The following is a 211,291-nucleotide window of genomic DNA, read 5'->3' as shown; positions in this document are numbered from 1 at the left end:
ACTTAGGAACATTTCCATGAGAAATTCAAATTAAAGTCAAAGTCATGGTCTCACCTCTGCCTGTTTCTGCTGGGTCTGCGGGCTGTTTAGAAGCAGCAAGTTGGAATGGGCATGTCTGGGTGCATTAAAAGTTTAAGACCGTCTTTAGTGTGTTTGATCTATAATTCATCACAATCAGCTGAGGCTTTTAGGGGATGGCTAAAAGGAATGTCTTTGAGCCCAAAGTGTAGAAAACGAGCACTTGACTGCTGCTGTCACATCCTGTAAGTGTGGTCAGATGATGGTGGGACTCGAGGGACAGAGGAGCACTTGATGCGTGTGAAGCCGTGCCTGAGCGAGAGGGCAGGGCAGCTGCTTCCCGTTCCTGCTCGGTCCATGGTTTGCAGCAAGGGCGCTGCAGGCATGTAGCCCTGGGTTCTTCTGTGATGGAGTGTTTGAACTCACCAGCAGAAAATACATTTTGGGTGTGGACATAGGGTATTCGGATTTATAAACTCCCCATTCTTAGCAGCTAACAATGGTTTTCTGAAGCATGGGAGATGGTATTTGATGTCCCCTCTTCCTTCTAGCTACTGCTTTTACTTGCAAAAATGATTCATTTGCAGGTTTTTGTTTTTTTTTTAAGGTATTAGTGACTGTCCTTAACAAGCCAGGTCCACTACTGTTGCTGTGTGGCAAGGCTAGGGTGCTGTGTGTGGAGGCAGCGTGATGACCTTCATCACGTGATGCCACCCATGGGGCTTCCCAGTCCACCCTTTCCCTAGGTGTGTTTTGTGGGCTTTTCCCGAGAGAATGGGTGTTCTGTGGGGGAGAATCTCTTGGAACCAAAGGACCTCTTGGAAACCACTTCTCAGGTGAGCTGGACTTTAGAACCCCCGTCCCTGCCCTGTGAGCATGGTGTTGAGTGAGCACTTGGGAAGTGCAGAGCTGGAATAGGCCCTGACATCATGCTGTTGCCCTTCCTTCTGGCCATAGCTTAAGAAACAAAAACACATTTCCCTTCATAGTGGGGTTTCCATTGGAAAGACTTGGTGCTTGCAGGCCAAGTGGCAAGGCTGCTACTATGGACTCTTTGGAAACAGGCCTGGAACACTCATCTAGCTCTCCTCGTTTGGAGATGGGCCAGCATGTTCCTGTGACTCAAATCATGTGGGTTTAAGACCCTGTGAGAACACAGTGACTTGCCACCACCCAGAACTTTGCGGGGCTCCAAAGCCCTTCAGGGCCAACTTACCTTATGGAGTAAACCACAGCCTGACCTTGGCAGGACCATCTCCAGAAACTCCAAGACCAGGTTTTATCTTGCATGTGAGTGTCAAGAAGCTTTGAACATTTCTGGGTCCTAGTTTTAAGGAAAAAGTACTCTCTTGTCCAGGTGAATACTGTTTTAACCTGAGCATTATTTCCTATTCCATGTAGGTGTGTCTTTTAACTCTAAAGACAAGTTTAGGTTGAATTTAAGCATCTAACATAATTAAATTTCTGTTAATTGTTATTTAGCATGGCAAGAGAGTTAAACTTGAAATGAGCAGTATATGTGAGCAGTGGGGAACAGGCTTCCCTGTGGTCTTGATTTATGGGCCTGTTGTAATGGTTCATGGGCACAGGGCCCTTTTCCACTTATAAAGCAGTAAAGTGTGGTTTGTACCATGGAAGTCCGGGGGAATCAGCACCCATGGGTCGCAGGAGAGCTGCAAAAAGAGGAGGAAACAAGCCAAGGTTTCTCACAGCAGATTGGCATCTGGGGCTTGGGGTGGTTACAGAGCCAGGCCAGTCTTGGGGAGCTGAGTGCCACCCAGGACAGTTTGCGGTGGTGACAGAGCTTCACTGTGGCAGGTAAATGTTTCCCTGCTTAGAGAGGCTTATCCGTTGGTTGATGGCATGTGGTTTTTCAGTATCTGAGTCATGAGTTGTGTAGGCATTTTGAAGACCAGTGTTACAGATAATGTCATTAGTAACAGATACTCTTCTGCCTTCTCAGAATGTTGGACAATTGTTTGATGTCATCAGGTATGATAGAACAGGGGGACCAGTTGAAGAGCAAGAGGGCAACCCTGTGCTGAAATTCGAACACGCTTGTCCCCTAACAGTCGGACGTCCCAGTGATGGATGGGGAAACAGTAGGAAGTCAGCTTGCACTCCTAGAGCTAAGCACACCTGCCTGAAACACCCAGAATCAGTTGATTCCTGTATGTCATTGTGACACAGACCCCAAGAATTGTCGGGGTGTCCACCATGCTTACTCTGTGAAAGTGGTCTGCCATATATTCAGGTACTGGATCCAGTGAATTTGAAGCCCACACATATGATTACACTGTAAGTATAATGTACATTTTGCAAGTTTTAAGGTTCTTTTCCAGATTACTTTGTAATTTTTTTAGAGGTAGAGGGCATAGTTCTTAATTTCAGTACTAAATGGTGGTTTTATATTATAGATGCATTAGTCCTGTGTTCAGAAGCGGCAGATCTTTACCCCCAAGGGAGGATTTACTCGGTAACAAAAAATGGCCTAGTTATCGTTTTTCTGGATCCTACAAACTGGGACATTATGTGTGTAAGCAGAGGGAACAGACAGACCCAAGTTCCCAATTCCAGAAGATACACTCTGTTTCTGCTCAGTGGAGTGACAGGAAATGAAGCTGGTGTTCAAGCGACCAGACAGGTTGTGCCTGGAATTCACAGTAGACGGGTAGGTACTCTCTACACACTTGTCCCTTGCACAGTGGTGGTGACCAGGCACTCATTTTATGAAAAAGCACACAGCAGTGATGGTGTTCAGCCCCTCCAAGGAGGCACCCTCAGATCTCTGCCTCCTGGCTTGAACCTGCTGCCTTGGAGTGAGTGGGAAGTCCCGCGCTCAATCGCGCGGCTGAAGGTGAAGCTGCGTGATTGAGCCCGTCCCAGAGCCACAACCCCTGAGCTGTGATGGGTGTGGGTTTCAGAGGCTGGGCAGGGCGGCAGAGCTGTGCAGTCATTGTCTGCCTTCAACCCCGGCTCTAGGGTACTGGCAGGCTATGGCTGGGACCCACTTTTGGTGGCTGGTCTCCTCTGCAAAAGGTACGTGCAGTCCAACAACAGAACCTGGAATGTCAGTGCCCAGCAAGACTAGTAGCTGTTAGTGGTTGTTGCCCTCACTTGGAATTGAGCACTGTGACCTCCCTCCCCCCTTTTGGGGACAGAGGGCTTGGTGAGTGTTAATCGGTAAAGCATTTTTATTGCTTGGGTACCAGTGCCTGTCTTACCACTTAATAGAATGTATTTCTTACTCTAATAAATTAGTCAGTAGAAAACCACAAATGTAGGTTGCAGAGTCTTTGTAGGCTGAGGTGGATGTGCAGTCTGCTGAGTGCAGTAAAAAGACATCAAGAGAGAGGTATGTGTCTCCCCCGTGAACCTCCTGTAGGGTCTGGAGGGCTCAGGGCCACGGTGTCCCTGTGGGTCCCCAGGCACCCACAGTAGAGCATTTCCACAGGCTCTCCCATCCCTCCCTCGGTTGCTCCATCCAGACCTGAAAATGGCAACAAAATCTGCCACTTCCTGGATTGCAGTATCGGATGTACTTGGTCTTGCAAGAAGGAATCTGCCAAGCAGTGGTGTGACAGCTGGAATTAGCACTTTATTTTTAAAAATGACAATAGAAAAGTACCTTTAAACAGTTTATAAAAGCAGAACAGACTGTATGGAAGTTGCTCTGTTTTCCTTGGAAACAAGAGTCTACAACTGTCACCACGAACCAGGTGGTGCTGGAGGCCTCAGCAGCGCTTGGGTGCACCGGAGACACCCCTTGCCAGCCTTTCTCGTAAGTTTTAGAGCCTCTCACCCTTGGCTCTCGTTTGTTTTGTGATGACCCTTAAAAGCATCTCGACACCTTGATTTCTAATAGAAAATAATGAAACTAAAAACCCAACACCAGCCATATATATATAATCATTAGAATATAAAAATCTTCAGCAAACTGTGAGCAGATCAATAAGAGAGCTTGTGGTCACATTTAGTATGTCAGCAGTTAAAAATCTGTAGGTCAACGTATGTTTACACATGGCTGCTCTTCCACAGTGGGGAGAGCATGAGGTGACTCTGGAAGAGTGTCCGTTTCCCACACAGGACTGACCCAGGTGTGGAGGGAGTCTTGAAGCAAGCTGACCTCTCCTCATTGCTCATGCATCTTCCCCCAGGCCAGTGTGTCAAAGTGTCCCAGTGAGTATGGGATTCAAGGTCAGGTTTTTAAATGGTTCGTCTGGCCTGGTGCCGCCAAGACTCAGGAACACCAGCTCAGTTCAGCTGATATTCTGCAAATCGCTTGGGAGGTGCCCACTGCGGCCACATGGGCAGGGCTGGGCTCCCAAGTGGAGGCTTCCCCTTTAGACTCAACACATCAACTGGGGGTGTTGTGCATCAGCGGGGCTCACACAGGAGCCTGCTGTTAGAAGAAAAAGGCAAAACCCAGAACTTCACACACAGTTTGTATAGTCACCCCGATCTGCTGGGCGTGTTATGGGTGCACCTCAATGAGGAATCTGCACCAAGCACAGGCTGCTTTGCCCAGCTGGGAATCCGCCATCACACTGGAAGCTCCCGGAGGCTCTGATTGTCTTGCAGGGCGTCCTACCAGACTTGGAAGCAAACCTCAGGGGCCGCACCAGCAGTTCTAACCTCTATCGCCGCGTTACTCATGGACCCAGGCCAGGTAAACAGATTTCTATACATTCACCATATGATCCTGGAAATTCTGATAATATTTTAAACCATGCCTCAAACATGCAGCTTATTTTAGAGGAAAGAAAAAATAGATACTTTAAATTACAAGCATTCAAAAGTCAAGCACAAAATGTGTGATCCAACCCAGTGTAAGATCATCCATCCTGTCACACTTAAAATGTTTGGTATAAAAATACTCACTCTCTTGGTTTTATCGTTGACATCTTTTATGTTTCATTTGAAAATATCTCCAAACTGTACAGAAATGGCAGACCATGCGTTCACAAATAACACACTATTTCTTACAATTATACAGTGTAAAAGAGTAAAACATTTTTTATTATATATTTTTTTCTTCGAGAAAAACAGATGTGTGACAGAGGCTGTGGCAAAGTCTTGAAGGGCTCAAAACTGGGCGAGGTGTTGTTCAAACCTGAAACAGAAAGAAGGTATGTAAGAGGTGCTGATCTCATAACCGCATACAATCCTTTCTCTGAGCCGCAGGGCTGTTTGGAGACATGGTGGATAGAAGTCCCAGCTGAGAAATCCCTGGCTGCTCCCCTTCAGAGTTGTGCATGTACTCGTCTGTGTAAACACAGAATACACTCACTGACCCTCTCCACAGCAAGACCCTGCACTAGAGGATTGGTGGCCTCACAGTGGGTGGTTAATTTCTATTTCTCTTTCCCCTGCAGCTGCAAGGAAACACTCATTTTTTTTGTGGCAGAAAAAAGGGCCTTTGGACAATCAACAAGACTTTGCCTCTGCCAGAGCCCCGCCTGGCTCCCAGGAGTTTCTTAAACACATCTCAATTCTGTGTGTCTGAATTTACTCGGTGGCACTAGTGGTAAAGAACCCACCTGTCAATGCAGGAGACATAAGAGATGTGGGTTCGATCCCTGGGTCAGGAAGATTCCCTGGAGGAGGAAATGGCAACCTACTTCAGTATTCTTGCCTGGAAAATCCCATGGACAGAGGAGCCTGGCAGGCTGCAGTCCAGAGGGTTAGACCCGACTGAGTGACTAAGTACGCAAAAAGGCTGCATTGGTAAGTGTCCTGCTGTTACTCATTTTACTATCGTCTAACTCCCCAGTCCCTTCTTTTCTTACCAATAGGTGAGACTCACAAAAGTCTGACTGTAGGAAAGGGACTAGAATTTTGGGTTTGTACATGGGAGGCGGCTGTCGTTACACATAGTTTAAGGCCCCTATATTTGAACTTTAGAAAGTTGTGGTGTCCAGTCAGGTAAGTTCACGTGTCTGCAGTAAACCGTCACGTGCATGCATCCTCTACCAGTGGTTGTGCTTTTGTGTACTTTACAGTATAGAGGATAGTCATACAGTGTAAAGCAAGTAGCTGGTACCACTGTGAAGTGCCAAGTGCTAGTGGTGGAAACAAAAGTGAAGATAACCGAGTGTGGAGCAAGAGGAAAAGATGGAATTGAAGGCCCAGGAAAAGGATGAAGAGAAACTGAAGCGCTTCGAGACACAGGACGTGAAAAGGGGATTTTCTTTATTTAAGGAGGCATGGGATGGGAACATAGAACAAGAACACAAAGGTTGTAGCAGCTATTCAGAGTGCAACCCAGTGTTACCACATGGATAGTTTTTTCCCAAGAGAATAGAATTGAACCAGCAAGGAACCAGAATCTGTGGTGCCATCAACATCAGGCAAGAGTGAAACTGCACCTTGCCTTCATCTCCTACTGCTGACGATCCTTCACTTCTCCGCCCTTCTCCGGTCAGTAACTGTTCTTCCCTGTACGCCAGTTGTTGTATTCCTGTACTTATCAAGGGGACTGTAGGATTAAAAGTGTTTTGTTTTCTCTGGATTGTTTGTGTGAAAAGTATTATAAACCCAGTAAAGTACTGTTGTGTTAGTTGGACTTTGAGACATGCTCTTGAAGTGAAACTTACTCGCATGTAGGGAACTTACTGTACTGCCCTGTGTTAAGACCTATTTGGGAAAATGTATTTACCAAGGAATCCTGAAATTAGAAACAAATATATTTAACACTCCCAAACATAGCTGATAAGATGACCTTACTATTCCTATCTAAGCCAGATCTGTACAGTGCCAGCTAGATCTGAACTCTGACCCAATATATCTTGTCACCGCCTAGTTTTTAGATGACAGTCCAAACGGGTAAAAATAATAATGAGCCACAAGCTGTTAGACTGAATGCGGCAATCACGTACCTAGGGATCATAGGAAAAAGTCCACGAGGAGAAGGGTGTTGATTTCAGGAGTAGGGCTCTGATTCTTTGAAGTTAGCATAGCACTTAACCTGTCTCTTCAGCCTGTTGGAACTATTAACCAAATGACGTGCTAAGACTGACGATTAGAGTGAGTGTGCCCCCTTGGGTTGAGAAATGCTTCCAACTTAAGCTCAGCGATCCCCACTCCTCCCTCCACTTTCTGGGAAACAGGACTTGTTTAGGAGGAGGAGGTGCCGTCCTTAAGGAAAACCCCACTCTGATTCCTTTGCTTCTCTCGGAGCCCAGCACAGTGCCTAACCCCCACCACCACTCGCTCGATGATGGAGGAATCTAAGTGGGCAAAGTTTAACACTTGCATAATAGGAAATCAGAAACATAAGAAGCAAAAAAAAAAGTCATCCATATTCACAAGCAGTTTGCTGGCTGATGTGTCCTTCTAGGTCTCTGTATTTTCAGAGCTAAGCATCCACTTTTATGTGATTAAGATTATACAGCTATCATGCTTTTTCACACATCACGAATATCTAGCAAAGTACCAAAGCTATGCAATTTTGATAACCAAGAATACACCACTACACCAACTTCATCTGGAGGGATCCCTTCTTAAAAGCCACGTGTCTTCTGCCCGCCCGCCCCCCCGCCCAAATCTTTCTACCCAGTAGAAATCATGATCACATCCAGGTGTGAACAGCAAGCAGCTCTAGGGTTGGGACCAGGGTTATGGAGGGTCATATAGTAGCTGCCGTTCCCTAGTGAACTCTAGACCTTCCGGCCTCAGTCTGCCAAAAGAGCGCCCCCCTCCCCAGCTCTGTCCACTGAGGAGGGGAACCAGCTTTAGGAAACTGGAGGCAAGGCCAGTTTCCTTCCTCCACACTCTGGGTTCATCAGGCCTGGAATGACAAGTCCTGCATTGCAAACTTGGCCCCATGCCAGCAACCCAAGCTGTGGACATAGATTGCAGAAAAACCGATTCTAAGGAGCAGCAGTTTTCCACTTCAGAACAACTCACTGGGGACAGCAGCGGGGCCCTAGGAACCTGAGGGGCCTGCAACGGCCAGCGGCCTCTGACAGCACGTGGGCTTGGACAGCAGCCAAGACCGACAGCCTTCAGGAACTGCGCAAGCAGGCGGAGGGCCCTTCCTCGGTGGGCCCACAACTTTAGCCCCTGCAGGCAGAGCCTGGCTGGTCTAGGCCTGCTTGCCTCTCGGGAACTGAGGCCACCTTCGGGAAGTGCACTGTGCCCACTCAGGCCTCTTTCTGGTTCCACAGCCAGCTCCCCACGTTCCACTTAACCTTTGTGCTGGATATTTCTGCCATGACCACAAAGGCCACGCGTCTCTACTCAGAGCTGCCTTCACATACACCGCACTCGGGTCACTCTGTCACCCTGACACCAGCATTACCAACTGGGGGTTTGCCTCACCTGGGTGTTTCCACTTGATTCTTCATTGTGCTTTGACCAGCCAGAGGACAGTTCCTAAAGCACCAGCGCACCCCCCTGCCCAGATTTTCAGTGCCTCCCCAAGATCCTCAAAAGCTTCATTAAAATCCCCTTTCAGCAAGACCATGCTGTCTGTATTCGCACCTCCTCCCTTCCCTAGTGTATCTTGCGCGCACACAGACCCTCCTGTCTGTCAAAACTCAGGTGAAGCCCCACTTCCTCCAGCCTTTCCTGGTCCCTTCAGGGCCTTCTCAGCACTTCACAGGCACTCTCCCTGTCCAGACCACTTACATAAGGATCACCTTGGATTATTTTCCTCCCTAAGACCAGCTCTACCTTCTTCTCCAGACACAGTCACTTGCTTGTAGCAAAAACGCAGACACTTGGGATGCTGGAACAAATGAAACTGGAACAATGGGCCATTAGTGGGAGGAGGCCCAGAGATGCAGGCCCCTGGGCTGAGAGCTAGGAGGTGCCCAGAGCCCTTGTGGAGCTCTGCACACTGGCCCTCGGGGCAGAGCAGGAGTCACCCCAGAAGGCTGACACGGGCTGGGAAGGCACCCGCCCAGGATTTCGAGAAGCCCACCTGGCTTCAGGATGCTCTGTGCCCTTGCCAGGTTCCTGAGCAGAAAGAAAGGTGGATGGAGCTGGTTAACCTAGGCTGAAAGATGGATCTTTCAGAGTGAAAAAGGACAAGGAAGGGGGTGCGAGTTGATAACTTCCTGAGCTGCTTCTGCTGGATAAAGGCAGCTCTCACATGGGAAAAGAATGTATCCGCGTTGCCATAGCTGTTCCAGACTGAACACAAGGTCAAAATGTGGCTATTTCAGTCCCTGTAAACAAGGAAGGGGGTTTAGCTGGAAACAGAGTTCAAACCTTGGAATGTATTAACAAGGACATTTTAAACACGGCAAAGGCATCCGGGAACACAGAGCACTGGGGCGGGGGCGGCGGGGAGGGGGTCACAGACAGCAGACTCTGCTCACAGAGCCTTTCCTGAAAGGAGGTCAACTGTGACACGCACGTGCCAGGTAAACAAGGGAAGACAGGGAACCCCTGGCACCCGCCCAATTTGAAGACAATGGAGAGCGTCTCCTGGTGTCTTACGGCGTAGGAAGCAATTCTAAACCAGCTCATTTCAGCTGTGTGTTCCGCAGTGCCTGGGGACAGCTGCTGACGTGCGTGGGTCAAGGGCTGCCCTGCTGCTGGTGGTCAGTGCCGTGACCCGGGAGAGGCCGCTCTTCCCAGAGGTAACTTTGTAGGTTCAAGTCTATTGATCCAAGCGCCTTACGAGCTTTTTTCCCTCCCAGCAGTAAGAAAATCCTGTTTTCCACCGATCTATCCCTATATACTTGACCTGTTTCCTAATGATTTCTTCCCCAAGAGTTTTTCTAACATTTGTTCATTTTTACTAAAAGTCAAGTAAGGAACATTCCCTTCTACCTAAATCCCAATATCATATGACTTAAGGTTTTTAATTAAGGAGTGGTTTAGTTTTCATTTTCTGTCAGCTTTTAAAAAAATGTCATACTAATTAGTAATAAAAAGACTAACATTTAAAAAGGGTCAGTCGAAACGTCCCCGGTGGTGCAGTGGCTAAGACTCTGCACTCCCAGCTCAGGGGACCAGGGTTCGCTCCCTGGCCAGGGAACTAGATCCCATGTGCTCCAGCTCAGAGTTTGCCTGCCGCAACTAAAGATCCCAAGCGACACAACTAAGACTCAGCGGTGCAACCAGATAAGTGAAAGTAAATATTACAAGATAGAAACCTCCACAGTCTAGAATCTCCGGGCACCCGTCTTCTGTGGTTAGGAACTCCTCCCTAAGCTTAAGACGCGGCCCCCCTCCATCTGTGCAGCCCGGGGACCGGACCCTCCCCTCTGCCCAGGCCTACCTCTGCAGGGCTGTCCGAGCTGGGCGGGGAGCTCTGGGAACCCCCTGGGTGGCCCTGGGACCCAGAAGCCTCACCAGGAACAGGGCTAGTGCTGCCGGCCCTCCCGCATCCACGCTGGCACCGCCCACTCACTCAGGTTCATCTGTGGTCAGACTCCCAGCTGCCTCCCCCCAGGACCAAGCCCTGGTTCTCCTCCCCCTTGTCACCAGGCCCTCCTGCTGTCCACGGACAGTCACCCCACTGCGTTCTCACGGGGTTCATCTGTTTGTGCCCCAATTACTGAAGTCTGGGTTGATCTACTGCATTAAAAAAAAAAAACTAACCTGCTTCAAAGTTATATATGGGTGGCTTTCAATTGGTCCTTAAATTTCCCCAGAGGAAGAGAGAAAGCAAAATAAAATTTTGTCTTTTTACTGAGTGGTAACATCAATAAGAATACAGTGGGCATTTCCATTAAGGACCATGACAACAGGAAAACCTGACCAATCAGAAGCCTGTACAACTGGTGGTTATCTGTCAGCTTTCCCCCGTGATGTGGGAAAAACGTTTACCTGTTAAGTTTGGTTAGTGTCTCCTGCATTGCGGGCAGACGCTTTACTGCCTGAGCCACCAGGGAAGCCCCAGGTTAGTGTGAGAAACAGACTTCACTGGGGAAAAAAAAGACCCCAAGTGCTGGAAGCCAGCTCCCCACACAGGCACCACACGCCCCTCTGGAGTACAGGAGAGGTGGTGTTCTGAGCACGTGCTTGCTTACCTCCCAAATGTGGTAATGACCTCCTAGGCCCGACTGCCCGATTCTATCCTTAGCAGGAATCGTGTTCTTCTGACTCATCTTTGCTTTATAGGCCCCTCACAGGGATGCAGTCTGCCACCTTATTTGGGCCGAGCCGTAACTGCGGTTGGCCTGCCCCTGGCATTCATTCCTGCTGTCCTAGGTCAAGCTTTCCAAAAAGACTGGAAGGCCCACACACGGATGGAGACCTCACTGCATGCTACAAGCAGAACTGAACACTGACAGCTGGTATCGATGGAAAAGACGGACAAGTCACTCAAACCTTCACCACCAGAAAAGCCCCACGGTTTCGAGGGAGCCAGTGAGATACCATCATAGTTCAGTCACGCTCAAGGCCCACATCATCACTCTATTTCTGAAAAGGCTCATCAAAATGTCTCCAGTCATAAGAAAGGGCTACACTGTATTTAGCATAAATGGATTAATAAGAGGGATATACATACTACATCAAGATTTCCACCAAAACTATTTTTTTAAAAAGGCTTAGGGCTTCAAGGGAAAAGATTCATTCATATCTAAGTTCCCGTTGGTGGATGATCTCATCCCTGGATGCTGCCAGATGAGAAGTGTTGACTCAACCGGGCATCACCCAGCAAAGCTGTGAGGACCAAGCACTGAGCCACACACTCTTAAGAACCTGCAGAGCTCACTTGCTCTCCTCGGATGACGTCTCTGAGCAGGTGGTGGCCAGAGGAGGTGACAGAGCTCGCCCCGATCCCCAGCACCCACCCTGCATGGGAGGCTGGTCCCAACCACACTGCTCCTATCTAAGCGGTTGTGCCCGGCCCAGGACACACCGGGCACACTCAGAAGGAATTGTTCAGTCTCGGCTTGGAACTCACCAGCACGCTCCAGTTTTGTAGAACAGCTCGAGAACAGTAGCCACTTGAAGATTGCATTAATACCCACAAGACATATTGCAGCCACCATCACACACCTGGAACCTGTGGTGGAGAGAAGAGCAGCCATTAACACCAGTGACGTCCATGCCGGCTGGCTCCAGGGCAAAGAGCTGAAAGGCAAAGGACCCAGCACCAAAGGCCTCTGCCTGCTGAGCCCGAGGACAGACACCACTAGGAGTGAACAGGACCATCACGGCCACGAAGGGCCCGCGATGTGGTGCAGTGGAGTGGAGTGGAGTGGAGTGGAGGAGGCTCTGCAGGGTGGGGGTGAGGCGCCCGGTAGCAGAGCGGGGCTCCCTGATAGCTAGGCCAGTGGGGAGGCCACCTTCAAGAAGACCAGGGTGTAAGCGCCCTGGGGGCAGACTGGCAGGGCCTCTGCACACACATTCCCATGGGCTAGATCCCCAGGACTGGCCAAAAGCCTCAGGTGCCCCGAGAGGAGGAACCCGAAACCAACTCCAGGGGCCACCCCAGACCCCAGGGTCAACCAAGGAGCCACTCTCCAGGAGAACCACCTACTAAAAAACAAAATTCCAAGGCAAACACATGTGAACACATATCCTGCTATTCCCAAGATCTGAGAATTTTGAAAGACTATAAGGGACAGCGTCAGTGGGCCATACATTTTTCAATGTTCTTCCTGCAGGAGTGGCTGCCTCCGAGCTGGCTGGTTTTCATCAAGAATTCCTGGTGCTGAGGAAGCCCGAAGGATGGCCCACGTGGACCCCATTCCCCACTAACATTCCTCAAGTTCAGCACTGTTCTTCCTGGGACACAGCACCTGCTCCAGGCAGGCTGCGTGAACTGGAGGTCAACTGTACAAAGGAGTATAGACTGACCCCAGGAGGCTGCAGGGAGACCCGTGCCCTGCACTGAAAGATTGCTGCCTTTAGGGCATCTCTCTTCTCAGAATCAAGAGGAAAAAAGTTCTCCCCAGAATTTCACTATAAAAAACATTAAAAGATGAATAGATGCGATTCTACTTCCCTAGTAAAACTTGGGTTATCTGAGGACAGAAAAAAAAATATTCACCCTGCAAACAAAACATCTCCCCTCACCCAACTTTCCCTGGCCTTGTCCACACTTGCCAGGTGTGGGCGAGGAAGGAGGGAGACCCAGAGAGGCCCCGGGGCGGCCAGACCAAGGCTGCATTTTTGGGATGCTTCTTGTTTAAGAAATCATACTGATGACCAGATGCCACTCAGCCTCTGGACTGATGACTCAGGACTGGTGATTTGAGAGTCCTGGGACCCTAGCTTCTCGCCCCAGGTTCTGGGAGCACAGAGGTTTTATCACCAAGGCATCCTTTGCAGTTGCTAACATCAGCAACTCTTGTCTGCACACTAGGCGGGCAGACAGAATGCATGCTCTGTAGACACCCCAGGAGATGACTCCCCAAGGAACACAACACACCAGAGGGGAGTCCCAGGCGTTCAGCTTTAACTTTATGGGGAGCACACGGGCCTTCTGAACCTCCACTTTCAGCCAAGTGGAGCTGATGGTGGGAAGAGTTAGGGCAGGGGTGCAAGTGGGCTCCTGCAGGTGGCCCTGCCCTGCGCCTGTGGAGCCGCCCAGACTCAGTGCTCTGCTCTGTGAACATCTTCCAGGGACCTGCTGCGCATGCTCAGGGGTCTCCCGGCCAGAAATAGGCTATGGACGAAGGGCGGGGTGGGGGCTGTCACACAGTCTGGGTTTGCAGATGAGCTGGTGCGCAGATGCCTGGTGTGTCTAAACTCCCAAAGCTGGAAGGGATGCCACGACCCCATTACCTGGCAGGAGGCAGGTTCTCAGGCCCATCCCTACTTTTTAATGCACACAGGAAGCAGAACAGACCAACCCCAGGCTTCTGGGTGGGGAAATCATAACCAGCGCATGTAGAGACCCCTCAGGGCAGGGCTCATGAACTCGGGCCTCCGAGGTTTGGGAAAGCTAGCAGTGCTTTAAAGTGTCACCCGGCTCAAGCCTGTTCACTTCGATTTAGCAAAAGAGGAGGTGAGCAGAAAAGCAGAGAAGTTAAAACTGTTCCCTAAACTTGAGCAAAGTTAGGTTTATTCTGGGGCTTCCCAGGTGACACTAATGGTAAAGAACCTGCCTGCCAACGCAGGAGACTTAAGAGATTCGAGTTTGATCCCTGGGTTGGAAAGATCCACAGGAGGAGGAAATAGCAACCCACTCCAGTATTCCTGCCTGGAGAATCCCATGGCCAGAGGAGCCGGGCGGGCTACGGCCCATAGGGTCACACACAGTTGGGCATGACTGAAGTGACTTAGCAGGTATGCACACAGGTTTGCTCTAGAAAAGGAACCCCATATAAATATGGGCGAGCTTTCACCTCTGCTCCGATGTACAAGGAAGCACCTGCTACCCTTGACTTTGGCCTTTTTTTCTTGTTCTGCATTTCTCCATGAGCCCTTCTCACCATCTGACCTACTGTGTTTTAGTAGTTTATTACTCTTCTCCCTGTCTTAGAATGTCTCCACCAAGACGGGGGTTTTGTCTGCTTCTATCCACTGCTGTATATGCAGCACCTAGAATAGCACCTTCTGCCCTGCAGATCTTCACTGAATACTGATTGTGTTAATCTACTTCAGTGTGATTGAAAGACCTTGGTTCATAGAAGAAAAGGAATGGTCCTGGGGCCTCTTCTAGGGAGAAGGCAGGGGTGATGCAAGAGCCACAGCAGTTATCAGGGCACCATGAAGACTGCCCTTCCCACCCTGCTAAACTCTTAAGTTCTGCCTGGATATCTAGCTCCTGGACTCTAGATGACAGCCAGCCACGTACCCAAGGCTCTCCTGTTAACAACCAAAGACAGACTAGGCCATTCCTCCCTGAAAGTAAACAAAAGGAACAAACAGCTTCAAATTCCAGCTTTGTTATCTCTCTTGCTATGTCCTCCTTTGATTTCGTGAGGCTGTAACTACATGTGCCTACAGTTTTTATGCTGTGGTTTTGGTCCACAGCCAGGAAAATTTCATGAGTTTCTAACGAACACCCTCTCACATCCACTCCAACTCTCTGTCTTCCCCTTTTTTTCTGATTTATTTAATTATATTTGGAAATGCAGGAAAACTGCATAACCAGGAACTCCAGGAAAACCGCGTAACCCTATTCCTTCTAAGGAATGACTACAGACTTGCTCGAGTGTCCTATTCTCTCAGAACGAACGATGCAGCCACAGGAGACATGACATCTTCATGTGGATCCGGCAGTGTCTTAGAAGTACTTCAAGGGGGGTGGGGTGGGGTGGGGGTGGGGCAACTGGAGGCCACGCCCACACTAGGTCTCTGGGGAATGGAGGGAGAGCTCTTCAACTGCTTACCGATCTGTCTTCTGTTTGTTCTTAAAGCAAAATCCTCCCTTAGGCCCTATGCCACCATCACCATCTTTTGCCAACTGGAAATGCCAGCATCTCACGCAGCTTTCTTTCACCATCCGGCACTGCAGACCGAGAAGCTTAACACTGGCCCCCGCCCTGCCCCGGGCGGCCCCCCGCTCCTGGTCCCTCTTCACTGCGGACAAGCTGACTCCTGAACAGTTGGGGGAGCCTCCAGGTTCTGTCCCACTGGCCTCCCCTCCGATGTCATTCATCTCAACTGTTAGCTGATACTAAAAAACAAAAAGCCAGATCTACCTTCCACCCTGTGCTCTCCTTCATGAGTGTCACAGTTTTCAGTTTTCTTACCCTAGACAGCTCGGGTGAATGCCTACCAGCCTCCAAACATTAAGAGAGAAACATGGTCATGGAAGAGAGAGGTGCGTGGGGACAGTGTCTTCTGGAGCCTGTAACACGACCGTGCTCGGCCGTGTCACCCGCTAAGGGAGGAGGTTCCCGCAGAATGGAATGACTAAGGTTTTTCAGAACAAAGACACAATGGCTGGGGATATAGAAATCAAGTGCGAAAGTTAATTATGGGGAATTCCGTGGTGGTTGAGTAGTTAAGACTTCACCTTCCAATGCTGTGGGTGCCTGTTCAATCACTGGTTGGGGAGCTAAGATGCCATATGCCTCATGGCCAAGAAAACCAACCAAACCAAAAAACCCTCCTATAAAACAGAAGCAGTATTGTAACAAATTTGACTTTTAAAGTGGTCCATATAAAAAAACAATAATAAACATTAATTATGGGCCTGCATATTGATATGAAGCATGGACTTAGGAGATTCTGTACTTAAAGGGACTCTGGAACACCTCAAAACTTAAAATTCGTGTTTTCAGGCAGGGGAAAAAAGTCTCCCTTAAATAAAAAACTTTAAGATGTCACAAAATATTTTAAAGGAACATTTTAGGTATCTACCACGAACATTTAAAATACAATTGTCATTCACTAACATTACCATTTCACTCAAGTGTATTTTAACACAGAAAAGAACATCATTGCAGAATAAAGGACAAATACAAGCAGCTTTAAGGGAAGAACTCTGGTTTTTCCCCTGTCATCACAGATTAGTGACAAGCATTGACAGATGACTACTGGTCCGAGGGTTATAGGTATGGGTGCCACTGGTTTAAGTTCTGGGTAAGAGGTGAGGGCAAGTTTTCCCAAGGCGTGCTCTAAGTAAAACCTGAGTCTCCTAAGATTCTCTGAGAAAAGGGTTTCCTGGTCTCAAGTTTGAGAAATACTGCTGCACCCTAGAGTTTCCTGATCTCAATGATTCACAATGCTCACATTGTTATAAAGGTTCTGAGAATTGCTTGGTGAAGAAATCTTTTAAGCTCCAACCCTGCAAGCATGTAAGTCTCTACCCAAGGACAAGTGCTCCTTGACCATACTCAGAAATACATTGGGTTAGGGGAAGGAAAGGTACAATCGTGGCTTATTGAAGTTGATGTCTTCCAGCACAAAAATGTCATCCTCAACTTACTTATTGCCAGAGGAAGAATCCTGACGGGTTGGAGTGTGGACCACCACCCCTGGGGGTGGGATTTCCGAGGCTCTGATGCCTATTGCTAATCCTCCTATTAGGTAAGGCTCTGGCCTTCTGACCCAGGATGAGAGCCCTCTGGAAGTCCTGACCTTTTATGGTACCCAGAATATCAGTAAGTGAAATCTGCCCCTGGCAGTCCCCCTGGAAACGGAAACGAAGGGGACCTGAGCCACCACCTGAGACTTCAGGTCAACAGGGCAACCTGCCTGAGGTAAGTGATCCTCAGAACTCTCTGGGCCACACGGGGTTCCTGGGGTGAGCGGAACGACCTCGGACAAGCCTAGGAAGCACCTAGGAGTGGGCGCTGGAGCAGGATGGGGGCTACCCAGTTACAAATGTCTGCTCTGTCCTGGGATCATCCAGGCGTGGGACACGGTTCTTGTTGAAATCAAGTACTTACGTAGGATTCAGCAGAACTGACGGGACTTCCAGCCCTGAGAAGTAGCCTCGGAGGGAGGGAGCCAGCGCATCTGGAAGACACGTGGGGAGAAGGCTGTGAACCAAGGCCCCAGACACAGGTCCACTGCTCACTGGCCGGCAGGGCCCCCACCCCATTCACTGTTCCCAGGTCCTTGCCTGCGGGCAGCTCCCCATCAGGGGCTGAAAAGCATCAGAGCTGCATCCTGAGAATGCCTCCACAGGACCATGCTCTCAGGAGCCCCGGGGGGTCCCCTGCTCCCAGCCTCCTTTATAGCCAACAGCCAGTGCAGGGCTGGAATCTGCCCAGTGAGCCACCATCCTCATGTTCACCCAGCATCACCCAAGCTGGGGGGCCAGCCTGCCTAATGGCTAGAAACTTGTCTTTGATCAGGAAGGGACGGTTCCTGACACCATCCGTGCCAGAGGTCTGGCCAGGAGGGCTTTTGAGAATCTGCTCCTGTGCTTTTAGAAAAGGCCTCTGGGAACTGTGGGGGGTGTCTGGTATCCCATGCCCTCTGCTCATTCTGTGGGGCCCCGCCTCTCCTGTTAGGTTTCCAGAATGCAAGGCCAGCCCTACCTACAAATGGACTGTGATGCTGGGTACGCTTGGCAGAATGTTCTCCATCCTGTACCGAGGAAAACGTGAAAATAACAAAAGGGCAAGTGCCCTTCGGCTTGAACAGACGTCCATCTATTGGCATCGTGGGCTTTGCCCCTAAGCATTTGGACAGAGGTGAGAGATGAGAGATCCCCATGTACCGCTGCTTCTGTTTATACTCCCCACCAGCCCCTGAGCAACGCAGGAAGCAGCTCTGGGGTTGGGGGAAGGTGGGCAAATTACAGCAAAGGTGGAGGCTGCCAGCAGAGGACCCAGAGGTGGTACCCTCCCCAGCACGGCAGGAGAAAGACAGCTCTTTATTTCGGTTCATGGGAGTTCGTTTCTGGAGTGGAATGCGATGCTGGGGGGATCTTTACCCTGGCAAGCCAACTTCCGTGGCTTAATAAAATCAAATCTTCCAGCAGAACCCCTTTTTCACAGCCATCTTATTTGTATCTCCAAAGTGTGAACAGATGAAGCAGCCCTCTGGCTGAGCCAGAGGTGCAGAGGGCCTGGAGACCTTCTACCTCCTCTCACCTGATAGGTACAGGTGGGGAAATCGGCCGAGGGCTGGGTATTTTGAGTGGTGTCCACCATGGTCAGAGCCCAGTGGGCCCGGGGCTGGGTCAGGATCCAGGGCTCGGGCTCCTCCAGCTCTAAATAGATTCTACTAGCTGGGCTGACCCTGGCCTTTCCCCGTGGGTCACATGCAGAAGTCTGCAGAGCTCCCTTCGACCCCACGGGCATCCTTCACAGAGTGACTGTGTCCCTTCTATGGTGAGGGGCCACACTGGGGGACACCATCCCCTCCTGGAGCAAAGCAGTCTGGCCTCGTTCACTCCATATACCAAGGGTGTATATGGAGCTTCTGCCTAACGCCAGGACCCCGTTTCATGGAAGCCCTTGGGCTGGCTGTGCCTTAGAGACCTGCCAGGGCAGAACATCACATATGACTAGAAACGGGTTTACCAGCCAAAGTGGAGCCCCTGTATCAGGAGAGCAAAGCTATATTCCTCGGGGGGCCACTAGCTGGTACTGAAGCTCTTTTAGGACCGAACCAGAGTCTTTTCAATACTCATAGCAATGAAGGGGACACAGATCAAACCTCATGCAGGAAGGCTAAAAACATGTCTCATGGGGAATTTAGGGGGTGCAGAACAAAGAAGGGGGAGAGAGGGGGAAATGTGGGAGGCAGGGGCAGAAGGGAGAGAGGGAGGATAGAGGAGGGGGAGAAGGCAAAAGGGAGAGACACAAAAGAAAAAACTCATACCTACCCATGGCTTACGGCTTTGTGCATCTGAATCCACTTGCTCACTAAGCAAAGGGCAGAGTTGGAGCTGCCTCCCTGAGACAGGTAGTAAAGGATGGGGCAGGGGCACAGCCCCGTGGCAGGTGGGGGGCTGGGAACCTAGACACACAGTGGAGGGGGGATGGGTCCAAGTGCACCAGGGTGGGGGGAGCAGTGGCGGCGGCTGGTGATGCCCAGGTGCGGGGCTGGGGCGCGGAGCCCAAGGCGCGCTGGTGTTTCACAGGAGCCCGGGGAGAGGGGGGGACGCAGGGTGGATGGCATGACTCCCATTTCGGTGCAGGTGACGGTGACAAGGAGACCCGCCCTCCCCCCACCCCGTCCCGCACATCCGCTCCAGCCTCTCCACTGCACACACAGCCTCGCACCTTCCAGGGCACCTGCCTGCGGTGGGGACCAGAGCCCCGCGGCGGGGTGGGCAGGCAGATGCTAAGCCAGGGGCCAGAAGCCGGGCTCAGCTTAGCAGAGGTTCAGTCAGCCCACGGGCTGGTCCTCAGGGAAGGTGATCGGGCAATGGGCCTGAGAGCCACTGGGACGTGGCCACTCTTGCACATGCCCAGAAGGTGGGCCCTTCGCCGCCGCGCTGCCCTCCTCAACCAAAGGCTGCCTCCTTCCAGCTCCACGGGGTGCAACGCCATCCCCCTTTCAGCAGGAACTGGCCTAGCCTGTGCTTGTCATCAGCAACGTCCCCATGCCCAAGGAGGGCAAATCAGCGGCAGAGCTCACAGGACAAAACCCCGGCACAGGCAGCCAGCCCGGGGGAACAAGTGTTCTGTGCTAATCGCCACTCTCCTCTAAGAAAACAGAGGCTTCATCCTTACGCCCACTCAAGACTGCCGGTCTGCTGTGGTTTCTGGCTCCTGGTCACTTGTGGCCACTCCTGCCTGGCGCCTAGGGGCTAGTTAGATGTGTCATAAACATTGGGGGAACCCATGACTCGCTGACTCTGGCTCGAGGGACCATCCAGCATGGCTGACCTTCCTCCTAAGGCCACCGTCCTGTTCAGCAGAAAAATGCACGTGTGCTCAACCTCATGTACACAACTGCATGCTCACCGTGTTGTATGCAATTCCAAGGGCCTCAGAAGTCCCTGAAAGATCCTCTAACAGATAGGATCCAAACTGATACTGCTACTCGCTCTGCACCAGAGACGGCTAGACGCAGCACGCAGACTGCGACATGTGAGTAAGCGACATGGAAGACCCTGGGCGCTTCCACTAGGGCCTCATCCTGACACTTGACAGTCATCCCTGTTTCAGTTCACCATCCAGGGGTCACACTGGGGTTCCGCCATCACGCTTCTTGAGGAACGCTCCTGCCCAGGGCAGCAAGGGTAACCCTGGAGTCTCCACCACCTCAGCATCATACCAGCTCCAGTGACTGGTGACAGGAGGAGGAGAGCAGCCAGAGAAGAAATGACTCAGTGCAAAAATAAAGTGCTAGAGAAGAGGAGGAGATACCCATAAAACATCCATCCTCTTCCACGTAGAGATGAGGGAGTAAGGCCCAGAGGATTCAAGTACAGAGACTTCACATCCTAAACAGTGTTGCCAAGCATAGGCAGATCTTGACTGGGCTCCAGAGGGGGCTCCCTGCCTCGCCCAGGAGCTCTCCTGCAGTGTTTTGAGGAGCAAACACGGTAAAGCTTCCAAAGGGCTTCCTTCCTAGTGACAATTCCATCATTATCCCATTTGCCTTTAGAAACAGTCACGAGAAGTGCTTACTAGGTGGCTGGTTCAACTCCTGGGAGCCATCATTATTAAACACCCCTCGGTTTAGCGATTTTCTTCTCTGTGGACTCAAGGGACAAGTCTAGACCAGTGGTTCTCAGAACATGGTCCCCCTACCACCAGCATCACCTGGGACCACCTGGTCCGAAACGCAGAAACTGTTAGGGGGAGAGCTCAAGCGCCTGCATTTATCAAGTCCACCAGGTAACGCTGCTGCATATACGCATGCTCAACTTTCAAAGACCCTGCTCTTGCACAAGGTTTCCTAAAGGGCAGCCAGAAGAAGCGAGTCACGCTCAGCAGTCAAGTATGTTTAAGAGAAAAACACCATCTCAGCAGATTCTAGATCCACATCAGTACGGGAAAGGCTCTGAGAAGTTGAAACAAACCTGTCTGGCCCGATTTCATCCTGGGTTTCCCAAGTTTATCGGATCACATCATCTTTTCAATTACGTAACAGTGTTGAGAAATGCTGGTCTGGAAGGTGCCTTCCAGTGGTGACTTTTGGCGGAGGCGGGAGGCTGAGCATGCTGATGTGTCAGCCAGCTCTTGAACGAAACTAATCAGAGCTAGGCGATCACCAGACCAGCTGGTTCCCTGGCTGGCTGATCTACAAGTCGCAGTGGCAACTTCCCTTTCCTAAGGCGGGTGCTGGGCCTGGACGCAGACTTCCCGGCACCACATTCAGAACCGAGCTCTCTCCCCTCTTGAAGACATGGAGATCTTAAGGCGGGTTTCTCCCACTGTCCCCAACACAGAGCCCTGAAGACCCTGCCAGAGCTTTCTCAGCTGCGAGCCACCAGCCACCAGCCACTCATATGCTATTTATTCATGATCAACTCTGCCCCCACCGACTCCAGCTCTGAGGCTCCGTTCTTAAGCGGTATCACCAAATAAACAGGTCAGGTCCCACAGCAAACTCCGCTGCAGGCTGTGGAGAGGCAGCCAAGCCAAACACCTCCTCTGGTCCAAGGAAGTCCAAACTCACCCAACAGACCCCAGTGATGATTCGCAATCACAAAAAAGATGATCCTCATGATGGGATGAATTACAGGATTCTGTGAAACAGCAATCTTCCCTATTTCTAACAAGGCGTTCACCAAAACCAGAACACTTGCCAGGAATTTCTCTACCCTACAAGACAAGGCCCATTGAGGACCATTCCCTACCCCCTCCCCCCCCAGTCTCCCCTCCACCCCCTCCTACTCTTTCCAAGGACAAAGACACAGAACTGCAATCAGCATTTCTTACTATTTCTTTTACAATACTCTCTGCCTGGGGCGATTAAGCAAGTGGCTATTGTTACCTAGACAAAAATGTCAAGATTTCTGTGAACTGGTTCAAAGGTTGAAGCTTGCCACCTGACCAGGTGGGGGTCGGGGGGAGAGGAGGCCCAAGGACCTTGCACCATCTCCAGGTCTGAATAGTGTGAGGCTGCTGAGGTCTGAGTCCAGGCAGCCACAAGGTCCAGATCCCAAGAGCAAGGTCCTAGGCCAGTGAACCCCTCCCGTTCAGACCAACCAAGGCCGGGCTTAATTAAACACAACCCTTCAGGGATCGCCTTCTCTTCTGGCCTTTTCGGATCTCTCCCCATCTCTCCTCAGCACCAGCTCAACTCGCGCTTCCAAACAGGCATGCGAAATGTGCTCAGACGTCCCAGAAGTTCACTCAGGACGCCACTCGGGTCGAAGGCACCCAGGCGTGTAACACCCTGTGTCAGATTAAGTCTGCAGTGCTGGCTGGTCATCCATATTTAATTCTGTCAGTCTGTTAATTTTTAACTATGTTTGCTATCAAGGGCCATTAGAGGTCTCCAGGAACTGGGGTCGGTGGAGCGAGAAGCGCTCGGTGGCAGAGCGGATGGAACTTGGAAGTTAGGGTGTCTCACTTTCCCCTCCTGTCACCGAGTTCTGGCTTTCCCCACCGGCAGCGCCGGCCTTGAATAAAACATGATCCCATCTGGAGCTCGTTCTCCTTTTCGCCCCGTCACCACGGGTTTTCTTCATGGAGTTCACTTGGTTTTTATGGCGCCTGTCTTTTAATTCCAAAGTTTCTTGGTAGCCTTTCTTGGTTTTGCTCCCGAAGCAGTTTGAATCCATGTCCTCTCAGATGGTATCTGGGGACTTGTCCCACCAGAGGCCAAACACCTGGGTGGACGGCCAGTGGAGGAGCTGGCCCCAGCCGCCCCTCAGCTCACCCCAGGGCCCTTCTTGCATGATTCCAGATGCTTCTCTAATTTACCAAAGTGTGAAGCCTGGCCCCTCGGGTTTCTGCAGGCAGGGGTACCAGTCCTGAGCCCCTGCATCCTACCTGCTTCTTAAGCTACAGAGAGAGGTCCTAGGCATCTCTTCTTGACCAAGAAAAAAAGGAAATGGAAGAGCTATTTTAACAGTAATTACTGCTCTATGCCAAGGTTCATTCTTCCTACTTACAGATGAGGAAACGGAGGTTCAGTGAGGTAGCAAAATTAACAGAACAAAAGCCTAAAACCTTAAAGTCAGGAGCATGGGCGGAACCTGTCATTAAAATTCGGCCTGTTGGATTTTCTGCACCGTCCCACTGCGACAGGCAGACAGCTCAGCAGTGAACGGACGGTCCCAAAGGGGAGCACCCAGGTGAGACTCACAGAGCCTCGGGGGCTCTCCTTGCTCACAAGTTTGGAGGGATGCAGGCTGGGGGAAACACAGTGTTGGGGGAATGTAGCCTTACAGCTGAAAAAAAAGAGAAAAGGAACCTGGAAAACACAGTGCCCCCCGAATGAAGGCAATCCTTCCACCTGCCCCCACTGTCAGGAAATCTGCCCAGGACGGGGGGAGTCCGGGCCTCTGCAGCTGTGGCAGCGGCTTTGATCAAAGGAACCACTGGGCCCAACAACCAGACGGAACACCAGCTCTGGACTGCTCTGAGGCCGGCGAGGCCAGGGCAGAGGCGTATGTTGCTGCCTTATGAAGAGGCTCCTTAGGTCTTCAAACACTGAAGGGCAGAGGAAGGAAGGGCAAGATACAGGACAGGTGGGACAGAGAAGGTAAAAGAGCATCTCCTAAGCCAGGAGTTGGCTCCCGGGGGTGGGGAGGCGGTGTTCAGCCACCAGGACTAGGAGAATCATCTCCCCCGCCCCCCAAGGCACACAGTGTAACCCCATCACCTGGACACCAGGCTGGAGCCAAGTCACAGCAGAGAGACTGGAGGGAGAATGAGCTAGAAGGCCCGGGGAAGGACTGGCAGGGTGACCAGCAGCTGAAGAGCTCTGAGTAAAGGAACACATGTAACCACCGGTCTCTGGGAACCCAGCTGATTCCTGTCGGGGACAGGCGTGTCTGGGCCTGGCCTGCCCCTGGGGGGTGGGGGGCTTTCTCCGGGGGCCACGTTCTCTCAGAGCTGGCACTGGCTACAGGGACCACAGTGCTGATGCAGGCAGGCATCGCTTGTGACGGTGGGGACCGTCACTCAGGCCTTCTCTCACTCACCCGTTCCTCTGCCACCTCCCCAGCCTCTGGTCTTCCCTTGGGCTGCAGCCACGAGGACTCTGCATTCCCACTGGTATCCAGACGGGCTAGACGACTGAACCAGCACAGTTCCCGGGGGTAGCTAGTCCTGAGCTCCCTTCTCCTTGAAGATTCAAATGCACCTTGAAAGGCTAACATTTTCTAAGCCCTTACTGTGTGCCAGGCACCCCTGTTTTACATGAGGGATTTTTAGCCCCACTTTGAGTGTTAGTTGCTTAGTTGTGTCCGACTCTGCGACCCCATAGACTGCAGCCTGCCAAGCTCCTCTTCATGGGATTTTCCAGGCAAGAATACTGGAGTGGGTTACTATTTCCTTCTCCAGGAGATCGAACACAGGTCTCCTGCATTGCAGGTGGATTCTTTTAAGGAACTTGAGTCAAGGTCACAGAACCTGTAAATGGCAAAGCCCACATCTGACCAGGGAGCCCCAGAAACCTCAGGCCTTATGGGGTTGACAGGGAAAGAGCCCCCTAGGGAGGGGCTGGGGGGACTGGAACAGGAAAGGGGGCCCAGTGCTCACAAGAGGCTGGGCCATGAGCACCACGCCAACCCATCCTCCGTCTACTATGGGAACCAAGCCAGGGGCTCTCAGGTGGCCAGAAAGTCAAACAAAAACAGGGAACGAGACAAGGCTGGGGCGATCAGGAGACAATGCCAGGGCGTGGTTCCCCCGCCCCTACTCTGACCTTCACGGAGTTGCAGGTTTAAAGAGAAAAGCAAATGTCAGAGGATTAATACTTTCATTTATGCCCAAACAATTCAAAGCCTTGAGCTGATCTGCCTCAAAGGCAGTCCTTCAAGGAAGGGGTCTCTGGGGCAGAGACCAGCCCCAGGGCTACAGGATAAGATATGTTTGGGAAAGCCAGGCCTCAAGGATGAGGCTGTCAGGGGGAAGAGAAACCACGCCCCAATCTCCTGACACCTCCCTTTCCTCTGGGAGGCTGGCAGCTGGTGAGGGAATAAAGTCGCCTCTGAGGGGCTCAGTTCTCAGGCCCAGCATTTCAACACTGGCTGCTGCCTTCTGAATAGGAGGGAGAAGCTCAAGGAACAGAGTCCCCCCTGTGAGTCCCCAGGAGCAGCCGGGTAGGAAGCAAGCACTGCTGACCCGCTGCCAGGCTATGTGCTCACCCAAGTATACAGTCACACCTGCCTCCCTCACCATGCCCCGTCTGACCAGCTATGTACCATGCTTAAATCCGACTCACATCAGACCATGCTGCTTCATCTCGGTATTCACTACGGGGGCTCAGTGACAGAGGAGATGCCTAAAGAGATTTCCTTTAAAAAAAAAACCAAACAAGAAGTTTACAAATGCAGTTCTAGAAACTGCAGTGTCTGGGGTGAGGACCCAGAGGTCAGGACACCCACGTCACCCTAGGTCATCTCTCCCCAATGACTTCTCTTCACTGTTTGCCTATGAGTTTTTCCCATGGTCCATTTGGCATTTATTTTAGGTCTAACCTTTAGGATTTTTCCAGTGTGTCACAGGGAGACCTCCCCAGGGGCCCGTCTTGCCCCGGGAAGTCTGTGGTTTCATCTGAAGACCTTCTGTTCATGGGCAGGTGATGCGCTCCAGTCACAAGCCGCAGGGCAGCCCCGGGACACAACGTGCAGAGACTCAGGGCAGACGGGGCCCATGGAGGAGACAGCTTGGTAGCCAGGACCTGCTCTCTCGGTCCCACTTACCTGCGCAAGTTCCTGGCTCAATTCAAGGCGACTCTGGTCAAGGGTAAATGGCATTGCTTCCAGACTGTGGGAGAGGACAGTGTGTTTTATTGGCTTCCTCTCAGACCCATTAGCAAGCAGACCAAAAGTAAAAACGAACCCAAACTTTAAAAAAAAAAAAAGCTGAGATGTGTGAGTATGAGGTAAGAGGAACTGTGTGGATTCTCTTCTGCATGCGCCTTTCCTAAAAGTCGTGAATGAAACCTTCCTCCCTTGTTGACAGTGACTCGCATAATACACTTAATACATTTCAAATGCCAACGATGGCAAAAGTAAGCAGGATAAGCACTTCTTAAGATGTGAACAATCTTCTCAGAAATCAGCTGCTCTCTTATCTCTAGAAGTACAAAAGGCAGTACTGTGGCTTACAGTCCTTGTCCAGTAATTCTCTACAAGTGGGATGTGATGTCCAACACGCATCTTCAGTGTGGCCACGGAGGCACCATACAGGCCGGGCAGAAGCAGAGACACGAAGCATCAACTCCTTTGCAGCGATAACTTCTGTCTCTCCTGGATGTTCCTTCTGGATCAGACAGACTGGAAAAGACAGCCATCCTTGTTGAAGTGACAGCTCCCGGTAGGTGTGACCCATGGATGCTAGAATGAGCAACTTCTATTATGCAGCTCTGATGGTTCAGGAGCCCAAGAGGATACAGGCAGCAGCAGTGAGTCTCCCTGGGATGCTGGCTCCTTCTCCCATATAATGTGTACTCAGCATCCTAGACCCAGCTCTCCCCAAATCTCAGAGATAACATCTTAGCTCCAAAGTCGCATCACCGTGAAAAACAAAACGCTGCAGTCTACTTGAGATCATGTTTGCTCTAATTAAAATTTTTATTGAAATCTCTCAAATGTTACCAAGAAATAGTTTTTGCAAAAGGGAGGGAAGGGAGAAAACAAACAACAACAACAAAAAAACAGCTAACAAGCAAATTCAACATGGGAGCTCCCTCTGCTGGTCTGCAGTAGGTTGATATGTTACAAACACATTCCCAGAGACAAATCTAATTTGCTGGAGAAGTGGACAAAAGACAGGTGTGTTGGGCTTTGCCTCAGGAGAGAAACACTAGAAGAAAAAAAAAATCCAAGTCTCAAAACAGAGCACAACATCACTAAGAAAAGCAAAATCATCTCAAAGCTGATCTCCAAAGACATATAATAAGATTTCCAGAACAAAACGGAATTAGCCACTAAGGGGATGCCCCATTCTGGTCTTCCCCTCTGCTCTACCTCCAGTTAGTAAAAATTCTCTTAGGCCTTTGGGGTGATGGTTAAGTTCTGAGTCCCTCGTCTCTGCCTCCAAGTCTCTTCTTACAGGCTCCTCATCTACTTAAAGAAGAAAAAGATCCAAGGAGTCATTAGAGCAAGGCCTCTCCACAATTCCATCAAAGACTTAGTCTCTGGTGAGCCAGCACTGAAGTGTGGACAGAGCTAGGAATCAGGTGACCTGACTCTGGCCACAGCAGAGCCACGTGCAGACTTTGGACAACTCTCTGCATCTTCTCTGTTCTGTGTCCTCATTTGTAAAATGGGTCAGACCAGCTGATCTGTCAAGCCTCTCCCAGTTCATTCTACGATTCTATCGGACAAAGACATTTAAATAACCGTTATCTGTTCATCAGCCTTTGCAACACAGAACTCAAGCTTGTACTGGGAATGACCCCCAATAAGAAGCAGGGTTGAGCGCAAGGATCTCACACTGGTATCAGATGAGAGTCCCACCAGCTCTAGGGCTGATGTAGCGATGCCAAGTGGATGCCCGGCTGGGAAAGCCTCAAGACCAAGGAACAGCTCACGGGGAACATGCCACCATGGGCGGTACACATCCCCGTAAGTCAGAACCGACGAGTCCATTTATCTTGGCACCGTCTCTCCTCATCCTCTCTCACAATGGCCTGGGCTTTCGGATCTCTCATTCCCGGTCCTGTTTGGCCAGTGTCAGGCCTTGCTTTTCCAGGGCAGTGGTGAAAAGGCTTTGTGGCTGATTAACCAAAGCCATGGGTATTTAGAAGACCATGCAAACTTGGCACCATTTCATGGTGTCATTAAGATGGCCTCGACAGTCAATGGATCTGTATCTAGGCAGTCCAGGAAGAGGAAGAAGGGGGCTATTACATAGCCCAGATGGCGGGGGTGGGCCACCAACAGAGAGGACTTTTTTGAGTTGCTCCACGGCCTCTATGAAGTTATGCCTGAGGCCCCCAGGAACATTCTGATAACCCAGCAGAAGGTGTCTGCTGGTTCTCTTTCCCTTTGCAGCTCTGGCTACCTGCCGTTGCAAGGGTGGCCAAGTACTGACGTGGATGAAGGTGGAAAGGGCAGCAAGGGAAGGGAAGTGAACAGCAACCCAGACTGGGTATCAGTCTTGGAAGAGCCCTGGTATTCTGTTTCCTATGCCAAGTGCTGCCACCATCATTCACCTACTACCTGGACTCTTTCCACCCGCCTCTCCCAACTCTGGAGGTCCAGGCACGGAGGCTTTTTCTTTGTAGGTTGCCTGCACGGTACCTGAGAGGCCGGGCTGTCCATGCACAATCAAAGCATTGACAACTGAGCTGGAAGAGAATGGAAGGATGTGCATCTAACAACACCCCTGAGCCCACGGCCTCCCTGTGAGAACCCTCACTGGGGCGGCTGGTAGGTGTCGTGTACAACACAGGTAAGTTCTGTACCACGTAAAAGAGTGTTAAGTCAGAACGGTTTTCTGGCAAGCTGTTGATTTCACCCGGCCTGGTCAATAAACACTAAGCAAAACAACCCCCGTCCCTCCAAACCTGTGCAGGCTGATGACGTTTTAAAAGCAGGCTTTTCTGCTTTTAGAGGACTTACACGTGGAATAAGACAAATGACAGCTATATTCTTTCTCTCTTATTTGCTACTGATCATTACTCTGGATCCTAACATGGATTACTACTGCTTGCAAGAAAAGCTAAGAGAAACAATTTTTTTTTTCCCCAAGGGAAGAGAAAGGGTTCATAAGTAGACAGTAATCTTTGTGAAGAAACACTGGAGTGTGTTTATAAAACTCAGGCTATTCTTAACTGAGAAAGAAAGCCGGTCAGAAAACACACCTCGACCCTGACTTCTAATTCCATTTAAGACACTATATCGTACCTCCTTTCCCACAGGGTCTCTTAAAAATAAATGGAAGTGTGAATCTGGTCCTTGACACATGTAGGATAGCACACAGCCTTCCTCCTGGAAACTCCCGACATACCCCCTTCATCACTCGAGCTCCCAGAACACACTAGAACTCTCCATACAGACAAACACATGCAGACACATGACTCCAGGGCCACGCGCACGCCTCCCGCTGCGGTCCCGCCACACGATAAGGCACACACGCCTGTGCTCCGGGGGTGCCCTCGAGCTGGCTGGGGGAGGTCTAACCCGGGCCCGTCTCCCGTGTGTGTGGCATGAGGTGAGATCATTAAGGAGGACAGTGGTGTTGTCTGGGGGCGCGGGTTGGGGGCGGGGGGGGCCAAACGTCAGGCAGTGGGTGATGCCATGGCTGTCAGATGGTCCTCAGAAGTCCCGGAGGAGTGGCGGCTGATCGAGAGGGGGGCATTAATCTCTCGGAGGTGGATCTGTTAGCTGGAGAGGTGTTAGTCGTATGGTGTGCTCTGGGCAACCAGGTTGGAAAGGACGGGTGCTGGGGTGAGTGGAGTCGTGGCCGAGGGGCGTCAATTACCTGGGCATGCAGTGAAGCGGGGTAGGTGAAAGCAGGAGGAGGCAGCGCAGGCGCTAAGTCCGCTGGGTACAGAGGGTACGGGGCCCACACTTCAGGGCTACTGGGGTAAAGTGCAGGCACTGTGAGCTCATCTGCAAGACAAGAAGAAGGGGACAGTTAGTGGCCACCCCGCCGCCGGCTCCGAGCCGCAAACACACCCGCGCGCGCCCGAGCCCCCGTCCGCGGCACGGGTCGCATCACTCAGCCGCTGCATCACTTGTTGGCGCTGGTCTCCTGAACACCGATCACTGACCAGTACATACAGAATTGGAAAAAAAAAAAAAGGCTCGAGGGCTGGGATGGACTAGGGGTGGTAGAAGGGAGGCTCAAGACAGGGGGAGGGGGTCTATGTCTCCTTATGGCTGATTCACGTTGTTGGACGGCAAAAACCAACACTGTCAAGCCATTCTTCTCCAATTAAAAATAAATTTAAAATTCGTAATTAAACATATTTCATACTTATTTAAAAAGTATAAATTTATACCATATAATAAATTTATATGTAATTATATAGTATTTATAAAAATCAGTAAGTAAATGTTTTTTAAACAGCAGTAAGCATCTGCTTCTGGCCTGGCCTGCTGAGATCTTAGCCTCCACAGTGGACACTCTGATGTCTTTCCAACTGGAATACGGGGAACCCCCTGAACAGTGGGGACTTCCTGAACCCAACAGCAAACAGGGTCCTCCGAGGAAGACAGAGATCCAGTAGCGATCTCCCGTGAAGACCCACTGCAGAGCTGTTGGGAGAACAGCGGCCGCCCGGCAGGACCAGAAGGACCCCAGGACTGGAGGACTCCTCTGTTCATCGGCATACTGATTACTGGCAAACCGTGATCATCCAGAGTTTTCTGTTTAGAAGCACAAGGCCAGACACTGCCCACAGGGCATTTAAAGTGTTTTAAGTTTGGAGGATGGAAATGCAAAGTCTGGGGTGTCCAGATTCAAGGGACACTGCACCAAGATCCAAATAAGGGCATTCACTGCTGCTGATACCGATTTCATTTTCTAGGGAAAACACGTGAGTTGTGATGCCGACCGGCTGGTCTCAATGTTCCTTGCTCAGCTCCGAGTCCACGCTGGTCAGCCTGCAGTTTTGCCAGATTGACAGGCAAGTGCTGAGGTCTCAGGATGCATCGGGAAGCAGCCTGCTGAGGCACCACACACACATGGGGGGTGGGCTGGGGTGTGTCTCAAGGCAAAAATACCCACAGTCAATAGTTACGCATCTGGAACCCGTGAAGCAGCATGTCAGTATGTGCTTTTATCACCTGTCAAAGTCTGATATCATGTAGGCCAGGGATGCTCCCTGGGACTGCCAAGGAGTCAGGAAAGGTGACCCCTAAAGCCATTAGTGACTGCCATTCAGGACTTTCCAGAGGTCGACAGTGCATGCCATGTGATCCAAGGTCGAGAGAGTCATTTGCTTCCTTCTCACCATCTAAGCCGCCCCAAGTCTTCATTCCAGGTCTCCCCTATCTCCCTAAATTCTGACTATGGGCAGGATTTTCAGTGTGGGGAGGGGGTTAGAAATAGAAGAGTGCCATGCTGAGTGTGCCATGGAGACCACCCTACAGAACAAGCAGAAGGCAGCTGAGCCCACAGGAGTGTCTCATCAGTGGATGGGTGTGTGCGGAGCTTCTGTCTCCAGCAGGCGTGGAAGAGTTTTTTTTAAATCAACTCAGTTGTCATTGTGATAATAGTTTATCTCTCTTTTTTAAAATTATTTTTGATGTGGACCACTTTTAAAGTCTTTATTGACTCTGTTACAATTCTGCTTCTGTTCTGCTTTGGGTTTCTGGCTGTGAGGCACATGGGAATCTTAGCTCCTGGACCAGGGATTGAACCTGCACCCTCTGCATCAGAAGGTGGTGTCCTAACCACTGGACCACCAGAGAAGTCCCAGGAAGAGCTTCTGAAAGGATGAGGGAGAGTCAAGAGCTGTTGATGATGACACTTTAGGGGCCAGGAGGGGGATCCCAACAAGGTGGGGTGATGAGGCTCTGGTTGCTCGGGCACCCCAACTCTCCCTCTCTGAACAAGGCTGTTGAAGCGACCTCCTTGTGGTGATGGGAACAGAGTCTGCTGGTCTATCTAGGCTGGGGAGCCTAGGCCAATTATTTGGTTGGGAAAATATTAACATCATAATCCTTTTTAAAGGGATCAGGTCTCCACCACCTGCTTCCACAGCTCTAGGGTGTGGAGGTGTGTGTGTGTAGTTTCTGGAAGGAAATTCCTTAGCAAGGGGTTAGCAGAGCCCCGTGATTCCTGTGGTGATGAGACCATATGATTTCCATTAGAGCAACAACTCTTGTGAGAGCCCAGGCTCGTGGAAACCAACCGCTGCCAGAACCAGTGCCTCAGATTTTAAACAAACAACCATTCTCAGGAATGGCAGGCTGTGACTGTGGCTGCTGTTGTTATTTCAGCTACCAGGTTATTTTAAGACTTCTGAGTCTTTTTTTAAAAACGTCAAGAGTCTCAAGACCCAGCACAGTCATCTTTCGGCCCATGCTTGCCTCGCCCCACGGTGACAGCAGAGGACAACAGTCACCACCCAGGGGCTCTGCTGAGTCTGCTGCCTGATGGCTAAAGGTGAGGAAGCCTTGCAGGGTGCTCTGGGGCTCCCTTCAGAACGTTTCTAGAAATATTTTTTAAGGTATCTGATCCTAAAGACATAGGGTCTGGGTTTTGATCTCAGCCTGATGGAATTTGTGATTGTCTGATCTTTCCATATTTTGTGCTAAAGCTTTACTTCACACTGGACCAGTCCCTGATGGATATTTGCACAAAACCTAGCCCACGGATTCCCTGGTGGCTCAGTGGTAAAGAATCTGCCTGGCAGTGCAGCAGACATTGTAGAGACAATGCAGAGTTCGATTCCTGGTCCAGGAAGATCCAACATGCTGTTGAGCAACTAAGTCCACGCACCGCAACTACTGAGCCTGTTCTCTAGCGCCCGGGAGAAACTACAGAAGCCAGAGCACCCTACAGCCCGTGCTCTCCAACGAGAGTAACCCCTGCTTGCTGGAACTAAAGAAAAGCCTGCAAAGCATGGCAGACCCAGTGCAACCAATAAAGAATGGGGGGGGGGGGGGGGTTTGCTTCCAAGTCCTCTAAGCCAGGGGTTAGAGGATCTAATGCAATAATAATAGAAATAAAGTGCACGATAATTTAATGTGCTTGAAACATCCCCAACACCACCCCTTCCACTCCAGTCCGTGGGAAAATTACCTTCTACAAAAGCAGTCCCTAGTACCAAAAACATTGGGGGCCGCTGTCCTATATCCCAACTGCAGAGTAATAGTATAGTCAGGTAGTGAAAAAGTCTAAGTATTAGTCTGTCAGTTGTGTCCAACTCTTTTGTGACCCCCACGGACTGACCACCAGGCTCCTCTGTCTATGGGATTTCCCTGGCAAGAATATTGCAGTAGGTAGCGGATCTTCCCAACTCAGGGATCAAATAGGGGGTCTCCTCCATTGTAGGCAGATCCTTTACCACCTGAGCTACTAGCAAAGCCTCAGTGAAGCAGATCCTAAGATAAGAGACCAGGGGGAACATACACTGGGTAAATCCCTTGCTCCAGTTCATCAGCTCTCCCTTCACTTCTTAGAATGGAATCTGGAGTTACGGTAACTGTTAAAGAGGCGCGTGAAAGGTTGGTCAGGAGGAAGATGAACTCAGGGTATCAGCGGAGATGCTCTGTGTGATGAGTGCTGAGACAGGAGGGCAGTGAAGTGATGACTAACAGCACATCCTCCGGGCAGGAGCCAGGTCTCACTCTGCACCCCTGGCCCGGCTCTGAGCCTGGCATTTAGCATGCAGTCATGCTTGCTGTACTGAACAGCACCTGACAGAAAACTCCAAAACTTCTTTAAAGAGATACCACTGTTTTCTTTGTTAAAGGAACTGAGGGAACAGCCAGAGGAACTAGATCTAAAATTTCTCAACCCTGGCAGTATCATATGCACCCAAAATATTGAACCAAGGGAGGCTCAAATCAGAGCAAGTGTTTTGGAGCAGGCGTTTCCAAAGTTAAAAATAAAACCAATGGAACCTTTCTTCAAACATGTTTCCCAGAAACTCTTTTTTAATAGGAGTGGAGCGGTCTGGGCAGATTCTCTGGTGGTCCTGGCTGGAGGAACTCAACTCCTGTGACAGTTCCCGGAGAACACCAAGGTTCTGGAGGTAACTGTTTGAAAACTGCTCCTCCAGTGGGTCTCATCCAGGGGCCCGTTTTTAAAGCGAGCTCCTCTTCCAAACCTCTGAAGGATGAATTCATTCCTATAGTTCCCGGAAACCCCTCGTGGAGTGGGCAGACGGGCAAGGGGTAGTCAGAGTAGGATATTTGGGATCAAACAGTGAAGCAGCTGGTAGGGAAGCAAGCAGGCCTCCTGGCCTGACTTCAGTGGCCAAGGTACCAAGGTATGCCAAGGCCAAGGATTAATGACTTCCCTGGTGGCTTAGACGGTCAAGAATCTGCCTCCAACATGGGAGACCCGGGTTCAACCTCTGGGTTGAGAAGATCCCCTGGAGAGGGAATGGCAACCCAGTTCCATGCCTAGAAAACCCCAAGGACAGAGGAGCTTGGCAGGCTACAGTCCATGAGGTTGCAGAGTCGGACACGACTGAGCGACTAACGCTTAATGGCCTCATGAGTGAGGTGCTGAGAAATCTGACCCAAGCCATACAGCAGGTCAAGTAACAGGAAGAAAGGTCAACAACCCAGGTACAGTTATTCACGCCCTTCCCTGTGTTCCCAAGGCGGAGCTGCCCAGTGGCACTGCAGCCCCCACAGAGCACTGTGTTGGGGGCCAGTGCTTCTCAAAATGTGCTCCCCAGACCAGCAGCTAGCAGCATGGGAGAAAGGCAAGTTCTCCACTCCACCCCAGACCCACTTAATCGGGAATTCTGCCCTCTAGGTGATTCTGGCACACACTTCACTCTGAGAACCACTAACGTCAGTAGACACCTGAGTAAAGTCTGGGGTGTTTTGCTTTCAAAGTGCTGTGACACAGTACCTGTGGAATAACTGAATGAGACACTCCAGGAGAGAAGATGCAAATGAAAGCGATCATCCTGGACTTGTTCTGTGAAGAGAAACTGAAGGGGCAAAGTGGACCCAGCCTGGCATCCCTTGCTTGGCTCGGCTGTTGTTTAGTCGCTCAGTCGTGCCCATCTCTTTGCGACCCCATGGACTGATGAACTGTAGCCCTCTAGGCTCCTCTGTCCATGGGATTTCACAGGCAAGAACACTGGAATGGGTTACCATTTCCTCCTGCAGGGGATCTTCTTGACCGAGGGGTCAAACCCATGCCTCCTGCATTGGCAGGTGGATTCTTTACCACTGAGCCACTAGGCTCAGAGCCACCCATGAGTGACATACAGGCACAGTGGAGGTGGCCGGCCCGGGGCAGGATCACACCTGGAAAGGAGGAGTCCTCAAGAACATCTCCACTTCACTGAGAGGCTGAAACTCCCTGAAAACACACATGCTCTCCTTTGATGCAAGAAGATAGTAAGCTGAATGAGCTTTTTTGCATCTGTATGCTTTTTTGTTGTTGTTGTTGCTAATGTGGTTTGAGAAAATTGTAATAGGTAAAGAGATGCGTTTCCCATAGAACAAGCCCTTCACCTGACCACCCCCTGGAAGGAGCAGAGCTCAGGTCAGCTTCACCTTCCTTAGTCTCGGCCCATCCTGTGCCAACTTAGTAGGAAAGCAAGGCTAAAGCAAGAGAACCTCTGATGGCCTGAGCCTGTGGGGATGGATGGCTTGGGAGTCAGCGAGGCTGAGTGAGCCAGGACCCAGGGAGCAGAAAGAGACCAGGAGGCCAGGGCTTTTGTCTGGGCCTAAGTCAACCCTCCTGGGAGGCTGGCTCAACCCTTTCTCATTGCCCCAGATCTGGTCACATACTTTCTCCTTTTGTACCACTGAGGATACATACAGTTGTTGGGGCAGTATCCATCTGAAATGACCTTTTTCTTAGCATAAGAATATGCAACCAGAACAGTTCAAACTGAATTCTAACAAACAAGGACTAGATTCCCCAATTCCACCCTCTGATTTCTTTGAAATCAAATAACTGCAAAGTCTCTGATGAAGGTTTAAACCCAAAGAGCTCCTGAAGATCACGCAGTCTGCCTTTTCTTCTGGATGAGGAAACAAGGAGGCAGACGGGGGAAGTTTCCAGTCTAAGGTCACGCTGAAACTTAGGTGAAGAAGAAGGACGCTTAGAAACAATGGAGATCAAGAGGGACAAGGAGACTCTTTAAAGGACATAACCTTAGTACAGTTGAGAACACAAGGTCCAAGAACTTTAAGTCAGCATTTACTTTGTTTCTTGGATATTTCTGTTTGGAAATATTCCACAGCAGCATCACGCTCAATATTCATAAAAGGAAACATATTCCCTCCAATGGTGTGTCCTCCTTGGTCCCAGATTTCAGTAAAAGATGCTTAGATGTCCAAGCCAGGATGACTTGGAAGTCACCCTACCCTCCTCCAATCTTTCATCAAGGTCCTGTTGAATCTATCCCATCCCATCACTTAAATCCTAACTACTGTCACTGGATTACTGAAAAGGATTCCTGAACCCAAGAACTTTAAAATGTACGATTCAGCACTGTCACTCTCCAGCTTAAAACCTTTCTATGATTTCCCTTTGATGTCTGGAGAGTTTGTGAATCCCCCAGCCCCTCCAGCTCCTACTCTCACCTGGTTTTCCCTCCTGGTCTAAGGTCAGTGAGTTATTTACCTGGCTTGACCACACATGGTTCTCTTCCCACTTCTAGGTCTAGTACATACACACCCCTTCTGTCAGGCGTGCACCTTCCTTTCACCTGGTGTAACTCTTATTCATTCTTTAAAGGATTCCCCTTAGATGTCACTTCCTAGAGGGTAGAAGGGAGGTGGCAAGGACCATCTTTGGGGCCGTTAGAATCCTGTGTTCATTAAAAAAAAAAAAAAAACTATTTTAAAAAATATTTGTTTATTTATTGAGGTTGTGGAGCGTCTTATTAGTTGCAGCATGCAGGAACTTCAGCTGAGCCACATCAGATCTAGTTCATGACCGAGGAACGAACCTGGGTGCCCTGCGTTGGGAGCACAGAGTCTCAGTCACCGGACCACCAGCAAAGTCCTCTCTCTCTCTGTTTTGCTACATTCTGCATCTCCCAGCGTCACAGACACCCTTTGCTTACCCTGGTACCTAGACCAGTACATCAAAAGGTATTAAGAAGTCAACTCTTTGCTGTGTATTTGATAAAGTGAATGGAGGGGAAAAAAAGAGAAACTGCCCTTCAGGAGGAAATGATCAAATTGTAGATTAATTCAACTCTGTGTGGGAGAGAAATAGGCAGAGAGAGGATGAAGGTGAGAGCATGCAAATCCTACTTTTAATTTTATTTTTTTGGGCTATATTGCACAGCATGCAGGATCTTAGTTCCCCGATCAGGGATTGAAGCCGTGTCCCCTACAACAGAAGCACAGAGTCTTAACCACTGGACTGCCAGGAAGCCCCCAAATGCTACTTCTTAAGTAACATTACACTTTATATTAATAACACCTATTTTCATACATTTTATACACAGCTGAGAATGTGCACATCATTATTCTGAATCCTTTTAAAAACTCTGGAGAGAGACTTCTTCAGAAAAGTGGAAAAGACCCTACTCCAGTGGTTAAGACTCTGTGCTCCCAATGTAAGGGGCCTGGGTTCCATCCCTGGTCAGAGAACTTGATCCCACATGTCGCAACTAAGACCTCGCCCAGCCAAATAAATAAATATTAAAAAAAAAAAATCCTGGTGAAAGGGGCAGGAATGGATATCGTATTTTAACGATGAGAAAAACTTAAGCGCCTGAACTGGGATTAGAAAGAACCCAGGTCCCATGTCTTGGGCTCCCCTGCTAGCTCAGATGGTAAAAAAAATCTGCCTGTAATGTGGGAGACTTGGGTCCAATCCCTGGGGAGGGAAGATCCCCTGGAGAAGAAAATGGCTACCCAGTCCAGTATTGTGGCCTGGAGAATTCCATGGACAGAGGAGCCTGGTAGGCTATGTATGGTCTACAGGGTCACAAAGAGTCAGACACGACTGAGCAACTAACATGTTCACTTATTTTCACCCACGTCTCATGGTTCAGGCTCCCTGGAGCACAAGTGGTCTTCATCTCTAGCATTCAACATACTCAATATACTAGAACAAACTCCACGAGAGCCTGCCTGATAGATGAAGAATTCCGCCAGAAAAAACAGCAACCGTGTCACAGAAGGCCCAAGTATGATGAAAAATTCCAAACAAGAAAAATAAATCCAGGACTCTGTTAAGCAAGCAACTCCTACTCACATACCTCTGCAAGTAGTTGATCCAAGTTTGTTAAGCAAACCCTTCAAAAACCAGCCTTAACGAGGCCCACTCTTTTGAGGACTGTCCCACTGGGACATGCTCTTCTGATGTAAGGGCTAAGAACACAGTCCACTCCCAGTTTCTGTGGCCAGGGACAGTGCACACAGGCTGTAGGGGGTTGAAGAGTGTCCCCACTGAAATTCCTGTCTGCCTGCAACCTCAGAATGTAACCTTTTGGAAAAAAGGACTTTTTGGAGATGTAATTATTTAAGGATCTCGTGATGAAATCATCCTAGATTTGGTGGTGGCGGTGAGCTTAAATCCAAAAACTGATGTCCTTATAAGAGCAGAGGACATAGAGAAGCAGGTGATGTGAAGACGGGAACAGAGGTTGGAATGATGTGGCCACAAGCGAAGGAACCACCAGCAGCTACGAGACGCACCGGATGGTCTGAGTTTCCAGAAGAAGCCAACCCCGTGGATGCCTCGACTTCAGAGCTCCCTCCTCCTAAACGGTGAGAATATATCTCAGCTGTATTCAGCCACCTGTCTTGTGGGAATCTGTTGTCATGCCCCAAGAATACCTTTGGTTCCCACAAAAGGTCGCATACTTCATCAGCTCCCCAAGAAGGTAAGTGTGGAGGGACAATCAAAAGATTCGGTGAAAAGTTCAAAAGGACGTGATACTGATCATGACTGTAGTTTGTGCGTTCGGCACAGGGAGCCAGCTGTGCTCAGGGCTGGAGACCCAGGAAAAATGAATCAGTGCTCAGCACCCCCTCTACTCTACCTGCTCTTTTTCTGAAATTAATAATTATTTTGCTGCACTGGGTCTCAGTTTTGGCACTCGGGCTTAGTTGCTCTGAGGTATGCAGGAATCTAAGTTCCCAGGCCAGGGATCAAACCCACATCCCCTGCACTGGAAGGTGGATGCTTAACCATGGGGCCACCAGGGAAGTCCCTCCACCTGCTCTTTAATTCAGTCCTTGGCCATTTTCTTTGCTTCCGTTACTAATTCAATTTAGGATAATTCCTAAGTCTTCAGTGGAAAAAGTTACAAAAAGTGGGAAAAAAGTGGAAGCAGTGATAGATTTTACTTTTTTAGGCTTTAAAATCACTGCAGAAGGTGACTGGAGCCATAACATTAAAAGACACTTGCTCCTTGGAAGGAAAACTATGACAAACCTAGACAGTGTATTAAAAAGCAAAGAGATTACTTTGCTGACAAAAGGTCCATACAGTCAAAGCTATGGTTTTACCCAGTAGCTGTGTACAGATGTGAGAGTTGGACCATAAAGAAGGCAGAGTGCCCAAGAATCGATACTTTCATACTGTGGTGTTGGAGAAGACTCTTGAGAGCCCCTTGACTGCAAGATCAAACCAAGGAATCCTTAAAGAAATCAACCTGGAATGTTCATAGGAAGGACCGATGCTGGAGCATCAATACTTTGGCCATTTTTGTTAACAGCCAACTCACTGGAAAAGATCCTGATGCTGGGAAAGATTGAGGGCAAAAGGAGAAGGGGGCGACAGAAGATGAGATGGTTAGATATCGTCACCGACTCAATGGACATGAATTTGAGCAAACTCCAGGAGATAGCAGAGGACAAAGGAGCCTGGCAGGCTGCAGTCCATGGGGTTGCAAAGAGTCGGACACAACTCAGTGACTGAACAACAACATAAATCTACAGTGAAGGGACTTCCCTGGTGGTCCACTGGCTAAGACTCTGTGCTTTCAATGCAGGGGTCCTGGGTTTTCAATTCTTGGTCGGGGAACTAGATCCCACATGCCCTAAGAGCTGGTGCAACCAAATAAATATTAAAAAAAAAAAAAATCTATAGCAAAGATTTCCACTTCAGTGCAGACATCCCAAACACATTCAAGTCAACTCATCAGAAAATGCACTCACTATTGCTCATAAGCCAATGCCTCTTTATACCTCCCCACACTCCACTATCCCATCCATTCAGGTACAAGCCCCTTTCATTTCTCACATCCAACGACTGCAGTTTTAACACACTAAAGACAATGACAGACACTAACGATAATAAGAGGAGCAAGAAAGTAGCTAATGTTTATGGAGCACATCTCACAGGATACCCACCATGCTCACAGCGCTGGTGGGAGGCTCTAACTCCAGCCCCTGTGCGTCCTGAGGAAGCACGGGCACTCACAGGTTCCGTTCCTCGTCCGCTGGCTCACAGCAAGCGACACAACCAGGGTGTGCGTCAGTCATCTCCAGCCTCTCCAGTTCTCTGCCTCTTCACACGGGGGGCATTTCCTCCGTGCCTTTCTCGTAACTATCTTTCCTTTGCAGCCTTACTTCTACCACCCAAATGAGGTTCCCAGCTGGACTCTTAACAGCCTCTTCTTGACTTTTAAACTGGTTTCCTAATGACTTTCACGGTCTTTCCACTCACATTCATCTCTCCTAACACATATTCCTAGAGCAACCCTTTAAACCTGCAGGCTAACCCAGACCAAAAAAGGTATGCCAAGGAAATTCCAAAAGCAAGCTGGTCTTCATTCAACTGGGGCACCTCCCCTCCAGGTTAATGGTTTTGGGCCGGGCCATGAGCAGTCACTGCTCCCAGGATCCCGTTCTTTCCTTACTGGGCAGATGATGTTCCATGTCAAAATCCCTTCCAGTCTAGGACAGAGGATGAGATGGTTGGATGGCATCACCGACTCGATGGACATGGGTTTGAGCAGGCTCCGGGAGTTGGTGATGGCAGGGAAGCCTGGCGTGCTGCAGTCCATGGGGCTGCAAGGAGTTGGACACAACTGAGCAACTGAACTAAACTGACCCTTGATCTGAGTGAGGAAAGAAACCCAGAGAACAAGCTGCAGGAAAACTGTTTCTCTGGTGACTTGATTAAAGTCATCACTGTTACTGCCTCTTGCTCATCAGAATGGCACATTTTCATACCTCTTCCCTCCTGAGACCTGGAACTGCAGGGTAGAGGATCACCCAGAACTTCCCCAGCAATTTCCCACCCAGATATTGCAACTGAACTTTTAGGGTTTCTCTCTGAGAGCCAGTCAACAAGGAATTAACTGCAATCAAATCTAGATGTTTAACAGGAGCTCTATTTCCAGAAAGCACTAGTAGTTTTATGTTTGTTTGTTTTTTCAAATATTTGGCTGCACTGGGTCATCTTTGCAGCTTTCCAGAACTTAGTTGAGGCATGAGGTATCTTAGTTGCCTGACCAGGGATTGAACCTGGGCCCCTCGCATTGGGAGCATGGAGTCAGCCACTGGACCACGATGGAAATCCCAAGCGTTGGTTTTCTATCATATAAACAACATAAAGGGCTTCCCTGGTGGTTCAGATGGTGGGGAATCCGCCTGCCAATGCAGGAGACCCAGATTCAATCACTGGGTCAGAAAGATCCCCTGGAGGAGGAAATGGCAACCCACTCCAGACTTCCTGCCTGGAGAATTCCATGGACAGAGAAGCTATAGCCCATGGGGTCGCAAAGAATTGGACACAACTGAGCAACTAATACACACACATACAACATAAAAACATTCACCCAGATCTACTCTGCTGGAGACCAAGTAAGCTTCATGAAGATGGAATACTCTCATGAATTCACTACTAGATATTCCCTACTAGCAATTATACTATTAACAGCTGTATTTACTAACATGCCATTTTCACAGTGTCTGGAGCAAAGTAGGCACCCTATAAATATTCCCTGAGTGGATATACCCTTCCTTTTACACAGCACACCCCCTCCCTCCTCTGTATTCATCCAGAACTGTACTGTCAGGTAAAATGTTTCTTCTGCCTCTTTTGCTGCCCAAACAGACTTCTCCATCTGTGGTAGGTCATTTAATTATAAAGGGATCTCAGAACTGTCCAGAAGAGTGGGTATGTGGTTGTCCATGGGACCAGCCACATAGCAAATGGTCATAATAAGGGTATTTATACAGTACATACTTGGTGCAAAATATTTTCCAGACCTTAACCTATTTATTTGCCAAAACATTCTCATGAGGTATTGCGATTATTACTGCGTATCACAAAAGCAGGATCTAACTAAGGGTTTAGAGGGATGAAGTGACAGGTACAAGGCCACGTAGTGGGGAGGAACGGGGCCAAGATCTGAATACACGCAGTCCGGCTACAGAGCTCATGCTTTGACCCACTGTTAAAACGGTGTTTTTTTTTACCCCCCTGGCCAAACATCTTCCCCGCAAGCCATAAAGTTTCACTTTACAAGTTAGAAAAGACAGGTCACCACCTTCAAACACAAAGAAGAAAAAAGAAGAAACAAAACACTACTTTAGGATAGCTGAATAAATATCACAAGAGGTCATTTTGGCAACATGACAATTCTGGTCTGCTTCTCTGGGCACTGATGATGTGTAACGAACACTTAATTTTTAAAATTTATAATAAAAAGAAAAGCATGGTCATAAGGTAAAATTTTTTAAAAATATTTCTTTGATGCAGACCACTTCTGAAGTGTTTATTGTATTGAACTTGTTACAATACTGCTTCTGTTCTGTGTCTTGGCTCCTTGGCCAGAGGCGGAACCCACCACACCCCCTGCATTGAAAGGCTATGCCTTAACCACTGAACACCAGAGAAGTCCCCAGTCATAAGGTAATTTCGACATGAGATTTACAAAATTAGTTAGAAGGTATACAATATGTATATAAGCACTAAGTAACCCACTCCAGTACTCTTGCCTGGAAAATCCCATGGATGGAGGAGCCTGGTAGGCTGCAGTCCATGGGGTCGTGAAGAGTCGGACTCGACTGAGCGACTTCACTTTTACTTTTCACTTTCATGCATTGGAGAAGGAAATGGCAACCCACTCCAGTATTCTTGCCTGGAGAATCCCAGGGACGGGGGAGCCTGATGGGCTGCCGCCTATGGGGTTGCACAGAGTCGGACACGACTGAAGCGACTTAGCAGCAGCGAGGGAGAGAGACGGCATGAGAAATTATAGGTGTGGATCACAGAGATGCTAGATGAGAGATGATAACAATGTGTCCTTTACTGAGAATACTGGCAGGAGTAGAAAGAAAGCAGAAGACATTTCTAGCTCTGTTTAAAAAGTATTTAAGGAAAAAATAACCACTTTGTGCTTCAGTAAAACTTCCACTTGCCACTGACCTTCCTGGGGCATAGTATTGATATCATTTGCTGAAGGAAGAAAGTGAGGATGGGAGAGATGTTTACAAGGACATACAGGCATAGGTGTCTTTTAATGAAACTGCTGTTTGGATACATCTCTACTTAGTTATTGGAGAAGGAAATGGCAACCCTCTCCAGCATTCTTTCCTGGAGAATTCCATGGACAGAGGAGCCTGGCGGGCTATTGCAGGCTACTGTCCGTGGGGTCGCAAAGAGTCAGACACAACTGAGCAACTAACACTACGCTATTTAGTTATACAAAGAGATCACCGACAAAACCTTTTCATTAAATGATAAGCTCCCTGAGCCCAGAGCCTGAATCTCTTTTGCTCACCAGAGTATCCCCAGTGCTAGTATAGTACATTTATCTAACAGAGTTCTTTTTTTTTTTTTCTTTTTGGTTTGGCCACACCACAGGCATGTGGAATCTTTAGTTCCCTGACTAGGGATCAAACCTCTGCCCCGTGCATTGAAGTGCAGAGTCTTAACCACTGCTCGGCCATGAAGTTCCACTCATGATTTTTGGATAAACGCTCTGTTAGGCATAAATCTCTGCATGTGCTGATTTTCTCTGAGATAAATTCTAAGACCGAAAACGACTATGTCAAAGGTGATGAGAATTTTTAAGGACCTTGATACATCTTTCTGTGTTTAAATGTTTCAATAGATATTTCCAACAGAAACAGAAATATTTGTACCAGCTTTTAGTATGACAATATTAGGGATTATTATTAAAAACAAAACTAAACAAACACAGACAATTTTAGAAGCAAAAAAATCTCTCCATTATGTTAATAAGTTAACAAAGCTGAACTCACTTCATTGCCAGATTCTTATTTGGAGCAGGTGCTGCCTAGGAAAGTCTTCATTAACGCATGCTCCTTTCTTAAATCTTCACGGCAGCTCCCATAACAGCGTGTGTACCCTGACTACTGCACCTATCACCTGCATTGAAAATGATCTCTTTCTGTATCTTTCTCCTTCCCCAAGTTGTAACCTCCTACTACCATCACTTCCGTCTGTCACACACAAGATAGCCAATCAAAGTTTATTAAATCTAGGGAATTCCCAAATGGTCCAGAGGCTCGGACTCCTCTCGCTTTCACTGCTGAGAGTGCCAGTTCAATTCCAGGACGCGGAACTAAGATCCAGCAAGTCATAAGGCATGGCTGAGTAAAGGTTACAAGACAATGTGCGCAGGGTTGAGGAAATAGTACGACATTAAAACAAAGTCTGTTAAATTTAATTGATATTACCAAGTGCCTGCAACTTATCACACTGTCAAGCACACGTAAAATTGAGAAATAATCAACCCAAACGATGTGTTATTCGGCACATTCCCTTGACTTTTAAGAAAATATCAGTCTAAATCTGCATAGGCCCTGGTCCTGGAAATAAAGGCAGACATTTTAATAATCTGTCATAGCTGTCCATTTTTAAGAGCTTGAAGATGACTCTAGGAGCTGAAGAAGCAGAACCTCAAAATACACCTGAGGCAGTGATCCCCAACCCTCTCTGACACCGGGGACTGCTTTTGTGGAAGACAATTTTTCCATGGATGGGGGGGGAGGGAGGGGTGGGGTGAGGATGGTTTCGGAATGATTCAAGTGCATTTTCTTTACTTCTATGATTATTTCATAGGCTCCACCTCAGTGCATTAAGTCATTAGATCCCAGAGGTTGGGGACCCCTGCCTTAGAGTACAAACCACACAAATCCACACGCAGGCAGGGGCGCGCTAGCCTCTGGCCACGTGAGGCATTTCTGAATGAAGCTGTATCTGAATCAAGTCCCTGCTCTCATCCCTTCCCACCTCCTGCTCCATGAGCTCAGGAACTCTATGCCTCGTGGTTCTCCATCTATGTCCACTGCTGGCCCCGGGTTCCGTGCCCTTGACTTAGCCACAGGGAAGGACAAGAATATTCACAAGCCACTGGCAGACTGCCACATCTTGAGTGCACAGATGAGAGGTGGGTGGGCCAGCGTGGTAAAACCCATGTCATCCCTGCTCCCTTCTCTGGTTCTCTCATGTCAGATCAATTGTAGTCTGTAGTTTACTATTCTGAAAATAATTCTGATTTCAATATGCACGGCTATGTCAAAAAGTTCCAAGCATACTTTGTAAGACTCAAGGGAATGTACCCATCTTTTGGAAATAAGGAAAAAATAGGCACTCGCTCATGCTAATGTTGTTGTATCTCAAGGGGCCTTTTCCAATCACTGAAAAGGTACAGCCTCTAGACCGAAAGGCGTTGGTTCTACATAAGACCCACTGAAGTAAAATGCTATCATCTCTAGAGACAGATGGACATTTCAGAGTTTCTCGGGTGATACTATAATTTGGACTCCTAGAAATTTAAATTCAAATGGCAATTATAAAATTGAACACACAGCAAAAAAGAAAAAAACAAAAACACCCAAACATTAAAAACAGAAGCAATATTTTAAGAAATTCAATAAAGACTTTAACAATCGTCCATATTAAAAAAAAAAAAACCCTCTATAAAAAATAAATAAAATTGAACACATTACTTAACCTAGAGGCAGCTGTGTCATTTATCACCTTCCTGACTGAGGCAGCTTGGGTACTACAACCACTGCCATCGCCACCTCACCCCCGCGCTCCAGACTCTCAGAGTCCAGGGGGTATGATGGCTGCATCACATGCACCGTGAATGCCTAAAAAGCCTCTACACACTGGCATGCTTTCCCAAGCTCTCCTTGCCCCGGTCCCTGAATGGCACTTGGAAAGTAAGGAGGAACACTTGAAATAACGAGGCCATTTATTCCTCATGGCACTGTGTGACTGTCATTTGGTAATATTAAAAAGCAAACCAAGGGACTTCCCTGGTGCTCCAGTGGTTAAGACCACCTTCCAAGGCAGGGGGCTGCAGGTTCAATCCCAGGTCAGGGAGCGAAGATCCAACATGCCTTGAGGCCAAAAACCAAAACACAGAACAGAAGTAATACTCTACCAGATTCACTACAGACTTTAACAAAGGTCCACATTAAAAAATGAACTGAATGAAGTATCATCATCACTGTCTTTACTTAATATCAGATTCTCTCAGCACCAGAACGCTGATGGGTATGGCAAAGGCTGCTTAAATATTTCTCTGTGCCAAGGTGTTTTCTTTCAGGAGGTTAGAAATCAATTACTTAAATAGGAAGTCTCATACCTCCCATTACTGCAAACTCTGAAAAATGTATAGGAAGATAGCCATCAGAATACTTCGTGTCCACAGGTAACATAGTTGAGAACATGCAGAACTCGCTTTCCTCAATGCATTCAGTTTTATAATCTAGTGACCTCAGAGGAAAACTAATACAAACAAACTCCCACTTCCAGAAACATCTGTTCCAAAAGCTGCTCTCCTTGGTCCCCTGCGTTCTCAGAAGTGACACAGATCTCACTTTACCACCGAAGGGCGCGCTTCCATCTGCGCACTCTAGGGTGGCGCTGAATAAACTGTTTTCTAAGAGGGTTGAACCTTGAGCAAGCTGGATGAAATAATCGGTGGCCTTCAGCTAACAGCAGCAATGAAGACTAACAGCAACAGCAACTAGGACTCCTCTCGCTTCCACTGCTGAGGGTGCCAGCTCAATTCCTGATGCGGAACTAAGACCCAGCAAGTCATAAGGCATGGCCGAGTCAAGTTCACGAGAGAATGTGCACTGTTTTGAGGGAAACAGTGCCAGCTCAGGGTACCGGGCCAGCATGAATGAATATAGCCCAAGGAATGCAAAAATGCTTCCCTGGTGGCTCAGAGGTTAAAGCGTCTGCCTGCAATGTGGGAGACCTGGGTTCGATCCCTGGGTTGGGAAGATCCCCTGCAGAAGGAAATGGCAACCCACTCCAGTATTCTTGCCTGAAGAATCCCGTGGATGGAGGAGCCTGGTGGGCTACAGTCCACGCGATCGCAAAGAGTTGGACACGACTGAGCAACTTCACTTTCAGGTGGTACTAGTGGTAAAGGACTGCCAATGCAGGAGATACAAGAGATGAGGGTTCCATCGCTGGATTGGGAAGATCCCCTGAAGAAGGTAATGGCAACCCACTCCAGTATTCTCACCAGAATAATCCCGTGGATAGAGAAGCATTGAAGCTACAGTCCACGGGGTCACCAAGAGTCAGACACGACTCAGTATGCACACTGCCACTTTTTCTCATGTTTGATATCATCTCTGTCAATGGCTTCAACACATATTTGCTAAGTACCTACTGTGGGCCAGATGCCAGGTGAACGCCATCATTTAAAACTTCTCCAGCCCAAATTCGGGAGAGTAATGATGAGCCACAGAGGAACCTCATTATCTACAGAATTGAAATGTGTGCTGTGCTTAGTCACTCAGTGGTGTCTGACTCATTGTGACCCCATGGACTGTAGCCTGTGAGGCTCCTCTGTCCAAGGGATTGGGATTCTCCAGGCAAGAATACTGGAGTAGGTTGCCATGCCCTCCTCCAGGGGAACTTCCCAACCCAGGGATCAAACCCAGGTCTCCTGCACGGCAGGCAGATTCTTTACCAGCTGAGCCACCAGGGAAGGTAATTCCTACTTAATTGAATGTATCTTAGTGATCTTGGGGTAGGGAAGAATGTAACTGAAAAACAACTGTTTGGAAATGGAACTTATTAATTTCAAGATGGCAGGCTGTTAGGATGATGTGATCTGTCATCTGGAAAGTGTTGGAACAGCTATAAACTCTCCAGGGAGTCAGCAAATGCTCACCAAAAAGGACTGGACAAGGGAAGAATAAATGACCTTCTTGGATCAGTAATGCACATAATTCCAAAAATACGGTGAGAAGCTCCCATGGCACAAAGGAGCTCAACTCATTGCTCTGTGATGACCTAGAGGGATGGGATGAGAGGGAGGTGGGAGAGAGGCTCAAGAGGGAGAAGATATATGTATACATATAACTGATTCACTTCAGTTATACGTACAGCAGTTATATATACAGTTATATTGTACAGCGGAAATCAACACCTTAATGCAATTATACTCCAATTAAAAAAAAAAAGTTTCACCTGAAAGTCAAGCTAGTGTTTCTCTCCTACGTTTTAGCTGTAAATGTTGCTAGCTGTGCCATCTCGGACTATTTACCTAATTTCTCTGAGCCTCAGTTTCCTCAGATAAAAATACAGACTATGATATAGCTTCAGCATAAAAAGGAACTGAAAATTTGGGGCACAGACAGTAAATGTACCATAGCAGGCAGTGGTAGCTAACAACAACAACTTAATCCTATGACATTAACATAGGAAAAGAGGTGACGACCAAGATCTGGGAGTGTCAATGATATCTATGCTATAGGAAATCTATGCTAATGACAGGAAACTCCCTTGGGTCATCAAATTGTCTGGGGCTGCACCTTCCAGGAGGAGACAGCAAGGAGTAGTGCTTTGGAATGCGTGCCCTCTGCCACTTCTCATGTTTCTTCCTCATTCCTCCCAGCCTCATCTTTGTTGCTGTTGTTGTTAATGTTTTAGCTGTACCATGTGGCATGTGGGATCTTGGTTTCCTGACCAGGGATTGAACCTGTGCCCCCTGCAGGGCCAGGTTAACTGCTGGCTTGCCAGGGAAGTGCCTTGTGCGTCATATTTACTGTTCAACTCTTTTTACTGAAGTGAAAGTCGCTCAGTTGTGTCCGACTCTTTGTGATCCCATGGACTACACAGTCCATGGAATTCTCCAGGCCAGAAGACTGGAGTGGGTAGCCTTTCCATGGACAGAGGAGCCTGGTGGCTACAGTCCGTGGGGTCACAAAGAGTTGGACACGACTGAGCGACTAATACTTTTTATCCTTTCTCTCTTTTTACTAGGGATAAGTTGATGATCACTAGAAGATACAGCTTTGTTAACTATATGACATTTACTCTTTTATTTTCAAAACAATGGTGCTCTTTTTTAATAGCACAAGGCTTCCTTTCAAAGAAATCTCACTGCCCTTTAGCTTCTCTAAGAGAATCTGATCTGCTCAAAGGTCCACTTAACCTCATAAACATAACTGGCCAAGTAGCTCTGGAGACTGTTCCAACCTCCCCGGTCACCCAATTCCACCAGCTACGACAGGACTAAGTTACAATGGCAGCTCCAAAGTTGATGCACCTCGGTCACTAACTGGTCTAACTATATTTTCTCTTTTTTCTCCATCTCTTTGCCTCATAAAAATCAGAAAGATTTAAGCACCAAGTTTAAGAACAACCATAAGAAAAAGCCTACATCTTAATTGTGCAGGAGGTGAAGAGCCACACTGTTGACTTTGCAGTAAGATAAACAGTAAAAACTTGGCAAGCACTACTTATACAATCCCCCCTTCCCCACCCGCCCCATTCCTGAAGATTGCACTCATTCTTGGGATCTGAATGACAGGAAGAGTTCATCTGAGAGAACAGGACACCCTAACCTGGTTAGAAGCCCTGAAATACCGAAAGACAACTGGAGGGTTTAACCTAACTGAGCTTCTTCATTTGAAGGGAAAAGTATTTCTATTGCATGAGGATCTCTGGTCTGGGATGATCAGATTACCTTCAAGTTCTAAAAGGTCGCCTGTTTGTGGTTGTTTAGTTGCTAAGTCATGTCTGACTTTGCAACTCATGGACTGCTGCCCGCCAGGCTCCTCTGTCCTTTAGTATCTCCCAGAGTTCGCTATCATTCACGTCCATTGAGCAAGTGATGCTATCCAACCATCTCATCTCCTCTGTGGTCCCCTTCTCCTTTGTCTTCACTCTTTCCCAGGGTCCTAAAAAACCCTTCAATCAGGGTGTTTTCCAATCAGTCTTCTCATTGCATCAGATAGCCAAAATATTGGAGCTTCAGCATCAGTCCTTCCAGGGAATATTCAGGGTTGATATCCTTTAGGATTGACTGCCTTTGATCTCCGTGCAGTCCGAGGGACTCTCAAGAGTCTTCTCTAGCACCACGGTTTGAAACGATCAATTCTTTGGCGCTCAGCCTTCTTCATGGTCCAACTCTCACGTCTGTACGTGACTACTGGAAAAACCATAGCTTTGACTATACGGGCCTGTGTCAACAATTTGATATCTCTGTTTTTTAATATGCTGTCTAGGTTGGTTATAGCTTTCCTTCCAAGGAGCAAGCATCTTTTAATTTCAAGGCTGTAGTCACAGTCTGCAGTGATTTTTGGTTGGCTGTTAGTGTTAGTCTTTTCCAGTTTTACACTAATACATAAAACTAGGGAAACCTGCATGAGAGAGCCAGGAGGGAGGCTGGCTGGCTGTGACATGACTTTGGAGCCTGGGTATGTGATCCATGCAGGAACCAAGGAGTCTGTGGGACTTCTCCACCTCCTTAGAGTCAGACACCAGAACACCTTGACTAAAGGACTTGTTCAAACCATTCTGGTGCCGGGGAGATTTCTCACAAATCTAGAACTGGGAGCTGGTTAACCAAGGTTTGGGTTTTTTAAATTGAGAGGGAGGACCTTATTGTTCAAATCTGGAGTGTGGCTAAATAATTTTAAAATGGCATATTATTATAGCCATTGAAAAGGATGATATGGGAAATCTGTATCTATAAATACGGAAAAATGTTGACAAAACACTAAAAAAGAAAAGAGGTTACAGAACAACATGAGGTCGCAAGGGAGTTGGACATCATTTAGGGACTAAAAACAACCACGACTGGAGTAAGTTAGTAACTTCTTTAAGGCCCAACTTCCTTATCTGAAAATTATTAGAGAGAAAAAGGGGAAGAGGAGGAGGAAGGGAGTGCCTGTTCTCATAGGCTGTCATGAGAATTACATAAGGTAATGTGGGACTTCCCTGGTGGTCCAGTGGTTAAGAATTCACCTTCCATTGCTAGGGGTATGAGTTCAATCCCTGGTCAGGGAGCTAACATCCCACATACCTTGTGGCCAAAAAAAACAAAAGCAATATTGTAATAAATTCAATGAAGACTTTTAAAAAATGGTCTAGATTAAAATAGATAAATAAATAAGGTAATGTAAAAGATTTGGAAAAATCCTTGTGGATATAACACATATTCAATGATATTATTGGGATTTCTTCTAGATAGTGGATTTTACATTTTCTTAATTTTACACTTGTTAAATCCTATGTCAGTAAAAATATTCAGACGAAAAATATCTAAACCTCAGCAAATGAGCCACTTAAAAAACAACTGCTAAAAAAAAGGGGGGGGGGGACATATATATATGTATAGTTTACTTTGCTGTATGCCTGAAACTAATACAACACTGTAGATCAATTATACTCCAATAAAAATTTAAAAACACACACACAACTACTAGATATTATGTGTCTCAAAATAACCTTGAAGGGCAGGTATAACTGCTTCCCCGTTAGAGACTGAGAAACCTCAGAGTGAGAGAAGCTGAGAAACTGGTCCTAATTCCCACAGTGGACATGTGACACACCCTGGATTTCAGAACTCAGACCTCCTGACTCATGAAAATACTTCTAGAAAAGTCAGTGCGATGCAGAGTTACATGTAACAAGATGTGATGCCCAAGACTGCAGGCAGGAGATTCCACCCCGGGGTGGCCCTCAGTTTAGGCTGAAATGTATCCATGCCAGTTAAAACTTGGGCTCTGCACAACAGCCAAAAGGTGGGAACAACCCAAGTGTCCATCAACTGATGAATGGCGAAACAAAATGTGCTATATCCATTCAATACTCATTTTATCCTCAGCCACAAAAAGGAATGCATTTCTAACACATGCTACAACGTGAACGAACCTTAAAACCTTAAGAGCAAAGGAGCCAGACATCAACGGCAAATATTAGGTGGTCCCAGTTAACAGAGGAATTTTATCTAGACTAGGCCAAATCAGAGAAGAAAGCAGATTAGACCCCTGAGGGCTGTGGGAAGAGGGAACAGAGAGCTGCTGCTGAATGACTGGTTTCTGTTTTGGGTAATAAAGATGTTTTGGAGACAGACAGTGGTAATGGTGGCAAAACTTTGTGAATAAAATCAATTATCACTGAATTGTACACTTAAACTGGTCAAAACAGCCAATTTAATGTCATATATATGTTACCACTGTTTAAAAAATAATATACAAAAACATCATTGAATTGTACACTTTAAATGGGCGAATTGTATAGTATGCAAATTATCTAACAATAAAGCTGTTAAAAGCAAAAATATCTCATGCTTTGCAGTCCCAGAAGCCTGGTTTTGAACCCCAGAGGGGCTTCCCTCCATAGCTCAGTAGGTAAAGAATCCACCTGCAATGCAGGAGACCCTGGTTTGAGTCCTGGGTTGGGAAGATCCCCTGGAGAAGGGAATGGCTACCCACTCCAGTATTCTGGCCTGGAGAATTCCATGGCCTGTATGTATAGTCCATGGGGTCAGAAAGAGTAGGACATGACTGAGCAACTTCGCTTTTCACTTTTCATTTTGGGCAGCTTAGTAAATGTAACCTGGGATACCTTTTTAAGCTCATTGAGGTTGATTACTTGTAAAATGAGGATAACAACTGTATTTACACGATGGGTTCTTGTGAAGAATAAGTGACATAATGAATATAAAGAGCTTAACAAAATGTCTTGAATAACAACTGCTGCTATTATTATGTTCAGTTGCCAAGTCTTCTGTGACTCCATGGACTGTAGCCTGCCAGGCTCCTCTGTCCACGGAATTCTCCAGTCAACACTTGAGTGGGTAGCCATTCCCTTCTTCAGGCAATATTCTGGACCCAGGGATCGAACCCGAGTCTCCCACATGGCAGGGGGATTCTTTTCCACTTAGCCACCTGGTAAGCCACACGCTATTATCATAAACACTCTTACTTTTACATGTCTCTTAATTGAAGATTCCCAAAGGTCAGATGTGCTCTAGCTAGTAACTCCAGGTTTTATCAGCTCTCACAACTACTATGTAATATAAGACCTAAGATCCACCTTGATATCAAGAAAAGATACGCCCTGGTTCCCCAACCAGAGTTTATCAGTCAAACAGGCTTGCATGAGCTCCACCCTCTCTCATGCAACATCAGTTTACCCCTCTAAGCCACCACAATTTCATAGTAGAGGAACAGCAACACAGGGAAAAAGATCCTACTGAAGAGTGTGTGAGCAGCTCAGACTACCATGTCCTAAGTAATATTACAACCAAAAAACTAAGATCATGGCATCCAGCTCCATCACTACATGGTGAACAGATGGGGAAAAAATGGAAACAGTGACAGACTTTATTTTCTTGGGCTCCAAAATCACTGTGGACAGTAACTTGACTGCAGCCAAGAAATTAAAAGACGCTCCTTGGAAAAGTAGCTGTGACAAACCTAGACAGTGTACTAAAAAGCAGAGACATTACTTTGCTGACCAAGGTCCATATAGTCAAAGCTATGGTTTTTTCCAGCAGTCACGTACGGAGAGTTGGACTATGGAGAACTGATGCCTAAGAATTGATGCTTTCAAACTGTGGTGCTGGAGAAGACTCTTGAGAGTCCCCTAGATGGCACGGAGATCAAAATCCAGTCAATCCTCAAGGAAATCAACCCTGAATATTCACAAGGACTGATGCTGAAGCTCCAACACTCTGGCCACCTGATGTGAAGAGCCAACTCACTGGAAAAGACCCTGATGCTGGGAAAAACCGAGGGCAAGAGGAGAAGGGGGTGACAGACGATGAGATGTTTGGATGGCATCATCAACTCAATGGACATGAGTTTGAGCAAATGCCGGGAGACAGTGAAGGACAGGAAAGGCTGGCATACTGTACTCCACGAGGTTGCAAAGAGTCAGACATGGCTGAGAATCTGAACAATGGACAACACCACAAAGAGTATACCGCTAAATAAGGAATGAAACGAAAAACGAAGTTAGTCGCTCAATCGTGTCTGACTCTTTGCGATCCCATGAACTATAGCCCTTCAGGCTCCTCTGTCCATGGAATTCTCCAGGCAAGAATATTGGAGTGGGTTTGCCATTCCCTTCTCCAAGGGATCTTCCCAATCCAGGGATTGAACCCAGGTCTCCTGCACTGCAGGCAGATTCTTTACCAACTGAGTTATTAGGAAAGCCCCAAATAGGGATTATTCCCAAATAAGGAATACAATTGTTTAAAAGTATCTTTATGGACAAGATGGTAACTGTGATGAAAAGGAAGCAAGCAATGGGACTGCAGATTGTTCTCAACCGCTTTCCCTGTCCATCTCTTTCTCAGAGCTGAGCCTACGCCCTTCCTTCACCCTTTTCTCTTGCAGCTTTCTCCAATCTTTCAACCATTTTCACTGTGCTGGGTCCCTCAAGGAGCTGTGAGTGTAACCAGTGGCCGCAGGCCAGCCAGCGGGAGACAAGACTAGTTTGCAACTGTTTCCCAGACGGAAGAGAAGCTGTCTGGAGAGTTGCTTCTGGGCCTTTCCTGAGAATTAATGAAAAGAGATGAGAAACGGAAGTTTAGTTTGGAGAACTGCGAGAAGAACAGCCTTATGCAGGGTGAGGCTGGAGTCCCAGCAGATGCCTCTCCGGGGGGCTGTGAGGTTGTGCTTAGGTTGTGTGTGGAGACTTCACACTGGCTCCCAAGAAAGTTCTGTTCATCCCTCTGATCCCATTGCGAACAAACAAGAAGAAGCCATCATGAGGGTTTACAGTAACTTATCACAAGGTTTTGTTGGTAAAATTATTTTTTTCCCACACTCAGAATATCTTTAGATGAGAATCAAGTCCAAAGGGCTTCGGTGCTGGAAATAAACAGAGGTTGGGGGTGGGGGGGGGAAGGTGCCCACTGGGAACATTTCTTGAGAATATGTGTCCGAGAAACAGGCTGACATGCCCTTTTTAGGATGGAGCCAGAGAGTATTATCTGAATCATCACCCTGGCACTTATGATGATGCATTAAAAATTTTATTATTGGAGCACAATTGCTTTACAATGTTGTGTTAGTTTCTGTGGTACAAGAAGTGAATCAGCTCTATGAATATATATATATATATATATATCTCCCTTCCCTCACGAGCCTCGCAACCCTGCCATCTCACTCCTTTAGGTCATCACAGAACAAGATGATGCATTTATGCTTAATTTCGGAGGATGAGAAAAAATACCTAAAACAAAGCTACCTCCTTCAAAAAACTAACGCTGAGTTCTTTCTGATAAAGTCGTTTACCCTCCTCACACATTTCTAATAGATTCCAATTTCTTCCGCATCAGTCACTTCTAACTATAAAAAGGATTTCCATTTGCTCTTTCCTTCCTTCCCAACTCCCTCCCCTACCCACTACCACATAACTCACTTCTCTCTGGGTAAAGTTAATGATTTCTTGAAAAGTTATTTTTGCCATGGAACATCAAAATCATTCTTTCTCTTCCCTGGAATGTAATTTGTCTAAGTCTAGGGGTAGTCATGCAGTTCAGAGTGCATTTCCCAAGGTCATCTATGCTTCCAGACCCCACTTCAGAGCTCCCCAGGTATTATTTTTCTTAAAAAAAAAATTAATTATTTACTTGGCTGTGCCAGGTCTTAGCTGTGACCTGCAGGATCTATTTCTGTGGCAGATGGGCTTCCCTGGCGGCTCAGGTGGTAAAGAATCCCCCTGCAACGCAGGAGGCCTGGGTTTGATCCCTGGGTCGGGACGATCCCCTGGAGGAGGGCACAGCAACCCACGTCAGTGTTCTTGCCTGGAAAACCCCAAGGACAGAGGAGCCTGGAGGGCTACAGTCCATGGGGTCACAAAGAGTTGGACATGACTGAGCGACTAAGCACAGCACACATGGTATCTAGTTCCCAGAGACTGAGCCCAGACCGCCTGCACTGGGAGTGTGCAGTCTTAGCCACTGGACCACCAGTTATTAAAATTAAACTGAGCTTGAAAATTTGATCTCAGTGGAATGTCTCTACTTTTAGTAACTTCTTATACCTATCATCCAACTTAAATGCAGTCAGTATTCACACCTTTAACTGTCTTCCTTCCTTCATTAGAAAGAAAACTGTAAGATCTTTGCTTACCCTTCTTTAGAAGGAAAGCTATACAGTGACTGCTCGTGTTCAAGTAGATTAAGTGTGTTCTGCCCATGTGTAAGAAACCACACTTTTTGGAAAATCTCATTTTTTCCCTGGAGAACCAAAAATCTAGATTCTGAAGGGCTAGCATGTAAACGTGGAATTAGATTTGCACCATGAGGCCCAAGGATTAAAAACAGGTTGCTGGGTAGAAGTTCTGGTGAGTCACAAGCAGAACTGAAGAATTAATCTAGCAAGTATTTATTAACTACTACTGTGTCTAACACTACATCCAGTCTTATTACTCAGGAAGCCTGGAGATTACAGAGGGGAGGTAATTAGTGATTTCAATACATGATACAGTATGATGTATTCATATTATGGAGACATTATGAATACAGCATGACAAGTTTTCTCTAAAGGAATGAACACAATTCCACCGCAGCAACTCATCTAGTAAGGCAGTGAATCCAATAGAACAATGAATTTCTCTCCTCTGGAGAGTCAGACAGGTTTTCCACAAGGGCAGACTGGTAAGATGACTTCTACAGGACAAGTAGCTAATTTGCAAAAGGACTGAATTTACTGCCAGAGAACAGGCACTGAGCAAAAAGCCCGGAGGCAAAGACGGGACATGAGATGCCAGCACAGACTCCCAGGGGCTGTGTGTTGGTGAGAGGGGCAGGGTACCACGGTAAGGAGGTGAGAATAAGACTCTCCCCAAAGGACAGTGGAGCTCTTCTCAGGCCACTACGGGATCTATGAAAAACAGCTTTCCATCAGAAAGCTATTTTAACTGCTATCGTAACAGCTGCTAACCTGGGATGTAAATACAACAACTATTTAAAAACAATGTATGTCACCTGAGTGTTGAGGAACTCTCACACAGCGTAGAGTTTGCAGGGGAGAATTCAACAGAGAAGTGGTGAGAGGCTGGGAAGGCTTGAAGTGAGCAGACAGGGCTGGAAACCCAGCTGGAGGAGCGGTCATCATAGGCAGAGGTGGGAGCTTTTTGGTTTGATCCTAAAGTCAGCAACCTACCTGTCTTTCAAAGGGTCTGTGCGACAGACACAATCCATACCAAACATATAAACAAACACCAAACATATGAGGATATATATACCTGTAGTCTCAAGGAACTTGGATTCTCCTGAACTAAAATCTCATGACTCATTCACTTAAGAGTATCACTTAAAGGAGTAACACAATCCCTTCTAGAAACTGGAAAAAAAAAGAAAAACAGTGCTCCCGTGGTTTCATTTAATCATTTGAAGGCACTTTATGTTTCTCAAGTCGAGAGTCTCCCACTTTTATCTGCTGCTTTGTATTATGGCTCCAGAATTTTAGATGACTTCACAGAGGAAGCCAGGGAACTTTCAAAAGACATCATTCATGTTTGTTTGCAGTATCAAGTGGCACTTAAAATATATAAATAGGGAGATGTGGGGAAGAAAAACAAGAAGATTTCTAAAGTTTCCACAGGTTTACTGTAGATCCTTTTTATTTGGGGTGAGGGGGAGTCAAGTGGAAAAATGATTATATGATTTCAAACATTTAAAAAAAGAATCACATAGTTTCCCGTTTGCACATCTCTTTTGGCATTTGTTAATATCAGAGTCTAGGTCTTGGGAGAGGCCAGTGTATTTTAGACTTTTAAAAGTTCACTTAGATTTGAACTAAAAGTGGGAGACTGCTAATTGCTAAATATAGCTTCTATGCAAAATCACTAATTCAAAATTTAGCTCAACCTTTGAGGAATAAGTATTTGCCAGAAGTCAAATTAAAAGGCTATTTTAGGAAGAGAACTTAGATGGAACAAGTTTGAGAAACATTTACTATATAATAAAATGCCTTTTGAAATACCTTTAAATGACACAGCTTATTCTAGTTTATTAAATTTTTCATAAATATATCTAGATTAAATTTCTCCATAAATACATCCACTGATAAATTAAGAGAAATGTTATGAAAAGTGGTGTGTTTAGGTGAAACGATGGACTACAGTTGTCATGTTCCCACAGGATTCCAGATTTACTATTTATTATCGTGTTAAAAACGGTCTTTAAAGGGCGTGGGAAAAGGTTCTTCAAAAAAGTAGTTTTTCTGGCAAAATTTGAAATTAAGACTCTAAAGTCACTAATGTTTGGTTAAATGTGGATCTTCAAAAATACACAGGATCAGGCAATAAATTAGCAGTCCTAAGTAGAGATAAGAAAGCCTTCTTCAGCAATCAATGCAAAGAAATAGAGGAAAACAACAGAATGGGAAAGACTAGAGATCTCTTCAAGAAAATTAGAGATACCAAGGGAACATTTCATGCAAAGATGGGCTCGATAAAGGACAGAAATGGTATGGACCTAACAGAAGCAGAAGATATTAAGAAGAGGTGGCAAGAATACACAGAAGAACTATACAAAAAAGATCTTCACGACCAAGATAATCACGATGGTGTGATCACTTACCTAGAGCCAGACATCCTGGAATGTGAAGTTAAGTGAGCCTCAGAAAGTATCACTATGAACAAAGCTAGTGGAGGTGATGGAATTCCAGTTGAGCTATTTCAAATCCTGAAAGATGATGCTGTGAAAGTGCTACACTCAATACGCCAGCAAATTTGGAAAACTCAGCAGTTGCCATAGGACTGGAAAAGGTCAGTTTTGATTCCAATCTCAAAGAAAGGTAATGCCAAAGAATGCTCAAACTACCGCACAATTGCACTCATCTCACACGCTAGTAAAGTAATGCTCAAAATTCTCCAAGCCAGGCTTTAGCAATACGTGAACCATGAACTTCCAGATATTCAAGCTGGTTTTAGAAAAGGCAGAGGAACCAGAGATCAAATTGCCAACATCCACTGGATCATGGAAAAAGCAAGAGAGTTCCAGAAAAACATCTACTTCTGATTTATTGACTATGCCGAAGCCTTTGACTGTGTGGATCACAAGAAACTGTGGAAAAATCTGAAAGAGATGGGAATACCAGAAACACCTGACCTGCCTCTTGAGAAACCTATATGCAGGTCAGGAAGCAACAGTTTGAACTGGACATGGAACAACAGACTGGTTCCAAATAGTAAAAGGAGTGTGTCAAGGCTGTATATTGTCATCCTGCTTATTTAACTTCTATGCAGAGTACATCAAGAGGAGAGTGAAAGAGTTGGCTTAAAGCTCAACATTCAGAAAACAAAGATCATGGCATCTGGTCCCATCACTTCATGGGAAATAGATGGGGAAACAGTGGAAACAGTGGCAGACTTTATTTTTGGGGGCTCCAAAATCACTGCAGATGGTGATTGCAGCCATGAAATTAAAAGCTGCTTACTCCTTGGAGGGAAAGTTATGACCAACCTAGATAGCATATTCAAAAGCAGAGACATTACTTTGCCAACAAAGGTCCATCTAATCGAGGCTATGGTTTTTCCAGTAGTCATGTATGGATATGAAAGTTGGACTGTGAAGAAAGCTGAGCGCTGAAGAATTGATGCTTCTGAACTGTGGTGTTGGAGAAGACTCTTGAGAGTCCCTTGGACTGCAAGGAGATCCAACCAGTCCATTCTAAAGGAGATCAGCCCTGGGATTTCTTTGGAAGGAATGATGCTAAAGCTGAAGCTCCAGTACTTTGGCCACCTCACGTGAAGAGCTGACTCATTGGAAAAGACTGATGCTGGGAGGGATTGGGGGCAGGAGGAACAGGGGACGATAGAGGATGAAATGGCTGGATGGCATCACCGACTTGATGGACGTGGATTTATGTGAACTCCGGGAGTTGGTGATAGACAGGGAGGCCTGGCGTGCTGCGATTCATAGGGTTGCAAAGAGTCGGACACGACTGAGCAACTGAACTGAACTGCAGTAATAATAATCAATGGCTGGATAAGCACCAAGAATCAAATGACAAGATAAACTGGGGAAGCCTCTGGAAGTCATCATTTCATCTTTAACTCTCCTGGGCTAAATGTTCAGTTCCTTTCTTTGAATCTGTCACCTTGCCTTCTTTAGCCTGTCTATCATTTCTTCTAAAGGAAGAGGATTAATTAACTGGGCTGTGATTCAAGAAGAGAAGAAGGAAGCAGACGTTATGCATGAGGTTGAGGCAAGACCCATATATTGAACTCTGTTGTTCTCTGGTCACTAAGTTCTACTGGACTCTATGCGACCGCATGGACTGTAGCCCACCCAGGCTCCTCTATTCATGGGATTTCCCATGCAAGAAAACTGGAGTGAGACGCCATTTCCTTCTCGAGGGGGAACCTTCTTAACACAGGATCGAACCCAACTCTGCAAGCAGATTCTTTACCGCTGAGCCACCTAGGGAAGCCCATATTGAATTCTAAGTACCGTATTTTGTGACCTTGGGGAAAACTGTAACTTCCCTTAAGAAAATTAAAGTTTATGTACTCTGATACATGGCTTTATGCTATACAAATTGCTATAATGTTTTATACAGAGTTATATAGTGTTTTTTAAAGTTTCATGAAAATACATTAAAATAACCATGGTAAGTAAATAACTAAATACAAAAGGAATGGACCATGAGATGAAGTTCATCAATGGCTGTTAATTACAAAACCAGATTAGGATATAACTAATCATTATGCGGACCTACTGTGGGTATCAGGTATTCTTGCCCTCTGACTGCAAATTCAAACCCAAATCTGATCAAGCTTTCCATTACTAAACTACTAATTTACAGAAAAGTCAGAAACAGGATCACACTAAACATCACCACAGAGATACAAGCAGCAACACCTTACAGGGAATTGAGGGACAAGCAATTTGGGTTCTTCAGTAACTACACTGAAAGGAAAGAAAAAGAGAATGAGAAAGAACACAGGGATGACTGGATGAGAAGAAATTTAAGAGACGAATCAAATGTAAAGACTGTATATAGATTTGTATCTTGATTTAAACAAATTGTTAAAAACATCAAAACATTATGCAAATAGGCTTTACTTTGCATATGAAGTATTCCGGAATAAAAAGCTAAAAAACTCGGAGATTGCCATTAAGAAAAAAATGTCAACACTGAAAGCAAGATAATTTGTAAATGTAAACTCCTTCTTGTCTGTCCTCTGGGTTATCTGACTATTTCCCCCAACTTGGAGTGTAAATACCAAGAGGCCATCATATCACAATTTGTGTCTATAGGGAGTATAATGCAATTTAGGGACTTTGTAAGAGGCCAGGAATTTAGAAAAAGGTATTTCTTGAGGAACTAACCATGTTCTAAATGACACTGTGTTTAAGCTGAGTTTCAGGTTCTCCTGATGAAGCAGTATTATTTGCAATGTGCCATTCTGTAGTGCTTAACATATGTCAAAGCACATTTTCTCATTTTACTCCTGATAAAGCCATAAGGTCATGAAGAACAGGGAGTTCATCATCATTTTAAAGGGAAACCACCAGCTGCGATGGGTGCTCATGTTATCAGTTTTTATGGGAGAGAAAAAAGAAAACACAGAACTACCAGATACTTCTTCAACCAAATGATAAAGAAATTATCCAAAGAAAATAAACAGTAGTGAAGAAAGCATTGCTTTTTTAACAGAGACATATCAGTAAGGGACACAAGAAACAGATATACAGAGAAATACCACTCTTAATGGCCAATGCATATATGACAAGAAACTAAGTGTATTAATAAACAAGCAAAACGCCATGTCATTTAGGCCTATCAGACACAAGGAATCAGTTTATATATGCAATAATAGCCCCAGAGGAGGGGGAGAGTCAGGGAAACAGGCAACTTTAAGCCTACTAAGTTTCCATCTGTGTGCCAGTCACCAATCTTGGGGATATAATCAATCTACCCTTCAAAAACACAAGATGAAAAAGTCAAGTAAGATCAACCTCAGATTCAAGGGTCTAGTCTTTTTGGAGGAAAAGTCAGTGAACCCAAACAGATCTTTATGGAATGACAGATACGTACCATCTTGATTCTAGAAAGTCACCAAAATTTCCTGGGTATTAAAGGGAGTGCAAAGAAACAACGAAAGTACTTATACAAACAAAGAGAAAATGTCAAACAAACCCACCCACATCATGGAGTGTCTTCCCCACTACACATTCCATTTCAGGGATCAAGGTCAGGTGTTAAAACAAGCAGAGGAGACATGTTCCAGGAGTACTCCATCAATGGTACACTGCTACAAAGCTAACATTTCACACTAATCTAAATATTTAACTTTCTGCCCCTGAGCCTATTTTAAAAGTATCTAGTCAATATCATTGCTCAGTCTGTTTAACTTTTTTTTTAATGTGCATAATCCAAAGATACTCTTTTTTGAGATAAATATCATTTCTTTTTGATGACCATTCTGGCTAAGAAATGTCCCATGTTTCCAATTTCATTGTGGAAAATTGCAGGACATGTAAAACTACTTTTCATTATTCTTCTGCTCACGTAAGAAGAAAATAATCAATCCCATAAAATGACTAGTAATTCCAGTGCTCGACTACAGTTCCTAATTAAAGAATATGAAGAATTTAAAAAACAAAAAATAACAATCTCTTTTCTAACAATCTTATCCTCAGTGAGGTCATAAGTGGAGCTTTTTTGAGTGGCTTAAAAAAAAAAGTTGATTTGACCAAACTAAAAAGAATGGAGTTGAAGGAGTCATACTCCATGAGTTCAGACTATACTATAATAGACAAAGCTACAGTCACCAAACAAGATGGTACTGGCACAAAAGCTGACATACAGATCATTGGAACAGTAAAGAAAGAAAGCCCAGAGATAAATCTATGCACGTATGGACATTGGAAGAAATGACAGATCCATACTTTGGCTCTGTCAAAAGCTCCAATACTTTGGCCACCTGATGCAAAGAGCCAACTCATTCGAAAAGACCCTGATGCTGGGAAAGCCTGAAGGGAAGAGGAGGAGGTAGCAGAGGATGAGATGGTTGGATGGCATCACAGACCCAATGGACATGAGTTTGAGCAAGCTCCAGGAGATAGTGGAGGACAGCCTGGCGTGCTGCAGTCCATGGGGTCACAAAGGGTAAGACATGACTTAGCAACCAAACAACAACAATTTTCAACAAAGGAGTCAAGAATATACAATGGAGAAAAGACAGTCACTTTAATAAGTGATGCTGGGAAAACTGGCAGATATATGTATTAGAATGAAATTATTAATAGAATATTCTCTAACATCATATACAAAAATAAACTCAAAATGTATTAAAGACCTAAATGTAGGACCAGATATTATGAAACTTCTAGAGAAAAACAAAGACAGAACATTCTTTGACATAAATCAAAGCAGTATTTTTTTTTTGGATCCATCTCCTAGAGTAATGGAAACAAAAACAAGAATAAACATTTTGGACCTTTTTAAAAGCCTTTGCGCAGGAAAGGAAGCCACACACAAAAAGACAACCTACAGACTGGAAGAAAATATTTCTAAATGACACTACCAACAAGGGATAAATCTCCAAAATATACAAAAAGATCATGCAGTTTAGTATGAAAAAAACAAACCCAGTGAAAAAGTGGGCAGAAGACCTAAATAGATATTTCTCCAAAGAATACAGATGGCCAAGAACCACAAGAAAAGATGCTCAATACCAGTCATTATTAGAGAAGAGGAAATGAATACTACACTGTGTATCGCTTCATACACAGAAGACCATCATCAAAAAGTCTACAAAGAAGAAGTACTGGAGACAGTGTGGAGAAAAAGCAACACTCCTACACGGTTGGTGGGAGTGTAAATTGGTACAGTGACTATGGAGAACACGATGGAGGTTCCTTAAAAAAACTAAGAACAGAGTTGCTTTATGACCCTACAATCCCATTCCTGGGCGTGTACCTGGAGAAAACTAACTTGAAAAGATACACGGACCCCAGTGCTCAGAGCAGCATTATTTACAACAGCCAAGCCATGAAAGCAACCTAAGTGTCCCTTGACAGATGACTATATAAAGCAGATGTGGCACGTATGTAGAATATAGTGAACAGAGTAACACTCAGCCATAAAAAAGAATGAAATAATAAATACCATTGACGGCAACATGGATGGATCTATAGAATATCGCATTAAGTAAGTGGTATCATGATACCACTTATACGTGGAATTAAAAATTAAATATATAAATGAACTTACTTACCAAACAAAAATAGACTTATAGTAATCACCTATGGTTACCAAAGGGGATAGGGAGGGTGGGTAAATTAGGATTTGGGGACTAACATATACACATTATTATATATAACACAGATAAACAGCAAAGACCTACTATATAGTACAGAGAACTGTGCTTAATATCTTAAAATAATCTATACTGGAAAAGAATCTAAAAATAATATCTATGAATTTATAACTCAAACACGTCACTGTAACCTGTAAATTAACTATACGCTTCAGTTAAAAACTGGTTTGTTTTTTTTTTAAAGATGCTGCTCCCAGGTATCAGAAAGAATAATGATTGAAATAAACCGAAATACCTTGAAAATATGGACACACAAGTTCATGATGATATTGAATAATACAGCAACGGAAAGAAAAAAAGTGACAAACCCCCCCACAAAACAGTGATCACCAATGTAGACAACAGCCACCAGTCTCTTAGGCTCAAAATTAGCAAAGAAAGGGAAGTAATCAGTATTCATTCTGCCTTTCTGTTTTCGGAAGAACTAACTGTATTTTCAGAGTAAACAAACAGAACTGGTAAACTCACCATTTCTCAAACCCTAACTAAATAGTGAGGGAAAGATCAACAGAGGAAACCAAGGAATTAAAACCCTTACAATGGAATCTGAATCCACAGGTCCATCTTAGCATCACCAAACTCAGAATAACCCTTACATTAGTTACTTCATAATGCAATGCCACAGAAAGTATTCGGTAACCCACCTAGGATGGTGATCCTTGACAAAAAAGAAAAGTGAAATCTAAATTCAGCTATAAAATCCAAATCTAATCAAGCTTTCAGTCTGCAATAAATTAGAAGGGACGCAAGAACAAATAAAAGGACATCTCAAGAAATAAACAGAAAAGCCCAGGAGGATGGTTTTTTTCCTCAAGAAAACTGACACTTTTTTTCAACAAGTCAATGGAATAAAAAAGAGAGAGTGGAATAATCTCTTCTAGATTAAAAGACACTTAGGGGACTTAACTAAATGCAATATACTGACCTCGTATGAACAATCCAACTGTAAAAAGTCTTGAGTTACATATTTTAACGTTTGTGATGAAAAGCCATACAAATATACACATATTGATATGACTGTGCTTAGTCATTCAATGGTGTCTAACTCTTTGAAACCCCATCGACTGTAGCCCGTGAGGTTCCTCGGTCCATGGGGATTCTCCAGTGAAGAATACTGGAGTGGGTTGCCATGCCCTCCCTCCAAGGGACTTGCTAACCCAGGGGTTGAACCCAGGCCTCCCACATGGCGGGCGATTTCTTCACTGTCTGAGCCCAGGGAAGCCCTTGATATGAATGGGATTATATAGTACATGATGCTGATACTTGCTTTCATTCTCTGCTTTAGGCCTCATTTTTCCACATCAATAAATATACAGCCGATCTGTAACAATGGATTACCATGAAATCAAGGCTCTTTTCCTTGGCAAAAAGACTAGCAGAAGTGGTGGTTGTTTGGGGAATAAATGAAATGAAAAATGTCAGACTCAAAGTGTAACAGAGTCCATGCTTTGTCATCCTCCTCTTCATTCCACGATGTGCAACTAGTCAGATTCTAGTTGCCCGGAGAAATGATGGAGCTGGGGCCAGAAGCAGCTTGTCTACTTGAACAAAACAATCTAATCAGGGGCTGAGGGTGGAGGGGTGTCTTTCTGCCTTTTAATTAAATCTCTCTTAGGAGGTCAAGGAGATCGCCCTGGCCAAACACAAACAGCTCTATACAGGAAATTATGGTGCATTCCTGTTCCAATTTTCTCACTTGAGTTTAGCAAACATTTGAGGGGAGGGGAGGTAAGACGTGGAATGAAGTCCTGTTCTGGTCTCATCTTGTTTACAATTTAATAGGAGAAACAGGTCTGTAAGTGATAGGGACTTCCCAGGCGGTCCAGTGATTAGGACTCCACACTTCCATTGAAGGGGCATGGGTTCAATCCCTGGTCTGGGAACGAAGATCTCACATGCCGAGTGGTGTGTCCAAAAACTAATAAAATTTTTTTTTAAAAAAAGAAGGCGGCAGAGCAGAGCTCAATGTATGGAGGTGCTGTGTGCAAATGAAGAAGCTGATCATCACGCAGAGAGGGGAAAGGACGTCCTGGGAGCAGGCTGGCCTAGCACAGGAGCACGAAAAAAGATGTTAGAAAGGAGAAAACATGCAGAATGGCCTCAAGACTGGAGCGATGACTGACGTGATGATGAAAACTGTGAGGGAACAGGAAGGAAGGGACCCGAGGAGGGCCCGAGGATCTGGGGAGGCAGGAGGGGTGCACAGGACAGGCGACAACACTCGGCAAAGGTGTGCGCGATTGCAGGGAACCCTGGTGACAGGTCTTGTTCTGCGAGCGGGAGGAAACCGTTTTGGGTTCTCTGACCCCATCGCAGTACACATCTGATCAGCAAGCTGCTGCAGTCATAGATAAGCACTTCCAGAATGAGCATCTGATACAGAAGGATGAATTCGGAGGCTGGGGCATAAAGTCCCATTTCACAGATTCTATTGGTCAGAATTTCTTATCTTATTTTAAAAAAAAATTTTTTTTTGGTGGGGGGGGCGGGTGGGGGTATGTGGACCATTTTTAAAGTCTTTACTGAATTTGTTACAATATTGCCTCTTTCTTTTCATGTCTTGGTTTTTAAGAGGCATGTGGGATCTTAGCGGCCCAACCAGCGATCGAACTCTGACCCCCTGCACTACAAGGCGCAGTCTTAACCACTGGACTGGCAGGAGTCCCTACTGGTCACGATTTCAAGGTCCTCTGCTCCTGGTCTTACAGACCTGAGATCAGTGTGCTGAGTGAGCTGCCATCTCATCTAATCTTCCATGCCCTCACATCTGTGGTAGATTCGAAGATCCTGAGATTGCAGGCCACTGGCTACAAGTATGAGTTTTGTTTTAAAGCCGTCATTTAACCGAGCCACTACCAAGCCCACAACGCAGGAAGCACATAATCGCTGACCTCTCATAACAGCTCTGCGTGACAGTACTGCCTCCGTTGGGCAGATGGAGAAAAAGGTGCAGAGCTAAGTGGAATGCTTTTTTTTTTCCCCTTCCTGATAAACAGAGAAAGATTCTGTGTGTCAGTTGTGCCTACCTTCTGTCCACGACCCAGAAGCCTGAATTTAACTGGAAAGGAAACGTTCATTAAAAAGTCTCATTACCCACAGACAAAGAAAACAAATATGGTTACCAGAGGGGAAAGGGAACGAGGGAGGGATAAATTAAGAGGTCGGGATTAGCAGATACAAACAACTAGATATAAAGTAGATAAACAACAGACACCTATCTTGTAATAACTTACAATACAAAAAAATATGAAAAATATATAAATATATGTGTGTGTGAACCAAATCACTTTGCTAAACACCTGTAGCCATGAAATTAAAAGACGCTTACTCCTTGGAAGAAAAGTTATAACCAACCTAGATAGCATATTGAAAAGCAGAGACATTACTTTGCCAACAAAGGTCCATCTAGTCAAGGCTATGGTTTTTCCAGTAGTCATGTATGGATGTGAGAGCTGGACTGTGAAGAAAGCTGAGCGCCGAAGAATTGATGCTTTCGAACTGTGGTGATGGAGAAGACTCTTGAGAGTCCCTTGGACTGCAAGGAGAATCAAACAGTCCTATCTAAAGGAGATCAGTCCTGGGTGTTCTTTGGAAGGAATGATGCTGAAGCTGAAACTCCAGTACTTTGGCCACCTCATGTGAAGAGTTGACTCATTGGAAAAGACCCTGATGCTGGGAGGGATTGGGGGCAGGAGGGAAAGGGGACGACAGAGCATGAGATGGCTGGATGGCATCACCGACTCGATGAACATGAGTTTGAGTGAACTCTGGGAGATGGTGATGGACAGGGAGGCCTGGCGTGCTGCGATTCACGGGGTTCGCAGAGTCTGACATGACTGAGTGACTGAACTGAAATACCAGAAACTACACAACATTGCAAATTACAACTTTAAAAAAGTCTCTTTACCTTGTGAGTCTAAGGATTGAGAGTGGGACATGTTTATAATTAAAACAAACAACAAAAAAATCCTGTGATGAAAACATTCTCTGGATAACTTAAATCAATAATTAGGAGTCCCTCTCACAAAGTCAGTGTCTCCTTGGGCAATTTTACAAAAAAGATCATTTGTTGCATTTAATTTGTAAAATAAACAGTAGGTTAAATAAAAATAGTAATATTATTAAAAACCAATGAACATGAGGAAAACAAAAAACTTAAAATGTCTCAAGCCTTTACACTTAAAAGACTCTGCAAAAGTTGTACATTAAAAAATACAAAGGAAATATGAAAGACTTTCATAGCACGTTTCTTTAGGACCTTAAAACATTAGCTTTTAAAAACTCACTTTCTGCCTTTTCCAAATTTCTTGAAATGAGCTCCTATTACTTTGGGGAAAGGGAGTGGGATAGGGTGGGGGAGGAGTCAGCATTTCTGAAAGGTACTCAGCCCATGCCCAGGCCTGTGTGAGGGTCTCTGAGGATGAATCGGTGGCGTTATCATCCAGCTGTTAAAACCCCTCATGATGCAGTTATTCCTGGGCTGGTGTCCACACAGTAAGTGGCAGAAGTGGAGGCCCTCAGAGCTGAGGCTGGCACAGAGCCTGCAGGGTCCCAGGCACTGCAGGAGCAATGTTTTCCTCCAGTCTAGCCCAGAGAGGCTTTAGCTGCTGAAGCTAGTCACTGGCCCCAAATCACTAGTCATGCTCTGTTAACTGCATCATCTCCACACCCACTCTACCCAACCAGGAATAAAATATTAACTTTCAACGGTTAAGACTGGTGGACTTCCCTGGTGGTGCAGTGGATAAGAATCCACCTGCCAACACAGGGCACATGAGTTCGACCCCTGATCTGGGAAGATTCCACACGCACTGGAGCAACTAGCCTCACACACCACAACTACTGAAACCACGCTCTAGAGCCTGCAACCGCAACAAGTAAAGCCTGAATGCCTAGAGCCTGTGCTGCCCAACAAGAGAAGCCACCGCAATGAGAAGCCCAAGAACTACACCTGGAGGAAAGTCCAAGCAAAGCAGTGAAGGCCCAATGCAAGCAAAAAAATTTTTTTACCGGTCAAGATTAGACTTTTCTAAATTTTTATTTCAGTACCTCTTTACCCTAGTAAAAATTACTGACAATGTCAAAGAATTTTTATATGGGGTGTATCAATTGATATCCACCATATTAAAAATTAAAACTTAAAATCAAACCATTACATACTAAAATAAGATATATTTTGTGAAAAACATATTTCAAAACAAAAACTTAAATTCTACACTTTTGCAAAGCTCTTTAATATCTGGTTTAATAGAAGACAATTTGCAGGTGATATGATACTATTGCATAGAAAATCCTAAAGATGCTACAGGAAATCTACTAGACCTTATGAATGAATTCGTTAAAGTTGCGGGATACAAAATAAATACACAGAAATCTGCTGGATTTCTATACACTAACAACGAACAAACACTGACATAAACTGTAGCAAAATCTTTTTCGATCTGTTTTCTTGAGTAATGGAAATTACACAAAAATAAACAAATGGGACCTAATGAAGCTCAAAAGCTTTTGCTCAGCAAAGGAAGTCATAAACAAAATGAAAAGGCAACCCACAGAATGGGAGAAAATATTTGCAAATGATGTGACTGACTAGCGATTAATCTCCAAAATTTACAAACAGCACATGCTGCTCAGTATCAAAAAACCAAACAATCCAATCAAAAAATGGGCCAAGACATTTGTCCAAAGGAGACATACAGATGGCCAAGAAGCGCATGAAAAAACACTTGACATCACTAATTATTAGAGAAATGCAAATCAAAACAAAAATGAGATTATTAACCCATACCGGTCAGAATAGCCATCATCAAAAATTCTAAAAGCAGCAGTGCTGGAGAGGATGTAGAGAAAAGGGAACTCAACAGGCACCGTTGATGGGACTGTAAACTGGTTATAGCCAAATATGGAGAAGAGTATGGAGGTAACTAAAACTAGCTACCATGTAAACCCAGCAATCCCACTTCTGGGCATACTCAAAAAACATGGTTTGAAAGGATACATGCATACCAATGTTCACTGCAGTGCTGTTTGCAATAGCCAAAACACAGAAGAAACCTGTCTGTTGACAGAAGAATGAACAAAGAGGTGGTACATGTATACAAACGAATATCACTCAGCCAATAAAAGGAATGAGATAATGCCATTTACAGCGAGATGGATGGACCTGGAGATTATCACTCTAAGAGAAGTCACAGAAAGACAAATATTATATGTGAAATCTTCGCTCCAATATATAATAAACATTAAAAAAAAAGAAGACAACTGAATTCTCATATCTGCTTCTAATTCAATGTATTACAGAGCAACATAAGTCAGAAAGAAAAACACCAATACAGTATATTAACGCATATATATGGAATTTTAAAAGATGGTAACGATGACCCTGTATGTGAGACAGCAAAAGAGACACAGATGCATAGAACGGACTTTTGGACTCTGTGGGAGAGGGAGAGGGTGGGATGATTTGAGAAAATAGCATTGAAACATGTATTTATCATATGTTAAACAGATCGCCAGTCCAGGTTCGATGCATAAGACAGGGTGCTCAGGGCCAGCGCACTGGGATGACCCAGAGGGATGGGATGGGGAGGGAGGTGGGAGGGGGCTTCAGCATGAGGGACACATGTACACCCATGGCTGATTCATGTCAATGTCTGGCAAAAACCACCGCAATATTGTAAAGTAATTAGCCTCCAATTAAAATAAATTAAAAAAAGAAAAAAAATTCAACGTATTACAAGCAATTGTACCAGCTATAGGATAGGGGGAAAAAGGGCCTCACAGAGATAGGTAGCTTATGAAGGAATGGGTATTTTTATGTCTTTTTACATGTAACTGTGGACATTTCTTTTTCATATCACACCAAAAATTCTGTTGCACTGTGGTATCTGAAAACTTATCAATAAACTTTTTGTATTTTTACATGAAATTCCACTTTATATTTTACATGTTTTTTCTTTAAACCAATAACCATGTTATTTTATAACATGATGCATTGGTCATTTGGAAAATACTAGTTCTCTGCATTATGGTGATCTTCCAAATGTTGATTAATTTCACTATTCAAAAAGAAATTCATTAGTATCACCATTTATCTCAACGAAAAAAGTCTTTAAGAGTTTGCAAGTTGTCAAACTCATGGTAGTAAACGTGAAGTTTTCAAAAATTCTAGTTTTTTTAGGGTGGACTTCCTTATAATTCAGATGGTAAAGAATCTGCCTGCAATGCAGGAGATCTGGGTTTGATCCCTGGGTCAGGAAGATTCCCCGAAGAAAGAAATGACAATCCAGTCCAGTATTCTGGCCTGGAGAATTCCCATGGACAGAGGAGCCTGGTCCATGGGGTCACAAGGAGTTGGACATGACTGACTAATACACAATTTTTTTAGAGCTCTAATTTTATTGTTGCAGCAAACTCTGTTTTTCTTAAAAGGATAGGCTCATTTGATTAATTTTCATTAAAAAAAAAAAAGAGCCAAGTATCATAGTCTGAATAACCATAATTGTCTATCAAGTTATTCAAGTAAAAATGGGAGCTGATTCAGCTTACAACTTAACTTCATCATGTACTGCCCCGTTTTGTCAACAAGGAATCATATAATGACTTGTACACGCAGGAGTGTCTGACTCTTTGTGACCCCGTGAACTATACAGTCCATGGGCTTCTCCAGGCCAGAATACTGGAGTGGGTAGCCTTTTCTTTTCCAGGGGATCTTCCCAACCCAGGGATCAAAATCAGGTCTCTCGCTTTGCAGGTGATTCTTTACCAGCTGAGCCACAAGGGAAGCCGCAAAATGGAAGCCAGATCCGCTTGCAACTTAACTTTACTGCCCCATTTTGTCAAAAAGGAATTATATAGTGACTGGAGAGTGGAGACTGAACAAAAGTAATGACTTTATTAATTCCTAGGACAGTCTTAAGTGAAACTTTTTTGAAACTCAAAACAGTGTGAGGCAGTGAAGATCACGGTGGTTATCCGTTTGGAAAGTTTGGTGCCACTGTCTTGACACGCACTCACCAGTTGTGTCTATGACGACACAGTACAAAAAACAAACTCTTCTTATGAAAACAGTTTAGACCCCGTGAACTCCCTGAATGGGTTTTGGAGACCAACCAAGGGCTGGCAGACAAATACTTTTGAGACTTGCTGTACAAGAAAGTATGTCTATTTGAGGATTCCAAGTGCATGAAAAAGCAGAAGAAACAGAAGCCTGCATCAATCTTTGACAAAGAAAGAGATGCCTTCCTTTTAATAAGCAGGTGAGGAGAGAACGTGGCCTTAAAAGAATGAAGTCGGTCCCAGCTGTTTCTTCTGGACTGTCCCAGTAAATTAATTACCTTTATTCTCTCATTTCTCTGCTGAGGAAATGAATACATTGAGTTTACAAAACACTGAAGTTGGGGCCGTTATCTACATTACAAAAGAAATCTCTGACTTCCAAGGAGATTTGACTTCCTGAGTTCTTAAGGCATTTGTTTACGTGCTTAGTCGCTTCCAACTCTTTGAGACCCCAGGAACTGTAGCCTGCCAGACACCTCAGTTCATGGGGATTCTCCAGACAGGAATACTGGAGTGTGTTGCCATATCCTCCTTCAGGGGATCTTCCCAACCAGGGATCAAACACAGGCCTCCTGCACTGCAGGCAGATTCTTTTAACATCTGAGCCAACAGGGAAGCCCAAGAATAATGGAGTGGGTAGCCTATCCCTTCTCCAGGGGCTCTTCCCAACCCAGGAATCTAACCAGGGTCTCCTGCGTTGCAGGCAGATTCTGTACCAGCTGAGCCACCAGGGAAGTCTGTTGATCAATGATCAGATAAACAGAAATTAAAAGAGGGGTGGGATAGTGGTAGGTGGGATGGAGTTTCAAGAGGAAGGGGATATATCTATATATATAATCGATTCACTTTGTTGTACAGCAGAAACAAAGACAACATTGCAAAGCAATTTAAAAAAAGAAATCAAAGCAAAATGTTAACTAATAGCCACTGCTAATCAAAGATTGCTACTATTGTTTAGTTGCTAAATGTAGCTGACTCTTTGAGACCCTGTGGACTGTATGTAGCAAACCAGGCTCCTCTGTCCATGGGATTCTCCAGGCAAGAATACTGGAGTAGGGTGCCATTTCCTCTTCCAGGGGATCTTTCTGACCCAGGCAAGAATATTGGAGTGGGGTGCCATTTCCTCCTCCAGGGATCTTTCTGACCCAGGGATCCAACTCACATCTCCCGCATTGATAAGCAGATTCTTTACCATTAAGCCATCAGAGAAACTACTCAAAGGTGTGTGTGAAATCACTCAGTAGTGTCCGACTCTTTGCGACCCCGTGGACTGTACCCTGCCAGGCTCCTCTCTCCATGGGACTCTCCAGGCAAAAATACTGGAGTGGATTGCCATTTCCTTTTCCAGGGGATTTTCCTAACTCAGGGATCAAACCTGGGTCTCCTGCATTGCAGGCAGATGCTTTATCCTCTGAGCCACCAGGGAAGCCGAATCAAAGATAGGTTATTCATTAAAACGTAATTAAATAAATAGGATCAGATTAGCTGACCTATTGATGCTATAAGAAAGTACATCCCACATAAAAGATATATCACATGGAAACTGTTCTTACCAAACCCACTGCCTAATACTTTAATATTACTGTTACACTTATTTATTAAAATTATTGCAATTATGTGCATTAAGCAAAAACTAGGAATATATGCAGATTTGAAGAGAAGAAAGAGATGGAAGAGGGCTCTACCTCTCGATGTGGCCCAGTACATGTTTGATTCTTCTCTTTAAAAGGAAAACATGCTTTTGCTTTTTCACAGTGGGGCATACGGGGAAATAAACATTAGTTTAGGTCTCTGGTTTCTAAGAGTATTTGCTGTCCTTATTTACTGTAGATTTGTTCTGTGTTTTTATTTCTCAGAATGTCCAGGGGCCTAGACATCTGGTGCCCTTGCATGTCCTTAGTGCCAAATACATGTCCTGACTTATGACAATCAGGCTTACAAATGCCTGCTGGTACTGGTGGGGAGGGTGAGAGTGTTCAGATATGCAGAGTGGGTTACTCAATTATCATGGAGTCTTAGTACATAGAATAGAAGTCACTGGCATGTTTCCGTGAGCATCACTTCTGATAGCTTCAAAATGATCCAGCTCAAGGGCAGAAATCCTCAGTGGGAATCCTTGATGGTTCCCACTGCAGAGCTGCCTCAGGGGCAAAAGGCGCGTAAGTCTAGTAAGCAGAGTTCCTGCAAGTTTAGCTTTCAGGCTCAGATGTCCCCACCTCCTTCGTCTGAGGAGCTGGCTGCCTCCTGTCTCCTCCCGATGTCCATCTCCTGCCCCTTCCTTTGCGTAACGTTTCCCAGTGTCTCTGACTGCCCAGAGTCATTACTGTCTTTCTCCAGAACTTCCTTTTCACCCTTGGGCTCTTCTCTTGTCTGGGAAGATAAGAGAGGGAGCAGAAAGCCACCTCCTGAAGGGACTGCCAGTGGCAAAATCTGGGTGAGTGCCTCCCTCTTATTTCCTTGTCTACATTAAAAAGAAAAAAAGAAAGATTTTATGGTGTCCTGTTCCCTCCCTTGTCTTCCCAGAGGAGACCTTTAAGAAGAACAGTCTGCCTAAAAGAAGGACAGTATGTGAGAAATGATAAAGACAGCATGGTCCTATGTTGTAACCAAACTAAACCAAACAAAATCTACCTGTGACTCTTTGTATTTTTATACAAAATGTATATACATTTTAAAAATGTATAGCCAGGTACATAGAAAGAGAAACAATAAAATGTTAACAGAGGTTATTTCCAGACGGGAGGAAAATGTATCAGTTTAACCCTTTAAATTTCATTTATGACCTCCTTACTTTTATAACAATAAAATGGATCAGGCATAATCATTTTACAAAATAATTAAAACACAAGTTTATAAATTTTAGCGTAAAGAGAAGATTCAAGCTAAAAGGATATTGCTTGAAAAAGGACCTCTTTCTCAAATGTAGATGGGCTCAGATTATAATCCTATGATCAAACCTCTGTCTCCAGGATGGTCCCTAAGGTAGACTGAACTCTTTCATCTCCTCAAATAACAGACCCAATATCCAGTGAGACGATTCCTCACAGTTGTGTTACTTTTACTTCACAAAAGAATTGTAGAACGAGGTCTCAATTTTATCTTTAACATAAAGAACGGGCAAGGTGTGGAGTGGGGTGCCACTGCCTTCCCCAGCATACCATCTACTTAACCATAAACTGGTGAGTATTTATGCTGGTTTCATACTATCACTGTTTCAGAGAGTGGGCAGGTGAGGTCTTAGAATTCCAAACAATGTAAATAAAACAGGGCTGTTTCACATGCCTTTCCACCCAAGCTCACTGCCACTTCCACCCAAATGATCTGAAAAGCCTCCTATGTGACCCGAGTGCGTGTCCTCCAAGCAGAAAGCAAAGAAGCCAAATATCCTGGCTGAAGGATGGCTGAACGTGCCATTATTTACTGAACCAAAATACATCAGCTCTTGAAAGTGGTCACTCTTATCTTCTGAAACAATGACTCAGAATTAAGTACACCAAAACTAAATAAAAACTGCCAAGTATTTCAATTTGGTCAGCTACTTAAGAATATATTTTAGAGTTAACGCACTCTGGCCATCAAAATCTGATACTTCAAAGAGTTAATGCGGAAGCCTGGTACTTCCTTGGCGGGGTCTGGTGCTTAGGAACTCCCAAAGCAGGGGGCCCGGGTTTGATCCCTGGTTGGGGTACTAAGATCCTGCATGCCACAAGGCACGGCACCCCCCTCAAAGAGTTATTCTAAAGCCTGCTTTTCACTAAGCAGCAACCTGCTCTGAAATCTTGCCCTTACAGTTTGATGCAGGCCTCTGGGTTCTTTAATACAACCACCCTAAAAAAGTTTGATTTTAAAGTACCTCCTAAGGAGGATCTTAAAAATAGCTCTGGCCAAAAGCCTCAGTGGGCTGTAAGTTATGTAGTATGGTACAGTGAGACCAGCAATGGGCTTTAGAGCCAATTAGATTAAAACTGAGCTGTGTTTTAACTACTCAAACTCTCAGTGCTTCAGTCTCCTTAGCAGGAAAATGAGTATTTTACACACAGTTCTTAAGGGTATGTATAGCATAGTTGCTTGATAAACATTTGTTCCCTCTTTTCCCATTATTTTCTGTTTTCAATTTTTTTGGCCAGGCTGCACTGCATGTGGTTCTTAGTTCCCAGACCAGGGACTGAACCCACACCCCTTACATTGGCAGTACAGAGTTTCATCCACTGGACCACCAGGAAAGTCCCTGTCATCCATTCAATAAAAGCAACAAAGGTCCGTCTAGTTAAGGCTATGGTTTTTCCAGCAGTCATGTATGGATGTGAGAGTTGAACCATAAAGAAAGCTGAGCGCCGAAGAATTGATGCTTTTGAACAAGGATATCCAACCAGTCCATCCTAAGGGAGATCAGTCCTGGGTGTTCATTCAAAGGACTGATGCTGAAGCTGAAACTCCAATACTTTGGCCACCTGATACGAAGAACTGACTCCTTGGAAAAGACCCTGATGCTGGGAAAGACTGAAGGCGGGAAGAGAAGGGGATAACAGAGGATGAGATGGTTGGATGATATCACTGCCTCGATGGACATGAGTTTGAGTAAACTCCTGGAGTTGGTGATGGACAGAGAAGCCTGGTGTTCTGCAGTCCCTGGTGTTGCAAAGAGCTGGACATGGCTGAGTGACTGAACTGAACTGACTGATGGATCATTTCAATCAACCTCTCGAATTGCAGCAGCCCAGATGCTTTTTGGACTCACTTGAGACATCAGATAGTTAAGAGAGCCGAACAGACATATCTCCTCCCACTCCTCTGGTTCTAGCAAGGTATCTGTACCACCTGAATACACAGTGCCCTACAGCACGCACAATACAGAGAGAAGGGCTGTGAGAACCAGATTAAATGGCCCTGCCAGGCCATTTAATCTAACTGGGCATTGGAACTTTGTCCTAAAGGGGTAAATGAAACACTTCTGAAATTCAAAAATCAGACAGAGATACACGAGCATCATACACATGCTGAAGGCATCTTAGGGTGACTGCCTCAGGCTGGTAGAATTGTACTGACTTCTTTCCTCTATTTTCCTGGACCACCTAAAAATGTTTTTCCTCTGAGAAGCATGTAGAATTTTTATCATCAGAAAGAAATAAAATGATCTGCATGATGAAACACAAAAATGCAAGGAAGTTGCTTTTCAGAGTTTAAAAAAAAAAAAATCTTGTCTTCCTCCCCAAACGACACCTATGTGGTCTTTCCCTTGCTGCCCTCCGCCCGGTTGGACCAGGTCTTCCTCAGGTCCAGTTGCCATCCTTTTTGGTGGTGCCCCGCTGAGCACAAGAGGCACGGGACACCCAGCATCTGGTAATGGCGGCACTCAGCACATTTTCAGAGCAAGGGTGGGGACTGTGAAGTCACCCGCGATCCTTCAAGCGGCACACACTGTGCACGCTGCCCTGGAAAACGCAGGCACACAGGCTGTGTTCTCCTGGGTACAGGGAGCTTCAGACCAGACCCCAAAAGGCCTCTAGTCCACAGAGATGAAGGTGAAGAGATTCCACATTTGCTGTTTTCCCTGGGAGGGCACTTGCCATGTACTTTGAAGATTTTTCTGAACTTTGACAGGATCTCTTTAGACGTCAGAAAGAACCCTCACTTCCTGATGGCTGGGGTGAGTACAGGATGGATGAGAAATTCCGGTGATGTGCCGAGAAAACTAGGCGGTGGTCTGATTATTCACCGAATGGTTATGTGCCTACAGTGTATTTAAAAGTATCACGCTGAGAGAGCACTGATTTGCTGTGAGGGGAGGGGACATGGCAGGGCAAGGGTCAGGGAAGAGAGGGTGCAAGTAGTGAAGAGAACTTAATTTTACAATTTGTTGCTTAGCTGGTGATTCTCAAAAATGATTATGTATCAGCTCCTATACTCTATTTGGACACCTGAGCATGCACAGAATTCTAATTTAATTTTCTGGCCAACAGGTCTCCCAAGTAGAAATCACTGAGACTTAGAGAAGAAATACACTATTCAGCTTAAAATGCCATTTTCTGCCATGATTTCCACACAGGTATTTGAGTTTTCTAAATCTTAAAATGTTAGTGTGAAGTACACCAAAAAAAAAAAATTTTTTTTTATTACTTTTTACCTATATTCTAATAGGGAAATCGTTTGGGTTTTTTGTCCCCAAATATCAGATTAATGGCTGAAGTGGGTTGTTTTTCCATTGTTCACTGTACGTATTCAATCAATCTAGTGAACTACCATATGCATAAATGAGCTGAAGCTGTCTAACTGGAATTGCAATTTATTTCCTTAGAGTAACAAAAGGATTTGTGTACTTAATCTCAAAAAAAGAAAAGAAAATCAGAATCACCCAAGGAGCTTTAAAAATTATAATGAGTAGGTCCTAGACCAGACCCATGGATATCTGAATCCTGGACTACAGGAATCTGAAGATCCCCTGGAGAAGGAAATGGCACCCCACTCCCGTACTCTTGCCTGGAAAATTCCATGGACTGAGGAACCTGGTAGGCTACAGTCCACCGGGTCGCAAAGAGTTGGACACGACTGAACCACAATGTTATGTAATTTATGCACGTCATACATCTCTCGACTTTCTGCTTTGTCACAGTGTTTTTCCTTCTTTTTTAAGATTTTGTTTGATGGGGACCATTTTGAAAAATCTTCACTGAATCTGTTGCAACATTGCCTCTGTGGTTTATGTTCCAGAGTTTTTGGCCACGAGGCATGAGGGATCATAGCTCCTAGACCAGAGATCAAACCGGCATCCCAGCATTGGAAGGTGAAGTCTTAGCCACTGGTCCATGAGGGAGGTCCCTCACAATATTTTTCTTTATTACATAAATGCAAGTAAAGGAGGAGAAGCTCAAACAAATAAAAATTTATTGAAGGAAGTAGACTACATTCCTGGGATTGGATGCAAATTTCATTCATCTTTTCTCCTAATTTGGAAAAGCAATTGGCTATAGCCACGTAGAGATGACACCTCAGAAGATAAATACCTATATTTAGCTTTCAGGGGGGAAAAAAAAAAAACCTCAACTTAGGGAAAAAAAATTAAGATTATCCTTTACATTTGCCTAGTATTCTGCATATAATACACCTATTTAATCCTCAACACCATCTTATAATATCGTTTTATTTAGCTCTCACAACAATCATGTGAAAATGGTATTATTCCCATTTTTCAGCCAAGGTGAAGGAACAGAAGCATAGCACGGTTAATAGTCTTTAAGTTCCAATATTTGGGTTTCTCATCCTTCATGCCTGGCACAGAGCAGGCACTCAGCAAATAAGGCAGTCTGATTTGGGGACATTTAAACTAAGCTGAAATGAATCTCTTTCATATCCTTGACATATGCCAAGTGTCCTAACAACTTTGATCACCACCAACCCTTTGGATTGACAGCTCTTTTAAGGCAAAAATCACAGTCCCCTTCCTCCCCTGTGCCAACCACACCTGGTGCTCATTTAGGTTCAACGGACACTTGAGAAATGAGAGTTCGAATAAGTATTTGTTAGTATAATCAAATCACATTCTTCCTTGAGTGCTGGCAGTGGGTATTTTTCAGCCACCACTATATAAAAAATATCAACAAAAAGAAGCATTTAGGATTGCCCAGTGGCTCAGAGGTGAAGAATACAGCTGCCAACGCCAGAGACATGGGTTCGATCCCTGGGTCAGGAAGATCTCACATGCAGCAGAACAACTAAGCCCATGTACCACAACTACGGAGCCTGTGCTCTAGAACCTGGGAGCTGCAAGTACTGAAGCCCCTGCACCCTACAGCCTGCTACACCACAAGAGAAGCCATCGCAACAAGAAGTCTGTGCGCTGCAACCAAGACCCAGCACAACCAAGCACATAAATAAAATCAGTGCTTTCAAACTGTGGTGTTGGAGAAGACTTTTGAAAGCCCCATGGACAGCAAGGAGATCCAACCAGTCAATCCTAAAGGAAATCAGTCCTGAATACTCGTTGGAACGACTGAGGCTGAAGCTCCAATATTCTGGCCACCTGATGCAGTCAACTCATTGGAAAAGACCCTGATGCTAGGAAAGATAGAGGGCAGGAGAAAAAGAGGGTCTCAGAGGATGAGATGGTTGGATAACATCACCGATTCAATGGACATGAACTTGGGCAAACTCCAGGAGATGGCAAAGGACATGGAGGCCTGCCATGGCTCTGCAAAGAGTCAAACACGATGTAGCAACTTAACAACAACTGTGAGTGTGCGTGCAGCATTTATAAAATCTTTCTCATGGTCTGCAACAGAGACGCCTACAGGCCTTTCCCAAGTCCCAAATCCAATGGTTCCATCAGTCTACTCTTGGTTGGCATATAAAGTCACCACCTCTAGCAACAATTACAGGCACAATACAATTGAATTCGCCAGGGCAGAACCACTGTCACATTCTTAGTCTGGAGAGTGCTTCAGGGAAAACAACCATTTTGCACAAGTTACAGAAAAGCTCCCAATTTCCAGAGGGAACTGAAATGGATGAAAAGGTCAGTCTGAGTGGCCAGTGTAACCTCTGTCAAGGTCTCTACATCATAAAAAGGAGCTCTATTAAGAAAAATCACACTAATTTATTTTCTCAATAATAGACTATAGTTTTTTTTTTTTTTTAAAGCTTCCAGTTTGTTTTGCCATAAGGTGCCAGGCAAGTTTTGACCCTGCCATGGAAACTATCTGACCGCTTCTGAGCGGTTCTGGACACAGGCAAGGCGGGGAGGCAGGGCTGGCCAGAGCAGTCCTTAAACCTCTGCTCTCAGCTCTCCCGAACTTCAGTGCCTCGTGTGTGGATGTCCAGATTATTCATCTTTTTGTTTTCATGGACCCTACTGTGAACTGGCTATCATCTCTTGGATTAAGTACTTTACAGAGATGTTGTAACAAATTTAGAAAAAAAAAACAAAACCACCACCACCCAAACTCCCAGAGAGAAAAACATTCAATAAAGAACTAAAAGGATAAAGTATCGTCAGCATTTTTACACTTTCTGTCTGAATCAAGCTTTTCAAAGAAGTACTCTGAGATCTGGTGCAAAATCACTAGGAAAGTAAAGAGTTACTCTAGGTTCTCTTTTCTAAGTAAAAGTGTCCTACGAATACTCTGTTCTGATGCCTTAAAGAGAGAGGACATTTCAGAAAGAAATGAAGAGGCATACAAATGGTATAATTCTACAAATAGCCAAATTAAAAAATATGAAATTTATCCACTTCTCATCACTAATACTTACTAGATATATGTAATATACAAAGCACTGAACTAGATGCTGTTAATGACACATAATTAGCATTAATAAATATTCTTATATCCTTTCATGTAACTGCACCCTAAGATAAAACTTCTGTTTAATTTTCCCCAACAAACAAAGGTTTTGAGTTTCCCTAGGACACGGAAGAACAAAATATATATATTTCTCTCTATTATGATTTCCTGGATTCATAGAAAAACTATCCAATACACTGAGGGAGAAACTCTTTTATCTACCAGTTTCCACTGATAAGCAGCAGCTTTTCAAGAATGACTGAGCTACAGAATGACTGTAATTTCCACAACCTGATTAAATCTGACACGCACAAGACACGAGGGAGAGAGGACCCCTGCACCCTTCAATTTCAATAAGAAAAGTTGAAGCGGACTGTCTGGGAAAGCAGAAAGAAGATCAAGATCATGTGGCTTGGGAAAAAGGTCAAGAACCAGAGGGCAGTAAGATTCCAAGTAACACCAAGCACGTGGGATTCCCTGAAGGCCCTGCCATATTCAATCCCACACGGCCATGCATTAACAGGACAAGTGCAGGCATATCGCACGCCTCACCCCTTCTACTGATTGAGCTTGACAAAGAAAATTAAGACAACCTTTTCAAGTTATTCCATCAAAGGCAGAAATCATAGCCTGGGCATTTAGGAGAATGAGCTCATTAGGTGGGGGTAAAAGACTTGTTTTGCAATTAGTCAGTGTCTTTTTACCCAATTCATTTAAAACAAGGAAGCCCTGAATTTCCTTAAACCGTTGCTCGTATTAGTTTGTTAGAACTGACTGGTCTACTATATAAATTTTTTGTGTATGTTTACTCCCCCACTCCTCCCGATTTATGGCCAAACTGTTCTCAAAAACAGAACGAACTTCTTATGATCTGCTTCTTTCAAGCTTCACATTATATCTTCCCAAAGCCACAGAACTGATAATCTCCAAAAAATGAAATAAAGGGAATGCCGAGAACCAGCCCTCATGGTCCAAGGATGGGAAATAAATAAGGATTTCAACCCCAAAGCAAAGAGGGCATACTCACAGTAAGGTCAAGATCATATATTTAGGAAGCCTACAGCACTTAAAACTAAGTTGTGTAGTCACAGTTCTGACTGAGCCGAACCATCTTTTGGGACAGCGAGTCATGAACAAGATTGCTGTCTTTGGAATTCAGACAGCAAGAACAGGCAGCCTCTTCTCAGAAATGGAAATGTCACTCAGCCAGCTCTGTGTCCCGTGGTGTAATCTCACATGAAGCACTTGAACAATTCTTCCCCCGCACCCCGCCCCCCACCAAATGAAAAGTAGATCGACTTACATGGCTCTCTGGCAATGAACTGAGGTACAGTGTTGGGCAGAGGAGTACTGGGGTTTGGAGTCCCTACTAGTTTGTTCTTGGCCATCTTCGTGTTTGCCTTAGCAAACTCTAGTCGTAGTGTTTGCGGAATTTCAGGATCGAAGCGGATGCCCTTTAGAAATAAAGAACAAATGGAAGATGTTTTCATTTCCTTAGAAGCAAACCGGAATGGTGACAAAATAAACATACCAGTCAGCCCAGCCTATCAGAGAAAAAAAAAAAGCAAGGACACTCATTCTCACTGTTTATACAGAATACATGAAAACCTATGATACAACATGTCCACAAAGTCACGGAGATCTCGTTAACTCTATCAAAAACTTAAGTTGCATGGTTTTCCAACTACTCCTTTTCTTTTTGGACTACACTGTCAGGCTCAGGGTTTTTTTTAATGTGGACCACTTTTAGTCTTTCTTGAATTTGTTAGAATATTGCTTCTGCTTTATGTTTTGGTCTTTTTGGCCAAGAGGTACATGGGACCTTAGCTTCCTGATCAGGAACTGAAGCTGCACCCCCCTGCACTGGAAGGCGAAGTCTCCACCACTGAATCACCAGGAAATTCCCTGAAGTTCAAATGTTAAATCTGGACCAACAAATTCCTAGCATGGCTAAAAACTAACTAATGCCTACCAATAAGAATAAATAAATGTAAAGCCCTGTACAACACTGGAAATTCTAATACCAAAAATCATAAGAAGGATTTGACCAGTGTTTAAAACAATATAATTTTTCAATGCTTTAGGTTCATCACCTCTAGAAGGGGAAAATTCTCATCTTTTTCCAACTGGAGAACTTTCATATTGATGATACATGGGCTCTGAATTACTAGGTAGATAAGAATGAAACAGTTTTAAGATTTCAATATAATTAGTATCATTTCATTCCAGTTAGCTTCTAGACTGATAAATTTAGATGAATGCCTTGATGTGTTAAGGTCCTGATTTTGACTATCGCTGGCTCATTAGCTACATGGATGGACAGACAACAGATTACTGGGACCAAAGAAAGGCTAGTAATTTCTACCCTTAACTCTATTATTATAGTTTACCTACACAAAACATATTCAACAAAATAAGTCACACACTATAAAATACAAGATTTTTTTTTTGGATGTAGACCATTTTTAAACTCTTTACTGAATTTGTTACAATATTGTTTGTTTTTTTATGTTTTGGATTTTTTGGCCACAAGGCATGTTGGATCTGAGCTCCCTGACCAGAGATCTAACACGCAACCCTCAGCATTGGAAGTGAAGTCTTAACCACTGGACTGCCAGGGAAGTCCCCATGAAAAACAATATTTAGGACAAGATAAGTCTGTTCTGAAACCCCACCACCCCAACTCCATCATTCAAGAAGGTCTGAGCATACTGAATCATCTCGTGAGATCTACTGTCCAATGCTATGGAATCTGGACCCCAGTAATGGTATGAAAAAGACACCCCAGTATAATATGGTGCATACCAGTGTATTCAGAACAGACTTAGGCACCCTGTTTGTCTGTATGGCATGTTCTGGAAAAAGAGTGAGTTCTGAAAATGAGGGTCTTAAGAACACAGGTTTTTAGATTACCACCCACATGAGCCTGCGGGTTCCAAAGCCCCTTTCTTCATTTAATTAGCTTGAATTAAAGAGCAATTTCCACCAGAAATTAGTAAGAGTCTCTAACTCTGCAGACCAGCATAAACAACTCTGAACTTCACAGGCCCAGGTCCAAAGATGGGAGGAAGAGCTGTGCCCTCATGGTAACAGCAATAAGAAAAATGAAGGGAGGTGAGGGGGAGAGAAGTCCTCGGGGAGGCACCACGGAAGCCATCGAGCCCCAACCCACAGTCCCAGGGTGGGTGGAATTTCCTTCTGAGCCTGATCGACACACTTTCTCAGAAGAAACCAACTGCAGGAGCAAGCAGGTTGGAGTGAACAAGGAATCCTCTTGGGCAGCCCTAACCAGTGACAAAATGAAAAAGGGGGCAGCTGTATGAAATGTAAAAAGCAATTCTTTAACTGCCGTTAGTTTTTGTCTTAACTGGGGAAACTTCAGGACTGTCTTGCCAAAAATTTATCTATGGGGAAAAAGGACAAGGCAGCATGCAGAAGTCGTGTTTGCTTCCATTCACTTCCACGGAGAGCATCTCCCTCCATCAGAGCTGGTATCACACCAGAGTAAAGATGTCCAAATACGGATCTGAAGAGCTGTGGTCTTTGCTGGGAGATGAGCACAGATCCCTGCTGTCAGAGGTGTGCCATGGAAGGGCCTGCATATTCGTCTCACGCTCCATCCAACTGCACATAGAAACAGCGTGCTCTCTATTTCAGAGTGTCGTCCTTGGCACGTAACTCCATCATCCTTCTGTGAAGAAGCACCTGTCCTCACCCTGAGCCCACATCACCATGAGCAGCATGGGAAAAGCATCCTGGTCAGGGGTCCTCTGGAGTTTCTAGTCCCCGAGAGGAGGCTCTCCGTCTCCGATGCCTCAGTCCTTTTCCTGACGCGCCCGAGTTGACTGAAGCTCTTACACAACCTGGTCTCGTGACTCAGGTCCTAAAACATGCCTGAGTGGCCCCAACTCCTCATACTCCTCCCTCCCTCTGTGAGCTAAAATAACACCACCATCATGTTCCAAATCAAAGTTCCAGCTCCTTATTAAAAAAAAAAAAGAAAAAAAACTCAGAAGTTAAAATGACCTAATTTGTTTGGCAGCTTATTCAGAGGCCGGAGGCTTAGAATACAAGCTACATTCTTCTAACATCTTTAGCAGCAATACCATATTTGGTAATCAATATCCTGCTCCGCTCAGTTTCTATCCAGAGGGATTAGCCAAGCCAAAAACATTTAAATGTGAGAAGGATGAAGAGGAGGCAAAGGGAGGCAGGGATGGGGGGAACATGGATGTGAGGAGGAAGAAAGGAGAAGAGAAAGATGAAAAAGAGGAAGACAGATAAAGGAGACATGAAAAGAAAAAACAAACTCCTTGTGCTTTTAATTAAAGCCTATTAAGATTATTCTCTGGCCACAGTGACTTCCAACATTAAATGCTATCAGGATAACATTACTACTAAATCGAAAGAGGGAATCTGTGACTTTCAAAATCAACTTTTTCATTATTGTTTAAAATTGACCAAAACCCTTCTGATAAGTAAATAAAACCTTTTCTCTTCCAATTGTAAATGGTGTCCAGAAAGAACAGTTTCTGGATATCAGGATGATACCAGTTTGAGAAGGTATTCAGAAGCAACCCAACCTTACTGGCTATAGGGACAGCCAACAACCTCTCCAAGATGGCCTAGTACACTTTGACCAAAGCAACACAGGTTCACTGTGATCTACAAAGGCGAACTCCCTACCCAAGGGGCCAAAAGTATCCTTAGAAGTAGTCTTTATGACCCAATGAGCTGCTTGCGACATGCCAGGCTTCCCTGTCCTTCACTAACTCCCAGAGTTTGCTCAAACTCATGTCTGTTGAGTCGATGATGCCATTCAACCATCTCATCCTCGGTCGCCCTCTTCTCCTCCAGCCTTCAATCTTCCCCAGCATCAAGGTGTTTTCCAATGAGTCAGCTCTTCACACCACGTGGCCAAAGTATTGAAACTTCAGCTTTAGCATCAGTCCTTCCAGTGAATATTCACTGTTGACTTCCTTTAGGATTTAGCAGTCTACTAAATAACACCAAAGACTGTATCAGGGCAGTTGCAAATCCATAAGCCTGTGTGTTCCCGACTAAATATCTGTGTTCTCTCAAAATCCACGCTGAAGCCCTAACTCTCAATGTGATGTATTCGGAGGGAGGGCCCCTATGAAGGGATTAGTGCCCTTGAGAGAAGAGGAAGAGACACGCAAGACCTCTCTCTCTAAGAGCACCCTCCGAGGAAAGGCCACGCGAGGACAAAGTGAGAAGGTAGCAGTCTACAAGCCAGAAGCAGGATCCTCACCAGATACTGAATTTGCTGGCAGCTTGATCTTGGACTTCCTAGCCTCCAGAACTGAGAGAATTAATGTTGTTTATACCACCTCGTCTGTGCTATTTTGTTATGGCAGCCAGAGCTAAGATACCTTAATAACACGGTTTTGTTTCTTGCACCATAGTTCCTAAAATAGGCCGCAGTACTCTTTCTGAACTTTCTGGAGTCTCATCCAGGTGAATCTCCTCTTCTCCACCAGCCCCAGCCCCAAGCCCACCTCCCCCCTCACTGCAAGTGACTCAACCCGTACAAACAGTTTTACTCAACGCATCTGTGTTGATGTATGCGATTACTAGAAGTCTTAACAATTCAATCTCAAAAGCGACAAACGGCAATTACAGACTGGAAGGAAAATTCAAACTCCGCATCTGCATACGGCAATGCTCTACACTCACTTTATTGAGGCAGTTGCAAAACATCTTTTTATCCCTTCTCTTTCTCCTCAAATGAAAGGTTAAAACTATCTGTAAATGAAATATCTTGAAAAAAGAGTTTTCAGAGTTGTAAACTAGACCCCCCCCCCCTTAATGAAAATCTTTGTTTCTTACTTACATTGAAGTTAGATTCTAATCAAGTTACAGAGCTTCAAAATGCCATTTTATGGCTCTACGGACTATATCAAAGGCTGGCGTCTCAGAAGGACAAGGGAAGAGCTACTATATGAGAAAACACAAGAAAACGGCAAACTGAAAAGACATCACAAAATCCTGAAGACCCGAGCCTACAGAAATCTAGAGAATCACTGGAAATGGATTGTAGCTCTTTCAGTGTCTTTCTGGAAGACAGGATGGAAACCCTATTAATTAATGCACTGCAAAGCTCGGATCCCAAGTTGCTCTCGTGTTTCTCTAGCTGTTGCAATTCTGGTTTCTTAGGCACAGCGGCTGTGCTGGAACGATTTACTGGCTGCAAATCATGGGTTTGGAATCATGATTATTCTGAACATAAAGGTTCAACATCATTCCAACCCTTTAGCAGTGTCTCTGGTATTAATGTCGTCTCACAAGAGTGGAATAAATATTAGTCAGGAGCTTATTCACTGACTAATGGAAGGAAAAAGGAAAGAGAAGGGCTATTCTAGAATGATTCAAATATCCTTAGAGGCCTAGCCTCATATGCAATGTTTGGTCCTTGACTAAACAAACCAGATGTGAAGACTTCTTGTGCAAATATGAACAAAGCTGAATATAGGATGCGCATTAGGTGGTATTTGGGAACTGTCCATTTTATTAGGCATGATAATATCATAATGTAGGAAAATATCTTTCGATTTTCTTGTGATCTCAAGAATGTTTTTCTCAGGCATATTTTATTTTTAATTGAAATATAATAGCTGTACGGATGCGTTAGTTGCTGCTGTACGGCTGCATGAATTCAGCTGTGAGTATACATATATCACCGCCCACCCACCCCCACCCGACCTTGAGCCTCCGTCCCACCCCTTCATCCTGCCCCTCTCGGTCATCACAGAGCACTGAGCTGAGCTCTCTGTGCTATACAGCAGTTTGCCAGCAGCTATCTCTTTTACACATGGTAGTGTAAACATGTCAACCTGTATCTCCTGATTCATCCTGTCTTTAATTTTTTGTACTGAAATACAAAGAATAATGAGAATGTGACAAAATATCATAACAGCAAGTATTTGACTTTAGAATACTTGGGCGGGGGGGGGGGGAATGGAAGCAAAGGCAACGAACTGTTGGTATATTCTGATGGGTTTTGTGGATGTTCGTTACTCTATCTTTTGGTATGCTTGAAATTTCATTAACAGTAAAAACAGAACAGATTTAAGCAAGCATGTAACAGTTCTATGTGCTAGAGATGTAAGAATCAGTCAAGTCCCTGCCTTGAGGAGTTCAGAGGGTACACTCTGGTAGAGGAATTGTACAGGTAAACTAACGGTTAGATTAAGAGACAAACAGGAGGTTTAGAACTCCATGGGAAACACAGCCAAGGCCCGGAGTGACTGACGACCAGGAAGGCATCACTGAGGAAGTGCCGAAATTTACCAGGTGGTAGTCCAGGAAAGAGCTCAGCAAAGTTCTGAGAGACAGGATGTAGAGAGGGTGTGGATGTGTTGTGCGTAAGCAGATGCTTATGTCCTCGGTTGTCCTGAGCTCTTTGTGACCCCATCGACTGCAGCTAGCCTGCCAGACTCCTCTGCCTTTGACTGTGTGGATCACACCAAAACGTGGAAAATTCTTCAAGAGATGGGAATACCAGACCACCTGATGTGCTTCCTGAGAAATCTGTATGCAGGTCTAGAAGCAACAGTTAGACCCGGACATGGAATAACAGACTGGTTCCAAACTGGGAAAGGAGCATGTTAAGGCTGTATATTGTCACCCTGCTTATTTAACTTATATGGAGAGTACATCATGTGAAATGCCAGGCTGAATGAAGCACAAGCTGGAATCAAGATTGCCAGGAGAAATATCAATAACCTCGGATATGTAAATGAAACCACCTTTATGGCAGAAAGCCAAGAACTAAAGAGCCTATCGATGAAAGTGAAAAACCCAACATTCAAAAAGTAAGATCATGGCATCCGGTCCTATCACTTCCTGGCAAAAATGGGGAAACAATGGAAACAGTGACAGACTTTATTTTCTTGGGCTCCAAAATCACTGTAGACGGTGACTGTAGATGGCGACTGCAGCCATGAAATTAAAAGATGCTTGCTCCCTGGAAGAAAAGCTATGACCAACCTAGACACCATATTAAAAAGCAGAGACAGTACTTTGCCAACAAAGGTCCATTTAGTCAAAGCTATGGTTTTTCCAGTGGTCATGTACGGATGTGAGAATTGTACCATAAAGAAAGTTGAGTGCTGAAGAACTGATGCGTTTGAACTGTGGTGTTGGAGAAGACTCTTGAGAGTTCCTTGGACTGCAAGGAGATCCAACCAGTCCATTCTGAAGGAGATCAGTCCTGAATATTCACTGGAAGGATGGATGCTGAAGCTCCAATACTTTGGCCACCTGATGCGAAGAACTGACTCATTGGAAAAGATCCTGATGCTGGGAAAGACTGAAGGCAGGAGGAGAAGGGGATGACAGAAGATGAGATGGTTGGATGGCATCACCAACTTGATGGGCATGAGTTTGGGTAAGCTCCAGGAGTTGGTGATGGACAGGGAAGACTGGCATGCTGCAGTCCCTGGGGTCGCAGAGAGTCAGACATGACTGAGCGACTCAACTGATCGAAACTATCACAGCATTGTTAACCGGGTATACTCCAATACAAAATAAGAAGTTAAAAAAAAGAAAATAACAACTTTGAAAGCATGATGCCCTTTTAATCAGTTTGGTTTCATAAAGCAAGGACATCTCTCTGCTTTCCTGATCCAGGATCTAATCTAGAGTCATACATAGCATTTAGCTGTCATCTCTTAGTCTCCCTGAATATTTTCCTCAGGCCTTGTCTTGCATGACCTTGACATTTTGGAAGAGTACAGGCTATTTCTTGGTAGAATGTCCTTCAATTTGGGTTTATCTGATTTGCTTGTTGATTAAATTAAGGTTACAAGTATTTGACAGGAATATCACACAAGTGTCATTCTCCATGCATTCTATCAAAGAGACACATGATGTCATTTTTGTCTCATTATTAGTGATAATAACTTTGATCACTTGCCAAGTTTCCACTGTGAGGTTACTATTTTCCCCCTTTCTAGTTAGGAAATATGTCATAGGGAGGTACTTTTGAGACTAAATATTTTCTCAACATTTCACCCATCAGTTTTAACATCTATAAATACTTTTTACTTGAAGCCACCGTTACTACTGGGATTGCCAAATGGTTATTCCTCGCTCCCCACCAAGCCCATCATTTCTTTCATATTCACTAGTCTTCTACTCTAAGGAAACACCTACCCCTCTGCATTCCACATTCATTCTGATTCCACATTCATTTGTTCATTCATTCACTCACACATCAGTATGGATTCATGCCTTATTTTAAATTACTAGCATTTGCTGGCATGCTCAAATTGTCCCAGATTTATATGCAAACACACACACGACTTTTGCATCCACATCTATTTCTCTATATCTACTTGCTGCTAAGTCGCTTCAGTCGTGTCCGACTCTATGCGACCCCATAGACTGGACCATGCAGCCCACCAGGCTCCCCCGTCCCTGGGATTCTCCAGGCAAGAACACTGGAGTGGGCTGCCATTTCCTTCTCCAATACATGAAAGTGAAAAGTGAAAAGTGAAGTCCCTCAGTCATGTCCAACTCTTAGCGACCCCATGGACTGCAGCGCACCAGGCTCTTCCGTCCATGAGATTTTCCAGGCAGGAGTACTGGAATGGGGTGCCATTGCCTTCTCCCTATTATCTTAGATGTATTAAAAACACAAGTGAGTACTGATAGTTTCAATTTCAATCCAATACCACTAGGTTAATTCTAGCCTTCCCTTTCCATTATTTTTAAGTCCGCCTCTGAATCCTAGCGCTCATCATTCACTATACCTTTCCTTATTTGCTCAATCCAGGAATACTAACAAAAAGTTTCAGAAGTGCTAAACAATTTCAACATAAAAGGAAAACCTATTAATTATAGTTCGGTATTTACAGGTTTTTATATCTTTAGCCCAAAAGTATACAGATAATATGTGCATCTGAGAATTATTTGGGAGATTGGGATTGACACGTACATAACATATAAAATAGATAACTAATGAGAGCCTGCGGTAAAGCACAGGGAACCCTACTTAATGCTCTGTGGTGGCCTGAATGGGCAGCAGGTCCAGAAAGGAGGGCTTCCATGTATGTGCATGGCTGATTCATTCCGCTGTACAGAGGAAGTGACAGCACTGTAAAGCAACTATACTCCAAAAAAGACTAAAACAATAATTGTCTGGATCAGTTCCCTGCCCAACTTCATTATGGCTGTACTGTTTCTCTGAAATAGTTAAGACTCATTTATTTCTGTTTGCCTTGCTTGAGCGTCTCCCTGTTCTTGTCATCTTCACTTTTTCCTTCTACATATTCATAGCAGGTAAAACTTCTACCAATTGAAAAGTCAAAGTGGACTCATCAACCCATTCATCTTTTACACATTTCTGAATTTCTAATTAGGAATTTCTGAATAATTTTACATATATGGACTAAAAAGCGGAGGACCCAGAATTTTACCATCCTCCCAGCCCGCTATGACTTCCCAAGAGGCCCAATCTTTTGAAGGAAGCTTCTAAATAACCAAGTTTTCAATGTTGCCTCTTGCACTTAATTTTTTAGTTAATTTTCAACTTCTAATTGAAATATATTGAAATGTTAAAAAAAAATAATGGGGGGGAGTAAAGACAACTGGAACTAAAACTGCTGTCGTAAATACCGCTATAAAGGTTAAGTTCAGGGCCTGAATGAACCTAGGTTTTGCATGATGCCTGGTTTCTACTGGTTCCTAGGTCAAAAGCCTTTACCAGGTCCTGATATAGGCAAGTTCAAATGTTTAAGAACATGATTCCATTCGGGTGAACCACATGACATTCCCCTGTAAGGCAACAGGCTGCCTCTACCACCTACCCCACTGTCAGGACCCTCTTCTCTCCTGGGCCACCAGGGATCCACCTCTTCTAGAGCATAGGTCATTTCCTATCGAAACCTCCTGGTGTTTCACACATGCCCCATTGTGAAGCAGAAATCTAGTGGATCTGAGATTGTCTAATGGATACCTGTATTAAATCAGGTAATTTTATACTATCCGTTATTGAACCAGATACTTTTTTGTATGTAGAATAAAAAATAGTACAGTAGCAGCAACCTTCTAAGAGTCAACTTAGTATAATTGATGAGTTTCTTGGTTGATTCTGATTAGCTTCTTACTGCCCTTTTCTCTATAACCGACTCCCAACGAAAACCCATGCTGCTGTAAGGAATGCAGAGCATCCAGAAAGACTGGCTAGCCAGGTGTCTAGGCTGAAAGGAAGAAATAATGTTCCTTGTGTAGGTTATAGGTTTTAACCAATTCATTCGGACTTTCTAATATAGAGCGAGAATAATTTGTCACCAGAAACTATACGCTGTACAATAAAATCCTGATGTAGGAAAATCCATTTTCTTTTGTAATCATCTGCTCAGCTCTTCTCTGGCCTTTAGAATCTTCATACCTTCACAGATGAGGTCAATGAAATCCCCATCTTTAAAAAAAATACATTTTTAATGGAAGGATATGAAATTCCTATGAGAAGAAAAGGAGCTCAAATCAAAGTAAAACTTGGTAATAATACTTCTGTGATCTCACAACATTATCTCACTACCTGGATCCTATCTTCCTGCTCCACAGCACCCTCCTTATCCTGGTTTCTGGTCCTAAACCCCAGATCCTCTGAAGGACGGAGTTCTGGTACACCTCTCCAGGTTTACTCAAGCAGAGACTCCAGTAAATATCCAGATTTGTTTCAAAAACTGCTGTTTAAACCACCAGGACTCAGAGCTCCACCAGGTGGTTACTGATATACCTGGTACCCACTGACCTTTTAAAGAATTTATTTTTTAAAAGGATATTGCTTTAAAAAAAAAAAGGATATTGCTTTACAGAATTTTGCTGTTTTCTATCCAATCTCAACATGAATCAGCCATAGGTATACATATATCCCTTCCCTTTTGAACCTCCCTCCCATCTCCCTCCCCATCCCACCCCTCTAGGTTGATACAGAGCTCCTTTGCTGACCCATAGCAAATTCCTGTTGGCTATCTATTTTACATGTGGTAATGGAAGTTTCCAAGTTACTCTCTCCATGCATCTCACCCTCTCCTCCCTCCTCCCCATGTCCATAAATCTGTTGTCTATGTTCTTTCTCCACTGCTGCCTCGCAAATAAGTTCTTTGGTACCATCTTTCTAGATTCTGTATATCTGTGTTAGTATATGATATTTATCTTTCTCTGACTTACTTTACTTTATAATAGGGCCTAGTCACTGCAGATGGTGACTGCAGCCATGAAATTAAAAGATGCTCACTCCTTGGAAGAAAAGTTATGACCAACCTAGAGAGCAAATTCAAAAGCAGAGACGTTCCTTTGCCAACAAAGGTCTGTCTAGTCAAGGCTATGGTTTTTCCTGTGGTCATGTATGGATGTGAGAGTTGGACTGTGAAGAAAGCTGAGCACTGAAGAATTAATGCTGCTGAATTGTGGTGTTGGAGAAGACTCTTGAGAGTCCCTTGGACTGCAAGGAGATCCAACCAGTCCATTCTGAAGGAGATCAGCCCTGGGATTTCTTTGGAAGGAATGATACTAAAGCTGAAACTCCAATACTTTGGCCACCTCATGCGAAGAGTTGACTCATTGGAAAAGGCTCTGATGCTGGGAGGGATTGGGGGCAGGAGGAGAAGGGGACGACAGAGGCTGAGATGGCTGGATGGCATCATGGACTCGATGGACCGTGAGTCTGAGTGAACTCCGGGAGTTGGTGATGGACAGGGAGGCCTGGCGTGCTGCGATTCATGGGGTCGCAGAGTTGGACACAACTGAGCGACTGAACTGAACTGAGGTTCATCCGCCTCATTAGAACTAATTCAAATGCATTTCTTTTTATGCCTGAGTAATATTCCATTGTGTATATGTACCACAATTTCTTTATCTGTTCATCTGTTGACGGACATCTAGGTTGCTTCCACGTTCTAGCTACTGTAAACAGTGCTGCAATGAACACTGGAGTACACGTGTCTTTTTCAGTTTTGGTTTCCTCGGAGTATATGCCTAGGAGTGGGATTACTGGGCCATATGGTGGTTTTATTTCTAGTTTTTTAAGGACTCTCCATACTGCCATTGACCTTTCTTATTACTAAGCTGTGTTAGTTACTTAAATTTTTTAAAGGTAGTGACTATCATCCTACGAAGCAAAAGAAATCAGACAGCGTAGCAGGATTAGGGAGTGGGAGGTAAAGTGATTCCCTTCTAAATAATCAGAGCTATCAAGTTTTAAACAGAAAAGTTCAAAAAACATTGCTCACTTCTATAAACAGTGGTACACAAAACAAGATCCATAGGGAAGAAAGAACTGAATCAATTCTCAGGAGTAATAAAGAGAGAGGCATACTCTGCTGGTGACGCGAGGGGTTTGCAAAGCATGTATATTTCAATTTACTGAGATCATGAGTTAGTTGAGCTTCAATAAACAACTACCCAGTTTCTCAGGAACCAAGAAGACTTCTTCATTAAGATACTCAGAGCTCCAACACCAGCTCCCTTCACTATGGTTGACCAGGACAAGCTAATAAATTCCTTCACCTACTGCTGACTCAAACAAGCTAACAAATAAACGAAAAAATGATTCTTGTTAGTATTTATTCTTGTACATAATGCACTCAAAAGATTTCTAGTCATAATAGTATATACAGGAAGATATAGGCAAGATCTTCAGAGGTAGGAGGTGGCTTAATTACAACACATTAAAAAAATTTTTTAACACAAAAATGTAGTTGAATCCTTTCCTGCTAACAGACAGGGGTCTTTTACTTATGACTTAAGTTTCTACTTCAGTTATTTAATGTCAGCCTAACTAAAAATTCAATGCTCTCAAAGTTTCGACAGTAGTTTCTGCTATTATAGATACAGTGCACAAAGCTGTTATTAAAAATAGTTCACAGGCTTTCCTGGTGGTAAAGAATCCACCTGCCAATGCAGGAGACTCGGGTTCAGTCCCTGGTCTGGGAAGATGTCACGTGCTGCAGAGCAGCTAAGCTCGAGCACCCCAGCTACTGAGCCTGTGCTCTAGAGCCCGGGAGCTCTAACTACTGACCCCACCTGCCGTAACCACTGAAGCCGAAGCACCTTAGAGCCTGCGCTCCACAAAGAGAGAAGTCACCGCATTGAGAAGCCTGCACACCACCAACTAGACTAGCCCCCAGTCACCACAATGAGAGACAAGCCCAGGCAGAGATGAAGACCCCACACGACCCCAAGTAACAAAATAACATTTTAAAAATAAACACAATTCACACACCATTAAAGTCACCCTTTCACACGAAATTGAATGATTTTTAGTATAGTCAGACTTGTGCAACCATCCGCACCATACAGCTTGAGAACACTTTCATCACCCCAAAAGGGCACGGTATCCATTAGCAGTCTCTCCCCACTCCTCTCTCGCTCCACTGCACTCACTCCCCTCTCCCAACCACAAATCCACGTTGGTCTCTGTACCTATTCACTAGGGACATTTCTTATAAATGGAATCCTACATCATCTGATCTTTTTAAACTGTTTTCTTTCCGTCAGAATGTTGTCAAGATCCATCCATTGTTAATTGCTGAACAATACATGATTGTACAAACATATCACATGTTATCCTTTCACCAACTGGACATTGGGTTGTTGCCACTTTGGGGGGCTGCTTTCAACACTGTGTACAAGTTTTTGTGTGGATATGTTTTCAGTTCTCTAGGAGAAGAACTGCTGGAGCATAGAATATAACTCTTATGTTAACTTTTTTTTTGAAGGACTGTGAAACTGTTTTCCGATGTAGCTATACCAATCCACCATCAATGTAGGAGGATTCAAATTTTTTCACATCCTCGCCAACACTTGCTATTGCCCATCTTTATTTTCACCACCCTACTGGGTGTGAAGTGGTGTCTCAATGTGGTCTCGATTTTTGTATCTTTATGCCGTTATATTTTAAAACATTTTGTAAAGAGAGTTAAGAATAAAAGGCTTTTATTTTCAAAGAGCATTTTGGTCACAAGGAAAGGATGTAACATGGGGACCACAAATCTTTCAAGATATAAAAATGAAACTGAAAGAATTTTTACCTTTTAGGGTTAAAAAAAGTTAGAAATATTAACTTTTCTGAAAATTATTGATAGACGTTACTCCCATCAGATAGTAAGAGGAGGTAAATACATACTTCAGAGATAGTCTTAGGGGAATATATTTATAGTTTTCTGAATACATCTTTCTCTTCTAAAGGCAGCATAAAATATTCAATAGAATTAGAAACAGACTCTAAGCAAGGTATATTGAAAAGTTTCCCCAGGATTCTGAAAACAGTTGTTACATTCAGTCAGAGCCTTAAAAGGGCTCAATGACCATCCAAATAGAAACACGCTTGGGTAACATGTACTGTGGAATGGACGGGGTTCATTCAGAGACACGCGGGGACAGAAGGGAAGATTTCTCTGCATGTGGTACATACAGAAAAGATGATTGGAGGAAAGGAAATGGTGGGGGGAGGGGGACCGATGCCACAATTTCAAAAATTTCTCCAAATTCAATACTGTTTCTGACAATGAATCAATGAATAGAATTTTTCTACCATTTATAAGATGTCATTGTACCAGCAGTGAAGAGTTGTGATGCCCAAACGTTAAAACAAAACTATAAAACAAATGACCTGAGTAAAGATCACAGAAGAGGGGAACTGAGGGCAAACTGGGGTAGGTTCTCAAACGCTAAGCATTGAGTGTGTAAAGGACAGAAGTCACAGAATTTGGCTCTGCACACTGGGGACCTCCTAACCTAATAGTTTTCAACCATGGGTACCTGTCCCCCATCCCTACTACCCAGCACACGCCTTAGAAATATTTGGAAATGTATGACAGTGCTTTTAAGCAGAAGGTACTAAGGATGTTAAACTCCTAGAAGGAGCAGGACAGTCCCGTACGATATAAGAACTGCCTCATCCAAAGTTCCATAGCCTCCTGAACATACATGAAGAAATGAAGGTGAAGAAAAGTAAAGCAATCTCCCTAAAGTCCTGATTAACTATTGGTAGAATCCAGATCAGAAGTTAATTTTGATTCTCGCTGACTGCGTGCATGTGTTTACATTCAGTTCAGTTGCTCAGTCGTGTCCAACTCTTTGCAACCCCATGAATCACAGCACACTAGGCCTCCCTGTCTATCACCAGCTCCCAGAGTTTACCCAAACTCATGTCCATCGAGTCCGTGATGCCATCCAGCCAATCTCATCCTCTGTTGTCCCTTTCTCCTCCTGTTCTCAATCCCTCCCAGCATCAGGGACTTTAGAGTCAACTCTTCGAATGCGGTGGCCAAAATCCCAGGACTGATCTCCCTTAGAATGGACTGGTTGGATCTCCTTGCAGTCCAAGGGACTCTCAGGAGTCTTCTCCAACACCCCAGTTCAAAAGCATCAATTCTTTGGCGCTCAGCCTTCTTCACAGTCCAACTCTCACATCCATACATGACCACTGGAAAAACCATAGCCTTGACTAGATGGACCTTTGTTGGCAAAGTAATGTCTCTGCTTTTGAATATGCTATTTAGGTTGGTCATAACTTTCCTTTCAAAGAGTAAGCGTCTTTTAATTTCATGGCTGCAATCACCATCTGCAGTGATTTTGGAGCCCAAGGAAATAAAGTCTGCCACTGTTTCCACTGTTTCCCCATCTATTTCCCATGAAGTGATGGGACCAGATGCCATGATCTTCGTTTTCTGAATGTTGAGCTTTAAGCCAACTTTTTCACTCTCCTCTTTCACTTTCATCAAGAGGCTCTTTAGTTCCTCTTCACTTTCTGCCATTAGGGTGGTGTCGTCATCTGCATATCTGAGGTTATTGGTATTTCTCCCGGCAATCTTGATTTCAGCTTATGCTTCTTCCAGCCCAGCATTTCTCATGAGGTACTCTGCATAGAAGTTAAATAAGCAGGGCGACAATATACAGCTTTGACGTACTCCCTTTTCCTATTTGGAACCAGTCTGTTGTTCCATGTCCAGCTCTAACTTTTGCTTCCTGACTTGCATACAGATTTCTCAAGAGGCGGGTCAGGTGTCTGGTATTCCCATCTCTTTCAGAGTTTTCCAGTTAATTGTGATCCACACAGTCAAAGGCTTTGACATAGTCAATAAAGCAGAAATAGATGTTTTTCTGGGACTCTCTTGCTCTTTCCATGATCCAGCGGATGCTGGCAATTTGATCTCTGGTTCCTCTGCCTTTTCTAAAGCCAGCTTGAACATCTGGGTGTTCACGGTTCACGTACTGCTGAAGCCTGGCTTGGAGAATTTGGAACATTACTAGCATTTGAGATGAGTGCAATTGTGCGGTAGTTTGAGCATTGCCTTTCTTTGGGATTGGAATGAAAACTGACCTTTTCCAGTCCTATGGCCACTGCTGTTTCCCAAATTTGCTGACATATTGAGTGCGGCACTTTCACAGCATCATCTTTCAGGATTTGAAATAGCTCAACTGGAATTCCATCACCTCCACTAGCTTTGTTCGTAGTGATGCTTTCTAAGGCCCACTTGACTTCACATTCCAGGATGTCTGGTTCTAGGTGAGTGATCACACCATCATGATTATCTGGGTCATGATTTTTTTGTACAGTTCTGTGTATTCTTCCCTGGTGGCTCAGACGGTAAAGCGTCTGTCTACAACGTGAGAGGCCCGGGTTCAATCCCTGGGTGAGGAAGATCTCCTGGAGAAGGAAATGGCAATCCACTCCAGGACTATCGCCTGGGAAATCCCATGGACAGAGGAGCCTGGTAGACTAGAGCCCATGGGGTCGCAAAGAGTTGGACATGACTGAGCGACTTCACTTTCACTTTCTGTGTATCCTTGCCAGTTCTTCTTAATATCTTCTGCTTCTGTTAGGTCCAGACCATTTCTGTCCTTTATCGAGCCCATCTTTGCATGAAATGTTCCCTTGGTATCTCTAATTTTCTTGAAGAGATCTCTAGTCTTTCCCATTCTGTTCTTTTCCTCTATTTCTTTGCATTGATCGCTGAAGCAGTCTTTCTTATCTCTCCTTGCTATTCTTTGGAACTCTGCATTCAGATGCTTATATCTTTCCTTTTCTCCTTTGCTTTTCGCTTCTCTTCTTTTCACAGCTATTTGTAAGGCCTCCTCAGATGGCCATTTTGTTTTGCATTTCTTTTTCTTGGGGATGGTCTTGATCCCTGTCTTCGGTATAATGTCACGAACCGCCGTCCATTACAGTTCCGTGAAGAAGACATTATTCTCACATAAGAATGGAGGTTGCTGTTCAGTTTTCGCTGTGCTAAAATTTAGGCAGACGTGAATTCCAACAGAGAATGAGTAAGTGAAGAGAAGAATCCATCAGATGTAAACCATATTTCATACTTTTCCTAAATAAGGGCTTTGCTTGCAGAAACAACAGCACTGTTAATACGACAGCGCGTGCCGCTGGGTCACTGCCCATTGAGAAACCCTCAGACCGATTACGCCTTGTTCTTTTTCTTAATCCAACTACCTCAAAGTGCTTGCCCTGGATTTACCTTAGAATAATCTGATTTACTACTCACTGTCCTCCTCGCCTAAGCAGAGTCATCTGGAAAGAATGTGTCCCTTTCCATGGTAACGTATCTAGATCAAGCTTTCAGAAGGAGATCCAGTTCCAAACGATGCACTCTGGGTTACATGGTTATGCCCATCAGAGCTGGACTCTGACCCACTCCACTGACTGATTTAAAAGTCTTCCAGGGACTTGCCTGGAGGTCCAATGGCTAAGACTTTGCTTTCCAATGCAGGGAGTGCAGGTTCAAATCCTGATCCAGGAACTAAGATCCCACAGGCCTCAGGGATGAAAAAACCAAAGCATAAAAGAGAAATAATACTGTAACAAATTCATTTTCAGTGAAGACTTTTAAAACATAGTCCACATTAAAAAAGAAAAAAAAGTAAAAATCTTCCAATAACCACTATGTTTCTAGATGTCTTAGGTGCTCAGTCGTGTCTGACTCTTTAAGACCCCATGGACTGCAGCCCACCAGGCTCCTCTGTCCATGGGATTTCCCAGGCAAGAAAACTGGAGTGGGTTGCCATTCCCTTCTCCAGGGGATCTTCCCAACCCAGGGATTGAACCCGGGTCTCCCGCATTGCAAACAAATCTGTTACCATCTGAACCACCAGGAAAGGCTCATTTTTAACTCTTTGAATTAAAAAAAATTGTAGAATTTTCTCAACCAGATATTTAATCCCTAAAATACAATGAAGCTTTATCTTGTTTTGAGAAGTTCAGTTCTATGTCCACATCTAGACTAAAATGTCTCCTGAGGTTTACCCTTGATTTGAAGCCTACATATTGAATAATTCCTCCTCTGATTAATACTCTGGAACCAGCTCAGGTCTGACTGTCACAGTGGAACCAGCTTGGCCAAGACAAACCCATGATTATCTCTCACTAGCCAACCTTGGCTTGGAATAAAAAATTTTTTATATTTCCTAGGCCACTTAGTAAAACACAGTTTATCTCTGGCTTCACGTTTTTGTGAAGAGCAGAATTCAAATTCAGATCGTCTCAAAACTAAGCCAGACTCTTACAGGAAAACCTACAACTAGTTAAGGTTAGGTTTAATCTGACACAAAAAAACAAAATGAGGGAAACCTTGTTTCTGATGCCCCTCCTCCGCAGCTAATCTAGAATGACCAGAAAAACAAATAGAAAATTGTCTTGGTGAATACTTTTCCACATATTGGTGAAGGAAGCAAGAAAACAGGATTTCCAGAACAACCATCACTTGTAGTGAATTATAATGACAATTATAAGGAGATACTCCATTCAGGGTCACAACCAATTTTGAGAAGAACCTCCCTCCAAAAATCGACTTAAAATTTAGCAACTGTCTAGGTTTTGAAGTCTGCCCGTATGCATTCATATCGACCTCCACTACTGGTCTTGGGTATGTTTTTTAACTTTTGTGCCTCAGTTTCCTAATCTATGAACTGGGAATAACCGTCCATACATCACAGGGATGACATTAAGAAAAAATGAGTTCTGCTCCATGGTTAGATCAACATCAGCCTATGAAACACTCCTGCGGCCCAGCTACCATGGACTGATGGGGTTTCCTCTCCACTGGACTTTCTCGAACGGTGCTTCTACCACGTGTAAAAGAGAAGGATGCCATTCATATTCCACTATCAGACTTCCTCCAACTGCAGGAAGCTGGCTACCTGAGCTGCTGTTTGAGAACCTAGTGATGTACAGGTTCAAAATATTCTTTTATTCTCTCTGGTTTCATTTCCCCCACAGGGAACGGATGTGTGACCTTGGAATTCTCTAGCCCATGTCTACTGGTTTCTCACAGTCTGAGTAGCTCTCGGGTAACTCCAGAGACTGAATCCACCATGGAGGAGAAATTAGGTGAAAGTCCTTTGGATCCGGGTCTCCGTACCACTCACCCCGCCTAAATGTATTTCTTTTCCAGTAAAGCACACTTTTTGTTAGGCAGCTCTCCCCACCCCTGCTGGTACATAACCATGCCCTGGAAGAATCTGCTTTGTATAGGATGACTATAAAGTCATGACAGAGCCTTTGAAAACGCTATAAAGTCCATCTTTAACTTGTCAACAGAATCCGAGTCAAACGGAGTTTATTTTCCAAAGGGCTGAGAGAGCATGATTGTTTGAACTTTTGCCACTATGTTCTCAGACTGTCCTGAAAAGGATGATTGAGAGAGCTGGGCCCTGACGACGTTAGGAAGAGGATGTCTCCACTTCAAGCGCAGTCAGTTAACCTGTTACAGCACTATTTTATAGTGACGCTTGAAGACAAATATTACATGAAGGCGGCACAGGCCAGAGTGCAGAGAGCACACTTCCATTCAGGAATCCTGACATTAACATTTTTCCTCTGAAGGCACACAGGGCCATCTCTTCTGGTGGGGACAAAGGCATCTCTTGGAATCCTTAAACCACAAAGGCCAAGTGTGACTTGCGCTGCCAGCAGTCCCACTTACTGTTTAGGTCTGAAGACTCTTTCTTTCCTGTCTCATTAATGGGACAGTGACTGTAAACCTAAGCAACTCCTCACTCCCCCTGGGGAGGGAGTCATAGTGGGAGTAAAAGGCGGTCATTCAGCTATCTGCTGAACGAAGGCACGAAATGGCTCTCACGATGAAAGTTAAAAAGAACATAGATACTCAGCAATGGTTTTTAACTTTTTGACTCTGGGAAGATTTTTTTTTTAATTCGAGGATAGTTGCTTTACAATGTGGTATTGGTTTCTGCCGTACAACAACATGAATCTGTTGCAAGTATATACACGTTCCAGCCTTACTGAACCTCCGTCTCACCCCTGAAAGTCATCCCAGAGCCCTGGGTTGAACTCCAGGTGTTATTCAGCCACTTCCCACCAGCTATCTGTTTTACATACAGTAATGTATGTTTCCATGCTACTGTCTTCAATTCAGTCTACCCTCAATATATACACAGACTCTCCTTCCTCCACTGTGGCCAGAAGTCTGTTCTGAGAAGATCTTAACGGGATCTGGGGCAAACCTGCACACAATCTCTTGACGGTCCACATCGGCTTGAGGGTTGTCTGTGACATTAGTCTGATGTCTGTTGCTCCTCTGCTGGACACTGGAGGAAGCTCAGAATTTTGATGGTTAACTTGTTTGAGGAATCAACGAAGAGGTTCTGCCTTAACCAACTACTTGGTATTTGTGCAAAACCTTATAGCTGTCACAGCAAAAACTTCAGGGATTAAAGAGGGAGCCTAAAGAAATGTAAGAGATAAATTGTGCTAGGCCAAGGTAAATGATTCCTAGGGCGTGTGGTTCATCTCTGTAAAGCCCAGATCATGAGCTTAAATCAGCGAATCTGGCACCGAAGAAAAAGGAAAGCTAAACGGTAAAACTAAAGAAATCACAACCCTGTCCCTAGCCATAGTGTATATTTCTAAACCAGCCAGTCTAGAAAATATATACAGCTGGCCACACAGTGTATCTGATGAAAAGGCAAGGGTGTTTATGTTCAAATTCCTATCAATTACAACTGGAAAATAATAGTGTAAATCTCTTTTCCTAGTGATGGCAAATTGAGGGCATCACTTTCATTAAGGCCACACACGTGTTCATACAGCTTGTGCAAATCACCAAACCCAGAATTAAACTACAAAGGAGTGCATTTCTAAATGCTTATTAATTCCGAATCCAATGTATCATGAATAGATGACTTGGTCCTTTAAAGATAAAAGGGTTACTGGTGTTTACTAGTGTTGAGACTAAAGTTAAAAGAGTGATGTCAGTTCTTTAAGGCAAAGAATAATCATACTAATTACACACTAATTTTCTAATTACTGCAAAGAAAGAAACCAACACGCTCTTGCACATATTAGGTGCATGCCAGGAAAAATAAAAACAGTGGCTATATGTGAGTGTGTTATTAAGGTACTTTCTAAACTCTGAGATACGTTGAATGATGAATACTGTGCAATATAAACAGTCTTGGAATTATAAAAACCAAGTCCTTCTATGTCTACTTAGAAATGCCTATGAAGAGTGAGTCCTACTTGTGAGGTAGGCAGGCAAAGAGAATGCATTTAACACACTCTTCTTTCAGGTTCACGAACAGTGCATGTTAAGTCATTTGAGCACCCATCTTAACTTTCTGTATATGCTTCAAGGATCGCTGTGCAAAGTTTACTTTGAGTCTTTATTAGTGACTGGTGCAGAAGCAAATAGGAGGGGTGGGGGGAGAACAGTGGTGATATATACAAACCCTACAACTGAAAAAAAGGCAGTTGCCTAAATGTTCCAAAACCATTTCAAAAGACTTCCATTTAAAGATCAGATACAGCCCACAACGGGCCTCCGAGAATATTTTTACAGCCCTGTTTCTGCTCTCTAGTTTATCAGCAATGAACAGCCTCACCCCAACAGGATCCAGTGGACTGTCCCATACTGCGTATAACCAAATTTAGGATAATCTTAATGAAGTGAAATACCAAGGAGAGTCAAAAACATGTACCTCCAAGTTATGTATTTTTCAGCTACACATCAGGAAAAAGACAAGTCTTTAGAAAGTAAAGGTTTCATTACATTTAAAGATTAAACGTATTTTTAAAATGTCAATGATGGTATATCCTCAACTTTACAGAGGATAAAAATGAGTTCAGTTGTTGTGTTTTTTTAACCAATAAGTTATTTATTTGGTCCCCAAAGTCACTTATTAACATGACGACAGATAAATCGATCTGTGGATGGGTAATGTGTTCTGATGAATACAACAAAAATAAAGAAATCTTAAAAAGAAGGTAGCATTTCCTCCTTCAACTGGTTTTTAAAAACCCTCGAGCCCAGATCATCAAATGGCCTGCAGGCTCTTTCCAACCACGAATCTGGGGCTTAAGCAAGAGTTAGTTGAAAAGAATGTAAACAGTGAAGTCCAAACTTCGGAAGTTCACTGCAAAGTACTTCCTGTGCTGCACAGGGAGCCAAAATGAAGTGAGGCAAAGCGGGTCTCACCCCTGAGCAACGTGAGTCAGCACGCTTCCTCCTCTCGAAAGCGCCGCCAGGACACTGACCGGGATCTGACAAGGCAGAGTCCAGATTTCTCCCTCTCTAAAAGGCTCGTCTAGACACAAACCTCTAAAAAATCCCACTGGCTGTTACAGAAATTCCTATGGAATTGATTGGGGCGGGGGACGGTGGCGGGGGTGGGGGGTGGTGGTGGGGTGCGGCGGTGTCTCTGGTTTTAAACAGATTGGACTGGAACCGGAAATGGAGAAAGCCAAGTGCATAGTCAGCTTAACAGGATAAACGTGAGATGAGAGTGTGCTTGTTGGGCTCACAGTATTTTGGAGGCTTTTTCTTCTTTCTTTAATTGGCAGAGAATTTTTTACAATGTTGTGTTTCTGCTGTACAACAACATGAAAGAGCCGTATGGATACATATATACATCCCCTCCCTTTTGAGCCTCCCTCTCTGGATACTTGAATATTAAGGACAACACTATGACTTTGTTTCCCTAAAAAACTCCAAGGATTGATGAATCAACTTACCAGTAACAATACTATAAAACAAATGTTTAGGACTCAGAACCCAGTGTAATTTGTGATTCCACAGAAATTACTTTTAAATCAAACTGTGGAAAAGGGGACTTAAGGAATTAAAACCAGTTCTTTTTAACAGTCATCACCAATTATCAGAATTTTTACCATTTATTGAGTACTAGTGGCTTTAAAAATACCTATATCATTTAATTTGATGCCCTAACCTTTTGTGATGGGTACTGTCAGTATTAACAGAAGGAAAATTTAGGTGCAGAAAACCTCGATTTAGTAAGTGGCAGAACCTGGATTTGAGCCAGGTCAGCCTGCTTGACACCTTTACTTATTACACTGCCTTTGACCAACCAGAAAGCCCTTCAGAAATGCTAAGTGGTTACCAAGAAGACACACTTTCTGTTCTCCTCTCAGCCACAATTTAGAGATTAGTACCTTTTCACAGGTATACACTTATTATTATGCACAAATACAAAAAAAAACCACCCACCTAAATCAAATATGCAATTTAATTTTAATATCAGTGAATTAAAATTCATTCTTAGGGATATGTTAAATATGCTTTTAGAATTTAGTGAACACCCCCACAGATAAGCTAAGAAGATATAGCAATAGTTGGCAAAAATCAACTACTGTAAACTTTTCTAGAAGTTTGCTCCATTTGTCATCTATTGAGCATTCTAAGGTGTGTAAAACAGTCAGATTCTCTTTTATAATCTGGTTGTTCACTTTTTTCATTGAGGTCCATCTGTGACCTGTAACCCAGGATGGGCTTTTCCTGCCTTCTATTCAGTTTTCCTTTACTGGCAACATTATACCAGCTTTCTAAATGAATGCTAAAATTCTATGAAAAACAATACTGTAACAAATTCATTTGCCATCACATCAAGAAGAATAAAATACCTAAGAATAAGCCTATGTAAGAAAGCAAAAGACCTATACTCAGAAAACTGTAAGATAATGATGAAAGAAATCAAAGATGATACAAACAGATGAAGAGATATACCAAGTTCTTGGACTGGAAGAATCAGTATTGTGAACATGCCTATGCTATCCATATACAAACTGGGTGTAAACAGGTACAGTCACTATGGACAAAAGTATGCAGGTTCCTTAAGAAACTAAGAATAGAGATACCACATGCTCCAGCAATCCCATTCCTGGCATATATCCAGAGAAAACCATTAATTTAAAAAGATACATGTACCCCAATGCTCAGTGCAGCGCTATTTACAATAGCCAGAACACGGAAGTAACCTTTAAGTCCATCAATAGAGGAATGGATAAAGATGTGGTGCATATATCCAATGGAGTATTAGCCTTTAGAAAACACAAAATAATGCCACGTGAACTTAGTGTCATGCTGAGTGAAGTCGAAGACAAATGTCAAGACAACTGTATGATATTGCTTAAATGTGGAATCTAAAAAGATATGCTACTAGTGAGCCTATCTGTAAAACAGAAAGAGTCCCAGATGCAAAAACAAGCTTATAGTTACCAAGGGGGAAGTTCACACTAGGAATTTTCTACCCGACTGTAGTTCCCAGGGAAGTTATTTGGATCTTTTCATTTAAAAACAATCTTTCAAATCAACTTGCCACAATGCCTAGAAAACCAAAACACACACCCTTTAATGCAATGTCAAGGTTACCTGAGGTACCCCTTAATTTTTCCAAACTGTTTTCTATTGAAACTTATCACTACATTTTTAGAAGAGAAATTTTAGTCAATATATTTCATGGTTTATCTTTCTACAGATGTTAGCATTTTAAGGCAGATTTTATTACTTTTAACATTCTAAATTAGTCAGTTTGATGTTCACTAGAATTATTTCATTCCTTATCCTCTTATTCCCATGTTTATAATGCATTAGATGTATGTTTCACATTCTAGAAACATTTACTCTATCTCCTCCTGTTTTTAGGTACAAAACAATCCTTGACTATTTGTGCTTCTCTCATTTTTAAAAATGTTTCCATGTAATACTAATTAAAGTCTATTGAAGCAGCAAGAAAAGTTTGTATTTAATCATAAAGAAATACTATATACATGTGAAAGGAAATAAGAGTAGAATAATTTACAAGTGTCCTGTCAAAATAACCTATTCCCCATTAAGTCCTACCTCTCCCCACCCCCAGGTTTAAAAATGTTCTAATGCGTTTTAATTATAGAGGAAGGCATAGAGTTTCAGCTTTGTGGACCAAAACTTCAAATCTGCGTAGATCGTCAGAAACATTAAGCCATTGACATTATGATGGTTTGATCATTCACTAAGAAGAAGAGTGATTTTACAGCAAAGACTTCCCTGATGGCTCAAATGGTAAAGAATCTGCCTGCAGTACAGGAGACCTGGGTTATAATTCTGGGCTGGGAAGCTCCCCAGAGAAGGAAATGACAACCCACTCCAGTATTCTTGCCTGGAGAATCCCATGAACCAGAGGAGCCTGGCGGGCTATAATCCACGGGGTCGCAAAGAGTCAGACGAGACTCAGGAGCTAACACTTTTTCATTTCACTGGGATTTAAAGCCCCAAAATATGCTGCACTGTGGAATAATCAGGAATGTATATGGCCTAGAGTGTCAAGATCTTTGGTTCGAAAACTAGCTTGGCTTCCTGACCAAAAAGAATCCTAGCCAATAAATCATTCGTTGCACTACAGGATCTGCGAACGCTAATGATTATTTTCTACTTTCATTTACAACAGGGGCAAAGAGCTTCTCAGCATTTCTGAAATACCTGAAGAACCATGGAAAAGGGCAAGCAAGGTCAATACAGGATAGCCTTTTAAAGAGAGTCGAGATAAGTTTAAACACGTAGATCCTCAGGGGAAAAAAGAAGGCTAGAAGGTGACGTCTGAGGGTGGTTTCACACAGCCATGTAATATTTGATGAAGTATTTCACTTAGAGAAAAGCTGGGCAGAGTTGAGATTTCCACACACACGTGTCACTGGACTAAACAGGGGTTTATGTACAAGACCCTGGGCTTCCATCTGCCGCTTCCCTTGGGGAACTGGTGATGCAAACTCTTCCAGCTTCTTTTCCTTCTTCACAAGTCCTTAGAATGTCTTTTACTAGCATCCCAATTCCTACTTTCCTATGTGAATGCTTCATAATAGACTTAAATAACCTCCTTTTCTTCAAAGACTAACTGGGAATTCAGCAAATTCCTCACATTCATCTTCAATTGCTCTTTCAGAACAACTTTTAATTTCTATGTTGCAGTATCCTTAGCAAGGTTCTGTAACAATCCAAAACTATAAGAAAGAGCAGCCCCCTTCCCCCACACACATGAAAAAAAGGGGGCCTATTTCAAATTTCTGTGAGGAGGGTAGCCAAATTAAGCTGTTTGCCAAGCCCCAAAGTGCACACAGTTGCTGAGAAAAAGAGGAGGATCCAGTCATCAAGGAAGGGCACAGGCAGCCCCCAACTCAGTGAGGTCAAATGGCTGTTTCCAAACTCAAGTCAAGAGTAAGCAGTTATCAACAGATTTAACAGATAAACACTAGATCAGACACATGATCTCATCTGGCAGCCCTGCACAGTTCCCAGCTGGGATCACAGTAAATGGGCCTCTTCAACCGCTCTGGGCAACAGGCTAAAAGAAATTCAGGGAGAAATTTTTAGACCTGATAAGAAACATATTGACAGGGTGCCTGGTGAAAGGGGAGCTGAGACAGGCCATCTGGATGCTTGTGCACGCAAAAGGTTTTGTTTAGTGGAAACAATTCACCGAACTCGCAAGCTGTACAAATATTAAGATCAAAAGTCCTGACTCACATAAGCTGTCAGCAAAACCTGTGATACAGGATGCAGAAACTGTCATCCAAACTTCTGCTTCTGTGTGGCCAGTACCTGTCTCAAGCTCCCCTGGTATCACTCGGTGCTCAACAGTTTGTACATCTTTTCATTGAGAAAATACATTCAGGTAATGGGTTCAGAGAGACATTACTTTGCCAACAAAGGTCCATCTAGTCAACGCTATGCTTTTTCCAGTAGTCATGTATGGATGTGAGAATTGGACTATAAAGCTGGACTATAAAGAAAGCTGAAAGTGAAAGTGAAGTCGCTCAGTCATGTCCGGCTCTCTGGGACCCCATGGACTGTAGCCTACCAGGCTTCTCCGTCCATGGGATTTTCCAGGCAAGAATACTCGAGTGGGTTGCCATTTCCATCTCCAGGAGATCTTCCTGACCCAGGGATTGAACCCACATCTCCCACATTGTAGGCAGACGCTTTACCGTCTGAGCCACCAGGGAAGTCTGAGCGCCGAAGAATTGATGCTTTTGAATTGTGGTGTTGGTTCCTGAGTCCCTTGGACTGCAAGGAGATCCAGCCAGTCCATCCTAAAGGAAATCAGTCCTGAATATTCATTGGAAGGACTGATGCTGAAGCTGAAACTCCAATATTTTGGCCACCTGATGCAAAGAACTGACTCACTGGAAAAGACCCTGATGCTTGGAAAGACTAAAGGTGGGAGGAGAAGGGGACCACAGAGGATGAAATGGTTCGATGGCATGACCGACTCACTGGACATGAGTTTGAGTAAACTCTGGGAGTTGATGATGGACAGGGAGGCCTGGTGTGCTGCAGTCCATGGGGTTGCAAGAGCAGTCCATGGGGTTGCAAAGAGTCGGACATGACTGAGTGACTGAACTGAATGGAATGGGTTCACACTGAGAACATCTGCTTCCCAGGTGGTGCAGTTCTAAAGAATCTGTCTACAATGCAAGAGACTCAGGTTCAGTCCCTGGGTCGGGAAGATCCCCTGGAACAGGAAATAGCAACCCATTCCAGTATTCTTGCCTGGGTAAATCCCATGGACAGAGAAGCTAATATTCCATGGGGGTCACAACGAGTCAGATACCACTGAGTAAGCATGCAAGTATTTTTCCTTGATGTCCCTTTAACACTTTTGGAAGTAATATCCCTATTTCACAAGTGAGAAACCTGGTATAGGAATAATGAATAAATTATAAGCAAGTGGTTAAAAACTCAGTAGTTGGAGAGCTCAAGCTATTCAACTAAACTTAAGTTATGCACAAGGCCAGGATCACTGTGATGTAAATAACTGTTATGTTTACTTTAACACCAAGAATTTATGGAGATGAAGAAAACTAAGTTTTCCTGATTATATCAGTTTTTTTACACATGGGACACTACCAAGTACCTTTTCAACATGCTTTCTTACAAACTACCAAAGATTTTTCTAAAAATTCTTTTTACCACACAGTTGAATAAATGTCCTCAGTAACCAATAAATAATTTAATACTATATATCCTCAAGTCCTCTTCATTTTCTTCTTACTAAGATAACTGTTACATTTTCCCTCTTCAAAATCAAGCTGCTTTTTTCTCTTTAATCCAAGGTCTATTGAGACCTTCAGAAAACACCTTTTCTTCATGTGTGGCATATTGTATATGAGAGAATACAAAATACTAGTCTTATCTTATTAAACGAATCATCTAAGGGTTAGCTCTTCCCTTCCTTTCTTTTATGAACAGGTAAAACAATTATAGCCTTCCCTGGTGGTTCAAACAGTAAAGAACCTGCCTGCAATGCAGGAGCCTGGCTTCGATCCCTGGGCCAGGAAGATCCCCTGAAGAAGGGAATGGCAGCCCACTCCAGTATTCTTGCCTAGGAAATCCCATGGCCAGAGGAGCCTGGTGGGCTCCAGCCCTTGGTGTGTCAAGAGTCAGACACGACTGAGCAACTAACAATTTCACTTCTCCACTTTAAACGATTTAAGGGTAACACAGTTCCATTATTTTTAACTGACATCACAGAAATCTTACTAATCCCCATTAAAAGAAACAGTATCTTAAGTCATATGGGATTCCAAGAGAAATCAGATCTCCAACTGCAATGATCAACTCTACTACTGAAATTAGTCAAAGAGTATTTATCATAAAACCAATGACCACTTTACACTTAGTAGGATGGCTGTTATTTAAACAACAACAGAAAAATAAGTATTAGTGACAATAGTGAAAACTGGAATTCCCAGACATTGCCAGTGGAATATAAAATGGTACCACCAAAATGAAAAAGTTTGGATGTCTCTCAAAAAGCTAAAAAAATTAATATCATATGACTCAGCAATTCCACTTCTAGGTATATGCCCAAAGGAACTGAAAACTAAGGACCCACATATTTGTAACCCACTGTTCATTGAAACATTATTCTCAATGGCCAACAAGTGGAAACAGCACCAGTGTCCATCAACAGATGAACAAATAAATGTGGAATATACATCCAATGGAATACTATTCAGCCATAAAAAGGAACGATGTTCTGGTATCTGCTACAACATGGAATAATCATGAAAACATCATGCTAATTGAAAGAAGGCAGACACAAAAGGACAAGTATTTTAGTTAATAGGCCAGTTAAGAGATACAGAATAGATGACAGTTACCAGGGGTGAGAGGAAGGGAGTAACAGGGAGGTATTGCTTAATGGTTACAAAGTTTGTGTTTGGGATGATGGAAAGATACAAATAGCGGGGCTAGCTGCACAACATGGTAAATATATTAAATGTACACTTAAAAAAATCATTAAAATTTCAAATTGGTATATATGTTTTATATACTTCAAAAACATACCAAAAATCATTGAGTTGTACCTCAAGAAAGCTACTTTAAAAAGAATCCAATAGACTTGAGGGCGCAGTGATAATTAGAGATCACTTAGGTCAGTGAGTTTAGATTGGAGAGTAAAGCAAATTATTGTGACATCCCAAGCAAGGTTCAGCTGTGAAGGCAATTTGTAATGACGTTCATGGTTACACTGCATCACACTTCTCAAGTTCTGATAAATTTATAATGAAGCCTAGGCCAATGACAACTATTTAAAAAGAGGTGAGAAGGGGTATCCAACAAGATGGCAGACGTACTCAACAGGCCACATACAACTTTTTAAAGTACTCTAGATGAGTGAACCTCAAACACCAACCTAAGACAATGCTCACCACGGAAATGGACATAGAACAGAAACCACTGGCAGGTCTGTGTATTTTAAGTGTTAACTTCCAATCCTTCTTGTTTATGAAACACAATTCCAGCTACACAGCAATGGCAGTATTCAGGGTTTCCACAGTTGGCAGCAGTAGCCAGAGATGGTTTATTCCACCTCTGCTCAGGATCCTTACCTCCAGGCCAGTCTTGTTTCCTGTGTTTCTTCATATTTTTACTAAATTAAGACTGTTAACTGTCAACATGGCTGCACTTGATTTATATTCCAAAATTAAAAACAAATCTGAAAAAACCAACTAGACAGTTTGGATTATCAGCTCCCTCTTCCATTAGCATGGAAAATGGAGAAAGTTTCGCACAGCAATTATAAATGTGAGTGGAGGTAAAGGACAGGTTAGATATTCTGCTGTCGGGTTAAAGAATGGATGGGGTTTCTAGTCATGTGGATTAATGAGATAACAGATAACCTGAAGGCAAGTCTGGGTTTGGGCTATTTTTTAGCCTAATTTGAGTGTTTTTACTATAAAACCAAAATATACTGTATTTACTTTAGAAGATTTGACTAACCCCCTGATAAAAGTTCAGTGTTACCACTTAATTCAGTCTGGGCATGTTTTTCCATAAAATTATCAAACTAACTAAAGCACAGTCCAAAACTGGAAAAAAAAAAAATGGATTTAAAAATCACTTCAAGTCATTTGGGGAAAAGACTTAGTACTCATAACTGAAACAGACAGTAACCAAGACAGACAAACAAGAAGAGACGCTCTAAACATAGACAAGTGGTTCATAATACTGTAAACAACTCTACAAAGAGGGACTTACTGGAATGAGGCTTACGTTTCTCAATCATGGAAAACAAAACATTACAACACGGAACTCTTCCCCCAAAGGAATGCGAAGAAAAGATTTTAAGGGAAGCCTGGACGAATGACATAAGGAGAAAATTTTGTAATGGTTATGAGCACTGTATGTTTTTAATTCACCAATTAGAAAAGATGGTGGTGAGAAAGATCACACTAGGTTGGGTCACAGAGATGTGTCAGCTTCATGATTTAAGTATGTTGTCCTCAACGGGCCCATGTTCTCTGTAAAGAGAAGAAAGAAACCCTGCTCCATGGCCCTGCACTAAACTTTATCGTGGGCATCTGTCCTGGACAATGAGACTAAATCATCTGTCATTCCCACTAGGAAAAATGAAGCCACATTCCATGGACTAAGCAAACAGTAAGATGTATGAAGTAGACAGAACTAAGACACCGAGGCTTCCTTCTAGTTGTAGCTGTAAACCTGCCCTTCCTGGCTGGGCCATCCATCCTTTCTGGTCTCAGCTCTCTGAACAGGACAGTTTCTAAGGCACCCAAAACTCTAATACTCTTAACTTCTATAAAAGTTAAAAATATCGAGAAACAGATCAATCAGCACTTTAACAGATGCTCTAAATTCCGAGTCAACCTCTAAGCAGAAGCAAGCTCAGGTTTAAAACTCCACCAGTAAATATTCAAATACGGATGTGAGAGCTGGACCATAAAAAAGGCTCAGTGCGGAAGAATTGATGCTTTCAAACTGTGGTGCTGGAGAAGACTCTTGAGAGTCCCTTGGACGGCAAGGATATCGAACCAGTTGGAAGACACTGATGCTGGGAAAGACTGAAGGCAGGGGGAGACGGGGATGATAGAGGATGAGGTGGTTGGATGGCATCACCGACTCAATGGACATGATTTTGCGTATACTCCAGGAGTTGGTGATGGACAGGAAGGCCTGGCATGCTGCAGTCCATGAGGTCACAAAGAGACGGACATGACTGGGCGACTGAATTGAACCCTCAGCATTAAGAAAAATGCAATGATGCTTGCTATCCTCTTATTAAGGCAAAGAAACAATTTGTGACTATGATCATTTAAACATCTAAAAAATAAACTCTTGTTAGGGGGAAAAAAAAAAAACAACCCACTATAAAAACCTACTGTTTTTCAAACAGTGAGTCAGTAACATGTTTCTACACAGAGGAGAGATAAAGTAAGGAGAAGGAAAGCCCACTTTGTGAACAAGCTTCAGCTGCTGTTATTTCCTTTATGAGAACAATGGAAAAAAAAAACAACCTGGATAAAGAAGATGTGGTATGTCCACGCAATGGAATGCTACTCAGCTACAAAAGGAATGCAACAGTGCCATTTGCAGCAAGATGGATGGACCCAGAGACTATCATATTAAGTGAAGTAAGGCAGAAAGAGAAAGGCGAATACCATATGGCATCACTTACCTGTGGAGTCTGAACTACAACACAAACGAACTTAACTACGAAACAGAACCAGACTCAGAGACTAGACTTGTGGTTGCCCAGGTGAGGGGAAAGGGGGAAGGAATGGACTGGGAATTCAGGATTAGCAGATGCAAAGTATTATATATAGACTGAATAAACAACAAAGACCTACTCTATAGCACAGGGAACTACAGTCACTACCTTGTGCTAAGCCATAATGGGGAAAAAAATGTATATGTATGTATAACAATCACTGTGCTATACAGCAGAAATTAAGACAACATTGTAAATCAACTACATGTAAATAAAATTTTAAACTAAATGAAAAATTTTTAATTAAAAAAATTTTAAATTAGAAAAGAAAAAGAAAGATGCCACCAGGCTAGAATGAAAGGAAACACTGCCTAAATAGAAATCCATTTTAAGTTTAAAATTTGGTTATACTGAAAAGATTCTGATTGTATCTATATAATGTAAAATTCACAAAACCATTTTTCTATCAAATTTTTAGTTATACACTGTGCCTCAGCATGTACAACTGAAGGAAATAACTACATTTTGTTCTGTGGGAGAGGAACAGAGGAAGCAGTTATTCTGACCAGGAGGTCCCTAGTCCAAATCCAAAAAATCCTAAATTCTCTAGACTTCCGGGATTCCTCAGATATGCCTGTACACTTTCACGAAAAACCAACAATAATGAGCAAACCGTTCTTCTGAGTGCACGTGTTTTCCAAAGCTGAAAACCCTTTCAAGACTGTGTCACAACGACACCAATGATGTTTACGCCAAGTAAACAGTCTCCCTCGGAGGCCCTTTCCCTTGGGTCTCCAAGTCATGAGGAAGGGTCCCTCCTGCAGCCCCCCTCACCACAGGGTCCCTGGGCCTCCCGGTGCCGAGAAACAGCTGGGAGGACACCTGCAAGACCCACAGCCGCAAGTTCGCATAAGCCAACCCTCCAAGAAGTATTCCAACACTCCTGGCCGCTGTACTCACACCTCATTCATAGCCGCTTAAGTCAACTGTCTGGAGAGGGATGGAGCCAGGCTCTTCACTCAAAAGCCTCACCTGGATCAGGCCTTGGCGCCCAGAACTAAATTCTGCTTCCTACCACCTTGTCTCGGATTGATTCCCCTTAAATTGCTTTTGGTTTTTGTTTTTTTTTTTAAAAACATACCAAAGGGAGGGAAAAAAATCTTACTAAATTTAAGCTGGTAAAAAGTCTTAAAAATATGGCAAACAAAATGCTTACAAACCAAATACAGGTTATCTCTACTCAATTGTAGTTGCCTATCCTTTATTATCGGAGAAGGCAATGGCACCCCACTCCAGTACTCTTGCCTGGCAAATCCCATGGACGGAGGAGCCTGGTATGCTGCAGTCTATGGGGTCGCTAGGAGTCGGACACGACTGAGCAACTTCACTTTCATGCACTGGAGAAGGAAATCCTTTATTATACACCACAATGCTGAATGTCTTCTGGGGAAGCAGTATATGCAAATTTTAAATCAATCAGAATAAAGACTACAACCTTTTTTTAAAGTCACATACCTTTTAAAAAATACACTTTTAGGCAGCCCTGACTAGGGATGGAACTTGTGCCTGCTGCGTTGGGAACAGAGTCTGTACCACTGGACAGACAGGGAAGCCCTTAAAGGCCACACAACTTAAAAACCTCCTGTGTTAAGGAAAACCAAGATTTTTCTCTATTCTTGACTTGGGCTTAGCCACTGAGGATATAATGGGGGCTGAAGTAAACTGCACACCACCATGGGTTATGATTGGGCTGAATTAAAATAAAATCCCCAGCATCAGGTATCCTGAGCATTACAGTAAGGGCTAGAGATGAGCAAAATGTTATTTAATAGTCTGCACATCTAACCACAATTTTAGGCAAAATCTCTTTATGCGGCTAACTAGAGTCGGTTCCTCTTAGATCAAGTAGTCATATCCCTTCCATTTGCTTTCCTGTCCAAAGAGGTTCTATTACTTTCCCTTTACCTCATTAAGGAAACCCCCGAAGATGAACATCATTCGTACTTACATTCAAAGCATTCTTGGCAGCTTCTGCTTCTGAGCGACTGTCAAAACTGACAAAACCTACGGGCTAAGGAAAGAAAGAGAAATATGAAGAAAAAAATATCAGGGGATGTCTCTGTTTCTGGGTCAAAGGTGACATCAAACCAAAGAGCTCAGATAAAGAAATGACCACAGGCAATGGGCAGAAATCAGAAAGCCAGTCCAGAAGAATCATGACTCAGTGGCTTAGCCAAATTTCTAACATGGATCAAAGGGATGGTGAGGGTGGTTCTTCAAGGGACAGCTGGAGATTTAGAGAATCATTTAAAAAATAAAGTCTAGAAGGGGCTGGAAGGTGAGCAGCAGTGAACCAGGGAACAGAGGGAAACTTGGGTGGAGGGACTCTACTGTCCTACATCGAACTCACTGTACCTCAGCATCCTCATCGTTTAAAATGCAAAGAGAACCGAATCACCTTTTGGCACACTGCAAGTGCAAGGAATATAATGACACAATGATAAAAGCCCTGTAGTCTCACTGCACAATCAAAATCATATAATGAACATTTTAATCTCAAATCCCAAGGGATGTTTTTAAAAAGTTCTGTGTTTAATTAGGTGTGTAAACCATACTGTTCCAACTCAAGAGAGGACTCCTAATTGCTTTGGACTCAGTATCTTTGAGTCCAGAAGGATGGTTGCAACACAGCCTATTCCTGATGAACCAGAGAATACTGTATTGAGACGAAAAGTGACCCAAAGTGAGATGCCGGTTGCTCAGGATTAAAAAAAGCACACAGCCAAAACATTTCAAGGCCCTTGAAGCCGCTATCAGGGTCACTGATTACTACCTCCATTCTGCACCTGTGCCTTTTATGTGCCATTCTAGACTTAGGACTCTGCATGTGGTTATTAAGGGTTTGAGAGAGAGCCTGATTCTTTACCATCAACTTCTCATACTGACTGTGAATGAAAAGTCTGACTATTTAACTGTATTAAAAAAAAAAATGGCAGTAAAAGTGAATCTGGACAATAATTTCTTTTGAAGATACAGATCAATCCCAATATAACCATGCTGGAGGCATTATATTTGCCTTCCTTGAGGATAGTCTCAGACACTCTAGCTGGAGGGTTTGGAATTAGGAATCATTTTCCTCTGCTAATTCTTAACTGATCTCACCCTTAATTTTAGAGCAAAAAAATAAAAAAATAAATAAATCTTAATGGAAATTTAAAAAAAAGGATGTTGAGCCCTTGTGACAATTCCTGAAGAAAGTCAATCAAAACTTATTCTAGAAGTCATCATTTATGTGCAAGTTTGCAATGCTTACCTGCTTAGATGTGAGCTTTATAAGAGAACCCTCGTAGCCCTGAAAATAAAGAACCGGATTTAGACCACAAAAACAATATGCCAGGAAAAAAAGCAATTGTAATACCATCTTGCTCAAGTGACAATGAGTCCTTTATGACCACTGACCAACTCTTCCTACAAATGTCTGTTAACTATAAAACAAGCTTTATACACACACACACACACAATGTATATGCCTAAGTATGTATATATGTGCTGTATGCTTAGTCGTGTCCAATTCTTTGCAACCCCCTGGACTGTAGCCTGAAAGGCTTCTCTGTCCATGGAATTTTCCAGGCAAGAGTACTGGAGTGGGTTTCCATTTCCTGCTCCCGGGGATCTTCCCGACCCAAGGATAGCGCCCAAGTCTCCAGTGCACTGTCAGGTGGATCTTTACCACTGAGCCACCTGGGAAGCCCACACTCGGGCCTAAAAGAGATCAAGCCCTGAAACTCACTCTCTTATGTTTCTTTTCTATGTTCTTATGAAACTGGGAAACAGTAGGAAAACGATATCTATGTCAACAGAAAGTCTTTTCCATTTTATATATAGGATAAAAGCCACTCCACTCCAGTATTCTTCTGTGGAAATTCCATGGGCAGAGGAGCCTGGTGGGCCACAGTCCACGGGGTCGCAAAGAGGTGGACACAATTAAGAGACAGGAGAAGAAAGGCAGTTAAGAAGAGTATGTGATGACTTGTTCACACTGAAAAATATATTTGCTGTAAAACAACAACAAAACACTGATAATGTACTTAGTAGAACTTGTCAATGAAAATTTCAAAATTGCTGGGAAAAGTTAAACAGGCAGTAATGCTAAATTCTGTTATTTTGCTTATTTATTGCAGCCATCTGTTTTCATGCTGGTATTAGGATTGGGAGATGCAAAATTCCCTGTTGGGTTTTTACTCCAGCTCATCCTCAAGGAAGATGGAAACACTCCATTTCTGATCCCTCCTGGTTCCCCAGGATGAAGATAACGAAGTCTGCTTATTTCTGCAAGTAATCAATAGCAGGTGGCTTGCACTGATGACACAGGAGAAGAAAAAAAGAAAAAAAAACTACTTGACATGATTGACCACAGCACATATTGGTCCAGAGACAGATTTGCAGACGAGGGTCAGCCACCAGGAACTTTAATTAAAAAAGGGCTGGTAGGAATGTACCAGCTGGGCAGCATGTTTCAATTGATTCACCCTCCTATCTTCCCAGCAGAGAACTATGTTACCAATTAGCTACTGTAAACATTTTACCTCAAAGGCCTTGAGCTCTTCTGGCCCAAGAGGTCATGATTCACACCCCTGCCTCTTACTTTTTCAAGGTGCTCTCACTCTCTGAAAAATGTGCAGGTTTAAACACCCCGAAGGCCTCAGCGGCAGAGGACAAATGGATATTTCACTCAAGTAAAAGACTACTTGTAGGGATATACTGTCCTCTCAAGTCACAGAAATCAGAAGCAGCATCACATATTAGTTCAGAATAGGAATGGCAAAGTCAAACTGCTTGGGTTTGATCTTGGCCCTGCCATCTGTTATGTGTGTGAACTTGAGCAAAATGTATTCAACTCCTCCAAGTTTCATTTTCTTTCTTTGCCGGGGGGGGGGGGGGGCGGAGATGAGGCTACCCACTTTAAAGGACTGGGATGAGAATTAAGTGAGATAATTCCTAAGGGGCTTACTACTAGGTCTCTCCATATGCACACAGAAATACAGCTGTTGTGTTCATTAAGAGCAATGGTTAGCTTAAAAAGTCCCCATCCTACAAAACTGTAAAAACTGCAATCCTGCAGAAGAAATGGGAAATTCTTCCCACAGCACCTTCTCTTTCTTCCCCACTTCCTCCAGCCAACCCCTCGGCTAACCTGTTCCCCTCTGTAACATCATCATTATCATTGCATTAAAAGGAGAGCTGTCTTATATACACTACCGTATGCAAAACAGATAACTAGCGCGCAGCTCCTGTAAAGCATAGGGAGCTCTGTGATGACCAGAGGGGTGTGATGGCAAGATGAGGTTCAAGAGGGAGGGGATATACGTATATATAATGTCGATTCTCGATGCTATACAGTAGAAACTAACAACACTGTAAAGCAATTATACTCCAATTAAAAAAAAAAAACCAGCAGAAAAAAGGAGAGCTGTCAGAATGGCGTTATGTCCATTATCACCTGATGTCTTTGGGGCACATAAACTAGACTATTTGATCTTTGTTGGTTTTCACTGGCCGCCCCCTCCACCCCCATTCTTCTCTCCAACCCAGCTGTTTTCAGCTGTCACATTTACTCTCTCTCCCTAAGAAGCTAGAACCCGTCTTGCCTCTGTGGCTTGGATCCTGCTTCCATCAGGATGGATCTTTAACCAGCAATGAAGACGGCCCATCACTCAGTCCTAAGTGCAGCCCTGGCCAGACACTGCTGCTGACGTGTCCTCAGCCGACGGGACCAGCTCAGACACAGGGCCTGAATCTGCCTTGACTTGCAGGATTGCTCCTCGAGAGCCAAGGCCTCCAGCCCACACTGTGCCCAATCCCAACTGTCTCTGACCCTCTAAAGGCTAACTTTCAAGGTTTCTCTGTGCAGCACGGTTATTTCAGCCTTAGTTCAATTTCCTGTTAAATTTTCAATCCCAACAACATTAACGATCTCTAAAGTAAATTTATCTTGATAATCACAATGAACAGACAACTTGTATTAAATATCTCACCAGGTGGCACAGTGGTAAGAATCCACTGGGCAACATAGGAGACATAAGGGATGCAGTTTCGGTCCCTGGGTTTGGAAGATCCCCTGAAGAAGGGAGGGCAACCCACTCTGGTATTCTTGCCGGAAAGTTCCATGGACAGAAGAGCCTGGTGGGCTACAGTCCATAGGGTGGCAAAGAGATGGACACAACTGAGATACTGAGCATGCACAAAGCTCCAGGGAAGACGTCCCTCAACTCTTGCCAAGCTGTTCTTTAAAATTCTGTTCTACTGTTTCAGCAATGTTGCACATTTTGCCAACAAAAAAATAATGGTTTTAGGTTCCTTGTCAAGTTCATAAAAGCTTATTTAACCTATTATGTCGCCTAGGAATTGTATGAACAGCAGTATTTCAGCTAATAAGGAACCTCCTAGGGGTAGGGCTTGACTTATACTCCTGCGTTTGAGATATAAATACATAGTAAGTCACTGATTGTATCTGGGTTGATCTGTACTCAAAATACCACCAACTGGCAGAGAATACACAAGGAGGAAACTGAGGCTGTTCTAAATTAGGACAGATTAGCTTCTTGAGATTAGCGGCTGGGAGGACAAAAGGCCGTTTCAGTATTTCCAAAGTGAGAATGTATATTAGAACTGAGTCGTTAAATCTTCTTGACTCACTAACCACTTTAAAAAATAGGCGTTTCTCAAACATTTTGTCTCTTTCTCCAGACAGACCCACTTTCTGTCCCATTTTACAATTTCTAAAAGATAGAAAAGGTACCTTAAATGGTCTGAAAAGCAGATATAGCTCCCGAGGTTTGATGTCCAGAGGGAGACCGCTGACAAAGAGAGTCCGGACCTGGAAAATAAATACAAGAAGCAATCAAGGCGGGGGACAGTCATAGAAGAGCTCACTTGAAATCCAAAAAAACATGTTTCTTCAGATATTCCACAACTCCTACCCTAATTCGTGTTCTTTTTATGACATAGTGACTAATGTTAAGATGCTCTTAAGCCAACTCTTAAATAGTTCTGTGTGAATTATCAGAGTGGATCACTTCTAGCCAATGTAAATTTACAAACTGACCTCTCTTTTCCTTTTCATTGCCTGGTTCTAAGACTGTGAGGGGAAGAGAGAGTCCATAATTAAAATGTTAGCTTAAAGGGGAAAAAAAAGTGTCATGGGGACAGTATATGTGGTTCAAAAACACACACACACAAAATTTAATAGTAAATTATTTTTAATTGCAGGACAATTGCTTTACAATATTGTGTTGGTTTCTGCCAAACATCAACATGAATCAGCCATAGTTATATGTATGTCCCCTCACTCTTGAACCTCTGGAAAAAAAGGTTTTTTATATTTTTTTATTTTTTAAATTTCTTATCCGTGCCTTATGGCATGTGGGATCTTAAGTTCCCTGACCGGGGAATCAAACCCAGGCCCCCTGCATTGGAAGTATGAAATTTTAACCACTGGACTGCCAGGGAAGTCCCCAAACAATTTCTGTTTACTTCTGCTTGTCCTGTAATTGCTTCCTTCATCGGCATTAATAGTTATAGCAATTTTAGTAAGTGAAGAAGTTTATTAAACAACTGAAATGCATCTACGTATCAACAGTAGCCAAATGAATAGCCCTATGTCTGTTCAGTTCCAGAACAGCAGGGCAGATGTGGCCAACCCATACATACCCATAAGGCCCAGGGTACAAAGTATGTACTTAATGTGTGCCGAAACACAGAACGCAGGGGATGTTTCCAGCTGGGAGGATCAGAGTATGTTTACTCAAGAGTATGCTGGCATCTGCATGCAATCCTTCAAGGATAGGTAGGAATTTACCACACAGATATATAAAGGCTGAGGGGGAGGGGAAAGCACAGGCAGAGAAAAAGCATCAACCAGTTAACGAAGAGGGGGATAGTAGAGTTCTGGGAGAAGGGCCAGCCGAAACTGAACGGGAAATGGGGGCTCAAACCACAGAGACAGCAAGTCATCAGCACAGGAATATGGTCTTAATTCAATAGGCAAGTGGTCCAAACATGGACCACAGCCTTGTCTAACTCAATGAAACTAAGGCATGCCGTACTGCAGGGCCACCCAAGATGGACAGGTCTTGGTGGAGAGTTCTGACAAAACGTGGTCCACTGGAGCAGGGAATGGCAAACTGCTTCAGTATTCTTGCCTTGAGAACCCCATGAATCGGCAAGTAGTCACCACTGAATTATCATCACCACAATTTGTTTCTACTTGGTATGTTTTTTAAAACTTTATTTGAAACTTATTAAGAAATACATATAACATTTATCTTTAGAAAAGTTTTGCAGTAATTTTATTGGGGTATACTTGATTACCAATGTTGCATTAGTTTCTGCTGTACATCAAAGTGAGTCAGTTATACACATATATATATCCACCGCTTTTTAGATTCTTTTCTCATATAGGCCATTAGAGTATTGAGTAGAGTTTCCTGTGCTATTATTGAGTCTTATTAGTTATCTATTTCATTTTTCATTTTACCACTTCTTATAGTGTTGTGTATATATCAATCCCAATCTCCCTATTTATCCTTCCCACCCCCTTTCCCTCTTGGTAACCTTAAGTTTGTTTTCTATATCTGTCACTGTTTTATAAATAAGTTCATTTGTACCATTTTTTAGATTCTACATAAGTGATATACAATATTTGTCTTTCTCTGACTAAACTCAGTATGAAAAAGGTACATATATACAATGGAATATTACTCAGCCACAAAAAAATTAATGTCTGTTTTGCATGCCTTTACTCTGTCCCCTACTCCCCTAGCTTTGAGATACGTCACCACCATCAAATCACATAACTACCATTTCTTTTTCTGTAGTGAGAACATTTAAGATCTACTGCCAGTAACCTTCAAGTACACCTATAATACAGCACCATGCATTAGGTTCTCCAGAACTTATTCAATTTCTAACTGAAGTGTGTAACCTTAGACCAACATCTCCCTATTTTCCTCACCCTCCAGTTCCAGTTACTAACCATTTCACTGTTTTAATGAGTTCAATTTCACTTTCACAGTTTCTATTCCTCTTCTCTACTCAAGCTGATACGACATGACTGAGTTCCTCATTAGAAATCAAGTTGCTGCTGCTGCCAAGTCGCTTCAGTTGTGTCTGACTCTGCGACCCCATAGACAGCAGCCCACTAGGCTCCTCTATTCCTGGGATTCTCCAGGCAAGAATACTGGAGTGGGTTGCCATTTCCTTCTCCAATGCATGAATGTACAAAGTGAAAGTGAGTTACTACCCAAAGGAAAAAAAACCAGTGCTTAATTGTAAACCATGTACAACTAATGGAAGACTTTTCCTCAGTGAGAAATAGAATATTTCTAACACTTTCCATTGATTCTGGCTTGAAGAAGCACAAAGCAGCAAGCAGGACCCTTTTGCTGATCCAGCAAAGTATATGGAAAAATGTCCTGCCATTTACATGAAGGTGTATAATAAACATTATGAAGTAAATAGCCACGGAATTATGAATGCCTATCATTTATTTATATTTTAAACAGCTTTATTGAAATATAATTGACATATAACTAAACATCCTGTTTACAAGTTTTGACATATGTTTAACCTATGAAACCAATATTGTTTTCATAACAATCAAGATAATGAACACATTCATCATAGCCCTGTGATGTTTCCTTGTTTCATGGCTCTGTAATCTTTCTTCAATCTTTATCCTTAGGCAATCACTCATCTGTCACTATAGACAAGTATGCATGTTCTGAAGTTTTATACAAATGGAGCCGTAAAGTACGTGTCCTTTTTTGTCCAACTTCTTTCACTTTTAACATAATTATTTTGAGATTCATCCACGTTGCTGCACATCTCAAAAGGCTATTTTTGTTTCTGAGCAGTATTCTGTGGTACGGATACATCACCGTTCATTTATCCATTCACTTGTTTATAAGACATACAAGTTATCTCTAGTTTCTGGTTTTTAACAAATAAAACGACTATGAACATTCAGGTATCACTGTGTACAAGTCTTTGTATGGACCTATGCTTTCTTTTTGGATAATTAGCTAGAAACGGAATAGCTGGATGATATGGTAGGAATATGCTTAAAACATTTTTTAAAATGCTTTTTTTTTAAATTAAAAAAAAAGGGGGGGGGGGGGCTTCCTAGTAGCTCAGTTGGTAAAGAATCCACCTGCAATGCAGGAGACTTGGGTTCTATCCCTGGGTTGGGAAGATCTGCTGGAGAAGGGATAGGATACCCCCCTCCAGTATTCTTGGGCTTCCCTTGTGGCTCAGCTGGTAAAGAATCCAACAGCAATGCAGGAGGCATGGGTTCTATCCCTGGGTCGGGAAGACCCCCTGGAGAAGGGAAAGGCGACCCACTCCAGTATTCTGGCCTGGAGAATTCCATGGACTGTATAGTCCATGGGTTTGCAAAGAGTTGGACACACTGAGCAACTTTCACTTTCAAACTTTTAAGAAACTACCCTCTTCAATTCCTTGTTTTGTGACCTAGAGCATGATAAATATTGAATGTAAAACAGATGTATATTCTGTTGCTATTGCGTACAGTGTTTTATAATTTTCAATTAAGGTCAGGTTTGTTGTTCAATATTACCTTTTGTCTCTCCCTTCCTTCTCAACTTTGCCAGTGATAAACACTCTTTCCAAAGAAATGGGTTTTTTGTTTTTTTCTTGCCTATGCAGCATGTGGGATCTTACTTCCCTGACTGAGGATCGAACCTGTGCCTTCTGCAGTGGACACACAGAGTCTTGGCCACTGGACTGCCAGGGGAGTACTCTAAAGAACTTTATCATCGCTGCTAAGACTGAATTACTGACAACTGCCAAAGACACAGTCAAAGGGATCCTGCTACCCTGTGTGGCCTCCCTGAGACCCACACCCCCTCCCCACATTCCAGAAAGTGAACACTATCTGCTCTACTTGGCTGCCCTGGCCAGGACAACCTGGACAGAGGGAATTCCAGACTCCACTCATTCATATTTTGTTGAATGCCCATTATGACTGGCACTATGCCAGGTGCTGACCAAATTATTACAGAGATTGCCATGGAAATAATGATAAGCAGATGCTGTGTTTTAAACACTGGAGCACCATTTGTCCAGCTGGGAAGCTTAGCCATGTGACAAATATCAATTAGGACCTGGAAGTTAACTCAGGAAATGAGCTACCATTTATAGCACTATTCTACAGAAAGAGGCTTTAGAAAGTTGTAAGTCAAACAATTTATCCAAAAAAAAAAAAAACACCACTGGAAATCTGGGAGTTATCAACAAAATACTACTTGATATAAATTAAGGTTTATCTACACCCATTGAATATATTATTATGCAACCAATAAAAATCATGTTCAGGGAAAAAGTACATTTCAGTTTTATTCTACAAAGCAAAAAGCCAACACATGTATGTATACGAAAGGGGGTAAAAATACCTTAGAGGATATATATGCTTAATAAGCAATTGGGGGGGGGGGCGGTTGCACTGTGTGGCAAGTGGGATCTTAGTTCTGGGACCAGGGGTCAAATTTGTGCCCTCTGCAATGGAAGCACGGAGTCTTAACAGGGGAAGTCCTAATAACTGATTTTACTGTTTTTTATGAGCTTATTTGTATTTTCCATCTTTCTATAATAAGCATGTTTTATAGTTTATTGTTAGGTTGACAACAGCCTAGACTGCTTTTTATTACTTTGCTCTCTATTTAGAAAACCATACATAATGTCAATATTTGTATCAATAAAAATTGCGAAGTTCATAGAGAAAACTTTATTTAAGTATTTCCGAATTACAAGATTAACTTAGTATTTCAACAGCAAAGGGTTATACATTGAAAAAAAAAGTGACCTCCTATTAGGCTGAAGTTTGTCACTCACTCAAGCCGCTTGCTTTTCATTGCTGTTCATCAAATTAGAGGCAACTAAGTTATCTGGCATTTTATTTACACATGGACATAAATTACATTCCCTAGAAGTCAGTGAAGCCCATTATTTTCTCAGAAACCTGCCAAGATATCACTCACTGAAGAGCTGATCCCTCCTCTGATGGGACAGATAGACTAAGTATTAGAAATAGATCTTAAATACCTAGGTTATGGAATTATGACGACAATTAAAGGTCTTTTAAATCCGAATTTTGGAACTGATGTGCTCTGAATCCTTTCTAGACCCTCCCTAGACTAGGAAACTTCATTAAGTTAAAAAAAACAAACAAAAAACTTAAAATAATGAGTCAGGGTGATGAGGAACTCTTCCTAAGTATCTACTTCATACTTATCTACGGTGACTGGAACCTTAAATCATGGTGATGTTTTAAACATTTTAGGGACCTCCCTGGTGGTCCAGTTCCCTGCTCCCCATGCAGGGGCCCAGGTTCAATCCCTGGTCAGGGAGCTAGATCCCACCTGCCGCAACTAAGACCCAGTGCAGCCAAATAAATAAATAAAAGTAAATATTTAAAAAAATAAAAAAAGATTACAGTTTCTCTACTTTTCTTACCACTGCTCATTTTATCTAAGTCATTAAACAGATAAGCATTTTTAGGTTTTGCCTTTGCTGGGTGTCTATGTAGATCACCAAGGTTAGATATGATACTTGCTTGCAGGCAGCTTAACTGTCACTGCAACAAGAGAAAGCTTAGCTCATTCAGAGTAACCAATTAGAACCCAAACAGTGAGCTATAAGTTTAAAAGACATTTAAATCCACGATCAAATACTCAATAAAGTGCCCCCAAACAACAAATGAATGACGCCATGTGAACTTTGTGGCAGGTCAGTCATTTTCCAGGTCGGCCCCTTAATTTAACAGCATTGTCTATGGACACAGATGTGCCTGGCACTCCGCCTTTGGCACTGCAGATGTTTACTTATCAGACACACGGGGAAACACATTTCTTCGTCAAGGACACAACATGCCTCATAGAAGCTCGAGACGTGAAGCTGCTGACAGCTCTATCCCAAAGGGACGCTAATGGATTCTGCGGATGTACCTCCAACTTCACTTCTCCCCCAGCAGGACTGAAAGAACAAACGCCAGGAGAAATCATCCTGTCAGTAAGAGCCAGGGCCTTCTTGACTCAGCCATGACCAACCATTCCTGTGGAGCCCACAGTTAGATTCCGGATGAAACTCACTGTGTGTTCTGAAATGGCACTGCCAGCTCCCATGGGGAAACAGAAGCCACATTTCAGTGACTGACTTCCAATTTAATAAACTCGAATTCAAGAAGCACAGTCATTGTGAGAGTCCTGGGCTTTCTTGGATAGAAAGGCCAAAATAGGCCTCAAAACAGAAAGGCCCTTCCTTTAATAAAGAACACACATTATCTTATAAGATAATTACCTACAGGTAATCTAGACACTGGGCTTCCCAGGTGGCTCAGTGCTAAAGAACCCACCTGCCAATGCAGGAGACTAAGTTTGATCCCTGAGTCAGGAAGAGCCCCTGGAGAAGGAAATAGCAACCCACTCCAGCATTTTTGCTTGAGAAACCCCAAGGACAGAGGAGCCCGGCAGGTTACAGTCCATGGTGTTGCAAAGAGACAATGACATAGCAACTAAACAATAACAAAATCTAAACATTAAAATAAAAACCAATAGACAAATGCTTATTAATTTCAATACAGAGAATAGTCACACACACTTTTCAGCAGTCACATCCAATAAACAGTGTCCAAAGACTATGGCATTTTCTGTGTAAGTTTTAATTGTTTATAAAAAAGATTTTCGTCATCATCTCCAGCTGCTCTGAGCTGACCTCTCGAGGTTCCTCTTAGATTCATAGGATTGGGAAAGGCCACATTTCATTTTCTGATGACTCACAAATAACTGTGTATAATCTCTCATCTGAAACATTCTAAAACCCACAGGAGTGCTTCAATGATCATCTATCATCTGCAAACTTTCTCTCCACCTATCCAAGTCCTCACACAAACAGACTCCAAAAGCAGCTTTCAAATGTGCTGGATGTTTAAATCATACTTTTGGAATAACTCATTTTTGAGACATGCCAAGTGGATTCACAGGTAAGATCCTGCAGTGGGCATTTCAGAGTCTGAAAGTGCTGTTTTGGGGTAGTGTGTAACAACAGTCCATAGGTACACGATATAAAAATTTCCCTTGATTTTAGAAATCGACAGGATAACATTGTGTATTCAGGGGAAACAGTAAGTGTTTGCTTGTCAACACTTCTAGTGATGACACGGCAAACAAAATGAGGTGAGGATGTTTCCCAGACGTTATATTAGTTAAAACATCAAATGATAAATACTCATCTGACAAAAACACAGAAGAGGCAACAGCATAAGAGATCAAAATTAGATGACAAAGAGGAATGAGAAAAAAAACAAGGTCAAAAAATGAAAAAGAAACAGACTGAAATCAAAACAGACCTAAAAAGTCATAAAATGCAAAAAATTCAGGACTATGAACCTATTAACAAGGATAGAGTATCAATATAGAATCAATATATGGAAATTAGTACAGGAAAAAAATCACATTTCTTACAACGGATGACTGAAACATCCTTAAGTTTGTGTAAATAAGTTCAATTTCAACAAAAGTAATTCACAAAAAGTTTGAGAAAATTCTCAAATTCTTACACATTTAAACTGGTTAGTAGATATCTTTATCTACTGATAGAGAACAAAGTTTCTGATTATTAAGTTTAATAAAAGCACCAGAAACTGCTCATAATCCCAGTAATTCTTTTCATGTTTTTATCGATTAGTACATGCTCATTTTTTTTTAAAGTTTTTAAAGACTGTATACCACATTGAAAGTGAAAGTTAGTTGCTCAGTCACGTCTGGCTCTTTGCAACCCCATGGACTGTAGCCTGCCAGGCTCCTCTGTCCATGGAATTCTCCAGGCACGAGTACTGGAGTGGGTTGCCACTTCTTTCTCCAGGGGATCTTCCCAACCCAGGGATTAAACCTGGGTCTCCTGCATTGCAGGCAGATTCTTCACTGAGTAGAGAGAGAAGGTGAATGAAGAGAACTTTCATTTTTATATTTATATAATCTGGTATTTAAACATTTTATAAGCATAAATTATTTTTTTTAATGAACAAACAAGCTCAAATGGATTAAAATATATATATCTACATAAAAACCTTGAGTCCGGCCCATCCACTTTTGTCATTAGAAATTCTCATCTTCTGCTTGCCCTTGCTCTATAGGTACAAACTTGATCTAGTAGAAATACACATTCATATTAACTAACTTCACTTTTCAAAATCTGACGAGTGAGTGCTTCTTCATACTTATCTAAAACTACAATCTTACCCAAAAAGGGACACTGATGGCTCAAGGTCCTCAGAGCAGGAGGGTCTACCCTAACTACAGTCAAAGGAGTGTTCTTGCTTTGTGATCAACTTACTTCTCACTTGAACGAGAAAACAGGGATCATTCACTTTCCAACATCTAAGGAAGTGCCTTATCTCTTCCGAGATGACGAAATAAACATAGTTTCAGGGACAGAGAAGTTGAAAAGAGCTCCACTCAAGAGTAGCAGTATAAACTCCGCAGAGCTGGGTTGCTTATACACATGAGGTTGGGACAGGGGAGCTGTGTGTCCCAGAGCTTTCTCAGTTTTACACACTGGTTAAATTATTTTATTCTTTCTAAATAAAGTGTAAATGAATTGAGTTCTCTGCTTATTCTGTAAGCACAAGCTTAAAAACCAAATTGCAAGACCGAATCACACTGAGGACTGCATATCCTCTCAGTTCCAAAGAAGGCTTGGCTGGCCTGCAAAGATTTCCCATTTGCATCTTGCCACCACAAAAATGGATGACCACAATCATTAAACGGTCTGCCAGGCATTTAGTTCTGGTTGCAGCTCAGTAGAAACTGACCAGCCTTTGGTCAAGCTCCAGTTTTTTCTTCGCATTGGCTTCAAGACGGAACAGGTGGTCAAGCTCCTTGTTCCTGACAATGGCCACCTACTGAACCTAAAGACTTGCTCCTTTTCTGGCCCTGGGAAAGTATGCGTTGGTTCATGAGGCCACGTTGCTACAGACACCAAGGACTGACTAACCATAGGATAAACGCTGTTGTTATGGACTCCCACGTTTGTTTTAGTTTTAAATGAAAGATTGTTCTATCCTTTCCAAAGAAAAAAGCCACTTCATTACCCATGATGCATACCTCCCTAGTTTTGAGGGATCCACTTATATTTGCCCCAAGAGCTATTCAATAAGATGGTTGGATGGCATCACCAACCTGATGGACATTAGTTTGAGCAAGCTCTGGAGTTGGTGATAGACAGGGAGGCCTGGCGTGCTGCAGTGCATTGGGTCACAGAGTCGGACATGACTGAGCGACTGAACTGATCTGTATAACTAAAGTTATACCTTTGTTTGGGGTCCATGCAAACCAGGGTCATTTTGCCAAGGTGATAGAAAGTTTTCATTAAGTATCAGGGATGGAGAAGGAAATGGCAACCCACTCCAGTATTCTTGCCTGGAGAATTCCATGGACAGAGGAGCCTGGTGGGCTACACTCCATCGGGTCGCAAAGAGTCAGAGACGACTAAGCAACTAAATCACCAAGTGTCAGGGAAAGGAGGAAGACTCAGGGAAACACATCGAAGAGAAATGCCCCGTTTCAAAAACTTGTATGTACAGGGCTCAGAACAAGGAAAGGGGGTTGGGGTCCCAAGTCAGCACGACGTACACCATGCTTCTACTTTTGTTCTGGAAGAACTTTCCCCAGTCCAACCCAATGTCACTGAATCATCAGATGATCTCAATCTCTAACCTTGATAGGACTTCTTAACATCAAAGTTTTATCTAGACTCTCTCTCGCATCTGTTTTTAATGTGGACCATTTTTTAAAAGTCTGTATTGAATCTGCTACAATATTGCTTCTGTTTTCTGTTTTGGTTTTCTGGCCACAAGGCACGTGGGAATCTTAGATTCCCAACAGGGATCAAACTGGCACCCCCAGCATTAAGGCAAAGTCTTAACCACTGGACCAACGGGGAAGTCCTGTATTTTTAAACGGATAAGACAGATCAAGACTTTCAAGGGTTTGAAACTGCGCAAGCATATAGGTAGATGTGTCTGGACATGTAAGCACTTTGCCTCATTACTAAGAAATTCAATGAGTGCTGTCACACAAAGAGAGGTGGGTCCCAGAGGCTAATCAGGAATTTAGGGTCTGGATTAGCCTAGATAGGAAACTAGATATCTGTGTGTGTGCATGTGAGAACTTAACCTCATTATTAAGAAATTCACCAAGTGCTGTCAAATACAATATATGGTTGTCAAGTCCTTAGAGGTCAACAGGAAGTTCCTTATAAAGGCAGGAAGCTTTACCCTTTAAACACCCCACCCTGGCTTCTCTAAATTCCTTTAGTTAACTTCTGATGGTTTATCCTGTTTTAATACTGGTTAGCCCATGGAATTCCACTCTTCGTTCAATTACACTGCACTGTTTATGTCATTAAAACAGGAAGATTTTTAAATGGATACATTAATACAGTATGCTATAAACAGAAGTGTGCATTAATAATACTCTAAAATGTAGTGGTGTGTGTGTATGCTCAGTCATGTCCGACTCTGTGACCCCATGAACTGTAGCCCGCCAGGCCCTTCTTTCCATGGGATTTCCCAGGCAAGTGTACTGGACTGGGTTGCCATTTCCTTCTCCAGGGGATCTGCCCAAACCAGGGATCAAACCCACACTCTTGTCTCCTGCTTGGCATGCAGATTCTTTACCACTGAGCCATCAGGGAAGCTCAAAGTGCATTTACACTTAAGGTTTTTTTCAATCCTTATAGAGTACCCCAAAATTGTATGTCAAAAAGATCCCTTGGGCCACCACTAATAGACTTATCCATAGCCTAATGAAAAGAAATATAAGCAGAAAATATGAAGACATATAATCAAAATTCTAAAACCTCTCTCTTTTAGCATAGTTTTGGTGATTGTGATTGTTATTTTACAAAGCAGTTCTGTTTAAATTAAAAAAAAAAATCATTTTACCTCTCCCACACTACACAGGAAAACTACCCCAGAGAGCACTGAGTTCTTTATGGTCACTTAAAAAGTAACCAGAAATAATTCACAGGAGCAGATTATGGTACTAAAACTATCCAGGGTCTAATGCATTTATTGCTTTTGATATCAGTAACAGACAAACTCCATCTGAGGAACCTGATCCCATTGTCAACTTCAGCTCACAACGCGCCATTGTTATTCAGCTGCTCAGTTGTGTCCAACTCTTTGCGACCCCATGGACGACAGCCTGCCAGGCTTCCCTGTCCTTCACCTTCTCCCGGAATTTGCTCAAGCTCACATCTGTTGAGTCGGTGATGCCGTTTTGCAATTTTGTGATTTTCACACTTTCTGTAGTTGTTAGAACCACAATGCACCATAGTTCCAACAGCTACAGAAAGTGTCAAGATTGCAGAAATAAAAAGCTGAAAGCTGGGGAGAAAAGGTTTGCGTCCCAATGTTTAGTCATGGGAAACTACCCAATATACACCTTTAAATTCTTTGCTGCCAGGTCAGTACGCCTTCAAAATTAAAGTTCTTCCTTACATGACAGTGGTGAGCATCCCAGTAGGTAGCAATAGATGCGAGTATTCTACAGAATGAACTAAATGAGTATTAAATCACAGTACCAAGAGGGAGGCATTATGGAGCAAAACAAGCCATAAATATCCAGATATGGATGATTATGAAGAAGTAAAGTCAATATAACTTTTCAACATGCACTCAACGGGTTAAGGTCTCCGAGCAGTAAAGTTTCACTTTCACTTCCAAAGGTTAAGGTCTCTGGGCAGTAAAGCACACACAGTAAAAACAACACACAAATAGAAGCAAAAAAAAAAAAGATTCATGAGGAGCCAGGCTGCGGTCCTTTAAGCCCCACTTCTCCACCTAGCTGCACACCTCGGACCAGTCACTTCACTTCTCCAGTCACAAGTTTCCTTACCTGGAAAATTGAGACAATTCTAGTAATCTCACATGTGGCAATTTAAAATTACGTCCAAACTCTGATACCCCTCCATTTGTAACGCAGAACTTAATTCATTTGCCCGACAGTGCGGGCTTCACTTCGCGACTCACCCCTAATGAAGAGAATGTGGCCGAAGTGACTTCTAACGACCGGGTCCAAAAAGGCACTGTGGCTTCCCCAGGAGAGGACTCCCGAATCATTCACTCAGTGAAGCCGGGTACCATGATGGTATGTAAGGGGCTCTGTGTGAAGCACATGGTGACGGACCAAAAGCCATGCCAGCAAGTCATCTTAGAAGCAGACTTTCCAGCTCTATCCAACTATTCAGATGACTGCAGCCCTAGGGAAAACTGTCTTGAGGTTTCTCAATTTTATCTTTCAAAGAACCAGTTTTTAGTTTCATTGTCTGTTCTACCGTTTTCCTCATCTCCACTTCATTTATTTCTGCTCTGACCTTTATGATTTCTTGCCTTCTACTGACTTTGGGTTCTATTTGTTCTTCTTTCTTAGTTGCTTTAGGTATAAGGTCAGTTAGGACAGGGCTCAAGCCAATGAAATTAGAAATGAAAACAGAGAAGTTACAACAGACACCACAGAAACACAAAGGATAAGAGACTACTGCAAGCAACTATATGCCAATAAAATGGACAACCTAAAAGAAATAAGACAAATTCTTAAAAAGGTACAATCGCCCAAGACTGAAACAGAAAGGAATAGAAAATACGAACAGACCAATTGACTTGAAAACTTCCAGAAAACTAAACTCTGGGACCAAAAGGCTTCAAAGATGAATTCTATCAAACATTTAGAGAAGTTAACACCCTTATGGCAGAAAGTGAAGAGTAACTAAAAAGCCTCTTGATGAAAGTGAAAGAGGAGAGTGAAAAAGTTGGCTTAAAGCTCAACATTCAGAAAACAAAGATCATGGCATCCGGTCCCATCACTTCATGGGAAATAGATGGGGAAACAGTGGAAACAGTGCCAGACTTAGATGGTGACTGCAGCCATGAAATTAAAAGACACTTACTCCTTGGAAGAAAAGTTATGACCAACCTAGATAGCATATTCAAAAGCAGAGACATTACTTTGCCGACTAAGGTCCGTCTAGTCAAGGCTATGGTTTTCCCTGTGGTCATGTATGGATGTGAGAGTTGGACTGTGAAGAAGGCTGAGCGCCCAAGAATTGATGCTTTTGAACTGTGGTGTTGGAGAAGACTCTTGAGAGTCCCTTGGACTGCAAGGAGATCCAACCAGTCCATTCTGAAGGAGATCAGCCCTGGGATTTCTTTGGAAGGAATGATGCTGAAGCTGAAACTCCAGTACTTTGGCCACCTCATGCAAAGAGCTGACTCACTGGAAAAGACTCTGATGCTGGGAGGGATTGGGGGCAGGAGGAAAAGGGGACGACAGAGGATGAGATGGCTGGATGGCATCACTGACTCGATGGACGTGAGTCTGAGTTAACTCCGGAAGTTGGTGATGGACAGGGAGGCCTGGCGTGCTGCGATTCATGGGGTCGCAAAGAGTCGGACACGACTCAGCGACTGAACTGAACTAACACCTTTCCTTCTGGAACTCTTCCAAAAACTGCAGAGGAGGGAATACTCTCAAATTCATTCTATGAGGCCACCATCACTCTGATATCAAAACCAGACAAAGACACCACACAAAAAAAGAAAATTATAGGCCAGTATCACCGATGAGCATAGATGCAAAACCCCTCAACAATACATTAAAAGAACCATACACCACAGTCAAGTGTGATTTATCCCTGGGAGGAAGGAAGGAAAGTATTTTACAATATCTCTGACAAGGGATTTTCTGAATTTACAAACAGCTCAATATCCAAAAAACAACCCAATCAAAAGATGGGCAGAAGGCTCAAACAGACAATTCTCCAAAGAAGACATATAAGATGGCTGGGGGGTCATATGAAAAGATGCTCAATACTGCTAAGAATTAGAGCAAAACGAGTCAAAACTACAACGAGATGTCACCTCACACCAGTCAGAATGGCCATCAAAAAGTCAACAAACAATAAATGGAGAGGATGAGGAGAAAAGGGAGCCCTCCTACACTGCAGATGAGAATGTAAATTGGTACAACCACTATGAAGAAAAGTATGGAGGCTCCTTAAAAAACTAAAAATAGAACTACCATATGATCCAGTAATCCCACTTCTGGGTACATATCAGGAGAAAACCATGGTGTGAAAGGATACAAGCACCCCAGCATTCATTGCAGCACTGTTTACAATAGCCCAGACACCATCGACAGATGAATGAGTAAAGAAGATGTGGTGTGTATATATATATACAGTGGAATATTACTCATTAAAAAGAATGAAATAAGGCCATCTGCAGCAACATGGATGGACCTGGAGATTATCATACTAAACGAAGTCAGAGAAAGACAGACATCACATGGTATCACTTACACGCAGAATCTTTTTTAAAAATTGATACAAACGAACTTATTTACGAAACAGAAGCACTTACAGACTTAGAGAATGAATTTACGTTTACCGAAGGGAAGCAGAATGGGAGGAATAGTTGGGGTGTTTGGGATGGACATGTACACACCATCAATAGATAATCAACAAGGGCCTAGTATACAGCACAGGGCCAAAAAAATAAAAGTTAATCCATGCTCATGAGAGATCCTGAACTAGATACACCTAGCTAAGCCATGCCTAGGTTTCTGACCCTTAAAACATGAAATGATAAATGGGATAAAACTGCATACAACAAAACACATGTAAAATGGGGAAATCGAAACAAAATGAGTGGATTGTACCAACCTCAATTTCTCGATTGTGATATTGTGCTATAATTTTACAGTATGTTATTATTAGAGAAAACTAAGCAAAGGGCACAGGCTTCCCAGGTGGCGTTAGTAGTAAAGAACGCACCTGCCAATGCAGGAGATGTAAGAACCACAGGTTTGATCCTTAGCTTGGGAAGATCCCCTGGAGAAGGAAATGGCAAACCACTCCAGTATTCTTGCCTGGAGAATCCCATGGACAGAGGAGCCTGGAGAGCCATTGCAAAGAGGTCGACTCAACTGAAGCGACTTAGCACACACACACGCACGCAGGCAGGCAAAGGGTACCCAGGATCTTTCTACGTGTACTTCTTAGACCTGTATGTAAATTATTTCAAAGTCAGTTGAGTTAAACAAATTGAACTGCATCTTTTTTAAGACTTTGACATAAGTAATTATATAAACATTAACCAAGAGAGTTACATCAGTCGGTAAAACTAAGCAGTGAAGCTAGGTGGTAGTTACAAATTCACACACATTTCTATTTTAAAGCACTATCACAAGAAGACTGATCTGTTTCCTATTAAGTTTTTAATTGATAAGATTCAGTATTGTAAAAGACATTAGAATGAAATGTGACCTTTTTTTTAAAGTGTATTTTACTTAATTTTAACTTTCCTGATTTGTTCAATCACTACCTTTTATTGTATTATATATCTTAGTTATATTCTATTTTAGTATCCATATCTCATGTAACATTCATTGCATATGATATGGAAAATAAAAATAACTAGTATAAATTTAAAATATTTTAAACTACTACCAGGGGAAAAACTTGGAGGGTCAAGCCCAGTGATTTCCAAAGAGCAGAGAAATACATATGCACAGGCTTGTTGCCTGTGCCCTGGTGGTCCAGTGGTTAAGACTCTGCATTTCCAATACAGGGGACGTGAGTTCAATCCCTGGTTGGCAAACTAAGATCCCACAAGCTGTGGCACGTGGCCAAGAAAAGTCACAAGGAAAAAAGAAAAATATATGCATAGGCTATATTTTATATTAACAGGGCTTTGGTGAAATCACCAAGAACCATCCACTTTTCCATACCTGTTTCTACATAAGAATTTCAGCCCATATTGGTATGTACATGAAATACCTCACGACTAAAATAAGAATTTTTAAAAACACAATATATTTTTAATTGATTTATTTATTTTAATTGGAGGCTAATTACTTTACAATTATTGTGCTGGGTTTTGCCATACATTCACATGAAATCAGCCACGGTGTACATGTGTCCCCTGGTCCTGAACCCCCCCCTCCTTCCCCATTCCATCCCTCTGGGTTGTCCCAGAGCACCGGCTTGAGTGTCTTGTTTTATGCATCAAACTTGAATTGGTCATCTATTTCTCATATGTTAATATACATGTTTCAATGCTATTCTCTCAAATCAGCCCACCCTTGCCTTCTCCCACAGAGTCCAAAAGACCTTTCTATAAATCTGTGTCTCTCTTGCTGTCTTGCATATAGGGTTATCGTTACCATCTTTCTAAATTCTCTATATATGTGTTTGTATACTGTATTGGTGTTTTTCTTTCTGGCTTACTTCACTCTGTATAATAGGCTCCAGTTTCGTCCACCTCATGAGAACTGATTCAAATGCATTCTTTTTAATAGCTGACTAATATTCCATTGTGTATATATACCACAACTTTCTTATCTGTTTGTCTGCCCATGGACATCTAGGTTGCTTCCATGACCTAGCTATTTAAACAGTGCTGTGATGAACATTGGGGTACACGTGTCTCTTTCAATTCTGGTTTCCTCAGTGTGTATGCCCAGCAGTGGGACTGCTGGGTTGTATGCCAGTTCTATTTCCAGTTTTTTAAGGAATCTCTACACTATTTTCCAGAGTGACTGTACTAGTTTGCTATCCCACCAACAAGTGTAAGAAGGTTCCCTATTCTCCACACCCTCTCCAGCACCTACTGTTTGTAGACTTTTTAATAGCCATTCTGACTGGCGGGAAATGGTACCTCATAGTGGTTTTGATTTGCATTTCTGATTATGAGTGATGTTGAGCATCTTATCATGTGTTTGTTAGCCACCTGTATGTCTTCTTTGGAGAAATGTGTTTAGTTCTTTGGCCCATTTTTTGATTGGGTAGTTTAAAAAACACAATATATTTTATGTCAGCTGCTTTCTCTAATTTATAAACTAGTTAGATTACTGCAAAGCCCAGTGCTAATAATCCATTTTTCCAGTAAGAGAGCAAACGTCAATGTTTAAGTTTGGATCACCTCCTAGTTTTTCCAGTGGTCAGTCAGTTCAGTCGCGTCTGATTCTCTGAGAACCCATGAACCGCAGCACGCCAGGCCTCCCTGTCCATCACCAACTCCAGGAGTCCACCCAAACCCATGTCCATTCAGTTGGTGATGCCATCCAACCATCTCATCCTCTGTCGTCCCCTTTTCCTCCTGCCCCCAATATTTCCCAGAATCAGGGTCTTTTCCAATGAGTCAGCTCTTCACATCAGGTGGCTAAAGTATTGGAGTTTCAGCTTCAACATCAGTCTTTCCAATGAACACCCAGGACTGATCTCCTTTAGGAAGGACTGGTTGGATCGCCTTGCAGTCCAAGGGACCCTCAAGAGTCTTCTCCAACACCACAGTTCAAAAGCTTCAATTCTTCTGTGCTCAGCCTTCTTTATAGTCCAACTCTCACATCCATACATGACCACTGGAAAAACCATAGCCTTGACTAGACGGACCTTTGTTGGCAAAGTAATGTCTCTGCTTTTGAATATGCTGTCTAGGTTGGTCATAACTTTTCTTCCAAGGATAAGCGTCTTTTAATTTCATGGCTGCAATCACCATCTGCAGTGATTTTGGAGCCCAGAAGAATAAAGTCAGCCACTGTTTCCCCATCCATTTGCCATGAAGTGATAGAAACTGCCAATTCCAAATACAGTCAATGTATTTACAAGATGTTTTATAATCTCCCAGACCACTATATGTGAACTACCTCTCTAGTGAGATATATTTGTTTGGTTTGATAACCACTTATACCTACTTTCCATTTGTGTGGTCATTTCGATCAAATTAATATTAAGTTCATACATGACTTACGTGTAAAGGAATGCAGGTCTCAGAAGACTCAGCATGAGTAACAAGCAGGACAATACATGTTGGTTAGAAGTACTGAATGATTTAACAAATGTCAGAAAAGAAATGATGAGGTTTGAGGTTGAGAAATAGCCTAGATTAATAAAACCATAATATATGCTTTCCAAATGGATCTAAAATATTTTAGAGTTTCTTAGGTATTTAAGTTGGGTTCCCATAGCACTGTAACTTTTCAATTTCTATAATGAAAGGAAAAGACCACTACTAAGTTGAGCCTAGTAGTTTAAGTCACGTATCTGCTTCAAAACTAGCTGTTGAGGTCTTGGGCATGACCGCTCTGAGCCTCAATTTCCCTACTTATAAAAGGAAGGTGTGGAATAGTTTACCTCTAGGTCCTATCCCAATTCCAAAGGTACAGCGAAAGGAAAGGAAAGGATTTGGGTAAAAGCATACTGGGGTCAAAGGACATCAAGTCAAGAAAACCTAGGGATTTCCCTGGTGGTCCTGTGGCTAAGACTCCACACTCCAAAGCAGGGGACTGAGCTTCAAACCCTGGCAATCAGATCCCACATGCTGCAACTAAAAAGATGCTACGTGACATAACTAAAGATCCTGCCTGCTGCAACCAAGGCCCGGCATAGCCAAATAAATTAAAAAAAAATAAAAGACGACGACCACCACCACTTAGTTCTTGCCCCTGAGGACTTCTCAATCAAACCAATGGAGCACACATTTCATTGTTTTTATAAGGACTTTTTAAAAATTGTTTTCTATTTACAGTGATAAAGGAGAATGTCATCTTAAGCCACAAATTTAAAGAATTCACAGACTTTATTCACAGACTTGTTTGTTATTGCCAAACAAGGTAAATGGGCCCCAGAGTTCCTGATAGGTAAAATTATTTGATGAACTGATAGCAAAACAGTCATGATGGAAGCTATTTGCATTGGTTTTTTCTCTTGTGAGAAAGAGTGACTCCACACAGCACAGTGTTTAAGGATGCAAACTCTGGAGGCAGACTTCCTGAATTTGAATCCCAGCTTCCACTGCTATTGGCTAAACTATTTTGAACAACCTAGTAACTAATTAGAGCCTCCGTTTCCTCACTGGTAAATGGGAAATAGAATAAAACCTGCTTACGGTTGCTAAGAAGATCAAATAAGTGAATATTTGTAAAGTATATAGAAAAGCACCTACCACATAGAAAGCATTATGTAAGTTTTTGTTAAATAAGTAAAATAAATATAAGCTCTCAACTGCTATCAGGGAATATTTTTTGCTGGCAGGGCAAAAAGAATATTTAAAAATGAAATTATTCCAGTGCAGAACTTAGGACTTCATTTAGTCAGCAGAAGATACTTTGGGGGCTTGCCTGGTCACTGAGTGGTAAAGAATCTGCCTGCACATGGACGATAGGAGAGTACAATCCCTGGTCTGGAAGGATCCCACATGCCGTGGAGGGGCTAGGACCATGCACCACAAATACTGAGCTTGTGTTTTTGAGCCTGGGAACCGCAACTATGGAAGCCCGCATGCATGGCCTAGAACCCGTGCTCCACAACAAGAGGGAAGCCACTGCGATGAGAAGCACGTGCTCTGCCTCTAGGGAGCAGACCCTGCTCACTGCAACCAGAGAAAAACCCTCACAGCAACAAAGATCCAGCACAGCCAAAATAAAACAAAAAAAACTTTGAAAATTACCCAAAATAGTTTTTCAACAATAGCTATTAAGGAAAAAAGAAAAAAACACTGAACAAACTGCACACACTACTTAAGACACAAATTTATTGGTATTTAGTTACTAAGTCATGTCCAACTCTTTCTGACCCCATGGACTGTAGCCCGCCAGGCTCCTCTGTCTGGGATTCTCCAGGCAAGAATACTGGAGTGGGTTGCCATTTCCCTCTCCAGGAGATCTTCCTGACCCAGGGATCGAACCCTTGTCTCCTGCATTGGCAGCCAAACTGAGCCACCAGGGAAGCCCCAAATATTCCATTATTAACAGTGAATCTCCAGAGTGAAAGACTGCTGTTCACACTACCTCCACTCCCTTCCAGGAACTTCTTGGAATTCTACTTCAAGGCTTAACATGTGAATGAAAATACGCATTTCTGAAAAAGCATATTTGTAAAGAACACAAAATGGTACACTTTACAGAGAAACCAGCTCTATGTTATCCATTTTGCGACTTTCAAACAGCTCAGGTGGTTCCAAAACTGTTCATCTCCAATTGAGGAAGAATTCTCAAATTGTCAAAACCTGGAGGCATGTGAAGGCTCCTTCATAGTGGACATGACCCAGCCTGTCGGCAATCTCCCGGGAACCCGGTGTGCCAGCCCAGGACACGGGCACAGCCAAAACATTTCTCCCCGTGCCAGAGTCTCTGTGCTAATAAGACCAAATAAAGATACAACCAACTTTCCAGATTTTGCTGTTCTGTTGTGCCAAAACTTCTCGATCAAATTCTTGGCCATTCCAAATGGCCACAGCTCAGCTATTCAAATGTAACTTATTTGAAGCCTAGTAAAAGAATTTTCTAATGTTCCAAATACAACTGAAGATAAAACGTCATCAGAAAATTAAAAGACAATCTTGTTATATTGAGCTACAATACACCAATCATTTGAAATATTTTTAGTGTGTAGTGTATGCTACATACTACAAGCAATACTTTCTTTGCTCACCGAAATGGTGTCACAGGCACTATGAACCCAGGGAGGATGAAAACAGATCTTTAACCTCAAGCCCCATCCGTTCAACACTATCCAAGGGTAAGCGGTGCTTGGACATCAGCCCATAACTCTCAGACGACCCCATAAGGCAAACATCTTAATCTGTGCTAGAGAATATCCCATTCATCAGAACACAGTAATTTAAAAATTTTATTTGCAAACCCATCTTATGGCTCAAAGATGCTAAAACACAGAATATCAGACACACATACAAATAAAGACAGAGGGATAGGGCAGGGAGGGAAGTAGGAGAGGGGCTCAGAATGGGGGGGACTCTTGTATACCTGTGGCTGATTCACGCTGATGTATGGCAAAAACCATAATAATATTGTAAAGTAATTATCTTCCAATTAAAGCAAATAATTAAAATTTTTTTTAAAAGACACAAAATGAGTCCTTTTCTATCTAGCCTCACAATCAGCACTGCTGTAAGAGGCTGCAGCTTCTTCCTACTACATCAAAATTCCCAAGCCTCTGGCCTTCCAATATTCATATTTGTGACTCCTTCCTTTTCTGCAACGCTACCTCCCTGGGCTCTCCTAGGTCAGTGTGAATATCTATCATATCTTGCATGTTCCTAACTAAAAGTCTTTTGTTGTATAGTTATTCTTGAGTAGAAGGCTCACTTCTGGACTTAGAAGCCCAAATCAAGTTTCTTCCCTTCACCGAAGCAGGAGCATTTCATGACTGCTCCGTGACTTCCTTCTTTGCTCAACTCCTGTTGCACTGCTTGTAGCAAGGTCCTATGCATGATTCCATCTCTAATTGTTTCACAGGCTTTAAGCTTTTTCGAATTAAACTATGCATTCCTTGAGAGCAGATACTGTACCTTACTCACCCATCAACTACCATCTTCAACTAAGGATCTCAATGTCTCAAGCTGAGGGATTGAAATTTCCTTCTGTAAACTTGTAGATGACACACTCACTTGGGGGAAACCCATAACTGGATAGGATTTAAATTATTTCACAGAAATGGTCAGGATCTCAATATAAAAAGCTCCTGTTCTATCAAAAACAATTTAAACCCGTGAAATGATTAATAAAGTAGAAGACACTGAAATCCCAAATTAGATAATATTACTGAGATCAGCCCTGGGATTTCTTTGGAAGGAATAATGCTAAAGCTGAAACTCCAGTACTTTGGCCACCTCATGTGAAGAGTTGACTCATTGGAAAAGAGTCTGATGCTGGGAGGGATTGGGGGCAGGAGGAGAAGGGGACGACCGAGGATGAGATGGCTGGATGGCATCACGGACTCGATGGACGTGAGTCTGAGTGAACTCTAGGAGTTGGTGATGGACAGGGAGGCCTGGCGTGCTGCGATTCACGGGGTCACAGAGTCGGACACGACTGAGCGACTGAACTGAACAGTGGATTTACACAAGCAAAACAGATTCAGTGACTTTATGACAGTACCATGAAGTATTAGATTAATACTTGTTTAAAGCTCAACATTCAGAAAACTAACATCATGGCATCCAGTCTCATCACTTCATGGCAAGTAGATGGGGAAACAGTGGAAACAGTGGCTGACATTATTTTGGGGGGCTCCAAAATCACTGCAGATGGTGACTGCAGCCATGAAATTAAAAGACACTTACTCCTTGGAAGAAAAGTTATGACCAACCTAGATATCATATTCAAAAGCAGAGACATTACTTTGCCGACTAAGGTCCGTTTAGTCAAGGCTATGGTTTTTCCTGTGGTCATGAATGGATGTGAGAGTTGGACTGTGAAGAAGGCTGAGCGCCGAAGAATTGATGCTTTTGAACTGTGGTGTTGGAGAAGACTCTTGAGAGTCCCTTGGACTGCAAGGAGATCCAATCAGTCCATCCTAAAGGAAATCAACCCCGAATATTCACTGGAAGGACTGATGCTGAAGCTGAAACTTCAACACTTTGGCCACCTGTTATGAAGAGCTGACTCATCTGAAAAGACCCTGATGCTGGGAAAGACTGAAGGCAGGAGGAGAAGGGGACAACAAAGGATGAGATGGTTGGATGGCATCACTGACTCAATGGACATGGGTTTGAGTAAACTCCAGGAGTTGGTGATGGACAGGGAGGCCTGTAGTGCAGCAGTCCATGGGGTCACAAAGAGTCAGACACGACTGAGCAACTGAACTGAACTGAATTCTTGTTTTAATGCTTGAGATACAAGGATCCCTCTTAATCCTAAATTAATGTTAAGTGTTTAATCACTCAGTTGTGACCCCATGAACTGCAGCCCTCCACACTCCTCTGTCCATGGGATTTTCCAGGCAAGAATACTAGAGTGAGTTGCCATTCTCTTCTCCAGGGTATCTTCCAGATCTAGGGATCACACCCAGGTCTCCTGCACTACAGGCAGATTCTTTACCATCTGAGCCACCAGACCGAAACTAGAGGTCAACGTAATTTGTTATTCTCTAAGAGGAAAGGACCAGATTTCTTCAGCAAAGTTCCAAAAGGATGGCACATGAATTATCTAATTATAAGAAAGAAAACCATAACTCATTTCTCTAACATAGCCATTATAATAAAAATTTATCTGAGGTTAAAGCATTCAAGAGTTAAATGTAAAGAAAAGGAGTTCTAAGAGATGACAAGCCACATATTTAAGCCTCCTACCCAGACACACAACACACCCACCCCTCAAATATTTTCTGATGTTTCACCAGGTCTTCCATCGTCACAATACCTGTCATCTTTATGTTTTTAAGGAACATAATAGTAGAAAATTACGTTAATCTTTAAGTCTTTGAAAAACAGTATTATGCAGTACGTATTCACATTTATGATTTGAAGTTCTAAACCAGTAATCCTGATCAGCTCTTGGGAGCAACGTACAACATACTGGAGAAAACACAAGGGATGACAAAAAATATAATCAGGAAGGTAATCTGCTTGGGGAAAGATCATCTAATTCAGTGTTTCTCAAATATGCTTGATTACAAGAATGTCTAGACCATCCAAAAAAATAGCTTTCTGGGATTCTTCCCCAGAAATTGATTCAGCTGACCTGAGGATGAAGCTTTGGCTTCTGAATTTTTAACAAGGAACACAGATGATTTTTCTGATCAGACACATTTGGGAAACACCAATGTAACAAGCTGCCACGCCCACAGGAAGGTTTTCTTGTCTTAAACATCCAAAACAATATTCACTTATGCTTGCTCCCACTGAGATGAGGCTGTGGCCCTTGAAAGTTCCTCACCGCTAAGTGCCACACAGGCTTTGGCGAAGACCTGGCTTCATCTTGGACGAGCAGAGACCTTTCAGCCAGGCCCAGAATGAATCCCACACAGGCAGAGAAGAATCAGAACCTTTCTTATGAGAAACTGATCTGTGATTATATTTTATGAGGTACTTCTGCATTTATTTAGGAGGAAAGCACAAAGTCTGCGCTTAAACTAGTGACACAATGAACTTTCACTGTAATTTTTTATTGAAAATAATGTAATAGAATAATTCTGAGACACTCCCTACATTTCTGAAAAGCTGAAAGTAACGGCTGTTTTTAGAAAAGTAGAATATAACCAATAGGCAATGATTAATTACTGAGAGCTTACTGCTTGCATGCAGTTGTAAAGCAGTGTGCATATTATCTCAAAGAAATCTATTAAAATGTAGATTGTGATTCAACTGACCTAGTGTGGGGACCAAGATTCTGCTTTTCTAACTAGTTGCCTGTTCCACAGAACAGACGCAAAGGTTCTACAGGAATGACTGCCCAAGCTTTAATGAATGGAAGGGTCATAGGAAGGGCAGGATGGTTGTTAAAAATGAAGACTTTTGGTCCCCATTCCTGGAGACTTGATTATGGCTGGGCCCCTGGAATCTGCATTTTTAAACAGGGCCCCAAATGATACTGATAGAGGCAGAACACACGCTGAGAACTACTGCTAGGGAGGTAACAATGAATAAAGTTGGTATGTCTTTCTGAGGAATATATGGGATAGGGCAAAGAAGACATCTGTGCTAACAAGCCATACTTCAAAGCAGTATGAGATACTTGTTAACAATAGCACTCACAATTTGCTCCAAAGTTGGGAGATATTGATATTTTAGAAAGGGAAAGATTTTGAAGTTTTGACTAGCCAACGGAAAACTATTAAGTAGGAAAATAACAGTTTTTAGACCAAAAGCACAAGCAGACCTCATATGACAAAGAAATGTCAGAAATCGGCTTCCCCAATTCTCTGACAAGAAATGGTTTCAAGCCGAGGCAATGCCTCCTGCTGTACATTTTGTAGCAGAAAATACTACCAACATCTCATAGTTGGGGTGGAATTTGAGGCCTGAGAATCCCTTGGTACTCTTCCCCACCACCCAGGCAACATTACAGATATCAAAGGTGATGGAACAACAGGTACTAAACCAAAAGGAATGAAAGAGGGACCAATCCTGCGCAAGAAAAGGAAAAAAAAAAAATCTGGGACTTCCCTGGTGGTCCAGTGGCTAAGACTCTGCACTTCCAATCCAGGGGACCTGGGTTCAATCCTTTGTCACAGAACCAGATTTCACACTCTAAGTAAGAACCACTACAGACACTTCTTAAAAAAGAAAAAAATTCTTACAGGAGAGGGAGTAGAAGGGGAGAAAAATAATCAATCTAGCTACAAGATCAGGTTCACCAACTGTCTGAACAAAATGCCAGGGTGAAATATCTAACTCCAGCCTACTAATTTTTCACCTCCTCCCCTAACATCTAGCGTTTTAAAATTACAGTCTGGATGCCTTCTGAGTGGTAATGGCCAGTACAATCTTCTCTGCACATTTAACACGAATTACTCCTTCCTTCCTGCTTTCCTATTAGACTTCATGGAACTGGGTTTCTTGGCCACCTCTTAATAGAGAGAAAAGGCCACTGGAATGCCCATATTTTTCATGATAACTAAGCAATGATGACTGTAAAATACATTTCTGGCTACTGCTCACTCTTATTGAAGTTCAACTGATGTTGAACTTAGTACAACTTGAACTGACGATCTCTTAGAAATAGGAGTGCAGCCTCGTTGAGGGAGCCCATAGATGAGAAAGGTAGTGATACGGAGGAAAATGCACTGGACAGGGAATTTTGAGTTCTGTGTTCTAGTGCTAAACTCCTCTGATCACTGCTTCTTCCTTAAAAACTGTATTGTTTATGGATGCACCATCTTTCTAAGGATGCTTGAAATAATAAAGCAACAGAAATTATGATGGAGAAGAAACCTAGAAGCAACCACTTTACAGTGGTTCCAGGCTAATTACTTCCTGAATTAACACTGCATCTAGCTGCCAACTACTCTGCATTCCTTAGAAGATGGGAGCCAATTGTATAGTTATTTTTGGTTTTTAAAAACAAATGGGCTGGGCTTTCCCTGATGTCAGTATCAGTATCAGTTCAGTCGCTCAGTCGTGTCTGACTCTCTGCGACCCCATGAACCGCAGCACACCAGGCCTCCCTGTCCATCACCAACTCCAGGAGTCCACCCAAACCCATGTCCATTCAGTCGGTGATGCCATCCAAGCATCTCATCCTCTGTTGTCCCCTTCTCCTCCTGCCCTCAATCTTTCCCAGCATCAGGGTCTTTTCCAATGAGTCAGCTCTTCACATCAGGTGGCCAAAGTACTGGAGTTTCAGCTTCAACATCAGTCCTTCCAATGAACACCCAGGACTGATCTCCTTTAGGATGAACCGGTTGCATCTCCTTGCAGTCCAAGGGACTCTCAAGAGTCTTCTCCAACACCACAGTTCAAAAGCATCAATTCTTCGGCGCTCAGCTTTCTTTATAGTCCACCTCTCACATCCGTACATGACCACTGGAAAAACCGTAGCCTTGACTAGACGGACCTTTGTTGGCAAAGTAATGTCTCTGCTTTTGAATATGCTGTCTAGGTTGGTCATAACTGTCCTTCCAAGGAGTAAGTGTTTTTTAATTTCATGGCTGCAGTCACAATCTGCAGTGATTTTGGAGCCCCCTAAAATAAAGTCAGCCACTGTTTCCACTGTTTCCCCATCTATTTGCCATGTAGTGATGACTCAGTGGTAAAGCATCAGCCTGCCAGTGCAGAAGACATGGGTTCAATTCCTGATCCAGGAAGATCCCACATGACACAGACCAACCAAGTCTGTGGGCCACAACTACTAAGGTTGTGCTCTAGGGCCTGGGAGCTGCAGCTACTGAAGCCTGCGTGGCCAAGAGCCCGCACTCTGCAGCAAGAGAAGCTTCCTGCAGTGAGAAGCCTGTGCACTCCAACCAGCGTAGCCCCAATCGCCGCAACTAGAGAAGAGCTTGCACAGCAACAAAGACCCAGCACAGCCAAAAATAAGTAAATGAAATTACAAAAAAGAAAAAAAGTGGTTAAATGTCCCCCTAAACAAAATCACCCCCCAACTCCACCCAAAACTCTCCAGCTTCTCCCTTGTCCTCCTTTCTTATCAGTATGTCCATCACTAACACACTATTTCCTTCTGGGAAACGTCAGTGAAATGACAGTTTCCCCTGAGAAAAGACACTAGCCCCATTTATACTTCTGGAGAGGCTGAAATCATGGGAGTTATTTCCAAAGAGAAGACTGGGGGTAAGGGGAGGTAATCCACATCTATCAAAATCTCAGTTCCTGTGCAAAGCATTCAGGCCTTTCTTGACAACCTTCACATGACCTATATGAAAATGCCCACTAAATAATGAAAGACAGCTCAGTCCTATGAAATCAGCAAAGCCCCATGAGTACAGACCTGTGTCAACAGCTGCAGTAATACTCGATATACATCATTTTATACATGAAGTTTATTAGATATTAGCTTACGGAGGCATGGAAATGAAATTTTCTGAGGCATAGGGTCCTGGGATGGCAGGTATGATTCTAAAGATCTCAGGAGCCCAGGCCAGTGAAACGAGTCGGTCTGCCTACTTCTGCTACGAGCAGGTCATGAAAAACCAAAGGCCTCCTATATCGTATCACTCAGGGCCTGTCCAAGACCACACGACTGAAACATTTTGGGGCATGGGCAAATGATTACATAGTCCACCTCCAGGGCTTTTAAGGCAGTCCACTTTTAAACAAGTATTAAATGCTGGCTAGTCATCATACTCATCATATGTTTTCTACTCATTTCAACATATGTAGCAGGATTTTTGCTCAAGAAACACACCTGCCTTTCATCAGTGAGTATCACAAGACTAAAGAAAAATAATTCTACTCTGAAGTTTCTCTATTATTAAAGAATGTTTTCTCCAATGGGAAACCTTACTTCTACTGCTTTCAGTCAAAGGGAAACCAGATAAAATTTTAAAAATGATCAATAAATTATTAGCCATGGTCACCCCTGCTGCAACAGGAGACTATGCTAGCTTTTAGACTGCCAGTTGTATATATATAGTTTTAAATTTTTCTTTTGTTTTTGGGGTATAGCCAATTATCAATATTGTGACAGTTTCAGGTAGACAGCAAAAGGACTCAGCCATACATAGACATGTAGCCATTCTCCCCCAAACTCCCCTCCCATCCAGGCTGCCACATCACACTGAGCAGAGTTCCCTGTGTTATACAGCAGGATTTTGTTGGTTATCCATTTTAAATATAGCAGTGTATACACATCGATCCTAAACTCCCTGTCCCTTCCCCCATGCCCCCCGCCACACTCCCACCAACCAAAAGTTCGTCCTCTAAGTCTATGAGTGTAGAATGCCAGTTATTTTTTCACAGTCATGCCGCTCTGGAAATATTATGCAGCGTTTTATGTGATGACTTCTTCCCATTCAAGTTGTTGTAAGTTCCAAGGCAGGAAGTGGGACTGAAAGCCTGAACTGGCTGTTTATCAGAAGTTGCTATGTGCTCACCATGTGAAGTTCCAGCCACAGGGATGGGCTTGGCTTTCTGCTCACAGCCTTCCAGCCCCTACCTTAAAGTGACCTTCATTGGGGGTCTGTCTTACCTCCCCTTCAAAGTCTGGTTCTGGGAGTAAGCAATAAAAGCAAATAAATCAGGTTGTAACCATCCAGCGCTTCCACCAGACTGAAAGCAAGCCTACATGGTAGACTGCAAGTCCATTTCATGCTGAACTGCTTAATTATTAATTCTTAGGAACTAGCAGGCAAGCAATTAAATATTCTACCTCCAGGGCTTTTCAAGCCACCTACTTTTAAAACAATTATTAGAAGGCTGGCTAGTCACTGTGCTTCTTGACTGTAAAGGGACTAACTGAAGCAATCTAAAGTTCTGTACATTTAACCCATTCTCCCACCCTTCATTTTAAGAGGAATGTTCTTCGGGAGAAGGAAACTGCATTAATTTATTTTGGTGTGGCAACCTGTCTTCCATCTGTGTCCCTTGTAATACCTCCATTTGTTTAAAAGAAAGATAAACTGTTCTTTAAAAAGGCTGGGAACCTGCTTCTAACAGGACATGCGAGTTGACTTAGAGTATAACTAAATGTAAATTGTAATTTTTCATGATTTGCTGTTGAAACTAAACTCTGCCCATAAAACTGTAGGCTCTGGTACTCAAGAAGCTGTTTCTAAAACAATGGAAAAGTACTCTGAAAGACGAAACGCCTAAGAGACTATCCGAGGGGCAGAAACCCCCTAGTATATCTTTGGGTCAATCTCGCCGGGGGCTGTCTCTCCCTGTCCAAGGTGAGGTGCCAGGGCTGGCATCCTGAGAGGAGGTGGTACGTGAGAAGGACAGACTTCATGACCTAGAAGAACTAAAGGCTGGAGGGGAAAAGGGGACACAACTTAAGTGGCTTTTGGATATAAGAATACAGGACTAAATCAGAAGAGGAGGATCATGTTAGAGATTCCGAGTATTTTAACCAACACCCCAAGTTTACAAATGCTAAAAACATAAGAGAGTGAGTTTTGGAGCTTGATCTCTTTTAGGCCCAAGTATGGGCTTCCTGGAGAAGGAAATGACAACCCACTCCAGTATTCTTGCCTGGAGAATCCCATGGACAGAGGAGCCTGGCAGGCTGCAGTCCAGGGGTCACAGAGAGTTGGACACGACTTAGCAACTAACAGCAACAATGGGCTTCCCAGGCGGCTCAGTGGTAAAGATCCACTGACAATGGAGGAGACGCAGGACACCTGGGTGCTATCCTTGGGTCTGGAAGATCCCCTAGAGTAGGAAATGGCAACACACTCCAGTATTCTTGCCTGGGAAATGTAGGTATACATTGGTAGCAGTGGTGGAGGGGATCCTTGTGCCAACGGTAAAAAGGATATAGGGGCCAACCACTGGGAGTGCACAACCTCACAAGTCTCTTGGCATCTTCCACCAACACTGTCACACTATACATTTTTTTAAAAAACGTGCAAAGAACTTCACATATCCTTAACGTTACAGCATTCAAATCACACGTGAAAAATACCAATTCTTCTAATGCTTTACTAACGTACAATCTGTTAAACTGTAATACTCTCTTTAACAGAAAGGACTTATGCACAAGTGATCCAGAATTTAAAACCAGATCCATTTTTTAATGTTTCACCCTGAATTGTTTAAAAATGGTTAACACTATTAAAAAAAAGTCTTTACTGAATTTGTTACAATACTTCCGTTGTTTATGTTCTGGGTTTTTTTAGCCACAGGGCATGTGGAATCTTAGCTCCCCAACCAGGGATTGAACCTGCACCCCCTGCACTGGTAGATGAAGTCTTATCCACTGGACCACCAGGGAAGTCCCTCGTTCTAAATTTAACAGTGGGCAACCATCTCAGTTTTTGTCTGCTTTTCACGCCAACAGCCTCCAACTTTCAACATGACATGTATTCTCAGAGAAAATTTAGAACTCTGCAAGACCAAGCTATACATTTCTGAGGCAAGAACAAAATGAACTAGGAAGCTTTATAAACCTCCTGTTTTAATCAGGGAGCAATCTATAATTCATCAACTAACAAAAAAAAATGAAATCACAAATGAAGTATGTGACAGCTACATTAACAGCACTGTTTAAAAATTCCCCAAATAGATTAACAGATACACACTACTATATATAAAATAAACAACAAGGACCTGCTGTGTAGCACAGGGAACTATATTCAGCATCTTGTAAAAAAAAAACATAATGGAAAAGAATCTGAAAAATGATCTATATATAACTGAATCACTTCACTGAACACCTGAACTTAACACAATGATGTACCTCAACTATACTCCAATTTTAATTTAAAAAATCCCCAAATAATTGCTAAATAACATTTTTTCAAGTGAAGACAGAGCTATATTGCTGATACAGAAAGATGCTTAAGATTCAAAAAACATGAGGGTGCAATTTTGTACGACATAGTGAAGCTCTAAAACTATTTCAAAGCAAATTAGAAGAAAAGCGTTTACTTTTTAACCTCTATTGATTTTATTTTTTTAAACCATATTTTTATTTTTTGTGGTAACAATTTTCTCCTTAGAAAGCCTTTCCTAAATTAAGAATTAGGAGATCATTCTCTGCATGTAGCATTTCCCCGATGGCTCAGCAGTGAAAAAACCCACCTGCAATGCAAGAAATGTGTGTTCAGTCCCTGGACCGGGAAGGTCCCTTGGAGAAGGAAATGGCACCCCACTCCAGTTATTCTTACTTGGGAAATCCCATGGACAGAAAAGCCCGGTGGACTACAGTCTGTGGGGTCACAAAGATTCAGACATGAGTGAGCAAACACACATGCATGCTTCTCTATACATGACAGATCTGTAAGGAAATATTCTCCAGGGTTATCCAAGACTGGTGATGTATAAATCCCAACGGCTATATAACAGTCAGTCAGTTCAGTCGCTCAGCTGTGTCCGACTCTTTGCGACCCCATGAACTGCAGTATGCCAGGCTTCCCTGTCCATCACCAACACCCAGAGCTTGCTCAGACTCATGTCCATCGAGTCTGTGATGCCATCCAATCATCTCATCTTCTGTCGTCCCCTTCTCCTCCTGCCTTCAATCTTGCCCAGCATCAGGGTCTTTTCCAGTGAGTCAGTCCTTTACATCAGGTGGCCAAAGTATTGGAGCTTCAGCTTCAGTCCTTCCAATGAATATTCAGGACTGATTTCCTTTAGAATTGACTGGTTTGATCTCCTTGCACTCCAAGGGCCTCTCAAGAGTCTTTTCCAACGCCACAGTTCAAAAGCATCAATTGTTTGGTGCCCAGGTTTCTTTATAGTTTAATTCTCACATCCATACAGGACTACTGGAAAAACCATAGCTTTGACTAGATGGACCTCTGTATGACACTGGTGGGTCTTTTTTTCTCTTTTGGTAAATACTGATATGAGTAACCAACGTTGAGAAAATTTAGCTGGGTACATGATTTGCCAAACTCCCTTGCTCATTAAGGTTATACTCGTAAAGTCTAAACTGCCTGCAGAACTTGCAAGTTCTGAGTTGTCCCATAAAGGCACCATATCTCTTCCCTCTTTTCTGCTACACAGAAGATATATATGATGGTGAAAGGAGTAGTCATCTTAGACCATAAGATAAAAAAAAAGCTACGTGTTGAAGATGACAGAGCAACAAAATACGGTCTCCGATGAACGTGGCCAAGCACACAGGCAGATCACGGACCACTTTTCAGACTTTCATGTGAGAAATAAACATCTGCTATGTTTAAGCCCCAGGCCTTTGTTTTCCATTGCTGCAGTCAATGTCCTACTGCAAGCTTGCATGCATGCACACACATACACTCAAATCCTATAAATCTCACTTTTAAAACAAGTTTATTAAACTAAAAACTAAAAGTTAATCTACCTGTGTTAAACTTAAAATAGAAAACAAAAGCAGAAGAACCTAAGACATCTTGGTTTCTTTCCTAAGCTCCTTGGGTTTTGAGCAGCGAGTTTGAAAAACGGAGCAGCCTCACCATGAGCGATTGCTGGCCTTGGTTCCTTACTTGGGAAAGGAGTAAAATGTTAAGATTTAAAATACTGTGAGACTACTAAAAATAAAATGTACCAAGTGACCTAATGTACCTCCACAGATTAACCACAATAAAGAGAAAAGTGAACTTGGAGCAATCACTAGACACATAAACTATACTCAACTGTAAAATCATCTTTAAAATTAATACCCCACATCAGTATGATGCAAAGCAGCAACCGAGGCAACTTTATACAAAGAAACAAGGCTTACTTCAGGATGATTTCTGGCAATTTTGATCTAACCTTCCAAGTCATGTTTTTTTTATTCTTTTGTGTGTGTGTGTGTGTGTGGCTGTGCCAGGTCTTAGTTTTGGCATGCAAAATCTTAGTTGCAGCAAGCAGGATCTAGTTCCCTGACCAGGGATCAAACCTGGGCCCCTTGCACTGGCAGCACAGAGTCTTAGCTACTAGACCACCTAGGAAGCCCCTCCAGGTTATTTTCAGTGTGTCACATTGGTATGCCTTAACGAGGCAATGGAATCAAAGTCCTCACACAAATATATTTATAGGCAGACTAAAGATAAGTGATAAAGAAATGTTAGAGAACACGAATCTAAGAACCCCAGTATCAGCTTCACGTCTATAGAGAATTAGTTATTTTTAGGGACTAACAGACTACCGATTTATAAATGAGTAAAAGTGGAATTGGAAGTTCTTCAGAAAACAGATATATGCCAGCAAATTAATCTAAAAGATTATTCTCCTATAGTACTTAAATACCTATGTATTTAATTACTTCTGTCGATGTTTGTTACAGACTTAAGGATACTAACATTTCCTTTAAATTTTTAAATTTGCCCCTCAAAGTACACAGTTTCTACTTATAGTATCTTTTCAAAAGCATACATTATTTCTTCAAACATTTCACATTGTCCTTTGGTCAGGTTCTGACTAGCAAATACATGCAGTAGTTGAAAAGAGGATGAAAACCTAGAGGTCTACTTATTTTCTAGTATAAGCTTCAAGAGATTTTTCAATGGATTTTAATAGATTTTAAATGAATTTTTAAAATAGAATAAAACATACCAGATTGCTAGACATTCAGGCCAATTGTAATACTAACCATGAGTTTATACAAGACAGCTAACCCCACAGTCCTAAGCTCAGGAGGCTCCTCTCTTTGGAAAAGAAAACTAAAGTCTGAAGTGCACTTAATTTACTTAAAATTAAAAAATTTTCTACACCAGATATTCTAGCCATGATTCGCTGGCAGCAAAGCAGATCAAAAGATTAAGATTTACTGGGCAGTTTTCTGTTCTTAATGTGCACTACAGAGGAGAGGCAAATGAAAGCAGAAATCACAAAACACATTTCAGAAATTTTAAATCTTTGAAAGAAATGGTTTTGTTTCTGGCCTCTCCCCGTGGCTTGAGGACTCCAGTTCTCCGACCAGGGATCAAACCTGAGTCCCCTGTAGTAGAAGTAGCATCTCCCCTGTAGTAGAAGTAGCGTCTTAACCACTCGATTGCCAAAGAAGTCCTAGAAAAAGATATTCTTCAAAAAAAAAAAAAAATTGGAAGTTCAGAAGAACATGGCATGTTTCTGCCACACCTTGTCCTCAATCTTTCTAGTTTGTTTATAACAGGAAAAAGGGATAGACCTGAAACCCAAATGAAATAGTAATGTGTGAAAAATACATAAAAGTACATGACCCCCACCATACTCACTTTAAACCACAATGATTTACCTGCTCTTATAATGATAAGCCAAAGGTCATCAAGTATAGAAAGAACTCAGTTCTGCACATAATGAACACTAACATGATGCTTACAAATGTATGGATCCAATTCCTAAACCAGTTCCAAAACCTAAATGCTCATAAAGCCTAAAGTTGGGCGTTAGGGAAAAGGATTGCGGATGCAAATGCACTGAGCAGCGAAACGTGACCTGAAATGACAAGTTTTCATTTCTCCCCCTCAGCATATTTCTTTCACTGGAGAAACATTAGTGTGCTTAAGTAAGAGGCTCTACTTTAGACCTCACTGAGGGTATTGTGTTATCCGTGGGTTATACACTGTGTTACCTTTTAAAATCTAAGATATTGAAGCACATCTGCTCCCAAAGAGTTCAGAGAAGGATGTGTGGACTTGTATCAAGCCAATCACCCTTATCACAACCCAAGGAGATAGGAGTTATTTTGCAAATGAGGCTAACTAAGGATCAAGGAAACTACCCAAGCTCACAAAGTTGTTAAAGGTTGAGATTTCAACTCAAGCAGTTCCGAGCCTGAACTCTTAACCATTATGCTATGCAGCCTTTTCTTTCTTACAGCATCCAGATGAATGAGGTTAGGGGTTTTCTAATCATAATCACCAAAGTTATTCATGCGGGACACTGGAAAAAAAAAAATTCTTAAAAACCATATTTAAGCTTCGGGAAAAGTACAATAAGTACTGCATTTTAAGGAAACAGACCGGGCCTATGTTTATGCCTGTATTTCTTTTTTTTTTTTTTTTATGCCTGTATTTCATAAACAAGCAACATTCACACAGCCCTTTGCTCCAGATTAGTGTTGTGGCATAACAGCAAGGAAACAATCCTGATACTACCTAGCCTCTACCATCACAGAGAAAGGACAGAAAAGCAGCATTATGATGGAAAAAGTGAAACCCTGGGGAGTTGCAGAGATCCACCACCTTATCCATCTTTCTAGACTGCTCCGTCTCTGGAACATTTCCATTAATGGGCAAGAAAGACGCTGGTGCGCTACGTACACCTGTTATTTGTAAACTCTTGTGACATGAATAATGCTTCCCCTACAATCTGGTCGACTGAACTTTATCTTATTTCTATCAGCATAAATAGTTGTGCCAAGTTTGAAATCGGCAACTTTAGTTACCATGATGTTCCACCACTTTTTCTACCTTGGTTAAAAATTCCCCTACTGGCTTTGCTGAAAATCAAGACGGAAACAGTGCACTCGACCTATTAAAAGCAAGTTAAAGAACAATCCAAACCCCCGCTTTTCAGACTACACACAAACCTCCTATTTGTGTACCCTCAGACATGCAAAGTATTTATTTGTTCATTATGGTTAATGTGAAAAACTGATAATTACTATAGGAAAAAACCTAACACCAAAGTGTTGCTGAAAATGTGAAGAACCTGGAATGCTTCTTCACCATTAGTGGGGAATGCAAATTGGTGTAAATGCTAAGGAAAACAGTATGGCAGGTCCTCAAAAAATTAAACATAGAATTACCGTTATGATTCAGCTATCCTATCCCAGGGTATATATCCCGGAGAATTGAAAACTGGATTTTATAAAGGTATTCGCGAACCCCCATTCACCGCAGCATAATCCATATCCTGGAGCTAGAAGCAACCCAAATGCCCACCGATAGAGAGACCACACAAAATGTGGTCTACACATACAATGGAATATTATTCAGCCTTGAAAAGGAAGGAAATTCTGACCCATGCTACAGTATGGATGAACCTGAGGACATGATGCCAAGCGAAATAAGCCAGTCACAGAAAGGCATGGTGTGACTCCCCTTAGACACAGTTATTTGAAGCAGACAAATATAGAGAAACAGAGAGCAGATGACGGCTACCAAGGACTGGGGTGGGGGGCGGGGAATGCAAAGAAACAGAGTTTCATGTTTTTTAGGAAAAAAATGTTCTGAAGACCTATTGCACAACAATGTGAATATACTCAACATTACTGAACTGTACACTTAAAAACAATGGCAAATTTTATCTTTTAACCACGATTAAAAATTTTTTTTGATGATATAAAAGAAGAAACAATTGGCAGGAGAGAAACCAATGGAAGATTAACTCTCTACAGACGAACTTCTGTCTTGTTCGCTTTCAGAACGTCAAAAGATTTTTCACAACATTCCTTTTTTGAGACGTTCACTGCAAACCAGCCTATTTAAAGGGCTCTTAGGTTCCAGAAGGGTCCTTGTAAACTGTGAATCAGTGTCTCCAAGTCATTAGGCTATCCTGGAAAAGGGCTCTCCAAGGAGATTTTGCTCTATGAATTATCAAAATTACTTTTAAGTTCTTGGAAAGTGCCAATTCATGACTCCTTCAACTTCTTCCTGTAAGACCCAACAGGAAACGCCGAAGAAAGAACATATCCTTTCCATTTGGCTTTAGGATTAAAGAGATTTACTTTTCAGTGACACGCACACAAAGTTTATCCTCCAAACAATATTTCACATTAGTGACTGATCACAGCTCACATTAACTTTGTCTAAAATAAGGTCAAAATAACCACCAGTATTAGAGTATCAGAGTATTTCTGACATTTTCAAGTAAATTCAGATACCTCCCCTCTGCAAACAGACATTTCAAATAAGACCATGTCTTTCTATTTCTAGCTCTGTATGTAATAAATACAAACTTAATGTAAATCATGGCACATCCAGGATATTTTAATAATATATATCACTAATGCAAAGGAAAAGAAAAACATAAAAAGGTAGAGAAGTATAGTCTGTACTTGAATGCCTTTCACCTTCTCACGTGTATAAGGATAAAGGACTGAATAATTTAATTCCAAATGTAGAACTTAATGATAATTCTTATTCCTCTGTGAAAGGTAATCAGTTACACTTTTGCTTGAACAAGTATTTCCTCTACCAAGTCACTTAGAAGTTTCAGGGAAAATGGTATTCCAGGCTGCTATCGTCTTCCTTACCCCTTGCAATAATGATCACCATCGACACCTGGTTCTACACAGTATCAGTCTACTTCAGGGCACAGATAGGACAGAAGTGGCGAACCTACCCAGTTATATTCTGTATCTGATAAAGGTTACAATGACCATCCTAAAACCTGGGAAGTAAGAGGATCAGTTGGCTCAGTAATTTTACAATAGATATGCAGAGAACCCTGTTGATTTGCTGTTATCTTACTAAAAGCCAGGAGGCTAATTCATCAGCGAGGGAAGAGGAAGATAGGAATGAACACTAAGCAAATATCTAAAATTATGCTTTAAGACAAACTTCCATAATAGATAAATCATTTCCTAAGTAAAAACAACAGTGTTTTTTTTTCTTTTTTTAAGCACTCAGAGTTCACTACAAAATTCTTCTGAAGTGAACTTGTTTATCCAAATGGCAGGCTTTGATTAGATCAATTTTAACGTTTGACCTATAATCCCAACAACTTAAGGTCAAATTGCTACACATATCATGACGAGGAATATAAACATACAAAGGTTCATGACTTATTCACTTCAAATTGTTCTTATGCGAATGTTCAAGCAGCATGAAATCCATGAACAAGGATCTCTGCTAGTACAAAATCCAATCATATGAATGCAACACAATGAACCCAACTTTCTTTTGAAAACAAATACACAGGCAAACCAAAACTGCATGAAAAAATATAAGGGCACCAGCAAGCTGCGACAAACCACACGCCCCAGTCTTGGGGGAAAATGCCAAACAGGCCGACCGATATGTGCCAAGAAAAACCAGTGTAGTCCTGAGTGACAATAATGTTGTTAGACAAAGGAATGAAAATGGTGTCAACCTATCCTGAATAGAAGGGCTGTGCTCAGAGGACAGAATCCCATCTGAAGACTTTCCAGAAGGGCAATCCAGTCAGGAAAGGAACTGGAAACTATGGCAAATAAAAATGGTTGATCAAAGTAGGTATGTTTATCCTAAAAGGAAAAATACAAGGGCTTGGGAGAAACTTGATAGCACATTTAAAATATTTTTAGAGCTGCCCTGTTCAACCAAATGCACACGCACGTTCAGTCGTGTCCAACTTTTTGTGACTCCATGGACTGTAGCTCACCAGGGTCCTCTGTTCATGGGATTTTCCAGGCAAGAATACTGGAGTGGGTTGCTGTTTCCTCCTCCAGGAGATCTTCCAGACCCAAGTATCAAACCCACATCCCTTTGTGTCTCCTACACTGGCAGCAGATTCTTTACCACTGGCGTCACCTGGGAAGCCCCTATACAAGGAGTAGGTTAACTATGTCAGCATCCAACTAGGCAGGAATAGCATCAAGCATGGAAGTCACAGTTCCAGGTGTGTAGACCATTGAAGCGTCTATAGTAAAACGGAATACCCTGAAGAACAGCAAGCTCCTGGCAGTAGGAACGTTTAAAGGATTCAGAAAAATAAAAAGCCTGGAGTCATTACTTTTCTGAATCTCTAAACATTCTCTGGGGCCAGAAGCTTTCTATTCTCCTAGTCTGTTTTACTATGAACACATATTTTCTTCAAAAGAAAAAGGGGGATAATTATTGGAAACAAATTCCAAATAAGGACTTAAGGAGATGTCAGAAACGTTGGTTCCTTTCCTGTATTTATCCATATTCCAAATTTTTCCATCTTGCATCAGTATATAACTGATTTAAATAATCTAACCAAAAATTGTTTCTTTTTCTCCCAGTCACCAACTTACCTTTGAAACCTCTTCAAGATCATTTCTGATAAAGTCTTCCATAACTCATCACCCCATCACCACACACACACACAGACTGTGCACACATCCTCACTGGCTGCTATCTCTTTAAGCTTTCATGGTTTCTGCGTATATCACCCAACATACTACTCATTACCCCATAAGGATTAGTGACATGAACAGAATTCTAAGTTAGAGCTTAAGACTCTGACTTTAGAAAGTCATGTACCATAACACATTAGTACTACCGAATTACAAAAATCTATGAAATGTATGAAAAGAACTAAATCAAAACGCAATGCACCTTATAACCAGAGAAAACCATAATTCAAAAAGATACATACACCCCAATGTTCACTGAAGCTCTATTTACAATACCCAAGACACAGAAGCAACCTAAATGTTCATCAGTGGAGGAATAGATAAAGACGTGGTACATACCCACAACGAACTACTACTCAGCCATGAAAAAAAAGAATGAAATAATGCCATTTGCAGAAACATGAATGGATCTAGAGATTATCACACCAAGTGAAGCAAAGCGGAAAAAGAAATATCCTATGGTATCACTTATATGTGGACTCTAAAAAATGATACAAAGGAACCTATTTACAAAACAGACTCACAGACAGAGAAAACAAACTTATGGTTACCATAAGGGAAGGGTGGGGGGAGGTGGATAAATTAGGAATTTGGGAGTAATATATGAACACTGCTGCTGCTGCTGCTAAGTAGCTTCAGTCATGTCCGACTCTGTGCGACCCCATAGACGGCAGCCCACTAGACTCCTCTGTCCCTAGGATTCTCCAGGCAAGAACACTGGAGTGGGTTGCCATTTCCTTCTCCAATGCATGAAAGTGAAAAGTGAAAGTGAAAGTGAAGTCGTGCCCGACTCAGCGACCCCATGGACTGCAGCCTACCCAGCTCCTCCGTCCATGGGATTTTTATGTATAACAACAAATGAACAACAAGGACCTACTGTCTAGCACAGGAAACTGCATTCAGTATTTTGTAATAACCTACATGGGAACAGAATCTGGAACAGAATATGTATGTAAATAAATATGTATATATATACACATATATACGTGTAATATATATATAGAAAACAATCACTGTGCTATATACCTGAAGATAATAGAATATCGCAGATCAATTACACTTCAATAAAAAATTTATTTAAAAAAAGTAATACACCTAAAAAGGTGACCAGAGGGTATGGGTTCTACCTTGGCATCCAAGGAGTTAGGAACCACTTGGATCATATGGATATGTGTCTTCTTTGAACATCTGTCCCTTAAAAACATGTTCTAGAATCTTTGTCGTTTTATATAGTTCAGCACTGCTTAAGATTATAAATTACCTAAGGATGTAGAGGTCTTCCTTTCCCAGTTCCACAAGTGACCTTAGTAGCTGGTTAAATGAAATTCCATAAACTGCTCACAAATAGAAAAAACTTACACTTGGATAACTAAATCGTGTGTGTGTGTGTGTGTGTGATGAGGGGGTACTTACTATTTTTGAGAATCTGGTAAAATCAGACTTTTTCCTTTTTCTGTTCTTATGGACACTAAAGACCACTGATAGTAACTCCCTTACCTCCAATCCTCATGTAATAATCCTTGATACACCTAATTTTCTACAAACTGTGGAAATTAAAAGGTCCCAGGATTCTATTACTGGGTCTAATGCCAATCACAGAATTTCAGACTTAGAAGGTAACTCAGAGACCATCTAATGCAGTTCCCTCATTTTACTGCTTAGAAAAGTAAAAATGACTTGACGATGAAGGATTCTGAACAGTTTTCTCACTTTTTCTTTTCAAACCATGAATAAAATACAGGTTCAATCACCTCATGGAAGTTTTGCATTGGTTTAGGACCACCTGAGACTCATGACTGCTCAGTTATTTTATTCTTCAAGGTACTCACACTTGGAAGTCATCACCACTTAGACAACATGGGTAGGTACAGTGACAGGTCTTATGTGCACAACGGCAAAAATCAGAACACAGGAGTTCTAGGTCCAGTCAACAACTACAATAACGAATCAACTATGGTAAAACAGCTATCATGTCATAAACTCCTCCTGTATCTTAGTTGATTCGAGCCTATACATACAATCATGCCATCATCCCAATGACCCTGCTACAGCAAATGAAGGACCGATGAGGCCAAAGAGACTCATTCTACCCAAAGACAATGTCTCAAAATGCAGAGTCTGGATTTAAACCCCAGCCTGACTTCAAAGCTCGTCCACTCTCTGCTGTGCTACTTTGACTGCTGTCTTTTAGTTCCTCAAAGCTGTTTCAATTCTCACAAGGAAAAGAAAAATGAAAGTGTTAGTCGCTTAGTTAAGTCCGACTCTTTGCGACCCCATGGACTGTAGCCCACCAGGCTCCTCTGTCCAAGGAATTCTTCAGATCTCTAGGAAGTTTCCAAATGTTCAGAAAGGCATACCCAATAAAAAGCAATATGGTTCACTAAAACAAGCAAGGGCTTAGAAGCCAGGCCCACTAGGCTTAAGACTCCTGACACCATCACTCACTGGTTCTGAATAACCCAGGGCACACAGATTAGAGAGGTATTAGGAGAAGCTTAACAGGGCAGAATTTTGAGAAATGAAGTCTTACTAAGAGTTACTCATAAATCATCACCCTTAAAATTCACAGAAGAGTATAATCTTCGGATGGAACCTGATAAATCATTCCAAACAACGGATGATAACCCTAGAAAGAAAAAGCTCACCCCGCAAAAAAGGATAATTTTAAAATCCAAACATAAGAGAATTCTCTCTTTTGCCTCCCTTGTGGGTGTTTATTTTGTTTCACAATTAAGTGGCCATTGGAAGAATAAGTTTTTTCAAAGTTCTGGAAAGTCATCTTAAATTAGGCCCCGGAAAGAAATGGAATCTCTTTTAGTAATGACTCTTGTTTTCTTTGAAAGTTCATGTTTGGGTCAGCCAAGTTTTAAACGGTAAAATTATATTGCTGTGTTGTTATTCAAGTTTGGGGGTGGGGTGGGGGTGAGGCTGCTAGCTGTTTGGATCACTGTGGGACAGCTTATCTGGTTTCTATACTAAAAGAAGGATCTATTCCTAGGCAAAAGCCATCATCATTTTAGAGGAGCAGAAGCTTGCATTGGATTTCTATTGAACGTTCCACACAGGAAAACTCAGAAAGTCTAGCTCTCCAAATAAAAGCTATCTTAAGAGCTTGGGTGATTTTTCTTGAGTCAATGGAATGTCCAAGCTCAAGAGTTGTGCTTTTGTTGTTTTCCTACATTGCAATATAGCCAGATAGAAAGCAACTGTGTAAGGATATTTTCCCATTTATTTATTCCTTGCCTTGTTCTATCAAGAATAAAGCTATAAATAGTAACAAATATTTGAAACTACCAAAGTTACGAATGAGCCAAGAAGCTGTACTTGGTTTTATTACAATAGCTGCTATTAAACTATTAGCCATATGACTAATAGGCATACCATACTCTCATGCTATATTTAATGAAGTCTATCTGATTTTATTTTGGGGGGCTCCAAAATCACTGCAGATGGTGACTGCAGCCATGAAATTAAAAGACGCTTACTCCTTGGAAGAAAAGTTATGACCAACCTAGACAGCATATTGAAAACAGAGACATTCCTTTGCCAACAAAGGTCCATCTAGTCAAGGCTATGGTTTTTCCCGTGGTCATGTATGGATGTGAGAGTTGGACTGTGAAGAAAACTGAGTGCCGAAGAATTGATGCTTTTGAACTGTGGTGTTGGAGAAGACTCTTGAGAGTCCCCTGGACTGCAAGGAGATCCAACCAGTCCATTCTGAAGGAGATCAGCCCTGGGATTTCTTTGGAAGGAATGATGCTGAAGCTGAAACTCCAGTACTTTGGCCACCTCATGCGAAGAGTTGACTCATTGGAAAAGACTCTGATGCTGGGAGGGATTGGGGGCAGGAGGAGAAGGGGACGACAGAGGATGAGATGGCTGGATGGCATCACGGACTCGATGGACATGAGTCTGAGTTGGTGATGGACAGGGAGGCCAGGCGTGCTGCGATTCATGGGGTCGTAAAGAGTTGGACACGACTGAGTGACTGAACTGAACTGATTTTAATATTGTCGTCTGCTTTTAAAACAACTACCTTCATGGAGACAGTCACTGCAGCCAAAGGAACAAAGAAAGTGGCTTGGTTGACAGGAAGGCAAAACAGGTAAGCGACATTAAGTTAAGGAAATAGTCTTCAAGGGATAAAAAATCACTCCAAGGAGGATTTAAGTAGCCCTTGGCACCAACATCGTCAAGGAACATCAAAAGAAGTCACGAGCACCTCTCAGTCAGTACTTGTCAGTGCCAGATCAAAGGTCCTGGTGGAAGATGCCTTGCTTAAGAGTAAAAGAATAAACAAATAATGCAAATGAGATGCAGGGTTGCTGACTTGACTGCAATTTTCCATCTATCCAAAGACTCCGGACATCTCAAAGGGACGGAAAATCATAACTTTTCGACCAAAGAGTCACTTTAAACAACTATCAGATAATAAATCAAATTAAAGATTGGTTCTCAAGAAAAGTGATCTTTGAGAGGTTGAACCAAAAATTTAAAATCTTCCCCTTTTTTATTATTTTTGGCTGTACTGGGTCTTCGTTGCTTCGCAGGCTTTTCTGTAGTTGTGGCGCGGAAGCATTTAAATGCAGTGGCTTCTCCTGCTGTGGCTCCCCAGCTCCAGAGCGCAGGCTCGACAGCTGGGGTGCATGGCTTAGCTGCCCTGCAGCACGTGGGACCTTCCAGGACCAGGGATTGAACCTGTGTTGACAGGCGGATTCTTTACCACTGACCCACCACGGAAGCCTTTAAAAGTGTCTTCTTGACAACAAAACTGTATGATCAGCCATTCATATACTGATAAGCACTCTAATTCAACTAAAGAGAAGAGAGTGAATGGAGTAGGCCTTTTTCATTTTAAAACCATTTTTACTATACAGTAAATCATACCCACATGTAATTATTTATCCTCCTACATTGTCACCTGCTTCACTTCTCATCACCTTCACTGAGAAAATGGCCTTGTTTTTGTCTAAGTTTCAGCCGCTCGTACAGTGCCAAGTACATGGGAGACACTTAATACATCTTATCGGAATAAGTGAATTATAAGAGAGAGGTTTTCAAAAAAATGCACAGCATGCTCATCCATAGCTCAAGGAAAGTAAATGAAGAGGAAGCAAGAAGCTAAAATTTTGCCCTTTAGGACAAATTACTACGTAAGGTATTATTACTCAAGAGGGAAGGGATATATGTATCTTATCGGGGCTTTGCGTTGTCGTATGGTAGAAACCAACAGAACATTGTAAAGCAATTATCCTCCAATTAAATAAAAAATAAAAAGCCCAGTATCCCATAAAAAATAATAAAGAGTTAGTACATGTCTCTCAAAGCTACCCATACATTCTCAAACACATATAAAAGGATTACTGCATGATTATGCCACTTTTTCCAATCAGTAACTGAGATAGCTACCAGGAACTCAAAACACTGGTTTCTCCACGTAACACTTCAATACCACTAATTTTTTAAATGCTGTCGTTATTGCATTTCTGTTCTTTGATATGCTATTTACTTTGTAACATACAGTGGAGGAATGGATCAAGGTTATTCAACAACTCACTAGAAGATTGGCTCTTTATTAGATTCTGAACAACGTGTCCAAAAAGTACATTTCAGGGATATGCATGAAAAAGTCTCTTCTTTGTTTTCACCCCTCAAATATCCTGATTCTATATGAAGCAGAGAATCAAGACATGCAACTTATTGTTTCTTAGAGAAATACTACAAGCTTAGAACAAGTAGTATGGTTCTCTCCTGTGCTGCCAACAGTGGCAGATGGAATTGTGAGATTTCACACTTTCAAAATTTGCCAAGTGTAGATTATATAGCCATACAGTTACAACAAAAGGAACCTTCTGTGAGTCAAGTTACTAGGGCTCAGGAATTTAATTTATAAACCACTAGCATTTAATTACTTCTAGAGCACTTTCTCCTTCCCTTCTTTCATGTGAAAAATAGTTTAAAATTCACAAACTGACCCACACTTTGAAAAAGGAGACAATAGCAAGTATATACTTTTTTTGTAAAGCATGGAAATCTGGAGATAATAGTACCATTTATTGGGCTGGTGAGCTTATAAACTATGTAGACACCAAGAAGCCAAAACATGAAAAAGAGAAGCAAGAAACTGATGAAAGAGGAGGAGGCGGCTCAAGGAGGGTGTGTGTGTATATGTGTGTATGTGACCAATTCGCCGTGTTGTACGGCAGAAACCAACCCAGCACTGTAAAGCAATCATCCTCCAATTAAAAATAAAGAAACTGACAAAAGGGATCTTGCTGGGTGACCTAAGGACTCCCTACCCCCCCAAAAAAAGAAACCTTAATAAGCATGTATTGAGACCTACTATAATTGATTAAACTTTGACTGAAAAATAAGATTATAGACTCTTATATTCCCCTACAAAAATTGGGGGACATATATATTGGTCACTGAATGATGTAGTTCAGGCTTCCAACACTGTCATTAGCTTAATTGTTTTACTTTTTTTAAAGGGAAAAGTAAATACCCTTCCAGGAGGTCTAGATTTCACGGCTTTTAATTTAGACATAATTTAGTTTTGCAAGCAAAAAGGAGATACTGCCTGGGGAGTCCAGGAAGGCTTTCTAGAAGCTAGTGCATGCTGGAAGGCAGATGCTCTCGTCCTGCACAGAGACCATGGGCTCTCCAGCACCCTCTCACCCCGACCCGGTCACACAGCCATCCACGTGACTCACGTGAGGACCAGCGGCATAGAACCATCCCACCTTCAGACACAATGTCACACAGCAAATCAAGCCACTCTCTGGACCTCGGTCTCCTGATTTGAAAAAGGAGAAAAGGCTGCACCAGTGACGCTCCTTCCAGTTCTAAAACAGGATTATGACACTTATGACTTTAGCAGGATGTCTCTAGCTTGCCTACAAACAAAACACACACAGGAAAAAACTTCGAAGATGTTTTCTTCTCACCACCTTTGACTTGTCTAAGAAGCAGAAGCAAATGCTTTTGTGATTAAGTGTTTCCTAGGGATTCCCACAGGGCCGAATGTTACTGCTGAGGCTACACATTGTGGTGACCTGTTCCATTTCCCCAAAGATCGCTAGTGATGCTCTGAAAGTGATGTGAAAAACACAAGGTTGTGAACACATTTAAACTACACCTTAAAACTGTGCGTTTTCTTTAGGGAAAGAAAAGAAAGTCATATCCCCACAGTACTAATTTTTAATTTTATATTGGAGTATGGCTACTTAATAGTGGTATGTTAGCTACAGGTGTACAGCAAAGTGATTCAGTTATATCCACAGAAATATCCATTCTTTTTCAAAGTCTTTTCCCATTTCGATTATTTGAGAATACTGAGCTGAGTCCCCTATATACAGTAGGCCCTGGTTGGTTATCTATTTTAAATGTGGTAATGTATACATGTCAGTTCCAAACTCCCCATCTATCTCCCCTGCCCCTTCTCTCTGGTAACCACGCGTTTATTCTTTTAAGTCTCCCACAGGACGTACCTACTTCCAACTGTTTTAAAGCCCTCACATAATTCACAGTTAATACTAATACGGAGATAATAGGCTGAAAGTAGGGGGTCCTACCAAGCCTCTTGGGGTGCCTTATAAAAGCTAGATTGGCTGGACAGTACAGCATTGACTACATTTCTTTAAACAATGTTATCTCCAATTACAGCTGGATTACTTAAGAGCTTTTCACTCAATATTATAACTGCTTAATATTATGATTAATCTTGATGGTTAGCACTTGCTGACTAGTTTACCATATGCCAGAGATAACAGGCATCCACCTGCCCCCAGAAGCCCACAGATGAGGAAACAGAGGCAGAGAGAAGTCATTTCCTCACAAGGTCATGAAGGCAGAATCTGCACTCCGCCTTTCTGACCCCACGGCCTACCTGTCTAAACGCTGGATGGCAAACCTACCAAGCATCCGACACTGTTCCGAGTGATCAAGATAATTAAGACAAGTGCTTGGTTTACAGGTAGTGGAGCCTGCCAAACTTTTAAGAAATAATTACAACACAGTATGTGCGCTGTAACCCAGGCCTTTAAACATTGCTGTGGCAACACAGCAAAGAGAGAGAGAGGCTGCCTGGGAGTTCAGCCAGGCTTCCATTTGAGCTGGGTATTGAAAGATGAGCACACATTCCTGGGGAGCAGGAAGAATGGAAGGGCATTCCAGGTGGAGAACAACATGTGCCAAGGTACATAAAGGTGAGCGAACCCACGGAATCCAGTGGGGCAGGAGGGGAGAGAAGGCTCGCTACCTGGGCCCCTTCTGCCTCACCCCACCTGACTAATGGTGGCTAGGAAAGGGCCCACTGACAGCTGTCTCCTACAGCAACGGCCCCCAACCTTTGTGGCACCAGGCATTAGATCCCGGAGGTTTGGGAGCCCTGTCCTACAGGGGTAATATCTGGTGGAGTTTAAAGGAGTATCATTTCTTCCCTTCTGAGATAGCACTTCCCCAGAGTCAAACAGTCCTGGGGTGCAAGCAAGAATGTAAGTGTGATAAGCCAACCGGTTAGTTGAAATTTTTAGAGCCGGGCAGGCAGAAGATGGCACACAGAAGGGGAGGGTGACTGGCTCCCATGACGGATTTCCATAAACTCTAAAGTCTAGGTCTGTGGCCCTTAGGGGGTTAGGAACAAAACTGTGTGTGTGTTTTCCAGGGAGACTATCCACAGGTTTCACCAGATTCTCAAAGGGATCAATGACCCCTCAAATCAACAATCACTGCTTTCAAGCAGACCAGACCTCCCCGTAACTTTTAACACCAGGGGCAACCCTAAGACATAATAAGTTTAAAAAAAAAAATCAGTGCAAGCAAAATGAGAACGTATCCGTGCCTCTTGAGCTTTACTTGAAAAGCTGACAAACACGTTAGCTTAAGGCTCTGTTCAAAATGCCTTTAAGATCTGAGATAGTTATGTTTGCCTAACTTTACTCAGGTCATATTATGCAAGCCGGCCACCTATTCAGGACCCCAAATGTTCATGATTTACTGATAAGGCATAAACTCACCAATCTGTAATCTAACTCTAAGAAAACCTGCCCTCTAAATGGGGAAGACACGGAGGAAATCCAAGATGCTGGATTCACAGGCTGGGTACTTAATTAACTTCTCGAAACTAATATTTAAAAGAAAACTTAAAAATAAACCATACCTCAGTGAGACTCGCTCTTAATTTTCTACCACAAGATTAAAAGGATGACTGCCCTCTGAGGAATAATAATCACCAAAGAGTCTGAACACAAGAAAGCTTATATGCAGATTGGCGACTGGGTCCCCTGACGGAATGTGAACATTGCTAACCCAGCATGTCATCAGCATCACACCTTACATCACATCACCAGCATTGCAACATAGCACAATTCCTCTGTTGTCAGCATCTTTTCTATTTCTGTTCCATTTCTTTGCTGCACAAAGCCACGGGATTAGACGCGACTTTTCATGAAAGACACAGAGACGAGCCTTTGGGCATGCAGCATGCCCCGCAGCAAACGGCAGAGCGGTGGTCCAAGTTCACTGCCAGTCTGATCACAGAGCTGTGTGAGCTCCGGCAAGTTACCTCCCCTCTCTGTGCTTTCTCCAAGCATGAAATGGGGATCACGGTTTTAACTCCCTCATAGGATTGTTGTGAGAAGTCAGTAAGGTAAGGCTCGCAAGATGTTTAGAACAGTGTCTGGAAGCTAGTGTTTGACAAATACGTGAAATCTCACCAAAATTCCTTGGTTAAGGGAAGGAGCTGTTTCAACAAAACGGAGAAAAAAAGTCACGTTCAGTAACATGCCAATATCCAGAGTAATATGCCTCCTGTTCAGTGTGAAACAAAACACCAAGATAACCACTACAAGTACAAATACTGTAACTCTCCATGAAACAAAAAATATTTTTAAAAAAAACATTTAAAAGTCAGAAAATCAAACCAAATTAAAGAGACATTTACTAAGCTACCACCACGTGTTATTCACGATGCTAGATGTTGGTGGTTAAAAAAAATTTATTCTACATATACATGTTTATATCACGGGAGCAGAGAATGCTGAGAGTATCCATGCTTACATCCACTGCCACACACTGGAGAGCTAGGCTTAACTTTTGAAGGAAGACAAATTTCTACCCAGGTAATAATGGAGCAGTGTAAGGACTTCCACGGTGGTCTGGTGGTTGAGGCTCCATGCTTTCAATGCAGACGACATGGGTTCGATCCTTGGTCAGGAAACAGATTACACACGCCACATGATATGCCCAAAAAATTTAAAAAGGGTTTTATGGAGGAGTGTTCCTTAATAATGGGCTCATGCTATTGTTGAGTATGTATATTTTCTCCAGGAAAATAACGCAAGAGTGTCAAAAATTTTGCAAACAGCCGTGTTTCCAGGAACAGAGAATACGCTGATATAATTTAACTGTAGAATTTATCGCTTGTTCAAAGTTTACTAAGAATTAAAAATAAGATCCTTTAGGTCAAGCTCTGAGTCAGACACTCTGCCACATGTTTTACATACAAGGTTACTTTACAGTTCCATGAAGTAGATATTATCATTTTCTTAAAAACAGATGAAGAAACTATGGTTTTAGAAAGGTTAAAGCTTACCTAGCTAGCAGGCAAAACAGATTATGAACCTAGTTATTAAGCCAACATAACTGCATCTAAAGTGATTTTATTTTCTTTAAAAAACGCGTTTAGTATTTCTTTCTTTGGCTGTCTCAGGTCTTTGTTGCGGTATGTGGAATCCACCCTGACCAGGGATCAAACTCAGGCCCCCTACATTGGGAGCATGGAGTCTTAGCCACTGGACCATCAGGAAAGTCCCCTGAAGTAAGTGATTTATAATTAAACGTTCTATGTCACAAAAACCAGGCTTATTGGTTGATTTCTCCATAACCTGTCCTCATCCATTTCTCCAGGATAACTCCCTTCCAAATAAATAATAATAAAAGTAGTAATAATAATGGTAGCCTTGTACTTGTAGAACACACATTTATAATCCAAGGAGGCATACTCTCTATTACTATTGCTGTAATCCATATGCAACCCTGTATTAGTTGCTCAGTCATGTCAGACTCTTTGGGACTCCATGGACCGTGACCCACCAGGCTCCTCTGTCCATGGAATTCTCCAGGTAAGAATACAGGAGTGGGTTGTCATTCCCTTCTCCAGGGGATCTTCCCGACCCAGGGATCGAACCCATGTCTCCCTGATTGCAGGCAGACTCTACCATCTGAGCCACCAGGGAAGCTCATATGCAGCCCCATATGTGGTAGATTTTGTGACTGGCAATTTACACAGGAAGACACAGCCTCAGAGAAATCAAGTAACTTGCCCAAAGGAACACAGCTATTAACTGACAATGCCAGCAGAGGAGACCGGGATTCAAAACCTACACTGGCATGCCAAATCTCAAGGCACTCTGAAGAAGTTGAAAGGTCATCTAAATTTTCTGAACGCAGACACAGAGTAAAACTCTCCACCATCCCGAAAACTTTCTTCTCAACTGATCCCTGAGTCTGCTCACAGAAAAGTTAAACCTTATTCTCTCAGCAAGTTCCCACCCCCCACCCGATCGACTCTGCAGATTCTTGGGTCCCGATGAGCACCAGTGGGTCTGAGATAGAAGCAGAGATGAAGAACTAAAAAGAGAAGAAAAAGAAGGAAAGACCATAAAGAAGAAATGGAAGGGAAGTGGCTGTTTCCCCAGCAATAGATTTTCCCTGGGCCCTTGGAGCTCCGCCTACCCTGGAGAACAAGGAGAGTCAGAGTCTAACCCAGACTCCAGGCTTCCCTTTCTAGACCCTTCCTCACTCTCCCTCCAAGGTAGCTGGGCAACCAGACCCCACGTACACAAAGAGGAAAGAGATGCCAAGCCCTGCCACCAGGGCTTCCAACAAAAGCAGAGCTGGTGACCTATAAATACCCGCAAGGTGACGGAAACACGGAACAAAGAGATAAGGGACACACAGTACAGATGTCTGAGCGTCTGGATCTCTAGTCCGCGTAAGAATTTTAAAAGCCCTGGTAAGACACTGGCGGGCAGAAAGCTGGAGGGCTAGGTAGGGGCACCAGATAGCTAATCCAATGGTGATGCTGTTCAAGAGCAAAGAGGCCAGAAGTGAGGTTGAACAGCTCTGCTATGAACACAGCCATGAACGAGGAGGGTGTGGACTTTGTAATATATACCCATTTCAGCTGCTCGGAGGTCTTTGGGCCAGGTTTTGTTACAATATTACTTTTGTTTTATGGTTTGGTTTTTTGGCCAGGAGGCATATGGGAGCTAAGGCTCCCCAACCAGGGATCGAACTCACAGCCCCCTGGCATTGGAAGAGAATATCTTAACCACTGGACCATGAGGGAAGACCCCTCAACCCTACTTTAGATAGTGGGGATCAATGGACACATGACCTCTTCAAAACCAACTAAATTGGAAAGGCACTTACTGCAGACAGAAAGATCCCTGTTTAATGAGTTCCTCTAGCATGAAGAGTGGACAAATACGAACTGAAAATGAACACACATCCATTCAATACCATAAAGAATGGGATCTTTCCATTTTAAGAAGGGGCTTTTAAAATTTTTTTTTTTACATATTTGTTCTGCAAATTCTTGTGTTAGGCTACATAAGAGAACATAATGGCAATGAGCCCAAGTAGAAGGATTTCAAAATCTACCCTCGTATGTCTAACTTTGTTCAGAAAGACACATCTGGGTTTCTCTTGTACATTAAGTTCCTACAAAAGGAAGTGCCATGGGACTCTCTCATGCCTAAACAAAGACCAGGTTTGTGTATAAAGTAACAGTAGATAATTCAACACATCCCTGCCCAAACGCTACTGCTTCCAACAAGCTTTCCTCAATACCCTGCCCAGCGATTATTTTTATCTGTTAGAGCAATTAACCTTTTCTAACCTCCGTTTGGCTCAGACGGTAAAGAATCTGCCTATAATGCATGAAACGTGGGTTTGATCTCTGGGTCAGGAAGATCCCCTGGAGGAGGACATGGCAACCCACTCTAGTATTCTTGACTAGAGAATTCCACGGACAGAGGAGCCTGGGGGGCTACAGTCCACGGGGTTGCAAAGAGTCGGACACGACTGAGCAACTAACATTTTCAACACTTTCAACCTCCATTTAATACTTTCCACGTAGCCTACAAGCGACCTGAGGGCACTGCAATAGTAGGTACACAGATTTACATAGAAATCTTCTAAAGAATCACCTATGTGATACCGTACTTTCAAATTTAAGCACACTAATATAGGACTCAGATATGACATTTGTACTTTAACGCATTTTTAATGGGACTGACATATGTACACACACCAATGACAAAAACACAGAAGAGGATGGAAGAAAACATCACCAGAAAGAGGAAGCCAAGTAATGCCTACATCTGCTCAAAAAAATTTTACTTCAAAAATGATTTAGTTCAGATGTGCCTGTCCAGAAATAAAGTTACATGAGCCCGGTAGCTGCTGCCTGGTGATAATTTTCTCAGTGCCAGGAAGTTGGTAAGTATGTGATTAGACATGATTCTGCTCCTAGCTCCACCCAAGATGCTATCAGTTCCTTAAACAGAACATTCTGCAGCTGACCAGCCACAGTCAAAAAAAAATTTTGTGCCAAATTTTCATACAAGTCACTACAAATTCTCCACACCCCTTTCCCATCCATGCCCCTTTTATTTTTACAGCACAGCACACATTTAAAGCATAAGGGGGAAATCAATGGGAAATAAATTAAAATTGGCCATTCTCATGACTTGCAACAGATCAACATTCAAAACTTTTAACTCAATATCAAGAAAATATTAACCAACCTGTCAACTGATTCCAAATTTCTAAACTATTCCTACCTTCCTGTTCCTAGATACACCCCAGAACTCTCACCTTCCAGTCCTGCACCTCTGAACTACTGAGTCACCTCCACCAGGAAACACACCACAACACAAAACACATGTGAACTTGGCTGACGCATACAAGCATCTTTTCTAAACTCTATTCAAGCTTTGTGAATGTTCTGCAAGTTGATTCTCTGAATGCATGCTTTTCCTAAAATACTCTTGCAGATGACGAAACCAGAAATCCCCGAATGGAGTTTTGCTCAAAGTTAGAATGGCGTGCCATCCATTCAAAAACTGAGAAATATTTTTCTACTTCATGAAAAATGACCTCATTGAGCTCTATGACCTTCAGCTGCTCATTTCACCTTTCTGGACCTCACTGTCCTCAATTAGTGACTTGTCTGTTTCAAATGCTGCACCATAGAAAATTTTTTTAAAAAACACTTTGAAATGGATTTCGCTATCTGGTGAGGAAAGTCCCCCTTCATAGTTCTTCTTTTTCAAAATTTTCTTGGCTGTCTTTACATCTTTAAGTCCAATTGAACTTTGGACCTAGTTCGTCAAATTCTTTTAAAATTACTTTGAAATTTTTATTGGAATTTAATTTATAAATTAATCTGGAGGAAACTGGCAACATTACAATATACATCCAGGAATATAGTTTCTGTCTCCATTTATTCGGGTCTTTTATGTTCTTTACAATACAGTATTCTTCAGGTTGTTCTTTCAAGTTTGTTTTACTGCTGCCAAAAATGTATCTTAAAATTTAGAATTATTTAATACTGCTTTCCTATGCTGGTAGATTAAAAAAAGTCTTGTGATTTTGTGCTTATCCTGTTTGGCCACCTTACTGAAGTTTATTATTCTAGGCTTTTTTTTCTTTTCAATTAGTAATTCTGGATTTTCTAGGCAATCACACCTTGACCTATTCTTAAGACAAGCAAAATACTAGGGGAAACATTTCCAAAATACCTTAGAAAGTACATAAACAATGTTTATAATATATAAAGAGAGCCTAGAAATCAATAACTTAATAGAAAAATAAAGATTATAAATACAGTGAAAGTGTTAGTCGCTCAGTTGTGTCTGACTCTTTGTGATCCCGTGAACTGTAGTCCCCCCGCCCCAGGCTCCTCTGTCCATTGGATTTTCCAGGCAAGAATACTGGAGTGGGTTGCCGTTTCCTTCTCCAGGGAATCTTCCTGAACCAGGGATCAAACCCAGGTCTCCTGCATGGCAGGTCGATTCTTTACTGTCTGAGCCACCATTTGTGGAGGATATATTCTAAGACTCGAGTGGACACCTGAAACCCAGAGTCTAAATATGCTTCTTCCCATCCTAACTGCTGGGTGCATGGCCAAGATGGATACACTGGACAAAGGGATGATTCACTCTCTGGATGGGACAGCGTGGAATGGCACAAGACTTCATCACACTACTCAAAACAGCATAAGCTTTAAAACTCATGAGTTGTTTCTTTCGGGAATTTTCCATTTAATATGTTGGGTCTACAGTTGACTGTGAGTAACAAACCACAGAAGCAAGACCTTGGATAAGAGAGGACCACTAACCAAGTTGTTTACAAGCAGAAAACCAGTGAACATATGAAAATGTTCAACTTCATTAATGAAAATACAAATTAAAGTGATGAAATGCCTTTTTCCCAGCCAAAGACTGCAAAGAAAGATAACATCTGATGCTAAAAAGGAGGTGAAATGAACACTAGATGGAACTGCATATTAATGAGTCTTTTTAGAGGAAAATTCAGCATTATCAAAAAATTAAATGCATATAACCTTTTCATCCAGAAAATCCAATTCTAGCAATCTTTACATTACACTCATGTTCCAGAGTTAAAGAGTAAATTTTAAAATGACATATGGTAAAAAAAAAAAAAAAAAAGAAAAATTTTAATCCTTAAATATCCTTTAAGTTGTCCAAGTGTATGTAACCTACTAATTTGAATATGCATAATATACATAAATATAAACTTATTTACTGATGTACATATATCATAAAGAACATGTAGGCAAAATAAAATTTTACATCTTTAATTACATAAGAGCATATTATGGTTGAGTTCTAATAAGTTAAATGCATAAAATGCAACTCTATTACTGTTAGAAATAACCAGCACACTCCTGTCCAAAGATGTATGCATAAAAGATGCTTCCTGCAATAGCATTAGTAATGGCAAAAGCACTGAAAAATAACTTGAATGTCAGCAGGAAGTAGTAAAATATATTAGTGTACATCCATACAATAGATATTATATAACTATTAAAAAGAATGAGGTAAGGCTGTACATTCCGATACCCAAGATCTAAGATTTATTGTCAAGTTAAAATAAAAAGAGGGACCAAATCATATGTACTGCATGTAAGATGACATTTTTATCTGCATTTAAGTGCAAAGAAAGATGAATATTATATCATTAACTGTGATTACATTTTTGGTACAGGTTAGGGTGGGAGGTTGAGGGGGAAATTTTTTTGCCGCATGTACTTCCGTATTTTCACATACAAAAATCATGTCTTATTACTTTGTACATTATATTAACAATGGAAAAATGAGGAGCCATCGTATCTAGGGTCCTTGGCAGCTCTCTAAAAGTTCATGAACAACAGGTTTTCTGAGGAGTCTCCATGTTGATTTCAGTCACTGATTAGTATCAGTTCTCTGGTACTGGGTAGGAAAAGTCCCTGGGAAGTGCAGACAGTGAGAAAGAAAACAGAAGGCATCCAATGACTGCAAACATTCTGTAAACGCTTAGGTGCCCAATCAAGGTGATCTGTTCTGCTCCGTTTCTATATGAAAGTAAAGCATCTGAACATTTTAACAAACTTTTCAGAGATCACAAACACTATCAAAAGGTTTTACTGTATTCTGAGATTGGGCAAAAAGATGTATCTGTCCTTTTGACACACAAGCTTCTCCCACAAAAAGGAAAACATATATGAAAAACCATGAAGGCAATAGAATGAGGGTCAAAGAATGGGATCTATAGGACTAAAGAATACTGTATTTCCTAAGGACTAACATTTACACACTGACTTCACTAGAGCAGGGCCTTTTCTACCCTTTATCATTTTGTTTAGTTTATTTGTTCAGGATGATGCGAAACAAACCCAAGACGAAGCAGGGGACATGGCTACTATATATGCAACTCTTTCAAGTCATAAGTCACTAATATATCCAGAAACATCACTCTATATCCTGGCTGCACAGGAATTTCCCAACTCTGAAAATCCCACATTGCGATGTAACATGACTTGGAATGTTACAAAAAGGAATTACTGTATTAAATGAAAATTCAGCCCTATCCAAACTCATTTTAAGTATAAAACTAACACAAAACCACACTGCCAAACCTCAGACACTTAATTTTTGATGAAGAAATCAGATGTCCCTTCCTCTGAACAATGTGCTTCTCATATAGTCCTTCCAAAGAGTCATCCTTCAAAGTCCTGCAGAAATGCAAGCTTAAATACTGTGTGCCTCCTGCATCCCAAGCACTGTGCTAGGCTCAGAATGTACAAGCACTGCCATCTCACACAGAAAGCAGTGAACTGCACGGTTCTGGCCCAGGTTTTCCCCAAAACAGAGCTCTTACAGCCATTCAGGGGAGCTCTCCCCCAGGTGTATCCTGACCCCCTCATTCTCCTTGGAGATGTTGCCAGAACCTATAACAGCACCTGCCATGGTAGATATTCAATAAAAATGCTTCCTGAATAAATGAATGAGACGGTGCACTACTAGAGAAGTCCGTGAAGCTCAGTCTGATTAAAAGCAGAATCTGCAGGAGACGGGGTCACAGGTGAGGCTGCCGAGTGACAGGATGTGACCAAAGGTTTTAAGCAGAAGAGTAGAGCATGCTTCCAATTTCTGAAAGGTAACCCCAGCTGTCCTAAAGATCAAGGACCATGGAGAGGCAACACTAGAGACAGACAGGTGTTTCAAAAGCTGGCACAGAAGTGCAGAAAGCTTTGACAGTGGCCCTCCTGATAGCAGCAGGGAAGACGGAGAGAAGTCAACACACTTGAGACACACATGCGAGGATGAACTGTTGGACTGGAAGACAGGGAGCGAGGGGGAAGAAGTGGGCACCCAGGTAAGGGGTGGCTCAGATGCTGAATACAGGGGAGCAGGTTCAGGGGGGTGTGGATAATGAAATCAGCTACTGGTCATGGTGAGTTTAAGGTGTATGGGGGCCATTCAACTGGAGGTGGTGTGGACACTCAGATATTTGAATCGAGCTGAGGAGAGAAGTCTGGCATAAGGACATCATCCATGGAAGAGTAGGATAATGCGAAATGAAGACAGAATGGAGGGCTAAGGGATACTATCACCTAAGAACCAAACCAAGGAAAACAGATGAAAAGGAGTGAGGTTAAAGCAGCGGGGGAGAGTGAAAGTCCATGGTATCATGAAAGTCAAGGACAGACAGTGTCAACAATGAGAAAAACCCAATATAAAATCTGTCACTAGTGGGATAAGTGATTTTTTTTTTTTATTTTCTTCCTTTTCTGTTTTTCCTAGGATCCTTGAGAGTGATGTATCTTGTTATTCCTCTGAAAACTTTAACTGTGTAAAATGTCTAACTGTTATGATAGACTCATAAATTCAAGAGCCACAAGCAGTCTTCCATCCTTAGGGCATGTGTTTTGAATTCGTTCCCTGGGTCTGGTGATCTATCCGCTCCAGCTTCGTGACCAGTGACACACATGGCCCAGCCTCCTGGAATCCCAGCAGAGCAGAGCTGGCTGGCCTACACACAGATGGTCCACTGACCCCGGGGTCATGAGCATACTGTTCTCATCAAATGAGCTAACCAGCAACAGGCCCAGCCTACTGTGTCCCACTTCCCACCACTACTAAGGCCAAAGTTCCCCAACTCTGCACCACTTCTTATAAACAAGATTGCCTATAAACATCCACACAGATACAGGAGGTACAAGGCTCACCAAAAATATTTGCTCATTGCCTCTAAATAGGACTTAGGTTTACTCACAAGGTACTGCCCTGGCAAGCAAAAGTGTATCATTAATGAAAATGATGGTAACCCACTAAGCCAGTACAGATAGTTACCAGTGACTCAGTATCTGTTGTTCCTTTCTAATTAGTTTTTAATTTTTCTTTTTTTGTCGAGGGATCAAACCCACGCCCCCTGCATAGAAAGCTCAGAGTCTTAACTACTGGATCACCAGGGAAGTTCCCCACAATACCTGCTGTTCTGATGATACATTCAATTAAAAAAAAAAAAAAAAAAAAGGAAGCCAGGTTTGAACCAAGGTTTCAATACTTGTAGAGATCAACAAGGATCTAAGACATAATATTCTGACCTTCTACTCCCTGTCTCTAGATCCCAAAACAACATTTTGGACTATTTACACCATTCACCTTGATAGCACCTTTCCTGGAGTAGGCTGAGAGTAGCTATCATCCCTTCTACTTTATAAGTTAACCAACTCAAAATATAGGAGTCATTCTGCTTGACATCAAGGGACCCAGAAAGAGACACAGGGGTCAATTGGAATAGCACGGTCTTACAAACGGAATGGGCTCCAGATCCAACCTTGGGCTTCAGCTGACTCACTGCTCAGAGGAGGGTGTTGAACAAAAGCACTTCCTGGGTGCCGCCAAGCTCCAGAAAGTTCTGATAAGCATAAATGGACATGTCAAGAGTAAATGGCCGGAGTAAGAAGGAAGACCTTTAAAACCGGCTCTCAAACACGTAAGTTTCCATGTTTACATACTGCTATTTGAAAAGCTGTCTGTTTCACAAAAGAAAAATGAACAAAAGTTCGTAGTCCTCTAGACTGAATATCTGCATTTTCATCGATTATTTTAGGAGCGCTATGGGAAAGTCATAGCTGCTATTTCTTTTTCAACTACAGCTTAAAAAAACAAAAAAGGAATTCATTTACTTCAAAATACGTCTTGGGATGAGTAGTCTTCCTTTCCAAAAAAAGAAAATTTAAAAACTTTGACTGGGTTATTTTGTTCAAATGGATTTTACTATACTTGGTTTTCACAGGGAAAGAATCACCAAGATGAGGGGCTAAAAATAGATGTAATAAAGCTGAGGGTAAAGTGTTTGTGAGGCTGACACTAACAATTAGGGAAAAAAAAAAGTGGTATCACCAGTATTAAAATAAGAAATCGGAGCCCATTCTGGGAAAACTGTCACAGCCTGCCAGTCATCTAGCCTCACGGGCTGGCCCAGCTCCCCAGCGAAGGTCCCTCGGCCCAGTGGACAGCCTTATAAGGCAACTATGCCCAGAAAGGAGATAAGAACACCAGGCACTTAACATTTCCAGAGGCCTCTACAAATGTTAACTCTTGAATCCTCACAGGGCTCTGGGATAGCCATTCTACCACCATTTCCAAAAGAGGCTGGGCAAGCCAGACACCTGACCTCACAGGGAATTATGGCGCATTGCGTAAGGAGCTGGAAGGTTGTTTGTTTTTTTTTTTAACTTTTTATTTTCAACTGGAGAAGAGCTGATTAATAATGTTGTGAGGGACTTCCCTGGTCCAGTGGCTAAGACTCTGAGCTCCCAATGCAGGGGAGCCGGCTTCGAACCTCGGGTCAGGAAACTCGATCCCACACGCCGCAACCCGGCACAGCCAAAGAAACAAAAACGCAACAATGCTGTGAGAGTTTCCCATGGACAGCCAAGGGGCTCAGCCACACAAGCACATGCATCCATTCTCCCCCAAGCCACCCTCCCAGCCTGGCCTGGCAGCCCTTCTCAGGCACCTTGCTCAGGGCCTGACAAGCCTCAGCTTTATCAGGAACCGAGTAAACGCTTTCCTCCTCATGAACAGGAAGGAGGAGGAAAGCTTCTCATCTCGGACAGTAAGTGGAGAACAGACTCCGCCCGCCCTCCTCTCTCTCCCCCAGATTCCAGTCCTTAAAATAACGAAGACTTCAGACTCCAACAGCCCAGCAAAATAAGGCGATGCCGGCGAGGGTCTGGACTCAAGACATGGGGTAGAAGAGGATGAGAGACTTGTCCTCTGCAAGCTGGTTTCTAGTCTCCAAGGGGCCACTTCACACCCATCCTCTCACCTTCAGCAATCACCTCCGAAGCTGTGATTACAGTGCCAGTAGGAAATAAGACAGCAACCTATGCCAGAGAGGATTAAATGGCCTCATTCGATTTTTAAGTTAAATGCAATAATAATAATTGCATTTATAATTTTTAAGTTTAAGTCAATGCAATAATTATCAAGTAATGTTTACTGAGAATCTACACTGTGGTATCTTGTGGTCAGGTGGAAATCTAAAAGAATAGCAGTAAAATATATATGTATTTAATAAGTCCACCTACGAAGGAAATCCAAAACTATATGTATACGAATAGCTGATTCACCGTGCTGTACAGTAAAAACATTTTAACCCAACTATACTCCAATAAAAATTAATTTTAAAAGTTAAATAAAAAGTCACCTAAGTTCTGCTACAATCTAATGTCCCCCACAAAGGTAAGGCTCTCAGCCTTATTCAATGGTTTATCCTCAACTCTGTATTTGTTGAATGAACTGTCTTTAACAAGCCAAGTGAGTCTGAGATCCAAATAAATGTATGGAGATGTTCATGAAAGGATAGAAGTAAAAATACTAGGTAGCATATTCAGGGTGCTAAGTCAGAGACTAACATAATTGTTCTATGGGGGAAAGCCAGACATGCTAACAAGTAGGAAAGCCCAAAGGGGAAGCCTGGAAGTGGGGAGGGGATGAAAATTCATGGAGAAGTGAGAACAAAGCGGGCCAGGCACAAGCAAGTCAGGGACCTGGAGGTGGAATCGTCACTTTGTAAGAACAGGGTGCCCAGAAGTTGATCAACAACTCAAATGTTTATCAATTGATGAATCTGCTAACAAAATGCAGTACAGACAGACAACCGGAATATTATTCAGGCATTAAAAAGGAACAAAGCATGAATTCATGCTACAACATGGATGAACCTCAAACATTATGCTAAGTGAAAGAAGTCAGATGCAAAAGACCACATTTTGTACTATTCCATTTGTCCAAAATGTCCGTAATAGGCAAATCCATGAAGACAAAAGTTAGTATAGTTGCCAAGGGCTGGGAGGAGGGATTGATGAGCACAGGTTTTATTTTGGGAGGGAGAGGGGACAGCAAAATATGTTCTAAAATTAGAGCTGTGATGGTTGCACAACTCTATAAATATTTAAAAAAAAAAAAAAACCATGACTGAATTCTATACTTCAGAAGGGTGAATTTTAAGGTTTGTGAATTATACCTTCATGCAGTCCATGGGGTCGCAAGAGTCAGACATGACTTAACAACTAAAGAGAGAGAGAGAGAGAGTTATTAAAAAAGAATGAATGAAGACACCATCACCCGACTGGATGCAGGGATGAAGGCTAAGAAGAGAGAATGCACCCAGGCAGACAGCAGACGCCAAGTTTGGAAATGCAATGAAGAGCCTGATCATTGAGAGCTTTAAATGTCAGCTGCGGAAACCAGGATCCTACCTACTAACTACAACCAAAAAAAAAATAGTGGCAGACGATGCTTTCCAGTTTTCAAATTACTTCCCTAGATGTCAGATGCTTTGACCAAGAAGCCCCCAAATGTTTTCAGGTGCCAGGTGATTTTATGAGAAGTAACACCTCCATATAGTCAGAGCTTTGGTTTTTCCAGTAGTGACATGAGACTTGGACCTGTTTATAATTTTATACTTACTGGTGCTTTTGTTTAGGATATGCTTCCTCACTACACGCCAAGTTCCAGGAAGGTCAAGGACAATGTCTAAGTTCGCTGCCCCCTTTATCACCGGGGCCTAATACATTCGGAGTTTAATATATGTGGAGTGACTGCATCACCGGGGAATTATACTTTCAGTTTCTAAAGCTGAAGGCCACCATGACTGATTAGCAGCCCCACTACTGCAGAATGAAGACGAAAAGCAACCAGTGCCCTCATAGAGTAAATGACTCCAAGGAGGAAGCTGGATGGGAAGAATTACAGATGAAATTGTTTCATTTTTCCAGTATGCTAATCTGAACAGCTAGGTGGCTTTGCAAGCCATATGTGTTTAAAAAAAAAAAAAATGGAAGAAGAAAGTGCTAGTCTCTCAGTTATGTCTGACTCTGAGACCCCATGGACTGTAGCCCCCCCAGGCTCCTCTGTCCATGAGATTTCCCAGGCAAGAATACTGGAGTGGGTTGCCACTGGGGATCTTCCCAATCCAGGGATTGAAGATTGCATTGCAGGCAGATTCTCTACCCTCAGAGCTAGCAGACAGGCTGGGCATTGCGTTCTGCAGGTGGTTATACCTGTCATTTATGGAACAAGTCTGGTTGGGGAACCAATGAAAACTGATTGATAAAAATTCATTAAAATATTCTCCAAGCTTCATCATCACTCCTCCATTCATTCAAAATGAACAGCCAGAAAAGGCTCCCCGCTGTCACAGAAATATGCCACATTCATTCCCACCCCCAAACCCTTTATGATGGTGAACCTCCGCTCCAGTCCCCAGTTCTCTCTACCTATTTAAATCCTCTCAGTTCATGAAGACCCATCTTTCTTTTGCTTTCTTAAAAGTCTGTTTCCCTCTTCATCCACACTGATCTCTGTATTACTAAGCTGTCTGTCTATATTGCACAATAGCGTCAATTTACAAAGGAACTCGCGGTATTTTCCCATTGTCTTCTGTGTTGACAGTCTTTCCAAGCAGACAAGAGAACTCTCTGTAGCACTTCCACATCCTACCTGAACAGCCAAGACAAGAACCAGCGATAAGGAAGAAAGAACTCCAGGGAGATGTACCTCTTTCACCGCTAATCAATGGTCTCTCCACCAACTCCTTCCCCATCTGTCAACCACAATCAAGGCCTCAGGGAAAAGGCATGTTTTTCTTTGCAAAAGAGCTTCCAGTTCCTTTGAGAAAGGTGCCGCCTGCATAAAATTCAGGATTTCATGACCTCAATGGGAATTTGCCCTGAAATAGTGTTGAGTAAATGCAAAATGAGATGCAAATTCCATTCATATGGAACAGTCAGAATGAGTCAAGACTGAGGTTTCCATTACATCTGCTCATTTCCTAGAGCCACACTCTTAAGAACATCTGTGTAGGCTTTGTGGAGGGCGTGTGCTCTGCAGGAATGTTCTGGAAACAATTAAGGGGACCTTGTAGGCTGGGGTTAATGGTGACTGCCCAACCCACACGGGGAGACCTGAGCCCAACTCCTCAGCCACATGTAGCTCTTGGTACGCTATGGACATCACGGTGAAAACACCCCCTCTGGGGCAAACGAGAAAGTCCTGATGGTCCCTCGTTCAGACTGAGGAATCCTCATGACAGTATCTACACCGAGGTCCAGGCTCCCTCCTCAACCTAGAGGGGAGGAAAAGTACCACTGGATGGTCTATGCCTAAGGAAAGGCATTACTGTTTTAACTGTGTCCATAAAAGTTATTTCCAGGGATATAACTGGCTAACTGTCTACCAAAACTTATGTCAGACTGACTATTGTGTCTCCAAGTGTCTCTGTGCTAACCTCAAGCCATGGGACAAGAAAAGTAGAGTTACAAGGACATACCCACCGGCTCTGACATCTCCCCACCAAGTAACATCTCTGAGATCAGGATGCATCTTACAATACAGTTTAATCAGCAGTGCTACTGGTTCACTAGATATTGCAACCAATGCAATGAAATTCTATCCATGCGCTCAGAACACCAAGTACTGGCCTCATCACCCAGTCATTACATTTTTAGCCAGACTATACATCAAGGACCTAAATATACATCAAGGATCACAAAATCAACACTTTTCATTGGGTTCAAGGGAACTCAATAACAGTTCTCGAAATGAACTGCCAAATATTTTAGTGCCTACAGCAGTGCCTGAGACAACTAGGTTGTCTTGAAGTGGGGTTAAAGAAGTCAATATAGAGACATGGCACTCCCAATGCACGGGGCCTGGGTATGAGTCCCTGATCAGGCAACTAGATCTCACATGCTGCAACTAAAAAGATCTTGTATGCTGCCAACGAAGACAGAGGATCCTGTGGGGCACAACAAAGACCCATGCAGCCAAATAAATAATCGACACTTAAAAATATATACATATTCAAAGTGTAACACCCCGGTGTTGTACAGATCAGTGTGTGCTGTGTTCAGTTGCTTAGTCATGTCCACTTCTTTGTGACCCTATGAACTGTAGCCCGCCAGGCTCCCCTGTCCTTGGGATTTCGCAGGCAAGAATACTGGAATGGGTTACCATTTCTTCTTCCTCCAGGGGAATCTTCCCAACCCAGGGACTGAACCTGAGTCTCCAGCACTGCAGGTGGATTCTTTACCACTGAGCCATTGGGTGAAGAAGCAACCTTTGAGAGATTTAAAAATTGCAGTGGCCGGGGATGCAGAATGGGCCTGCTAATGTTCTTGGTGAGAGTATAAATTAGCACAATTGTTTCTTGAGAAGATTTGGCAATAAACATTAAAATGTCTTTAAAAAGGAATATAAGTCCTTTGACCCAGAAATTACAACTTCTAAGGGTCTAAGTGAAGGAAATCAACTAAGGGTGTACACACAGATTTAGCTAGGAGGATATAGTTTATATCACAAAGATAGAAACAAACTCATTGCTCAGTAACAAAAAATGGTTCAATATATGAAGGCACATCCTTACCACGGCACAGTATTAAGAATTAAAGAGGGGGCTGAGAACAAATATAACGACACCAAGAGGGGGAAAAGGCAGGTGGGATAAATCGGGAGATTGGCAGTCCTCCGACTCATCCTCATATGTTCTGAAATCTTGCCACAAAACTTAAAGGCATTACATTCTCCAAATTGAAACTGCAGTCATATTCCTTGGAAAAGGTATACCGTAAATATATCACTTCCCGCCCCCGGTGGGTTAATTTGCAGCCAAATAGGTTTGGGATGAAGAGTAAGCATACTGTTCATTGTATAATCCTGGAGTGGTTTCCTTTGTCCAAAGCTGTAGGATGTTAATTCCATTTTTTGTTGTTATTTTGGACATCTGTGGCCCCCACTCCTGTAATGGGCCACAGCTTAGCTTCAGTGTACAAAAGTTACTGCTGCATATTTTAAATCCTTTTATACACTTAACACTGCAGTCATTTCTTCCAACACTAAAATAATAGCTCCATTGGATTTTTAATTTATCTGGTTTGTATTACTGAAACTACCAAAATGCATAAACCATTTGTTGACTTAATTGGATGACATTGGGTGGGTCCAAATTTCTTCACTTCTCCCTGCCCCCAAAATAAAATCTTTTATTTTTTTAAATACAAAAATAAAGGTAAGCAAAAAAAAAGAAAGCTATAAAATTTGTTAAAATTTTCTTTTTGTTAAAATCTTATAATTCCTTCCTCTACTAGTGTTAATATTTTGGTGTATATCTTATTTATATGTTTTTCTGTGTGTATGAGTATAAACACACTCACTCCCCTCTATTTTTACAAAAATAAGATCATACCATAATAGTGTTTAGTTACATTTGATTTTGACATTATGAGTATCTTTGCATGCCAGTGGATAAGTCTGTAGCCCCGTCTTTGTTTATCTTCTCTAAGGCTCTAATTAGTTATCTATTTTATACATAGTAATGTATATATGTCAGTCCCAATGGAGGTCAAGTTGCTGGATTTCTATGCCTGGGTCTCCTGCTGTGAGCAGCACCCAAGCTTTTACCTGGGACTGACTTTATTAGTAAATAAGGAAGTCATGTATGAATGTGAGTGCTGAGTACTCAGTCACTTCAGTTGTGTCTGACTCTTGGCAACTCTGTGGACTGTAGCCCGCCAGGCTGTCCATGGGATTCTCCAGGCAAGAATACTGGAGTGGATTCCCATGCCCTCCTCCAGGGGATCTTCCCAAACCGGGGATCAAACCCGCGTGCATTGGCAGGCACGTTCTTTACCACCTAGTGCCACCTGGGAATGAAGGTACGAGTTGGACCATAAAGAAGGCCGAGCCCCAAAGAATTGATGTTTTTGAATTGTGGTGCTCAGGGAGACTCTTGAGAGTCCTTTAAACTGCAAGGAGATCAAACTAGGCAATCCTAAAGGAAATCAACCCTGAATATTCACTGAAGGAGTGATGCTGAAGCTCCAATACTTTGGCCACCAGATAGGAAGATCCAACACAATGGAAAAGACCCTGATGCTGGGAAAGACTGAAGGCAGGAGGAGAAGGTGACAGAGGATGAGATGGTTGGATGGCATCACTGACACAACGGATAGGAGTTTGAGCAAACTCCAGCAGATAGTGAAGGACAGGGAAGCCTGGCTTGCTAAAGGCTATGGGGTCGCAGAGTCAGACAACGACTTAGAAACACGACTTGTTAAACAACAAAAGAAAAAACACTTTACAGTTCAGAATAAGCTCAGACCAATAGGATTTCTGTATAATCATGACCCATGATTTATAATAGTAATAAAGAGCAATTTTCATACTAGTTAATGGTTAATTAAAACCGGGGGGCTTTGGGAAGGGAGAAGGGACAATTTAACGGTTAAAACTTCTCAAATGATCATCTGCCAAAACTAGAAACTCACCATATTTCAGAGCCCCACGCGTACTTTTGAGTTCTCTGCTCCCTCCCTACTGGCTTTTGTTTTGTTTTTACGTCAGCAGGCTGGGTGCACTATGACCAAACAGCAACAGATGCCAGTCTGGCAAGAGGCTTCCTTTTGATCATCCAAGAACATTCCTGATCAGGATATTTTCAGTTTGTTTCAAGGTTTACCAGGAGTTGCACCAGTGGACAGAGCTAGGGGAAAGAACTGTTCCTCCACCCGATACATTCAGACACGCTTCATTCTCAAAATCCAGCTAAACCACACACTAACCTGTGTAAAAAATGCAGGCTGGGAATTTGGTCCTAGTCACCCCCAAGACGGTTCCAGGATGGTTCTCAATGTAAAGAACTCTACTGGCCGGCCCGACACTGTAGTTAAATAAGTGCTTAAATGCAGAGAGCACATCATCGCTGGTATTTTAATCTTTGTAAAAACAACAAGTGATGTTACACAGATAATAACTGAAAAATAAGTCATCTTTCGCAAATGAAAAACACATGCCAAATGTATACCATAAGCCTCCAAAGGAATCTAAGTCAATGTGTAATTTTCCTATCTGTAAATTACTAACACTACAACAGTAACCTTTCTCTCAAGTTTATTAAGAAAATGAGAAAACCTCCTGATGCATCAGACACTAGAATTTAACAAGAGTAGTTTTCCCCTGTAAACCTTGGAATTTACAATGATACTACACTCAGTCCCTATCTGAGATACAGAGTCTTTCAACACATGCAACACCCAGACAAAATCCTTTCATTCTGGGATCCAAGCACTGGCTTTAATCTTATCTCTGCGACTCTGTTAAGTGTCTGGTGCTGTGACAGAATCCACCTCTCTACCCTCCTCCGCACCCCCCGCCACCACCCCACCACATTGTACCCACCAAACACATCGGCAGGCCTTTCTAAAAATACAGTTACAATATAAAGCCTAAAATAGCAGGCTGAGGAAGTTTCTTGGAGAAGATGTTTGTCGTTTTCACTCAGAAAATGAAGTAAAACCACAAAACCATTTTCAACAAAATATGTGTTTCTAATTATTAGTGGAAGATTTATATTCCTTAAAAAAAAAAATAAAAGTGGTGTGCCTGGAAGAAGTTCATTGCTGCAAGTCAGCAAGAATTTGTAAAAGCAAAATAATTTTTGATAAGACAGAACTATCGACACTTTCCTAGCAATATAAATTCAGAATCCTGCAGTGTAAATATTGATATAATGGTCATTTTTTATAATTTATTTTTAACACCAAGATCAATTTGTATTGATGTATCGCCAATTAACAATGTTGTGGTAGTTTCAGGTGAACACCAGAGGGACTCGGCCCTACAGACACATGAATCCAATGAACAGTCACTTTAAAGACAAGCAGCATGCCAAAGCAGGGGCAAGGCCCAACATTTCTTCATAGGGGCTTGCCATCTAACACAGAAAAGCTTAGCCTTGTGTTCATCAACTGGCAGAAGTCACCGGCTCTTCTCTGTCAAGATTTAGAAAAATGAAGACTGTGGTTAATGTAGTATTCAAATCTTTGATTTATTTATGGGGGTGGCTCAGCTGCTAAATAATCTGCCTGCAATGCTGGAGACCTGGGTTCGATCCCTGGGTTGGGAAGATCCCCTGGAGAAGGGAAAGGCTACCCACTCCAGTATGCTAGCCTGGAGAATTCCATGGACTATCCACGGACTCGCAAAGAGTCGGACACGACTGAGCGACGTTCACGTTATTTAGCAAACTTCAGCACCCCAACTAATAGATCATACAAAATATTCCTTTCTTCTCCTTTCCCCATTCTGCATTTTGCTGGTGATAGATTTTTTCAAGCAGCAGCTGAAAGCCAAGGTTAAAGCTGAAGGTCACAGTGAGTGTAATTCTGCCCAACCTGGTTTTTCTTTGCGTGTTGTGGGCATGAAGGCACACTGGCCCAAAGAGCTGCCTTGCTCTTAAACCTCTCTGGCACTCACAGTGGGTACTGGCGGGCCCTTTGGACGTTTAGGAGGGCGAGCAGGGAAGGAATCTTCTTTCTCCCCTCCCCCGCTTACAGAGGCTAAAAGCAGAGATTAATTTCCTAGCTCTGGTTTTCTGCATAACCCCTCCTCGAGAAACACAAAGACTCAGGATGGGCCTTAAAGAGTCCTTTTGTTTAGAGAGGGTCATTTCCTGCCGTTAGCTCACACCCAGAAACTCCCACCCAGTTCTCCAGAAGAGGCACTGATTTGCTTAGAGAAAAACAAAAACAAAACAATCTCAGGCTTAAAACCTTTCCTCCCAAACAGTCTCTCCCCCTCCACCCCGGATGTATCTGGGCTGGCGGGCCACCACAGCACTTGGCATCACACAGAGGAGATGAAAAGTGGGATGAAATAGAAAAACTTACAGCTCTTTGAATGCATAGCAAGCGTTGTCTCTCCACCTCTATATTTTAGTTAGGGAAACAAGATACTTAAGTGACTTGTCCTAGGTCCTTTACAAAAGGGAAAAATTGTTAATTTTTTCCAACGTGTATGTTAGTCACTCAGTGTCCAACTCCAGGCTCCTCTGTCCATGGGATTCTCCAGGCAAAAATACTGGAGTGGGTTGTCATTCCCTTCTCCAGGGGATCTTAGAGGGTACTGACGATTTATTTGGTCAAGAATCGACTATTATAAAGATTATATACCACTGGTTCCAAGACTATCAGACACTGGATGACGGTAAAGTTTAAAAAGTTTGCTCTTGGAATTCCGCTGTGGTCCAGTGGTTAAGACTCCATGCTTCCACTTCAGGGGACACAAGTTCGATCCCTGGTTGGGGAACTAAGATCCCACCTGCCGCACAGGTGGCCAAAAAGAAAACTAGGAAAATAAAAAGTCTGTTCAGGCTCAAGTATTGGACCTGAAGGCCATAAACAAGAATATGCCAATGGCCTGCGTTTTCATGAGTGCCTTCGTGGGCTCGATTAACAGACAATCCGATGACCAAAGTAAGGATGACTTGGATTTCTTTCATCCTAACCTGTCATCTGTTGTGTTTTACAGGGAATAAAAGCAACTCCTGAGTCTGTGAGGCTGACCAGTGGCTGTGAGGTGCCTCCCTAAGGGTTCACAGGGCTCAGATTAGCGGCGGCCTCACGGCTTCCACACAGGTGCTCACAGGCTGGACAGGGCCTGCTAAAGCCCACAGCACCCTGCATTGCTTGCCTTCTCACTTTGCAAAGCAGAGAAGGCACTCTGAGCTGGAGGCTAGACTGAATCAAAGGCCTGTGTGTCTATCTCCAAATCAATTCCACCTGGGCTGTTACCATTAACTCTTTGCAAACCAACAGCACATCTGCAAAGCAGGAATCCAAGTCACCCTGCTCCACTCAACTTTATCACTCTCTGGGCGGCCCACACTTCACTCCTGCTTCTGTGGAAATATGTATTTGATTTCCATTTTTACTGGACAAAGGGAAGTAGTCCTTTACATGTGAAAATCAGCTTTTCTCTCCCATCTCCATGGGACTCATCACTTGCCATCCAAAATTTCTGGCTTAAAAGCACGTGCTAATTGTCCTTGCTGATGTAATTAAATGGGAATCCAGAAGTGATCATCTTGAAGGCAGCGTTAAGATTTAATCTAAAAACTGCTAGGAAATGCTGAAAATCTAGGAAAGACTGAAGGCAGGAGGAGAAGGGGACGAGAGAGGATGAGCTGGTTGGATGGCATCACCAACTCAACGGACATGAGTTTGAGCAAACTCCGGGAGTTGGTGATAGACAGGGAAGCTTGGTGTGCTGCAGTCCATGGGGTCACAAAGAATTGGACACGAATGAGTGACTGAACTGAAAAACTGCTGGAAAAGGTTTAGGACGATGGAGTGTATTGCAGGCCTCAGAATTTGACAAGTTGGTTTGTATTCCAGTCATTTAACAAACAAATGTATTGGGCAGTTCCACTCATTGTTCTAGGCACTGGAATTACTGCCTTAAACAAGACCAGAGTCACATTCCAGCAGTACAAGACAACTACACAAGGTAATATCAGTGAGGAAGAAGTCCTGGGGGGCAAATAAGAGGAATCTGACAGTGGTTGGGAACTTGGGGCTCATTTGAACTTGTTACCCAAAGGTCCCGCTGGGTAACATGTGAACTGAGATCTGAATGAATGAGAAGGACAAGGCTGCCTCATACCTGGGTGTATGGTTTCCCAGGCAGAAAGGAGAGCACACACAAAGGCCCTGAGGCAACACAGGTTTGGCATGTTGGAGACACTTAAGTAAGGCCCAGCAGCTGAAGCATAATGAAGCTGTGACTCCTGGTGGATGAGGTCAGGGAGACCAGCAGGCCCAGATTACATGAACCTGACATACCACTATAGAGATTTTCAGCTCCTACCACCACTTGCAAATAAAACCTCGAATTACTTAATCTCTCAGAGCCTCAGTTTCCTCATCCCTAAACATGAGAACACCTCATTGTGTCAAAGTGCACGCTGTGCTAAAGTACACACTTGGTGTACACACCGCTATATTTAAAATATATAACCAGCAAGGACCTACTCTATACCACAGGGAACCCTGGTCAATACTCTGTAATAACCTAAATGGGAAAACAATTTGAAAGAGTAGACGCATGTATATGGATAACTGAATCACCTGAAAGTAAGACATCATTAAACAACTATACTCCAAAAGAAAAAATTTCGAAAAGCACAGTGCTTAAAACAGACGACATTAGTCCACAGATGCTTAGTGAATCAATCTGCCAAGAATCCATAAATGCTTTTATAAGTTTGATTATACTGGAGCCATGCACCTGATCTTCGATTATCCCTCCAATTTTTTTAATACCTCTGAAGACTAAAAAAAAAATGTTTGCAACAAAAATGGTCTCAGCACTGACTCTGACCTTTTTTATTGTTTTGCTCACTGCTGGGAAAATGCTTGGAGTTCCTAGAAAAGAAAGAAACAGGCTTAGAAGGGTAGAGAGGTGAGAAGGCAGACTCAGGACACAGTGATCTGGCAGAAGGGAGGCCGACTGGACTCCAGGACAGCTTGTGTTTCTTCTCAGGATAAGCAAGGCCCAGAGAAGCAATTACCAACACTTTCAGCCTCTCGTCACCCAGCATCCCACAGAAGGCACAGGACACGACGGGGAGTGTGAGTGTGTGTCACAGTGGAGAGAGCTGTGTGTGTGTGTGTCCCCCCCTCCCCGGCCCAAAACACATCCTGCCGGCTTAGAGGGATACTGTATTTAAAAACAGATGCTTTTGGAAACTCGCACATTTTCAGGCCTGTAAATCACACATGCTGGGTAAAGTAATTACACTTTTGTAGCACTTCTCTGAGCACAAAGGAAATTCTGATACTTCTGCAATAAGACAGCACTTTCTGAGCCATCTCTTCTCTCACGAGGCCAAGACTATCCATCCTACAGGTGGGCATCAGAAAAATAAATGTTCACAAAACAGGATCCCTGGAGATTTGACGAAAAAAAATTTCTTAGAATAAAGCTGGCCACCTGCCAGCATATCTACCTAGTGACATAAGAATTTAGGAAAAGCAAAGAAAGTTTAAGGGAAAAAACTCATGAGAAGTAAAGATTAACTGGAAGTAGAAATTAGTCTCTAACTTCTTTTCGTGGGCTCGTGAGATACACTACGATTTTGAGATGCCTAGATTTCTTTGCAAAGTCTGAGGGGGGTGACAGAACTGAGCTATGCTGTGTTAGCAACCCCTCAGCGTTTTAAATTTGTGTAACAATACTGTATTACAGCCTGGAATTTGGAACCATCTTCCTTGGCGTGATTGCCATTTATTACTGCCATTTCCTTTTTTTAACTCCCGTATTCTACATAATGTGCATCAGAATGGTTGCAGTAGGGTTAAAACCTATGAGAAACACAATTGTTTGTTCTTAAATTCCTGGACCGCATTTCTTTATTCACAAGCTGACACTTAGCTGAGAGCAGAAAAAGCAGCAAACGAAATGAATAAATTGAAAATATAACCCACAGAAGAGACGACTTTGGGCTCTAGCCAAAGACTCATTCTAACTCCCCCAACCCCTATGAAATGAAAAAGAACAAAGCAACTTGGGATTTTCTTATAAAAATACTCAAGCCTCTTCACGCCTTCCATCTTTACCTTCCAAACCTATCTGCAAATTTTATGTCCCTTCTAGGTAAAGGTTTGGGAAAAGAAAAGTTTAAGTAAAAGCCTAAGCATGAACTGCAAATTTTAGAGGAAAACAATGTTCAAAGACTGTTGATGAAAGAAACAAATGAAAGGCTATGAAATACGCTATATATAACTAGATTTCTTAGGCTCCCCCGAATCAGCCTTTCAAATGGTTAAGTACACTGAACACTAGTATAACTAGGCAGATTATATGCAAGACATTTTTGTGTTCCTAAATTGAGAGTGCTTTTAAAATTTGGCTTTAACTTTTTCTGAGAACGTCCAGCTCTCCCCCTCACCCTGCCCCACGCCTTAAAAAAAAAAGCTTCCAATTTTAAGTCAATTGTCCATCTTTTGCTGCCTACCCTTGCAAGTTTCCTAGGAACTGGGGTCCCACACCCTCTCCAATTTTCTGGGCACTCAGTTCATATTTACCTTTTCAATGACCAGCTACATAATCTTTTTGTTATTGTTGAGTCCCTAAGTTATGTCTAACTCTCTTGAAACTCCATGCATGGACTGTAGCCCGCCAGGCTTCTCTGTCCATGGGATTCTCCAGGCAAGAATACTGGAGTGGGTTGCCATGCCCTCCCTCCAGGGGATCTCCCTGACCCAGGGACTGAACCCACATCCTACACTGCAGGCAGATTCATTACCGCTGAGCCACTAGGGAAGTCCCACATAATCTTGAATTGTTCTGAAAATTTCTTTGCAAGATCAGACCTCTGCATCTCAAATCCAACCTCTTCACCTCCCGGTTGCCTTTTCTTCCCCTTTCAAGGTAAATTTTCTGGCTTTTACAAATACAACCACCACGCAGCTAATCATCCGAAAGAGAAACCCAAGGGGCTCCACGGATGGAGCTCCCAGTCTCCTCTCTAGAGGATCCGACAGTTACTGCAGCCCGTGAACACCTCTCCTGCCCCTGCCAGGCTCAGTCACCACCAGCAGCTACTGTCTTATTGTAAGAGCAGGATTCCTGCAGCGTTAGCCTTGAAACCTAATGCATCCACTTCCACAATGGAACCTCCCAGGATGCCACGTCCCCCTTGCACAGAAGTCCACTCCCATCACAGGAAACGTGCTGGTCCCTGGCATGGAAGGGACTCCTCCATCCCTCCCCCACCCCAATCACCCATACTTCCCTTTCTCCCCTGCTTGTTTTACCTCTTAAGCCTCTGTATCTTCACAGAAGGCCCGATCCCTTTGACTGGACCATCTTTCCCCTAATGCCTCAATCCTTCCCTCAGATGGGGAAAAAAAAAATCCCAGTATCACCTCTCTTTTTAAAAAGTTTCTTTTGATATAGCTCCATGACCCTCTCCCTCCTTAGGGTGCTGACTGGTTTCCAGCTCAAACTACTGTCTCAGTTAACTGAACACAAGGCCCTCTCCACTAAACCTGGGAGCAACTTAAGAGTCGGAACTTTGTCCCAGGTCTTGGCTTCCTCAGAACCTTCAAGGTCCCAAGGCACTCAGGATCTCAGTCACCTCCCCACAGAATGAGTTTCATCACTGCCCTGATCGCTACATTAGCTCATTGTGGGGATGAGTCACAATATACATATAAAAGTGCTTGGCCAGTACTCGGCACAGAGTAAATACTCAAAAGTTAATAATTCTTACCTGGGTAAATGGCTAAAAAGATTTCTGAAAATTTCCCAGGATCAAGTAGTTCAGAATTTTCATTTTTCTGCACTCAGCAAAGATGTGCGTGCGTGTTCAGTCGCTGAGTCGTGTCTGACTCTGCATCCCCATGGACTGTAGCCTGCCAGGCTCATGGGACTTCCCAGACAAGAATACTGGAGGGAGTTGCCATTTCCTTCTCCAGGGAATCTTCGTGATCCAGGGATCGAACCAGAGTCTCCTGCATTGGCAGGCAGATTCTTTACCACTGAGCCACGTGGGACGCCCAGCAAAGATGACCAGGCCACAAACTAGGCAACTCTGCTCTGACCAGCTCTGCAGTCAAGCACTCCCCACTTGCACCCAACACACACAACACACTGAAGTGGTTTGCAATATCCTCCCCATACTTAAAGAGAGGGACGTGAGTCGGTGCAAGTTATCCCCACAGGGCAGACAAGGTCATTCCCGATGACACCCTCCAATCAACTTTAAAGGCCTGGTCCCAGCTGGCCTCAGGCCCCACAGAGCCAGGCTGCCACTTCTGCCCCAGCTATTACTAAGGTTCATTCTCTTCATTCCTTCCTAAATTTTTCCTTTCACCAAAGCAAGCACTGTTCAAGAGGACCATTTGCATTCCCTTGCCCCTACCCCCGGGCAGACACTAAGGTGCCAAATGAAAAAGAACACAAACATTCCAAAGTGGCAGTCACACAGGTCACACAGAGCAGGCTCATTTGGGAATGCTTCTCTCGCATCCAACTGGAGCTCCCAGAAGCCCTGGTCCAAAAGCTTAGAACGGATCCCACAGCAGACACCACATTCTAACAGTGAAGACCCAGCTGCACCTGGAGATGAGCGGGCCCACACTGTTAGATGGACCAGGCACACTGGCCTCTGGGCACAAAGGGAGGCTGCAGGTGACAGGTTGGGGAGGTCACTTTGAAGGGTGGTGGGGGGTCCATCCTTCACAGGCTCTAAATTGCACATGAAGTTATTAAGTGGCTGCTTTTTGAGAGTTTACCTATTCAAGGTCATCACTACCACTCCTACCAGTAAGGATATTTCCTATGTTCATAAGTTGTTTATCAAGAATTATATGTGCACACAGGTGTAAGTGTGTATGGGTGGTACTTACCTGGGGAGGTGCTGGGGATTAGAAATACTCTGGTAAGATGGCAGTTTTGTTGTTGTTGTTGTTTTTAAAGATAATGATCCAGGACTTAACTAGAAGAATATAACTTCTGGAATTCTGAGGAAAGTCATCTCTTTGGGATAAGACGTTCAGGTGATGGGATCTTGCAAAATGCAGGCTGCACCTTGGCTTTTGCCTAGAAAGCAGCTCAAGCTTGACCAAGAGGGGAAAACTGGTTGAAATAAATGGTGTGCAGAATATTACGGAGCACCAAAAGCAATCTTGAAGGTCATATTTAAACTTCACCAAGTGTTGACGGAGTTGGGCACCAGAGCATCCAGCAGTGTATGTGTGGATGGATTGAGAAAGAACATCAGAACAAGGACAGCAGGTTAAGATCACTAGGAACAGACAGGACAAGGAAACGAGTGAGGTACACATGCTTTGAGATATGGAGGCCTGATTCCCGGGGCAAGGCTTGCAAGCAAAATGAAACGTGGCCAACAATGGTTTTGTGACTCCTACAGATACTGCAAGGGTATTTAATGATTTCTTCTAAGCAAAGACCTAGAACTGCTTCTTTGCCTATCTATGTTCATTACAGAAAATTTAGAGAATCCAGAAAAGCAACAGAAGGTAAATACAAAGACCTGTAAATCCACCACACTGTTTGTATTCATATTCAATTATTTTTAAAAATTGGCATCACATAATAGCAAACTTTTATTTTTACTTTTTTCATGTAATGTCATGGGAATTAAGTAAAATCCAGATGCTGGAAGAGAAAGTCAGATTCTCTACTACAGCATTCAAAGAGGTAAACACTGATACCAGATTTCTACCCTCTAAAACTGAGAGAATCAATGTTTAAGCCACCTCCCCAAAAAAAGTAAATACACATAGGTACATTCTTTTAAAATGTGGCTTTTAATGGCTATATAGTATTCTCTTTGAGGAATTACACAACCATTTACTTAGCAATTTCCTTGTTAGTGAAAATTCACAGACTATTTATGTCTATAAGTAACCAATGTTCATCCTATAAATAAATCTTTGTGCATGCTTATTTCCTTAGGGTAAATTTCTAAAAATAAAAGCACGGAATAAAAGGGCTTGAAAATCTGACACAGACCGCCAAAGTCCTTCCGAAAGCCGCAATAATTCATGCCCTCATCACAGCGCCCAAGAATTCCCATTTTATTCCCCATCACCAATGTCACAGTTCTATCCTCAAAGTGGAAAATTAAGATGAACCTGCAAAATTTACATGAAAGCATCTCCAATGAGAGCATTAAACACACAAATGCCCTTAGAAACAGATGACTACATGTGAGCGTCAGGGTTTATCATGGAAATTTTAAAACCACTACTGGAAAACTAAGGGCATGCCATACTGGCAGTGGTCTTGCAGCATCATTTTACTATGAAATCATCACATTTTCATCCAAAACGCTGTCACCAAATCCTATTTATGACTGAAATATAAGTTTACTGTATTTGATTTGATGTAACAGACTCCAAACTTGGTTAAACTGTACAAAACCATTCTGTATTTTTCCCCAGGTCAAAATACTGATGAATCTTAATGCTCAACGAAAACCTGAGGTTGCCGCATCAAACCACCACACATTTCTCTGTGCCAATTATATCAGAAACAATTTTCTTCATGACCCCAGTTATTTGGGAAAAACTACAAAGCACTTTAAAAGGTAGAATGTGAGGTAAAGATCTGTATTAAACTTCTGAACACCTGACTTTGTGATTTCTGACCACCATCTGCCAAACATCTTTTTGATCAATATTCCAACAAGGCCAAGTGTTGTTTTAAAGAACGTTCACAGCAATTTAAGGAGAAAACTAACACCAGTGCTTCGACGTAAATAACACACCTTTTAGAAATGATTTGTAATCAGCCTGAAAAGTGTCCAACGGCATACCATAAAAGGAAAAATAAGACCAAGTTATTTATCTGATTTCCATTTTGAAAATTCAGGGATCAAAAACAATATCTACTACTAGACTGTTGCAATATACAGAACTTCAAGCCAAAAAATTATGTCTCTTACATATTAACAGTAGTGAACTTTGTCAAGTGTGAAGTATTTGAAGAGAAGAATGTCTAGTCCAAAAGTAGAGGTAAATTCAAGGAATTTTTTATTAACTGTAAAGCTATTAACTGTAAAGCTATGTAAGAAAAGCTCTGCTGCCCTGTTATTCAGTCACCCAGTCCTGTCTGCCCCTCCACAAATGTATACAGAAGCCTTGCAAATCTCAGACGCCATTAAGATTTTGACAACCGGTTCTTCTTTACCGGGACAAGTTGCATAGGAACATGCATGTACAGCACACTAGAAGCCAGAAAGCCAGATGTATCCTCTCTCTCACACTATTGGCTAGCCAAATCTTAAAATTATTTTTCCTCAAAGTTTCAAACATTACCCAAAGCAGTCTCAAAAACTTCCAACCTTACTTAAAAAGCTGCAGAAATGCTCCTAGGTCTCAAGACTGTTCCTACTATAGCAATGGAACTAAGGAAAGTGTTTCAGCATCACTGTTTCAGAGTGAGCTTCAGACGCTCTCAAACCAGGAGGTGGGCCGCTGATATGTACCAGAAGATAAAAGGAACACACTTAAATGAGGGGGAGGGGATAGAATAAAACCTGGATTTTGTCAATAAAGTCTAAATAACCCCGATGATCTAGGAAATGAACTATTTTCCCTCAAAGATGACTGGACTGACTCATCAGCTCAATGGCTACCAGAAGCTACAAAACAATCATTTTGTGTATATACATTTATATGTGTGTCCTGTTTACTGAAATCCTCCACCGCGGCTTTCCAATGTGTTTGAGGACAAACTGCTGATCCCTGGGTGGGCAAGGGAAAGGACCATTTGGGTGGTTTTGTATATTGCTGAGCACATTAATGGGACTCAAACACATGTGTTTTACTTGTGGCTTTCAGGGTTGGGGAAAAAAGGAGGAGTTTTTCACAAACAAAACATAAACCCCAAACAGGGAATTAGGGCAAAATTATCGAGATCATTCAGGCCAACTTTTACCAAATTTTTAACATCATAAAACCTCTCCCTTCACGGTGTATCTGTTTTGTCTATTCCATCTTTTGTACAGCTTGGGTTCTAAGATTTTTTTAATCTGTCCCCTTATTTTTAAAATAACAAGTATCTAGCTATAAAGACAGATACTTTCTAGAACCACGGGCCATTTCCACCTGATAAAGGAAGACTTAACAAGGCAATAGGACAGGTTAAGAGACAGCCATTGTATTGGGATCACCTGTGATTTTACTGGTACCCAACCTCGCACATATAAAGACACCCAGGGTTTGGGCAAACAGGCCAGTGCTGCAGGCAGTTAAGCTGAGCTGGGTCAAACAGAAAAACCTGAGTTTTCTCTGCTTAATTCTGTCAAATAGTTTATGGTGTGCCAAAAAAAAAAAAAAAAAAAAAGTCTTTGGTTTACCCTAATGAACTTTTACAAGTTTCTCTTTCAGGTGAGGAGAGAAAGATGGTTTCATATGATACAGTCTTACCCTTAGAAGTCAACAGATCGCCAATCTAATGAAACAGAAAGGTTTCTGAAGCCATTGCAACTCCTTAAATAAAGCTACCTTTTTTATTAATTATAAAAAATAAAATACTCCAGCATTTTCAAAAAAAAACTACCTTTTATTTTTAACTTTTATTTCAGTGGTAGAGAAAATAAAACAGGAAAGTAGCCAGTGAGGTTCAAGAAAAAAAGCAGAACTTGCAATTCAAGTCTCCATCTTTCTGAAAGAGAAGGAATGTCAGTACTGAATCCATCACTTGCAATTAAAAAAACCAGCATGTAAAAACAATGCTTTTCAGAAGTTTATAATAATAAAGGCGATTTGCTCAGGTGAGACGGCAACGTCAGGCTCAACAGCATTTCACCTGGGTTGCACCCACGAACAACTGTGTTAAGAGTAAAATCTTGTGTTATTTTGCATAATATTTGGCTTGGTCTTGGAGCTCTCCTGTCTTCTCCATTTAAATAGTTCCCATTTTACAAGTGCTGAGGGCTTAAGTGTATTAAGTCCTCAGCAACCTTGGGCTTCACAATCAGAATTTTAGTTTACACACAACATAGTATTTCCATAATCATCTCAACACCCTAACCGCTTAGAAATCAGTTCACCTTTCTGTAAGAATGCTTTTATCTAGACTGCATACTTCCTTGCATCTACACATACTCTAAAGTTCCTTTTGGAATGTTTCAGAAGTCAATTTCCTGGGCTTTTCAAAAGGTAGGCGGAAAACAGTGTTTACCGGGTTCTAGATAATGCACCTACAAGTACAGAGCCCCGTTTAACAAGATAACGCAAATATCCCAACTCCAAAATTCTGAAAGGATTGTTCAGGAGTTCCCCGACATGTACTGAGTTTTGTTTCTACCAAAGGAACGCTCTGCAGCCGCAACATTTTTTGCGTTGTTAGGGACGCACCACATAAAATTTACGCTCAGACGTCAAAGTCCTATTAAAACAGTCTGGATCAACACTTCACGAGTTGCAATGTCTGAAACTCCAGCATGCTGCGCCCCACAACCGCAACGCCCCTAAATTCACAAAACCTAATCAGCCAGGTTCGGGGTCTTTGACTCATCAGAGAAGAATGCGGCTGATGAGTTATCTATTAATCCAAAACGCCTTAGCTGGGAAAGATATTTCACCGAGAACTTTTCGCATAGAAACTGTGGGGGTTGGGGGGGGCAGGGAACGGAAGGTGTCTTTTCATGAGAACTTTCCCTAAGTTTCTTCCCTAAACCACACAAACACACACCCCACAACTTCCAGCCCCGGACCCAGCACTAAGTGCTGACCCTCCGGGTCCCAATCATCTGAGGTCACCCAGGAGTCAGCTCTCGATTCCGCTTTTAAAATCCGGGGCAAACAAAGCTGACCATTATACTTACAGAGGTCTCGGGAAAGTCCTCAAAGTTACGCAATTTTCAGGCACGCAGACGCGCGTGGACCCACCAAAACACACTCTCCGATGATACACCCTCATCCCGTGGCCGCAGTCTGGGGCTGCGTCTCCACGCCAGGACGATTCCCAAACCCTCGGTGCCCCTTCCCCAGCGCAGCCCGGCGCCCCCGGACCCGCGCCCCGCCGGCCGGCCGGCCGGCCAGCCACCCGCACTCTGGGCAGAGCCCGCGGCCGCCGTCCCAGGTCGTCCCCGCCCCGGCACCGAGCCGCTCCGTACCTCTTCCTCCTGAAGGTTGGCCTCGCTCGGGGTGTTCTCCTTCTCGGCTTTGCTGCCGTTGTTCATCTTCCCGGTCCTCCCTCGCCGGGCAGGGCTGGGGCGCGGGGCTGGGCGAGGGCGCGCTCGCCCACTTCTCCCTTCCCCGGACGCCGCGGGCTGGAGTCCGGGCAGCGGCGGCCGGCGACTCAGGAAGTGCGAGGGGAAGACGGGGCAGGGCGAGGCGCCGGCGCAGCGCGGAGGGGACGGAGACAATCGCGACCCGCGAGGGAGACCTGGGGAGGGCGGGCGGGCGCGAGGGAAGGCAGGAAGGAAGAAAGGATGGGGCGAGGACGCGCGTCCCGGGAGTGAGTCCGCAGAGTTGGGGATGTGGCCGAGAGGGGCTGGGGGGCGGCCGCTGGCGCGGGCGTAGCAGCTGCTGGAAGGAGGGGGCGAGGGGTACCCCGAGAGGAGCGGGAGGGAGGTGCGGGGCGGCGGGGACCCGGAGGGCCGCCGAGTGCGCGCTCCTGCCTGGCTCTGGGAAGTCCGGGCTCCAAGCAGCTCCCCTTCTCTCGCCTGCCTGCCTCCCTCCCCCCGCTCTCTCCTCCCTCCCCTCCCCTCCTCCTCTCTCCGCCCTCCCTGGACGTGGGCTGCCGGCTGGAGCCCGGAGGGACGGGACGAGGGACGGCAGAGCCCCCCGCGGGAGGAGGGGCCGCGCCGAGGGCTGCGGCCCCGCGGCCGGATGGCGCGCGCTGGGGAGGGGCGGCGGGCGGCGGGCGGAAGCGGCGGACCCCGGCCCCCGGCTCCGCGGTAGGTCGGAGGGCGAGGGCCGAGGGGGAGGGCCAAAGGCTGGGTCCGCCTGGCACCTGGAGGCCGCCGGGCCGTGCGCGCAGCTTGGAGCGGGGCTCCGGCGCCCGGGAAGTGTGATGTGTTACTTTTGTTTGCTTGCTCGCTCTTCACGAGGGATTCGCTCCCCAATCCCTCCCCCTCCTCTTCAGTACCTAGTGGGCAGCTGGTAATGACAGGATGCGGGAACTGGGGTGACGTCCGGGGGCAGCCGGGGCCGGGCCGGCGTTTGCAGGGCGCATCTTCAAACCCCATCTCCACGCCGGGTCCTCCGAAACTTCTCCGGCCGCCCTTGCTCGGACTCCTCTACGGCCCTTATCAGACTGTCCTGGAATTGTTTACCTGGCTGCCTCTCTCACCCTTTCGGGAGATCCTTCTTGGAAGACAAGACCGGGCCCTGTTTGTCTTTTGAATCCCATGGCAGTTTGAAAACGCTACCTGGTATATCGTAGGCACTCAATAAATATTTGTTGGTTGAGGGAACATTTCTCACTGCCAGCCGAGCTGGAGGCCAAGACAGATGATCTGAGGGTCAAAGCCGCTGAAAGAAGGGAGACTCAGCATACTGGGAGGTGAGCGTACCATGCCTGTTGGCTCCCCACCCGCCGAAGGAAGAACTGCCTGGTTTCTGCTTCCTGCCCTGAAATAGAAGTAGTTCTGTTCCTCTCCCAGAAGCTTGTTATTAGAGGAGATTGTAAGTTGATAGATAAAACTATAGCACCTGGCACCCATTCGGACCCAGTTGTTGGCTATGCTTGGAAGCTGACATGGTTCATTTCCACTTTTCCTGCGCCACCGAGAACTTTTCCAATATTGTATCATTTAAGCTTTCAAACTGAGTGACTGCCGCTGCTGCTGCTGCTGCTAAGTCACTTCAGTCGTGTCCGACTCTGTGCGACCCCCATAGGCTCCCCCGTCCCTGGGATTCTCCAGGCAAGAATACTAGAGTGGGTTGCCATTTCTACAAACACATAATTTAAAACTCTAAACATGGGTAGATTTTCCTTCATTTCTCACTCCCGGGATTTCGCACAGCAAGCTACTCGCTTCCAGCCCCAGCGACGATCACAATTTCTAATTATGTATTGGCTTGCTTCAGTCTCCTCCCCTCCCCCCTCTGCCCCCGCCCACCTCCCCCACTAGACATTCTTCACCCTGGACTGGTTTAAGTGCTCCTGGGAATGAGATGGGGGTGGCGACGGAGTTGAAGATAAGGCTTCTGCTTTTAGGGAATTTAAAGTGGTGTCCTAGAGACAAGATACCCCAAACAGCTCCGTGGCAACATCACCAGAACCGCAGGTCCTGGTTCAACGTAGAAACCGAAGAAAATAATTTGCTTTGAGAGCGTTTTGAAAAGAAAAAAAAAGCAGGAGTGATATTTGGATTTACATATTAAATGAGACTTCTCTGGGGTTGGAGTGGAGATTTTGATAAAAGATTCCATTGCTGTCATGATGTCATTTCTCTCTATGGGGAAAAAAAATACCCTGGATAAAAATAAACCAAGAGACTATCGAAATTGCAGTTAAAGTTCAAAAGAGGTAAGAGAAAAGTTAATCTGGAAACTGGCCCTTTGCACTTCCAGTTCCTCCCTCAGTTATATAAGGAACCACGAGGGGGCAATGTCTTTCTGAGCAATGGCCGAGTGGTGGTCTTGGGCCCATGTGCTGACCACCAATGCCAGCCACTGGCCATTCTTTGCCCTCCTTGGCCATTCTTGCCTGTTCCTGAATACACTTCACAGAAAGGTATTGTCTAACTGGAGCCTGGCAGAGGCCCAGGAAAAATGACAATAGAACTAGTCTCTGAATGTCCCATTAGACTCCACTTAGGAGTAGGTGGGTGTCCTGTGATTCTAGGATGCTGGAGAACTTCCCCTAACCCCATCCAAGGAAATGTGGCTTAATCTCAAACACAGAACCTGATGCTTTTGTCTTTAAGCCAAGTTGGCACCTTGTCCGTTGTTAAAAGTCAAAAACCTCTGTAATAAAAAAATGAGAATATGTTCTATGGAGGATCCTTGTCTGGCCTGTTTCTTATTGTGTCCACCCAACAGGTAGTAGGCACTTGATAGTTACTTCGGAATGAATAAACACATTCTTATCAGGTATTAATTCTAGGGCGTGAATGATTCAAACAGACCCTTCCAAGACCTTGCAGGAGGGACTGGATTAGTGGAGGTCTCGGCATGGAGAGCACCGCAAAAGCACTAGGCAGGTTCCTGGTAGTGGTGTTTAGTCATTGTTCTGCAGTGGGAGACCCTCGATAGAGAGCTTGTGCAGGAGGGGATAACTGATGAGATTTCGAAAAATAAAATCACACACACTGACAGACACATCAGGCAATTTACAACAAAGCAGGGAAATTTATAACATATAGTCAATGGTGAGGGTGAACTTCATGGTGTAATATACCAGAAAAAGAGCTACTCCTATTTTGTCCTTTGTATGAAGAATAGTTTAGGCTTACTTGGAAGAACAATAGAGTTAAGTTGCCAACAAAACTCAGTGAAAATCTGTAAATAGACTGGCTATTTATAAAGCTTTGTCAGTGAAGCAAAAGAGAGAGGAGGACAAACGGTTGAATCAGGACATAAATGATCTTTATGACCTGATTTACTACTTCAAAGAAAGATAGTATCAAAATGAAATCTCAGTAGCAATAGTTTCCAGACATGCTAAGAGTTATCAGACAACAAAGGGATTTTATATTCCTAGAAATACAGGGCTAATGACCAAGAAACATCTGCTTACCCCCCTGCCCACCGCTTTGCCTCATTGCTTCTGGCCTGCAAGGTTCTTTACTAGATTGAGAGGGAAATATTCTATGCACCTGTAGTTTTCATTACTCATCTCTGTTTTTCTGGCAGTGTTCATTTTGAAGTGTGCTTTAAGAAATCCAAACGTATAATTATGTCTTAAATGTTCCTCTCTGGGAATTGCAGACATTAAAGGTCTATTTTGAGGCAGTTTGTGTGGTGTGGGCTTCGTAACTGTGTTAGCACCCGTGGCAGAAAGCTGCAGGATCTACCAGAAATGTTACAATTGTCCGTTAACTCTTTTCCATCCTTTGTCGACCAAAAATGTTTTTGAAGCCACAGGCTGCATTTGATTGTTTTTCGTCCTTCTTAGCACTTCTGTCTCCCTCAACCCACCCCCATCCACCTCCAGGCCATAACCACCTTCCCCTGATTTTATTTATTAATTTTTAATTGTAGCTAAAAACACACAACATAGTATTTACCATCTTAACCTCTTTTAAGTGTAGGGTTTAGTGGTGTGAAGTATATTCACATTGTTGTACAACATCTTGATTTTTACCTCCTAAAATAATTCTGAGATTCAGTTACTTCCCTCCAACATTTATGGAGGCCCACACAGCCACATGAACAGGCCCAAGTGGAAGAGAATTAGGTCCCTGGCTTACAGCTGAGCTTGCAACAGAGAGTGGGGAGCAAATGCCAGACTTACGAGTGAGTTATCTCACAAGTGGACACTCCTGTCCAGTTGATCTGTCCGAGCTGACACCGCATGGAAGAGATGTGAACAGTCGTCAATGAGTTTTTGCAAAATTTTTAGCCAAAAAGCAAATACTGTTGTTTGAAAACACTTAAGTTTTGGGATGGTTTGTTATACAGAAATAGATAACTGAAACACAATTTGCATACCTAGAAATGGGATCCTGGTGTCACAGTGACCAACCCCAAACAAGTGGCAGTGGCTTTGGGGTCAGGTGTTAGATAGAAGCTGGAAGAACTTTGAGGAGTCTGCTCATGAAGATCTTTTTTTTTTTCTTCTTTTTTTCTTTCTTTTTTGGCCGCACCCTGTGGCTTGCAGGATCTTAGTTCCCAGACTACGGATTGAACCTGTGCTTCCTGCCATGGAAGCCCAAGTCCTAACCACTGGACCACTGGGTTAACCACAGAGAACTTTGTTTAAGGACACTGAGTATTGTCACTGCAGGCAAGAGAAAAGGGGACCCCATTTACATATTGGAAGAACAGTTAGCCAAACTAGCCTGCTATTATGTGAAAGATACCTAATGAACATGTGGATCTAGCTAGATCTGGATAGAATGTCAAAAGGATTGGATGGTTTCTTTTAGACGTTTTTGAGTTAGCGCAAGAGAAGTGAAGTGAGCTAAAGGAAAAAGGAACTGTTCCGTTTTCAATCAGAATCTGGGGGAAAATCTAAAGAAGCCAGGACTTTCTGGATACCAAAGAAAGCTGCTTTATTCCTAGATTCTCCACTCTCAAAATAAAATATGGCCTCAGGGTAAAGCTCAAAGCCAGGGTGCTACCAAAAGAATCTGGCCTTAGGTAAAGTTCAAGACAAGGATGCTGAGGACTTCCCTGATGGTCCAGTGCTAAGAATCCCAATGCAGGGGTCCAGGTTCTATCCCTGGTCTGGGAACAAGATCTCACAGGCTGCAACTAAAGGGTCCACGGGCTGCAACTAAGATCAAAGATCCTGCACGCTGCAACTAAGACCCAGGGCATGGCCTGAAAAAAATAAAACCACAAGAATGTAGTTAGAAGACCCCCGTGGTAGGCAGCGTCTATGGTGGCCCCCAGTGATCCCTACTCTCTGGTACCCAAGCCCTGGTATAATAAATTCTTCCCCTGGAGTGTGGGGTGGACACGCGTGCATGCATTCTCAGACCTTTCAATTGTGTCCTACTCTTTGCAACCCCGTGGATTGTAGCCCGCCAGGCTCCTCTGTGCCTGGGTTTCTCCAGGCAAGAATACTGGAATAGGGTGCCATGCCCTCCTCCAGGGGATCTTCTCCACCCAGAGATTGAATGCATGACTCCTGCACTGCAGGCGGATTCTTCATCACTGAGCCATCAAGGAAGTTTGGGCTGGACATAGTGACTTGCTTTTAATGACTAGAACATAGCAACACTGATGGATATCACTTCCAAGGTTAGATTACAAAGAGACTCAGCTCCCATTGTACACACTCTCTCTTGCTTTCTCACTTGCTGCCTCTGAGGGAAACCAGCAGCTATGATATTGGATAGAGAGGCACATGTGGCAAGGAGTGGTGGACGTGTCCATCCAAGGGTCAGCAAGGAACTGGGGCTTTCAGCCCAACAACCACGAGGAGCTGAATCCTGCCGACAACCATGTGAGTATGCCTGGAAGCATTCCCCTAAGTACAGCCTTAGTTAGATAAGACCTATTACAGACCGAATGTTTGTATCCTCCCTCAAGTTCATATTATGAAGCCCAAATCCCCAATGTTGAATCTCCAATACTTTGGCCACCTGATGCGAAGAACTGACTCATTTGAAAAGACCCTGATGCTGGGAAAGATTGAAGGCAGGAGGAAAAGGGGACAACAGAGGATGAGATGGTTGGATGGCATCACTGACTCAATGGACATGAGTTTGAATAAACTCCAGGAGTTGGTGATGGACAGGGAGGCTTGGAGTGCTGCAGTCCATGGAGTTGCAAAGAGTCTGGACGTGACTGAGCAACTGAACTGAACTGAACGGAATCCCCAGTGTGATGGTGTTAGGATCTACAGCCTTTGGGAGGTAATTAGGTTTAGATGAGGTCACGAGGGAGGAGCCCGTATGATCCGATCAGTGCCCTGATAAGAAGAGACACTAGAGCTTCTGGCCCCTCTGCTCTATGAGTATACAGATGGTCATCTGCAAGCCAGGAGGAGGGCCCTCATCAAAAGCTAAATTGTCTGGAACCTTGATCTTGGACTTCCCAACCTCCAAAACTATAAGAAAAGAAAAAAGCTGAAACCACTAGTCTATGTTATCTTATTACTGGAAACTGACACAGATCAGGTTGACATCTTGGTTTACAACCTTTGAGAGACCTTAAGGTAGAGGACCCAGCTAAGCAGAGCCTGGATTCCTAACCAACAGAAAGTGTGAAATGTGTGAAATATAACAATTTGAAAGTAAATTGTTATACAAGAAGAGAATATCTCAGAAAAATTTAAGGTAGTACCTTATAGATCCTTTCAACTAGAAAGCAGGGCTTCTGGGGATCTAAATGATGATGTCCCTTAATAGTGTGCAAAGGCAGAGAAGGTAGAGAGGGGTCTTTCTTTTCTATTTTTTTCTTTTTTCTAAGATCTTGTGGGATCTTAGAAGTGTGGAGTCTTAACCACTGGACTGCCAGGAAGTCCCTGAGAAGGGCCTGTCTTGATAAAAAAATATGAATACGGTTTTTGCCTAAGAGAGATGATTGTATCTTTAAGTGTATGACACTTCTGGCTTTTTAAGGATTTCTACTATTTAATAGCTTGCACTGAAATAGAAACTATTCATATTGAAAAGAGGTCTCTGGACCTTCAGTATTTTACACAGGCTGAGGAAACTATTTATTTGCAATGATGAACTGTTTCCAAAAGGGAAGATAACTCAAGATGCATGAAAGACTCACTGAGAATTACTCCTAAAGATCAGGAGTGGGCATAATTAAGGAAGTGATATCATTTGACCAGATGGGTTTCAGAATTGCTAGGGACCAGTAGCCACCTCCCTCTCATATTCTTCCCTTTTTAAATGGGAGTATTTATTATGGGGTTTCTGTCCCTACCTTACCATTAGGTGTTGGGTATGTGAGAGACAACTGTGCTCATCTCACATGCTAGCAAAGTAATGCTCAAATCCTTCAAGCTAGGCTTCAGTAGTATGTGAACCAAGAACTTGCAGATGTACAAGATGGATTTAGAAAAGGCAGAGGAACCAGAGATCAAATTGCCAACATCCGTTGGATCATAGAAAAAGCAAGAGAATTCCAGAAAAACATCCACCTCTGCTTCATTGACTACACTAAAACCCTTTGTGCAGATCACAACAAACTGTGGAAAATTCTTCAAGAGATGGGAATACCAGACCACCTTACCTGCCTCCTGAGAAACTTGTGTGCAGGTCAAGAAGCAACAGTTAGAACCAGACATGGAACAACAGACTGGTTCCAAATTGGGAAAGGAGTATGGCAAGGCTGTATACTATGACCCTGCTTATTTAGCTTCTCTGCAGAGTACATCATGCGAAATGCCAGGCTGGATGAAGCACAAACTGGACTCAAGATTGCTGGAGGGAATATCAATAACGTCAGATATGCAGATGACACCACCCTTATGGCAGAAAGTGAAGAGAAACTAAAGAGCCTATTGATGGAAGTGAAAGAGGAGTGTGAAAAAGCTGGCTTAAAACTCAACATTCAAAAAAGTAAGATCATGGCATCCAGTCCCATCACTTAATGGCAAATAGATGGGGAAACAATGGAAATAGTGACAGACTTTATTTTCTTGGGCCCCAAAATCACCTCAGACAGTGACTGCAGCCATGAAATTAAATGATGCTTGCTCCTTGGAAGAAAAGCTATGACAAACCTAGACAGCTATTAAAAAGCAGAGACATTACTTTGCCAACAAAGGTCCATATAGCCAAAGCTATGGTTTACCCAGTAGTCATATATGGATATGAAAGCTAGACCATAAAGAAGGCTGAGTGCTAAAGAACTGATGCTTTTGAACTGTAGTGTTGGATAAGACTCTTGAGAGTCCCTTGGACAGCAAGGAGATCAAACCAGTCAATCCTAGAGGAAATCTACCTTGAATATTCATTGGCCACCTGATAAAAAGAGCTGACTCACTGGAAAAGACGCTGAGGCTGGGAAAGATTGAGGGCAGGAGGAGAAGAGGGTGACAGAGAAGGAGATGGTGGGATGGCATCACTGACTGAATGGACAGGAGTTTGAGCAAACTCAGGGAGACAGTGAAGGACAGGGAAG

The 211,291-nt window shown here is 43.2% G+C and overlaps 1 protein-coding gene across 2 annotated transcripts; it reads right to left on the bottom strand.

Moving 5' to 3' along the window:
- Positions 1 to 11,887: 11,887 nt before the first annotated feature.
- RBPMS (RNA binding protein, mRNA processing factor) lies at positions 11,888 to 203,233 on the bottom strand. 2 transcript variants are annotated; one of them, XM_052661383.1, is made up of 8 exons: positions 202,702 to 203,232; positions 121,956 to 122,033; positions 118,470 to 118,508; positions 117,165 to 117,227; positions 83,175 to 83,325; positions 29,853 to 29,983; positions 17,277 to 17,346; positions 11,888 to 11,989 (listed from the first exon to the last, which is right to left on the bottom strand). In XM_052661383.1, the coding sequence occupies exons 1-7, from the start codon at positions 202,765 to 202,767 to the stop codon at positions 17,284 to 17,286; spliced, it is 591 nt and encodes a 196-aa protein (XP_052517343.1). In that variant the 5' UTR covers positions 202,768 to 203,232; the 3' UTR covers positions 11,888 to 11,989; positions 17,277 to 17,283. The 2 variants fall into 2 exon arrangements, with proteins under 2 accessions (XP_052517343.1, XP_052517342.1); XM_052661382.1 differs by lacking the exons at positions 11,888 to 11,989; positions 17,277 to 17,346 and adding an exon at positions 26,987 to 27,227 and having other exon boundaries at positions 202,702 to 203,233.
- Positions 203,234 to 211,291: the final 8,058 nt, after the last annotated feature.

Source organism: Budorcas taxicolor, chromosome 24 (genome assembly GCF_023091745.1).
Source record: "Budorcas taxicolor isolate Tak-1 chromosome 24, Takin1.1, whole genome shotgun sequence".
In the NCBI taxonomy this organism is placed as follows: Eukaryota; Metazoa; Chordata; class Mammalia; order Artiodactyla; family Bovidae; genus Budorcas; species Budorcas taxicolor.
The sequence above is the reverse complement of the archived record's forward strand: the minus strand, read 5'-3'. Positions and strand labels throughout refer to the sequence as shown.

Bases quoted from the DNA above. Each gene is read 5' to 3' on its own strand.
- RBPMS (XM_052661382.1), bottom strand. From the start codon at position 202,767: ATGAACAACGGCAGCAAAGCCGAGAAGGAGAACACCCCGAGCGAGGCC. The intron at 117,228-118,469 runs GTAAGCATTGCA...TTCTTTCCTTAG, and splicing joins TAAAGCTCACATCTAAGCAG to CCCGTAGGTTTTGTCAGTTT. The intron at 83,326-117,164 runs GTAAGTACGAAT...TTATTTCTAAAG, and splicing joins CTGCCAAGAATGCTTTGAAT to GGCATCCGCTTCGATCCTGA.